The sequence below is a fragment of the Leptosomus discolor genome, chromosome 2, assembly GCF_034619465.1.
Source record: "Leptosomus discolor isolate bLepDis1 chromosome 2, bLepDis1.hap2, whole genome shotgun sequence".
Classification (NCBI taxonomy): Eukaryota; Metazoa; Chordata; class Aves; order Leptosomiformes; family Leptosomidae; genus Leptosomus; species Leptosomus discolor.
The window spans coordinates 119543045-119768879 of record NC_141392.1 but is presented as its reverse complement, the minus strand read 5'-3'; the positions used below and the strand labels follow the sequence as shown (position 1 = coordinate 119768879).

The following is a 225835-nucleotide window of genomic DNA, read 5'->3' as shown; positions in this document are numbered from 1 at the left end:
GGGTTTAGCTGGTGCCTTGTGTACAGGATGTTCTTGGGTTAATCACTGTGGCAGAATTACAGGGATTTGGAGTCATCTTCATACCTCATCTTTGTACTCCACTAAGAGTCAGATAAGGACTTCAAGAGACAAGGAATCCAAGGATCAGAGTTCCTCAGTTGCAAATTGGATCCTTCCTTTTCCCTGTGTTTCATCTGTCCTGCCTGTTTGGATGTTGTTCCCTGAGATTTTTTGCTATGTGGGCATAGAGCACCCGGCTGAGACCCTGAAGTTCACTGAGACCTTCAGGACTTGCACTGTCTTCTTATATCTGTAATGTGAAATTATTCTCCACTTGACCTGACTCATTAGTCCTCTCCTAACAGTCTTCCTGGGAAGATTTCTCTACCAATTGGATGATGGTACATACTGGCTTTTTTTTTTTTTTTTGCCACTGCCATCTTTCCTTTAGTATATTCTATAGCTCTCTGGAAGCGATTGTTAGCTAAGAGGCTGAATTTTACACCTGAAGATATCTATCTCTGACCTAGATGGTCTTTGCTTTGAACAACAGAGACATCCCATCTGGTTCAATGTCAGCAGCAGTATGTTTTTTCTGTTATCTCACCTATGATAACCAAGGGAGAATTGTCTCTATCCTGCTGCTACGTAGGTGCAAGTCACTTCAGGTTACAGACGCCTTTTAATCTTGATCTACACTATGATTTTCCCCTTTGTTTCCTGTTTCACTACCAACCCTCACAGGTAACTTACATTGTTGTTCATTTCCACCAGAATTCTTCCTCAGATTTACTTGTCTGGAAGTTCTCTGCTTGTCCTGTGGGAGAAACATGCCATGATGCAATTTGTTACAACCTGGGAATCATCTCAACATTCATCCTTAAAATGATACTTAAAATGGTACCACAGGCACCTATCCTAAACCTCACGAGCACTGTGGACTCCACTTTGAGGGCATGCAAGTGCAGAAGCATGAAGGACAACAAAAGAGTCCTTCAGCGCTCCCCTAGATCCTCCTGTCCCTCATGGGCACACATCCTCTACACACAATCACACCCCGTCCTTATTGCAACTACTGTTGTAACATTGGACACTTACATTGGGAAAGCGATTTCCATTGCCAGAGACCTTCTTTCCCACAAAACCGACTGTTTCCAAGCATAGTCATGAAGCTTTTGCATAACATCCACATATACTGTAATAAGATGAACCAAGCAAGGGTCTGGGCACAGGCACTGCAACTCATCTGGTTACAATTACCTGTTGGGCTAGTCCTTGGCACACTTTCCACCCAGGCCATCTGGCATCCAGACAATTCCTCAGCATGCCTTGGATAGTCAGCAGGGACTTTGGCCATTCCCAACAGGCAGGACAGAATCCTGCTTTGGAGTTTGATAGCATGAACATCACCAGATGATGTGTGCTAAAAGACTCAACAGTGTTTCAGAAGTTCTTAACAGCCACGGTGAAGACACAGTGGCATAGGCTAAGACCTGAATAAATAACCCTGGACCCAGGGCAGACTGGTACTGTCTGCCAGTGCTACAGCATCTTCTCCATGTTGCTACCTAGGCAAGCCTGATTAGAGCTGCCCAGGAAAGACAGTGCATCCTGCAGTCCCAACTCCAGTCTCCAGCATAGCTACATCCCAGGCTGCTACCTGCTGTGCTCCCACCTACTTACAGCAGTTCGCAGGACAGACCATTCCTATAGGGGCATTCAGCACAGACTGCACTTAAGTTTGAGCTGACCAAGTCAATGAAAAAAAATCTTACTGGTTTCCCTTGTTCAGGACCAGGACTGTCTTCTCCTGTGAGAGTGAGCCAACACAAAGTCTCTCTAAGTCCCTCCCATCCTCACGTCTTTGATCATGGATGGACTTGAACAATTCTAGATTGCAGGAAAGCAATTTCACCAAAGCTTAACACTTTCTAATGTTCTCTTTATAAAACGACAGGTCTAATGGAAGGCAGAGCTGAAGAACGTGTGAGGGACATATAGTGAGCTAATCCCTTTCAAGCATAAGTCGGACAGATCAGCTTTCGCCTCGGGCTTATCATTGCCAAGGGGCACAGGGTATTTCCCTCGGTTTTGTACAGACAGCAAATTACACAAAAAACCTCTGGCTCACAGATCACAAACTGGTAAGAAATCAAAGGGAATCAGAGGAAATGCCTTTCTGCTGAATGGGTAAAATTAATCCCAAGTGTAATTTCACTGGCATCAGTGCAAATTCAAAATGGACTAGGTCTGCCATTTGCAAGAAGAAACAGGTTTATGTTCTCCTTTCACATGTGCTTAAAAATATTTTTTCTTTCCTTTTTTTAATCTTTTCTATTTGAAAGGACTGTTTCAAGAGTAACTATATGCTTCCACATGCATTTAAGCACTCAGGACAACAATATCGCCAGCTATTTGTTTCACAATGGTCTCAAGAGCCTATCCAGTGACAAAGAGGGCATATCCAGGTGCGCTGGGCATTGCAGACAGTGCTGGACTATGTCATCTAAAACAGCCTAAGGAACTTACAATGGCACTGAAGTTCAGGCTATTCAAACCTTTGCACCCTGTAGCCACAACACTAGCATTAGGGAACTCCAGTTAACTTGCTTCCAGTGCAAGAGACACTTCCCCTGCAGAAAGCTCACACTGAAATTTTACTGTATTCATTGTCTCTGGGCACCTGGCTCGAAGACACATCGCTGATACCTTATGCAGTAACGTTACTTACTGGACCAGCTACAAAGAACACAGAAGAAGGAAGGAGACTATACAGTGGGTTACAAGAGATTTGCAAATGTCTGAGTTCACCAGGCTAGGCGCTGTCTGGCCTGACAGCAGTGTTACGTGCAGAGCTGTGCGTGTATGCTAATCACAGGACCACAGAATGGATTGGGTTGGAAGGGATCTTAAAGATCGTCTAGTTCCACCCCCCCTGCTATGGCAGGGACACCTTCCATTAGACCAGGTTGCTCCAAGCCCCATCCAACCTGGCCTTGAACACTGCCAGGGAGGGGGCAGCCACAACCTCTTTGGGCAACCTGTGCCAGGGTCTCATCATCCTCACAATAAAGAATTTCTTCCTAATATCTAATCTGAATCTCCCCACTTTCAGTTTGAAATCGTTACCCCTCATCCTACCACTGCACTCCCCGATCAAGAGTCCCTCCCCACCTTTCCTGTAGCCCCCTTTCAGCACTGGAAGGCCGCTCTAAGGTCTCCATGGAGCCTTCTCTTCTCCAGGCTGAACAACCCCAATTCTCTCAGCCTGTCCTCACAGGGGAGGTGCTCCAGCCCCCTGAGCACCTTCATGGCCTCCTCTGGACCCACTTGAGCAGGTCCATGTCTGTCTTATGCTAATTATTAGCTTAGTGGTTGCAAGCAACGGAGAACTCCATAAGACTAGGATAAAAGGTGGCATTTCTATACACAAGTAACTTGCCTCAGAAACGCCTCAGCTGAGGTAAAAAGGCACTAGACCCCACCCAGCTTCCAACCCCTTTTCAATTTTTGCCGGACCAGCACTTTCTCATAGATTGACAACCCAGCATCACTCTCCCAGACTTCCCCTGCGCCCCTAGTGCTTATTCTCTGCCCTGTTCTGCAGTTATCCCCTGGGTGCTATTTCACACAAACCCTTCCCTAGTCAATATGAGATGCTGTCACCCATGGAGCATCTTTTCTATTTATCACTACACTGCTGATAATTTCTTGCTTCACTTGCCAACCCCATCTTGGACATAACTAGACAAACCACCTCCTCCTTTCCTGCAGTGACAGGTAAAATAATTTATTTTCAGCTCACTGAATCTACCTCGACACAGCACGCCAGCTATCCTCCACATAACCCTCCCTCTGCAAAATGTGCCTTCTGGCATTATGGAAAAGCAGCTGTTTTCATTAAAAGGAGCTCCAGTCCTAAGGGCTGATTTGAGGCAGTTTGGTTTTCACCAAAAGAAGATTGCCGCAAATGGTGTTACGAATACCTAGGAGAGTTGAGGGCTTCTCCAGCCGGTTTAGGAAGCCAAATCCATAGCTGCTGCTGCTTCTGTGGAGGAGCAGGCAGAGACACAAAACTTGTAAAGCCCAGTTCTCAGGTGAAAGCCCTGCAGTGAATCCAGGGGAAGCTAAGTGAGACATAAAATGAAGCAGCAGTATCTCTCTCCCACCTATCTTCATGCAATAATACTGTACGCAGCTGAACCAGTGTAGTGGAAAATAATGATTTCTGAAGGGTTTTTGTGAAACAAAGGATATTGGATCACATTCTCTCCTCAGTTTAGTCGCTGTTCACACAACAGTAAGGAAGAGCAGAAGTTGGCTTGCTTTGTTTAAAATAATGAGAAGCTGTGACTGTGAGCAATTTGATCATAAATTTTTGTCTTACTGTTTCTCCTGCATGAGCAGGTTGTGATAGTAGGTATAACTTACTATGACAAACCACTAGCATTAATGCATTAATCAAGAAAAACAAATTGTCCCCCTTTGAAATCTGCTGCCCACCTAGAGAGAGTAATGGGGTTATAAATGGAGAACGAACAAATATTGACTCTATGAAATGTAAAGGTACCTGGGAGTTCACCCTTCAGTCTTTAGATTAGATTTGCCTTTCAAGATGAATGGGATTTCTTTCATAATCTATTTTGATTATTTTTTCTAAGCATCTTAGGAAACAGGATGGGGACATTCAACTCGGTGCTCTCTTCAGGTTTTCAAGATGTTCCAGACTGTTTCTGAAGGACTCTACCTCCGACTTCTGGAATGAGGTAGACGCTTCCAACCCAAGAGCTGTCTTTCAGTTTGACAAAAGTACTGAAGGAGCTGCCTGGACTGGTCAATGGGTTATTTGTTTGATGGTGTTTCTGGTACAGCTTGCTGTAAGATGATTCCAGAGACCCACCCTCTGCCACTTACACTATGGAAACTCAGGAAGACAGACACCCGCTGGCATCCGGACCCATATAGGACTCAAGAGGACCCAAGAATTTACTGTCTAAGGGAAAGGCCTCTGGCATCATTTAGTGAACTTACATACTCTCCACGCCCCTCCAAACTCGTAATGTCTCACTCATTTAACCTCTGAAGCAACGCTATACCTGTCTTCTACACAGACTATTGGAGTATACTTCAGAACAATTTCAACATTGGCCTCCACATTAGATTCATTGCCTCATAAAAATGTCTTATTGAAGAAGAAAATAAGGAGAATCAAGTGTTTCATGAATGCTGAGATAAGCCAGTGTTGCTGTCCCTTCTGTAACCTGTAAGGGTGCCAGGCATCCCATCGGGAACCCAATACTGAGTGGAGACACAACCAACAGCCAAAACCCCAAGAGAAGCTGCTCAAATTTTCAATGATCTGAAAGCCCCACAGATTCCAAGAGGAATTTAAAGACACTCCTGACTCTGAACATAGGGCCAGTATCTACCGATGCACCGGCAAAACTGCCAACAGAGCAGTTCATATTTCATGTATCACCCGCACCCTGACAGAAATCATTGGCACCTGGTTTTCCTCTTCTCCCATAAAGGTTATACAATAAAAACTTAACCTTCAGGGCTGGAATGCAACAAAGGGAAAAGGAAATGGAAGAAAATAGGTGTGCATGAACACACTGATGATGTGCCATGGAAGCCATGCCCTTTGCCAGAGGCCCTCCAGGAGCCTCAGGCTCAGGGAAGCAGACGTGATCACTTCTCCAGCAACTGCACACAAAGGGGAGAACATGCTGTTGGTCTGGCAGGGTTAACCACGCGTGGCTCCAACAGGATGTACGCTCCAAAACGACAAGAGGCCTGGAGGTGTTTTGACAGAACCAGCTGAAGATTTTCCAGTCCATCACTTCTCCAAGCTCAGTGCTAGGACGCTGTGTCTGAAGAACAGTCCTCCCTCTCCTCTTCGCTTGCTCTACAGTAAGGTAACAAATGTCATTGTGGATGCTTGATGGCCACCCTAATGAACAGCTGTTCAAGCCAGAAGGGTCTGGCACCTTAGGTTATTTTAAGCAACATTTTGGGATATCTCTGATTAAGTTTCAGCAAGGTCAATTCACCTTAAGCTAACCAATAACTCACACCTCATTAAAGGGAAGCTTCCAGAAAGGCTAGAGCTGCCATCAGATTTTTCAAATATTCTAATAAAATCCACTATACTCAGACCTTTCTAGAGTAGTTTATAGAGCTGTTTTGATACCTGGGATAAACACGGCACACAGGAATCCAGGCATTGCCTTGTGCCCATGCTGACCTGGCATTGCAAGAGAGCCTGAAGGATTCAGATACTCCTGGACTGTGGGATATACATGGCCGCTGAGTCCGATGGGAGGTATGTCTGCTCCACCAGCCACTGGTAAGGCTACAGCAACTATGAATGACTTGACAGTTGTTCTGTAATGGGCACGATCTAGCTAGGATAAAAGCAGACTCTGGGCCACTTTTCTCAGGAAGACATCACCATGCAAGCCATAGAGCAGCAGAGCTGCTGCACAGAGTCTGTCCTCGTACGTTCAGTTAACTTCCTTGGGCCCCCATTTCTCCGCTGGAAAAGCAGCTCAGGACACCCTCAGAAATGCCAGGTAACAGCCCAGCATCTCCTACCAATAAGGGCATATAGAATATTGAAGGGATTCACCCTTTAACCTTTCTTCCTCCCACTCTGACATTTGGGTGATGTCTCTCTGCGCAGGGATCACGTCCAGGCTCTTTGTGTACAAACCAACGAAACACAGATGAGAGAACAGGAGACGCATTTGTGCTGCGCTGCTGCATAAATGTCAGGGGAAGAAGCTTCATTCCTGAGGTAACTAATGCCAAAGTAAGGTTTTAAAAATGAATTATCAAAAGCAATGTTTTCACTTTCAAATCCAACCGAAACCAAACTGTGCCAAGTCCTGAGGTCTGTATTGAGCCAGCGCTGAAGGAGATTGTGAAGGGGATGTCCACAGGTGTTTTCTGCACACCCAGAGAGGATGAGGCGGGGAAGGTCCTCCAGGAGCCAGCCCCATTTCATTTGGAATCTGGGGACATCTGACTGCCTCTTCTTTAGAACAGAATAGCATAGAATAGAATAGAATAGAGTATTATTTCAGTTGGAAGGGACCTGCAATGGTCATCTAGTCCAACTTCCTGACCCATTCAGGACTGACCAAAAGTTAAAGCATGTTACTAAGGTCATTGTCCAAATGCCTCTTAAACATTGACAGGCGTGGGGCATCGACCACCTCTCTAGGAAGCCTGTTCCAGTGTAAGAAAAGAAATTCAGTAAAGAAATGCTTCCTAATGTGCAGTCTAAACCTCCCCTGGTGCAGCTTTGAAGGTTTTGGTCTTCTCAACCCCAAATGCACAACAGACTGCATCTCCAGAGCAGCTCAGCCCCTTGTAGACATCTCTTTCTGTTTAGAGACGTAACCACAATAAGAGCAGGTGTTACCTCTAAAAAGACAACCAAGTTCCCTTGGGCAACGTGAAAATTCACTGCCTTCTTCACACCCTCTGACACTCCACAGACAGCTGTGTTGGGGCTGCTGCAACATGGCCTTGGGTGTTTAGAAGAAACCTCTGTGATTACAGGTTGCAACACAGCCTGTTTCGGAAGGTGATACCGAGAGCCCTCATCCTGGTGCTGCAGAGACTGATGCACATATTGACGCTGGGGCCAAAGCACTGCATCCCTGGCCTCACAGGGACATGAGTGGGTTAAATCCAGAGAGCACGTGTTAGATGCAGGGAGGCAGGTCAGCCCGAGCCAGGAAGCAGCCTGCCCATGTTCACAAAACTCAGAGTAAGAGCTGTGCCTCAATCCTTGTAACAAGTTTTGAGGTTTCTTAATTCATGTTCAGTGTCATGTAAACCCAGATGTGTCCTAGATCTCAAGCAGCTGTCTCTGAAATTGTTCTGAGCCAACACTGGTACACCTGGACAGGCATCTCCACATCAGAAACGTACAACCCTTCCCTATCCGGCCAAAAGCAGGATGCGGTCTGAAAAGGTCAGCTCTTTGTGCTTTCAATAATGTTGAGCTAAAGCACAGAAAACAAAAATGAAAATGGCTCAGAGTCACAAAGACTGGGTGGAGCAAAACACAAGGCAAGTCTCCTTCATCCCAGGGTAATCCCTAAACATTGGCCTTTTTTCCCCTCATGAATAGAACCATCATTCATTAAAATCTTTAGCAAGGTCCAAGAGGGATCAACTATATGGGTGACCTGGGAGAAAATACATTGTCTTTATACTAAATGAGACGTGGTTTTGAAATAGGCTGGAGGTGGGAGCATGTCCAGCTGGCTAATTGACTGAACCCGACCTCTCAATGCGATGTTGTGGCCAAAAGTCCTACCTCAGTACCGGCTATGAACGCGGTTGAAGACTGTGAGCTATCGTTATCTTTATATTTGGGATGACTGTGAGCACTACTGAACTGCTGTGCTCAGTTTTGAAACAAACAGTTCAAGAAGGACAGTGAAATACTGGAAGAGTCTTCAAAGACAGCAACACGAAGGGTGACATTTAATGGAAGGCCTTGGTCCTATTCTGCTTCCATAGGTGAGAGGGGATCAGGCTAAGCACTATTTTCTACCTGTCTGGGTTTTCTTCCCAAGGAAACTCAGATGCTCAGTCAGGGAACTGCAGTGCATTTTGGTAGGAACAAAAAAGAGCTGCAGGGCACAGCATCCCTAGATTGAGTCATAGCTGCCTAGGTGTTGTGGAAACACAATTATAGTGTGCTCCATGGGACATCCCTGCTCCTCCAGGGTACATTTGGCTAAAACTTCTTATCAAAAAGAACTTAAAGAGTGACTTGACCATGACTACCTGAAATGAAAACACACACTTAGTAATAGGGGGCTGTAATTCAAGCTAGACAAACAGTCACAAATAAATTTTGTATAGTAGCAGTAAGGAACCGCAGGGAGCTTTCCCAGGACCTGACAGGACGGACTGGAAATACGCTCCTCTCAAACAGAATTAATTCAGAGAAGTCCCAAAGTCTGTTGAATCTTTGCCAGATCACCTGAGCACAGGGATGCCTTTAATTTATGAATCTCACCATAAAGAAGTGTTTTACAGAAGTGATTTGACTCATGTGATTGTAAAATGATCCATATTTTCACAGATTTGGTTATATAGGTAAGAAAAGTAGGAAGGCAGCCATTCCTCTCCCATATCTGAACCTGCTCAGCAAAGAAACTGGAGGTGAGTGAGTCCCTTGGACCTGTACTCGAAACTCAAGAAAGCTGTCCCTGAAAAGACAGCAAAGAACAGCACACACACCCCTGACTAAGATGCTTACCCAGTACAAGCTATGGGAATTACCCCGATATGCTCTGTTCCTCACTCCTCCGAGATATATTATTCCACCTTTTTAATAGTACTTAGTGACAAGAACTAAAAAAGAAAAAAATCTTGGGAAGGGATCTTTGCTTCAAGGGGTGCCCTCGATGTTGGAGATTTTTCTGTATTTTAAGGGTCAGAGCGCCCTCTTCTGTCCCACCCCTGTCCTCATTATTAACTCACTTTGTGTTAGATCAGTGGATTATGGAGAAATACTGCGACTTGTCTTCTGCACACCCTATCATCTCCTAAATAGTTAAGAAACCAACCAGCTGATCACAAAGTAGAACATAACTTTCGTTAACGTGGGGGCTCAGGCAGGCTACAAAGTCAACTGCCACCAAGGGCCTGGGGGAACGTCACACACAACATAACTGATCTAAGTAGTTGATGAGGCCAGGCATATTTTGAAGCGAATCTCTATCAAGTTTAAACTGTGGGGTGTTATTCAATAGGTCCACACTTTGCGTTTAAACTTTGCCTCTCTCCTGCCTGTGTAGCTGCTAATTGAATTCAGACTGCTACTGACACCAGGGGAAATCTGACTAAAACATTAAAAGCAGCCCAATAATACCAACGTATATAATAATTTCTAAACTAACCACGGTGAAACCACTGGGACTGCAGGTTATCTGAATTAGAGCTAACAGTGGCCCAGAAAAATTTATTAGCTGAGCCTTTCTATCATGAAAACACACAGGGGTGCATTTCTGGAAACCATATAACCGCTTTAATGCAGCAAAGCCAGCATGAATGAGCTCTGGTGGATCACCCTGACGCTCCAAGGAGCTACCACGAGTGTGCCTGCACTGTATTCCACCGCCGCTGACGAGCCCAGTGACACACTGGAAGCTCCAGCTTTGCAACCCAGTGCCACAGCACTGCCCCTCTCCCCTTCCATGTCTGTTCTAGGGTCGCGGGTGCTCTCTGGTCCTCCTTTCGGGTCCTTCTCCCTCACCCGAAATCTCTTTAAGGGCTGGGGGGTGAATGAAGCCACTTTGTTTCCTCCCACCCTTGAAGGGACGCTTGGCTCCAGCACCAACCGCCCACCCCCACCGCCACCCACCACCCTGCGAGGAGGCAGCCGCAGCGCCCTTGTGCCCTTTGGGGTCACACCTCGGGGCAGCGGCCCACCCCTGGGACCAGCCGTGGCCCCCCGGACCCTCCAGCAGGGCAGGCCTGGGCTCCTTCCTCAGGGACGAACCGGGCTGCCCCCCAGCCAAGTTTTGGTGCGGGACAGCCCCAGAGGAGGCCAGGCAGGCCCAGCCCCGGGCCCTGCGCAGGGCAGCGCCGCCCGCCACAGCCCCCCTTCGCGCTTGAGGCTACTTTGTCCCTCCGCGCTCGCCGTAGCGGCGCTGCGCGCATGCGCCGGCAGGCCGGAAGCGGGCGCAGTCGCCATGGCAGCCGCCTGCAGGAGGCTGTTGCCGCGGAGTGCCGCCGCGGGGGCGCTGGGCCTCGCCGCCGCCCGGCCCTGCAGTGAGGGCCGCCCGCATCCCCCTTACCCCCTCACCCCCCTCCAGCTCCTGCCCGCGGCGGGGAGCGGCTGCCCGCGGCCTGCGCCTGTCCCTCGGGGCTTCCCGGCGTGTCTGCCCGGAGAGCGGGGCCGGGTGGGGGTGTCCTCGGTGCGGGGTGCCCCGGGCCTCTGCGGGGGTGGGATCTCGAACCGCGCAGCTGTTGGGGGCGGTTCAAGTTGAAAACGCGGGGGTTCAAAACATATTTTCTTTTTACAGGGTGCTTTTCTTTCTCCAGCCATCGAGTTAGCAGCGATGGAAAGACAGAAAAATTTCAGCCGCCTCCGAAGCCCGTCATTATTGACAAGCAGAAGCAGAGAGAGGAGAGGAGGTAGGGTGTCCCGGTACTTATCGCAGTAGCCCTGTGTTCACGTCTGCTGTCAGGCTGGTAATTGTGTGAGCGCCTTCTTAAAGCTCCAAGGCATTATTGCACAAAAGGTATTTGCAAAGTTCTACCAAAGATCATTTATCTTGAAATATGCTTAAAAATATCCCTAAGACACTGTTCTAGAGTTCCTGAAAGCAGTGAAAAAAATGTGTATAGCAGTAAAGATTTTTGCAAATTTATGGTTGATGTATGAGGTTTTCATCTGTTAAAGGCAGGCATCTCTTCAGTATGCCACAAGGTGACAGGGACACGGGTCCTTGGGTCCTCTGTCTGCCTTTGACTTAGACCTTGAGGTCACCTGTAGGTGCATTCGTTGCTGATTGTGACATGGAGCTGAAAAATGCATTTGTTTTACACTTATAAAAGTTTGGGTTTTCTTGCAGGTTCTTGAGCCCTGAATTTATACCTCCCAGAGGGAGAACAGATCCTCTTAAATATTATATGGAGAGAAAGGATATGATACAGAGACGGAAAGTCTTCAACATCCCAGAGTTCTATGTTGGTCAGTAACAGAACTTTCATCGTTTCATCAATATTTTTTGTAGGGTGGGTTGGTGAAAGGTGTGGTTTTATGTTGTAGAATAAAATAGAACATCGCAGCTCAGGTATGTTAGGCCAACTAGTACGTGTTTCTGTACATGCTGCTTCATATTTTAGTTTCATATTTACATCCAGTTTCCGTTGAAAGTATAATACTGATGTGTTTCTTAAATCCTGGCACTTCAGCATATGCTTTACTGGTAAAGCTCAAGAAGGGAAGATACCCTAGATATTGTTTGTGTTCAGTTTGCATAATGAAGAGTAAAAGGTAAAGGTGAGGAGTCACTTTAACGTATATCAGTTCAGGGCACGTTACGGGTTTATTCCGTTTCTGGCAGTTTTTATGGAAAATAAAACACTTAGAAAACTCTCAATGCACGCACTTTGACTCTTCCTCCGTTTTGGTACGTACTTACTCAGACAGTCTTTTATGTCCCTTGGCAGGCAGCGTGCTTGCCGTGACGACTGCAGACCCGTACGCCCCCGAGAAGGCCAGCCGGTTCGTGGGCATCTGCATTCAGAGGGGAGGAAAAGGACTTGGGGCCACCTTTGTCCTTCGGAATGTTATAGAGGACCAAGGTGGGTTATTATCGGTGGTCAGTTATGCTGGAAATGTTAAGCAGACACGGTTGAAGTTGTATGGAAAGGGTTACCTGGTGTAGAAATTTAGTCTGCGGAGAGAAGGACGATAGATTAAAGTGAAGTCACGAGTCTGCCTGCTAGGGGATACTGCAAGTTTAGAAGCTTTAAAGTTTAAAACCAGAGCATGCGTTAAATTCAGGGCATTCAGCGTCTCTCAAGCTGTTATCTGTTATCAAAGACTTGACTTGCAAAAGAACTCTGCGGTTGCCTGGGCAGGGACAGTGCACGTGTGCAGTCACACACGCAGCACTGCGTGTCAGGTCTCTGTGTAAGTAAAAAGTAGTTCTTGAATAACACAAGGCTGCGTAACACTGAAGAAATACTGATTTGCTGTTAGTATTTCTAATGAATTTGGCTCTTTAAACCAGACTTTCTCTCCCTAAGGCGTTGAAATCTGTTACGAACTGTACAGTCCTCGAATCCAGGCGATCGAGGTTCTGAAGCTGGAGAAGAGGCTGGATGACAACCTGATGTACCTGCGAGACGCGCTCCCGGAATACAGCACTTTTGATGTGAACATGAAACCCGTGTCTCGTTCAGACCACGAGGAAATTCACGTAAACGAGGTAGGAGCCGCCTATTTCAGAGGGAAGGGGGAGGATCATTTGGGTAACTTTCGTATCTGGCCGATACCGTGGCAGGCCGTTAACCAGCCCTCCCTTGCGTTAGTGTTGCGAAAGCGGGGAAGTCAATCCGGTCTTGCACGGCCGGCACCGAATATGCAACAGACGCAAATCGGGAGACAGAATAGTAATAGTTTATTTACAGCAACATTTACAGGTTCTTTTGGATTGCCGGGGATAAATTAAAAGCTACAGATATAACACAAGGTTTATCACTAATATAACAACACCGCCACACACTATATGCACACATACACGCCAACAACAATAACAACTTGCCCGCTGTAGGCCCAGCTGCTTGGCAAATAGACAAGACTGTGTAACAGGGATACAGTAGAACAAGAGACAGTAAAGTTGCAACAAACAAGAATCAAGGATACACTCAGGGAAGCACAGAAATGCACCTGAGGAGAAAATGTGAAATACACCCGGGGAGGAAAAGTATATCTCTCAGCGTTAGCTGAGGTCAATAATATTATCCACACGGCATCCCAAGTGGTGGGGATGGAGGAGGAGTGAATTCGTCAAACTGTCCGGTCGTCGGTATGGGTCCGAGTTGATCCTGTCCTAATTTTGGGGCCAAAATTGGGGGGATATTTATACTGGAAATTTTACATTACATCAGCAGGGTATATGTGCGGATGGGGATGACTATAGACAATCTTATCACTTATGTTAATGCCACAAAGTCTGTCAGTTTACACCTGCATTGGGGGAGGTAATGGCTCCTTTTGTTCAGGGCAAAGAGAATGGGGGACTGGGACCACGAGGCCTCTGCCCCGTCTCACGCTCCTCTGGGCAATCCGCATAACACCAGGTAGCGATCTAGTGATGGTTGCCCCCTGCCCAGTGCTTGCCACTTCACCCAATGCTGAATTTCATGACTCAGACTTTGGGATTAACTTTGCACCCTCTCTACAATTAGTTACTGGGGACACAAAAGCATACAAAATAAGGCAAGTCTTGATGCCACTTCTATAGCGAAAGAAAGTTGAGAATTCAAATACCTGCCATCCTCAGTAGGTGACCTGAAGACAGGCAAGGAGTAGTGACCTGCCCTTGCCTCTGCACAGCGCCGCGGAGAGGAAGGCTTTTCTGACAGAAGCGATATTGTTGACGTGGTTACTGATGGGGGAGCGGTAGGTGTCAGGAGGAAGGTAGGGCTGGAAGAGTCAGCCAAGAGCCGCGTCTCGGGGAAGATCCAGAAACCAGTAGCTCCTGTCAAAGAGCATTGTCTGGTAACTCAGAACTTACAGCGGCCGTTCCTCCCTTTCCCCATCACGCTGCTTTTCCTTAAGGAGCAGGAGTAGAACGACAGAAGAGGAGTTAACTTCACTTTGTTTGTCAATCTAAGGACTGTAGTCAATCAAGACAGGGTTAATTAAAAAGTTTTACAAGACCTTATGGCAACAGTCACGTGGACACGCCAAATTCTTTTCCTCCTCGCAGTGTAAAGCAGTAGTTCCTTAACACACTGACGGCTGAGCCTGTCTTCTCTTTCTTCCCTTCTGTTAGAGCAACAGCTGTCTCACCTTTTGCTAAGCTCACAATCAAAATTCTGATTACTTAATACCTTGTGATTTTTATTGTTTTTTGATCTTTCACCCTAGCTGCAGGTACGAATGAAACCTAAACCATGGTCTAAAAGGTGGGAAAGGCCAAAGTACAATATAAAAGGAATAAAGTTTGAGCTACCTGAACAAAAAATGAAAGAAGCACAGAAGTGGAGCCAGCCCTGGCTAGAGTTTGATATGCTGCGAGAATACGATACTTCAAAGATAGAGGAGAAGATTTGGAAAGAAGTGAGTGAAGAGCTTAAAAAATAAAAATGGTTTGTGCTGTCTAGGAATTAGAGAGAAAATTAATATTTACTTTCAATTTACTGTATGGATTGTCAGCTGGCAAGTTTTGTATATACATAGGGAAAATAAAGTTAACCTTTCCAGGAAATTTCAGAGTGTACAAACTTTTGTGGTTGAACACTTTCTGTTCCTGAAAACAGCCGCTCCTTTTTCTGAGGAGCATGATGCCCTGTTCACCCCTTCTCCAGAAACAAGAAGTTAGTTAACAAGAGGGGTTTGCTTCACCCCTTCAAGTTGTGTTGTCATTTCCAAATGCTGCTGTTACTTCTCTCTTTACAGACTGGGTAGTGGCCAGTTGTAGAACTGCCTGACTCGTAATTTCAGACGTGGGCTGTAGCAGGGAAGCAGACATGTCTGGGCCAACCGTACACTCTCAAAGTGCTGGTTAGTTTTTCCATTTAAAAAAGTTTCTGACAGAGCAGTAACACCAACGTGCCAGCAGAGCAGCAAATACAAATGCTCCGAGATCAGTTTTGAAGAACTGAGGCAGTTTGCTTAAGCCAAACCACGTGAACTAGCGCAAGGTTCCTGATGAAGTGCTCCCAGTGCCAGAGGAGGTGCTCCATGCTGGGACAGCTGGTTTCATCAAACTCCTGTTTCCATAGCAGAAGCACACAGGAGTTGTGAGCTCAGGTGGCAGCTGCCTTCCCCTCTCATTACATCCCCACAAGTCATTACAAGTCATCTTTCTTCCAGAAAGGAACATCTCCAGTGCTGAACTGGGGTAGAACATCTACTGCATTTTTGTACTAGCTCAAGGGTGGTTGCTTCAGGGGAGACCTTTAGCTGGGGTGACACCAAGGAGAACAAGAGAAAAGCAATGAGATCATCAGCTTGGGGTGAGTGCCACTCAGCTGGTGTGTTTTTGTTGGTGTTCTGAGAGGAAAAGCAACAGAAATTCATTATTAGAAGCAACGTAACTCACAACTCCTAAAGCTAACGAAGGCTAATGCTGTCTGAGAGGATTTTTTCATACTGCTAATAACACTCTCACATGTTGAAGAAAACACTGTAGGAGTCATTAACACAGCAAAATATTTTTACTTTATTTCCAAAATAATTATTTTAAAAGTCATCTTGTCTGTAACACTGATCAAAACTTCACAGTTAAAATATTTTACAAAAATATATTTTTAACTTAGAAAAATATAAAAGAAATCATAGGGTCTGCAAGAGTTAAATTCTAGTCCCAGATTTTGGAGAAATACAGTCATAAGTAAACACACAGAGTCTGTGATGCACTAGTTTCTACAATAAAGCATCCAAGTTAATTTGTAACAATTGCAAATATACAAAGTTATACAAAACATTAGAAATCTAATAAGGGTATGATGAAGTAACGTTCAGTAGATCTTGCTGGGAAGCAAAAGGAAGATGTTCCCAGAGCTTCAGTTACCAGAAAGCAACTGAAGTCGTTCTTGTGCTTCTCATCATCAAGGTGTCTGTTACTGGCGGCCTGACAGAGCAGGATGAGCGACAGCTCTGCGCACACCCGCTCAGCCTGTACCTACCAGACTCCAGTGCGCATCAGCCACTCTCTTCACTACCCGTTTGCTCTTCCCTAGATGTTTGTGCAGCTCTTGCCTCGCCGAACCCACATTTGCCATCAATAGACATTCATCATTCAAACTCCTGACCCACCAGCTGACTTCCCTTGGCTCTGTACCAGGGCCAAAATCCTGCAACATGACGAATTCTTTTTCACTAGGGATGGCCTAACAATAACCCTGTTATTGTTACAATCCTAACCTAAAACCCTAAAAATCACCACGGACCACAGGGTAGAAGCGCTCAATGTCTGCTGAGGCAGAGTGATACTTAGAAATTCATACTGAAAATAGCTTGTCAAGCTGTCTACTGCCTAGCAGCGATAAACTTTACAGGCACTTTGTCTTTCCAGAAATCCTCCCAAAAAGGATAAAAGCAATAAAGCATCGTCATACATTTTAGAGTGCCTGAACCATCGCTTTACTTTGACAACTGTAACAGCTGAAAAGCCTCCTTAACCTAGGAGTAATGGCAGAAAATGACATTTGGAAAAAAACCTCAGCTGTTTAACAGTAAGACAGCGATTACCACTACGTTTCTGAGTAGGTGGGATCCACTAATTAAACATCATGTTTTCTAGAGCAAAGAGCAGGCTTGGTTCAGTAATGCAAGCGTTCCTTCAAAAATTGCTATTTCCCAATCATTGATTTAAGGTGTTCAAGTTTATACTCTTCAATGAAGTCTTCAACAATATGCAGAGCTTTGACTTTCACCAGCAGCAGCAGAACTTCTTTTGTTTCATCACTATTAAAAAAAAAAAAAGATTTGTATAGCAGCACTTTCACATACCTGACTTCAATACACTTTATTCATTTCAAAGAGTCAGGTATCTCTCCTTGGCCCCTTGCCATCAGGTGGCCTTGGCTGCGCTGGTCACTATCAGCACCCAGCCTCAAGCTATCCCACTACAGTCGAGCGGCAGCAGCTCTTCTTTACACTATGGACTCCCATCTTCTGGTTTATGTATATACGTGCCAAGAACATCCTTGAAAGCATCAAATATGAGACTTAAATTCCTTAAGTATTTAACACAAAGCATTCAAGGAAGCCCTTGAATCCCAAGGAAAGCTCATCTATTACCTGCGGTTATCCTTGTGCAGCGTACGGGCGCATTGCAGCAAGTGCTGGCAGAAGTTCAGTAACTCAGGGAGAGTTGACCCACTTTTAAGATCTTGGAACCACCTTTCTGGGAGGCAGGCGACCACCTGTTCACACCAAAAAAAATATTTGGAAGAAGTTTAAAAAGAAAAGTCTTTCAATATAACCAAGTCACATCACTTATGACAGGGACTTTTTGGCAGATTCAATCATTATTAGTAGTGTGTTTTTTTCTTTGAAACCAGTATTGATTATCCCTACAAGTAGTTATTCTTAAAACTTATGGACAAATATTTGCGCTAAAAAGCTTTTATGCACCAAGGCCATAAAATTAAAATTTAAACCAGATTTTAAATGTTGTTTAATTTTTTTTTTTTTTTTAAATATTCCATCTTCAGTTTTGATCCCCCTTTATGGAAAAAACAAAAAAGCTTTTAGCATACACCCTTTTCCAACGTACACATTATCCTTTACCTTACTACACTTCTCTATGTTATCCGGCCCCGGCGGTGTGTTTAAGAGGTTCAGAAGAAGGTAACGATTCAGCAGCTTGCTCAGTCCCAAATCACGGACTGCATCTTCTTGTACAATCCCATCCCAAAGAAGAACATTGGAGAGGAGCTGCAATAATGAAGAAACAAAGAATATGTATACCTGGCGGCTGGAAGCGTGCTCAAACACCGCATTACAAGTTTTATGTAAGATAAAAAGATAATATTATGTCCATCCAACTGAAGTAACCAAACCCCAGGATTCACACTCTCCAAACTTACTGTCAGTTAACTGCTAATAAGCTGCATATGGTAGATAACCTTATCAAGTGGAGTAATTAGCTTTACGTGTGCATATGAACTGCACCCTAATATGTGTATATATGACCTCCCAAGGCTGGGGAGAACATTCTACCCTTCTAGTAGCTTAACAATTTGCTGAGGCCCAAGTACAGACGATGACTGTGCTTTCCACAAAGAGCTAGCAGTCACATCTGAAAGGGTTATAAAAGGGAAGAGTATTAAGACACTCCCCCTACAAGAAATAGGGACCAAACCCAAGCAACATCCAATTCTAAACAAACCGTCAGAGAATCCAAGACAGAAGTAAAGAAAGTTACTACATCTGCCCGGGATAAAACTACAGCAGTCCCTCATAACATGACGAGATTGGTAGCCAAGTGCAGAGCAGCACAGAGACTTTTTTTGTGTGTGTAGTTGACAGCAGTATTATTAGACACTGAGAGCTTTCTTTTAAGGATTTATAGTGATAGGGGCAAGACAATTGTTGTCAGTTTTCAGGCTAATGTAAGAACATGACTATTTTTCTCCTTAACTCAGAACAGGTTTATTCTCTGGTAACTGTTAACCTCGAGGTACTTTACCCTCACAGACACAGCCTGCTGTCTTGGCAGGTCTAAAAGCACTCACAAAGCCTTTGCACATTTCTCTGGATATCTGATGGGACACCTCCATCTAACTGCATGACTAAAACATAGACCAAAAGAGGGGGGAAAAAAAAAATAGTGCTTCCACCAGCCAGGAAAGCACACAGCGCAGCAAACAAGCAGCACGTTTTGAGCTGCACGGCTGCATCTACCCACCAGGCAAGTTCGGCAATACGAGGGTACAAACACTGAGCTTCCACCACCTGTACTGGTGCGTTAGACGAGTTCCTGGCTCACTTCTCACCCAAGCCAATCAGTATTCCTCCCTACAGTTTCTGGGCATGGTTTAGAGGCTGTTCCTAATAAGCACCGTGAAGATGGCAACTCGGGCTGAAAGACAGGGCTTAACAACATGGATGGCAGTGGGTCTCACTGCCAGAGAGCAGTCCCAAGCACAGAAGAGTTACACCAAGTACTAAGTAGGTCCCAAGAGTTTAACACTGATGAGTTGCAGTATTACTTACCCTGGGGTGACTGAATTCACACCTCCACTCCAGAGAGAGAGATGAGACAACTATTTAAACAGCTATACAGAGCAAGAACACTTTAAACTACTCTGCATTATCACCCCGTTAAAGACAACCACTGTGACAGTGAGGACAGAAATCAAAAGCTAAAAGGAAAAACCTGCAGTCTGCAGAGGAAAGCACCAAGTCTGACTTCCAGGAAAACATAACACACAGTTCTAGAAGGTGGGATCAGAAACCCAAGTCTGTTCAAAAAAATAACATTAATTGTACCTACAACTTAGTGCCATCACCATTCTGCCCAGGATCCCCAAAAGAACCTGCCTGTCCCCGTAGCATTGAGTGACAGTGACCAATATGATGCAAGGCCAACAGGCCTGGCCGACCCACTCAAGGGAGAAAAACGAACCGTCAGGAACAGATGCTCAGATCAAAGTCTCTGGCTGAAGACGTAGCAGTTGGGTAAACAGAAATAGCGTGTTTCTTTACAGTTCATTCTTAAATCACAACGTGCAGGTTGTTATGAGAATACATCCCTCACTGAGAAAAACGGTTATCCATCCTAACAAAAATGTATTAGTCTCCCAGGAATTGGACTTGCCTGAAGATGTATTTCCTGACTGACAGCAAAGTATTTTTTCACTAAAATGAATTTCAAAGGAAAAAAAACAGGCGTATTTTCTCTACCTTAACAGCTGACCAAAACCGTCTTTCTTGAAATCTGGAACATAGTGATGATTTGTCTTCCACAGCGCTGGTCACAGAAAAAAGAAAAAAAAAAGGTAAAATAAGGATTTATTTTTTGTTTGCTTTTAAAAGAAGATAAACAGACAATTGATCTCTTCGATACTGATGCATGTTAATTCTGGCATTTTCTTGGCAGCGACAGCCACAATCAGAATAAAGGTCTAGGGAAACAGCTGTCAGCTTGAACCTGTCAGCTTGAACCCATGATGATACATGTAGTGTGAAAAAAGGTCCAATAAAATTAGCAACTGGGAACACCTGGGGGTCCACATAACCCAGATTCAGATCAAAACAGCATTGCCTAGAACCAAACATCCTACACCAGCTTTAGCAAAGCTTCTCTCCTATCTTAACCCCACATCTCCCAGACTCCTACTCATTCCCATCTTTGACAGGAGGAATCGGGGGACACACACACGCGACACCAGACCACCTAAACTAACAGAGGCCATCAGATGTAAGTTGCTATGCTAAAACCAGACTGTGGACCTTGTACACTGGAAAGCTTTTGGTTACAGGGGCAAAGAAACACTAAGTTCCCATTATTAGTAAGAGTTCATAAACAGGAATAAGGCTTCATAACCCTTCCTACAGTAAAAGGCATGTTTATTCCATTAGCTGTCAATGGATATGTAAAATATTTCATGCACATCTGTGGGGAAGAAGGGTACAGAAATTTTAAAAAAGGTTTAAAAAAGCCCCAGAGTCAGCTTACCTTTTAGGATACAGAGGAATAAAGACATCTTCCTCTATAGATTTCTTCATTCTTAGGACAACCACATTCATCAAATCCTATTTAAAAAATAATCATTAATGTGTCCTCACAGGAAAGCCTTCATCTTCCATTTATAACAACTTCAATGGTTATTTTGTTCATCTATAAGTACAATATGCCAGTTAGAGCTAAGTACAGTTGCCACTTGTATGTAACACACACTGAGACCATTAATATATTAAAAACAGCAGACAAATCACAGCTGTAATTATCTATAGGGTTAACCTAAAGGATTTTTTTTTTTTGTAAATGAAGTTATTTCCCTAACTGAGGCCTTTTTTTTGTATGTTAACTTGCAAGGCAGCAGGAAAACTGTAGTTAATCTAAGTTGCGCACATAGGATCTCCAAAACACTTGTGAAAAATCTACGTTAAAAAAAAAATCACCATAGCTAGGATGGTATAGGTTTTTAGGCAACACGCTTTTAGGTGCCATAAATTGCCATCTATCTTTTTTTTAAAAGCCTATTTATTTATTTGAAGTTCTGGTTTACTTTCTGTAGAAACAGTGTCTTGACTAAGGTCAGTTATACAACCTGACTTCAAGGCATGGTTTCAAATCAGCAACCTTTGGAAGGCATAAACATTTTTCCTACTGAGGGCTTAAACATCCATCCCCATTTCACCAGTTTTATACTAGATAAGCCTCCAGATTTACATCAGAATAAAACCAGAATCAGGCTGAAGGGCATGCTAGGGTGACTGTGTATAAAAGTAATTATTAGAAGATTGCTAAAATTATGAAGTAGCCTTTCTCCTGGCCAACTAATTAACCGTTGGGGTTCAAGTTTTAAAATTCTACATCTACTTTATAAATAAAAGCTGAAGGAGTTGACCACTGGAGCATTACTAGCATTTAAAGATCTAATCTGGAAAGATAATTAAACGCAAATCTAAATTCTAACCACTGTTACTGCAGTGAAACAAGATTAGATCCACAGACAGATTCTTGACAGGTACAGGCAGAATATTTATAGGAACAGGAGCCAATTTCTGCACCAAGAGTGTCCCATCTCCCATCATCCTCACTAAAGAGAGCATCAGAGAGGCGGAAGTTTGTTAAATCTTCTCAATATAAAGTGACAAAACAAACAAGTCAGAGCTGAACAGCTTCAGGACAACATTCTAAACGCCCACAGGAGCACGCACAGAAGCGCACACTGCGGATGAGGCTCTCCCTTCCTCAGTACCACAGGAGCTTTTACCTCTTTTGCTCGACTGCATTCGTTTTTGGAAAGGCCTTGTTTTTCAAAGATGTTACTGCAAAGCCGTACAAGGTTCTTTGTCTGTGAAGCGGATAAAGGATCCCACACACTCTTTACAAATGCTGGGGAAAAAAAGGAATTTCATTCACGATATGCCAGGGGTTATCTGCTCTCGTTTCAAGGCATTACAACGTAACAGCAGTAAACACATAAAAAGCAAAGCCTCTCACAATAACGTTAAGACAAGGCTACCTACCTTAGCCTCTCTGTGGAACGACATAATCACTACATCTTGGAGCACCATTATAACACTAACATTATTTGATACCTGTCACTTATTTAAGGTTTGATTGCCTAACTGCAGTGAACATTTTCAAGACAATCTTACCATACCTGTAATTTTTGGAAGAACAGTTTTTTCAATAACTCTACACAAAACTTCTCGATCAGAATCATCATCCCTTTTTGATTCAGATACATTTTTGGCATCACTGAATTCTTCTATAGCTCTGAACCAGGGCATCTCTTCCAACTCTGTAAAATTCTGAAAGATCACTCCTGTTAGTTGTTCAGCTCGTCAGGATTAAACAAAAAGCTCCATCCAATGATACTGCAGATTCCCACTTAGTTTCAGATCCCCCCTGAACAAGCCAAAACAGCGAAACAGGAAAATTAGATTTAAAGGTAGCATTTAAAGGATTGGATTGTTAAAGTGTCTTCAAAGAACTTGGGAGAAGAATTCTTTTTACAGGGGTGTTGCAAAAGGGGCTGGAGGTAAGGGGAAAGGAGAAAGTCAAGAAGATTCCAACCACACACTTCAATTTCTGAGACCAAAACACAGTATCTTTCTAATAATTTCTAATGCACTGTGCTATGTATAGAAAACACATCTCATTTTTCATATTAATACGTAACACACCACCACACATACAATTCTGGAAGAAAACAAAGTCAGCTGATGCACCTACCTCAAGAGGGTTCCAATTTATTAACTCAACTCTGATAAATGGATTTAATAGCTTAGGCAGGCAGAAACCGATATAAGCATCACAGTAAGACTCAGGAAACTTCTCTTTCCATTCCTGGAATTTCAACAGGATTTTTCTGATGTCACAAAAATCTGCATGTACATCTTCAAAGACTTTCCTACTATCCTCTAAAACGTTATCTATGAATAATATTAATTGGGAATAAAAAGAAACAATCACAGAACTTATTGAGGCATAAGCTGAAGAGTTTATGCATCTATAGGACATAAGAAGTAGCTGTATGATAACTGCATTTGTCATTTATCTTTGACACACCTGACACCAAAACCAATTTTAGAAATGGCTCCCTGGAAAACCCAGTTTCACAAAAAAAAACCCACCATCATAAGACCAAAAAAAGGCAAGTTTTTTCATGAGCTGTTCCACAGATGTATACATACACTACATTTCAAACTTCATATCATGGAGATAAAATTTCAGACACAAAAACCCTTCTACTGTTATCTGGAGAAAAGGTATTGTCCCTTTCCCTGCTCCTCTTCATCCATTCACTCAAGATAATTAAAACACCAACCTTCAACTTACTCTGTCTTCAGAAAACACGTCGTAGCACTGCATTGAATACTGTCAGATCAGCTTTGGCACAATCTAAAACAGCTTACTTCTAGTTGAAACAGCGATGTGTAATGCCACCACCACGTAACTCATACCAAAAGAAATCTACAACCATTCACCTATTCTTCCCAAGTCATTTGTCAGAACTGTCTGAACGCATTTCTTTTCTACAGTGTGTAACTATGTAACTCAAATGAAGTGTTTCTTTACCTTTCCTAAAAAAAAGTCTTTAAAAAATATCAGGAAGAGGCTTTGTTCTAGGACATCACATTAAGACTGTCACCAACCTTTGCTCTTCTGGAACTCATTCACCTCTGTTGGAGTCAGCTCCTCGTCACTCGACATGCCTTCATGGTGATCAGCTTCTCCTGAACACTCCCTCACTTGCCGTCTGCAAGCCCTGTATTTTACATGGAACTCAGGTAAGTTGCCCTCTCCCATGTACGCAGAAGGAAGCTTAACGAAAAATGATTCAACTTAAAGCAAGTTGTGAGAGCAACAGCCTAAGGAAATGCAATGAGGGAACAACAGTAAGTATGTAACCACAGAGACACAAGCTGTGGAAGGAGGGGATTTGGGAACTGACATAAGACAGGTCAGAGCAACATCTCTGATCTCCCCTATGAACCACATAATAACCTTCACTTCACCACATTCCCACTGATGAGGCTAACACTTCATTCCACCGGGAGCACTGAACACCAGGCACGGTACTGGACACTACCTGGCAGTTTCAGTGTCTAGCAAACTACCAAGCTCTCAGTTCTGGATTACTTGTACAACCACCCACAGAAAAATCGCGAGAGCACTCAAGTGCCAGTTGGGCTCAAAAAACTATTGCCACCACACCAAGAATCATAACAGGCTGTAAAACCAATAGCTTGCATCTCTGCCACAGCAAAGTGATATACGATATGAAAGTGATATTGCATAAATACTTTTACGCAGTTATTTACATTGATCAGCATTAAAGGGTAACTGCTTCAAGTGTAAGTTCTTATTACACCAGTTTTCATCCATTAAAATTCCAAGGTTCTTGCTTCCATGTATAGTTATGAGTTATAGAATCATAGAACGGTTTGGGTTGGAAGAGACCTTAAAGTCCTCATCTAGTTCCAGCCCCGCTGCCATGGGCAGGGACACCTTCCACTACACTGGGTTGCTCAAAGCCACATCCAACCTGGCCTTGAACACTGCCAGGAAGGAGCTGAGGCACCACAGCAACAGCAAAACTTTCAAAGCTCCCAGTAACAAAAAAATAAAATTGGTACCAATCTCTGAACAACGTAATATCCAAAATGTAGTATCTGACCTACATTGGTAGCAGAGTAGGGGCCACATGTTGCTTTGCCTCACTGCCCACCACCCCCCCAGCAGCAATGATACCACCTATTTTTGCTATTTATACAATACCAAAACATGTTTCTGTATAAGGTCATAGTATTCTTCAGTAAAACAGGAGGGAAAAAGCTCCCCTTGTATAGTTTTGCCTCAATGAAGACTTGTTAATGTAAAATAACAACATCTATCAGCATTCAGATTCAATCAACATGAAGAGAAGGACATTAACAAATCGAGGGCTTCCAAGTACCTCAAGTTTTGGAAAGAAAATACATATTTTTTGTGTAATCTCATCTAATAATCCTATAGGTTTACATTCATCACTGCATAAGTGACAGGAAGTCAGTACACAGTATGTTCATCAGTTAAGTGCACCTCTACCTTCGATGTTCACACATTTCCAGAAGCTGTGTCTTCTCATCACCTTCCAATCCACCATTTGTTGGTTTGTCATTCCCACCTATCAAAAGACAGAAACAGACAAAACTAAAGTGGTATGATTTCAAAGTTCCTATTTTTTCAAACAGGAAACACAGATTCTCTTTCTACTGTTCTTCGTTTCAAAAAATAGCCAAAGAAAAATCAAACCTCCTAATCAAACCTCTTAGCAGTCTCCAGAGTAACGCACAGTAAGTATTACTTGTTAACTGCTTATAGCCAGACCTGGCTGCTCCCTTACAGCAGGCAATGAAAAGGTGAGTTTGACGACATTCCAGTCAACACATACTCTTTCCTAATCCTGGGAAAGGAACTTAGTGCCTTCCATAATGGGTCCTTAGCAGTGTGAAAGGCAAGCATAGGGACCTACCTTCATCCTCTACATCAAAAATGAAACCATGAAATAAGTTAGAGTAACTTCTGAGGTTCGGTTCCAACATAATGGAAGTTAAATCCCTGATTTACACTATTCAAAACCATTGCATTTAGAATTCAAGACTAGTCAGCTCCCCACTGCCTCCCGTTATGTGAGTGGTCACTGACTGTGCGACCCCAGTTACCCCTACTCTGATTCTCGAGTCCCACATAGAAGAAACTAGAAGCATTTTCTAGTTGGGCCGTTCACTTGCAGCACTATTAGCTGGCTGATATGTGCACAACATGCCAAGAAAAGTGCACTGCTACTGAAGCACTATCATGTAAGAAAACACAGCCTTTCCGCTATATTAAATACAACCAGGAACATAAAAAACTATTAAAAGTGCTGTTAAACACGCAAGTACAGTCTCAGTTGTAATGAGCTAGAAGTAAAATCATTTTAATGGCAACAATTATTATGGCACCACCCTTCTTAACACCTGCTGTCAGTCTGTTACACCGTTTTAAGGAATCACACAGGCTGTGAGCTTTCTCTAATCAGCAGTTTATCCTGTGTAGTGAGAAGACTGAACCCATATGATTAGTGGTTAACAGAAACCGGTGCATCTGGCCTCCATCTGTTCCCAGCAGCTCCAAGTGTATTGCTCTTAGCTTTGCCTAAACAGTTTTAAAGGTTTGGCTTTGGAGGTTGGGCTTGTTTTAAACGGCAGCAGCTAAAGATTCACACAGCATACAAACACCACGTTGGTGTGGAAAGGAAATATGAGATGAGGAAGTTGTAATGTTTTTCCTACAGTGACCAAAAAAAACTTAAAACAAAACTCAAGAAACACAACAACCCTTACACAAAGAGGCTTCTTGGTTGATGAGAAGCTGAACATGACAGGGCAATGTGCATTTCCAGCCCACAAAGCCAATGGCATCCTGGGCTGCATCAAAAGAAGTGTGGGCAGCAGGTCGAGGGAGGGGATTCTGCCCCTCTGCTCTTCTGAAACCCCACCTGCAGTGCTGCTGCGTTCAGCTGTGGGGCACCCAGCATAAGGAGGACACAGACCTGCTCAAGTGGGTCCAGAGGAGGGTCACAAAGATGCTCAGGGGGCTGGAGCACCTCCCCTATGAGGCACAGGCTGAGAGAGTTGGGGTTGTTCCGCCTGGAGAAGAGAAGGCTCTGGGCAGACCTTATAGCGGCCTTCCAGTACTGAAAGGGGGCTACAGGAAAGGTGGGGAGGGACTCTTGATCGGGGAGTGCAGTGATAGGATGAGGGGTAATGGTTGCAAACTGAAAGTGGGGAGATTTAGATTAGATATTAGGAAGAAATTCTTTACTGTGAGGATGATGAGACACTGGCACAGGTTGCCCAGAGAGGTTGTGGCTGCCCCCTCCCTGGCAGTGCTCCAGGCCAGGTTGGATGGTGCTTGGAGCAACCTGGTCTGGTGGGAGGTGTCCCTGCCCATGGCAGGGGGTTGGAACTAGATGGTCTTCAAGGTCCCTTCCAACCCAAGTAAACACACTGCTTTTTCATATATTCATAGAATCCTACAGCAGCAAGCTTTCTCCAACTTAAGACCTACTAGAAAAAACTGGCTGGTTTTATTTTTAAATATTGATGGGAAATTGCTGACTGAAATAACTCAAAACTGACAAAGCATTTGGTGGTGTCACATTCACTATTAAACCAGAGAAAAGTAACATAATACACCTTACTGAGCTTAGGATTCCAACTGAGCTATAGTAGGACATGGCTACTGACAAAAGCAGAAAGGAGATCAAAGGTGAGAGAATAAAATACTTCACCCAAAAAAAGTAATTGCATATCTCTGCTTAAAGAGTGAATGTTTTGATAAGAAAATAACTTTTAACTTTGTACTGACTTGTAAGATGGCGAATATAAGCAGACTCGTTTTTCAGCTCTTCTTGCCTTCGTTTTGCTATGGTCACGGCTCGTTGCTGAAGTAGTACATGTACAGACAATTCCAGCTCATTAATGCATTTCAGCTGAAATACAGTAAACAGCAATCAGGTTTTCAGTCAAACAAAATGCAAAAAGAATGAACAAACCCCAGTTTTCAGTACTTTACTACAACAAAAGTACTACAGATTGAAAAGTAGGTTGGGAGTCATTGGAGTCTTTCAGACTGTTTGGTTAGACTGAAAAACACAAACTAAATGCCAGCTGCATATCACGGGCCTACCCAAGACTTCACTCAAAAGGGTTCAACAGGACACTACTGGTGGACTTAGCTAGCTTTCAGTTTGCTTTTGAGCCACTAGCCATTAAAGAAAATGTATTCATTAACCCTCCTTAAAGTTGCATAAAGAGGGGTAATGGGTACAAGTTACACCTGGGGAGATTCCAATTGGAAACAAGAGGAAGATTTTTCACAATGAGAACAATCAGCCATTGGAATAATGTCCCCAAGAAATAGTGGATTTTAAGATTCAGCTGGACAGGGTGCTGGGCCATCTTGTCTAGACGGTGCTTTTGCCAAGAAAGGCTGGACCAGATGATCCTTGAGGTCCCTTCCAACCTGGTATTCTGTGATTCCTCGAACTGCAATGCAATCGAGTGACATAAATTTGATTTCATAGCACTATCTATAGAGGATAACAGCAGTTTACTTTCACTGAGGCCAAATCTTAGGCAGCTCCTTCCCTTTTTTAAATACACCACATTTGCAGTTCACAAAACAGATGCAGCCAGTAACATAGACAAGCTCTCACTCAGCTCTGCTAACTCACTCTCAACTCAAACCTAACATGAAATCCTTACTACCTCTGTTATTAACCCTGAGTAAAGACTTTCAGTGAGATCCCAAAAGTGAATTTAAGTGCCACCTCTCATTCAACCTCAGTGCACTCTAGTTCCTAGACCTGCAGAAAACTCCCTCTAGTAACATTTTGTTTTCATCCAACAGAACCCAGCGAGACCATAGCTTAAGTCAGTACACCTATACCAGCCTGATTATCACTTTAGGTCAGAGTGAGGTTTGATTAGTTTTCCCTCTATTTTGTTTCTTGTTACATTAAAATTTCTGATAGAATTGATTTTTAACTGAGTAATTTCCACCATCATTTCCAAACAAAAACACCCTCATCAGTCATTGACAGAATGCACCTTTAGAATCTTAAAAAAAAAGGAAGGTATACATACTTTTTCATTCAAACAGTTTACCAAGTTTTCTACATATGTTTTCATGGCTCTGTAGAATTTGTAATTCAGAGCTGCATCCGAAGACTTCTCTAACTCCTGGACAGCCATTTTTGACCTTTCAATGTCCTCCATATATTTTTCATACTCCCTCTGGTGGGCACGGTGTACATCCTGTAACGATGTTATCCTAAAAAGACAGAAACCCAGACAACTAAGCCTATTGCCAAATTAGCAGTTGATACATTCCAAAACAGTTTTTCCCCATTATAATCACATATAAAATCTTTGCCTGTGCTAATAACAGCTAAAGTGTATTTGAGCTAATAAGTGTTAAAACATTTATCCATGCCAGTATTTGCATAAATACACAGTATGCTTTGGAGACTCAGATGTCACTTGCACGGTGCTACTTTTGAAAGCACCACTGACATTTTACCTAGATCTGTCAATAAATCGTGCTTCGCAAAACCAACAAAAGCCAAATTTTGTGCTATCACATTAAATGGATTCCACTCAACATAACCTGGATAAACATAGAGCTCATGCCAGTACAACCATACTAGTTTAATTTAAGTTGCACAGACAGGAGCACCTATAAGCATTCACCACGTGCTCACTAAACACAAACCAATTGAGGACTCTTGCTGCCAGTAGGGGGTGAAGCCCAGGAACCTACATCTACAGCTGTCACTAACTATTAAGTAGGTAGCACAGGAACATTTACATACATTACAACTCTGCTTGCTCTTCCCGCCCCCCCCTTTCCCTGCTTACATATCCCAAGTAATTGCTCAGCCTGTAACAGAACGAAGAAATAGACTTAATTTACTTCCCTGAAGTAGCAAACATTTCTCAATGAAATTAAATGAATGAAGCTATTGTTCTCTACAAAGTTTACACCAAACAGGTTCCTCCTCCCCCTTTTGCTATTTTCCAGATAGGTTTCCCACTCTTGATAGCTTTATTCTCATTTTTCTTCTTCGATCCTGTACATAAATTCCTACTTCATTTAACTCATTCCTCTCAGGCAATTATGGCAAAGCAAGCACACAATTCCACAAAAATATTTAATCCAATTTGGTGGCAATTCTTCAAACAAGCCGGTCAATGATGGTCTGTACAAAGCAAAGCGTGTACAGAGAGCTCTGTGCAAGTCCATCTTATGTTTCAGCTGTATAACATTACTTGTCTAAACTTATCTGAACAGCTGCTTCCCAGTGCTCTAAGAGATGACAGGGGATGCCTTACCTTAGGATGCCTGACCCCAGCTGTCCTCACACACCCTCTTGGAGGTTCCCACTTCCACCCCAGGACACTTCAGCTGCCCATACAACAGCTGCTGAATTGCTAAAGAAAAGCCACAGCCTGGCACTCTATGAAAAAAACAAAAATCAAGGCAGGTTCTAGTTTGCCTAAATGGGCTGCAGAGAATTTACTGCTGCTTTAGGAAACACCGAGCTGTTTTTGCACCATATGTGGGCTAGGATTGCCAGCTCCATCTGCCCTGGTTAAAGTTTTGCTTGCTGGGCAAACATAACATCAAACCAATGTTCCTGTCAAACTACTAGCAAGCATAAAAAGCTGCTGCCATTTAAACGAACTTACTCTCTAAAGCCCTAGCTAATAAAACACTCTTGAAAAGTCCAAATGCTCCCCTACAACAAAGCATTACCAGGTAAAGTTAAAAATTTGTTGCACCCTACTGGACATCATAACAGGCATATTACACATGAAATAACAACCCAAAAATCCTCCAGTACTCTGGGAAAAGAATAAGACTTCAAAGCAGGCATCTCTCATTTTGTGACAAAAACTCAGACAATTCAAAAGTTCAGTTCAGAAGAGCAGGATTTACCTTTCAGTCAGTCGCTTCTTCACAATTTCCAAGTTCACAGGTGGTAGAGAAACAGAGGGATCAAACTTTGGTTTAGCTGGCTGAGATTTCTGCAGGGAAGCATCATCATAATCCTACAAGAATTAAGTGTTAGTTTTTAATACACCAGTTACACAAGCTTTCCCTCTGCAGCTCTACAGATCAGCAAGACATATCATGCAAATGCACAAGGCATATGATATAAAGGCAAACATTTCCATCACCAAATTAAGTACAGAAAATGTTGTACAGAAAAGTACAACACAAAAGCAAGGAAAACTGGAAGTTAAAACACCGCATAGGTATGTTGTATAAAAAACATGTAATGCATACACATATAAACACCACAAAGTAACCTGTAATTTAGGGTACACTTCAGTTGCTGTCTTGGTCTGAAAATATCAATAGCTTTCAATAACCTATAATGTTTCTGTACTGACAGCTGAGACTTCGCTAGTATCAAGATTCTAAATATAAAATCTAGAAATAAACTACAGCCAAGGGGTGATGATAACCATCTGATTTTACTTGTATCTTGCTTTTTAAAAACTGTTTGAATATATTTATGATAAATTATTTGCCATCTGTTAGTCATTTAAAATTCTATTTTCTCATAGTAAACTTTCTGATTCCTCCCCCTCCAGTAAATATGAATGCTACCTTCTGACAAAGCCAGTGGCCAAAAGACAGATTTCTCACTCTGACAACTCAGCTTAACCATGATTACAACTAAAAAAGAATTCCACTGAATTTTAGCTTATAAATTAAGACACTTTGCTTTCTAAAACAGTAGAAGTTTGTATATTAAAATCTAAACAAAACACAACCAGTTGAAGCAATTGTTGCAGTTTCCTGAAAAGCAGAAATGAACAGTTTTCCAGACAGGAGTAGGAGGAACTAAGAACACCCATCGTACTGGATCTGAAATTCAGCAGCAGAAAGACATAACTTTCTCCTAGTCCTCTAACTACTTCCATTTAACAGGCAAAGTTTTCTACAATTTTCTATTCTGACAAAAAAAAAAATGGTTATTCAGACTCCTAGTCTGACACAGAGCAGGTGATTCAAGCCAGAAACAAGACTTCCAGCTCATCAAGAGATACACACTTTATTTTAGCCAATTATTTACCAGAACAGAAAGAGAATTCTGCTGAACTGTGAGAAGAGCTCTCAGATTGCCACCCAACAGAATAATAAAATAATTTTTGCTTTGCAACTTTGTAATATTTATATTATTTGCATACTTTTGCTTTCAAGATCCTTTTCATGGCAGCAAAAAAAAAAAAAAATCAGGGTTCAGAATTTTATTCTCTGCTTTTCAGAGTCCTCCATCACATACAGGTTCCTGCCTTAGAAGTAGACAACAGTACCCTGCTTCTGAACAGTTAGATAGGTATTATAGATCTACATTATCATCTTCCCCTGAAGAATTAGGGTATAACTTCCTAAAAACTTCTCTAATGAGAGACAGGGCAGGAAGGAGATATGACCGTACTCCAGACAAGTTCTCTTGCTTATGAGCAAAAAACAACTTCCAGTGGTTAGGAAAGCATGTGTCACCTGAGAGAGTTTAAGGGCTTTCTTTATTTGCTGTTCTTCCCACTTAATTTGTGCTTCATCTTCACTCGATTCATCACTCACAGACACTGGAAGTTAAAACAATCATTATTAGGTGTAATTAGATCTTTTACTTTTCCCTCCCATGTTCTCCTCCCTCTAAAGCAACAATGGTTCTCCCAACCAATACTGGGAAGTGATGCACATAAGAAACAGCAGGTGAAAAACCTGCAGATGGAGGACTTCCAAACTGAAAGACAAGGAAGGCTTGGAAATGGCTAGTGGGATTTGCAGAATTCACACCAATATTAATTTCCCCAACATACTGTTTCTCAGACAACTCCTACTGCAGTAGGAGGAGCACACACATCTCATTTTTATATCTCAAAGCAAAGCTGTGTATAATACATGTAAATAAAAGTATAGACTGTAACACAGTAAGTGACATTATACACAGCAAATCCCTGACTGTTCCAAAATGCACACTCTACTATAGATACAAAAATCTCATTAGCATTAATTAGAATTGCAGAACTAGCTCCCAGTCACACATTCCTTCTAACCCGTATTCAAATAATAAAGTAAACCTGTGCTTCATAAACTATAAGCAGATAAAAGAGAATAAAAGCAATGGAAAAGCCAGATATGCTTTGCGTGCAATAGGGTTTTTTACTTCTGAAGGGCCGAGTTGTTGGTTTGGTGGTTGGTCGGTTTTTTGTTTTTTTTTTTTTTTTTTTTTTTTTTCTCTCCTTTTTCAAGAACAGTCATAAGGTCAACACAGGCAGAGCATCAGCCAACCGGACCAGAAGCAGGAGGCAGGATTTACAGCAACTTTATTCACATTAAATGCTGTGCATCCTACAAGGCAATTTTTTGCAGTCAACAGGGCCACAAATTGGTTTTTAAGATGTTTCTCAAAGCATTCTGCACCACCACATTAGTGAGACCTAAACCAGGTTAACATCCCCTCAAGTACCACCTGCACAGCCTCCTGCCAGGACCCCGGAGGAGCAAAGCCTTGCACCGCACTCACTCTTTACTGGACAAGTCCCACATTCTCCCAGACATCAGTAAAACAAAGCCACAACCACTGGGAGACATGGCACAAACTCACCCATGTGTTCAGCCATCCTCTGCCTAAGAGTTCTCATTTTAGGTGCAAAAGTGAGATTCTTCATATCAGACTCATCTTCACTCTCTAAGTCATTGCTTTCCCTTCTCCAGGAGACCTGATGACTGTTTGAAACATCCAGCGGAAGATAATCAGCCCGCGTCCTGGCTAAGTGACGCTTCCTCCGAGCGGCCTCAACACAAGCAGCACTGGGGATATTACCTGCATTGAAGAGAAAGAAAATCTAAGCAAAAGACTAAAACCAACACTCTGTATTGCTCCTAATGTCACCCAGTATCAATAATCACCACAGTTCAGGATCACTGTACAACTGTAAATACAGGACACAAGGTATTTTCCTATCAAGCTCAACAAGTTGCATATAAGGAGGTAGAAAAAGCACCCTTAAAAAGTGGCTCTCAGTCTAAAAACAAAGCTCAGACTTTTTTCATTTAAATAAATTGCTGTTAGCCTGTTCTTCTTTTTTCCATCTCCCCGAAAGATGACGGTTACTACACTTAGTGATTTTACAAAGGAATCCAAAGCTTACAAATCAGCACAAATGAGGTTGTATTTCAATCTCATGAAGGAAATCGTGCATCGTTGAACAGGAATTTTTTGCTGCTTTTCTTCCGAAAGCAATTGCCATAATTTCTGATCCATTTCCAAAATTAACACAGAAATACAACCAACATCTGCAACCAAAAATACTGGGAAACTGTCATTATTCTTTCAGAAGAAGGGTAGCCCTGACTCTGCACAAACAAGCCTACTACACCTTACGTGACTGAAGCTCAGTGGGATTCCTTTCGCCTATCTTGTCATGTACTTCAAACAAAGAATGTTCTAAAGTAAATTCCTTTAAAAAAAAAATCCAGGAGACTAACCTGGTGATAAATCCTTCCTCTTCTGTAGAGAACTGGATTCTTTTTCAGAGTCTGAGCTGTTGTAGTCCTCACTCAGTGAAGAATAATTTTCATCCTCCTTCTCCTCCTCTTCTTCATGAGTGCCTTTGGCGTTGCCAGTTCTAGGCTCCAACTGACAGATTTCTGTTTTAGGGGAAAAAAGCAAGATTCATGGTTTCAATGTCAGCAGCTGATGTGCCATAACTGGTTACCAGTAACTATTTACACCCTGCTGCAGCAAAGACCAGTCGCTTATCTGTCTCCACCTGTCGCCATCAAAACATGTCACGTTTTCCCAACACTGTAAGACAGGAATTTACAAGCCAGTTGCTGTCTCTGAATCAAAGCATCTGTGATAGTCCTGAATGAGTACGTCCTTCTGAGACACAGAGCACACCTACATGCACAAAACCAATGATATGAGCTCCCAGACGACAATTGATTAATATCCTCACAGTTCACAGCACGTTTGGATTCATTTCCCTTGACTTTATAAACTGTATTTAGAAAGTGCTTTTTTTTTTTTAAGCATTAATAATGAGCGAGTCCTTATTTAAACTATAAAGGTTTATGTATGTTTGTCTTGTCTCTGGCTATCTTCAAATTCTTTAAAAACGTTGATTTCATCTGGCACTACATCTTCAGTAAATCGTCAGATTACTGAACAACAGAATGCACCACCTGTTATAAGAGTATGAGGTATATATTTACAAGAAGTTACTAAGAAAGTTTACCATCTCATCTCAATCACAACCTCAAAGGCAATTACTTCTCAATCTAATTTATTTTTATCTAACAGTAGCAATTAGGGTGTATCTGTGAATTGACAGAGGTGTCAAAAGGGGAATAGAGGGGAAGAAAACTTTTAGACACACTCGTTTGTAAAACACACAAACCCTGAATAACCCAACAGGAAACTTACTATACTTCAATGAAACTATGACTACTATCAGAATAATCAAGGCTACTGACTGTATTCAGTCAAAATATTCAACTGCTGTAATAGCATACAGTTTAACAACACAAAGTTTGAGGTTTACATCTAGTTTTATCAAACAAAATCCTAAGTTCACCTTTTTTCTCAATGCAAATACTCAGATCAAACTGCAATTTGATACCAATAAGCAGTGGATAGTGGCCAGACAGTTTGAAAGATATGACTCTGAGGTATTAACTTATCAGAAGTTTACTAACTCTAATGTTCTACAGGGGTTCTGCATCCCCAAGTCTTCTCAAGAACAGCCTCCAAGTTCTGACACTGTTTTACCAAAGTCATATGGAAAATAATTTCAGCACAAACAGATTAAAATTATAAACCTGTAAAGTAACATTATAGGTATAACCTGGATTCAATTAACAAGTAACAAAACATCTAACAGCCATATTGGTACATCACTCTTCACTTAACAATTTTGTAATACATTTTCATGTAGGTATTCCATACAATATTTAAGTGAAAGAAGTACTTACTTTTGCTTTCTTCAACTTCTGTCTGCGCAGGCAGTTGGCTCACCTTCTTTTGAATTCTAAAGGTCACTTCATTGAACGACGGTTTTTTAATTCTAAAAAATTCTTCGTCACCTATCCAAATAAAACAAAGTTATTCTGAGTAATATTAACAAAGACAGCAGCGTTATCTGCATATATATATATATATATGTATTATATATAAAGTGCATGTAATCTCTATGTGTGTACAACATTTTTTTTTAAGTTCTGGCTGCATTAAGTCTAACTAGTTCCACAGCTTTATCACCCAGGATCCATCACCTCTTAATTTAAAACTGTGCAGCTCAGCCTCCTCCATCCAGCAACACCGCACTGCCGAAACGTACTGTTTCTTCGCAGTCTGTGTCCACCACAAAGGGACTCCTGTAGGCTGCCCTGACCTGTCCTGTGTCATCAGCCACAAAAGTAACAGCCCAAAAGAGTCAATTAAACATTTAAGTTTCAGTTATTTAAGCTTAACTGTGATAGTCATGGGATCACATACTATCATCTTGTTTCCTCTGGTTTTCTCCAGCTCCAAGAAGCTTTCAAAAGCTTCCCAGCCAAAAGCACACTGCCATTTGTTCTCTTCAAAGTATTTTCACGTGCATTTCTCTTATATAAACCCTCACAACAGCCCTATCCACGACAAAGCACTCCTGGTTTTGGTCACAAAGAGGCATGAAGGTGACTTGCGGCTCCCCGGGTCACCAGCCCGGGGCTCAGGCAGGCAGGACCCACCCGGCCCCTCCCGTACGCGGGGTGCGGAGGCGCAGCCTGTTCATCCAAGCTCCCAGCTTAGCTGTTCCTCCCCCAGCCTCCAGCGCCTGCTCTCCAGGCCGGCGGGCCGTCAGGGTGCCGCCTGCCGCCGCGGGGCGGGTGACAGGGGGGACGCCGCCGGGCCCTTACCTTCCCGCTCCTCCTCACTGCCGAAGCTCAGCAGCACCTTTCCCCCCCGCGCAGGCCCAGCTCCGGCGAGGCGCGGCGCTCGGCCCATAGCCGCCCTTCCACGCTCCTCCCGGCCCCCGGGGCTGCCCGCCGGCTCTTCTGGGGACAGCGGCCCCTCCGCGGCCGCGGCCCTGGCCCCCTCGGGAGACGCGGCGGCGCTGCCGGGATCCCCCTCGCCCTCCTCACGCTCCGCTTCTCGCTCGGAGTCGGAGCTGGGGCCGGGGGCTGGCGGCGGGAGGGCGGCGGCGACGACCGGCTCCGGCTCCGGCTCCTCCTCGCTGCTGCTGCTGCCGCCGCTGGAGGCCGCGCGCCGCCGGCCGCGGAAATTGCGCGGGGGACGCCGGAACATTCCGCCCGGCGAACGGCCGCGGAAGGCCTGCGCGTACCGCCTCCCCAGCGCGCGTGCGCGAAGACCCCCAAAGCTCCGCCTCCGCCCTGCTCAAACCCCGCCCCAATAGCGCGGTCCCGCCTCTCCTCGCCTCCTCCCGCCTGGAAGTGGGCGGGAAAAGCTCAACAGTTGACCAATGAGGAGCGAGGGGGCGTGTCCCCGCCTTTAAGCGTTTGAGGGGACGGGGGGTGGGCGGGAGCAGGTGCTGTGAGGGAGCGAGGGGCGGTGGGCTTGGGCTTGGGCTTGGGCTTGGGCTTGGGCTTGGGCTTGGGCTTGGGCTTGGGCTTGGGCTTGGGCTTGGGCTTGGGCTTGGGCTTGGGCTTGGGCTTGGGCTTGGCCTTGGCCTTGGCCTTGGCCTTGGCCTTGGCCTTGGCCTTGGCCTTGGCCTTGGCCTTGGCCTTGGCCTTGGCCTTGGCCTTGGCCTTGGCCTTGGCCTTGGCCTTGGCCGGCATTTTTCTGGTCATTAATTGACCGTTGATGCGTACCAGTGAAATTTGAAGGGCTGTGGGCCTGCTTGTAGCAGGGGCTGCCGTGGCGGGTGCTTCCCCTGCTCTGCAGCTTCGTGACAGGTCATCAAACACTTACCCTGTTTTGTTGTGATATGTATAATTTGTAATAGTTTAGCAGCAATTTAAAATAAATTATAAATAATGTCAATTAATAATAACTATATAATTAATAGTGACTATTCATAAATATACTTTTATAATTATACACATGCAAATTAATACATCTATAATTACTAACGCATAGTTATAAATTAAATAGCTATTTCAGATTTATTAATAATATAAATGAATAATAAATAAATCTATTTTGTAGTAATACATTATTATAAATATGAAGCTTATTCCTGAACTTGTTTTCAAAAACAAATCGCTTTTTTTATTCCTTTCTCTCAGGTTAGCCTGGTGCAGGAGTCGGACAGGTGCCAGCACTGGTGCAAGGGGAGGGAACATATGGCTGGGAACAGAAGGACAGTGGGATTGTGGCAAGCGATGACTTACATCGCTTTGCGGGGCGAGGTGTTGTGCTGTAGCTTGTACCAGTCTTTCATGTCTGCGGGGCCAACTTGAGCTGTGTGTGGTGGGCTACGTGGAAAGAAAGCACACCCAGCTTCAAGTGAAACCGTGACAGCTACAGAGCAAGTCCTTCAAGTAAGGCCTTTGTGTCTCAAGAGAAATATCCAAAAATAGCGGATGTTTGAAATGTTCTTGCTTAAATTGCTCCACCTTTCTGTCCTTCATCTGTAAGATGAAGATACTAAAATTAACTTGCCTCAGGAATCTTGTGAAGAAAAAGCTGCTTTTGCGAAGTACCCATTACAGTAAGAACAGCATAAAAACCCAGGAGAAAATCAACTACAATTTATTTCTATTGAGCACTGCTTCTCAATGGTATATATTAAATAAAGCCCAAGGCTATACAATGAATAATGAGGATTGTAAAAACTTTAAAGTAACAATTCAATAAGCACCATTCCTCTTGCAAGCATTATTTACCTTCTGCACTGAAAAAGGTTGGGGGTCTGGTGAAAAAACAAAGTAGTTCTCCAAGCACTGGAATTAAACCTTTCTTGCCTTAAACTGACTTACTGCGAGCTCTGACGAAAAGCTGCCTTATCACTGTGCAGTTGATCTGTGCTTTCCCTGCGTAGTTTCTCTGTCTGAGGGATGAAGTCTAGGGTAGTCTGGGGATGCACAGGTATATCGAGTTTCTCTATTGTAATTGGGACAATGCAGAGTTTGCTGATGTAGATTGACCTGGAGTAATGCCAGTGAAGTTACTTGTTTCTTGTTTACCACTCCAGGACTGATGATGAAGACTTCATGATGCTAAACAAAGATCTTGTGAGTTTTACCAGAATAACTATTGTTTTTCTGACGTCCTTATAACAGTGGCAAAGCTCCTTTCCTTTGCTGTGACCATATTAAAGAGTCTCTTCTCATTCATCTGATTTTAAATCCTCTCAATCTATTGAGGGCTACTTAGGCAGGACTGAGCTGGCTTCTTCTAAGACAAAATGATCCAGGACTTCAGCGTGGACAAAACATGGGACACAACTATTGTACGCTCGGTATTTCTAGCGGGTTGGAGCTGGCACGCTTGCAGTTGTCACTCCAGTTAATACGCTCGCTAAGTGCCAAGACATTAATCTAGGCAGTAGCATCCAACCAAGATGATCCCAGTGCAGAAAAGGAAAAGCAAATTCAGCTGCAGCAATGAAGAATAGTGTCTCTCTGGAAGGACTGCCAGTGCCAAGTGGATTTATTTTATGAGGCAGTAAAAGCCCTTTTCCTGACACTGCTGACATAGGACAAAAAGATAATTTTGCCTTACGCTATTTAGAGTTGAAGGTTAAAAGTAACAGACAGGTAAGGATTATTGGTCAGAAATATTAGAATCGTTGGTTATCAGACAACTGATGTCTTAGTGACTCTGCAGTCTAACCATTATAACATCCTTTGGGCAAATTAATTTTAAGAAAGGCTCTGAGGTTTGTCTTGCTTTCATGCTGCTTCTGTAACAATTTGCATGAAGATTCAAGTGAAGCCTTAATGGCTGGCAGTATGGCCTCTTTTCACACTCCATTGATTTCCTCTCTAGCTTCAACTCTGTTACAAACTTCAGTCAACCTAAGTTACACAGTGACTTGTTCTGAAATACTTACCACCCTTCAAAAACAACTTTCAAGTGCAGAGAACCCTAAATCTAAAAGGTCAACTCAGTTTTGGCAAAAGACTGCAAAACTAGATCCAATCCCCCCGAATGCAACAACTCTGAGCCACTGGTGGGAGGTACAGCACAACGTTCTTCCAGCAGCTGGGGGAAGTTCGTCCTTGCTTGTGCCGCCTCTCGTGGAGAAGTCCAGCAGAAGGTAAGGCAGAGGGAGGCAGCAGCGCCTCAAACGGTCAGCGGTACATCTGGCCAGCGAGAGTCACAGTCAGGGGAAGCGTCTGTGTTTCAGCAACAGACAGAGCTTTTGTGTAGACTTCCATAAACTGCCTTAAAACCAGTGGTCTGTTTACCCTGTCAATTAATCCCTGATGTTATTAATTATGTTATTAATCATACGCTTTCTTTGCTCTCTTATACTGTTTGCCTGTCTTTATCGTAGTAATTATTTCCTCTATAACACGCCTGCATCTTTCCAGAAATGTGTGAATCTGAAAGACTTTCTTTTTCACAGCAACTCATAAAATGTTCTGAGAAGATTTATTTCAAAGTTGATTCTTATATCATTCACCTCGTAAAAGCAACATGTAATTCCAGAGACCCTCACAGGGTCTGGTAATTCAGGTAAGAGGTATACCATGAGGTACACTACTTAAGAGCGGTACTGGTCCCTGAATTCCAGTCTCCCCAGCTGCTGGCACCTGAACATACAATCCCCAGAGGCTACCGTTTCCCACACTTGTTCCTCCTCAAATCACCTGAATCCTCCCCTTTCCCCAGCTTTGGTTCCTCCCAAAACATTTCATAGTAAGCCCCGGGCAATGCTAAAATGCCCTTCCCCTGCATCCCATGAAGCGCAGCATGCCCTCACGGCAGTAACCCCCATCGTCCTGGAGAGCTGCTCCCGAGACTCACCTTGATGAGTTTCATGCCTGGACACTGGGGCTGATGGCTTTGCTGGGACAGCCCCGGCAAAGGCCTGGACACGCTGTTCGCTCCTCAGGAGTGTCTGTAACTTGGGTTGTCACCTGCCATGGTGCCCCTGTGCTCCTCTGGGCTTGTGGAGATGGATCTTTGATGGGCTGATGGCTCCTGTAATGAGTAGCCGGGTTGGGTATTATTTGGTCTTCCCCACTGTTCTCCCTCTGTGGGCATGCACATGGGCTTTTACCACATAACCTAACAATAGGTACCCAATGGCATGTTTCTAACACCTAAAATTGAAAGCTTGGGGGGAAAAAAAATTATTTCTAGCAAATGCAGTAAGGGATACTAGCCTATTGAGATTAGTTTGGCTTCTTGGCTTGCATTAAAACATGAGTGTGGAGAAACAAATGCATCTGAAATGAACATGCAACTGTAGCTTACCAAGGTATTATTTACTAATTATAGCATAAGGATTGTAAATTGCAACAAATAACCTTGCTTAACCCCACTACTATGTTATTATCAGCACTTGAAACTTGCGAAATCCATGTGTACTTGAATGTTTCTGACTGCCTGCACTGCAGCTAGGTTTTGCAAGTAACACTTGTGTCTGCTCAGCAGTTGGCAAAATTTTATTTGCCATAATTCAGTCTGCATGAGTCAGCGCTGCCTTCCTTCACAACATATTCTGGCCTGCCTGGAAATCTGCTTTCTCTATGGTTACACAGACATTCTATAAATCTCAAAATAATTTCAGTGAGGTTTGCCAAAAGAGCCTTTGCCACTCTTTGAAAAAATATAGTCCAGCTCTCCATGCCCTACAAAATAACATCTGTGACTGGCAGGGAACAAAGTTGGGACATTAATATTTTATTTTATACAACTCTTAGGTAACCAAAAAACCTGCAAATGAATACAGTAGTGCGTACAATGTGTTGTTTTAAAAACTGTGTGGGTTTCTGGTTCAGAAACCAAATCAGCGTCTCTAGAACTACTATTTTTGATGCAGCGTGTGCTTCGTGCCTTCTATACCTTTTTGGTAAATTGTTACTCAGAATCGACATCAGAAATGCACCACCCCTGTTGTGTTAGGTGTGGAGAGTAAATGTTGACTTGTCCTTTTGTTTATCCCTTTGTGTTTTGGGCCTCCAGGTTTCAATAAAGACAGAGGCTAAAGACAATATCTAGCATTTGCACAAAAGGAAGAAAACAGTTGAATACTGATGTAAAACCAAAACCTGGCAGCAGCATAAAGTGAGGGCTCATTGCTTCTGTGTTAGCTGAAGGGAAAAAGAGGTGGTGCATAAAGAAATCTAGCATGAATAATAAAGGTTGAATCTAATAAAGGGGTTGGAGCTGTCACTCATCAGGTGGGTGTGGCTGTTTCTAAGTAGTTTTTTATAGTTGGGACAACAAGCTGGACTCTCCAGACAAGGAAATGCCTCTCATTAGCAAGCAAAATTAAAAAGGACACCCCACAAGGAACCTGTGCAGATCACTACGTGGCAATTACTGCTGTCTGACCACTCAGAAATAGTTGTTGCTTTACTTTACATTCCTTGATCCCTGATCAGTAACGGTACGCAAAGCCTGGCTTATTCTTGGCAGTAACTGATTTCTGGTGTTCATTTATGTTCTGGCTTAACTTTGTATGTTTTAAACATACACTTGCAGAAACACGCCTATCAACCAGCTTTGCACTGCCTGGTCAGAGGGCTTGGACGGGGAGAGTACAGCATTCACTTCTGGTCTGTTTTCCTGCAGCACAGCAGAGAAAACAAGCAGTATTACGGAGTAAACTGAGAGAAGGGATAAAGTCCTATTACCCACTGCTGCTCAGTTCAGGCTAAGCAACTTTATTCATGATCTCATGATCAGTGAAGATCTTCCCTCATTACTCTAAGGAGAGAAAAATTGCCTGTAGCAGGGAATCGAGGACAGAGTACAGATGCTGATTAAAAAGTAAAGCCTTAATGTGAAAATGGAGTTGCTTGTAATATTTCTAGTTTCTCCGTCTTCATTATATCCTGTTAGCTTTTGCTGTTGCATGTCGGTTTTGGCTCAGATATGACAAGGACATGCAGGACAGCAAATAATGACACAGTAATATAGAGGATGAGACATTGCTTATAGTAACTCCTGCTTCTTTTCTGCTTCTCGCACATGTTTCATCTTAATTGGTCTCTGCTGGGTAGCTGCTGTGCTGCAACCTTGCCCCTATGCCTGGAACAAGTCTCTGTGCTATCACGCCATTGGTTTCTTCTCCTTTCAGCTGTCTTTTCTATTACTCATCCGTCATTATTAAGTAATTTCCCTTACCTTAATGGCTTTCCAAGATAACCAATTTTTTTTTTAAATTTTAAGTCGCTGTGTCACTGTCTGCTCCTTGCTCTAAGGGTACTAACCACCACCAGAAGGGACTTTTATTTCACCTGGTGCTTGGCATCAGCCCCCAAAACTGCATGTTGGAGCTTGCAAAAAGCACTCTCCCCAAACCCCGAGATGCCCAAATGCAGCATCTGCAACAGTGCCTTCAGAAACTCTACCTCCATAAAAGTACAGTGTTTTTCTTTTGAGCCTACTTTAAGCAGCAGCCAAACTCTGAATGGAAACAAATTTCATTCTAGCAAGCCAGAAGTCAAAACTCTTCATTGTAAAGAAATGGTAATGCTGTTACTAGTCAGAGCAAAACAAAACAAAAAATTGAGACAAAGTAGATGTAATATAGTTTGTGTCTCAGACATAACTAAAAAATCATCACTGTAAGAGTCTTCTCAGTTTGGGTAAGAGTTAGCTCAGCTTCACTTTAAGGATGCATTTTTCATAGCTCACACTAAACTTCGGATGTTTACGTGCTCCAGTTCCAAGGAAGAATGACTGAGGGGCTGCTCATTCAAATGTGTCTTCGCAGCAGCCTGTGAGTCCTGCTCCTCCTCCTGCTAATTAATTAATCTTACAGATATTTATGGTTCTAATACCGCTGATAAGCTCTGGTTGTTTGTGGTAACACAGATGAAACAGCATTCACTTTTTCTACAGTAAGAATACATAAAGCTTTGATACGCAAATTTTTTACACAAGGTTTTATCTCTAGGGAGTCACCTGAATTTTGCATTCCTTCTGCCTTTGCCCTTCCCAGGCAACAAAACTCACAGTATTACAGGTTTTCTTGGCTTCAGTTTTGTATCAAAGGAGGCATTAGGCAACATCTGTAGTTATCACAAAATGAGGTATGTTGTTGCTTTTCTATAGGGATCTCACATAACATTAATAACACAGATGGGTCCTTCCCCATCTGTCATATTTACAGAATCAAGCATCCCAACGTCCTTCACACACTTCCTGCTTTGTGCGCTTTGTCACCTCAGAGGCAATGGTTAGGCACTATGTTTGGTCGTCATTTTTTTAAAATAAGTGTATTGAAGAAGGCATATAGATCTTCTTTCATATGCACAGATTGGCAAATCTGGATGCTAAAAAAAAACCCAAACCACTATGGCTTTTACTTAGCCTATGAATTATCTAGTGTGGTGAGACAGGAATGTTTAACAATAAGAACACAAAATATCAAAATATGTAATTAACAGTTGTAAAGATTGTCAGGCTACGAAACTGTACGTAGTGATCTAAGGTGGTACTCAGAGCTAAGATGTTACAGCGTCCAGGTGTCTCACTCGTTTCTGCTGGGTTTTGCAATAGAGGCAATGGAGGCAGCAAAGCAGGTAATGAGAGTTGCTAAAGGCCATATTCTAGCCTAGCCATAGGCTTAAGTAGTTGCAGAACTGTACATAACATTAAAATTAAGTAAATCTACATTAAAACTCACGCCCAGTATGATTCATCTTCCCTTTGATCACGTGCACAAAATGCATGCCCTACCCCTGGCACAGTTTCCCAGCTCCACCACCCCCCCTGGCTTTCTGCATGGCCTGACAGATGTCACACAGTATGTGGACCAAGTCCGTTCGCTCAGCGGGACCTGTTGTTAACATTAATTATAGGAGAAAAGAGCCGTGAGGTTCCTTGAGAAGGCACCTAGTTCAATGTTCAAGGCAGGTTCAACTGTATTTACCGCACTCCTCACAGGTATCTGTCTAACCTGTTCCTAGAGACTTTTGTTGATAGATATTTCCGCTGCCTTTCCCAATACTTAACCACTGTAACCAGCAACCTGATCTTTTTCTTCCTGTGAGAAGAAACATGTTTATCTGGCTTATTGTTATCTTGATCCTCTCTACAATAGCCTTTATGAACCTGTAGATGGTTACGTCCGATCCAAGCACTTACCTTAAATCCGAAGCAGGCGGTATGTGCTGCCTACACAACAAAGTCACATTTAGAACTATGCTCTAGCACTGTAATGTGTAATAAACGGATTAAAGGGCTGCATTTTTAGAGAACTAGAAAGGAATTAAAATTAAAAATTGTCAGATGAGAGACTTTTTAACTGGGCTCGAAATTAGTCTGTTATTGACCCAGGGCTGCTCTGTTATCTCAGTCAATTATTTGGAATTAAATGAAGCACCACTCATGAAATCCGCAGGTCAGTTCAAAACAGTCAAAGGCCTAAGGCCACCTGGGCTGGTGGCCACTGAGTGATTTAAGTCACAAGGTCAGCAAGTGCTCCTTGAACAACACGTGCTTTAGTCCACCTACATGGCAAACACCTATGCATCAAAGCCAAGGCTGCTGGCTGCTCATAGGAACAAAAATACAAAGCATACTTTGGGGCTGGGAGTAAGGAAGGAAACTACTGTGTCTTCAAAAATATTAAATCAGATGAAGGCTGAGGAGATCACGAGGGATAAGCACGTGAATGCGAGCTGCCAATGCAATTTGGCTGCTGTAGCAGCAAACACGAACATTAGGTGTCTAAGCAAAAATACTGAAGAGTGGTATGTGCTAGTATGTAACTACGACCATTAACATGATTATTCTGGAATCACGAGAAATGACAAAAGGTGTAACAAACTGGAAAGGCTCATTAAGAACCCAGAAGAATGAATCAGTGGAAAAATGTGCTCTGTACAAAGGTGGTACGTAATTATCTACACAGCAAAAACATAGCAGAAAGGTGCTGTGATTTGTACATAGCAAGGTCCACTTGCTGAAGAAGGAAAATGTTTAATGTTTAGAAATGATGGCATTTTTTATATATTTCCTTTCTACAGTATTCTTCAATTTTTGAAAAGATGAATCCTTGAAACCCTACATATTTCAGTATGATAAGCAGTGCCTGGTGTGAGCCAAATTTAGTTTCTCGTGCTAGCATCCTCCTCCCCATGCCCTAGTGGGACACCCTGCCTGTTGAGGAGCACCACCAGGCACTCCCAAGGGTGCTGTCAGGCCTCACATAGGAGTGCCCACCGTGGAAAAAATAGTTTGGTTTGGGAGTCCTGCTTGTGCAGAATGATCAAAACAGAGACGCTACCATTTCAGCTTCCACAAGAAGCTAAGAATTGAGGTAGGACTGAAATTGTTTTAGAGTTTATTACCCCTTTTTTCTAAATACACAGCCAGAAAACTAAAGAAAAAAGTAATTTATGGAGCAGATGGAGAGGTAGCAGTTGGAATCAACAGTAAAAAAAATTTCAGTAAGGATGTGGTAAATTTTCTGTCAGTTAAGGACTTTATTATTTTGCAGAAATCACCCTGCAGAGCAAGCGATGCCAACCCCTGCTTGCAGCACAGCTTGCTGTGTGGGATCCCTGCTTCTGTGCCGCAAAGGTCCAGCTCGGTGATGATAACTGCTCTGTCTTTCCCACCTCCTGGACTCCAGCAGCACAGTTTGATTAGCCTGGGCCAGACCTGGGAGGCAGCACAGCAGGGCAAGCAACCCTTCATTGCCAGGCAGAAAAAAAGACCTGGGGGTGCTGGTCGACAGCTGGCTGAACATGAGCCAGCAGTGTGCCCAGGTGGCCAAGAAGGCCAACAGCATCCTGGCCTGTGTCAGCAATGGTGTGGCCAGCAGGAGCAGGGAGGTGATTGTGCCCCTGTACTCGGCACTGGTGAGGCTGCACCTCAAATGCTGGGTGCAGTTTTGGGTCCCTCACTGCAAGAAAGACATTGAGGTGCTGGAGCGTGTCCAGAGAAGGGCGACGGAGCTGGTGAAGGGCCTGGAGAACAGGTCTGTGAGGAGTGGCTGAGGGAACTGGGGCTGTTTAGTCTGGAGGAGGCCGAGGGGAGACCTTATCGCTCTCTACAACTGCCTGAGAGGAGGCTGTAGTGAGGTGGGGGTCGGTCTCTTCTCCCAAGTAACAAGTGATAAGACAACAGGAAATGGCCTCAAGTTGCACCAGGGGAGGTTTAGATTGGACATGAGGAAAATTTTGTTCACAAAAGTGGTTGTCAAGCATTGGCACAGGTTGCCCAGGGAAGTGGTGGAGTCACGATCCCTGGAGGTATTTAAAACATGTGTAGATGTGGCACTTCGGGACACGGTTTAGTGGGCATGGTGGTGTTGGGGTGACGGTTGGACTTGATGATCTCAGAGGTCTCTTCCAACCTAACGATTCTACGATCCAGGCTCCATCCTTGCCCCCAAGTACTGACGCCCCCCTCGCCCGGGGCTGCCTGCCCGCCTCTCGGCATGCGGTCGAGCTCCGCCGAGGGAACGCCGCCAACCGCACGCCCTCACCCGCCACTGCCAGGCGCGGAACCGGCACCCAGCGGCGCCCTCGGCCCGTGCCCGCCGGACCCGGCTCCCTCCCCCTCTTCCTTCCCGGGCGGCCCCCGCCTCCGCCGCCATGTTGTGGGGCTGACGCCGCCGCCGCCGCGGGAGGCGGAGGAGGCAGCAGCGGCAGCAGCAGCAGCAGCAGCAGCAGCAGCAGCCCGTGCGGAGCAGGCGCTCACGGGCAGCGCAACAGGTACAAGCGGCCGGGCGGCCTGCGGCTCCTCCGCGCCCGGGGGAGCGGGGCCACGTCCCGACCCGACCCGCGGGGCGGCCTCGTCCCCCGGGCGCGGAGGGCGGCCGGGGGAAGGGAGGTGCGGGCCGGTGGGGCGAGCTCCAGCAGCGCGGAGCTGTCAGCCCGGCCGCCCCGCGGGGCCTCGCTGCGGGCCTGGGGTGGCGGGGCATGGCTGGCCCCGGCACTGCCGTGTGGGGAAGCGCCTGCTCCTGCCGCCCTGTAGGCGCAGCACTGCCCGGGCAGCGGGCTGGCGTGGGGAGAAACAGTCGAGGTTTCTATTACGCCAAGCAGTTTTACTTAATTTTTTCCTCCTCTTTGAGAGTGGTGGGGTTTGTTGTGGGTTTTTTTCCCTCTTAAAAGCTTTCAGCGTACTTTTGGCCCTGCCGGAGAGCAGCTGACTTGCCCGTCTCCCCGGCGAGGCCGTGAGTTCCCCCCGTCGGCGGCGGGGCCGGGCGCTGTCAGGCAGCCGGGCCGGGCAGCGGCTCCCCCGGGCCGGGCAGCGGCTCCCCCGGGCCGGGCAGCGGCTCCCCCGGGCCGGGCAGCGGCTCCCCCGGGCCGGGCAGCGGCTCCCCCGGGCCGGGCAGCGGCTCCCCCGGGCCGGGCAGCGGCTCCCCCGGGCCGGGCAGCGGCTCCCCCGCGCTGCCCGCCGCGGTCCCGGCCCCCGGGAGCCGCTCCGGTGTTTCTATGGGAACTGCCCTTCCCGGGAGCCGGCTCCATCGCCGGGCCGTGAAGTTTGGCCGGGGAGCGGAGCTCCCTGTCTGGGGCGGGGGGGGGGGGGGGGGGGGGGGCGGCGAGCGGGGCAGGGCTGCGGGTAGCGGCGGTAGCTCCTGGTGCTGCTGCTCTTGCTGCTCCTCGCCATTGCTTTATTACTGCTCTGCAAGGGGAAGAAATACCGGTGTCCGTGCCCAGACAGCTCGCTGTCTACCCAAGGGAGCGCCCTGGCGAGGTGAGGTAACTCGGACGTGTTAAGAGACCCCGTTTTCTTGTGACGATGGGGACTTTGTTTCTTGTAGTTACCGTGAAAACCTAGAGTTTGGAGAAATTGAACTGGTTTCTGCAGTTGAAGTTTGGAAATTGTTTCATCTGTGAGTGGCCAGACTTTCCTTGGTCTCGGCTTCACACTGCGGCATGTTGTAATTCAGAAAGTAGTGAGGCTGTGATACATGATTCGGTTCCCTAAACATTAAGATACTATTTTGAGTACATTAAGTGGTTTTCATAGCAGTTGTCACTTAGACATCTGTCACATAGCAGAACTTGAAAGTAGATTGTGCTTTAGATAGTACCTGTGATCTTTAACCTACGCTCGTAGCGGTTCTCTTAAACAGCAGTTGGAAATTCCTCATCTAAAACACTGGAATGAGAAGTTTCAAGCTGCTTGCCCTTGGCATTCAGGCTGCCCTGTTGTATGCATCTCTCTTTTGGGAACCTAATGTTTTTTAAACTTGTTTTTGTTCGTGCTTGCATGTGGTGGCAGCAGCTCCCACGCTGGTATGTACACAGGAAAACATATAAAGCATGTGAAGCAGCACAGCTTTGCCATGGTGTGGATAATGTCAGTGGTACATAAAATGGAGCTTGCTTTCAAAAATTTTAAATTGTTCACTTGAAATGTGGTTGAAATTCAAAGACAGTAGCTGTAACAAATAACTATATCCACTGATGTGATGGTGATGTTTAGAAATAGTGAGCATTAGGAACGAACTAGATAAATAGCTAGCTGGGCTTCATTCTTCTACTAAAGTTTAAGTGTGTTAATTTTTGTTTCCTTTGTTGCCACTCTACTTTTCCTGTTTGGTATTTCTGTATTTTTTTTTTTTATTCTGATTAAGCTGGGAGGGGCATTCACACCACTGTACCTCTGGATATTCAGTGGAAGCTTAGTTCAGACTCTGGGCTCTGTATGATGTTAAGAGAACTGCACACATCCCTGCAAAATGGATTTAGGTTGCTCTACGCTCTCTGTTATACAGAAATTTTTGTCAGATTAGCCTCCTAACTCAGTTGCCTAAATTAGATCAAGTGAATATGCTTCTCTTTTTAATTACTATCCTGAGGGAATTGCATTTATTTTTTTTCCTCCTCTGTCTGTACAAGATCTAGGGTAGGGGATGTGTCCCTGGCTGAGTTGTTAGCTGCCACTGTAATATAAACAAAAGGTATGTTCCTGTAGCGCTAACAATAATAAAAATGCCATACCTTCGGCTTGTTTGTGCTGATCACCATGTGGGGTTATCTACTGTAGGTGGTGTTCTGCTGTCAGAGCTTTATGTGCTGTTTATTTTTTTTCACCGTTCTTGTGGACAGAGTGAGATAGGTCAAGGCAGAAGTGACCTGTGGATGATTTTGAACTGGGTTGTTGAGGAGGCTTTATTTATTGAGATTCAGGCATTACAGTGATTTGGACCACAGCAGTTCATACTGTAGGGTTGGGTTTTTTTTAAATATTTCTGTTGTAGTCTTTAGTATTGAAAGGTGAATTAACTTCATGCCATAGCAAAGTAGTATGAAAAATGAAGCTAAGTTCTGTAGGTGATAGTAATTCTTCATTGAGCTAATCAATCTGGAGCTGGTGGGGAAAATAGGATACCATTTGAAAAGTGAAAGGTGATGTATGTGCTTTGCTTGGGGTATTATCAAAGAGCTTCACCCCCCTTGAAAACAGGTGTCTGTCAGGAAGAGGCCTTGTGATTACCTCCTGAATGTCTTTTGTTTAGCCTGCATGTGGGGCTAAACTACAACAGTTATCCCATTGCCCCATGACCCCTCCCTGGTTGAGAAGAGGAATCGGGAAAGGGAGAGGAGACAGAAGCTTGAAGAAAAGACAGATTTAATGAAACAACAAAACAAAATATACAAAGTTATACTCAGCCTAGAACATCTGGCTGTCACAGTCCTCAGGAGCCAGGAGGAACACAAGCAGGGACCACAGTGGGGAAGCCCCCACTTTCCCCCACAAACCTTCCCCCTTTACAATGACCGTGACATTATGGTATGAGCTACACCTGTAGCTAACTCAGGTCAGCTGCCCTGGCTGACTGGAAATTGCTGAAAGCCTGCCCAGCATGGCTGGCCTATTTATGTATCCCAACTAAACCAGGACACTGAAGAGCAGTGTGGTCCAGATCACTAGTTCCTGTGACAAATTGAGACAGGGGTCTCTGGTCTGAGAGAGAATTTGTTCATTAACAGCTTACAAGTAAAGTCTCTGCTCTTACCTCAAAAGATGTAATTTGATCAGCATGTAAAATCAGTGAAAACAGTATTTCATGAGTGGGTTTTTTTTTTTTAAGTCCAGAGCTGTTCTCTTTGCCTTTTTAAAACTCGTTGGACAGATTGACTTTTAAAGTTTGTTTCTGGCCTGTTTTTACTTGAAAGGAAATATCTCCAATATCTCAGTTTTTAAAATAGCTTTTAACTGCTCACATTTGCTTTTATTTACCTAAAATGTAGCCATAGGGTAATATAATTTTGAAGGGACTTTGGGAGATCATCTGGTCCAACCTTCACTAAAAGCATGGCCAACTTAGACCAGATTGCTCAGAGCCGTGTCTGGTTGTGTTTGGACTACCTTCAAGGGTGGAGATCCCACAAACTCACTGGGCAGCCCTCTCCAGTTTGATATCCACACTTGCTCAGAGTGCGTCCCATCCCATTGCTCAGATTGTCAGTGAAGACATTGAACAGTACTGGCCATGGTATCAACCCCTGGGGAGCATCATTAGTTCCAACCAGATGGATTTTGGACTACTGATCACAGCCCTTTGAGTCCAGTGGTCAAGCTAGTTTACAGTCAACCTATTCAAACTATATTTTGCCAGTTTGGCTCTAAAGATACTGTGGGAGACCTTGTTGAAAGCCTTTGTAAAGTCAAAGTAAGCTGCTCTGCCCTCATCCACAGAGCTAGTCATCTCCACATGGAAAGCTGTGAGATGTGTCAGGCGTGGTTTGTCCTTGATAGATACATGCTGGCAGTTTCCCATCATCTTTTTGTTCCTCAAGCATCTGTAGGTGGCTCCCAGGAGGATTTGCTCCATAATCTTTCCAGGGACTGAAGTCAGACTTGGCAGTCTTTTGTACTGTTGAACTGTCCCTCTTGCCCTTCCAGAAGATGGGTGTGATGTTTGCCTTTTTCCAGTTATCAGGATCCTTGACCAGTCACCAAGACCTTCCAAAATCCTAGAGCTTGGTCTTGCAATGACATCAGCCAGTGTTCCTGGCAGCACTGGTGCTGTGACTTGTTCCACACATATGTATGCAACTGCTGTACTTCCTTGTTTTCAAGTTACTTTATTTTGTCATCTGAAAGCTGCTTTCAATTCAGTGTAATGCCACATCTCTTGGCAAGGTATGTTAGATGATGGATCCTGCCGTGTTTTTAAGTTTTTGGGGGAAGCTTGACGTAAACGTAGTCCTCTTGAAAATTGCGGGAGCACTAGGTTGTTGACTGTGAATTTGTGGTGTTGCTTTTAAGTTGGAGGGCTCATTTCATGTGGCTGCATGATGTGGGACATTCAGTGACCTTCCTTTTACCTTTTTCATCGTAGGTGGTGATTGGTGATTGTAAAGATAACAAAGATAATGTAGAGCTAATTAGAGAATTCTCTTTTTTTTTATGACTGACTGACCTATTTCAAGCACTGTCACTTGTCAGTAAAACACTTAACGCAGTGTACTTTGAGGTTCAGAGGTTGGTCCTAGGTATGGGGTGAAATAGGATAGCTACCGTGTTCTTTTTAGCTTTAGAAACGTGTTACAACCCTTTAACTTCACCTTTTAAAATTGCATTTTCCTTGTGTACCCTGGTTGGTGATAGATGATGCAACAGGCTATTTTGGGGTGAAGCACTTTTGTTAGAGTGCCTGGTTGGATTTTTGGAAGTGCTAAGTAGGCATTCTAAGTGGTCCTGAAATTTTCAAATGCTTAGTTGGAAATGCCTGAATTACCTCTGGAAATCTGTTTTTGAATCCTGATCAGTATAGAACTGGGAGGCCTATCTCTACATCGAAGTTCAAATTCCTTCCAGTGATGGACCAATGTGAGCTGAAATTTTAAGCCAGCTCTGAGCAGTGCCACTGGTGAAGCCTTGTTTTCTGCGGCGTTGGCTGTCTGAATCTAATTAGATGTAAGCTTTTGATGAAGTTTTTCTCATGGCCAGTATGTTTAGAGCATCTTTCGGCCATATGGATTCTCTGGTGTCTAATATTGGTACTCAAACATGCAGCAGTCTTTCTTCTTAGTGGGGATGCTGAATTTGGTCATGTCTTCTCTGTCTGTTTGCCTATTTTCATCAGTCTTGTAAGCAGTTAAGACCTTTGCACAGTCCACCTTTCTGTTAAGTTTGGTTCATGTTGGATGATGGGATTCCTTAAAGTATGTATTGACTACTCATGTCTCATACCCTTAGAAAGCCAAGCTAAGTATTTAAACATGCTGGTGACTTGGTTACTAGCATGTTGCTCCTTTCATTGATGAACTTGTCCAACAGGATATATATATATATATATATTTTATTCTCAGATTTATTTAGGAATAAGTCTTTCTCTAGAAAACAAGATAGGTGATTTTGTTCCATGACACATCTTTGATTCTTCTTACATCCACACATACTTTGTTTTATTGCCTATTGCAAGGCTATACAGATGCTGTAGGAACTTGTTTTTCTGGTACTGTTTTGCCATTAGCACCAAATGTTCAAAAGGTAAGGATTAGGTCACATAAAAATCATAAACTAAAAGTAGAACTGATGAAATTTCATTTCTCTTCAGATTCAGAATGTTTAAGACTTTGTCAGTCTCCTACAGCCTGGCCAGGTTGGTTACTTGGATCCCAGAGTTAAAAGTACTGGATTGAACATTAATATATAGATGAGCACAGTGTTGTGTAACTCTTATTTTCATAACACCACATGAAATTCAAATGATGTAACATGATGACAGTAGCAGCACAATGCATTGGAATTACCTAATGGAGGACAATTACCTGAGAACTATTTTTAATCATTTCTGCAGTCACACATAGTAGAAAAGACATGGTTGATCCAGATAAGTCACGGCTTCTTTGGAACAGCGATTCTGACAGGAGCCAGTTTGACTTGAGACATTTTAATATGGGATGTTGTTGCTTCAGAAGCAGCAGATAATAATTCTGAGCTGGCTCTTCTAATGCAAATTTTCAAGGCTGATGCAAGTGGAGCTTGTGAAATTCTGTGGCATCAGTCGTGAGTGGTATCTGCAGTTAGTGATTCAACAGCATACACACGAAGTGAGGGAAGAACAGGAAATGGGAGTTACTCCTTTTTGTTTCTAAAAATATTACAATTGGAATGCAAAAAAAATGACCTATTATGGCTATACTAATAAATGTATCAAAAATCAGAGCTGATTTTAGTAGTACTTGTAGTCTTATCTTTCAAAGATCAAAATCTAAAGCTCTCTTCGTTTTTCCGCTGTGCTCTTAGTGTAGTCATCATATGAGTTTCTTAAGGTAGGACAAGTGTCTTCTAACTGAGATACACTTTTGCTCATAGGGACTTGACATGACGTTGGGGTGTGTGTATAACCCAGGTAATAATTGGTTCCCTGAGTTCATGAAATTCATTTGTAGTGGTCAAAATATTATTACTGTATGCTGTAGAGCTCAGTGTTAAAGGTTAAGAGCCCAAATTTCAACTGGATGCTTTGAAGGACTGTTCTTGGTAATATAGTGTGAATGGGACTTGTGGCTGAGAGCAGGGCCAGAAGCAGGAGCTGGGGCAGGTAAGAGGTGCTGTGGCCACGCTACCTGGGTCCAGCTTGGAACCAGTGTGCCTCCCAGGGCTCCTGTGCTGGGCAGGATCTCTTGGAACTCCATCACACCCGTGGTCTTCTGTCTCACTTTGGGGAATGCATTTTTATCCATCTGAAATAGTGCTACTTAGTTAATTTTTCTTGTTTTGACTGCCTTATGCTATCTTTGCTTTTTCTCCCATGAGGTCTCCCTGGTTTTTGTTTCATCAAAGATAAACTGTATTTCTTTGCTTTAAGGGCCTCTTGTGGCCTGTCTCCTCTCTGCTTGTCATCTCACTCAATTTTGAGAAGTTAAGCCTGCAATGGTTTTGTGCACCTGCCCAGCTTGAAAGCAGATACCTAAAATGTAAATCCAAGTCTTGCTGGATGTTTTACCTTCATTAGTTTTACAAATAGTGGAAGATTATTCTCTGCTGAGCATAGAAGACTGCCTGTGTGTTCTGTATCTTTTGTTTTATGCTTAGCTCTAGCAGTCCATCAGATGTTCTATGTGTTTTGCCCTGTTATCTGGGACTGAAAGCCAAGCAACAAGTTAAGTAGCACCTCTTGTATCATAAGGAGAAGTTAAGAATTCTTCTGTTAGGTTTTTTTTTTTTGCTCTGTTAGGAGGCAGATTTTGCTTGTGCTTCTGTTTGAAGGACAGGAGGGGCCTCAAAAATTTCTCCTAAGATGACAAGATTTCAGATGGATAAGCTTTTAAGTAATATGCTCTGAATGTTTCCAATCATGATTGAAGTAAGAAAATAGTGAAAAGTCGTCAAAGGTTTATGCTTTGCCTAAGTCCGCATTGACCTAAGTTAGGAGTTGCAATGTGTAAATGAACTGCAGGTTTCAAGGTGCGTGAACCTCACTGGACAGCATCCTAGGGCTCTTGTACAATGCTTGCAAATAATTAGATATGAGAATTGATGTCTCCCAAAACAGGATCTAGAAAAAACAGCATATGGAGTGGCGAGTCATGTAAATTAGAAAGTAGGAAGCAAAAAAGACAGGAATGTATTTTAAGTTACCACCCATTCAGGAACAAGTGTATCTCACTTGGCTCTCTGGAAAGGTTATGATATGCAGCCAGGAGTTCCTTCTTGAAGGTAGAAGCTCAGAGCCTTTTAAAAAAAAAAATATATATATAAATAACCTACCCTCCTCTTTTTTTCTTTTTTTCTTCTCTTTTTTAAGCAAAACAAGCAGCGGTGGTGATGGCGGTGTCTGGGATCAGGTTAGTGAATATGTTCTTCCAGGGTGTGACAGAGCTGGGTTTAATTCCCATCTTTTCCTGAGGAAGTTCGTGTACGCGTCTCTCCTGGGAGAAGGGCCAGGGATTTAAATAGTGAGCTTCCTGAAGTGGGATCCTCATTCCCTCCTTGAGAATTTCTTCTTCTTTGCAAAGAATCATCAAAGCTGGAGGGGCATGGACAGAGAGGGACCCGTGGCTCTCTGGCTTGATGGTAGAGAAATTCGTGTAGGAGGTTGAGGTCCTGAATTGACGTGCGTGGGCTTCCTTAAAGGACTGTGCAATAAAATGCAGGAAAGCCTTTTCCTTGGAGGAAGAAAAGATCGTTTTCAATCTCCAGAGACAGAGGAGAGAGTTGAACTGGGTCTTGATAATTTTGAATGGTTGCTTTCACAGCTGAACAGCTGTGTAAGAAGCAGAGTAAACCCATCGATACTGACCACACAATTATGTTTCTTAAACAGAAACAGAGAGTCTTTTGCGTGACATCCATTTTGCATGGTCAGTGCATTCAGAAAGCCTGCTAGTCAGGCAAGGTGGGCAGGAGAATATTTTTCAGGAAAAAATGGGGTTTGTGTTCTGTCTTAATCCATTTTTGGAAGCAAGTTGCTCTATAGCAGTGAGCAAGGAAGAGACTTCGAACCATAGGGTTAAGTAGTAAAGACTTTAATGCCTTTTTTTTTTCCTTGAAATGTCAAAATATTAACTAAGGCCTGCAGTGCTTTTATCCACAGTAACAGGGAGCAGGAAGAGCTACAGACCTGCTAGCTACCCGGGATTGACTTCGTTTTGTTACTGATGTCATTCATTTGTTATCAGAGTGGGTGGACTTTGCGAAGCTGGCCACGGTACGTTTTGAAAAGGCCATGTCTCTGTGTATAACTCCGCTGTATAAAGGAGACACATTCTTGGCCTGCCAAAATGTTGTGCTTTTTTTCTTCTATTTTTTTTAATCAGTAAACTCTTCTAGCAATGTGTCTTGAGCAAAGAGAAATTCTAGATTGTGCTGGTTTATAATGCCTTACTAATGCTTATTATTCTCTCATTTTCGAGAGGTTCATAAAAAAAAAAAACCCGGCACAGAACTATTACATGGGCTGTTACACTGTCACTGTTTGCTTTGCAAATACTAGTAAGTAGTCTTTGCGTTGTCCAAATCTGCAGGTGTTGCAGAGTAAATCGGTCAACTAGTACTGCCGTCTCTGTCCTTGCTAATTGGTTCTTACAGCAAAAATTTGCAATGTATTTTCTTTCTGTCCTTGAGAAAAGCAAAAGGGTAGTAGTGTGTCCACACATGCTGCTTCTACGGCGTTTGCTTTCTTCCAGTTAGAACTGGTGGGACAGAGCCTGATGCACCAGACCTTCATTCCTGCTAAAACTATGTGGCTGTGGTTTTTCTGAGAAATACTTTGAAAAAAAAATTATTCAAGTATAAATATCAACAAAGACTGTGGTAAGGCTGTTCTTCATAACATGGCAGTACTATGATGGAAAAGAAGCTTTTTATTTTCCCTTTCTCCTGCAGTCTGCCCAGCTGTAATGCTTTCTAATGCTTTCAGAATGGTCGTAAGGTCCCCCCTGCATCTTGCAATCTCCTCATTTCTTTTCTCAACTTGTATAACGAACACAGAGAGAGAGCAAAAGTTGCAGTTTGGCAAGTCAGTTTGTGAAAACAATTAGTGCTTTAAACATTGCGACTAGTCAGATGGTTTGTTTACAAGAACTTGCCCTTCTGCTATTTAAACGTAACATCCAAGTTTTCCTGTTTTCACCCTAAATGGCAACAGGACTTAATGTTGTCTACAGTGTTCACAGGGATGTTTGATCCTGTTTTGTTACAACGTGGATTTCAGGCTGTGGCTGCCACAGTTTCTTGTGACTGATGATTGACTTCACCAAGCAGCTCTCCTAGAACTTTTTGCAGAAACAAATAATTTTCTGTGAGATATTCTAGTTGTGATGGCCATTTTTTCATCTATATAATCTGTTCGGGATACTGGTTATAGTCTCTTCTTGATATTTTTTTTTTTTTCCTTCAGTAAATGTTTTTATATGGCATTGGGTTTCTCTGTAGTATTGTGTAATAAGGTTCTTTAGAAATTTACAGCTTTTACCTTAATTAATGATTAAAAGTTATCAGTCATTCTAAAAAAAGTAAGTTTGGCTTAAAGTGAGAATGTTTTGCTGAGATTTCCCTTGGTAAATAAATGGTGCACGCCTGTGTCCTAAAGGTGCAAACTGCTTTTACAGATGGTGACTAGAGCAACGTTATTTGGAATTTGTGAAAATAAGCTGCTTTTAACTTTGATAGATGCATAATATCCAAGACTTTGGGGCATGCTGTGGGAAATATAGTAGATGGGATACTTGAGAGCAAGCTCCATTCTTTGGGAAGGATTGTTTCTGCAGACCTTTGAAAAACTTGTAGAGACTTTGAGTTTACTGGGCTGTTTCCTCTGTCCCTAAAAACTTGAATGAGGGGAAATTATGTTGCAGCAAAACTTTTATTTTTCCTTTTTTTTTTTTTTTTTTTTTTAACCTTTCGGTACAACTTTGGAATCTATCACCAGAGAAGCATGTGTGCTTGATGTAACCCAGTGTCCGAATGAAATGTGGACATGAAATGTGCAAAGGGATAGAATGGGCTCTCAGTGCTGGTGTGATCTGAAATCTTGTAAAAATCTGTTTATGATTCCTGGTTTCTTCTGTTAAGGTCATAGTTTTCAGTGTTATTTGTGGGGGTTAATGTAAGAGGTTTTTGGTGTACTTCAGGTCTAGTATTTTAAAATACGACAAGATCTGCCTGTAGCAATAAAAGTGAGATGACAGACTTAAGTCATGTTTTAATCGCATCACATTGGTGTAATGTGCTCTGAGTACAGGTCTGTTGGGCAGTTCCCTCTTGGTTTTGGACCTAAGGTTGCTGCATTTACTTGGCAGTGCCTGGTGCAAACTTACCAGGCTGTCTCAGCCCGGGCTTAGGAAACTTGGGGAATTTTCAGGTATTGAAATATTGAAACAGTACTGCTCTGGAATGGAGTATCAAACTGAGTAGTATTAGAAACATCTGATCTTGAACTCCTTTTGAGAGGACAGATAGTGGTATGGATGATAACGGGTGTGCGGTATTCATTGTGTGACTACGGTTTCTAATTCTGCTTGGTGTGAGCTATGAAACTGTCACAGAATGGTTTGGGTTGGAAGGGACCTTAAAGATCATCTAGTTCCAAACCCCTTGTCCTGTGGGCAGGGACACTTTCCACCAGACCAGGTTGCTCAAAGCCCCATCCAGCCTGGCCATGAACACTTTCAGGGAGGGGGCTTCTCTGGCAGCCTGTTGCGGTGTCTCACCACCCTCACAGTAAAGAATTTTCTCCTTGTGTCTAATCTAAATCTGCTCTCTTTTAGTTTAAAACCGTTACCCCTTGTTCTTTCACTACAGGCCTTGGGGGGGGAAAAAGTCCTTCTCCATCTTTCTAGTAAGCCCCCTTCAAGTATTCTCTTCTCCAGGCTGAACAACCCCACCTCTCTCAGCTTGTCCTCATAGGGGCAGTGCTCCAGCCCCTTGATCATCTTCATGTCCCTCCTATGGACATGCTCAAGCAGGTCTGCGTCCTTCTTATGTTCGGGGCCCCAGAGCTGAACACAGCACTGCAGGTGGGGCCTCATGAGGGCAGAGTAGAGGGGCAGAATCACCTCCCTTGACCTGCTGGCTACACATATTTTGATGCATCCCAGGATGCGATTGACTTTCTGGGCTGTGAGCGCACAGTGTTGGCTCATGTTCATCCTATCATCCACCAGCACCCCCAAGTCCTTCTCCCCAGGACTGCTCTCCATCCACTCACTGCCCAGCCTGTATCTGTGCTTGGGCTTGTCCTGACCCAGGTGCAGGACCTTGCACTTGGCCTTGTTGAGTTTCATGAGGTTTGCACGGGCCCATCTCTCCAGCCTGTCGAGGTCCCTCTGGATGACTTCGCTTCCCTCCAGCGTGTTGACTGCACCACACAGCTTGGTGTCATCTGCAAAGTTGCTGAGGGTGCGCTCGACGCCACTGTCCATGTCTCTGACAAAGAAGTTAAACAGCACCGGTCCCAATACCAGTCCCTGAGGAATGCCACTCGTCATTGGTCTCCACTCGAACATCAAGCTATTGACCATGACTCTTTGAGGGTAACCATCCAGCCAATTCCTGATCACCAAGTGGTCCATCTGTCAAATTCAGGTCTCCTCCAGTTTAGAGACAAGAATGTCACGCGGGACAGTATCAGATGCTTTGCACAAGTCCAGATAGATGATGTCAGTTTCTCTTCCCTTATCCACCAATGCTGTAACCCTGTCGTAGAAGGTCACCAAATTTGTCAGGCATGATTTGCCTTTGGTGAAGTCATGTTTGCTGTCACTGGTCACCTCCTTATTTTCCATGTGCCCTGGCGTAGTTTCCGGGAGGATCTGCTTCATGATCTTACCAGGCACAGAGGTGAGCCTGACTGTCCTGTAGTTCCCTAAGTCTTGCTTTTTTCACTTTTTGAAAATAGGCATTTCTCCTTTTCCAGTCGGTGGGAACTTCGCCAGACTGCCGCAACTTCTCAAATATCATGGATGGTGGCTTAGCAACTTCATCCACCAGTTCCCTTAGGACCCATGGATGCATCTCATCAGGTGCTTTGGAGTTGTGCCCTTCCATGTTCCTTAGATGGTCTTGACCTGATCTTCTCCTGCAGTGGGTGGTTCTTCATTCTCCCAGTCCCTTTGCCTTCTGTGACACAGCACCCTGAGAGGGTGGTTGTGCACTGGAACAAGCTCCCCAGAAAAGTGGTTGTGGCCCCAAGCCAATTGGTGTTCATGAAGTGTTTGGACATGATCTTAGATATATGGTTTAACTTTTAGGTTGTCCTGTGTGTTGATCATGATCCTCATAGATCCCTTCCAACTTGGGATGTTTTATGGTTCTGTGATTCTGTTGTAATTACTCATTTAAAAAAAAGTAAGAGCAATCTGAAAGTAAGAGCATAAAATATGTTGCAAGGAAGGATCAAATGTGTAGCCTTTATCCAATAAGACTATAAATCTAGAACAAGTCACATGCAGGTGGAAATCTCTGTCAACACAGAGCTCTACTGAGCTTTCTCTGTAGATTTTGGGGGTGTTCTCCAGCATCCTGCTTCTGTGTCATGGTTTCAGGTTCTCTTTCAGCCCTGCCTGACAGAACAGCTTTTGCAGAGAAGCGTGATGTAGAAATGTTTAACAACATTGGAAGCATTTTTCAGGAAGGCTATATATAGATTTCAAGTGTCTCTGGGTAGGTTGCTGGTAAAGCCTAGGAAGGGATGCTGGAAGCAAACTAAAAATAGTCCAATTTGTTTTAGAATTAGTGTCTTGGAATATATCCATGCTTCCTTTTTTCATCTTTCTGCAGCTGATACCTAATGTCACCCTGAGAGATCATTTGGACTCACCAATCATTCAATTTACTTTTTTTTTGTATGTATATGTGTGTGTGTGTATACATAAATGTACATACATATATACATGCATGTATGTATAAAAACCCCTTGAATGTCAAGTATCTTAATGACACTGGTCTGTAATGTGTCAGATTAAAAAAAATAGTTAGTTGTTCATTCCTCACTGGACGGTTATATAAGCAACACAGAGCAAGATAACTTCAGATAAAATACTGTTCTTCATTGATTTGCGGGGGGACCAGGTGTGCATGTTGCTGTGGTGCTCACAGATGACCTGGTGAGACTGAATGATTTGTGGCGTTTTACAATAGTAGGATTTTAGATGTTATTTATAGGACATATAAATAATAATACAAATAGTATATAAATAAATATAATAATAATGTAAGGTACAGAGGGAAAGGCTTGTTAACAACTGATACCAGACATTTTTATTTTTAATACAGAAATGTGCAGTAGTTACAAAAAAATGCTCTCCTGTCCACACATGAAACCAGAGTGCTTTCCAGTTGTGTGATTTTTTTTTTTTTTTTTTTTTTTTTTTTTTTTTTTTTTTTTTTTTTTTTTTTTGTGATGAGATGAGAAAAATTTTCTTTGGGGGGCAGAAGTGTGGGGAATGTGGTATTTCTGTACTTAATATTAAAATTTGTGGTTGTATTGACAGGTGCAGGGTTTTTTCGGTGGGGGAGAAGGTTTAATATCTAAAGGGGGAGTGACAGAGGGATTTGAGATGAGATTTTTTTGTTGTTGTTGTATAAGTAAAATTAAAATTTCATTTTTGTAGCTTTGTCCTGAACAATAGTTTCTCCATGTAAAGCACAGGATAATGATGTCTAAATTTCAATATTTAACTAAAACTATCTCATCCAAAGCAAAAGCTTACTGCATTGTCTTAATTCTGTGTTTGTAAAGCGGTGCTTGTGCTTATCCCTCAGCTAAGTATTAGTGACTATTTTGCAATTCTAAAGAATAACATTAATACAGGTACTCTTGAAAGGATACATACTAGAAAAACAAAATAAGTCTTCGTACTCTGGTATTTCTTATGAAAGTAAATTCTATTGAGACCCCTTTAAATGCTGCTTTTAAGTCTATGCAGTAGCTCAAAGAAGCAATAAGTTTGTTGTGTTGGTTATGGAAAACTGACTATAAATTTTTGTTAGGACAAGTAATTTTTTGGAATATATCATGCAAGAGCGTTTTCTTTGTAAATAGTGTGTGGAGTAGTGGAATGGATAAATTTGAGTAATAAATGTTCCTTCACTTTTCTCAGCAGAAGCATTCAGTTACGGAACTGTGCATTGAACTTTTTTTATGATATGCATAAATATTTACCAGGGAGAGCTGGAAAAGATCTGTGAAGGACCCCAAGTCTGTCCTCCTGCCAGGAGAGGGCTGTTCTCCACGCCATATGTTCTGACATGTTGTCAACTGTTTGTGTACATTATGCAGCAGTTGCTAAACAGTTGGTACTGTTTTCCTTTAAGAATGTGCCACGGGGTTCAGGACTGCACTGCATACCCTATAAAAAAAAATAGGAAAAAAAAAAAAAAAATTCCCCCACCCCCTCCCAAATGTAAATTCAGCTTGTTCAGCAGCAGCCTGAAGCCCGGCATTGTTTGCTATCGGAAGTGTGAGCTAAAGGGGACAGACATTCCCCCTGCTCAGCGGGAGCGCAGAGCTGCGTTTTGCCCTTGTTGCATTATTAATGGCACAATGTTTTTATGTTGCAGATGGCTAAGAGCTAGCAAGGCACATTCAAGACCATGATGGCTCAGTTTCCCACAGCCATGAATGGTGAGTAGCTTGGGTCGGTTTGTTTAGGTAGGGGTGGGAGCATTTGTCTTTATTTTTTTTTTTTTTTTTTTTTTAAATGCTGATTTTAGTACCTGCAGCAGCGTTACGGTCAGTTTGCTGCAGATTTGCTTCCTGTAGCCTAACTTGTACTGTAAGACTGGGAGAAATTCAGTAGAAGCATTACTGCAGTGTAATTTGGAGTACAGATATGCCAGGAGCGTCTGGTAATCTCAGATCATTTAAAGGGTTGAGGAATGTGTGACTTGTGGTGGGAATATTGTCTGACTTCAAGTGGGGAATATGCTAAGTAATAGTTGATGAAACTTGCATGCCTTTTCTGTTACGTAATTCAGCACAAAATGTGTTTCATTGCAATATATCATGCTATTTATTTTAAACCAAAATATTTGAATATGTTAAGCAATTTGCTAGATTGATGAAAATTGTGAATGTTTCTCAAAAAAAAAAAAAGTAAGAATTTTCTTTGTGATTCTGTGCCACAGCTACTGTAGAAACTTTTGGATTTGTTTCTTGGTGATTTCCTTTCAAAGACAGATGAGAGTTGAAACCTTAAAATTGTTTGTGCGTGTATGTGTTGGAGCTCTTTATTTCTAGAGCAAGCTTATTTGTGAAGACAGGATTTGCAAATATCTTCTGAGAAATTTGATGTTTACATGCTGTTGTTTACAGAGCTGGCCAAAATGAAAAGACAAGCATAGGAACAATGCTTTGCACTTCAGGTATTCCAGACAGGCAGTATTTCTTTCCATACAGACAGGCAAATAGATACAAGAAAAAAGTATGTCTTAGCTCCTTAGTCTGTGAAGGTTACTGCAGGACTGGGAGGTCTCTATTTAACTAATTTAGAAAATCATCACTGTGAGATAAATTGGGTGAGTAAGGGGAAGTGGGTTTTTTGCAGGAGGAGAACATTTAGATATCAGATGAAACCTGTTTTACACGTCTGTTTCATGTGTGCATAAAACAGTTTGTGAAAAAAATGATGTGTGTGATCAACACCTTTTTTTTCTTTTTAGACAGTCAGCTGCAGTTTGTTCCAGACTTTGTTTCACAGACTTAACAATGAAAGAGAAGTGAAAGGAGTCAATATATTGTATATAATAGGGGGAAAACGTAAATACCAGGGTTTTTTTTCACTTTCTTGGATGTAATGAAAAAGCATTCTTTTTAATTGCCACATGCCTTTTGCTCCTCAATTTAAAATAAAAAACCCAGAAGCTCTCTTCAGGGAGGATACACATTTATGTTCTTGGCTGTCTTCGTGGTTGATTTATGCATAAACTATTTGGTGTCTTTTTGGTTTGGCTTCTTATTGCTTGGTTCTGTTGGAGGATTGCAAGTGGTTTGACAGCACTGAGCACGTACGGGACTTGATCTCAGAAGCCTTAGTTTGGGCGAGCGATCCTTTCCTTGATCTGAAATCCCTTGGGCAGTACTGTCCGCCACTCTTAAAAGGAACGCGGCCACAAGATGCAGCCTTTCCCCTCAAAGAGTTTTGCTGTGTTGAAAACCATAGTAAGAGGACGCGAGCGAGAGAGATGCCAGGCAATAATTAAACTATCGCTCCTCACAGAATATTTGAATGACCATGTGTAGTTTTGCAGTCATATTTCCTACTCGGAATTTACTAAATTTCAAACAAGTCGGGGTGGGGGAAAAGAGTAGTTTTAATGTGATTTCTGGATAAATACTGAGCAACCCTTGCTGTTGAAATTGTTCTTGTCTAATCTGTGTTCTTCTTCCCTGCTACTTACTACCACTGCTGTTTACATTCACAGTGAATCACCTGCATTTACCACTCATTGCTCAGTGGAAACCTCTAATTGTGTTGTTAGACCCCGGTAATGACTTCAAGCATGAGATGAAGAATGAGGTTATGTGTGAGGCAACTAAACCATTCGGCATTACTGCAGCCTAATTGCCACTGGCTGCCTGCCACACCTTCGTATTAGCAGAGTGTTGACCCTTTTCTTTCATATCCTACTAGGGGAAAATGATGGTTTTCTTCTGGGGAAAAAAACTCTTTATTCTTATCAAGGTACAATATACTTATCTTTTAGTTCATTAGTAGTGTGAGGCATGAAGTAGTTTCTGTTTCAGGATCGTTTTTGGCATTCAGTATTACAGAAAAGTGAGTGGATAATGTGGAGAGGACGTGTGTACAAGTGCATAATTATATGACGCAGGATGACAGCAAGTTTGAGAACTGCAGGGTTCAAATGACAAAGCACGATACTCAGATGGTCTCAAACAAGTACAAGTAGAAGATACTCCAACACTTTATTTACCAACCTAAGCAGAGAAAGGCAAAAGTCTGTGCAGGACCTCAAGAAAGAAAAACTGTGTCGTGTGCTTGAGTTCCAGTTGAGAGACTCAACTTCGTTGAGGGCACCTTGAGCTGTTACTCAGAATATACCTCCAGCAGAGCAGGCTCCCAAGACAGTCCAGCCTCAGCATGTGGTTGGTGGCCAAACTGCATGCTATACTGAGAACTGGCATGTTCTTTCTTAGTTATGTGGCCACACGTAAACTTCAGCTTGTTGAGGCATTGTGTGCTCTAGGGGCACGTGCTCATGCTGGATCGCTTACCTTTCTTCTCTAAAGTCATGAAAGGACGCAGTGAGCAGAAAGGAGTTCCCTTTGACTCTCCCATTTCTCGCCAAAGTGACCTTTGTGGATGCCTTACTGACAGGCTGGAAATTCAAAGGGGAAAAGCAGGACTTAAAGACAGCATGTTGATTTTTCTGGAACTGAGGGCAGATCTGCCAGTTTTTACAAAGTTATCTCCCATGCAAAATGTAAAGGTTGCAGTGACATTTTACATGAACAGGCAAGGCTGAGTAACATCTTTCTTATGTGGAAAGGCTGCCAATTACAAAGTATATGTACAACACCAGATGGATAACAGACATTTATCTCTGTGGAGTCCAGTTCTATCAAAGAGCCACTCCAGGCATATCCATCTCCCCAGTCCACAAACGAGATCAAGGGTTCCCTACTGAGGATTTAGTTTTATCTTGTAACTGTCTGAATAGTGACCATTATCTCTGAAAATAATAAAACAAACCCAGTTTCTGGTAGCTTAATCTCCTTACATACAGTTCTCCATTTGGACAAAGCTTTCTTAAGAATTAACCCTAAGTCTTGCAAAAGCTTTTGGAAATGGCATTTAGTTACACTAAATAACAAATACCTTCAACAATTGTATTTCTAAAGAAGGGGTTAATATACTAACCACAAACAACAGTTAAAAGGATAAAGGCTTTCGTAGGTTAGAATGTACTTCCACTTAATTTGTTTCTGTGGTTGCTGTTTATCCCTTCACTGCCATGGGATACCGCCTTTACAGTTGGAGAGCAGTTGCAAGATGTTGCTGTTCTCCTAGCTCCCCTTCTTCTGCAGGCTAGGTTTCTTCAAGGGTTTAATACCCATGCCGATGCTGGATCTTGATTAGGGAGATTTAATCTTGACGGTCCAGCCGGAACAAGGAAAGCAGTATTTGCCGATCAGTATCTTTCACATTGTTTCCTTAGGTACTATTGGAATTTTTGGGCTGTACTTTTTCTTGTTTATGTTTTTATTTGTCCTTCCTCTTCCCTCCTACCACCTGTTTCCTTTTGATATCATTTTTTTGTGGTCCAGCAGGAAAATTCCTCTGATAAACAGAGGTGCAAAAAGTAATACTCTCGACCTTTGTAAGTCAAACTGAATTTTTTACTGCTGTGCATAGGATTGCGTTTTGTGTCCCTGTGCTTGGGTGTGTTGGAGACTAGGGTAGACATGAATGGGTTGAGTGATGTCCTGGTTCCACTGATGTCAAGGGTAAAACACTCACTTGATGCTAAGGTCTGCTGCATCTTCCCTGTTTAAAAAAGTCTGTTTCGAGATCCGTGGTCTGAATGTTGTTGAATTAGGAGGAACCCTGGTCATCACAGTTCAATTAAAAACTACTTTAATGCAACCTGAGTCTTAACCTTGTGTGCACTGTAGGTACGGAAACCGCAGACTTGGTTATCAACAAGTGTACATAAAGAGGTGTATTAGACCTTGCAAAGAAAATATCAGCACTTCTTCTCCTCTCTAAAAGAAGGAAAAGGAAAGAAATTCTAAGACAAGGACAAATATTTTCTGTGTCCTTACTTATAAATTAATCCTTCTCCTCCCTTTTCAATGAGGACGGTGGTGTCAGTTGATATGGAGCAAAATTCACCTGCTCAATTCAGAGGGTCATGTATCTTCCACTATCACACCCTGCAAAAAATTATATCTTTCAATTGTGTGTGCTGTATTATGTGATTTCTGTAATCCTAGCAAGTCAGAAGTAGCACTATAGGATTGTGGAATACGAAGTGTCTTATTCATATTTAATTATGAGGATAATATGATTCACATGGAAGATGTAAGAGGAAATCTTGGAAGGAAGAAATAATTAGGCATGGAAGTAAATATTGAATAAATGGAACTAGGTTTTAACAAAGGAAGGTTGCACCTTGTGCCTTCTTCAGTAACTGAATTTTGTAGATAAAGTGTAGCAGATCCTATGTTTGGACTTCATTAGCGAAAAAAATGGGTAAAAGGGAGAGAAAATGCAGATTTTAAACTAGGATTTTGTAATAGTGATATTCTTCATGGATTTTTATCTTGAGACCAGGCTTAGTTGTCATTATTTATGGCAACATCATCAGTAAAAAGGAAATGTATGCTCGTTAAATTGGTTGATGATGCAAATTTAGGAGTCATTTTCCAACCAGAATTGTACGGTATGAACTGCATGTTATTGGTCAAATTTCATCATATTTCTGTTGTGCTGCCTTCAAGTAGCTTTTTAGAAGAGCCATTATGGGCTAGAAGAATTCTTGCTGTATGGTGGGAACTCAGCAGTTGGCTGTGACTAAGGAGGAAGACAACCGGATGTATTACATGATCACATAATAATTACGTGATTTGAGGGAAACGAAATGCATCCTAAAACGTGGGGGGTGAAATAAGGAGTACCGTGTGCTGTTGTGTAAGGCACTGGTGAGACATCTTGTGGGATATAGGGTGGAATTTGGGTTATCTGCTTGGGAGGGGAAAAAACCCCCAGGAAGTGTGATAGAAGCAGAGTTAGGCTTTAGTGTTATCCAGGAGAAACGAATTAAGTGTTGAGACAGACTAAAGGGATTGGCTGTGTTAACCTACCAAAATAAAAGCTTACTGGTTGTTTTTTTTTTTATTTCATTGTATTTACTATAAAGTAAATATATTTGCACTGTGCTCTTTCTTAAACATTAAGGAGGGAAAATAACTTTAAGGACAGTGTTAGCACAAGGTTAAATAGAGATGAATCGGCTGTTGGTGCGCTTGGTCAGGAAATGGGAACGGTTCTGTCAGCAGTGATGTTCTGGACCACCGTCAAGGAAACTCTGATCACCTTAAGGCAGAGTTTGCATTTTAGGAAGGAATTAACATATTAGAGTTTCTTGGAGTAGCAGCAGTCTGGACGTAGTAACCTTGGAAGTCCCTTCCAATCCATGCTCCTAAAATGTAAAAAATAAACGAAATAAATAATAAGATACTAACCTAGTGTAGATTAGTGTTAGATCTTCATCCATTAACTTACTTTATACTTAGAGCTGCTTTGTCTTGCTAAGGTTTTATTTTGTTAGAATGACATGTTTGTTAGCTTTTATAGGGTAAGATTACACTGAGTGGGGAACCCAGGATGGTTTTTGTCTGGAATAATAATACGATAATGTAAGCTGCTCTATTAATTTTGGATGTCAGTGAGGCATAAAAAGCAAATAAAACAAAAAACCGCAAGAAGACCTTCAAGTACTTCCCCAAAATGGAGCCAGAGGACTGAAGGCTTAGCTGAAGGCACTTGGAAACATAAATCTATCACATGGCCAAGCTTCAAAGAGCTTTGACTGTTAAAATTTTCGTTTCCTTGGAGATTTAGCGCCAAAAGTTTGGGAAGTGTACTACTGTGATAAACCACTTCATGTGGTTATTGAAATGTAGGGTTGATGGGCGTTGTGTGAAGTGTTGCCATCTTATCTACTAAATTCCACATCATCTGTGATCATCATGGCCACTTTGAACACGCTGTAGATGATATTAATTAGTATTGGCAGAATGAGTTCAGGTTTAGCCCTCTAATTATAATGGCAAGAATAAACACATTTTTTTAGACATTGTCGTCTGTCAAATGTGTTTATATAACGCGGTGTAACTTGGATTAGGACTCTTGTATGTTCAGGCTTTTCAATATAGTGCATCGGTTCTTTAGGACACCTGTTGTTTTTCCTACAATCGAACAGTAACTTCAAATTATAATTGAGATAGCTAGAAGGGGTGAAACCCTGGAAAGCTGAAAGAATGTCAGTGTTCATGGGACTAGCATTCTTACTGGGTACCTTCAGAGAAGACATTTTAATAAAAACATTTTTGGTTTAGTTGCATGTGAAGTTCTGTGTGTGAGTCTCAAGAACAGGTAAGATTAAATGAGTATCAAGAGCTGTCTTAGTGCTGTTTATTGAAGTTATTTGTTTAAAAGTTATATATGTTTCCTTTTTTTTTTAATAATACTTGGTATATTTTAAAGCATGTACCAACATTTTCCCCTGTATTTCTTCTCATAACCATAATTTTGTGTTTAACTGATCTCTGCAGTACAGTTGTTGTTTGTCTAGGAAATATTTATTTCCTGAAACTCATGGTTTCACTGTTACCGAAGAGCTCTTCACTTGTTACCGTGTGTGTTCCTACTTGTATAACAGTATGGAAAAGGATATGCTGATATTTTCTTGAGAGCTACATGTAAAATTTGCTGTGCAACAAATGGTAGTGCTTTCGTAACGCTGTATTTCAAAAGGAATCTTCAAGCTCGGGGGAAAAAAAATACAGATGTGAGTTAATGTATAACCTGTTTCTGGTATATATGATGTGGTTTGGAAGGCCAGCACAATTACTCCTCTTATTTCTCACGTTCTCTGCATTCAGACTGGATCAAGATACACACAGACAGTACTTTTTAACCTAACCTGAGCATAACTCAACATCCACTAGGCTCACCTTTCTGGAAATTATCCACTCTGCTATTGCCAGGATCTGTTTCACTCGAAGCTCTAGAAAAACCTAGTATTAGACATGGAGTAAGGATACCTGTGAAAAAGATGGCCAAAGAGAGAATGTGGCTTCTGTGTTAAGGGAGACTAAATGGATTAGAGCTGTTTAGTTTAGTTTAGAGAAGCAGAGACAGCTGAGTTGAGGATGCGATAGAAATCCGTAAAGCCATAATTGTATAGAAAAGGCTAACAAGGGAAAGGATATTCACTGTTTTTTCACAACTGAAAAGGAAAGCAATACCTAGTGAAATTGCTGAGCTTAAGGCGAGCAGAAGAAAATGGGTGGGTTGGTTGCTTGGTTGTTTCAGATAATGAGCAACTGACTTTTGGGACTTACTGTCTCAAGAAGCTTTGGAACTGAAAGTTACAAGTACATGGAATCAGAAATTTGGGAGGAAAAAAGGACCTGGGGGTGTTGCTCAACAGCCAGTTGAACACGAGCCAGCAGTGTGCCCAGGTGGCCAAGAAGGCCAACAGCATCCTGGCCTGTATCAGCAATGGTGTGGCCAGCAGGAGCAGGGAGCTGATCGTGCCCCTGTACTCAGCACTGGTGAGGCCGCACCTCGAATGCTGGGTGCAGTTTTGGGCCCCTCACTGCAAGAAAGACATTGAGGTGCTGGAGCGTGTCCAGAGAAGGGCAACGAAGCTGGTGAAGGGCCTGGAGAACAGGTCTGGTGAGGAGCGGCTGAGGGAACTGGGGGTGTTTAGTGTGGAGAAGAGGAGGCTGAGGGGAGACCTCATCGCTTTCTACAAGTACCTGAGAGGAGGTTGTAGCAAGGTGGGTGTTGGTGTCTTCTCCCAAGTAACAAGTGACAGGACAAGAGGAAATGGCCTCAAGTTGCACCAGGGAAGGTTTAGATTGGACATTAGGAAAATTTTGTTCACGAAAATGGTTGTCAAGCGTTGGAACAGGCTGCCCAGGGAAGTGGTGGAGTCACCATCCCTGGAGGTCTTCAAAAAACGTGTAGATGTGGCACTTGGGGACATGGTTTAGTGGGCATGGTGGTGTTGGGTTGACAGTTGGACCTGATGATCTTGGACGTCCTTTCCAACCTTATGGTTCTAAAGATCTATGCCATGGCTATTAAATAATTTTTGGGGGATTTTTTTTTGACTCAAGAAGTCTGCCAAATTGCTGATTTCTGACAGCTGAGAAACTGTAATACCCAGGAAAGCACTCTGTTCCTAATTCCATTTCCTAAGTGGCCCTATGAGCCACTGTGGAGGCAGGATTAGGGACTATGGTATAAACCAATACCAAAGGTCTTATGAACGTAAATTAGACCATTTTTTAATTTACCATTTTTAAAATCAAACTCCCTAGTGGGCTGGGAAAGTAGTCTTGTATATATACTGGATATAGTTGGCAGGTTCTGCTAGTTGGTAACGTAACTTTGTAAGGGGTACTGTTTAAACAAACTCTCTCATTCTTGCTTTTGTTACTTTTGTGTTTTCTTCCAGCTTTCCCTACATGTTTTATTTCTGTCAGGACTAGAAATTATGAAGAGGAGGGTAATAAGAATGATCAAAGATACAGAACAGCTTCCATATAAGGAGTAGTTATATTGCCTAGGACATTTCAGCTTGGAGAAGAAATGGTGGAGATGGTGGATACAGTAGATATCACCTTCTCAAGGTCATTTGTTATTTGTGGGTAAGGGAATGGTAATTAATCTCTGATAGCACAAGAATTAACCAATATTGAATTAAAATACCATCGGCAGATACCAAACAGAGCACTTTGCACAGTGTCAAATGAACAGTGAAAGCTGCAGGAAGCTGTACACGCCAAAAGGTTACTTGGATTCCTTAAGTGATTAGAGAGAGGTAGATATTCCTTCCATTAGTGAGGTACTACCTCTGGTTCAGGAGCTGCGCTGGGGGCTGAGAAGGCACCCTGGGGAAGTACCGCTACCTGCTTGCCTCAGCCTGTCACTCTGTGCCGGGAGCTTAGCTAAGTGTATATTCGGTCTCAGCTGGCAGTGTCATTACTGTGTTTTGTTTCCTAAATTATCTCCTAATTTAATTTTATTCCACAGATCATTCAGGAAATGCATCTTCATTTTCCTTCTCTACCACCCTTCCTGTGTAAATTTTTTTTTTTTTTTAAATTTGGTGGCTCTTCTCTTTTCCTCTTCCCTTTCTTTCAAGTCTGTATCCCAATCCTCCATTGTAAATATAGCCCATCAGCCTTCCTCCTCGTCCCAGACTTCCTCTTTGAGTCTGAGAACCCAGAAATGTCATTTTTACTGTAACAGCTAGATAATGACAAGAACTAAAAAAATTACTGTAAATGATCTAATGTCCCTTGAACAGAGTTCTGCTCTGATTTCATGTCAGTGTTTGTTTTTGTAGAATCATTTCCTTTACTCCACCTAATTTCAAGGTTCATTTTGTGTCTTCTTGCCTGATGTTTTTACCACCTGCATTTCTCTGTGTGTGGAAAGATTTACTAGCTGCTGCGGTGGAAACTCACCTGAATCTTACTAGTTTTGCTGCATTACACAGAGATTTGCTAGACAATAATTAAACAAGTTATCTTTTTGTAAACTTTTTATTAAGTTCTAGGTTTGGGTTGGTTTTTTTTTTTGTGAATGCTGGTGAGCAGCAGCAGCGGCAGTGTAAAAAATCCGTTTTCAGAATTATAAAAGTTTAGTCTAAGCCCTGGTGGCTTTTTTCCTCATTTATTTTCCTCATTGAAAACTTTGATGCTATAGAGGTTGACAGGAGTTTACTTTAAGCTTCTGACTTGTCCTAAACGGAAGGGTAAGCATGTTTTCCATCTTCTGTGTCATGCTAGGAAGGAAGGCTATGGAGTACGTCAGCTGGAAGTATGCTTACCTTAACGACAAATGGAGGCAGGTCTTGCAGCTGGTAGGGCAGAATTTGGCACAGTGTGCTTGTTTTATGCTTTGATAATATTGCTTACTTTGAACTTTTCATACTTTCCATTGGAAAGATTCTTTTTGGTGTGACATTTTTTTCTTCTCTTTTTTCCATCTCTAAAATCCATCCAAAAGTATTAATTGCAGGAGCAGGGAGGTGATCGTGCACCTGTACTCAGCACTGCTGAGGCCGCACCTCGAATGCTGGGTGCAGTTTTGGGCCCCTCACTGCAAGAAAGACATTGAGGTGCTGGAGCGTGTCCAGAGAAGGGCAACGAAGCTGGTGAAGGGTCTGGAGAACAGGTCTTATGGGGAGCAGCTGAGGGATCTGGAGTTGTTTAGTGTGGAGGAGGCTGAGGGGAGACCTTATCGCTCTCTACAACTACCTGAGAGGAGGTTGTAGCGAGGTGGGGGTTGGTCTTTTCTCCCAAGTAAGAAGCAATAGGGCAAGATGAAATGGCCTCAAGTTGCACCAGGGGAGGTTTAGATTGGACATTAGGAAAAATTTGTTCGCAAAAATGGTTATCAAGCGTTGGAACAGGTTGCCCAGGGAAGTGGTGGAGTCACCATCCCTGGATTCTTCAAAAAACATGTAGATGTGGCACTTGGGGACATGGTTTAGTGGTGGCCTTGGCAGTGCCAGGTTAATGGTTGGACTGGATCATCTTAAAGGTCTTTTCCAACGTAAATGGCTCTATGGTTCTGGATAAAGACATGGCTATGTCATTGGGTAGAAGAATGGGCTTGTTTCATGTGCTGCATCAGTGTTAGTAACTGAACAACTACGTGTGATTTCAGTGGCATTGTTTTTCCAGAATTAGGCAGAAAATACTTTTATATTTATTGCTAGTATTGAATCTAGATATAGGGAAGGCTTAGGTTAAGCCAAGTCTGTGTGCCAACTTCTTACTGTAAGAAAAGGAACAGTTAAATTAGCTTTCAAGAATAAAGTGTGAGTTTACCAACATTGTAGATTATGATAATTGCACTTTTTATTGAGATATAGAAAACTTGTTTCAGTTAAACTTCAGAAAATACTATTGAATGAGTTGGCACAAATTCTAGAGAAAACTAGTGTAAAACTTAGCATGCTAATGTGCAGTTGAGAGTACTGTCATGTTTATATACGTTTCCTAATGTATTTTTTGCATTAGTGGAGTTCTTAACAAAACTTGCAAAAAAAAAGATTTAGTTTTAAGTTTTAGTTTAGTTTATCTTAAAAGATAAGATTTTTGTTTACACATCTTCAAGTAAAATTGCTGTGACTTGCTATGTCTGTTTTGCTGCCTTTTTTTTTTTTTTTTTTTTTTTAATATTTTACTCGCTTGGTGTGTTTGTTTTATGTTGTAGTGGAGCCTGTCAATAATTTAATTAAACAAGAGCTTCTGAGAATGGACAGCCATAATGAGCTAAATGATTCTGTGATTTTCATGAAGTACAGAAATACTATGCTGTTGTTATAAACTGATCATTTAAGTGCCTTGGAATCTTCAAGTTGTGCTGTACAGTTCAGAAAAGAAGTGGATCTTTACTGTTAGCATGGACTAGACTCTTATGTATACCTAAATTGTTTTAGGGATTATACTCATTCTAAAAGCAAGGATTATGTTTCTACATTGAGATCATCGCATGGCACAGGAATCTGAATGTTCTTCCTTTACAGATAGATTTTGTGTATCAAAGTGGGGGAGTGCCAGTGACCGTATCATCAGGCATCAATGTGGAGCTCTGCTCCTGTTTTGTAGGAGCAGGTGATTAGTTTACACAAGCTCAATATTTGATTTTAGTGAACTGCTGAATCTAATGAGTCCCGATACCCTAAAATATCTAGAAATCCTTTACATAATGTAGAGAATATGAATTATACCCTAAAATACAGTGTATCTGCTGCTGCTTTGTCCACATTTCTGTAAGCTTACTCTTCAATTCAGCAAGCGTTTTTTGGCCAAGTCTGTCTAGCTCTGCACTTGCCTGATGCTATTTAACAGCTTGTCTGCAGGTAACAGTTATTTTTGGAGAGCACATCAGAGAGGCTTGAAAATCTTGAAAAATTCTCTTGGCTTCAATCGGTACAATTCTTGTCATTTTAGTGAAAAACAAAATTGAGGGAGGAACATGTTTCCCTTTGTTTAATGTGCTTTAGCTACAGGTGTTTCCTTTTAACTCTGTATATGTTAAAGCTGCTGCTGAAGCTGTTGTTAAGCATAGACATACCCTTTTCCTCTGGCAGTTGCTGCAGTTTGCTTAATGTGCTGAGAACCTCCGTGAAGCATTTCTGGTAGGACAAGTAGTAGCGGGATTAATGTGTGTGATGTGAAAGGAGGTTGCATGCGGCTCCTCCCATGGCCTGAGAACATGGGAGCTGGGAATAGGAGGTGTGCTTCTCATGGAAGGGCAGGTGGTACTTTGGGATGGACCCAAAGCCACCACAGTAGTAGTTCGTAACACATTTGCACACCTAAATAAGAATAAATGCTTATTATTGGTCAGCATTTTCTCCTACGTTTGATATAAAGAATCAAAAACAAAGGAGGGAAGCAAATATTGAAAACAGCAATAGCACTGATAATGAATCTGGAAATTCAGACTAATGGCAAGATATTCAATATATTTTCAGACTCCTGGAGTGTTTACTCACCACTGAGGAAAAATTAGAAGTGTGATTCAACATCTCAGGAGCATTAAATCTGATCTGTAATAAATAATTCTGTTGTAAACTTATCTACAAACACAGACAGAGAAAGACTGGAATTACTAGATTTTTCCCAATATGTCTTACACTGAACAACTCTCTTGAGGCTCTTAATGGAAGACAGTAATGCAATTGCTAGTTGCATTAAGGAAAACCCCTTGTTGTGCAGCTCGAGACGTGCTGCTGCATGTCTGCGTTGAAATTTCCCCGTCTTTAAACATGGGGGTAAATGTTTATTTATGGTCATTATGAAGCTTAATGCTACTTTTTTGGATAGTTAAAAAGGTGGTGGTATAATCACTCATCCTCGTGACTTATATGTACAAGGAATGCTCTTTTGATTTAGGTTTATTATCTCTGTGGAGTTAATTAACTTTGTAGGTCGTAGGAGCATAGTTTTTATTAGAGAAGAGCAAGCAACTCCTATCAGTGAAAAACACACACAGATCTTTGGAGAATGTGGGAAATGCCTTACGATTTTCCACAAGTGAAAAGTTGCCTTTATCCTTTTCACTAATAGTACTCCTCTCAGTACAACTACTGTTTGCCTGCGGGTAGTACTGACCGGTGGTGGAGGTCTTACGGAGCATTTTCAAGTCTATTTACTTTTCTTCTAAGATTACACTTTCTTTTCTCCCTTCTTGTTTCAATGGCAGCTTACTGTGTTAAGGAAAGAACAGTGTTTCCGTTTCTGATGTTGGCAGCCCATCAAAGCAAGTCCTTTATTTTCTTCAGAAGATTATCTGTCCAGTGCAGTGTTGTAAAGACATTTCTGGAGCTGTCCTACCAAATGCTGTGATCCTGACATAAAAACACCCTCATACTCTCTCATAGAAAGATGTCTTTTATTTAAAATAAGCTTAAAGGAGCAGAAAATGTTGTTTAATCCCCAGCATAGTCGTTTGTTTCCAACACCATGAAATTGTGGGTGCTGCCACATTGAATTACATATTAATACCTGCTGCATGACGGGTGAGGTCAGTATGATTTTGTCATCTTTAGAGAAGTCTTGAAGGTACGTTAAAATGATGCTTAGCACCAGGTTGTTTGCCTGGGTCTTTGTCGTCCTGTATGGACTTTCTACGTGGATAGAATCCACATGTGACTTTGAACTCTTGGATGTGTTGTAGAGCTGTGGAGTGGGCAAGTAAAGGAGCTTTCTCTGTTGGTTTTCTGGTCTGGTATAAGGAATCTGCTGAGGCACTTTTGGACCCTGAGTCCAGGTTTCCCGTGTTGGATCTCAAAAAACACTTGCCAGTCCTGATGTTTATCCAGAGTCTTCTCTGAAAGTACCAGCCTTCTCTAGGAAAGAAAAATAGTTTGACATCTGTCTTCCAGAAGTGTTACTAATACAGAACTATGTTTTATCATAAAAACAAGCAGTAAGTGAAGGCAATAGTTACTCTATCCTAGGGATAATCTTTGTGGGGAAAATCTCCCAAGTTCACTATTTCTTGAGTTTTGATTCCTGAAAATACAGTGTTAACTTCATCCACGTGGATATTGCTTCGTGTGTGAACCTGGGAAATTGCAAAGTAACCTGTTCTGAAGAGTAATGATTTTGAGATATCTTCCTGTCATAGAGATTGTATTCTCTCCCCCCCCCCCCCCCCCCCCCCCCCGCCAAGTTGTGCCCCCTGCAGTTGGGGAAAAAATATTTATCTCCTGGAAATTTAAGCTAAGTCAGAGAAGTAGTAATGCACTATTCCTTGGCTGCAGCAAAGCCTGTCACAAGAGCATGTAGTGGTGGCTGTATTTTGATTTCCGATGCTGCGCTGATTTGTAAAAGTATTGTAGTTCACTGCTACTTGGTTCCAGCTCAGAATTTCTGGAGAGCCAAAGGTTCACGACTGCTCTGTCAAGGAGATGCGTGCCTCTTGCCCCATCCTTTGATCAGAGACATGTCTGTGAAGAGGAGATGCCTGCCCTGCGGTTTGCTTTTGTAATTTGTGCATGACTTGCCATGAGTAAGGACTGGGGCTGTGAGGAAGGAAGAACAGTGATGTTTCTCGCCAAAATTAATGGTTCCCTTTAGCTGGGCCTGGCTTATAGGCAAGACGTTTCTCAGCCCCGGGGCTGAAGGCGTGTTAGTGCAAAAAACGTTGAGCTAAGCCAGATGAGTGTAGATGATACAGCTTGGATGGCAGATGTTTCTGTTTGACTCTTCCTGCAGCTTTGGCTTTCCAAGAAAAGGAGTCACAGTTCAACGGGTCCAAAACTCGGTTGTTTGGAAACCAGGCAGTGTAATTTTTCTCACCAGTTGTGCTGAGTGGCCAGTTTTACCACTGGTGGTGGCTTTGGAAGCAACCACAGTATTTGTGAGGATTGTGGCATGCTTTGGTGGTGATCGCACAGGAGAACTGAGTTTCAAACTAACTTTGTGGTGAGTCTTTATTGTGATGGTCTCGGTTGTACTGTAGGTAAACACGGCAATTACTTTGAAGAATGGTTTTGTGACGCTCTTTGTGGAATTGCCAAGACCTTGTGATCCCCGTTGATCAAAGTGTTAATTTCAAATAGACCGGTGTGGTATTTTTGCTTGGTATTTTGAGGAATGTGAATTTAAATGACACTTTCTGTACATGGATTTTTCTTTTCTTTTTTGTATCACCAAATGATAACATCAAAAGAATCATGAGCACCTGCTTAAGCTAAAAATAGGCACTTGCAATGCTTTAACTTTCCCTCTTGTGCTATGCTATTTATTTTGTTTCTGTTGCATATTGGGGTAGGAGTTGGAAAAAACGGCGAGTCCTTTAAATAAGAAGTGTTGGGTGGGGCTTGAATGCCCACACTGTGGATCCCTACGATAAGTATTGAGTGGATTTTTTTAATTTTTGTTTTTCTTTTAAACAAATGCTTTCGTTGTCCAGTGGTTATTAATCTGTATCCATAAAACGATGACCTGTTCTAGTTCAGGCTGAGAATGGCAGACACTTTCTCTTAAATGACGTTAGGTTTTCTGGGACTTCGTTCGGTTATAGACAAGCACCAAAAATGTCACTGTCAGACTGGGAGAGCTGTGCTGACACGAAGGTATGGTGTTCTCTGGATCCTAATTCCTGCTAAAAAACCCCACCACATTACTTTCTCAACATAGCGTGTAGGGATTCACAGCTTTGGAAGGACTTTGTTTGGATGCTGCCTTGCTTCCCCTGCCCTCACCCCCATCTCCTTTCTGGCTGGAATTTAGTATGTGTTTTCGATCAACCATATAAATTTAAAGATACTCTGATATCTCCTTTTAAACATCTTAAATTTCAAGGTGTTATTGAATGTTGATAGATGTTAAGAGAGATGTGGCTAAAATTGTCTGGACTGAATGTGTTTTCTTTGAATTTATATTTGGAAAATATGTATATTTTTATATATTTACATTTAAATAGAACAGTCAAATCACGTGGGAGGATGTCTGCTTTGGATTTTAAGACTTACTACATTACTTTCTTCCACACCTATAAAAAAAAAAAACAACCAGCAGAGAGCGCATCTTTATGGAATTATTCAGCAGAAAAAAAAGATTTTCAGTCTCTTCCACAGGGATAGGGAAAATCTGAAATTCTTCTTACTGTTGAAAATAAATTATTAGCAGGTTGGTCTTTTCAGGATATATTCAGTCTCCTGACACATTCACGTGATCTACTTTTGATAATGTATGTGTTGGTAGTTACCCCTTTGCTGTGACAGTAGCTGCCTGCACTGACGCGCTAGGACTGCGCTAGAAGCACTTGTTGCTGTAATAACGTGGGCAGTAGTCGAAGATACTTTTTTAAAATGGAATTTGTACTTGGAAGAAACCTGTCACGGAGATGGTTGCTGAAGAAATGCTTTTGCATGTTTGATCTGTGAATGAATAAACTATGCTAACAGCATAATTTTAGCAGTAGAGGGTGCATCTGGGGGTCTTCCGTTATAGCTGCACCCATGGGGGTGGGTGTATTTTTTTTTATTATTTTTTTTTCCTAGGCTGGGGTCAGCAGTGTGAAGTACATGGTGGTGAGAGTCAGCGAAGCTGGAGATGGGGTGCGATGAGCAGTCATGCACCCCACACACTCTGCCTTTTAGAGAGCTCTGCGATGAGCCGGAGGTTATCGGGGCGAGGGCAGCGCTCCTGCGCTCGGCACCGCCGCTGCGTTTCAGAGAAGAGCGGTCGCAGCCCTGTGAGCAAATGTGCGCGGAATACATACCGTGGAAAAAATAGTGGCTTTTTGGGGGAGTGTTAAGGAAGGCAAAAATGAGAATGAGGAGTGTATGCTGATCTTGAAACACTTTTTAAATGAGATGTTGATCTCATCCACAGGTGTGAATCTGGTGATTCTGCGAACTGGTGATTCTGCAAACTTTTCCCATACTGGAGACAATGCCACATAGAGCTTTGCATTTCATAGTGGGAGAGGAAACATAATTTACCAGATTGTATTCAAAGAGATTTTTTTGCTAAAATGTATCAGGAGAGTTTCAAGATAGCCATCTTCTTGCTTACTTTGTGACATACGGGTAGGAAATTGTGCGTTTCAGTACATGTTTGAACAGAAGGTCCCTTGCAATGTAAATTGGATTCTTTAGAGAGGCTGTGGTGGTGGCAGTAACTCCAGTTAAGGAATTTTTACTGTATTTTTAGTGCTTTGCAGCCACTGACCACATGAATATATTGTGGTGGTCTTAATCCTTCAGTCACTGATTGTAAAAAGCTGAGGAGTGTTGTAGTGACCCGCTTCAAAAGATGATCAAAACACGGTATTTCATATAAGGAAAATGTGATGTCACTAATATTTTATTTTCCATAAATGAAAAAACTGCTTAATTGCTGCTGACAGCTTTAGGAGCACTTCTTCATCTTGTCCAGATAACTTCTATAAGCATTAACTGAACTATGCAATTCCCATTTGTACCTTAAAATTACCATTTTAGAAAGATTTAAGTGCCAGTCTTAATTTTTGCCATTGGGCGTAAGTTGTCCTCATTTGTATATTACAGCAATACTCGCACTGCCCATCAACTTCTAGGCATTTGGTTTAGATTTATTTAGATGTATTATCAGTATCTAATCTAGCTTTGTTTAGACTCTAATCAGAAAAGAGAAGGGGGGGTTGTTCTTGAAGTGCAGTTTTGCATGCAGGCTGCAAGAGGACCTTTTCATTGAGGCCACACTACAAAAATTTGGTATGCTCTCAAGAGAGGGAAGCAAAACTCCAAATTGAGGTGCACAGAGATTGTATCCTAATGCCCTCCTACCTTTTCTGTCATTCATATACCCAGCGAGTTTCTGTTTTGTTTTGGTTTGGTTTTTGTAACTATTTGTGTTTCCCTTCTAAGCAGCAGGGGTAAAGTATTAAATTTGTACGCCTGCGAGGAGAATGACAGTCTTAACAGAACCTTCTGAAGTGGAGACATTAAGTCTTTTTGGGAAATGTGTTGGTATATATGGATAAACACAGATGAGAAATGGTTAACTTTGTTAATGTGTCAGTGTTGGCATGTATGTCAGCTCGCAGCCCCTTGTTGTTATTCTCTGAAAAACAGTGAAAAAAGCTGTTGAAATTTTGTAGATTCAAAGCTTTGAAATGAGGTTTATGTAGGAAGAGAGTAAGCATTTTATAGTAACTTTCTTTCAAAATGCTGTGGTTTTTAAAGCAACTTATTAATGTCTTATTAGAAGAATTGTTTATTCCCTTGACTGTCTTTTAGTGAGCAGTACTTGGAGAATAGATTAAGTTCTTTTGAAGTGGTAATGCTCAATAGAATGTATTTTTAAAGTTGCTTTTTTTTTTCCTCGTAATAACCATGTAATGCTGTTTTGGGGGTTTCCATTCAGAATTTTGGCTAATTCTTGCATTCATTGATTTGAAAAATTAGATATTTGTCAAGAACTTCCCAACAAAAATTTCCTCCTACTTAAAAACCAAACCCAAACCCAGTCAGTTCTGGCAAACTGCTTTTCCTGCAAAGGATGCACACCCTGACCTTTATGCAGCAGGTTGGAGCATTTCTGAAAGTCGCCCTGGTTCTGCCTGGTATATCAGCACAGCTCTGTAAACATGATTAGTCCCTGCAATTTCTCTTTGTTACTTTGAGGCTGTAATATTTTATACTTTTTTTTTTTTTTTTTTAGCATTGAAAAATTGTAAGTTGAAATTGTATGCTGTTTTTTTTTTTTAAAAAAAAAAAAGAACAACCAAACAACAAACAACCCAGAGTGTTACTCCTTTGTGATAAAACCGGAGTATTTTTGTTAGCGGTCCCAATTTTATTTTTAGAGTATTGTCAAGATGAAGCATGAGTCTTTTGGCAGCTGTAGGGTGTTGGCCCTCTGTCTGAGAACCTTTAAGTGATATTGAATGCCATCTATTTATCGGTGAACCAGAGGAGTATTTGGTTCACACAGGGTATGGTGAGCAACGTGCATCCTGCCCGGGCTGCAAACAATCGGCAGCAGCAGGAAACTGCTTTGCACCACCTTTGAAGGACGACACAGCTTGTTTGAAAGCTGAGCGTAAAGCGATCTAGCTGAGGAATTGTCTCAGCTGGCGCTTACACATCTGGGAAGCAGGTTTGTGTTTCATAACGTCCTTGCCAAACTGGTAGGGGCTGGGTGTGTCTAGATCTAACTTTGTCTCTTGAGACAGCAAGCTTTTATTTTGCAAGTGACATGCTTTTTTAAAAGTCTTCAATTAATTTGGTGGTTTGGTTTTGGTTTTGGTTTTTTAGGAGGTCCAAACATATGGGCCATCACCTCTGAAGAGCGAGCCAAGCATGACAAGCAGTTTGATAGCCTTAAACCCACAGGAGGCTACATTACAGGTAGGTCTGAGCTTCTGCATTACACATTAACTTCTGTGTACACATAAGTATCTTTGTAAAAGTTTGAAAACTATATCCTATTTCTAGCAGTTTGTTGTGTGACTAATAACCGTACTCGTTGGGCAAACAGCCACAGGTTATTACTAAACTTGTACAGGCTTTGGGCTAAAGTCTGGCACGGGAACGCTCTTTTATTAACCCTGTCACTTCTGCACTAGTGGTTATGTGCTGTCATTCTGTGTAGTTTCAAAAAACCAAAGAGTATCAGGTGAAATCTGTGCTTAAATGGGAGGCTGCCAAGGAGCACTTACAGTAGCTATTGTGGTGAGTGACGCCAGAGACACCAGAAGTGGCTCTCCTCTGTCTGAACAGTGTTACAGAATACTGTGCTGTTAGATATCTTTGTTTTGGGGGAGGAGGCAGGGAGAGATGCTGACAGCTTGTCCTTGTTAATGACTGCTTGAAATTTATTAACCCTTGGGCCTTCAGCAAGTTTTGGATATGCTAATGGCATTTTGCGGTGGCCTGCTGTGGGTTCCAGTTGCTTTCAGCTGCTTCTCCTCTGAAACCATTGGGTCATGTTGCTGTGCATCTCAGAATTTGCAGTTTTTGAATACAAGAGTCTGCTTATGACGTCAAGAAAAGGCTTGATTTCACTGGCAAAGATGACTTAATTTAAGAATGTCCTGCTCTTTGTGTGCGGGTGGGCACTAAAGACCAGCCCTGATCACTATCCATCTGCTAAAGCCCTGTCTGGTGACTCCGCTGCCACTGCTTTTCCTCATTTCGGTCCGAAAAAGACTGAGGAGAGAATGGGAAGTTGTCTGTTTGGAACATGCACATCCTCTGGCTAAGTGATATGTAACTCCTGCTTTGGGTGAACAGCTTGGGAGCTTGGTGTTTACTTTGCCATCAGCTGAAAAGTATGCAGTCCCAGGGACTACCTTTAGGCCACCTCTGGGCTCTTACCTGCACGTACATCTCCAGGCTTCATTATTTATTTGGCAAGTGCTTGAAATGAAAGGCTGTGTATGAGTATAAGGGAAGAAAGAGCTGAAAGAATAACTTGAAGACTTAGCTTTAGCCTCTGTAATTCACTCCTAGGTAAGTGTAAATGCCACTGTCCGTGTTTTGTTTTGAGTTTGTGTAATAGCATGATCAGTACCAGTTGGTGTGGAACTTGTATGGAATTGCACAACAGTTCCCGTTCCCTTCCTGAAATAATGAAATAATGGATGTTCTCTGATGGAACAGAATATTATTTAGGACATGATATTTTTCCAGTTTTTCTAGAGAGGCAATACTGGCTGAAGTTAGATTGGATGAAGAAGCAGGAAAGAAATAGCATGCACATCCTTCCCGGTAAAAGTAATTGGGTCAGGACTAAATTTTCGCTCGGTGTTACTTCTTTAAATCTTGCGTCTATTAAACTGTTGGCAGCTGTTGATTTCTGACCTGTTAAAGCTTTTTATAGCTATTTGAAATTGCTTCTCAGAGCAAAGATTCAGGATTACAGAATATAGGGGTGTCTGACAATTGCTGTCACCAGGGAAGGTGGTATGAAACTGGAAAGCTTGGCATCCAACATGCTGGCTCCTTTTGAAACTCTGGTCCTGCAAGAGAGTGCTGAGGTCTTCTGAAAATCTGTCTCTAGTATAAAAGTTTATCTTTCTTGTTTGTTGTAGGTGATCAAGCACGTACCTTTTTTTTGCAATCAGGTCTACCAGCTTCAATCCTTGCTGAAATATGGTAAGGTATTTTTGACTTTTTTTTTTCTAAGATAGGAGATGTGTAGCATTCAAATACTGTCTTTTGGATGTTGTGTTGCCTCAAACAGGCTTTCAGCAGTCAAAGTAGGAGTGTTGTCTAAATCATTGTTTTAATTTTATTAAATTTAGAGGAAGGATTGAGCCCATACGTGTACTAAAGCTTCATTACAATCAATATCTTTTAAAATCTTTCTTATGATGTTAATTCCGATTGGATCATACTGAACACAGCCTTTTTAAACTGTACTAAGTGCTTGAAACAAAAAATAATGATAAATTGCAAAGCTTTCATAGAGGGAAGTGCCCATTGGACTGCCACAAAGAACATTTGAGTCTTGTCTTTGTATTTTAAATGATGATATGGAAAAAGAGGTAAAAAATGGGTTAATGAATTGCTGGAGATACCAGATTGAATGATGTTTGAAATACTGGTAGCTACTAAAAAATGTAAGATTAAGTGTGGGAAGACTTATAGGCTACTAAACTGTGAGTGGAAAATACACTGAAATTAGGGGACAGGAAAAAAATCTAAAGCCACAGAAAACGTCAGTAGAAGGTCAGTTATAACATGCTGTAAGATACCAGTGCTGTAATACAGGAACTGGAAAAAGTGCTGTACTTTGCAGTGTATATGTGGTGATTGCAACACTGGAAACACACGTTTTCTTTGTAACTCCTCAGTCTTCACTGGAATGCTGTGTGTTCATTTTGGGGCACTTGGTTGTTATCAAGATGTACACATGCTGAAAGAAACGGAGTGGAGTCTCCGTAACATTGAGAACAACTCACTTGTGAAAGTGTATTAAGGAAACTAACGAAATACAAAGTTAGTTTTTTCGTCAGACACTTAAAGTGCCTAGAAAATTGTGGTGAGGAAATCTTTGCGTAGGGCCTTTGGGTTTTATACTGAATAGTGACAGAATGAAAGGGAAAATGTAGCTTAATAATAAGTCTGATTATTTTTTTCCCCCTCCTAATTTTCTTTACATTTCTGTTCCTGGTCCTCACATGTTTAAGTATTAATAAGATAAGAAATAAGAAAATAAGATATTTTCTAACTGACCAGAAATATGCACTCTTGCATATATTTCCTGTTGTATTCAAGTTTGTTTGGAGAAGTGTCAAAGGGAAACAGCGTGGCTATCAGGCTTACAAATCTTCACTGTTTGTGAATTAATGGAGTTTTCATAGTGGTGTACAGTGCCTTCAGCAGGTTTCTGCATCCTCCTGTTTCAGATTCTTGCATTAATTCCTTACATTGCCAGACATTAATTTAAAATAATTAAGTCTGGCTAGTAGCATAGAAAAAAGCATAGCAGAGGCAACAGGTGTATCCACTGAGCAGGAGACTACTGCTTTTCTGAATGTCTTCATACTGTCTCTCAGGTGTGAAGTATTTAATATACAGCAACTTTAAAACGGAGCTCTGCAGAAGACTACCAAGTGGGTAGTCAAACTTCTCAAACTTCTGAGGGTTTGAATGTTGTCAAAAGTAGAAAATCTGCAAATGATTGTAACGTTTCTTGTTTTCTGGTACAGAAACAGTAAATAAATTGATAAAAAGCTTCTCATTAAGTGAAAAAGTGGAATTTACATTTCTTCTTTGTGGGCTTTTCTAATTTTCTTTTCTTTTCTTTTTAAGGACACTGTCGGACCTGAACAAGGATGGAAAAATGGATCAACAGGAGTTCTCTATAGCCATGAAACTCATCAAACTGAAATTGCAAGGACAGCACTTGCCTGCAGTTCTCCCTCCTGTCATGAAACAAACTCCAGTATTTTCACCGCTAATGTCAGCTCGCTTTGGTACTTATGAATATATAATTCCTTAGTGTTCAGAGGTAAAAAACCACAGTTAATTGCAGCCAAGTACAGGCATTAATTTGACCACAACAACGTGAGTGAATCGGTGAAGAAAACCCAAGGATATTCTGATTTAGGAAATTGACAAAGTCGCTTTCTTGACATTTTTGATAATTTCATCCTTTGAAGACGTTTAATATTAAAGAAAAACCTTCTATTGAATTTTGGCATGAGGTGCAGGAAGGCTGTTCACATCTGCCACCTGACTTGCAGGCTATCATCATGTTCTGGTGGTCTTTTTTTGTCTCCCTCCTACTCATTCACCTATTTATACTCGGAGTTGTTAAAGATAAACTTAGTAAAGGTCAAAGTTTTGGTAGAATGCTTATTTTAAGCATTTTTTCAAAATTAATCAGCTTGTCTATTTTGGTTATACAATCAGTTGAATAAAATTATTTTAACTTTTTGCTTTCTGATAGTGTTTTGGGATTTGGTGCATGCCTGCTGTTTTGTTGTTTTGTGGAACAGAATACACATAATGACTTCAGCTCGAGTACAAAAGTAGTGCATACTTCTATGCTGAAATTAAATGTATGCATATATTAGTTACATACATGATTTAAAATGTCTGCTCATCACTAAATCCTGTGTGTTTGCATACAACTGCAGGCATTTATAGGTAGCTATGGTTGGCATACGATTACTTCCTATTAACCTTCCATCATCTCATCTGCATATTGTTGTCTTCCACAAGATTCAGCGGGTGATTCAAGTGCCCTTAATTACTTCAGGCAACTGCCTTAAAGAAACCGTTTGCTAGGTGTGGGTCCCTAAGTATGGACTCTTCACCCGTACAGATTCTTCCAAGGCTGATACTTGGAAGAGACTTAGTGCAGAAACAGTATCGGCTTTTCCCTGTAGAGGGTTGTCACAACTCTTGAGTTGCATTGTAATTCTCTTTCAGGGGCCAGACGTGGAAAGACTTGTTGAAGAACAAGTTATAGCTGCAATTATAGAAAACTAGATCTTATTATTTTGTGAAATACTAGCTAAATCTACCTCAAGAATTAATTGCTTGTAAGGATTTTTATTGGTTTTTAAATTCATGTTCTCTCGTATATTTTTCCTTTGTAAGCTGCCTTGTCTAAACTTTAGAGAAAAAATAAATATTATACACGAACATCTATTTTAACTCCTTGTATCTCCAGACACAGGTTGCTTTGTCTAGTTTCTCCCTAGCGTAATGGACCCGATATCTTGCTGGAGCCTCTGCAATATTAAATCATGAATTGTTGAATTTTGCTCTAGGAATGGGTAGTATGCCAAATCTGTCCATGCCAACATCTATGTCTGCGATCACACCATTAGCTCCCATGTCTCTGACCTCCATGACTTCCATTCCTCCTTTGGTTATCTCTGCTCCCCTGGTGCCTTCTGTCAGTACCTCCTCGTTGCCAAACGGAACATCCAGCCTTCTGCAGCCTTTGTCTGTACCTTACTCTTCAAGTAAGTATTCTACAGTCCAGTACTCACTTTCAGAATTGTGAATCTTATTTTCTCCATGGCTAATTTCAGACAGGAGTGCTAATACTTACATGTGAGTTTAAAAAAATAAAAACAAACTGTATTTTTTTCCAAAGTTCAAAAAAAATAAAAACAAATCTGTTCTAACTAGTTAGAATCTTAACATTAATCTTAACAACAGGGCGCTGATTAGCTTTTCTTACTTCTATCAAAGCCTTGAGTGTTTATTACAAAGCGGTACCTTATACCCAGTTGCTTTACAGTTTTTGTTTTGTTTTGGTTTTTTTATTTGTTTCAGCGCTGCCTCATACTGGTTCTTTAGGTCCCATGACAGGAGGGTTTGGTGGTCCTAGTATACAGAAGGCGCAGTCACTTATCGATTTAGGATCTAGCAGGTATGAAAGTTAAGTTTAAATTGGTTATATCTTAAACTTGAGTGGTATGCCTTCCAAAACTTAGGAAGTATTTCTATTTTCAATGTATATTCATTAAAAATTAGTCTATCTAATATGACCTACCAAGTCTGAAAATAGATTGTTTTGATATGCACAGCAAATAATATTTTCATTAAATCTGTCCAAACTGTCCCAAGTAGGTGAGTTCAAATGAGAGAAAGCGGTGCCAAAAAGAAGGGAATGTACCTTATTAGTAAATAGAAGTAAAACTTAGCAAGTGGGTGTAAAAGCAATGTTTATGGATTGATGTGCTCATTCATTATACAGGGCACCATGTAATTAGCAGGCATGTAAGAACAGTATTTGTTATAAATATTTATGTGTAAATTTCTTTTATGAATAATAGAAGATTATGAATCTTTGTAATCAACTGCTCTGTTTCATTGATTTTAGAGCTTTGCCATAGGCAAAGTGAGGGACTAGGCTTATCTATCCAATTGGGCATCCAGGGAATAGTCTCCCAAAAGACAGTCCAGAGGGCATCTCAGCCCCAGCTGGGTTCCGGAGGGTGACTCAGGAGTGCTTGCAACGCTCTGCTGCTGATACAGGGCGTCTAGGATGAAGGCAGGTCTAACTTTGGGCTCCTGTACAGACAGACGCCTGATGCTAGCAGATGTTCAGTAGTTCAGTAAGATGATTGGAGGCATGGTGTGGGCCTATAATCGTCTTTTTTTTTCCTTTTTTTTTTTTTTTTTAATTGGAAAGCTTTCTTTTACTGATGTTGTAGCATTGCAAAATAGTTGCTCTTCAGTGTTGACAGCATTTTCACCATCATGTTATCTAGTTCCATGCAAAGGATGTCTATCCAGCATCGTGCCCGAAAGGCTTTGTTTATATCAGCATTCTTTACTTTATTGCCTTGGATAACACTGCAAATAGTTTTTCACTTGACAAAGTAAGGGATTACCTTGAACAAGGCAGGCTGGTTGCATCTTATCTTGTCTGATCTTCAAAGATGGGATGCTGTGAAATGCTGGGAGTTGCAGGCAGAAGTTTTATAGATACAACTAAACACTCCATCAAGTGCAATTCTGCAGAAGCTGAAAGAGTTGGAAAAACTCCGTTCAGCCTGTCATTGTCACGAATAAAAAGAAGAGGTAGAGGTGGAATATGGTGGCTTTAGAAGCTGGTTTTGGTTGTGAGTTTATCAGATAAATTTTTGTGTTCATGGTTATTCATTTGCATGCCTCTTAAAGTTACTTAGACATCTGCCCAATGCTGCACAGCCCTTGTAAACATTCTTGTGAAAGCTGAGATGTTTTCTCACGGCTTCCTGTAGTATTGTTTTGCAGTGGTGGACTGATGAATTATGTGGCATAAATGCCTGTGATAGCAAAGGAAAAGGATCTTGAATTCAAGAGTTTCCTTTTAGATATGTGTCCCTACTTTCACAGTAAAATTCCATATTAGTGATGAAAATATTTATAGCAAATTAGCAGAGGTAAAACTTTGTGGAAGTTGTTTCGTGTTACCAGAAGAGGTTGTATATCTTCTGTTCCAATGCCTGTTTATTAAGCCAAGTAACTTAGAATTCCTTCTTTCTTTCTTTTTTTTTTTTTTTAAATTGTGTTACAGTTCGAATTCTTCTTCTAGTGCTTCGCTAGCTGGGAATTCACCAAAGATTGCATCCTCAGACTGGGCAGTTCCTCAGGCCTCCAGATTAAAATATAGACAGAAATTTAACAGTCTTGATAAAAGTATGAGTGGGTATTTATCAGGTGAGTATGGCGTTTGATATGGAGGGGGAAAACCAGCAGCGTTTTCTGCCTCTGGAACATTGTGGGCTGAGGGATGGAATCCCAGCTTGGGATTTGACTTCCACATGAAATAAAAGCTGAATTGTTGACATTCAGACCTATGCAGGAGAGAGTGGGTTTCAGCTACTGTTTACAGTCAGCCAAGGAATGGAAATAGCCATCAGTTTCGTGGTTTGGGCACTATGTTAGACCTGGAGGGGCCTGAGGAGGCAGGGGAGCTCCAGCGCTGGAGTACTGGGGAAGCTACAGCAGCAGTCGAGGGGAAGAGGAGTGGCAGTGGCGGGATCTAACTAGAAGAGCCTGAGAACCATAAGGCTGGGGAAGTTGGCTCCATAAAGTCAGCAGTCATTTTTAAAGCATCACTCTGTGGACTGAGACTCATTTCTTACGATTTTGTAAAGTGGGGGACATCTCACGATCATTTTTGTGCCATGTGCTCCTATGTGTATGTATTAGTAGTTGCTTAGATATTTGGGCTTTTATCTTCTCAAAGCAAGCAGTTCAGAAAAAACCCTGCAGTGCTGCAGCCATTGATTTGGAATTTTTCAAAAGTGATTTAAGGGAGTCATTCCTTGTTGACATTCAGTGACGTTTGTGCTGTGCCACGGCATTATGGTGATTTCAAAAGACTTCACACACGTTAATACAAGAGTGGAGATTTATGCCAGTTCTTGTAAAACTGGGTTACTCACTGTAATGCAGCGAGTAGAGCACTGGCCAGGCCGTTAGTAGATGTGAAGTCAGTATGTGTGCCTGTAGCTGATTAGATTTCCCATTTTGAATAAGCACTTAACCAAGCCTCTGCCTCAGTTTCCTAGCCTACAAAAAAGGTGGACAATTCTCTTTTTCATGAACGGGACTCAGTGCTTTTTATCTTGCTCAGTTGATTCTGGGCTGAAGGTTTCATCGACCTGCCTAGCAAGGTGTATGGTTCTGTGCTATCAAGGGAAAGCTGACAGCTTTCCAGCATGCTAGCTCAAGCTTTAGGTAGACAGTCAGCTTGGCTTTTGTAACAGCTGTGGGGATTACCATAAATACCCATTTTTCATTTCAGCTTTTCTGTTAGGTGCTCTGAGTGAAAACAAAAGTACACAAGAACCCTTACATCTTGATTGTGTTCAGGTTGTAATGCCTGTTGTTAAGCCTGGAAGTAAAGGCACCTGTCAGCCACTGATGAAAATGGATTAGATTAATATTAAAAATAAACGTGCCCTAGTTCATGACTCATTTTTTGCTACATGTGAATCTTTGTTCAAAGTGTTTATTTTTATTAAAATCTTTCCCTAAGGATTTCAAGCAAGGAATGCCCTTCTGCAATCAAACCTTTCACAGACTCAGTTGGCAACTATTTGGTAAGTTTAGTTACTGATTATGAATTCAATGTGTTTATGGTGTTAAGAGAGAAAATGTACTTTATTTAATAAGAAATGATGAAGGGACACCATAGATCTAAAATCATAAACCAAAACTAAGCTCTTCTTAAACTAGTTTGTTCATTAGTTACGTTTTCAAGACACCTTGACATAATTCTTTTCACTCTGTGTGTTTGTTAAACTCCATATAAAAGTACAGATACTAATTTCAAGTTCTGGTTCAGTGATGCACTAGTTTCACTGAGATGAGGCTTTGTTCATTTTAAAAGTAGGATTCTGAAATTAAGCTGGTTAGTTTTAAAATATGGAGAAAGATTAAAAATTAAGTAACCCTTCAGCTTTTTAGAGTTTTACTGCAGTTCCCATAAAGATATCTGCACATTACACAGTTGTTAAGACTTGCCTTTACTGTGGTCATGGAAATGGTTACAGTTGTCTGAAGGCTTGAATAATCTGCTCTGCTAGATACGGTAATTTGGATGACTCCTTCAGACATAACTTGGATGTTATACATGAAATTTACTGGCTTGACAGAATTCACGGTAACTTGGTGCTTTACATCTCTCTCTGAGTTCTCTTTCTTCTTCCCCTTTATCCCAGGGCAGTCATTTGTTTGTCTCTAGCAGCCGCAAGCTGAAATATTCCTTCTATTTGTTCAGCTTGTGTGGTTGCATGCTGTGAAAGTAAAAATGGAATGTCAGGTTTTATTGCTCCACTCTGGAGTATGGGGAAATAAAGCAGGTATATAGCGACTGTTTTTCTCCCGGGTGCCTAGCCTGAAGGTACCAGTAGCCAATGCGAGAGGAGGTCTGTATATCCATGTAGAGGATTAACAGCCTAAGTTTCAGTTTTGCCCCGAGTAAGGAATTACCAATGTTTCTACTGAAGTACCATATTCATGGTAATTACTGTAATCATGGTACTGTTCCATGTGAATAGTGCTGCTCTGTGAACATAATAATCATCTTGTTTCATCATCTCCTGCTTTTGTTTTTTGCTGTGGTGTGTGTGGGGGTGATGGCTTTTTGTTTGTTTTGTTGTTTCCTTTTTGGTTTTAGTAGGGTTTTTTTTAACTGCTCCCCCTTTTTTTTTTTTTTTTTTTTTTTTAGTGAGCAGTTATTTTATTAAGCATTTCTCTTAAGTGCAGTTTAAGGACACATTCCTGCAATTGTATCTACATGGATAGAGATACCTTTGAGAAAGGTTCCTGCTTTTTTGCCTGCATCTCTAGAAACATTTCCCTGGTTCCTCCCCCCAACCCCCTCTCACACTCCAGTTGTGTGGGAAGCATTTTGTAGGCTAATGGTATGATTGTGTGGTTTTCCTTCTCCTTAGGGCGGTAGATGATCCTTTTCCTACCCATTGCAAGGCACTCTGGGGTAGCTCAGTTCTTCCCTGTCCAGAAGGCACAAGGGGAAAAAAATTCTGTGCAAAGGTTCCCATTGTAGAATTTGATGTAATTTGTATAATATTTTCTTTTGCTTTTAAAAAAAATTGAAAAAGAGGTTTCTAGCATTTTGAGCTGGTTAAGAACAGTCCTGGGTTCTCTTCCCAGCTCTTCTCTTGGTGATGCAATAAATCAAGAGATGTCTCTTAGCCTTTCCTATCCTTTTTGCTATATTTTACAAAAACATCTGAACAGAAGTACATTATTAAACAATATAATATCTCCCTTCATCAGCTGTTAATGTTATTAATTGTAATTGTTTTTACCAGAACATTTCATAGGAATTCCCTATTTTAAAAATTATTTTTACAGTAAACTCTTGCAGCTATCATTGGTGAGTGATTGTGATGTTTGGTTCTAATTATTATTGCTGTTAAAACTGTGCAGGTCTCTAGCTGATATTGATGGAGATGGACAGCTGAAAGCTGATGAGTTTGTGTTAGCCATGCACCTAACTGATATGGCCAAAGCCGGACAACCTCTGCCACTCACTCTGCCTCTTGAACTGGTACCACCTTCTTTCAGGTATATCACTGGGGCAGTGAAACATAATATACTTTCAGTGGAAGTGTTTTATACAAAGAAAATAACTGTTATTTCTCTAACAATGGTGGGATTTTTTTCCCTCCAGGAGTGGAAAATATACTGAAAATATAAATGGAACTCTGCCATCTTACCAGCCTGTGCAAGAGGAGGAGCCACAGAAAAAACAGCCAGGTAAAATAGAGGTCCCATTCTTAATGTATAGGGCTGTCTTCAGAGGGCACTGAAAGCTTTAGAAAGTGGAAGACACAATCAAATCCCTGGGGAGCTTCATTTCAGGAGCTAGATCCCTTTTATCTTGGATGATAGGAAGGTTGTTAAGTGGATGCAGTCAGCCTATTACATCTGATAGCATTGAGAAGGCAGAGATAGGGGCTATTTTTAGCTGTAGGAAAGGAAAAGTATGCTGATTAATAATGTATTTTGGAAAAGAAACCCTTCATGGCCAAATAATGCTGTGCTACTGCAGATTTTTTTTCAGTTGAAAGTTCCTGGCATTACTTTGTTCTGGACGTTTTGAAAGCAAGGGGTTCCGATGTGGTTGAATTCTCTGAAAACTCGATGCAGTTTGCACATAACGTAGATTCTGCTGTTGACTCCCTGATGCTATCAGCAAAGGTCTCTTACATGCACACCGCAAGATACTTACCTCTCTTTTTGGCAGGGTGGTTTCTGGGACCCTAAACCAGTCCTTGTATCTCTTTTTATTCTGTACTGCAGTAATGGAGCTTGATCCTGTTTTGTTTTCTGTTATTTTTAACTCCAGGAGCTCTTACAGAGGACACACTTAAGAACCAAGCCCTTTCTCTGTGTGTTAATGTTTCTTGCACGTTTTTAACAGAAGATTGTCTTCTCCTAGCTTATAAAAAGCTGGTTTTTAATGTTTCCTCTAAAATTCAAGTGGTTTTCATGGTTGATTTTAAACTACTTTTTTTTTTTTTTTTTTTGTCTCTAATTGGAATAGACCAAGGAAAATTTAAAGGTATTTTTGAAAAGAAAAATAATACTTTAACAAATGCAAGATGCTTATATCATCCATGACCCAACAACCTGAGCTTGCCAAAAAGAAAGTATATATCTTTAGTAGCATAACTGAGGTAGTTGTTTGAGAGCAGTGTTTTGCACAGGACAGAAATAACTACCTTTCCTTATTTTAGTGACATTTGAGGACAAAAGGAAAGCCAACTATGAGAGAGGAAATATGGAGCTGGAAAAACGCCGTCAGGTCCTGTTGGAGCAGCAACAGAGAGAGGCTGAACGCAAGGCTCAGAAGGAAAGAGAAGAACAAGAGCGAAGAGAGAGGGAACGTCAGGAACAGGAACGGAAAAAACAACTCGAAATGGAAAGGCAGCTGGAGAGACAACGGGAGTTGGAAAGACAAAGGGAAGAAGAAAGGAGGAAAGAAATAGAAAGGCGGGAGGTTGTTTTCTTGAAATAATTTTTTTAATGCTTTAAGGATTATGTACATGCACACAGTATCCACTTGGCAGAGCATTCAGGATTTGAATACTGGCTTTGGTTCTGTCTCCTCACGTGGCCGTTGGCAGGTTGTCTTGGAGAGAGAACATTGTTTCTGCCTGAAAACATTGTGTCTGTTAGAAATGAATCAAGTGTTGGTATAGGCTGGAGATTTTCAGATACTTTATAGGATAGATGAGATTTTGTTGGACAGATTTCTTGCAATTATGCAAAAATCTTTATACCAAACAAGATTGTACTGAATTCATAATTGATAATATTTTGACAGTTGAACTTGAGACAAATTTGCTTCTACTTGGTGTCTCGGCGCATGCATAAGACTTGCATATTCTATGTAGACTGTGAAATACTCAAAGGAGGTTATGAGCAGTATCTGTCAGTGTGCTCATTTATGGGCAGTATTGCAAGCTAAACAGACTTTCTCTCTGAATTGTGTAGCTTTTCTTCATCCAGACTTAGGAGCATGGCATGAAGAATCTTATAGGATCACTTCCTCCGTTCTGTGATGCTGAAGTATATAAGAGCACTTTACAAAAGACAGTATGTTGTGTTGCTCTCATGCTGTTTAGAAATAGAGCACATTATATTCAGTTATGGTCTCTGAGTTCTGCCTGTCCATTGTAATTTAAGGTAATGTAACTTTCTGTAGGCAGCAAAGCAAGAACTTGAGCGCCAGCGACGGTTGGAATGGGAGAGAATCCGTCGCCAAGAACTTCTTAATCAGCGTGCCAGGGAACAAGAAGAAATTGTCAGGTTGACCTCTAAAAAGAAGAGCCTTAATCTTGAATTAGAAGCCCTGGTAAGACAGAAATTCCACTACACATCTTGAAATACAGTATTTTAAACCATGCAAATCTTAGAATGTACATTAATGGCCCACTAGGAGTTTGACTCTGTTTTGGATGAGGAATCTAAAGCAGATATTTTGTTGTTTGTTTTTTTTTTTTTTTTAAAGAATTAATCATGAACTAATCTGGTCTACAGTTTTAGTGGAGAAGAGAATTTTGCTGTATGTGGTGTAATTTGTCTTTGATTTCTTTCTAGACGGACAAACATCAGCAAATCTCAGGCAGATTGCAAGATATTCGAAACAAAAAGCAAGTTCAGAAAACTGAACTGGAGGCTTTAGATAGGAAATATGACCAAGGAATCATGGAAGTCAAGCAATTACAACAGCAGCTTCAGGTATGTAACTTTGTTAGGCTTGTAGTTTTCCTTTACTTCCCATTCTGTGTTTCCGTAATGCTGTTGATCATACATCCCCATAGGGAGGAATAGTGAATCAGTTTGATTATAGCTGAGAGAGGAAATAGGCAAGGCCATCAACATTGCAGAGGTTTTCAGTTTCATTTGTGGTGTTAAAGAAATTATTATATGTACTACAACAAGCTGATAGTTAAATGAGGACAGTTGTCAAAACCTCAGCTGTTCTTTTGTGAACTGGTAATAGTGACTTCTCTTGAATTATGAATTCTTTTATGGCTCCAGACTCAAATTTTTATAAGGAATCTTTTCCTGTATGCAGAGCAAGTTGGTCTTTGGGTTGAATGACATTACTGCTCTTTTTTTCTTTTTTTCTCTCTTTGAATAGCAAGACATGAATTATTTCAAATCATTTGACTACCGTAAATCACCCTCTATTATATTTTTATGTAATGCTCCTGCACATCAGGGAAACTTCTTTTCATGTTCCTGTGTGTCATGGAAAGTTACTGTTTTATGTTAGGCTTGAGGCAGTCAACTTAAATGGTCTCATGATAATATTTGCACTTTTAACGTCTGTTAATCTTTTTTTTCCAGCTGTGTTAATGTTTTTGAATCAAAAAGCGTTCCATTTTAATAGTATTTATATTGAAAGTATAAAGTGATTTTTTTTTCCTCTACCCCGTAATGATAACTTGCATCCGTGTTTCATTTACCAGAGTTGAAGTTATGTTTGAAAAGTCACCCATTTTTACTTATTTATAAACAATATTAAAAATTTGTTATGTTCTATTCAATATCTACAGGAATATCAGAATAAACTAACCTACTTAGTTCCTGAAAAGCAGTTGTTAAGTGAAAAAATTAAAAACTCTTCACTTGAAAACACTCAGAGTAAGTGCCTGCAAATGAATTATTTTCTGTTTGCATTGCTGCTTTTTCATCACTTGTGAAAAGAAAAAAAAAAAAGGCTGAAGGATACAGAAGCGTTAATCACGCCGTTACTTCTCAGTTAGTGTCGTGTTAGCATTATTTCATCTGCATTTCATTTATTTCCTTCCTATTCTAAATAAGGGGCAAACAAACATATTTTTGCCAGAAAGCACAGATTTTCCTTGAAACTTTATTTATACAGAGTATATGGCCCGTAGATGACTACACCTTGTCTTTTTTTGGTAGTGTAAACTCAAGGGAGTTCATTTATGTAAAATTTACACTGGTCTTTACATCAAATCACCCTAGAGGTTCCTATCTACAGAAGTTTGCTATGAATTGGTCTGATATTTAAAAAAAACAAACAAAACCAACTTGCAAATTCTTCTGTATGTATCACATGTAATGCCTGTGTGTCTCAGTTGGGGCTATTTCTTCTTCGTGCTGTATACGAATAGAAAGGTAATTTTTGTGAGGAAAGAGGGTGGGAATCTGTGTGTATTAGGAAAATAAGAAAATAACCAGTGAAAACAGAAATCCTTGTAAACCTGTCTTTCCTTGTGCAGGTACAGGAATCAGTTCAGTGCACAAGAAGTCTCTAGAGAAGGAAGAATTATGCCAAAGACTTAAGGAACAGCTAGATGCCCTTGAGAAAGAGACTGCTTCTAAACTTGCTGAAATGGATGTATTTAACAGTCAGCTTAAGGTACAGGCGTTATCTAAATTCTTAGTCTTACGCTGGTAAGCGATATCTATTTCTCCATCCAGCCATAAAGATTGGTGGCATTTCTACCAGGCTTCCCAAAAGTTTTCCCCAACTTCCATTGTCAGATAAGAATTACAAAAAGTCTTGGAATAAATAATGCAATAAAAATGCACTTAAAACTATAACTAATGTACTAAAATATGAGTCTCTTGCTAATCGTTGCTTTGCATGAATCAACTGTTGCTCATTCTCAACTTTTGCCTTCTAGAATTAATTTTGATTGAGAATTGAAGTTTTTCAGGCCCTTGCAACTTTTGTTCCTGCAGTACTGAGGTTATATAGGTCACTATTTTTGAACTGTGGACTGAACATTTAACTTTTATTGAAAGAAGTACATAGTTTTGTAATACATTGTACAAGATCTGGTAGCAGGCTTAGGTATTGTCCTAAAAGTATTGTCCTAAAAGTAAGCGTAGGCACTTATTTGTGTAGAAGTTAAGAAGTATTGACCACTGGCCCTGAAGGTGTTTTTGTTCCAGAGGCAACGCTTCACTTGCCTAAAAATGCATGCAACTCCCAGGCAGGGTAGCATGCATCCATGTAACGTTATTTACCAGCTTACTTCTAGTGGCACTGATGGGAACTTTATTCTTAAGTAATGGATTTATGCCCAGCCAGCACGAGGGCTCTGCACTCCTCAATAAAAAGAACACACACACACAAAAAAATGTAAACATTTAAGGAGTTTCTTTTCTTTTTAAAAAATGGCTACATATAACGTGCATTTTTAGTTACTTGTTTATTGCATGGCTTGCTGTGTTCAGTGGCTGCATCCACAATTCAGTCTTCCCTAAAATATGTTTTTCAAAATACAGTGCAAAGATTAATTGGCTTTTTATCTACCTTATCTTACAGTGTGAGAATATGGATGATTCTGTTCTTCAGTGCCTTTTGTCTCTGCTAAGCTGTCTCAACAACCTCTTCCTCTTACTTAAGGTTATTTTCTAATCTTTGGCTCTTTTGGTTTTTAATCATTTTGCAATTTTTCTCTGCTTATCCTTTCTGTTTGGATGTACAACTTCTATTAAATAATTTTTCCTAAGAGAAAATCAATAGGCTCTTTCTCTTTCTGCTAGCTTTTACATCCTCTTTAAAGACTTAAAATTTTCTTACCTGCTTAGAAATCCAAACTGCAAGGTGCTGATAATCTTTTCTTTCTTACTGTGCTGTGTTCACTAACTTGTTTTACCCAGATATTTTTCTTTTTAGTTAAGGTAACATCAACCAAAAAAATACTGTCTTAGAGGGAAACAGTGTTTTCTGCCACTTTTCCATCTGTTGCTCTCTACCTGTGTCCATGTATCTTAATCTCTGAGTCAGGTATATGAATTCTCGTCCCAGTTTAAAAGTCTAGAAATAGCATCAATATCCAGAATATGACAGATGACATGACAAACGCAATGCTGTTAAACCTCCAGATTAACCCGGCACTAAAAATACTTGTTGTTTTTCCTCAATGCTGCTTTTGTCTGCTGGGGTCAGAAATATGACTTTGAGAATGATTTATGGGGAAAAAAACAAACCCCAGAATTACTTTACTTAACTGACTTTTCCATTTTGCATAAGGGTTATTCTGTCCTTAAATCAAAGATACAAGAGTTTTTATAATGCACGTTTGTTTCCACAGTGATCCTTAATTTCTGTGTAAAATGAGAAGAAGTTTTCTCAGCTGAGTGGGTTTGTAGTCAGTTGCTTGGTTTAGTTTGTTGCTGCAGAGACTTTCACTGACACAGAAATCTTGTTATCTTGCCCTTTTCATATAAATTGTGCAGTATCTCTTGGGCAACATGATTAGTGGTAGAGGTGCATATTGTAGTGGGAACAGATCATGCTTTATTTGCATTTATGAGATCAGATCTGAAAAGTCAGGGTATACCTGTCACATTGTTCAGTGTGTATCAATAGGATTCCCAAGAAAAGTATTTAAATATGGGACCGATCATTCAGCAAGCATCGCAAAGGCGAGCACCCTTACTGAAGGGATGCGTTCTAAGGTTTATGGTATTGTGTTGGCTTTGAGCTGAAGTCTGCCTCCTTGTAGGTAGTTAAAATATGCTTCATTGCCTTCTGTGTCCTTAGATAATGTTGTGTTTGAACACTCAGTTTTATATCTTCCCTCCTCCGCTGTCCTATTTGCCATTTCGAGCAGGTGTTTGGCTGGAAGGGCTCTTTGAAAGCCTAAGTTACGACAAAGGCTTTGCAAACCTGCCTTCTACTTTTATACTTCTGTTTATTTGGCTTTCCTTACAGTGACCTCCAAGGATTATTAATAGCTTAATATTGCTTTGTCCATTTGTATTAAAACTTGGTTCACAAAGCATTAAAATGCTTGGATGCTTTTCTCAAAAGATTGGCTTTGTTCCTTTTGATGTACTTCATTGTGTTTCCTCCTTAGGACCTGAGAGAAAGTTACAGCACACAGCAATTAGCCTTGGAGCAGCTCCACAGGATCAAACAGGACAAAATAAGAGAACTAGAAAAAAGAAAAGCTGAACTTGCACAGAAAAAACGACTGGAAGATGAGGCTGCAAGGTAGCATGTCTGAATGTATCAGCATTGCAGTTTTTAAAGTACAAGAATGCTGTGGTGACTTTAAGACTGTAATAAGCAGGAGGTCTAATCGGTAAAAATATATCCTAGTGAGTTGCCTTAAAGCAAGCATTTTATATGGAGTACCACTGATATAGGATGGTTTGAATTTCCCCCTTCCAATCTGTTTTTTTTTTTCTTTTTAAAAGAGAACATTGTAATTCAGATAAATGAAGTAGTCACTTTTGCTAGTAAGATTTTTAGCTCCTTTAATAGATAATCCTCACGCACTTACAATTCCTTATATTTTCTGCCTTGTTTTGCTGGCCTTTCAAAGATGTGACCTATTTCCTTAAAAGCACTTCTGACTGAATCGGTGCTAGTTTTTTGTCTTCTGTATCCAGACAGTTGTGAGATTGATACTGAAGGCGATAGGAAGTGCATTGACTGCTTAAATCCTATGTTAACGAAAGCTGGGTGAGTGAGCAGGCTTTGAGTTTTAAATTTGGTTCCTTTTTTGGGAGGACAATGAGAAAATTCAGGTATGTGTTTGAGAGGATCATCCCTTCACATACACGGTCCTGGTTTTGCTCAGCCCAGCTTTGTGTCAAGCATTCAAACTCTTACTGTTCTCACCTCTTGGTTTCTTATGGTCTTGTTCCCAACTAGTTTTGTGTTCTTTTATTTCACTGATTAAGAAACCATAGTTTCTAGGGTTTGATTCTGGCTGTCTTAAGATGCTACTCCTGTTTTTTCCTCTCTGCAGATCTTCTGCTATCAGCTGCCTATTTTGTGCTTAGCAGCCCTGGATTGGAACGGTGACAGAGAGAGGATGTATGGACGCTCTCAGTGGGCAGTCCTTAGCTCTGGAGTTGCTTTGCTGTACTAGTTTTGACGACTTCTCTCATTCAGAGAATTGCTGTGTTTTTTCCTTTTAATTTGAGAGAGTGTTTCTTTTTAAATGATTGATGTTTGCTTTGACTGTTTTTAACGAAGCAGAGCTAGTGACCTTGTAGTATGTGTGATTCGTGATTTTAACTCATGACAGCATTTTTCTACAGCAGCGTGATGGGGTTTCATAACATTGTGACAGTCCCTTTAAGAGAACCATATGCCACGTGTGTAATGACATCCCGTTAACTTTTCTGTTGAACATAGCTATCTGTTATATACTGAATATTACTGCACAGCTCCTACTAGATACTGTCGTGTGCTTGAAAACACAATAAAATGACCATCAGATGAGTGGACCTCCCACAGTTATTTGATGAAGCAGCCTCCTCTACGCATGGTTCTTCCTCAACAACCTCTTCAGAAGGTGGCCCAAAGGGTTAGGTCCACTCTTTTCAGAAGAAAGGTCTCAACAGCTAAAATACAATGATTTTTAAGCATGTTGAATTGGTTAATAACGTCTTTGGAGAGATGAGGCACAGGATAAAACCTGAATAATTTCAGAGAATACCGTCAGGTTTCCGGATTCTGTCTGCTGAAGAGTGTGGCAGTGGCAGGGATAAGGGTGTGAGTAGATGACAACTGCTGAAGGGAGAAATTTAAAGCAGCAAAGATCAGTATGCAAAGGCTACTTTTACTTATGTACCAGAGTGAAATTTTGTTATTAATCTGGTTGGAAATCTTAGTTTGCAGTCATGACATTTGGATAGTACCCTGGTGGACAGCTTAAAACCACCTTTGTTCAATTAACAGATCACTTTTTGCTCATCAGGATGTAGGTGAGCAGAACTGCTTGTGCACAAGTAACCATGTGGCAGTGTTTCTATACCACGAATTTTAATCTATACTGGCACTTATGTTAAGACAAAGTGTGGTCTCCTGTGGAAGATCTTACTGCCCAGAAAGAAAAGTAGCTGATATCATAGACTCAACTTTACCTAAAAGTGCAGTCAGTTGCTCTGTGAACACAATCTCATTCGTTTTTTGTCTGAATGTTCTCCCACTCCTTTCTCATTCTTTTCTTTCAGAAAAGCAAAACGAGAGAAGGAGAACCGATGGCAGGAAAATATCCGAAGGGAAGAGGAAGAGAAAAAGAAGCGATTGGAGGAAGAACGAATGCAGGAGAAAGTTCAGGAAAAGTTGAAAGCTGAAGAAGCAGTCGCTCTGATGAGAGAAAGGGAAAATAAACAGCTTCATGCAGAGGAGGAGAAAAATAGGCAAGCCACGGTCTTGAGGGAAACAGAACAACAAAGGCAGAGGCAACTGGAAGAAGATAAAAGAAAGCAAGAACAAATAGCAAAAGAAGCTGAGGAGAGGCGTAAGCAGAAGGAAGAAATAAAGAAGATAAAAGAAGCGACCAACTCTCAAGAGGTGGAGAAACGCACTTCTAAATTAAACATAAGTGAGAAGTTTGCAGATCTGTCGAAACCAACAGAGGGTAAAAGTCTTAAGCCACCCTGGAAAAATGAAGGTAATCTCAGTCTGTTAGGTTTTTACTTTAATGGTTCTTGTTTTCCTGAGCATTATTTCATTCTTTAAATTTATTACTGTTAATGTGACACTGTGGCAGGCTTATTGTCTAAAATATTATTATTAAAAAAAAAAAAAAAACCAGCAATGTTTCATGTCTTTAGTTAGTTATAAGTCATCCTGTCGGGTTACTTTTATCAGTTTTCAGCATCTGTGACTGAATTAATCTCCCACTGATAATGGCCAACGAATCACAGATGCTGGAAACAGTAATATTTTAGGTTTTTCTTAAGGCCCACACTTTCTGTCATTAAAGCAGACTGTAATATGGAGGAGTTTTGCTCAATGAGGAGTGGACGGGTGGGTAACAGTCATTGAGGTGATTTATTAACATTGAAATCTAGTTTATTTCTGCATTACCCAATGCCTCTTATTAAAAAACAAAGAACCGAAGTCAACCTAACTCTGATTGTAGGACTTTGATAAATACTGATTTAACAATCTTTTTGCTAAAGGCAGTTTTGATTAGTTCCATCCTTCAGTAATTCTTGTCAGTTTTTATTAGCCACTTTTATCACTGAGTTTAACAAGAACCAAATCGGAACAGTGCTGAAAGATGTTTGCACACCTCAGCTGTGCCTTGTAAAACATTCCCTGTTAACAGCACCAGCCACAGACTTGGAGAAGAGAGATGCAAAGAAAATAGAAATCATGTATTTTGCTATTTTACACTTCTAAGTAAAATCTTCACACGTGCTGCTGAATACTTATTGTTGTTGCAACAGTGGCATCTTTTCAACTTGGAAAATTTTAATTGTGTTAAATGAGACTGTTAAAGTCTTAGCCAGAGCAGTTTGACAAGGAAAGATGAGAACATAAAGATGTGATTTATTTTTTTTTTCCACTTCAGAAGACAATGCGTTTTATTGCCTGTGTCATGTTTACTGTGATCAGCATGTTAAACTCTTGCGCTGGACGCATCCCGTTGGCCTGCTGTACCTGATCTCTGATACTAGCATCGTGTCTGGGGCAAGAACTGTTCTAGTCTTATATTCATACCTGTTGCTTAGAATGATGGGGCTCCGACCAAGTGCATGTCTTTCAGCTCTATCAAAGTGGTAACTAGTTTTCTTGTCCTTTCAGGCAGTGCAGTTGGTGTCTCAGAGTCTAGGAATTCAGTTGCCTTGGTAAACTACAGAGCTTTATATCCATTTGAAGCAAGGAATCACGATGAGATGAGCTTTAATACTGGGGATGTAATTCAGGTAAGATTTGCCATTGACCTTTAACTTCCAAAAACCCAACCCAGCTTCCCCAGCCCTGAGATACATCAAGGTCTCAAGTGTCAAAAGCATTATTTTGATATATTTTTTAGACTTACTCAAAATTTAAATTTGATTAGGGTTTTTGATGGTGTTGGTTTTTAGTGGTGTGTGTGGTTTGTTTTTTTTTTTAAATGGGTGAAATTAGGATTAGTTCAGCTAAAATCTTCCTTTGGATCTTATGCATCCTAGAGGTGTTGAGAATCTGTTTAGAGTTACAGTAGTGAACTATAAACATAAACTTTCTGAAATTAGTTGATCAGGAATGATGTAGTTGCTGCAGTTCATTGTACATGTACAGGTTGGCCTTTAAGCATTTACTTGAAGTACGAGTGTAGAAAATAGAGACATGAATGGCTACATAAAATGAAAAAATTATTAATGCTGTTTCATTTCAAATTAAACAAACTCTAGTTATCTAACAAGTAGAAGGGAAAGGTTCTTCTGAATCTTAGGACCGTTTTCTAATGTACTGTTACCATAGACTTCTGCCTCTTGTTGGCTGGTCCTTTATAAATACTCCCTCAGGCAGATATCTGTAGTAGTTTATTCTGTGTCCATTCTTTGTAGCACTTTTCTGGATCCAGCTGAATATGCTATCTATAATATTACAGCAGGACCATAAGATTGGAAGTGGCTTCTGTCTTCTCAGTTGAAATCTGTGTTATTTCATGTAATTATATCACTTGTCGGCATACACGTGCTTTTGAAAGCACGTGCGTTCAGGTGGACTTGTGAAAATTGATTTATAGCTGTGGTAATACACTTAGTGTGTATGAATCTGATACATAAGTGTGTATGACTCCTCCTCATTCAGACTATAAATGATGTAGGTAGGTGATAAGGGAGAATTTAGAAAGCAATGTGGTACAAAATTTTAAAATACTCAAATATTAGCTTTCAGTTTAACAGTGTTAAGTAATTTATTTGCATTTTCATACCGATGAAGCGTGGAAGAGGGAACAAGAGAAGTAGGTTTTGTTTTGGCTTCCTTCTCAGATATAATTAACTGTGTCATTTAACTACGGTAAGTTATTTTAGAAATAAGCTGATGTCCGCCTCCGCTGCTGCCTCCTCTTATACCCCGAACCTCAACTAAGCTAACTGGCTGATAGTATTTGATGAGCTGCTAATTTTTAACTAATTTTGACAAATTTGCTAATTTGCAGCTTAATGAGGCTTCAATATTGCTATGAATGTTTAAGGATGCTCTGTAGCGAATTGTATAGTAAATAACAGAATTTTCGGACATGTTTTGGATGCAGTCGGATGACACAGTTAATTGTATCTGTAAGCAGAACTGCAGCAGTTGTTTTTGTGCAGTGCTAGGCTCACCAGCCACTGCCTCTTGGCTGCACATTCAGCAAAATATAACACAATGCACTGTAATTTTTGGCAAGCCACAGTGGTACGTGATCCCCAGTGTGCATATCTGGGGCCTGTTTGAAGGAATAAAATGCCTTTGAGGCCTGTCTCTACCTCTGCCTGAAAACAGTGAAGTTGCATCATCACCCTGTTTCTTGAACAGGGTAAAATCAGCTGAATTTTGAAAGGGAAGAGAAAGAAAATGCTGATTTTTGGTATGAGTGCTGCTCACGCTGTTCAGTTCGGAGTGCCAGCAGGTGCTGACGCGCTAGATGGCCTATTTGTTTCACGCTCCTAATTGTGTTTCTTTGTATTTATCCTCCTGTCCGTAGGTTGATGAAAAAACTGTGGGAGAGCCTGGTTGGCTTTATGGGAGTTTTCAAGGACATTTTGGTTGGTTTCCGTGCAATTACGTAGAAAAAATACCAGAAGGAGAAAGATCTTTATCCCCTAAGAAGGCCTTACTTCCTCCTACAGTATCTTTATCTACTACCTCAGCTGCCTCAGAGTGAGTTTTTGTTATGTTTGTGTTTAAAATTGCTTTTTCTAAATTTAGCTAACAGGTAATGTGCTGTATAGCTTCATTCGGTGTTTGTTTTTAAAATATAAATGCAAAAAACTTAGTGAAGAACCTACCTGAAAGTCTTAGCTTGGAACTTTTAAGTATTTGATAGTCTGCTTCACATTGTATAGAATACCCATTTTATATATGTTAAAAAAAAAAAGAAGTTATTCTGCTTGAAGTACTTCTTAAATAAAAATTGTAATGTGTTTAAATATGCCTGTGTTCTGTTTGCAGACCACTTTCACCAAGTAAATCTGCAGAAGATTCTGATTACCAAAACATACCTTTTTCTAGCCTGAATGTTAACGCAGCATGGCAACAGAAATCAGCTTTTACTCGCACTGTGTCCCCTGGATCTGTTTCACCCATTCATGGACAGGTATACTGTGTGAGAGTGGAGAACTTGCTGTATTTTAGATTCATGTTAATGAAACCAATTTAAAGAAAAACTAAAACAAAACACAACTTAGAATTCTAACACTGGGTGCGCTGAACAGGCTAGAGGATAAAGAAGCTAGTCTGAATGCTCTGCTAGTATGCATTGACGTGATTCCATATGTTTCCAGGGACCACTGAGCAAGAAGACTCATGCAGTTTGTTTCATAATTCTAAAATAATTTTAACCTGTAGTTAGGCACACAAGATATTTCTAACAAATAAGGGACAGAGTTGAGAGATTGTTCTTCAGTCAACAGCTTGTATACATCACCGTAAGAAAAAAATTAAATCAGCCATCACTTGGGAATGAAGTTGCTTAAACTTCAATAAAAGATACATCAGTCTTTGTTTGTTTGTTTTCAACCCTTTCAACAGTTTGGGGTAGTGTGGTTGACCAACATCTCCACTTCTGTCTTAACAGGGGCAGCCTGTTGAGAACTTAAAAGCACAAGCACTTTGCTCTTGGACTGCAAAAAAAGATAACCACTTGAATTTTTCAAAAAATGATATCATTACTGTCCTGGAGCAGCAGGAAAACTGGTGGTTCGGAGAGGTACATGGAGGAAGGGGTTGGTTTCCAAAATCGTACGTTAAGCTCTTGCCTGGGAGCGAAATCAAGAAAGAGGAGTAAGTATGACTTTTGTTTTTGTTTTATTTAACAGTTTACAAAAAGAGGTGGTTTAGAGTGCAAAATTCTTGTAGCACTTTAAAGTGCAGAATATAAATATAACTTACAATTTACACCGTGCCATTTTAGGCTTTTATTATTTCATTCTGGCAAGCAGAGTAGTGTTGGGATCACTGCTGTGTAAACAGACAGTCTTCCAAGGCTGAGTGCTGTGAAAAATCAGTGGTGTTTGATTATTCATCAAGTGCCAGACTTTGGTTTTGTTCGTTACAGAGTCAGCTGTCTTACAGCGTAATTGCATTCTGCCTCTGAAGGTGCCAATTTCTGTGTGACCTACAAATAATTGTAAGCTCGTGAGGCACATCTTGCAGCAATAGTGTATTTTTTCTGTACTTGGAAAGATCATTATGTCTGTTCTAATGCTGCAAGGTAGCTACTCAGGTAATAATTCAAAGTCTGGTTACTGCTGGGATGGCTGCAACACTGTGTGAATTGTTCTTTTCATGCGTTGTGATAAAAGTTCTTCGAAATTCTTCAGAATAAGAGAATTCAGACAAAATCTTTAATTTGTACTACTTCTGGATAGCATAATTTGCGAATATATCTTCTCGTCTTCTCGTCTTTCATTGCATTACTTTTTTTCTTTTTTTTTTTTTGGTAATGGTGTGCTCTTGGATGCCATTCATATTTTAAGTATCAGTAATATCTGTCACTGCATGGCAGTCAGGGAAGTCTTTGCAATTAATTCAGAGGCAATACCAACTTCAGGATAACCAAAGTGAGTTTAGTCTCATCCTAATAGAGAGATTTGTTCTTGATCAGCCTTTTAGTTACTCAAACTTTTTTTTTTTTTCTTTCTGCAGGCCAGAAGCTGTTTACGCAGCTGTAAACAAAAAGCCTAGCACACAGTCTTACGCAGCAGGAGAGGGTAAGGCAGCATGAAATATGCTACTTAATGGTAGAGTCTCTTTCTGCTTCATGGCACATGAGTAAGCTTAAATATGTGAAGAGTTTCTGAGCACGCCTTTTAATTTGTGAGCAAAAGATACAGTGCGAATGTTGAGCTACTGTTACAAGATTTCTAAAACAGGAACTTAAGTGAAGCTTATGACTAATTCGGGTTAAGCGTAGGCCTGGGTTTTGGTTTTGTTTTTAAGACTTTTGCTCAAGCCTTAGTTTATTTCTGAAAATGTAAGTATCTCATACCCGTAAGCCAAGTTCTCTTCCTCCTGTTCCCTACTGTGTTATACTATACTGTAGAGACATGAGGAGGGATTTTTAGTCCCTTTGAGTGTGGATCATTCTCTTTTAATCAGTAGGGAGTAAAGACGACAAATATTTGGAGAAAAGTTTGTGGGAAGCGCTTTCTAAGCCTTTTAATCTAGTGTATCGCCATGCTTCCCCAATTACATTTTAATTCCACTTGTGTTTTTCATTTTTGCTGTGTCAGTCAGATAAGGATGGTTTTAATCACGTTTAGTTGTGGAATGTACGTGCTTTCTGTGAAACACAGAGGTAAGGTGGAACACTTAATGCAAGAGATGGCTTTTCAAGCTGTGCTCTACAGGCCCCTGCTCATCTGCAGGATGATCATAGGGTAGTAACTCTCACTGTGCGAAATTCACCTCTCTGTACAAAGTTGTGTACCTGTAATTCAGAGTTGTAAGCATGAGGTGAGATGGGGTTACAACCAAGCAAGTAGGTAGGTTGATTCACAGACTTGTGAAGGCATGATCCGTGTTATGAACACACTGATGAACATTGATGTCAAAGATACCTTTACTTGCATCTGACGTCCTTTTATCCTCCTGTCTGAAACTGTTGTCTCCTTTATATGTGCTGTTTGCACAGAGTATGTTGCGCTCTATTCGTATTCAAGCTCTGAGCCTGGTGACTTGACTTTCACGGAAGGTGAGGAAATCCTCGTGACCCAGAAGGAAGGGGAATGGTGGACTGGGAGCATTGATAGCAGAACTGGAATCTTCCCATCCAATTACGTCAGACCAAAGGATCAAGAAGTGAGTTAGTATTCTGAGAAGTAACGCATGATGCGTTTTCTCAATTTTATTGTATTACTGGTATTGAAGCCTAGCTCTTAGATAGTGATTCTAAGCAGAGGTTAGTGTGCTTGACAGAAGAGAAAAGCCTAGGTAGCTTGGGTGCTAGATCAGTGCTATGGCCACAGTGTCACACTGTCTCTGTACAGGATGGTATTTTGTTCAATACAGGCTCAAAGTTAAAATCTCCACGTGCTTTTCTGTCCACATGCTTAAAGTTGGTGTAAACTCTGCTGGTTTTATTGCACATTAAAAGATGATTTTTGTGTCTTTGTAGGCTTCTAGTAATGCTGGCAAAACTGGAACAATAAATAAGAAACCTGGTAAGTGTGTGCTAACTTTTTAACATTTAGGACTGTTTTTAAGTGACTGTGAGCGTTTAGGTTCATAGCAGTGTTTTAACGGTGGTTAATGTGCTTAGCTGCAAGATATGTGCCAGGATATTTCTGTGGATCTAGCTCTTACTGTAATGAAAAAATAATTATATTATATATATTTATAATTAATTGCAATTAATATATTATCTTTTCAGAAATTGCTCAGGTTACTACTGCCTATGCTGCATCAGGAACTGAACAGCTTAGTCTTGCTCCGGGACAGCTAATACTTATTCTGAAGAAAAATGCTAGTGGATGGTGGCAAGGAGAGTTACAGGTAGTTATTGAAGGAGAAATAATTGTGACCTCATGAATAGCAAGGAGGGGATCTAGGGTTTAATTTGAGAAAACAACTAAATATAGTGTTCTAAAAGGTGGCTAGAAAGTTATTGTCGTCTTGTATAAACCATGTTGGGGGGGGGGGGGAGTTAAACCTTGGGTTGCTGGGGATTTTGGGGGTTTTTTTTGGTCACAGAAAATAGTAAAACTGTCAATGAATGGGTGCACGAGAGGGATATTGACAGTTAATAGATTGGTTAGGATTTAATTGGTGAAACATTAAATTGTAAAATTATTCTAATGAAAGAATGGGAATTCTTGGAGTTGGAAGCTCATTTGTTGTGAAGGTTGCTGTTCCCACTTTTCTCCTTTCCCCTCCTAGTGATGAATTTCTAGTCCCGAGGGTTGAGGGTACTGTTACATGATAGTCGTCTTAAATCATAGTTGATGTTTTGACTTTTGATGGACTTATGATCTTGTCCATCATAGTTCTTCATCTTTGCAACCCGTGCAGAGATTTAAATCATGAACTTATAATGTCTCTTTGCTATGCTTTTCTTCAGCTGAATCTGCAGCATTAGCCTGAATTTAAACATGTTACTTCCAGTACTGAATGCTGTTTCCAATATTGGAATTAAACAGCACAATATAAAGTTCTCTCCTCTTCGTATCACTTAATTGGTCTTTCCCAAGGTATTCTGCAGCCGCACACTCTCTTGTTTTGAGTGAATACTCTTGTTAACGCCTGTCTTCCCTCTCCAACAGTTAGAACGGGGATAGTCTAACTATTCAGCATCTGTTTTTAAAACCAGCCTGCTTTAGAGATACAGGAGGACAGATCACAGTGAGCAAGTTGAGAAATTGCTGCAATGAGTTTCTGTGAATTAACAGCAGTGGAAAATTTTTTCAGAGTATGTGGGGAAAAAAAAAATACAAAAAACAATGAATAGTTTGTGTTTTAAGAAAAGTAGGCCCAGTGCTGGTTCAGGAAGAAGCTTCACAGAATCAAAAAAAAAAAAAAAAAAGGTGGAGGAAAGGAAACAAAGATACATAACTGTCAATTCTTGCTCGTTTGAATTTCTTTTTTTGTTGTAACAGAGCTCACTGCAGTTACTGCTTTCTAAAATCCATGCTCACTTTTACATCGTGACTCTCTTGTGCACTCTGAAGTATGTTTGTTTCTTCAGTGTGTGCAGAGGTCATCTTTACCTGTGGGACTAAAGAATGAGGAAATTCTTTTCAAATTCTCTCATGCTGTACTAGGTAGGAAGTGGTATCAACTACTTAAGCTGCTTTTGAAAATTCTGACCTATAGTAATTGCTACCTCTGTTCTAGGTATCTCATTAGAGACTCCTTATATGATGCATAAGTGGAATGTTTGTAGAGCAGATTTTCAGCCCTGCAGTTAAATTCTGCACTGAAATAATTAGCTGCACTTGAAAATTTTGGATTAATACATTTGCCAGAACATATTAGGGTGCAGCTTTATTTGAAATGGGTTGGTTTATCCTTTAGCCAGATTTTTTCCTTTTGAGATCTGTTTAATACTTAGTTGGTGTTTGGAGGCCTGACTTTTTGTCTTTTGTTAGCAAAACTGTGTGACGTATTTATTGCATTTTTTCCAGTCTATAGACTATTTGGTTTCTTAATTGTGTAATAACCATTTTAAACATTTACAGGCAAGAGGGAAAAAGAGACAGAAAGGATGGTTCCCTGCCAGCCATGTGAAACTACTGGGTCCAAGCAGTGAAAGAACCGCATCTGCTGCTCCCTCAGGTGAAGGACAAAAAAAAAAAAAAAGACTTTATATTTCATTTAGAGTATTTTATGTAACTGCTTCAATTGTTCAGATACTAGTCTGAATTACATGACTAGCGTAATATGTTTAATGGCCATATCTGATTGTGGCGTCACTGTGGAAGGTAAAGTCCTAGTTAGAATCTGGGTCTTTTGACAGACTTGTCCATTCAGCTCTTAGCTCTGTCCAAGAAAGGCAAAATCTCACAACTTCTTAATCAAAACCAGTTCTTTGTAGGGTCCCTCCCTAGTGTATGCTGTCTTCTGCATACCTTACAACAGAAAGTCTCAAAAGACATCTGCATACAGAAATCTGTGCGGATCAGCAGTCCATCTTCTATGGCAAGAGATTTTTAATTTTGCTGACTGCACTGAAGAGCCACACTCTTCTCATTTGGAAACTCCATGTTTCCAAAACCTAGCAGAAATCTTAGTGAAAACTAGCCATCAGTGACAAACACCTTTGGAATTGCATGCGCTGCCCCTTATAAGGAGGGAGACTAAGCAGCAAATTTCCACTAGACTTTTTCCATTTGAATGACCGGGAACGAATGAGATTATTTCACAGAAAAGGAGCTTTTTTGGTTCTGCACACTTGAATTGTGTTGTTCTCCACAGCTACAGTTTGTTTATACAACAGCTTCCTGGGTATTACTGGGCAAAACTTCCCTTTGACTAAACTAGCAGCTCACGATTGGCTAATGCACATTCCCTCTGCCTTTGCCATGGTTTTCTCACAAGTATCAGCTATAAGATATTCAAGCTCACTTTCTTTTCCGAGTCAGTAAAAGCATATTTGATTATATTTTAAAATGTTTAGAAGGCCAATAGATGCTATACTAACTGAATGAATTTGCTATATAAGTGCATATTTATATAAAGTGGAAATAAAAATTACTGCTGGGCCCAATTAAAAAAAAAAGTGACAGCAAAGGGAGGACAGTTCCACATCAAGATAAGATCATGTGGCATTTTTCTTATGTAACAGTGCATGTGAAATTGTTGTTTCTTTCTTATGGTTGTGTAAGAGACACAAAAACAGTCTCAATACTTGTGTAACAGTGTTCTGCTATATTTTTTTTCTTCATAGTGTGTCAAGTGATAGCGATGTATGATTATATGGCAAACAATGAAGATGAGCTCAGTTTCTCCAAAGGGCAGCTTATTAATGTACTGAGCAAAGATGATGCTGACTGGTGGCAGGGGGAAATCAGTGGTGTGACAGGTCTCTTCCCCTCAAACTACGTGAAGATGACCACGGATTCTGATCCGAGTCAGCAGTGTAAGCAACTTTTGGTTTTTATTAATTTTATTAACTTCATTTCAAAGATGCATTGCTATTCTTCTGCTTTGTGTTTGGTATTTGGGGTTCCAGGCATCAGCTACATTTATTGGTACTTTAAACACCTTTTCTTTAAGTACTTTACTGTAGTACTAAGTACTTCAAATACTTTTCTGTTTCACCTACAAACAATCAGCACGTTACCAGCCAGCCAGTGTGTAACAGTAAGAGTGCTAGGGTGGGCTAAAATTCTACATTTGGTAGGTGCTCCCCTTCCACTGAAGGTGCTGATGCTTGATAACTACCACTGACTAGGGGTCAGTGCGGGCACACTGTGCTTGATTATAGAACCTGAGCAAGTTTTATAAAACATGAAAAAGTGTCTGCTATAGTCATCTTTACCTTGTATTTAAACTACTTATCAGTTAAGTAAAAATAACGATAGAAAAGATAGGAAAAAGACTGTAGCATTAGCAAGCGATCTGTCCAATGGCAAATACGCGTATGCTGGCTCCCAGCAATCCAGCTGTCATGGGGTTCTGAGAAACAAGATATGTATCAAAACATGTGCTAAACTGAAAATTACAAGCAGCAGGTTGAGAACTGGATGCTAGAATATACACCTCTCTGACAGTGAAAATTTTCTCTGCCTTTTTTGCATGTAAATGCAGCAAAGATTTCTGGTCTGCGTGACACACACACACACACACACACACACCCCCCCCCACACACCCCCCGCCCCGCCTTTTTTTGGCCCCTCTCCCAGAGAAATTTGCCACCGTTTTTACTCCCTCAGCTGTTCATCCTGGGGCAGCATGATTAAACCAACTTTTATATCAACCCGTGCCACCAGTGGGTTTGAGAACATGTCTTGATGTCAGAGTTGCACCTTTGATGTAACAAACCTTGTCCTTTCGCTCGCTTTTTTTTCCTTGGGCATCATTTGTAGTTTTCTCAGTATAAAGACATGCATCCAGAAGTCTGGTTGAGGTTCACTCTTGATAGCCTGTACCTAGTGTGTAGGGACCAGTTTGTGCTTAAGATTTCGTCAAGATAGCTGTGTTTTCACAGAAGAATTCACAAACTTGGCAATGAAGGTACAGCTTGGATTGGAAAGTTAAAATATTTTCCCTGGGTAGCTTTTTATGGTACCTGGGCAAAACAGAGTTTTCACCATTCTTGAGGCTCTCTTTTTAGTTAAATTACATCTGTGCTCACATTTTTGATGACACATTGATTTCTTTTTTTAAATGCTTCTGGCCAGTGTGGCTGTGATGTCAAAAACTTCTGCATTTGAATTGAATTTGCCATCCTCTTGAATTAGGCATGTCTAAGTCATTAAAAAGTTGTTTTTGTTTGTTTACAAAATCTTGGTTTTGAAGAAATAGCCCATCTGGATTTAATCTATACTATAAAATTTAAAATTCTGGCTGAATATTAAAACTTTCTGAATTGTCAAAAATGTTAGAGATACTAGTTTATCACACCAGGTGTGTTGCCATTTAGAGTTATGTGGCTCAGTGTGGTAAGTGCAAGGGGATTACATGTGCCCCTAATTTTCAACAAAAGTAGTGCTAAGACCAAGTTGTAATTGGAAACTTTGGATACAATTAAGTTTTTTCTCATTGTTTGCTGATACATCGTTGCTTTTTCTCAGACTTCAGTGTTGTGGAGTAAAAATATTTCCATCCACATCAAACTGTGGCTGTGTGAATGGAATTTTCCTTTGACAGTATATTGACAAAGGTCAGCCGGTGGTGGTCAGATGAGCAGATGTGCACCAGGTCATCTGTACTTGGTGGTTAAACTTTTATCTAAGTAGTCTGTTTGCTGTGAAGCAGATCTACTGGTGCTTCATTAACAAAATCCACCTACTGGTGAATGAAGAGTATGTTGAATTTTATTTTTTTTTTTCAGAAGATCCTCTGAGTATTTCAAATAAGCTAACTTGTGTATCAGTATTGCGCTGGGATTTGCCACTCTTTTGTGACATTAAAACATACACGTTTGGCAGCTTCAGGAGAAATCCTGCTTAAAATCCAAAACCAGCATGGCTTGCTAGCTCAAGCACAGCATTGCACAAATACAGGTACACAGATTTCAGCTGGGCTGCGTTCATATGGTGTGGAGTTTGGGCTAGTAGGCTTGTGTTAGCAGTAAGCTAGTGCTGTACCATTCCTCTGTAACCAGAGGAGTATTTAAATATGTACTGATTGAATTTTCAAACTTCCTTGGATTTCCTTAAAATATTTTCTGCTCTAACTTAAATACAGTGCAGAAACTATCAGTAGTATTCTTGAGAAATCACTAAGGAATTGTCCCACAGAAATGTTGATGTGTCCCTCTAGGGACCAGCTTAGCGGTATGACAGAATATAATTTAAATTTTCTATTTTGAAAGTTGTTAATCTGAGTATTGTAATGTTTCTGTTGAAGAATAGCAGTTTCTCCCACTGCCTTTTCTAGACAGTCAAATGTAATGGTATTTGAAAGGGAGCAGGCAGATCTGGTTTACTCACATAGGTTTGCGGCTTAGGGAAATTCTGCTTTTCCATCAAGTTTAAACTCTATTGTATAGACCACCTTTGTATCCCAAGTCTTTCCTGGGACTTGCTAGTCATAGCGGTAATGGTAAACTTCCCTAGCAAAGAAGGAACTTAGGCCAGCGAGATGTTTCTTCTCTTATACTGCTGAGGTGGCTCTCTGAACAGAATAAACTGTGCTGACAAGATCATTTTTCCTGTTGGTGTAGCGGCACATCCTGGTGTAGGGTGTCTGCAAGGAAAAAAAATGAAATCCATGAGGGGTGTCATAGGTCTGTCAACAGGTCTCTTAAATACAGCTGAGACCTGGTGACTGCACAGCACAGAATACTTGAGCTGTGCTGTCGGTGACCTTGGTGATGGTTAGACTTTCAGGTTCAATGATATTTTAAGAGCCCTTATTCTAATGTTTGCACAAAAGTCATCACTAAGAATAAATAAGATACACAGGAGGTTTCAAAATACAAATAGCTCTAGCTATAAAGTAAAGGAATATGCATAGTCTCATAATCTTCTTTTTTTTTTTGCTGAGTGCTTGCTCAACTGTTCAGGGTCAGATTTTTTGTGTATTGCCAGTACCTGTCTAGGACACGTCTATCAGGTTTTCCTCCCGTTCTTCCCAAGGGGGTTGTATGGCAGGGTAGGCATGGTGCACCTACCACTTCACAGTTCTTCCCAATGGCCTGGTCTGGAGATAATTCTGTTATTTCATCCTGTCTTCATCTGCCTTAAACATTTGCTCTTAGAAACTTGTTCTCTCCTTATTTGTTGGCTTTTTCAGCAAGGTAGCTTTTTTCAGCTCATCTTCGTATCCATGGGACCAGCTTGAGCCTTCTCCTTATATTTGCTTTGGTTGAGATTTTTCTCCCCTCGGGTACCTCAGATGGAGGCAAGACAGATGCTTCGGCTACATCTGCCTACTTGGTTGCTGGATGTCTTTTAGTGTTAGAGATAAGTTCATCTCTTATGATGAGACATAAGAGTATGTCTCACCTTGCTGTGAGAGCTGGATAACTCAGGCAGGTGGACATTCTTATGCTCAGTGTGCAGAGCCTTTTAGTTCATCTTACCCAAGAACCTCATCTCCCTTTGTGAAACTGGTCTTTCGTAGGGCTGAATGCTGTGCCAGTTCTTTGTACTCTTAATGGGCATATAGTTATTGTTTGTGTTCACTCTTTTTCTTTTCATAGCCCAGTATTGCTGCAGTTCCTCAGGCATCTAAGTTAGTCCTTCGTGTGAGCTCCGGGAAGTTCTCATAGCCTGATAAGCACCTCCTCCCCCCATTTAAACCTGCCTGCTCTGTGTTCTGCCAGTGCAGTGGTGAGAGGTGGTCAGACTGGGAACAGATCCTCTTTCTGCAGACTGTTCTTGACGTGCGTGTGATAGTGGTGTGAATTTCCTTAGGTACAAACTTGATGGTCCTAGTCATACCACTAGATCTACCTATTTTTTCCCTCCCCAAACCTTATGTGTAGACGTGACACATTAGAGACATGAGGCAAGTCCTGTCCTTTCAAGAACAAGGATCTGTATTTCCAGAAGTTTATCTCCATGCACAAAAGATCATTAGTCCACTAACTGTGTCCACTGCTGTTTAATCAGTGAAGCTGACCAATTTTCAAGGGTGTTCATAGTGAAAAACAATTTTTGAACTGACACACTTGTGGCGGGTGCATTTCTGTGTCTATATATGGACAAGACATTTTGAAGTTCTCTAGTTATTGCCAAGTAACTTCTCTTTAAGATTATGGAGTAAGAGTTTGTGGTTTCAGTGGCTTTGAGGTGTGGAATGTTGCAGATCCACATTCATTTTTTAACACATGAAGATTAATAATTTGTTCTAAGATTGTACTCAGCAGCTCCAGAATTTTACCCCTTTTACCAAGGATCAAATATGAAATCAATCCTTTAGGTCATACTGACATGGTCATTTTGTGTTTTCTGAAACTACTTGGTGAACGTCAGTCAGGCTTGATGAAGTGCCCAGGTTGAAACCCTGGGGTCTGGAGTAGTCTGCGGGTTGCCCACAAGGCGTGTGCAGCTGCAGCCCACGTCATACGTCTGCCTGTAACCTGACTTGGCAGTGCCTCTTCTAGACCGCGTAGGCCTTGGTTTCTGATGGGTGTGTGGAGCGATGTGGTACGTCCCACTTGGTGGGCACGTGTGACTGGAGACAAGGTTTTCATTTCTTTCAGGCTTTGAACAGTGCTAAACAGGTTCATTTTTATGTGCCAGTATGAGTAAATTCCAGTGAGGCTTTTCTTTACCGGTTTAGTTTTTATCTGACTTTCTAATGTCTCATTACAAGTCTGTCAGGAGAAATTCTGGAGGAACCCTGGCTTTGTTGAAATCTCAGGGAATTTTGCCATTGCCTTTAAAAAAAATCCCTAGGGTTGACTTTGTATTGTTGAGTCTACATAACAGAAGTCTTCCTTGGGAAGAAACTTTCTTCTTCAGGTGAATCAGCTACAAGTGTTTTTCAGAGTCAGTGGTGGCTAATCACAAGTACTTAAAACTGTGTGTGTTTATAAATGTGAAATTGCAAGAGCTCAGGATGTCTGTTTTCAGGAAGTTGAATGTTCATCATTCCTTTCTGACCTTTTGGTGTTGTTCTGTCTTTGTCCATAGAACGCATATGTTTCACTCTTCAAATTTATGTTCATTTTATCCTTCATTTTTTTTTTTTTGTTTTTTTTAGGACCCAATGTTGTCTTCCAGTGTGAAAGCACCTCAGAGACCCACTATCCAAGTTTGACTGTAGCGTGGAGGCAGGGTGGCCAGCCCTGCTCACATATCTCTGACACAATCCTTTTGCTTCGTTTGAATGTTAGATCCAGTCAAGAAATTAGGTTTTTGTGGTTTTTCTTATAATCTACAGTTACAGTTAATTTGTAAAGCAGAAAGGATAGTGGGTCTTTGTGTGGCTTTCACTGCTGTTCATTCTTGTTTCCTGTAGTATTTTTCTTTGGTATTGATAATCATAGATCATTAGCATGCATATCAAGTTATCGTTTGCATGGTGGGATTGCAGACACACAAAGACCCACTATTTGCACAGTTTATCTGAGCTGTTTTGAACGGGCAGTTGTGTTCTTTTAATGTTGTAATGTGCATACTTTGCAGAATTAAAATGTTCACTGATCACTGTTCTAATGGACTTGATTTAATCTCTTGCATATTGAGCTTGTAAAATTGGCAGCCTACAAGGCTCATCCAGAAAACAAACCCTACCTGTCTGTGCTGCTGCTAGTCACTGTGATTACAAACATGCTACAAGATCTAAGATTTAGATCTGGTGCAGTCCATCCAGCCTTTTAATGCCCTTTTTAACTGGGGAAGGAACTCTTTAAGTATAGAGTACAGGATATTTTATTTTTCTTCCTTCACAGTAGTACGATAGCAGGAATTCAGGTTGTTTTGGCTCAATATGTCCTAAACAACCTCCTTCCTTTAAATACTTTATTCTGATAATTTGTATTTGCTTTCAGTTTTAGCAAGCAGCAAACATGGACTAGTTACTGCAGTAGATACTTACACAGCCTCTGTGCTGCTAGACCCTTTCTTTGCTGCCCTTTTTCTTCATTAAATTGTTAGTGGTACTGAATAGTGTTTTTATCTGGTCTGCAGTGACTTAAAGTAAGTACTATCTGAAAGCTGCTGCTCTTCTTTCTGTTAAATAAAATAGCAGCCTACTCCATAGGTAACCTTCATTAAAGAGATGTTGCCAGAAAAGAAACACTAACAGACACCTGGAGCTGAAGGCAGAGCATTTGGGTTTAGAAATGGAACTATACATCTCAGCTCGAAAGTGGTCATTAAAGGTACAGTTATGGCATGTCAGCAGTATGGTGCAGTGAAGGTGCCCACATCTTACTAGTTCGGGGGGAGGGAGGGACAAGGGATTCAGGACTATAACGTTGATGCCACTTTAATAAAAGGATTCATTTAATAGCAGACTATGTGTCTGATTAAATAGTTCTGTTCTCCTGTAACAACAGGAGAGATCTTGTAGACACAGTATTTAATTTAGTTGATTTCCTGAACTTGGTTACAAAACAGCAAAGGTCACTTATGCAATCAGAAATGTTTACAAAACACTGCTTGTTTACTATATACGTACATATATATATATATATATATATATGAATGTTGTGAAGGTACTATCAGGAAAAGGTTAGTCCAGTTGCAGAGATTTAAAAGCCTTTCTCCAAAATTTCTGTGTTACGCATTTAATATACTTGATCAAATAATGTATATGTGCCCTTTAGTTCAGAGATGTATCTTTTGTGCAATACGGACTACAGCAATGTGCCTACATAAAACTACAAATGGATTTTTATTCTGGATGTATTTTGTCTAAACCAATATCTTGTTATAGAATGAAATCGTGCTGTTGTAGGCAAATAACGTGCTAGATCATTCCTCAAGTCTATTGATGTCCTTATGAAACCACATTTTAAGTATTTCTACTAAAATATGCTAATCACTCTGAATTGCCTTCTCTGACTTCAAAAACCTGTTTAATACAGGCTGAAGTGTGTTGTGCTACACCAGTGGCATCAAGCAGTCACTTACTGTAGTCTAATAATGAGGTGATCTTACAAATTATCCCATTTCTAAAAGGCACTGTTACCTTGTGGGATTTGAGCCAAACTGACTTCCCAATGTTCAGTGACAGTTTTCCTTGAATGCCAAGTTGCTATTAATTGTTGTTGAAAACTTAAAAACGGCTTCGTGTCCTATCTGGGATGTTCTAGCAAATAGTTACATGGCATGTTCCAAAACCAACTGGCTTTCTACCCGTTTTTTAACTGGTACAATTGGAGATTAGGGCAGTATTTGGTAAAGTTTCACGAAAGTAGCCCTGTTGTTGGGTGTTTAGATATGAGCATTGATAATTATTGAAACAGCTGCCCCTCAGTTTGAACTGAGGAGTATTGAAATGAAGCAGTTTGGGCTTTCACGGTTACCTTTTCACTTTTCAGTATTACCTGAGTACGCTCTAAATTCGCTAACTGTAATAACGAAGATGATAATAATAATAGTACAACTGAATAATGCTGATTGAAAGAGACGTAGTCCCTGCCTTCAGTATTGATCTCTGCTGCAGAAGTCTGCCTAACACAGCTCAAGCACAGTCGTCTGAGAGCGCTGCTCTCCTTCATTCACATACTGGTACAGGAGGAGTTGAATGCACACATCAGGTCGTCGGTAGGAAAGACTATGCCGAGAATGTAGTTAAGGCATTTAAAATAATGTTCTGTATCCACTGAGAGGTGTAGTTAATAGAAGCTGGATTTAAGTCAGACTTTTTCTTTCAAAAATGTTACTGTTTTTCTGCTTGCGTGCAGTCCACTCTCTTGTTGATAAAAGTCCGTAGGGTTGAGTTCAGCTGTCATCCCAGCCAGCCAAGTAAAACCAGAGTTGAAATGTTCATCCGTTATTTGGGTGAAAAAGGTTGGCTTTGGAACTAAGGACAAAGTGGAAAATAGAGGTTTTGGTTGAACTGAAGGGCCCCAGTCAAGAGCTGAGAGTCTAAATGTTGCTCAGAGCCACGCAAGGTTAACAGTTAAAACTGAAGCCGACCAGGAAAGCAAAATAAGGTGTTGCCTGCCATGTAATGCTTGCTTGATGCTGTTCCCTGTGGGCCAGCGGAGACTGTGGGCCATGGTGGAATTTGGAGTGAGGATGTAAACGATTCTGTCAATGCACAAGAACAGGGACTGAAACTCTTCCTGATTTTGTAACGGTGTAGCTCGCATAGCGGACTAACAACCTGCAAAGCTGAGTTTACAGAGCTGAGGTCCTGATCCAGCCGTGGGATCCATGCAGGAAGGTCTTGTGCCACCACCGAGACCTGGTTGCAGGGCTGGGGTGTGCGAGTGGCCAGCGATCGCGAAGGGCTGTGAAGGCACACAAAGTGCTATCGGAATGTCGGTGCTGTTAATGTTACAGTTAGGAGCGCAGGAGGCATAAAGCTCCATCAAAAACGTTACATGCTAATAATTGAAATGTTTCCTCCAGTCACTGAATATTTATGTCATTTCGATGCTTTGTCAGATTGTATCCCTGTGGGGTTTTCTTGAGTCGGGTTGAAAACACCTGTAAATAAGTCTGCTCGTAGGAATGCCGACAGACCTTGGCCTGTAGAAGTGATGGGAGCTGCTGCAGGGTCATGCTACTTTAATGTAATGAACTAATAAAACTGCTACGTGATGGTGTGTGCTGCCTTAAAATCTCTTTCGTTGTTCTTTTCAAGCTAGAGTGTTAATGTTTGGGGGATGATTGTTAAGACATGCAAATGCAGGCTGTGCTTAGCATGAGGCAATTGTTCATCTTTGTTTTTAAACAAAGTTGTAAGATAACTATGCAAATATATTTTATTAAAGGGACACATGAAAGGATCTAGTTTGTCTGTTGTGGTTCTTTTTGTCCATCTGGGGAGGATATTTTCTCATCTGAATAGCTTGATGTGAGCATTATGTTACCTGGCTCTGTGGTGACTTGATTTTGCTTTTCACCTCTTGAAAACTGAATCATAAATTTCTTCTGTTGTAGCAGAGAGAGTATACTGCATTTACTGATTAGGGGAGATTGGATAAAAGTTTTTATTATTTTTCCCAGGGCTGATGGAAACTACCTTTTCTACAGCAACGAATTTCACAGGTTTCAGTAGGCACAAAGGCTACTGACAGCTACAGGCAGTGACAGGAGTACGTTGAAGGTGAGGTTGCCTTAGGTGTGCCAGCAGGGATTGTAAAATGGCTATGGGTGATGTCCCGTGGTACCACCAGCCTGTTCTCTGGCGGTACTGGAGGGGCTGTTTTCATGCCAGCCTATGGTACTTAAGGTGAGATGTAGTCTTTCTATGGCAGCCTGGGAAAACAGAGACAGGCTAATACAGGCAGAAAACCCAACCCCTTATTTGCTTTTTCCAGCCGTATCAACTGGCTTGACCTAAAGAAACAAAAACAAATTTAAAAACAAAGCCAATAAAAAACCCACAAACCAACCAACCCAAAAAAAACCCACAACCAAACACACACACACCCTGACCCCCCAACCCTAAACAAACCAAGCTTTTTCCTTGCAAATGCAGTGTATTTAGGCCACCTCTACCCCTAAATAGTCTTCACTGGTGACCCAAAGCAGTGATGCCTCTGGTATAGATAGATCCTCCAGGGCAAGTGCTTGAGCTCCTGTTTGAGGTTTAAGATACCTTTCTAGAGCCGTCATTTTTAATGTGCATTTATTGTTCGTTGAGTGGGGAAGGGGACAAAGCACTTGGTGCCCAAGCAGATCTGAGCATCTTTGAAAGCCTTTTATCCATCTAGTTTTTACCTTGGTTCTCTGGAATTGGCTTTTAAGTGAAGAATTTTAATTCACTTACCCTTTTTTAACAAAAAATGGATTATTTTTTTTTTAAGTGGTGCTAGATCTTTTACATCTTACTTTCATTGGCGGATTTCTTTTCTTCAGCAAATGTCATTTGTCCCTTTGAACATACTCAAATCCAAAATACGTCAGTAGTTGGAAAAGGTTTTCTCCTCTGGCCCCCCATGTTCTTCAGGAATTTGAGTCTCCTGCAGAGTAGAACACCTTTTAACTCTGAAACTCAGTAGTTTTTCATGCAGGGTTAGTTATGTTAGTAGGAAGAAAGTGTTTCTTGTTCAGGTCTATTTGGAGAGGGAAGTATAATTTTAACCATAACTTTAGAGACTGGGATTTCCTGTTTATAAACTCTCCAGCTTGTTTTACCCTGCCCCTGTGAGACAGCTGCTTCCTCGTCTTGGAGAGCAGGATTTATCACAAAATCACAGAATCGCAGACTGTGAGGGGTTGGAGGGGACCTCTGGCGATCATCTAGTCCAACCGCCCTGCCAGAGCAGGACCACCTAGAGTAGATCACATGGGAATGTGTCCAGGCGGGTTTTGAATGTCTCCAGGGAAGGAGATTCCACAGCCTCCCTGGGCAGCCTGTTCCAGTGCTCTGCCACCCTCAGAACGAAGAAGTTCCTCCTCATGTTCAAGTGGAACTTCCTGTGCTCCAGTTTGTGCCCATTGCCCCTTGTCCTGTCACCGGGCACCACTGAAAAGAGCCTGGCCCCATCCTCTTGACACCCGCCCTTTAGCTATTTACAAGTGTTGATAAGGTCCCCTCTCAGTCTTCTCTTCTCCAGGCTAAAGAGCCCCAGGTCTCTCAGCCTTTCCTCATAGGAGAGATGCTCCACTCCCCTCATCATCTTTGTAGCCCTCTGCTGGCCTCTCCCCAGTAGTTCCCTGTCCCTCTTGAACTGGGGGGCCCGGAACTGGACACAGTACTCCAAGTGTGGCCTCACCAGGGCAGAGCAGAGGGGGAGGAGAACCTCAGTACCACAGGTCTAGTAGGCATCTCTTGCTATGCCCTAAGCTTCAAAAGCACTAGACAGCCACTGCTTGCTCCCTTAGATGTTCTCAGGAGGGAGTACCCTGCTGGTGGTGGCAGAGGTGGGCTGGCTCGCCCTCCTCAGTAATGTAAACCTCTTATCTAGTCAGCAGAGGGAGGTGAGCCCCCAGCCTAGGCAGCTGAGGTTCCCCTCTGCAGGTGCTCCCAAAATTCTTGCTGGTTCTCATTAGCTGTGTGGGGAGCTTGGGATGAAGCTTCACAAGACAGAAGCCAAACCAGCAGCTTTCTGCTGCCGAAAAAGGCAGTTTTACTGCTTCCACACACATTCCTGGCTGCTAAAGTAGCAGAAAACTACTGTTTTCTTTTTTTCCCCTCAGGATTCATTTGCTGCCAGGATGTGAGCTGGGAGTCAGATAAGTGCCAGAATTGATGCAAGGAAAGGAGGGAACAGAACTGTGGGAGGAGAATGGGTAGGGATGCAGGTCCACCCTTTCCGTACCAGTGAGCCCATGGGTTGCTATGGCCATTTTGGAAGGAAAAACATTGGCAAACGCACTGGGTAGGTTGTTTTATCCTCTGCCTCACACGCCTTTCTTCCCTTCAGATCCAAATGCCTGAATTCACCTTCTAAAATCGGATGTGTGAGTTGCAAACTATGTTTTTATGCCAGTATCATCAGACCTATCAAAATCTGGGCCATTTTCACTAGTGCTTATTTAAATATAAAACAGCACCCGTCCACTCATCCCGAAAACTGACAGTCCAAATCCAAGGTCAGTGCAGGAGCCAGTTAATTTAACTGCATTTTTGTATCTGATAATGAGCTTATAACCCGAATCTATTTTAGGTGCCTAAAAAAAGGCGTGTGTCCCTTCCAGCGTTTGCTTCAGCTCTAACTAGACAGCATGAGACAGACACAAATCCGAGTGTGTGGGTTGTTCTAAGCGCTGTGATACCAGCAAACAGCAATGGGACCTTCAGTCCTTCCCTGCTCTTATTGCAGGAGAGAACCACGTGGTCAAAGCTGAGACTTCCAAATCTGGACAAATAACGTCTGGTTACTGTGCAAGCCCTTGATTATCCTAAAATTTCATGTCTTGGGAACCAGGTGGGCTTAAACTCAGTCCTGTACAGACTAAAGAATGATGCTAGAACCCTGAAGTAGCACACGTTGGCCACAGTCCATCTTGGTGGACTGAGATACCAAACTTAATAGGAATCACTTTGATCTGTAACTTCACTCCTGTTTCTCATCTAATTTTGGCCTGATTGTAACTTTGGGAATAACTAAGGCCAGAAGCAGCGTTCTGCATGATCAAAAGAGCTGCAATCCCAGATCTCTTCATAAAAAGTGGCATTTTTTTTAAATCTTGTCAGAAAGCTTAAGATTTGGTCCTCCTTAGGGGCACAAAACACAACTGAAAAGTCCTGATTTTAAATCTAGCTCTTGTCTTTACTGTTTTACTTCTTTGTGTTGTTCAAAGGGTTTCCCTGTTGAAATACTTTGAATGGTATCATAAAACTTTGACAAGTATTTCTCTTTTGCTGGAGGTTGCTGCTCCCTCAAAGCAGCTCGATGCCTGTCCAGCAGGAAGCGCACAAGCCTGGGAGGGTCCCATTAGGCCACTGTCACATCAAGTTTAGCCAGATGTTTAGTGTTTCTTGGGTTTTTCCCCCTCAAATTTATTACTAACTCATTTTCATTTAATTATTTAGAGCAGTCTTCCTATCAACAGATGTGTACCTTGGCAGTGGATAGAATAAAGTCACGTTCCAGTGTCCTAGATGCGTGAGGGTGACAAGGGAGCCGCAGCCCTCCGTGCTGTAGGTCACGCTGCCTTTCACGACACCTGCAAACTTTCAAAATGAATCGTTCCCCTAGAAATGCCGGATCTAGATGAGTCCCTGCGGTGTCCTTTCTGCTGTCCTGCAAAATCCACAGTTCGTGCTGTATTAAAACCTGATGCCATCCATCAAGCGATAGATGTATGTTCTCAAATGCTCTGTAATTGGTTGTTTTTTTTTATTTCCCCCCACCCTGCTACTTTTCAGTACTCTGCTAGCATGCGATGGCTAACAGAGGGATCAGAGTTTGACTTTCTGTGCTCTACTTTACCCGTCTAAACACATTCACCACTTTATTTTTACCAGTTTTTGATTCCGTTACTGAATCTCAGACACTGCTGTCTTGCTTACTAACGAGCGTGCAGAGAGAAGAAGCAGTGTGAAGCTGTAGGGTCTGCATGTTGTTACAGAAAACTTGGGGTTTGTGTCATTGAATGTCTGTGTGTTCCTGTGCATGATTTCAATTATTTGTGTTTGATGCAGAAGAATAATTCAACATATTTCAAGTTTATTTTGTTTCTGAATGAGGAAAAAAAGTTGTGTAACTGAAGTTACGCAACCATAATGTTATAACTTTATGAATTTGTACTGGTGGTTTGTATCATAAATTAATAATCGAGGCAGAGTACTTTAGAAATGGGGCGGAGATTAAAGGTGCGATGTCCTAAGTCAGAACCAGACACGTTTTAGATGACTTCACCTCCCAAAAGCCATTGCACAAGGTAAGAGAAAACCACAGTTTTGAAACAGTATGGCAGAAAAGGAGATGAGAAAAATCACGAGACAAATGGAGGGGCAGGAAGTCAAGAATTCTTACTCTGCATCACAGTACAAGAACAAGGGATGGTCGAAGAAACGAAAAGGTGACGGACTAAAAAATGACATAAAGGGGGGAGGGGGTCGGTCACTACATCACTCGGTTTTGAAACCCGTTGCTGCAGTGGACAGGGTTTTACCGCTGTGTGTATAGCCTGAACCGCAGGCTGGTGTGTGCTGATGCAGTTTTGTTAATTCATCAGACCTGATGGCCCGAGTGGGACCTAAACTACTGGCTCACTTCTTGTAGGGTGCGCTGACCTCCAGAGCCTTGACACGATGCAGCCGATGGAAAGGAAGCGGCAGGGCTACATTCATGAGCTCATTCAGACGGAAGAAAGGTACATGGACGATCTTCAGCTCGTCTTAGAGGTGAGAGGTCTTGGGTGTGAAAATGCATTTGGAAGAACACCACCTCGGTCCTGAATAGTAACAGTGAAAGGATTCTTGCAAAACTCTTGTGAAATGCTGGAGGAAGAAAGGTGTGTGAGCACCTCCCTTTCTAGTGAGTGTTACACGGCCGCCCACCAGGGAAAACCATCACGTTGTCCAAGCTGTTCTCTTACAAGGACCCTCCTGTTTTCCAAATCTCAAGTGTCTGGGCTCAGTGTCAAGGTGATGGGCTGGCCAGGGCGTCTAGCAAAGCTGCTCAGGCTTATGACAGAAGCTCTGTAAGCACCGTACAAGATTATCGTCTGCCTTGGCTCCAGTTTTATTTCTGGAAGCAAGAGCACCTCGCTAGGCAGGGCAGGAACTGGCCGGCATTAGCTGGTCTTGGGCATCTGACTTGACCTCTCTGAATAAAACAGCCGCATGATGAAGTGCTAAAGATGTTGAACAGGCTGAGTTACAGGGGTGCTCTGCGACCCAGAGGTGTCGTGCCAAGGGTCCCTGGAAGAGGCTGATGTTCTGCACGCAGGTTGACTCTTGAGTGCTCTGGGTATGGGGATAGGTGTGATGCGTAAGTGTAATTTGTGTAGCAGTTCACTCCGAAATCATGGGATCGCTCTTCTGCTGAAGCCTGCAGGTCCCAGTGCTGGTCCCCACTTTGCAAATGGTGATGCCGGTGTCAGAATGAGGTCACACGGTAGGGAAAACAGCGACAGCTGTCACAAGTGCTAGCAAGGAATTGCTTTTAACTTCTGAGAAGGTGGATGCTGAGCGTTCAAAAAAGGCAAAATCGCTGCTAGGCTGAGCGAGAGGCTGAGCTGCTTTTGTCTCTGAAGAATTGCTCACCTGCCTGGTTTTTTCGACTGCAGGTATTCCAAAAACCGATGGCCGATTCGGGCTGTCTCACAGAAGGAGAAATGGGGCTGATCTTTGTTAACTGGAAGGAACTCATCATGTCAAATACAAAATTACTGAAGTGAGTACCTACCTGCATTTTTATGTTTTCCTCTTCGTCTTTATTGTCTTATTCCTTTCCCCAGGAAATTTTCTGGTTTTACAGTAAATGTTTCTGTCCTTGCTGCTTATTTTCTGTGCATGCGTGTATTCAGAACAGCTAAATCCATTCAGACTACCTGACAAAAAAGGAGTTGTTACGAGAGGGGAGAGGAATAAACAGCAAGAACAGATGCACATTTGCTTTAATACCTTAGAAACAAAGCCTACGCAAAAGCATGTGCACAGGAGGCGTTCTTCCCAGTTTTCTGCAAAGCAACCTTCTGTTGTCTAAAAATAAACTTTGGAGAGACAAAGTGGCTAGTAATTCATTGAAATGGGATGTCGGTTGAATGTAGAGATTGATGCTGACTGTCCCAGACACCTCAAAGGAGAGGCTCAGTCCCACAGACACCGTCAGGCAGATCGTTCAGCTCAGTGTGGTGTGCCAGTGACTTCCTGGGGGTTCAGGCTGGACCCCGTGCCTCCTGGAAGCGCCCGTGCTGTGTAAGGGGATTCACCTTGCAGGCTTGCGTCCTTTCAGAGATGGGTGTTGTAAGGGTCTTGATTTAGGGCTCGCGGACTTGGTAGCAAAGTTGGATGGTGATCTCTTTCCTCTTCAGAGCCTTGCGAGTGCGTAAGAAAACGGGAGGAGAAAAAATGCCAGTGCAGATGATTGGGGACATCCTAGCAGCAGAGCTGTCTCACATGCAGGCCTACATTCGGTTCTGCAGCTGCCAGCTGAATGGAGCTTCGTTGCTGCAGCAGAAAACCGATGAAGATGCTGATTTCAAAGACTATTTAAAGGTATCTCATTCAGTAGCTTTTGTGCCTACTCCTTTCCTCAATGACAGGAGCATGTCTGATCAGCATCAACCAGATCAAAATAACTCAGAAGAGTAAAATCTTGCAAAAATAGCTAAGAACCTTCCAAGGTGTACTTTTATGATGACCACGGTTAACACTGTGTGTGCTTTTTATTTATATACCCTTCTCTGTAGCTACTTTATTACTCCATTTCCCATTCCATTGCTCGTTACTTCAGTGTAACACTAACCCCAGAAAGCTACGGTGCTGGTGTCTGCACCCTCCCAGAAATTCATGCTGAAGGGGTAAGAGTCTGTGGAGTTGAAATATAAAAGCTGTTGTTCTGAACACGCTTGTAATTCAGCGGGGTGTGCAGTGTGTCTGAACAGCGGGGTTGCAGCTGGGGCCAGAGGTGTGCCGCGAGCGTCACGGGCAGGCACACGGCAGAAATAAGTACGGAACTGCTGCCGTACTGCAGCTGATGGGGGGGCTTTGGGGCCATGAAAGGAGAAATGCCAGAACTGTTGACATCAGGCATTTGGTTCTTTCATTGCTTTGTGGGTTTTTCTCAACCTGAGTGGAGCCTGTGATGTCAAAATAAAAGCTGGAATGGTTTTGGATGTAAGGATTCTGCACGAGCACTGATCCTATGGCTTATGCTGGCAAAGCGTCTGGGTAGAATGGCAGCGCCAGCTTTCCTGTTTGTTCTAGGTACAACTATTGTTTGCTTACTGAAAAATCTAAGATTTCTTGGAATGCCTGGAAAAATGAATCTGATCAGACAGTTTTCAGTGCGGTGAGGCAACTGTTTCTTGATGAGTAATGCAATGTCTCTCTTAAATCTCTGGGTTGCACCACAGAAACTTGCCTTGGACCCTCGCTGCAAAGGAATGCCCCTCTCCAGTTTCCTCCTGAAACCTATGCAACGAATAACCCGCTACCCTCTGCTCATAAAGAGTGTGAGTACCCGAGGCGAGGATGTGTAGGAGAATGCTTTTGAGTTTGATCTCAATAGCAAAAGCAAAAAAAACCCTTGTCCCTTTATGGGGATTTCTGTGAGAAAGCAGGGAAGTAGTACCAGTGCTTACCTCTGTTCTTATCTTGTTTTCTTCCCTTTTTGATCTGTACCAGATTCTAGAGAACACTCCAGAAAATCACCCCGATCACAGTAACCTCAAGCTTGCCTTGGAGCGTGCAGAGGAGCTGTGCTCCCAAGTGAACGAAGGGGTGCGTGAGAAAGAGAACTCGGACAGGCTGGAATGGATACAGTCCCACGTCCAGTGCGAAGGTCTCGCTGAGGTAGCCGCGTTGATGCGCTCTATGGCGGAGACTTCTCTGAGGCATTTCAGAAAGACTGGGGGAGGGAATGGGAGTCCTTGCTCACATCTGTTACTGGAACGTGATCCTCTGCTGACTGACCTCTTGGCAGAGAAGCTTTTATTAAATTCTGCTCACGACCATCATGTGGGGAGCCCTCATTTTTGTATGATTTTGGCAGTGGAGAAACCTTGATTTATCAGCTTAAAACTGATACCATTTGAACGGTTAAACAAACAGAAATAACTCTTTTGTCTCTGAAGTTCTCCTCGTGCTGCCCCTGGGCTAAGTCAGGTGTTACTGTGTGGAACTCCGCTTAGTGTGTGTTTCCCAGGGTTTTCCGTGGCACAGAAGCCCTCAGTGCCAGATCCTCAAAGATATGTGGGGTTCAGGCTCCTGTACCTTTCAGGACAGCCTTCAAAATGAGGTGTTGTGACAGTTCCCCGCTGGCTGCATAAGGAACCAGGGCTTGACAGGCCCAGAAGGTCTGTCCTAGTGCCATCACCTAATCAGGCACCCGTAAGAGGTGACCTGACTGCAGACTCTGCAGGCTCTTTAAAACACACCTTCGGGACAACAGACGAGTGGCCATGAGGTAAATGCCTTCACCCAGTCAGACCCCTGTGTGTCTTGTTGGTGAAGCTTAAATCTGCTTTAAGTTGGGAGCAGTGCTGATACCGTGGCAGATCATAAAACAGTTTCCCCTCTCTTCATTTGTGACTAAACTCATTAAACGAAACAGTGGAGCATTTTGAGCAGCTAGAGCAGTCTCCGCTGTGAAGAGGAGCAGGAGCTGATGTCTGCATTAACTGGCTGCTGCTAATGGGTTCTGTCTCTCCTAGCAACCTGTGTTCAACTCCCTCACAAACTGCTTGGGACCACGGAAACTCCTGCACAGTGGCAAGCTGTACAAGGCCAAGAGCAGCAAGGAGCTGTACGGCTTCCTTTTCAATGACTTCCTCCTGCTCACCTACATGGTTAAACAGTTTGTGTCTTCTGGCTCCGATAAACTCTTCAGCCCCAAATCCAATTCCCAGTTCAAAATGTACAAAATGGTGAGTGAATCAGGGTGCCCCGTGGTCGTGACGGTACAGTGGGACCTGGCTGTTCTCCCTGCTGGGATTAGCTGCCTGGCCCTGTCTGATCATTTGCTGTCATACGGGCACGTGCTGGCAGCCAACATGCACGAATGCTGTTGGCGTAGTCCCTGGAAAAGGACGAGCTTCTGTGCCTTGGTTTAATAAACACTTCGGTCCACGTTGGGGTGAAAGGGCAGAAATAGCATCATGCCTGAGCAGCTGAGTGGGATGCTCAGAAGGAGGAGCCTTGACTTAATTTAGCACAGGTTCCTCCATCCAGAAGAAAATACCTGTCTTTCTTTAGAAAACAGTAAAAGGTGCAAAGCACTGGTCTCTGTGCCCACACAGTGTGTGTTCTCAAGTTTCTGGAGTCGGGGAGATAAATTTAAGATTCTGGGCTGCTTTCCCCAGGATTTCCAAGCTCCGCACTGCAGCTCTGCTTACGCATTCCTGCCCCTTTCACAGAGCTCTTCATCTAGGAAGACCGAATGGGGTGTATCGCCAGAGTAGTTTTTCTCTCTCCGTCCTTTCTCACATCCTTTACATGGTGATCTGATTGTTTGTCCTGTGTCCTACGACATTTGTTTTCCCTACAGTAAAACAATTTATTTAAACGTCCTTGTAGAGTTTCCACTTACTGTCAGGGTGGTGCTGCCACAGTGATGTTTGCTTTTCTTTCAGCCTGTTTTCCTTAATGAAGTCCTAGTGAAATTGCCCACAGACCCTTCAAGCGATGAGCCAGTTTTCCACATATCACACATTGACAGAGTTTACACGCTTAAAACTGACAACATTAATGAACGGTGAGTGGTGAAAATGCAGATCTGAGGTTCAACTTGTTGATCGTGGCTGTAGGCTGTGTAAGCAGACGTGGGGCACTCTGAGTTCAAGAACAGGGTTCGGTCTCTTGGTCAGGAAATAAACTCGTCTGACTCTCATTTGAATTACAAGTTTTCTCTGATTTTGTTCTGCTCGTGCGGCAGCTCTTGCAGTGGAATCCAGTCACATCTGCTGCTCCTCGATGCTACCGTTGTGTAGAAGAATAGTTTAGGGCTGCAAATTCCAGCATCCCATAGGATTCCTCCCCAGTCCTGGTCAGTCTTTAATGTCACCCAGCAGTCTTTAATAAAACAACAGCTCCACCTCCATTTATTTAGCCTGATGTGGAAATGTGCTATAAGATTAAATCCAAAACCTCCATCGCTTTAGTCCTTGAACTAACTTGATTTGTGATGCCTCTGTAACCGGGGGGGGGGCGGCGGGGAATGGCAAAAGAGATTGGGGCAGATTTGCTGCTACTGAAGAATTTCCTGCCTGTGCTATGACCCTGACCATAGGGATCGCTCTTTGCAGTACTGCCTGGGTCCAGAAAATCAAAGCAGCATCAGAGCAGTACATCGAAACTGAGAAGAAGAAACGTGAAAAGGCTTATCAAGGTACCTGCCGAGTTCTGTGTTTCCCTCTCATCCATGTGAATGCATGGGCAGGGCCTTTTCTGGGGGATGCCACAGTGTCTGTGTAGGATCTCCCTCTTCAGATCTATTGCCAGTTTGTACAGTTGCAAGTGGTGCATTTATCTCTGACTTCTCTGTTCCCAGCTCGCTCACAGAAAACCTCCGGAATAGGACGCTTGATGGTGCATGTGATTGAAGCAACAGAACTAAAGGCCTGTAAGCCCAATGGTAAGCAAAGGCAATAGTGTCAAATCACTTACTCGTGCAGCGTTTGGAAAGGCTCGCTGAGAGGAGTTTGGCGAGTTGGGAAACGCTGTGGTTTCAGCTACAGCTTCTGAACGGATTAGCCATTGTTTAGCTTCAGAGGACCGAGGCCATAGGGACTGCCCGACCCACATCTAGGCAGCGGCATCGATGGGTGTCCAAGCAGCCTCCCGACGGGGAGGGAGGTTTCTGCGCTGCCGAGGTGTTTCACGGCTTGTTCTGTGTTTAGGGAAGAGCAACCCGTACTGTGAAATCAGCATGGGCTCTCAGAGCTACACCACGAGGACCCTGCAGGACACCTTGAACCCCAAGTGGAACTTCAACTGCCAGTTCTTCATTAAGGATCTGTATCAGGATGTCCTGTGTATCACCGTGTTTGACAGGGATCAGTTCTCACCTGATGGTAAGCGTGAACATTTGTTTTAGGAAAAGAATGCTTTTTTGAGACTTAGGGTACACAGTTCTCACCAGCAGTCCCAGGAGCCTGTCGGTGTGATTGCTTCCTGAGAAAAAAAACATTGCCTCCTTGCTCAAGAGGTCCAGTAGCCTTCCAGAGCCAGCAGCTCTGGGCAGTCAGGTCTGATCCCACTCTGGCTTTTGTATCCGACACAGAACTATTTCTTTTGTCAGACTGGGGAGACAGGAAGGCGAAAGTTTTTCTCTCTCACTATAGGTACCTGAAAATAAGGTGCTAGGTTATATTTGGACAGCAACAGCTTGATAAGCTTCCTTTTTTTGCTTGGAAACTGAACACAGTTTTGGCAGTCAGTTGCTTGTAGTACTCTTTAAAAGGTTACCTGCTTTTTCAGGGCTCCAACACACAGTTGATCATTGCAGATTTGCAAGGTTTGGCCTTGACCCGAGTTGCCTTACGTGTAACTATAGCTCAGTCTTTTCTCCTGTGAGGTAACATGACTTTGCCAGGCTGCTTCTCTCGGCCTGACAGCTGAGTCTGTTGGTTTTTCAGTTCGTGGTAAACAACGTAATGCACACACACACGGAACGATGTTACATACAGAATGGCCACAAAGAGGGTATATAAGTTCCGAACAGGACTGTAAACCTACTGGTGGCAGTAATTGTTCAAGGTCATTGTCCTTGATATAGAAAAGAATGCTATATAAGCCTAATTAAAAGTTGGCTGAGCCAAAATAGATTAATTTTTTTTTATTGTCTTCATAGTACCACAGCTGACTTGTAGGGCTCCATCACTTAACTCTGACCTTCCAGCTCTAAGACAGGAGAAAATTTGAAATTGTGTTTCTGAAAGGGAACTGTATTTTTAAGGCCCTTAGATCGAACTGTGACATAAAGGCATCTTTTCCATCCTAAGTCCATAGCATTTTTGTCTCCTAAAATGACCCTTTTCTGTCACTGCTGGCTGATGTACACGGGGCTGAGGGCTCGTCACACGGGAAGCTTGGGAGCAGTGCTCTGGAGCTGAATACGTACGGTGCAGTGTTGCTGCTTACCCTGACACTTCCAGATTTTCTAAGCTTAATGTCTTTGCTTAATGAAATTTCTTATTCACTTGCCCAACAGATTTTTTGGGTCGCACCGAAGTCCCGGTAGCAAAAATCAGAACAGAACAAGAGAGCAAAGGCCCCGTGACTAAACACTTACTGCTGCATGAAGTTCCAACAGGCGAAGTCTGGGTCCGGTTTGACCTGCAGCTCTTTGATCAGAAAACACTCCTCTAAGGACAATTTTTTTTAATTTATGAAGGACAACTGATGCTGACAGCCTGAACTTTTTTTATGTAAAAGATTCCTTGTCCCGCGCTAGTTATTAAGCATGAGTTGCTGCTGCTTCCGTATCTCCTCTCAGTTACTGGTTGCGTTTAGTTCCTTGCAGCATTCAGAGTTGTTGTTGATCTATGCAAACACAAATGTGACTGTACATGCAGTTCTGCAGCTCAGTGCCTTTTTATTATGTTGGAATACCTTGGGTTTGGATGCCAATGTTTCCATTTTTTCAGGGCCATAAAAAGTATTGAGTAGAAATACGGCATCAAAATGTACGTGTATTTTACCACTTGGTCTAACATACAGACTGAGGAATGGTTTAAGCTCAGCACTAGAATCATTCCATTTAAATCTGAAAAGTGATATCCACTGGAATCTTCCCGTCTCAGGATGATAGTTTTAAAGATTAAATGCTGAAGAAGCCTTAGCACTGGAGAAGTCTCCGATATATTGTGTATTCTTTAAGAATCAAGTGTAGTTCTTTACTTTACTTGACTTAGTTCTGCACTGAAATCAGTAACTGCTACTTGATTTTTCTTTCTGCTTCAGTTTGATTCATCACTCTCTGCTGAGACAATGTGGTTGTGAAGAATACCTAGAAAAAATATTTTAAATACTGTGACCCACCCTAGTGTGGAAAAAACTCTTCAGCTTTTGTTTTTTTCTTACATGTAAGTTATTTGTGTACATTTCCTTGGTCTTTCAGACCTCCATGTGAATCTTGAAGCTTTGACATTGCCAACATGTACATAGAGAGTAAAATATAAGTTTATTAATGTAATTTGTCTACAGATGTTTATTGATACATAGTGATTTTTAAGAAGTATATTTTATTGTACAGGGGAATGTGAAATAATGAGAAAAACATATGGGATTAAATTCAAGAAAAGTTTATTACAAGTTTAAAAGGTTTGCTTGGGGGAACTGTCATTCCAACATGAATCTCTAAAATGAGACCGGCTGAAAGCAAAAACTTTCTTTTGGAACCAAAATCAGGGATGGTTAAAAAAAAGTTTGTTTATAAAGGGTTTGAGATACTGTAACCATTGTACTGCCTCCTGAAACTGCTTGGGTGAAAAAGCGCAGCGTGCGATGCCGAGCAGCGGGTGCAGCAGCACCTCCTGACATCCCACGGGTTCGCACCCGATCGCCATCTGTGTCCCCTCCTGTTACAGGGCTGAGACAACCTCTGTTACTTCTAACAGTTTTCTGTGGTTCGGTATTTCTAATCCTAAATAAAACTCAATCTTGCCAACTCTTGAGAGATTGTGTCTGTACAGGGGGAGCCTGGAGCTGCTTGAACCAGCGCAGGGAGAACTGTGGTCTCGGGCTTTGACAGCAGAGCTGCTGCGCAGTCACACTGCGGGGAGACGGGGACGGCGCTGGAGCAAGAAGCTGGCCTGCAGGGCACTGACGGCGTTTGGTGCTCAGCACTGACTCTGAAAAGCGCTGGACACCTTGCACAAGAACACTTACCCTTGCCACTAACTGGTTCCTGCCTTCTCGGAACAATCACTACGGCTGTGAAACTGATTTACTGCTTGTACGCTGCCTCCAGGAGAAAGTCCTTTGAAACCGCGGTAGTACCCAAGCATTATTTTGCAAACAATAATTCACTACTGGAGTTCTGATAAAGATTTGAACAAACAAAACCAAATCATTATTTCCTTATCAATCAGTGCTTTCTAAGCTGCTCTTCTGTACGTATCTGCTAACCACGCGCGTAGCCAGGAGCGCCTCCTTCTCCTCCTCCTTCATTTGTTCTTCAGTCTCAAGGTGACCTCCTTCAGCTTCATGCAAAATTGCAACAGCTGTAGCGAAAGTTTTGCAAGCTTTGCCATTCCCTCTGCTCACATTCACACTTTTCATATGAAATACAGCTGGCCCAGAGCTGGAGCTGTTGCCAGAGCTGGGGATAACCCGCAGATCCTGCACTGCCCAGAAGAGGGGCCTAGCAGACTCCTTTAACTTGTCTCCCCTGTTCACCTCCTCTAATACAAAGGCTCCATCACCCTATAAACCAGAGAACATCAGTATCATCCTTGTAGGGCTGAGCCTCAGTTAAACCTCCTAAAATAGCAGGGTTTGGCCTGTAGGACAGGGACTGGAGCTGGAAATAACAGGAGCAGCAACTCAAACCTTTCTTTGGCTGCTGGGTAACAGTACTTCAGAACCACGTGTTTAAGACAAGGAGTTTACTGCAGTTTGCAAGAAGACCCTGCCTGTTATCACTTGCTTTGGCAGAAGGTGTAACCTGTTCTGCGAGTGGTACCTTCTGGCGGCTGTGCTTGCTGCTGCAGGCGGCTGGGGGACAGGTGACATCATCGGCTCTTGCCGTCTTTGTGGTGGCTGATGACTTTCTGCCTTTGAACAGAAATAAAAGCTGTTGCCAGCCTGTGCAACACGAAGGCTGCTCTAGCCCAGCACACCTTCCTGCACTGGCTCTTTCCCACACCGAGTCGCTCCAGGAGGTGTTTGTCCTTGTGACCAGTTTCCCCTATAGAACATGCCCTTGTCCGTAACCGCTGGAGTGAAGCCTTGGGCCAGGAAGAGGCACAAAACTCCAGGGCAGGGGCTAGGGGGGAAGGAGAGAGGGCCTGGTTCAGGAGAACATCAGGCTCCCAGTTCAGCTTTGATGTTTTTGTCACTAGGGAGCAGGAGTTCCCTTAAGTGTTGGGTACTGCAATGGCAGAACCAGAGAGCTTTCAAAAAAGGGGTGAATCGGAGCATGGGGACTATAAAAAAACCCAATCAAAATTAAAAAAAAAAAAACCTCTTCCGTGACCCTAAATGCTTCTTTATCAGGGTAGGCCAGTTGGGGCTCTAGTGTTCTCAGCTTGGGCAGCTGCATCCCTGCTCAGTTCACCATTAGTGATCTCTACTGTGTTTTGAGTCCAACCAGCCTGTACACCAAAAACCAAACCCCTGTAATGACGCTTGGCTATAGGATGCAGCTTTCTGGAGTGGCATGTAGCTCCCTCGGCACAGGCCGCCCCTTTCCAGGACCAGCCGTGTGGCTTGAGCCAGGACACGCCCTACCTCAGTGCTCAAAGGGCACTGGGTGAGCAACCATGAGGCAAGGTGGAGAGCCAGGACCATTTAGTGTGGAGAAGGGAATGTTCAGGGGGAAATCTCATCAGTGTGCCCAAATACCTGAAGGGTATACAAAGGGGAGGGAGCCACTCTTTTCAGTGGTGCCCAGTGACAGGACCAGGGGCAGTGGCCACACGCTGAAACACAGGAGGTGGCACCTGAACATCAGGAAACAACTTTTCTCCCATGAAGGTGACAGAGCACTGGCACAGGCTGCCCAGAGAGGTTATGGAGTCTCCATTCTTGGAGATATTCAAAAGCCATCTGGACATGGTCCTGGGCAGCTGGCTCTGCTTGAGCAGGGGGGTTGGACAAGGTGACTACCAGAGGTCCCTTCCAACCAGACTGCGATATGAGTTTGACCTCACTCTGCTCCCAAAAATCTAGAATGTAATAAATAGCCAAAAAAAACCCAAAACCCAAAGCAAGTATAAACATTAAATCCTTCCAGTAAAGCACCCAGGAGACAGCCATGGCTTGACCTGTAGGGCTGGCTGCCAGGCTGCACACAGAAAAGGCAGGAAACTCCCCACCCAAAAGCCACTTTATTTCAAGGCTCAGCTTGACCATCAATGCTCTATGTCAATACATCCTGCTGTCCACTCCATACCTGAAGGCTTTCCCTTCACCCTTCCTTCTCCTTTCTTCAGGAGAAATACACAATAAAGCACAATTCACCATGAAATTTACGTTTTAGCAAATACTCTGCTATGCAGCCAAGGAGGAGAGGCCTCATCCACTGTAGCTGTTGTGCTGCCTCTCAGTGAGCCACACATTAGCTCTTACCTCTTTCTCTGGTGGACTTCAGTAGCGATGTAGGCGTGTGGTATCTTCAGCCACTCAACCGCATCCATACGTTGCCGGCTCAAAGGAAGCGGTGGCAGTTCGGCTTTACTGAGCTTGTTCAGCTCTCTGGTAGAGCACGGTCTTCCTGGCACGGAAGTAAGTGCTTCGTGTGAGCATCTACTGTCACAAGCCAGGATGGCCCCATAATATGAAGCACTTCCAAGAGATACCAATTGTTTAAAATACCTGTCTCACACTGCTTGATAATGCCTGTCTCAAACTTCCTCTGAATGTCTTTTAACAGAGGATCCTTTAAAGTTGGTATCGAAACCTGTGACAGAGACAGTTAATTTCATGGTTACGCACCAACAGACACTTTGTCAGAGCGTGTCCTAAGACCAAAGTCAGAGGTGAATGGCAAGGTGCCGTTGGTTAGCAGGGAAGGAGCATCAACCTCATTTTTTATGAATAAAAACATGAGGCACAGACCTGAGTGGCCTGACAAATGCTGAGCATCTCTGCTCCCAAGGCAGGCCATGACACGTTTAACAACTCTGACACAAAAAGTTAGGCCATAGACACGAGATGTGATCTCCTGGAGGCCGTTGATCTTGAAGAACCCAGTGTGGGATACTGCAGTGAAGCGTCAGCTCAGTCCCCACAGCTGCCGAGGGCTCACAGCACCCAGGAGGATTTCGAGAATTGCACTTCATGGATTTGTGTCCGAGTCCTACCTAACTCTTCTATTAGGTACCCAAGTCTTGGGTGCATTTCAGTGAGCTTCCGTAAAGATCATCTGAACTGTCGGATTATTTCCTTCTACAGAGCACACACCCAGCTTGCCTGGGGACTCACCAACCTGTGCTAGACAGGACACTTCCCACACTCCCGCAATGAATTTGAGATGAGGAAAAGAAATCTCCCCCCCGCCATTCCTATTGTGCCTCCAAATCTGGGCTTAGTATGGATCCAAACCATGTTCCCAGTGAAAACCATTTTCAAACACTCCTGGGCTCGAATGCAGCAGGAGCTGGGACCCGTATTTGTTCAGTTAATAGAACTAGAATGTGCTGCTCTACGCCAGCCCCACAGCAGCTCATCAGTAACGCGCTCGGCCTCCTCTCTAACCAGCCGCTCTCTTTGCTGGTCAAAGGCTGCCTTTGACCTCACGCCATAAATAACCATCACACCTTCCAGCAGTCCGTACACGTCTTCAGGAAGAACGGGTCGTACTCTGACGGGTCATAAGCTTCCAAAGCCACATAGCCCTGCGGGAGAAGCAGACAGCGGGTCAGGTCTCGGAAGCTCTTGGCGATGAAACAGTCAGAGAGCAGCCAGCCAAGGTATTATTGCACAGCCAGGCAGGGTATGAACGCAGCACCAGAGGTGGTGGAGAAAAGGACTCCCCAATTTTCACACACTGCACTTCAGAAGGAAGGTGACTGACATGTAATGGGGAAATTCCTCCATCCATTTTCACTTATCATAGGCATAAATACATAACAAATGACTTCTTGAAGCATCCAGAAATAATTACAGGCTAAAATGCTAATCACGACTAGGGCAGTCAAGAAAATGGAATTTTTGTTCAAGGGAAAATGTTTTGACCGAGAAGGAAACAGATATTAGAAAGAAACAGATATTAGAAAGAAAAGAGGAAAAAGAAAAAGCAGCGACCGAGCCCCCCCCAGCCATAGCCCTAGGTGGGTCGCTAGTCTGCGAGATGCAAGCTCCGAGTCTAGGACACGAGCACGCTTTTCTATCGATACATAGGAGTAAAGACCTGAACCACAGCTGATGGTTCAGACCACAGCTCATCTCATCAAGAACTCTGCCTGCAACAACCTTCTTGTTCTGCAGTTCAAGTTCCCTGTGACCAGACTTAGCTGGGCAACAGCAAGACCAAACACCACCAGATCAAACAGGCTGTCAAGAAGCTGAACAGAGACGGAGGTCAACACACTGATCAAGCCTGATGCTGACAACGGTGAATTACAACCATGTGTCTCCAAATTACAATGCACTGTTTACAGCCAATAAGCCGGGACTCACCTAAATTGCATCAAATAAGAGCTCTACAGGAGTCAAAATAAAACATAATTAAAACCCCAAAGAACAGAGCCACAAGTGATGCCCAAAGAATAGTAAGAACAGGGCATGCATGTAAAAAACTTCTCCCTACTACCCTCAGTCATTCTTTCAAAACCTTGCAAATGAAGTTTTTCAGCTGTCTTGTGCAGACGATTCTCCAGGGGTCCCAAGAAGAAAAGGGAGCATTCAGGCCATGGCCCTCTAGGTCTCAGCCCTACACGGGTCTTTTTGGCAATCTGCACCTGCGATTTCAAGTTGAGAGTCGGGAAAAAACGTACTTTAACCTGAACAGTTCAGGAGTGCTGCAAGGCTAGTCCAAACCCCAAAAAATGGGATCTTGCAGTAGGTTTAAGGGGTCACTGTGTTGAAGGTGCTCACGTGAGCGAGCCAGGCCCGAAGGGCCTGTGCTGCTCCCAGACACTCAGCAGGCCCCTGGGCAGCTCCACAGGGCTTGAGCTACGGCTGAGCATGGACATTGCTGCCTCTGCCGGGGCCTCTGCTGCCCAGGACCCGGCAATTCCCCAGAAAGCAAGCAGCAGCCGCGCTCACCGTCCCTGGAAAGCTTTAAGCCTTAAGATGCCTCAATTTGCAGAGTTTGAGTGCCACCCCTTGGTTTATTTTTACATACCACCCCCCTACAAGACATGCAGAGACCTCAGTCAGTTGTGCTAGGTGCTGTGCAGCACACCCGTGTTTGATCCCTTCCTGCAACGTATTACCCCTTGGCAGAAAGCGGAGCAACAGCCTGCTCTTAAAAACGAGTCGGAAGGGCCTCGTGCTCTGCGGAAAACAATGCCTACAACATCCTGGACTGCCAGCAGCTCAGCTGGGGCTAACACGGCAACAACTCGGGCCAGGGAAACTTCCACCTCCTTGCAGACGGCAACGTGGCCCTTCTGCTGGCAATAAAAGAAAAGCAGCGCTGCTGCCCTCTTCACGCTGTGACCAACCATCTCATCGCACATCTGCAGTCCGTGGGGGGAGGAGGAGGTGAGGATGGAGGTGAAAAGGAGGCAGATTTAAGGCAAAACACCCACATACAAGCAGCTCAGTGGAACAACGGAGAGTCAAGGGAGGTAAAGGAGGAAGGCTCAGACAATGTAAAAGAGGAGGCAGAAAAGTGAGCTGACAGACAGACTGAGATGGAGGAACCTGGAAGCTCAGTGAGGAGAGCGCATTAAAGTGGAGGAGAAGAATGGAGGAAGTGGGCAGAAGGCAGCTTTGGAAAGCAAACGACAGTGGAGAACTTGGAGGAATCGTGAGAAGCAACAAGGAGAGGGAGACACAGCACTGGGCAGTCTGACAGAATAAAGAGGGGCAAAACAGTGGGAAACTTGGAGATGGAATAAAGGGGTTGACTGGAGAGAGACAGAGAGAGAGTGAGAGGAGACTGGAGGAAGAATAGATGTGGAAAGGGGGAATGGACCAGTGACAGAGTCACAGGAAGGTGAGGAGATTTGGGGAACAGGACAAGAAAGCCTAATAGCAGAGAAGAGAGCAAGAGAAAATGGACAAAAAGGAGGAGGGAAAAATGCACAGCCAGAAGGCAGTATATTAACCAATCCACAGAAGTGTCTTAAGTCCTGCAAAATTTATCATACACTGCCACAATTAATGCAAACTTATGCAAATTAACTGTCCTGTTACTCTGAAGGGCTTCAGCCTGCTATTCAGACACGCTGACGGTAGAGCCGACACCACAGAGGAAGGAGAAAAGGCTGATCACTGGCGCTGCGTGTGTTCAGGGAGAAGGACACATCCCAGTACACCGGTTGCTTTTGGAGGACACCCAGCCAAGTCCTGACCTGACACAGAAGCTTGCAAGATGGACAGATGCAGCCCCAGATATGCACAGTACACCCAATACATCCTAAATCCCTGGACTTCAGCTGTAGGACTGGTCCAGCTCTGTCATTACGTGCAGTTTAAATGCATGAGTCTCACATCAGACCTTTGAAAAGGAGATCATTTGCTCTCATTAAAACAACATGGCTCCCATGACATTTTCATTTCTGGGTGGAAAGCTTGTTTACAGCCTCGTAACTCCACTGTGCAGTGGTTTCCACTGACAACAAAAGCCTGCTCGAGATAAAATGCTATTCCATTCGTGGCAGATTACATCACTGCTCTTACTGCTCTATATATCCACCCCTGAGATGCAGAAAGTTGAGTCATGGGATCTGATACTCAACAGTGGTGTGAGATTCAGAGCAAAATCAACAAAACCAACCGGTGTTTCCCACTATGACTGCAATTTTTATGAGTACTGAAGCACACAGAACTACAGAATCCTAGAATCATTTTGGTTGGAAAAGAGCTTTCAGATCATCAGGTCCCACCATGCTGGGTCTATTTACCTGCATGCAGACTTAAGGAAACTGTGTCTCCCTGTTCCAACTTTTTTCCTTTTATAAAACTCGATCAGTAGCATCCAAGGCCACAAAACTGTTTCAGTCCTGCTCTGCCAACATACTGCAGTACTGCCCTAGCTGAACCCCTGAGACACGAGAGCACGGTTCACTCCCTGGTCACAGACTCAGTCTTTGGTTTCAGCTGACAGAGCTCAAGGTTTTCTCCCTGAATGGTCCGGCTCACAGAGGGAAACCCACCACAACATGGTGTCTCACCATATGCAGACCCCAGCACATGCTCACTGCACCAATCAATGCTATTGTTTGTCTCTGATGATGAACTTAAACAACATATGTCACTATTATAGAACTCCTTGGGAAGACTAAGTTACAAATAAGGCACCTCTGAACTCCAGGCTACTCAACTGAACAGCAAATAACAGCACAACCCTCCCCAAGTCAGAAACTGACTTCTTGTTGATACCTTCTTTTTGCAGTAGTTTAAATAGAGAGTGAGTTGTTCGTCCTTCCTTTTCCGTATTTCTTCACTTGACTGGCTGTCCATTTTGTCCTCAATTTTCTGCAGCAGTGGCTCTGAAACATCCTCAAGCCATTTCTTGTACAGGATCTCCTTCCTTCTCAGATTTAAGAAATCATTGTGCCTCAAATATCTATCCACCTCCTAAGTAAGAAATGGAAAATAAACCCCATAAGACCTATTGGCCACTCACGTTAAAGAGTTCACAGGTGAAGCTACGCACCTTGGCTGACCTGATCGGACTGGTCACTGCTGCAAGGGCCCCGTTTTCCAGCCCTTCTTTCTGCTCCCCCCTCTCTGCACTTCCCACCCCTTGTTTCCAAGCTCTCCCTTGCACCAGCTCTGGCATTCAGACTCTGGTTGTTTTTTGGGTGGGTTTTTTTGTTTGTTTGTTTGGTTTTGTTTGGTTTTTTTTTTTTAAGATGTAGTACAAGACTGACAGGAAAGCGTTGGCTTTCTCACCCCAGGTTAGTGAGCTGAAACCACTTCAGAGCGGGGGTCTGATAAGCACCAGACTGTGCAAGACAGGCAGCAGGAGAAGGACCTTCTCCCTGCAGCAGTGGCAAACTGCTAGAGCAGATCAGCCCTCCCGCCCTTTATTCACAGGCCCACGGTCACCATCTAATCGCACCCACAGAACAAGATGAGGTGCAAACAGGCAGGTAAGTCACCAAAGACAGATGATTCCTAAGCTCATCTTTAGGGCTACCTCTTCAGTCCTACCCCGAGGAGACTGAGGAGGACAGAAACTTGTACTTCTAAACTTAGTTTTTCAAGAATACAGAGAATTGACCTTTTCTCATTAATCACTGATAGAGGGAAAAAAAAAAAAGACACCAACACGCAGAAAACAGAAGAGATACCATTTCTTACCCTCACAAAATAGTTTTCTCTTTCCAAGATGCACTGAACAGAAGCAATGAGGTCTCGACTTTCATCAGGTGCCACCTAACAAAACATCAAAAAAACACATGAAGCAAGAGCAGGGCTTACAGTAGGAGTTAGAATTACTTTTGAACTCAAAATAATCACTTGTGTTATGATTAAAGGCACATTGTACCATAACCCAGCTAGCAGAACAGCACAGGCAGGCAAATCCTTGCGAGAACTGCTCCGAATAGTTAGGTTACATGTAGCAACAGAGGCACGTTGGAAGAACTGGAACATCGGTGTTCAGCGGGACCAGCCCGTACAGCTTGGCTGCTCCTCACCACGGCCACACCACCACTTGCTCCTTGCCACCGTTGCTCACACATGGTCGATGAAGGCAGCAAGAGGCATCTCTCCACGCCTTCATTTTCAAGACAGATACAGCCACACCATACAAATAGCAATCAAACAAATTAAAACTTGATGAGGTTATTAATTCACAAAAGTATGAAAGGAAAAATAGAGGAAAACAGTGAAGTGTAAGAGGGAAGATAATGAGAAAAGCCCCTCCAAAGCAGGAAACTGCCTCCTGCTGCCTCTGCTCGTGAATTTATCGACATTTTACACCTCAGTTACTGTTGCAACACCAGCCAAGTTCTCCTCTAGCATTATCCTCATCTTACTCTTTCTGAAGATCAGAATAAAGAGAAACTTCCCTGCATTGTGCATATCAGGACTCTAGAACATGATTTCAGAACAAGAGCCCTTGCAATGCACTGCTGTTGCCAATTTGATTTTTAAACAGGTAATTCCTTGTAACGTGGCGTATTACCTCAACTCCTGCACTCCAGCCAAGGAGCAGAAGCAACACAGACCAAATTCGTCTGTCATTTGGGGATAGAGTGCCTCTAGGCAAGATCAGAGCACACACACAGTGGGGGCATCTCCCCTGTGATCAGGCAGCACCAGCCTTGTGGGTTAACCAGAGGGATCTTGTCTTCCTGAGTCAATCAGCAGCTTTTATAAGTAACAGGTTCACAAAGAATCTCAATTCCATGGCAAAATTTATCTTGAAGAATCCGCTATAAAAAAAAAAATCACCAGTTTTTCAGCATTATGCCAAAAATTGAGGAGGTAAACTGCCGTGCAGGAAACAAAACCAACCTGTTTTACACAGCCCATCTCAGTGAAGCTAAAACAAATTCAGAGTCTGTTCTGCTTTCTGGGACTAACCCTCAGCTCAGGCACTGGTAGGACCTTGCTTCACTTGCACCAGCTCAGCCCAAGAGAACAGGCATGGGACCGAGCTCCTAGGGCTGAGCAGAGGACCCCGGTACCTGCTTCGCTGCGGGGGGTGCGCTCACAGCCTGAGGCTCAGCCAGCGCGTCGTGCGACTGCCGTCGCCTCCGAGTTGGCACTTCCCGGGAGTTGCACAGACGCCAACGCCAGCTTAGGGATCATTAAAAGTTTAAATCAGTTTCAGTACATCCATACTAAATATTTCTACCCACACAAGTTAATCCTCAAGTGAGCTGGTTTTACTTCAAACTCAGCCAGAGGCAGGGCTGAAACATTCACATTTCATCTGCTTGACCTGCTGCCTACCTCCCGTGGTTTCCACAGATGAATTCAGCGTCACCCCTGCCGTGACTTTCTTGTGCCATTTAAAAACTGAGCTACAGCCATCACGTGCTTGCACAAGCCTACCATGCCAGCGGCAGCGCAAGACTCAAGGAACGCATCTGATGCACAGAATGGAAAGTTAGCCTGCTACTCCCTGTGCTTAACATTAATTTTTAATCCAAATAAACAGAGTAGTTTCCAGTCATGTCTGCCTTGACCCTGTTGACACTCCAACAGGCTTCTTATCCTGAGATGAGCAGGATGTCATACATCACAGCAAGCAGGGAGGAGACAAGCAGTATTAAAAAAAGACAACAACAAAAAACCCCACCAAAAAACAAATGAGAAAAACCATGCTAGACACCTGGATTTCCCCAAAGACCCTTTCATCCTACTACTTGAAACAACCAGCATGTTGCATTATACCCGACAGATCTACTTCACATAATCACAGAACCTTTCTAAAACTAGCACCTTAACAGCACCAGGGAGACATGGTCACCTGTCCAGCTGAGAAGAACCACCACCACCAGCAGAGCACACACTGGTGAACAGGTGAAAAGTCTCCCTTCAGGACGATACCAGTCTGAAGAAACCTTACAGAACCGAAGGAGCTGGGTCTTCCTGGAGAAGAGAAGGCTCTGGGGGAACCTCGTCGCAGTACGCCTGTACTGAAAGCACAGCTACAAAGAAGATGGAGGCTCTCTCTTCACAAGGAGCCACGTGGAGAAGACAAGGGGCAACAGGTACAAATTGCTCTGGGAAAGGTTTCATCCTAATGTAAGAAAGAACTTTTTTTTACAGTGAGATGAATCATTCACTGGAACGACCTCCTCAGGGCTGTGATGGAGTCCCCATCACTGGACGTTTTCAAGATGCCATTGGACAGGGTGCTAGATAATCTCCACAGAAGGTTGGGCCAGGTGATCTTCTGCGGTCCCTTCCAGCCTGGGCTGGTCTACAGTCCATTATTCTAACTAGTCACAAACTTGTTTAAGGTTTTATGGGAAACTTTTCCACACACCAAATCGCATGGAACTCAAAGCTACCTCAAAACGACGCAAGGGCTCAGTAAAACCCGGTGAATTGGTATTTCTGGAGTTCTTTGTTCCCCTTCCCAATGACAAACACATCTCAGATTTTACAGTACTTTGCCAATAAGCATTTTTCGTTCCTCTCTTTATACCTTCCATTCCATTTCATTCCCCCACTCATACCTTTGTGCAACAGAAGTCTTTCTGTGTTAGCAAATCTTTGGTAGTATTTTTCTTCCCAAAACATCTACTGCAGTCAAAAGTATTTGCTGCACCACGCTCTGCTGGTGCTGAGGGGAACCTCTGGATAAATGCAGGGGGGAAGGAAAAGGAAAAGGTCTGCATAAAAAGCCAACCTGCTTTATAAACATCAGTTTCTTGTATAGGTTCCACAATCAAGCCACAAACTGGGATAGAATGGTAGGAAGTTCACCTAACATCTTCACACCGTGCTGCCTTGCAAACCTCATCGTTTCTGCGCAGGAAGCACAACAAAGCATCCTTGTAGCAGTTCTCAGGAATACTTCAGCGTAGGAGACAGAGAACATTTCACACAGATGAAACAGAAACAGTGGAACCTGGGATATCCCCATTTAGAGACGTGATTTTGGACACGCTTCTTCGACGAAAGATAGATACAGATGTACGTTCAGTTCCACCCACTCGCAGTTTAAGCACCTCTTGGGACATCAGGCTGGCGGTGACTGAGCCAGCAGCGTACTGGTGCATACGTCAGACAGGCCGCGACACCATTTCTGGATGCACTAGTCCTGGTGACCAGCATTAACTTCTGGCTTCGTCTGGAAGATTCACACAGTGCTTGGACACTAGACAGCCTCAACCTACCAGACTGCAAGGCCAGAGCACACACTTCTTCCTGTAACGCACGTTTCTGAGCACGCCTAGGAGGGAGGGACAAGAGCCCAGAGACGTTCCTGTGAAGTGGGACTCACTAACGAATTCGGGCACATTTCAGGGACGGAGGTCCTGGAGAGCAGACAGACCGACCACATCACTGTCTACAGCTTCAGTGGGTATTAGGTGGACGGCTCCAAGAGAGGAATTCGATTACACCCAAATATCCTGTGACCCCAGGTACAGATACTGGTTTTATGTGTCTTGAACTTTGGTTCTTCACAGTAGAATTTCCAGCTCGATGTTGAGAGTCACCCGCCTGTCAAGGCCCTTGCTGACTGTGTTCTCTCACAGGTCTTGGACAAGTAAGTTTTAGGAGCCAGGTAGTGTCTCAGCTATTCATGGTATACATAGCTGGACTGGTCTGGGAGAAGCATTAAAGCCATAGAAAATTATTGCATAAACACCACCACCCTAGTTTTCTTACACTTCCAGCCAAACAACGTAACAAATCTCTAAAGGAATTCTAACTGACGATACCAGTCGTGTTTATGTATCACAGTAAGTTAAACTGAGGGAAATGAAGTATCAGGTTCAGGAACAGAGACACAAGGAAAATGTGAAGAACATCCAGATACCTGAGGTGCTACAAACTTGGTATTAGACAAATCAACACACATTCCTATGAGCAAGATATCCTACTTACCTGCAAAGGTGCCACAGGCTCCTGCTTCAGGACATCTTTTGCGGATTTCCTTCCACTCAAAGCAGTTTTTTTGTTCCGAGATGGGGATGCTGTAAATCCCTCGATGAGCTTCAGATGAGGAAAATATATATTTTAATAGTTTCTAAGCTTAAAAAACAAACATCACTTCCCCACTAACCTCCTTTCCATCTGCTTTCAGCAACTAGTATTAAGGCTCCATATTCATCCATCTTACACAGAAAGACTGAGCCTTTCTGGGAGCACAAAACAAAGGAGAAGTTTGCTCTTGTTGCAGAAGATTGGGACCCCAGGAGAGACAGAACGGAGCAAACAGAAAACCTGCCTGCTGTAGCAATCTGCCTTAAAGAAATCACAAGTGGTAAAGTCTCTAGCTGCAGATTTTTTCCCCCCAATCTTAATAACTAAAGCTGCCACTGAACCTTAACCCTTTCTTTTTCCATTTTGTTTGGACTTTTGCTATGAGATTCCAACTCTCCAGGGCTGGCAAAAGCGACTTATAGAAGACACCAGCTGTTTTGCAGGTCTTAAAGGTTTAATCATCTGTTGGGACAGAAACACAGTAAAGGATTTCCAAAGTCTGAACAGATAAAACAAGATTTGAGGTTAATCTAACAGTTGTGTCTGCAAATGCTAAACCCCACGAGCAGGTCGGCTGTTCTCTATTAGGACATTATGATCTCTGTTATGATCAAACCTGAGAACAGCCTGGCCTAAAATGTCTTGCTAGATACACATGCATCCTACTGTGCTGTCAGCAGTATAGCTTTGTATTTTTTTTAATGACAGCTTTCTCTTGCTTCATGAGTCGTGTTTAGTAAAACAGGACGTTCTCCCCCGTCTACATTTAGCGTGTACCGGGGGCAAACTACAACAGTCCCTTGCCAGCCAGGGAGGGGAATCAGGAAAACGGAGAGCAGACCCGCGGGTAGAAGTGAAACACATTTAATGAAAACACCACCAATACCACAGAGATACAGAGTTATCTCAGCCAAATGAATGCCCAGTCATCACAATCAACCAGAGAGCAGTCCTCGGGAGAAGCCAAAGGAGGAGGAGGGACCCCAGCAGGAAACCCATAGGAGCTCCCCTTCCTCAGCAAACCTTCCCCCTTTACCATGACATTACAGTACAGGCTACACTCGTAGCTAACTCGGGTCAGCTGCCCTGGCTGACTGGAAACTGCCAACAGGCTGCCTGGCATGGCTGGGCTGGGATTCCATCCCTGCCGAACCAGGACATCCCCCAAACACCCATCCGCTAAAATTCCCACAGCCTCTGCCCAAACACGAGTCTTTACAGCAGGCTTGAGAAGACAGATTTTAATCGTGTCTGGGACAAACCCCAAGTATCCTCACACATGCCTTGCACCTCTCAAAAGCCCCTTTCTGACAAAAGCCTTTACGCGGGCCGTGCCCGTAGGCTCGCGTGTCACCGTCTCCTCACCACAGCTGGACGCCACTCCTGGCGAGCACAGCTGGCTGCCTCTGCCGGGGGCACGGTCCCCTCTGACCCCCCTCAGGTGCCGGGACAGACCATGAGGAGAGAACCAGCCTCTAGAGCAAAGAGGGCACCTCCACGAACAGCGCCTCGCACCGAGCTAACGGAGACCGTGCGCACGTCCAGAGGGCCCACAGGGACGGGCCCGGCCCCTCCGCCCCGGAGGCAGCGATGGGGGCAACACGGGTGAGGGGAAAGGCTGGGCCCCCTCAGGGCTGCAGCCCACCCCACCCCACCCCACCCCGCACCCAGCCCAGCCCGGGCCGGGGGAGCAGAACCCCGCGCTCCCCCCTCCCGCCACACCCCCGCGCCGGGGTCTCCTCACCGGCTCCAGCGAGGCTCCGAGAGGCCCGAGAGAAGGCGGGAAGAATCTACGGCGGGAGCCGCCGCCACGCTGCATGGCAAAACGCCGCCGCGGGGAAGATGGCGGCCCCCCCCCCCCCCCCCCTCGTACTCACACTTCACACCGCCCCTCCGTGTCCTTCCGCTGAAGAAAATAGTCCTCCCCATCACCCCCCGCCTCTCGGGAAGAGAAGGGGCCGCCCGTGGGGACCACGACCCGGCTCCCCGGCTGCAGCGCCAGCACCCACTGGCGGCCGTCCCGGGCAGAGGTGGGGCGGGGCCAGGCAGGGCGTGGCGGAAGCACGGCGGATCCCTCCGCGTCCGGCTGTCTAGCGTCCCTCGCTGCCATGGCAACCCGAACCTGGGCGTCCGAACCCGGGCTCCGTCGTCGCGGGTAGAGCTTCCCACCAATCAGAAAGGGAGCGCCTGGGCGAGTGAGCCAATCAGGAAGGAGGACAGCCGGCCTCCAGGGCGGGTGAGGGGCGGGGCAGCGCTGAGCCGAGCAGGGCCGAGAGCCTTCCGGCTTCCTTGAGGTAGAGGCCGGGAGACTACAACTCCCAACATCCCCGCGCATGTCTCCCGGAGCGAGGCATGCCGGGAGTAGTAGTTCGGCGGCGCGCGGGCCTTGCTGGGAGGCAGGAAGGCGGCGCGCAGGCGCAGGCGTGCTCCCTGGGGTACGGGTTGCCGTGGCAACAGCTCGGCGGGGCGCGGGGCCGGTGAGCCGGGGGCCGCTCGTACGGGCGGGAAACGGAGCTGCCCCGGCCCGCGGCCGGGACGTGCGCCCGGGAGCCGCCCTGTTGATGAAAGATCGCAATCACGACAAACATAATTATCTACACAGTTGCAGAGAACCCGGCACTTCTTTATTGCAGCGCTGGGAAGCACGGGGGATGGCTGCTCCTAACGTGCTTCAAAGTTACATTAAAAACTCAGCATTTTATATTCTTTTTCTGCAAAGTCGTGGTCCTTAACATATTTTAACATAAGCATGCATGTTATGCCCGCTATTAGTTTTGACATTTACAATGATTGGTCGACCCTATTAACTAACTTCATTAATATTCCTATACTAACACAATCATTGGTTATCTTACTGATCAAGATCTCTGATACACAAATTAGGATGGGGAGGATGTGAGGGTCTTCACCTTGACATTCCTTAGTTTCTATGGTTTCGTCACATAAGATGACACGCCAAGAATGTGCACTTTCACTCCCGGTACCTGTCTCCCTGCCTCCCTGTTCCGTGTTCTGGACAGTTTTAGCTTTGGCCTCCGTAAGGCCTGCAGCCGTTGTTCCTTAGCATAAGTGAGGGCTTGTGTATTTCTTACTATAATGTAAACTGATCGAATTAATACAAAACTTTAGTTATTCATTAAAGCAATTAAGCTGTTCATTAAAAGCAATTAGTTATCAATGAAAAGTAATGATCTATTCAAAATCCAAACCTGATTATAACAGCCCGGCTCGGAGGGCAGCCCGGGTGCGCGGCCCCGGGCCCGGCCCCGGGCCCGGCCGCCTCCCGCCAGCCTGCAGGGGAGCCCCGTCAGCGGCGGCCGCGGCGCCCAGCGCTCCGTGCCGAGCCCTACGGCCTCCTGCCGGGCTCCCCGCGGGGCCTGGCGGCTGGCCGCGACCCCCTAACCGGGGTGGCTCGTTGCTTTTTTGTTTAAAGTTCAAATACATCCTCATTGCTCAGGAACTGGTAATAAACGCTCCAGCCTGATGGCTTAGCTTGATAAGCCCGACAGCTTTATTTAATTGCAATATTAATGTCATTTCCAATACCCTCGTGTAAAATAAACCCTTCTAGGTTAGGTAGCAATAAAGCCACAAGGTTTATCCAGAGTTAGTTGACTAAGTTCTATTACAAGATTTCATACATTATCGTGTAATACTGACTTTGTGAAACACAAATTGAAACTTAAACCTGCTGTACGATATGGCTGTACTCTAATGATAAGAAAATACTACTTTTTTTACTGATTAATTATGATTTGAGCACAATGGCACAAACAGAACTGTCAGTCTGCAATTTTCGCCAGCACCTCGTACCTGCCCAGGATTGAAGCGAACAAGATGCCAACTGGCAGTTCTCCGAAGATTTCACCAGCATTTAACTTTTCTTGTTGCTGCTTATGCAGACAACCAGAGATAATGGTCACATGAGAGAAACATAAAGTTTCAAGCAGCGCCCTAGTCGTGTCACACTGACCCAGAGATCTAACGGTAACCGTGTTAGTGCTGACCATTGAAAAAGAAAATAATTTTTGGTTTGGGTCAGGCCTGGCTGAGAAACCACCCCCACCCCCCCTATTTCTGCTCTGGTTGTAGCAAGTTTTTTGTCATTTCTCAGTGTATTCACTGTGGACTCTTTCCTCAGTGAGAGGAAAATGAAATGCCAGGAAAAAAGGAACCCAGAAACATTTGCACTATAAAAATGTAGCTGGACTTTTATGGACTTTCTGAGAAAGGGAACCATTTTCTGCTGGTTTACTCTGCTGCTCTCTTGTTTTTACAATTTTTTTTAAATTTTTTTAATTTTGCTTATCTGAGGCCTAGCATTACTTTTGCTGGAACTCCTGAATTCCATTTGGAGGAAGATCTGATTTCTAGTATAAAAGGGAAGGGGAACGAACACTTACATATCTATTTCTTTTTACAAAACAGAAGGAAAATGAACCCACTGCAGGCTTTGCTGAATGACAGTTTTATCAGAACTAAGCATGTGGAAAACGCAGCTGTCATTGACATAAAGGGAAGAAAAGTCTGTGCATCAGCCTTTGGCTTTAATGTAAGCGATCAAAGCGTGTCCTGAGAAGTGGCAGCAGAGGTAGAACCTCCGGGAATCCAGAGCACAAAGCAGGGATAATGGCAGGGAGCGCTGCGCTCTACTAGATACGCTCGTTCCTTTCAACCTCGGAGCCCCAGTTACCTGGGTACAGCCCCGCTGCTGTGTTGAGAGGCTGACTTGTGAAGATGACGACTGATTTCACATCTTTGGAAGAAAGATGCCCTTTAACTGGATTTTTGAAGTCCTCTTTACCCGCTTTGCACTCAGTGATTGCACAGTAAAGCAGATGTGTGTGGGTCCGTTCTCTGGCACTGCGACCTGCGGCTGTGGAACGACCCGTGCCCATACTGTAACCCCACACCAGTGTGGCTGTACCAGGTTCCCTGTGGGGAGCAGCCCTGGGTCATTCTAATTTTGCAAACTGTGCCTGGGAATTGTTTGGGAAAGTGCTTGCTGGCACAGGCCAAAACTGTACCCGGGTTGCTCTGACAGGAGCCAGAACTGCTCCCTGGCACCTTAAATTTGCTGGGATAGATGCAGCTTAGCTGTGATACCAGCTCTCAAACACTTCCAGGCAGTTTTTCCAGGGTTGCTCCCCTTGGGATGCTCAGCAGAATGTGTCCAGAAGATGAAGCTCTCATTAAGATAGCCCCATCCCTGGGGGCAGATTCTCAGCAGTCACCAGTCCACTAGCTAATAGTGACATCACCTTTAATATGTCTTTAATATAAACCACAGCTTTGAGAGATGCCAGCCTGCTGGCTCTTCAGCAAGGCAGATTGCATGCTGAGGTCCAGAGCAAAGGCCTCAGCCAGTATAAATTGTCACCAGCTCCACTGACTTGAAAGAATTTCAGGCCAGAAGGGATCATTGGATCATCTCATCCAACCAGCTGAATATAAATCTGCCAAACCAGTGACCCCGTCACACATACACTGAGCCCAAGAGCTCATTGACGTGAATAGATTTGTGACCCCGTGTAGAATGCTCCACTGAGGTGTGATGATCCGGGCTGGACCTGCTAAAAGTTACAATTCCCCACTGAAGACTAAAATTATTTGAAACTGGCACCCTTGGGTAAGCTCAGCGCAAGCCCGGGGAAGGCTGTGCCCACCCTATGCTGTCTTTAACAGAAAGGTCCTGTCACCACGGGGCGCATTGCCTACCTAGAGGAGTGTTGCTGAGTAATGGAACTACACAGATAGTAATCACAGAGTAAGCAGATTGTTTCAAATGAGACTTTGAAAATACAGTGGACTGTACAGAAACCAGGTCTAGTTTCAAAGCCAGGCAGACTTGGGTTTAGTCACATCATAATTTTACGTGAACTGTAAATGACAGCGGAGGGCTGGAAAGCAGTTCAGCATTGCAAAAACGTACATTTTTGGTCCATAACACTGTGTTGTGTTAACCTAGGTGCCACCACAGAATGCTTTAAACCATATCTACGCTTTCTACAAGAACTTACTGCAAGTCAGAAGGCGAGGACTCTGCTTCAAGGAGAATTACTATAAATGTGTCCGCACAGATGAGCATTCCCTCTGCCTTCGAAATGTACGTTGGCAAGAGCTGTGGCCGTCCTGAGAAATCTGGAGGCTTCCTTCTCTCGCTGCCTGGTTACATGAATACTGTAACACAAGTAGAAAGCCTCCACATGCTTTTCTTTTCTTTTTCTTTCTTTCCTTCCTGCCTGCTGCCTGCCTGCCTGCCTGCCTGCCTGCCTGCCTTCTTTCCTTTTCTCTCCATATCACCTTCGCAGCAAGTGTGGAATGAAATCGGTGCAGAATGCCAAAAAGTGTCAGCTGTATAATGCAAATTTTACGGGTAACACCATTTATTGCCCTAACAGCAGCTGCACTGCCTATCGCATTCTCCTTTCAATCAGTTCCTCTCCCTAAGCTGAGAAAAAAACATCACTTCATTTTTTGGCTGGGTTGATTCCTTGCCTATTAATTAATTGATCAGGTAATAGGAGGGCCTGGCAAGCCTAGGGCCAGACTAAGGTAACTGGGTGCGGGGAGAGAAGAGACATGGCTGAGCAGAACCGTGTTTGACAGCTTCCTTCCTCTGTGGGCCTCCAGCCTCAGAAAGTCACCTCTAAAATTCAGAGACAGAAACTGAGGACACAGCTGCATGCAGCCATGCTCGGGACGGCAGAATTTTGTTACTGCTGCCGAGTCACAGAATCTGAAATAAATACATCCAACTGGTTGTCACTGGGGTCTTCTTAATTCTTCCCCTCCCCAGTAAATCCATCCTGAAATGCGCTAAGCAACTTACAGAACAGGATGAGCAGCTCTTAAATTTGGATACTGTTTCAGAAAACTGCAGTACTTTGCAATGTCTTTTTCGATTCCATGTTATAAAGGAGTGAGGCAGAGTTTGGGAGGCAGATTTCATAAAACACTGGGCATGCTTTCATGTAAATACTAGTTATTTTATTTGCATTTATCAATGCTTTTGCATATGACATTGAGCACTAGGATAACACTTCTTCAGAAAGCTGTGCAATAATACATTAATCAATAGAAGCGAGAATAGGCAATATTATAAAGCATTTAACTGGCATGCTTTAATAGTCCGCAGTCTTCAAAATATGCACTGTCACTGTTTGTCTGTGCCCTGGCTTAGACTTTGAAACAGCATTTGCCTTTTTTCCCCCCAGAAAACAGGTATATCGGCAAAGAAAATGCCTGTAATTGGCCCAAACTGTAAGGCAATATGTATTTTTTAGAACCTTGTAACTTTACACCAATTTTCCATCTTATCTAGCCAGATGGAGGCCTGATAGTTGTGAAAACAAAGACTTTCACCGTGGATGCTACTTACAGAGCCGACATGTATCTCAGTGTGCATGGAAGCTGTGGAGAAACTAGGTAAGAGAGGTGCCTGTATCTGTGTGCCTGCTCCACCCTTGCAAACAGCTTCAAAAATTAATTTGATGGACTACAAAATCCTGAAAATCTGGGAAACTGAATACATGGGTTATTGCTCCACAGCTGCTGACATCTCATCCCGCCGTGCTAGGCACACGTGCTCCAGCGCCTCTGTGGGTATGAGCAGGTTGCAAAAATCTCTTTTTCCTTGGCTGTTCTGGCACACATTTTCTGTCAGTTACCCTTCAACAAAATGGGACCTGAGACCCACATTTCCTTGACCTCATACGCCTAACGCCGAGGTTTTTCACACATTTTTGCAGGGCATCAGCTCTGATACTCTGCTTCACAGTCCACTTCTTGAATGACACATGAGCTCTCTGAGGGTTTCAGACTTCTTCTAGAAAGCCTAGTCTCTAGCAGAAAGCTGGAGTCTCTTTTCTGACACGTGAATCTGGAGATGGCACGAAGCTAGTTTCCTTGTCTCCTGGTAACAAAGCACGTCTTCTCTAACAAAAGTGCCCATTTCCTTCCCTCTCCTGCCTGTTTCCTTTGTGTGAGCCCTGTTAAGTTCCTTTCTCTTGGGCTCAGTGGTTTGAAGACTTAGTGCTAACATCTCTTTGTTCCCCAATTGGGAATGTTGCAAAACCCAGCCCTTTGCAGACCAGCTGCAGGATCCCGATTGCATCTCAAATGTAGCTTTGCCTTTGTGTCAGGTGCTGGCAAGGATTAACCACTCATTGTCCTTGGTCTGGGAGATAAATAACAGGGTCACACGTCTTTTTGATGTAATGTATGGCTGACTCCATAGCAAGGATCTAATCATTCTGTGGCATCATCCAAATAGATAAAATGCAGAAGCGCTGATTCCCAGAATAGCCTTGGTTTTCACCATAGGGGTAATTCTAAGGAATTTCAAGGGTATTTCTAAGGAGTATTTCGTAGAGCAGTAAGATTCAACTAAATTTATGGAAATGCCCATCTCCTTTGACTGAAAAGGAGTGAAACTCTAGGCCCACTGTGCTCCCAGGTTTTGTTCCTCATTGAGCTCCATAAAAGTAAGTGGAATGAATTTGTGGTTTAGGGCACAAGCTGTTTCATCTGGAATGAGCTATAAGACTCTCAAGTAACAAATTTTTCATCTGACCTTTTTCAAAAGACTTTTACAATTCAAAAAGCTACGATCAAGAACAGAAGTTTCTGAGGCTATAATACAGGTTTTAAAACAAACTTGCCTGCTGGACCCTCACAAGCCTGGTTCTTGGCTGGTGGGGCTGTGCTTGGTGCCAGGCTGGCAGAAACTGGCCTCCGCTGCAGCCTCTCCGCTTCTTCACACTTCACAGCCCCCCGCTGCGTGTGACCAAAACGCACCTGACTGCAGAGAGGCCAAGGGAAGAGGGGAGTGGATTGCCTGCATTTTTCGGATCTTTCCTGTGGTCATTTCGGCCTCAGCTATCAGAGCAACCTCCGGCTGCTTTATGTTATGTTCTGCTTTCTAGTGTTCTTGGCCACTTGTCAGTGTCTCAAACCAGGTTGAGCACAAAGCCATTGTACCAGCACCGCACTGCCTAGAGAGCCTCGATTTTCTTGTGCTCCTGACATGGTTCTGCCTCATCCCTGTCATATTTAGCAGCTGCGATGGCTCTGTTAGAGATTAGGTATTGTAGGTATTTGTTTGGCCGGCACATTAACTTCAAATGATGTGAATTTGGGGGGACATTTATGTGCTGGGCTATGAGCTGAGGAACAGACACGATTTCCCATCCTGGTAACATTAACAGGAGTTTTTAATTACTGGGTCATAACCAATATGAAATACTACCAAACCAGGATGGTCCTTCCAGGTATGGAGTGTTTCAAGGGACTGTTTCCATCTAGGGCAGCATTAATGAGACTTACTAAATCTAAGAATAGGGCCTTATATTTTAAGCTAACTTCAGGCTAGCTCTATCCTTTTTCTGCAGTGCTACAAACGAAGCTCAAGCAAATCCAAAAGGTGCCATTGTGTTATTTAGCCCCAAGTCTGTCCAGCTGGCTCAGTAATAAATTCAGGAGCCATATCACAGTTGACACTTCTTTGCTGCCCCAGGAGGAAGGCAGAAAGTGCAACATTGGGAGATTGCAAAAAATGCCAACACTTGCAAAATCCTGTAACAATTTGCACACAAGTTATTTGGTCTTGCAAATAGTCACATTGTCCATAATTGGCCACTGTTCCTGAGTGAAGTCTAAGGTCTAAGCGTTTCCAGGGCCAGATTTGCAGCAGGTTTGACAATGTGTATTTTCTGGGGTTTATTCTTACTGTTCTGGATGTTTTCTTTGCAAAAAGAAAACAAAGTTGCTTTTCTTCACATGTTACAAGAGATTTCTGAAAATGATTTAAAGTGCTCAGTGTTTATGCTTTAACCCAGACAATACGTCGTGAATATAGGTATTAGTATGTGGTGGGTTGACCCTGGCTGGATGGTTCTATCACTCCCCCTCCTTCAGCTGGACAGGGGAGAGAAAACATAACAACAGGCTTGTGGGTTGGGATAAGGACAGGGAGATCACTCAGCATTTACCCTCACAGGCAAAACAGACTCGACTTGGGGAAAAAATGTAATTTATTACCAATCAACTCAGAGAGGAGTAAAGAGAACTAAAACCAAATCTTAACACCTTCCTCGCACCCCTCCCTTCTTTCCTGGGCTTAACTTTATTCCCAATTTCTCTCCCTCCTCGCCCCAAGACATGCAGGGGACAGGGAATGGGGGTTGGGGTCAGCTCATCACCCTGTTGTTCCTGCCGCTCCTTCCTCCTCAGGGAGAGGACTCCTCACACGTTTCCCCTGCTCTAATGTGGGGTCCCTCTCACAGCAGACAGTCCTCCATGACTTCTCCAGCATGAGTCCTGCCACGGGCTACAGTTCTTCATGAACTGCTCCAGCGTGGGTCTGCTCCATGGGGTGCAGTCCTTCAGGAACCGACTGCTCCAACATGAGCCTCCCTCGCGGGGTCTCTGGCAGCAAACCTGCTCCAGCGTGGGCTTCTCTCTCTCCACGGGCCACAGGTCCTGCCAGGAGCCTGCTCCGGTGCAGGCTTCCCACGGGGTCACAGCTTCCTTCAGGCATCCACCTACTCCGGCGTGGGGGCCCTCCACGGGGTGTAGGCAGTCATCTGCTCCACCGCCCATGCGCTGCAGGGGGACAGCCTGCCTCACCGTGGTCTTCACCACAGGCCGCAGGGGAATCGCTGCTCCGGTGCCTGGAGCATCTCCTCCCCCTCCTTCTTCACTGACCTGGCTGTCTGCAGGATGTTTCTCTCACATATTCTCACTCCTCTCACTCGCTGCAATTCCTGCTGCACAATAACTTTTCTCTCTCTTAAACACGTTATCCCAGAGGCGCTACCACCACCACTGATGGACTCGGCCTTGGCCAGTGGCGGGTCCGTCTTGGAGCCATCTGTCATTGACTGTATCGGACACAGGGGAAACTTCTAGCAACTTCTCACAGAAGCCACCCCTATAACCCCCCCGCTACCCAAACCTTGTCATGCAAACCCAGTACATAGTATTTTTGATTTCAGCTAGAAATCCAGCTGACTTCTTTTGAGCACAGTATAGTCTGAGGTGTATTTGAACTTGAAAACAAGCATCTCTCTTACAGCTCTTCTGTATACGATTTTAATAATTGTTAATTATTTTTTAAATTTATTTATTTCCTTGTGTTATTATAGCGGACTATTTTACAGAGAAAGATAGCTGAATCAGCAGAAAACTTGAACTTTGTCAACCTCACAAGGAAATAAAGTATAGAAGTTTGAAGCATTATCCAGTTTAAGCAAGAAACTACTGCTTTACAACATTCCAACGGCTGAGTTTCCCTCTGTTTTGTCAAGAACTCTTGAGGGCTCGCTGCTCACAAAAGGACTACACTGTGCATCTATCATCTAAGTTTCTTAACTGAATCGAAAGTACTGTCTTTGAGATTTGGCTTAAGATGCTCTGCTTAATCTTTCTAATGTTGTCTCTTAGCCTGTTTCCAGATAAGAAAATGAGTAGTCTCCCCAAGCAAAGAAACTTCTCTCACAGCATTAAAGCTATGCGTAGCACCACAGACCCAAGGGATGAAGGAAATGGTTACATGAACAGATTTTCAGGTTGTCCTGTACACCTTTCGATATTACAAATAAAACACACGTTAACATGTCAATTTGCATTGTAACTGACCGCCATAGGAAGTTATTTTAAATTGTGGCAGATTGCAAAGTTCTGTGAGGACTGGGGAGGGGGACATCACCACCAAGCTTGAATCAGACTGTACTGTAAGACATCAAAGAATCCACATTTGAGTGAATCCATTTCTGTAAAGGGGACAGCTGAGGCTCTGCCGACATCACCAGGTGGAAAGCAATCTCAAGAAGACCAGACTCCATGATCTTTTCATCTGCAGAAATAAATAAATTATTAACCCTTTGAGTCACATGAGAACAAAAGATTTTTTAGCTCTATTTGATTCTAAATTAGTTCAGTTTCATAGAAGAGTTTAAAAGCCTGAATCCAAAAAATCTCAAACACCATAGGAAAAATATCCACAGAAGATATTGCACAGGCATTTTTAAATACTTTGAAGGACCAATTTTATTCCCTGACAACTCTCAAATACTCAAGAGCTGGCAACTAGGACATGGAGAAAGGCATGACCTGATCCTTCTCCCTCTGGGGAAAACAGCGAAGCTCAATGAAAAGGTGCGACCAGGCAGCCAAAACACCAGGTAGAAATGCAGCAGGCTGCCGGACCTGAACCAGTACACTTCAAACACCGCTGTCTTACGGGAGCGGGAGCACCGTGAAGCCTCCTCGGGTGGATCTACAGCCTAAGGGCTGTCGCAGCTCATGTGCCCTTCATGCAACTTCAGTAAATGTGGTCCGCCCTGCTCAGAGTTCAGAAACCCCAAGCAGCAGCTGAGCGCTCTGCCCCAAACCACACCACTGCGCACCCATCCAGCGGATCCGCACAGCAGAAGCATTCGACCAAACCTTCCTGGGCGCCGGGGGGGAGCAGCAGATCTCTGCCTCAGTGCCAAAGGGGAAAGGAGATTTCTGCCTCAATCTGTGGGCTCAGCTAGGTCTGTGGGGGGAAATGATGGGGAGCTGTGCTAATATTTCTGACTCTGCTCATGTCTGTGCCCCCAAAGTAAAACGCAACCTCACCCTGTTCCACCCCTTGACTTCCTGGGGAATGGCCGATGGCAAGGGCAGAGGTGGGAGAGGAGGAACTGGGACCAGACTCTGTTCCCGAGGACGGGCTGGGTTCGTTCCCAGTGCGGAGAACACCCTCCCTTCTTTACAGGAAAAAGGTGAGTCACAAATCGTGCTCGGGAAACACGTAACTTCTTTAAATTGCTGGTTTGGGCCACTGCTGGCAGATCTGTCAGCATGAAGTTGTTGCACTTGGTTGGAAACTTGTTTTTCAATTCCTGCAGTTTTCCATGCCTTTGAAAGCAATGTAGCTGTTTGATCCTCACTGTATCTATTTTTTTATATATATATTTTTGTGGGTCTGCTTCTAGCAACAAAGACAAGCATTTATAAAAATTCAGGTTAGTGAACTGTGTTGGAAGAGGGACAAAAGCTTCTTTTGCATCTTATATTTAATAGGCTAAATTTGGACACAGTTAAGAGAGCAGAAGCATCTTTTACAGGATGGTACCTGGTGGGCTTCCCATTAAAATTTTGTGCTAATACAAACAAATTTTGTGGGACTGGATTAAATGGTTCAGCTGAAAACAACTAACAGCCAGCCAGCCTCTGAATGAAATGACTTTAAGTTACATTGTACTCGAGTAATTCACCGTAAAATAGCCATAGAGCACCACCCTGTGGGGATTTACGTTCCCGGGGCTTCAGTGTGTTCATCGTTCCACATTTGCAGTCTTACCACAAAAAATAAAGTTTGTTCTTAGCTTTTCCTGTGCAGAAATCATAACATAAAGGGAAGACTGCTCCAGATTTGATTTTGCCAGGTAGGAGGAGGCTTGACAATTCAAGCCCATCTCAACAACTGCTGGTGCCGAAACTGAGGAACCCAGGAACTGTGTCTGAGTTACTTGAAAGACTCCTGCAGCAGTGGGACCGTGTACCAGAGTGCATCAGGCACACGGGAAGCACTGCTGAGGCACAGGAAATAAATAGGAATTTAAAAAACCCTTTGTTATCTTTCATTTGTGCTAATTCACTGTCGTGCCTTTGTGTATCTTCAAGTTGCCATCGACGGGCTGAATCGTAAGGCAGCACTTGCATGATTTTAGGTGTGTCAAAGAACGGCTCTTTCTGCTGAGAGTTTTAAAATCCCATTTGTGTCTGTTGTTCTAAGGGCCTGTGTCCTTTAGTCAGTTGAGCACTGGAGCCCTAATCGTGCAGGAAGTCGAGAGCAAAGGGTGTGATTTTCATTTGGGTGTTACATTGAACAGTTAAGGTGAGTGGGTCGTCAGTGCTGCTGGATCCACGCACGGTTCTGTGCAGGGTTAAAGCCTATGACTTGATGCAAGGTGATCTTCACGGACCTTCAAGTGGCTTTTGCAACGGTATGTTGTGTCCCAATGTTAATGTATTTCATTGCGTTATAACTCCTCAGCTTTCTCTGGCAGCCCTCCCCTCTCCTGCCTTCAAACTGTGTCCCAGTTTGCATTGTCCATCTGCAGAGTGGAGTCTGTGGAGCTGTGGTTGCCGATTACTGAGGTCTTCCAGCTGCACATAAGTGTGCCTGCATTCATGCTGGGTTTTCTGTTGGTTTTTTTTTTTTTCAGAGAAAATGTTGGCAGCCTACTTTGATTGCCCAGGAGGCCCAGAAAACCTCTATGTGAAAAAAGTGATGAAACCACATCCAGGAGAAGGAGAGGTTCTTGTGAAGGTCTCTGCCAGCGCTCTGAATAGGGCTGATTTACTCCAGGTATGTGTATGTTATGCAGATCTACGCATCTGAAAACGACACCGATTTTTCAAGCCCCTATCTGAAGTCTTCATGGATCTGAAGAGGTAAAACAGACTGGGCCTGGTGAGCATTTGGATGGAAGAGTCCATAGGGGTGAAAGAAGAGATGTCTGTTGATTCAGGAGATAAATGTTTTTATCTGGGTCACTACAATGCTGGGCTGGCATGGGAAGGCAGCTGCCGTTCAAGAAAAGATGTAAACCCAAAGCTCTGGTCTTTCTAGATGCTTAGACCATTCTCTGGGCATTTGAGACAAACATGAAACGTTCCACTGGCTCAGTTCCAGCGGGTGGAAATCACATTCAAATTGTTAAGTCTGAGCTGCTTTAATTCAAGCTGAAAGCCACGCTCTGCAACGGGAGACCGTAGTACCTCTCCAGCATGGATTGGCCTGGACAAAGGGGACTTGCAACAAATTGAATTTGCACACAGAGTTTTAAGAACAAAACGTACTTGGGAAACAAGAAGTGTTGCCAGAGGATAGAAGAGCCTCAAATTACTGGAACATTTGCACGGTGCAAAATCAGGATTAAATAAATAGGAGTTCAGGTTGGAGGCGTGTGAGTAAAATACCGCAGGTCATTACACTCACTGATGTGTGGCTTTTCCTTCCTTTCCCTCTCTTTTCTTTTGTTTTAGAGGAGAGGGAAGTACCCTCCCCCCAAAGGAGCAAGTGACATTTTAGGCTTAGAAGCAGCTGGGAGCGTGGCTGGGCTCGGACCTGGCTGCAAGGGCCGGTGGAAGATCGGCGATGCGGTGATGGCTCTGCTCTCCGGAGGCGGCCAGGCAGAATACGTGGCAGTCCCCGAAGGCTATCTGATGCCCATTCCCAGTGATATGACATTTATTCAGGCTGCAGCCATTCCCGAAGCCTGGTTAACAGCCTTTCAGCTGCTGCATTTTGTAGGTGAGAGGTGTATTTGCAAATCTGTCTCACCAAAACAGCTTCTCTTCCTTTCTGTTATGAAATCCTCTGTTTGTCACCTCCCTCTGAGTGCTGTTTGCCTTTGGAGAACCTTTTCTCTGTCACTCCGTTCACGTGGGTCTGAATGCGGTATGCCAGACCCAGGTCCTGAAATCTTAACCACATCTCCCCAGTCACAACTTACTCTGCTGATTGCACATTTACAAGGACGGATATGGAAAGATGGTCAGTTTTCCGTTCCATCTCTATTTCTCAACTTGAATGGCAATTTCACAGAATCACAGACAGGCGGGGGTTGGAAGGGACCTCTGGAGATCATCTAGTTGAACCCCCCTGCTAAAGCAGGGTCACCCAGAGCAGGTTGCACAGGATTGCATCCAGGCGGGTTTTGAGTATCTCCAGAGAAGGAGACTCCATTTCCATTAAGCCTAAGCCCTGAAATAACTTGCGGTCTCTGAACAACTAAAAACGCATCCTACTTCTAAAGATTTGACTTTGCTGCAAGCATGCCCGTATCATGAACTTTCTTACTAATTGCCTGTGGATCTACAGTGGACAACATCTTCTTGTACCCTGTTTCACAGAGACATTAATTTAGGTGAAGTCCCTTCTGAGCTGATTTAAAACAGACATAAGCTCACACTCTTCATTTTGAAAATGCGCCATCAAGGCACTAACAGTAGCACTTGCCAGGGTTTTCCTCCGCTGACAAATATCCTTCTTCTACCCTCTTCAGCAGTAGCACCTAAAAGCTAAAACTAAAGAACAGGAGTGGCAAACAAGTAACCTTCCTCACTACCCGAAATGCAGACTCGCTTCGAGCACTGCTGCTTCCTGGCAGCCTGTAGTCAATGAGGACCATGCTTCCAGGACTACTCGGTGCCTCACTTCCAGCAGCAATCAGTGGAGCCCAAACGAATGCATTTGCATTAGGGCAAAGGGTAGATGGTAAAATGAAAAGCAGAACTTAACGTTACCCAGCGCTTCTGGTCTTTCTCCATTGCTGAGTGCCTGATTTCCCAGAATTAACATTCTCCGGGTGTGTTTTCTGTTGGTGCCCGGTCCTGGAATAAAAAAGGCTGACAGGCGCTGACCTAAGCGGCTTGGTCATGGATGCCCAGAACTGGACAGGGCTGTGCTAAAGTCATTCCACTGAAGTCAGTAAAATGGAGTCCTGTGGGCGCACTGTGAGCTGTGTTAGTTCTGAGTTTGCTTCTCTTATGAAGGATAGGAAGATGTAAACAGAGCCCCCTTAAGGGCATCTCTTCCAGCTTCCTCTTCAGTATTTTCCACCCCGATCGTGCTTTAATCCAAAGCTGATGCCACAAGGGTAACCATTTCCCTTACGTCCTCCTTCAGGTAAAGTACAGCAGGGCGAGACAGTGCTGATCCACGCTGGAGCTAGCGGGGTTGGTATAGCAGCCATTCAGCTGGTGAGGCTGGCAAAAGCTATTCCCATCGTGACAGCAGGAACTCAAGAGAAACTAAAAGCAACAGCAAATGCTGGAGCAGCTGTGGGGTTCAACTACAAGAACGAAGATTTTAGTGAAAAGGTCTTGGCGTTCACCCAAGGTAAGAACCTCTGCGTGAAAGACGCCGTGACACTCGAGGAGGAGCGTGTACCTCCTCGTGTGCGCGCACACACGCCCAATTTCAGCTTCGTCGGTGAAGCAGCCAACAGTGATGACCTTGTTGGCACAACCCAACGCCCTCTTTTCCTTCATTTGTTTGCGCTGTTTTCTGCAAGGATTCTCTTTGGCTTTGTGTTCATTTCGGGCATAAATATTGTTGCCTGTGTATTGTTGCCTCCACAGGGAACCGCGGGACCAAATCCTCACACTTGTCTTTGAAGTGTTTGAATACAAGCACAAAACTTAGTTCTTCTACTGTTAGAGAAAGGTAGCTTTTCTAAGCCGTTGGGATGGTTTATGACAGAGTCTGCATCTGGGTATCTATAATGATTCTTTTCTTGTGCCCGATTCCTTACAAATCACTGTGCCGATCCCTAATTTCAGTAGAAAGATTTAAATTAGAATTTCAGGATTGATTCTCTAGCTATAAACGACAAGGTTTTAGTTTTGCCTGAAATTGTCCTGCCTTTAGTGCAGCTCCACTACATTGCTGAAATCTTGTTCTGTTTCTACTTGAGGTTCTGGAGTAGATGTTATTTTAGACTGTGTTGGTGGCTCATACTGGGAGAAGAATCTCAACTGTCTGAGTACTGATGGCCGGTGGATTATTTACGGACTGCTGAGTGGAGGTGAAGTACATGGAGATCTGCTTGCAAGGCTGCTTTCCAAGAGGGCGAGCATCCATACAAGTCTGTTACGATCCCGAGACAAGGAGGCAAGTAATGGCTGTCGATAGTGTGTACAGTTTGGTCTTAAAATCGATGATAGTTCTGAGAGGTTTCTTTTGATACCAGTGTTAAAGCAGAATCTACACATTATTACCAAAAAAGCCCCACCTTGTACTGTTACTACATGCTTTGGAAAACGTTGCAAAATTAAGTGATAATTTCTCTTTTCTATTTTTATCAAATGCCTCTCTTTTACTGCTGAATCAGAAGTGATACCTAGGACCTCTTAATGTACTTCGCAAGTATCATAATCTAACGATTTGGCCCAAGAAAAAACAAACCTCAAGCGATCAGGCAATTTGATCCCGTTGGGGCAAGGGGGGCGGGGGGAAACCTCAGTTAGATCAGTTTTCGAAGTAGAGACCAATACCATTTGGATGCCCAGAAATTACCAAGGAAACATCACTTTAAATCGGTAAAAGGCAGCAGCACAAAGCGCTGGGATACTTCTGTCCGTGCTCTAACACATAACATCCTGAAGAATTTTACCAGCTTGAGTTTAAATGGTTCTGCGCTGAGCTTATAATTGGAGAATTTAGTTCAAATGAAATCTAATTAATCTCACAAGTTTTCATCTTGTTTGTAACTTACACCTGCCAGATGTTTACATGTCCGCCTCACTGTGCAAACGTCAGAGTCTTCCTGAGAACGGTGCATATTTCGAACGCTGCGCTTAGAGATACCTCTGTGAATGAAATGGTTGGAAATAACCTTCCAAATGCTTTCGTCTTTCCTTCAGTATAAGGAACGGCTGGTGAAAGCCTTCACAGAAGATGCGCTGCCGTATTTTGCTGGAGGAACCTCCCCTCACCTCCAGCCGCTCGTTGACAGCGTTTACCCTCTGCACGAGATCGCGGACGCACACAGGGTCATGGAAGAAAACAAGAATATCGGCAAAATTGTCATCGAAATGCCAGCGTCACCTTGAGGACAGGCTTACTGCCGCGGTTGTCACGGGGGCAGAATCCGTACGGGGGCAGGCCCAGCAGGGAACCTGCCCGGTCTGCTTCCACACCCGGACTGGTGTGCTGTGGGAGGATGCCGGGGCGGGGCGGGGCGGGGTACAGCCCCACGGGCCGCGGTTAATAAACACCCTCCGGAGCAGCTGCGGCACCGCCTCCGCCCTGAACAACGCGCCGGGGGGCGCCCCCCGCCCGCCTCGGCCCCGCGCTCCTCTGCGGCGGCGCCGGGGGCGGGGCCACGGCCGCGGGCTGAGGCGAGTGGGCGGGGATAGGGGCGGGGCCACAACCGGGGGCAGAGGTGGGCGGGAGGGGCCGGGAGCGGGGCCACAACCGGGGACAGAGGCGAGTGGGCGGGGCTGTGGGCGGGGCCACAACCGGGGACAGAGGCGGGCGGGAGGGGGCCGGGAGCGGGGCCACAACCGGGGACAGAGGCGAGTGGGCGGGGCTGGGGGCGGGGCCACGGCCGAGGACACCACCCGCGGACCGGGCTGAGGCGGGCGGGGCAGCACGCAGGTCACGTGACACTACTCCCCCCCCCCCGCGGCCTGTTCGCGGAGGGGCACGGAGAGCGGCGGGTGGCGCTTCCGGCGCGGTGTATCAGCGCTTCCGGCGCGGTGCAGGCCGGGATAGCATCCGGGTCTCCCGCTGAGGCGAGCGGCCCGAGGCGGAAGACGCCCGTTCCCCCGGCGGTGTTTCTCTCCCAGGCGGCAGCCCCCTCCTTCCCACCGGCGCCATGGCGATGCAAGCGGCCAAGCGAGCCAACGTGAGTGCTCTCCTCTGCCCCCGGCCCGCCTTAGCCCTCCGGGGCGGTGCAGAGGGTCCCTCGGCCCGGGGCTGAGGGCAGGCCTTCCCGCCCGGCCTGGGCTCCTTGCTCGGCCCCGGCCAAGGGAGCCCGTCCTCCTCCAGGCAGGGGTTTTGTCTGACTGCGACACGGCAGGTTTGTAGCTGTGGAGGGTTAAAAAGGACCAGTGAAGCAGGTGGGCTCTCTCGGTGATGTTAGCCCCCGGGTTTAGCGTTTAAGGTTTGAGGTGAGCGCTCTAGTCTAACACACCGTATGTTGTTTCTGCATCAGATTCGGCTGCCTCCAGAAGTCAATCGGATCCTGTACATTAGGAATCTGCCGTACAAAATCACAGCAGAGGAAATGTATGATATTTTTGGGAAATATGGGCCTATTCGACAAATCAGAGTGTAAGTATCTTAGTTTTTATTTGAAAAGTTGAGGATTTTATGTGCTTTTAGTATTTGCTTACTGCGGTAGGCAGCAGCTGGGTTTCACAGCTGAAAAAGTTAAAGGCACTTTACAGAATCACAGAATGGCAGGGGTTGGAAGGGACCTCTGGAGATCATCTAGTCCAACCCCCCTGATAAAGCAGGTTCCCTTAGAGCAGGTCACACAGGAACATGTCCAGGTGGGTTTTGAATATCTCCAGGGAAGGAGACTCCACAGCCTCCCTGGGCAGCCTGTTCCAGCGCTCTGCCACCAGTACCCGTGTGTGTGTGTGTGTGCCAAAAGTGGATGTGATGATATTTATCTTGGTGTGAATTTGTTAGAAAATAATATTGCTGATAGGTAGGGGAAAAAGGCTAAATTTGGTGTGAACTTAGGTAAGTTGGTAAAAATATGAGAGACTGAAGTAAAGGTTAAATACAGCTTTGCCTTAACTAAGGGTAAAAGTAAGAAAGGCAGAAGTTGAATACAACCAGATTATGTATTTAGTGAGTATGAGATACCTGACTAGGGAGGAAGGTGGAGATGTTACTAGTGCTGCCGGACCTGTTGACTAGAAGCACGTACCAGAAACAACTCCCTGTGCAGGCACAGCTTGTTGCTGAGCCGTGGAGTCTGTGGATAATGGTGGTCTGACTGTAATTTTGTGTTAAAATGCATGAAAAGACCTGTCTGCAGCAAGTCTGAGGTTCTTCTCTTTACTTCCAATGTTGAAGACCCGATGCCGGTGTTCCTTGTTATCCTGAGAACTGTCTGAATGCTGTGGGTCAAACCACAGTTTCATCTGTTTGGTATTGTGTTCCGCCGAGTTTCTAGCAGAAAGAGTTGGCTGAAGCTGGAATTCAGGAAGAGCTTTGGAGAACTGTAGTAAGGCTGGCTGGAGTATTAACACAAAAGGATTTTTTTTTTCCCGTTCTGAAAAATATTTAGGAAGGGGAGGGGAAGGAAGCAAAACTTGGTGTCTAATGTTTAGAACACTGTAAGTCACATTTCAGTAGATGTACAAATGGAAAGGAAATGTAGCGTCTGCTTGATACCGGGGCGGGGAGGTGGCGGCGGCGTTTGTAGTGCTTTTATCTGGATGTTGGCAAGATAATGTGCAGCATTGCTGAGTTCTCGACTAGGTTGCTGCTGGGATTACAGCAGAGTGTGTCCTTGTCCCTTACATCACTCTCGATGCTCCGAGACTGGCATGGGCAGATGATCCACAACGTATTTAATTGTTTCAACTGTGCAAGATGTAAATACGGAAACAGTTACTGGACTGAACTCTACTGCCCCCCACAGAAGTGCTCATTCCAGAGCTGTAGTGATTAAAAATCACAGAATCACAGAATGGTTTGGGTTAAAATGGACCTCAAAGACCATCTAGTTCCAACCCCCTGCCATGGGCAGGGACACCTCCCACCAGACCAGGTTGCTCCAAGCCCCATCCAGCCTGGCCTTGAACACTGCCAGGGAGGGGGCAGCCACAGCTGCTCTGGGCAACCTGTGCCAGGGTCTCACCACCCCCAGGGTGAAGAACTTCTTCCTTGTATCCAGTCTAAAGCTGCCCTCTCCCAGGGCAGTTCAGTGGCTGGAGTAGAGTGAGTTTTGCGTGTAGAGCTGCCTTCAGGAGACAAACAGGGACGGGGCCGCGCTGCTGCTGCTGCGGTGGGACACGTGGCTGGCGAGATCCTCCTCACACAGGGGAGCGCAACAGAAGTGACATTCGTCACGAATAAGCGCAAAGGAGATCTAGTACTTCAGGTTTCAGGAAACGTGTCGGTCGAACCGCGGGACGTAAAGCATCCGGATGTACCGGGGAGCTTTCCAGCAGGGCGCAGTGCTGGTGTGGGCATCCAGCCGGGACTGGCGGCAGCCTCTGGCCAGTCGTTCGGAATGGCGGCTTCACGTGGTTTTCCACAGAAATGTCAGCATCGTCCTGAGACAAGGCGTACTGTGGAACTCCCTTCCTTTTGTGCTTTTGTGCAGTTTTTATGCTGTTCTCCCCGTCATTTTTGTGTGCTTCCCGGTGTGGGTATGCGGGATGTTGTCTGTCCTCGGGAGTTCTCTCCCTAGAAGCCATCACCTCAGGGAGAGGAGCTCTGATCGTGATGTTGCTGTAACTGTCTTTTAGCTGAGATCTTTTGCGTCTGTGAGCTCTGGGGTCTCTCCGGGCGAGTTACCGTTATGTGCCCAGATGTGTCCCCTGTCCCTCAGGCAGAGCAAATTGAATCGATGCCCCGAAGGTGGTGGCTGTGCCTCTGAGGTGGCCTTGCACCAACGGGGCTGTTTCAACTCCCTTACGTTGACCTTGTGATGTGCCAAGAGCGGTATACCATCCCGGGGAGACGTCTGATCCAGACAGCCATTAAGTGACAGTCTGGTCTTGTGATATTCAATAAAACAAGCTAATTGCTGTAATGAAAACTTAAAAGTATTTCCAGAAATATGACAACCCCTGACAGCAAGAGCTTCTGACAGGCGTTGCGGAGAGGCAAGCTGCCTTCAGAGCGTAATGCAGCACGTGCCTCTGCCACGTCTTCCTGTCATCTCCAACTCTGAACTGGTGTGAAGGCTGGTGTGGAAAGCAGGGATGTATTCTAATGTCCAAAAAAACCTAAAACCAAACCCCAGTGCTAGTTTGGTTAATCTAATCTCGGTCATTGCTAGAGACTCACAGAACTGTTTGCTGTTTATTTTGTTTAACATTAAAATGGATCTTGCTCTGCAGTGGAAACACTCCTGAAACGAGAGGAACGGCCTACGTGGTCTATGAAGACATCTTTGATGCCAAAAACGCTTGTGATCACTTGTCGGGCTTCAACGTGTGCAACAGATACCTCGTCGTTCTGTACTACAACGCGAACAGGGTACGCACGCCTCGGGGTTTCTGAGCTGCCCGTGTAGCACAAAGGGAAAGTCAGTTTGAAAAGACAGTTGCTTGGATATTACTAAGCAGTAAATGCAAACTAGCAGAGGGAACGGATTGGATAGTCAGGATTTCATCTTTACTTGGTGATTTGTGTGCAAAAAAAGTACCTTTGGACCAAGGATGTGAAAAACTTGCTTCTGGTGAGTGTACTGGGGAGGAGAGGAAGCAGGCCCCTAAAACTGCCCAGTTGCAACAGGAGGGGAGATCCTGTTTCCAGGTAAAACGCCCCTAGTACTTGATGTTCTGCCTGGTACTGACAGTGCCCGGGGGGCTGCAGCATTCCCCCAGGTCGAGGATTAAGCGACATGTTTGTGTGGGACGTTGGTGCAGTTCGCAGTGATGTTACTTGTGGTTTCAGGGAAATAACGTGTCAGAAGATGAGATTTAATTTTTTTTTTTTTCTTCTCTTTTATTTCCCTAATTGCAGGCATTCCAAAAGATGGACACAAAGAAGAAAGAGGAACAGCTTAAGCTTCTCAAGGAAAAATACGGAATTAATACAGACCCACCAAAATAAAGTGATCTTTTTGGAAAACTTCTCAAGCTCTGCCATTGCGTTCAACTATTTTCAAGCCCTGCTGTCGAGTTCTTGAACTGAACATAGGAATTCTCAATGAAGTATAACTTTTTCTTTGTTTGTTTGTTTGTTTTTTTTTTTTTAAATTTAATAAGCTGTAATTTGAATCTTTAGACCTTCACGTGAGAATTGTGAAACATCAGAAGACCTCCTTTAAGATTAAATCCCCCTAAATGGACGTGGCTTCTCCGTGTGGTCAGGGTGACCTGGTAAATGCTGCATAACCACAGTCCTGTTCCTAGCAGGGTCTTCCGGGACGGGACCGAGCAGGCCGAGCGTTTCTCACCTCCTGAAGTTCTGCCCGGTCTCCAGGGCAGGCCTCAGGCGCGGCAGCCGGTTGCTCCGAGCGCCGAAGGGCCTGTCTGAGCTGCCGACACGGAGGTACATTTCACTTGCTGCTTTCTGAAAAGGGAGTGTTGCAGCTCCTCTCCCTGCCACAGGGGTTTTCGTGCTTTTTTTAAAAAAGATAAGAGTTTGGTTTGATGCTTCCTCACACCGGCGTGTTGCACACAAAGTACCGCGCCTTCCTCCCGACGGGGATGTTGGAAGGTGCCGAACGCCATTACGTGATCGTTGGGCTCCTTCTCACGAGAAGCAAAGCCAGCCCAGATCTACGTTTATAACGAGGTTTCTTTTGCAAACCGTAGAAAATGAGCGGCCTTGTGAAGAAATCCAGCCGCTCAGGGGACTTCAGCCAAAACACCTCGTTCCCGGCGATTGAGGCCAATCTGGTGAGCGGCAGTAATGTAATGTTGCTCCACCAGCGCGTTGCTGCCGGGCTGACTTCATGGTACCCGAGATCTCTATTCCGTGTGCCGGGTTTGCACAGAACACCCGGCCAAAATGAGACAGTAGCTGGTGGTGGCCATTTTAGGCACCTGCACTGTGATGGTGTTCGACTCGGAGTGTTTGAAGTGTGGTACGTGCCATGTACCTACATTGTGAGATGTAGCATCTGCTGGAGGAAAACCAGTTTTAAATATTTTTGGCTCTAATCCAGCACTCCTGTCCTATGAATAGCGTGAATGCAGAGCATGCAGAACCAGTGTATTTTGGAGGTGGCAAAGAACAACCTCTGCCTCTGTCCTGAACCAGCTGGCAGTTGGGTGAATGCTGGCAGCATCCTCCCTCGGGAGGATCTGTTTGCTCGAACGTGGTGTTTAGCTCCCTGACCAGACAACATCCAGCCAGTGCAGAACGTGGGCAGATGCAAACATACTTTGCCTGAGGAACTGTAATTTTGAAGTTAAATTTTTTTTCACTGCATTATACTGTCATAAAGGAACGTTTCCATTTTCTTACCCTTAGATTTTCATCAAATCTGAACCTTGCTGTTCTTCTGGCCGTTTAGTAAAAAAATAAATACGTCTACGTAGTTTTGCTTTTCTTTCATCAGGGCTTGCTTTATGCTGTGCTGCTTCTGCCCAGAGCCTTTCCCCTTAGAAAGGGAGTCCTTTGTCACGTGAACGTTTGCGGCACAGGTCAGAATTAGGGCGTCCGGGACTGTTGCTGTGAGCTCAGCGCGGTGACCAGGGGTGCCGATGCCCAGCTCCCACGGAGGAGGTCCCTCGGGTGGGCAGGCGCTGGTGCCTGTCGTTCCTCAGCCGGGAGGAGCACGAAGGGTGGCGGTGAGGCTCCGGGCTGGCTGTTTCGGCCTGGAGCAGCAGGGAGGAGGCAGCTGATGGGGCTTGGGTGTGATTTTTTTGGCTTTGAGTGGGTGCTCGAACTCCCATCCTGTCCTGACCAGGGAGCATCCCCCCGGGACAGGTCTCCCTTCTGCTGCAGACAGGCATTTGGCACGGGAGCGAGAGCTGCGCTCAGCGTGTGCAGGAGCAAGCCCTGTCCTTGCTCCTCCATGCCCGTGTCCTCCCCTCAACGTTGAAGCTGCTTTTTGCAGCCAGCAGCCTCACGGGCTGCGGGGAGCCGTCCCTGGGGTCGGGAGCGGGCGCGGGGGGGACTCGGAGCCCGCTGGGGCCAAGTCTGAGCTACAGAGAGGTGCAGCCCCGCTGCGGTGGCAGGGCCCTTGCCCAGCCCCGTGCTGCTTCTCCTGCCAGGCGCAGCACCCACATGAGGTGGGAGCAGCCGAGATCCGCTGTCCTGCCCCAGGTGAGCAGTCACTCCGGTGCCAGCTGAGTTTTCAGCTCATTAATACAAACCTGAGTTTCTCGGGCAAAACCAGGCTCACTTTAAAAATGTTTCAGTGAATGAAATCCTGGTGGGGGGGCTTCTGTGAGAACAGCCATTGCTTTTTAAAGGCTACCAGCTGCCCCCCCATACACATGTGTGCCATGGATACACGAACACTGGGGTAACTGGGGCCATGCTGGGCGTTTAGAAGGCCTCCTGCTCTAGCAGGGCCTGGAAAGTGCTTGTTGCCACGCTGGGTTTATGCTTTTCATAAACAACGCTGATAATGAAGTACTCGAGCGCTGCTAATGGTGCCGCGTGCTGCCAGCTCTGCTTAAACTCCTGTGCAAACACGGGGCTGCTTCTGTCAATAGCAGAGAGCACGGTGCTTGCGCTGCGGTGCCTGTTTTGATGAGGATTTGGTGCTGTTTGAAAAACATACATAAACCCCAATTCTTTAGGGTAATAAGATTAATAAAAATTCCTTCAATGGATCCTCAAGATCAGCAGCTTTTGATTTCTCTGAGAGCTCAGCTGCCGCCTTTCATTAAATATTCCATTTCATACTTTCTCTTCTAGTGCCTGTTCAGGGCTTTCAGTGTCCCTGCCCATGTAAAATGAAATAATAATTTGTACCTGCAAGACAGAGGGAATGGAAATGGAATGCCCGGAGGATTGTTTTGATGAGGTCTGCTCAAGATTTTGTTTGAAATGTAATATCAAAGGGCAGGGAAATGAGTTCAGTGATATAAATGGCAGAGGGGCAGCAAATAAGGCAGATGTTACCAGCCTCGTACTCTGCATCTGCGCTGGTCTTTGTGTGTGCTCGCTTCCCATTTCGTTTTCCAGGAAGTAGGGCATGAAACGAAGCCTGGAAGGTCATTTTTTTCCATCGACGCTGTTTAGAAATTAGTAACAAGAGCGTATCTGATTACACAGGCAATGACAGTAAATTTTTTCCAATCCATTATGTAGTGGTAATAATTACACGTACTGTGTTGATCGATGATACAATTAAATAAATTAACGCATTTGCAGTCAAATAAAGAGCTGAAGATTACATTTCCTTGAAGACTTAATTTCCCTAAGTACCACAAAGCACAATTAGGTTTCCTTTCAGATTTTTTTTTTTTTTTTTTTTAAATGCAACTGGCATGAAAAATGTAATACTCTGCTTCCAAGAAAGGTCTCTGCAGAGAAAGGGCGACAAGGGAGGGAGCGTCACCAACCAGCTGTAATAAAGGTTTCACAGACTCCGGGCTGCGCTGAGGGCGAAAGGGAAGGCGCCGCAGCTCTGCAGGGAGCGACGAGAAGGCTGACCAGGACCAGCTCTGCAAGCCCAGCAGGAGCCCGGTTTGCCCTGCTGAGGACCGAGCGGCAGCAAAGGGCAGAGCCGTGCCCTGCCGGCGGCTCTGGGCGCAGCAGAAGCTTTGCCAGGGGACGGAGGGGACGGGCGGCCGCTCCAGGAATGCTGAGCCAATCCTGCGTGTTGCTCTTTGCTTTCCAGGATTCAAGAAAGGTCCCAAACTGGTCCCTTATATTGGGGTTTTTTCTTTTTTTTTTTTTTTTTTTTTGTTTTTAATGAGCAACTTAACCTGGGCCATCGGTAGGAGCAGCTTTAGGGCACCGTCCTGGGTTTGAGAGGCGCGACAGGGCGACGTTACGTTTAACTGGGAAACCCATAGGAGCTCACATCTGGAACTGCTGCCACACAGCCTGCGATCTGCCACCCTGAGCTGACATCACGGGCAGCCACAGGGGCCGGGGCAGCGGCAAAGGAGACTGGGACCTTTAAAAAGAGTTTGGGAGAGCCAGTGGGCATCGCACCAGCAGGTCTAAATCCCGATTTATTAACAGGAAATCAGCCTGTCCTACATAACAGAACTATTAGTGAAAGGTGGATGCGTAACCTCGCTGCTGCAGTGACCCCAGATTTCCACCAAAAAAAGGGTCCTGAAAGGCCTTTTGTTCCTTTACAGAGGGGAGCAAGAAGAATGTTTACTCCACCAGCCCTCGGTGAACAGCAGTTGGCAAGAGATGGGGTTTATGGGCTTATTAATTAACAAACTCAAATGCAGCTTCGTGGGTGAAATGACCGTCTAGAGAAAGAAGAGCGTGAGCTGTAGGCGCGGGCCGGGCCGCCAGTCTCGCTCTCCTGTGCTCCTTTTCGCTCTCATCTCCAGGAGGCGTCGCCCGGCGATACCTACGTAGCTCTGCGGTCGGTCTGCCCGCGCTCGGGGTGCTCCTCTTACACAGACCCACGCGAGGAAACAGCTCACCACCTGCCTGAAATCCTGCCATCAGAAAATCCATTAGCTGAAAACGATGCCAATAGTTTACAGTCAAGTTAAATAAAAATAACCTCGTGACCCAATGATGTTCTTTTTTTTTTTTTTACAGCAGAGGGGAGAAATGAAGCTTAGGCAAAGCAAAAGAGGGCAGCTTCACTGATCAGGTCCTGCCCTTATAACCAGGTAAGTGACAGTTTTCTGTCTCCAGGGGAGGACGCAGCATCGTGAATCCATATAACCATCAAATGAAATAAACACTGCTCAGTCTCGAGTGCCAGCAGCCCAGGTCCCAAAGGAAGTCTGCAGGCTACGGGGACAGCATCACCAGATGCAGCCTTAAAACCCCCCGGTGTGTTCGGTGGCCACGTCACCCCGCAGTTCAGTTTGTTTTGTAAGGTGGATGCGCACAATTCTGCGCTTCTCTAGCCCTTTCTCAGCTCCAGTAGACAACGTTGCACTAGTTTTACTGTTGTAAAGGCATAGAACTGGACCAGCACTGCAGGCCGTTGAGAAGCCTCACTTTCCTTCTCTTCAGCACCCAATTTTGGGCAGAGTTGAAGGGCCACTAGCCGGGCAGGGGAGATGGAGGGTTGGGAAACCTCTCTGTCCCAGCAGCCCTTACTTGCACGTTCCCGATACCTCTGGTCCCACAGGGATCTTCCACCGCGCCATCTATAACAGAAGCAGTGCGTGGAATGATATGTATTTCACATAAGAAGAGAAAGTATTTCACATAAGAAGAGAAACAATTAACAAAATAGGGGCTGATGATTGTTTGAAGAACTTCTTACACACCAAAAAGAAGTCCAGTGGCCAGAGCAAAACCACAGGAAATAGAAACTGTGAAGTATCAAGGTTTTATTGTTTTATATATATACTTTTAACTCTTAAATGAGACAGCATATTTTAAAACAGCAGCAAGCAGAACGTACAAGTTGAGAAAAGTGGCAGCGCAGGTAACTCTGTTTGGCTAATGCCCGTTCATGTACAAGGCGTACATTAGTTTTTGTTTATTTTGAGCACCTTTTGTGGTTTTTTTTTTCTTTTCTTCTTGGTTTAAGTGTACAGTAAGGCAGTGGTTTTTCAATAAGGAATATATATATATTTATATTTATATATATTTTCAATCATCACTGTGAATTCTTCTTACATGCAAATTAAATAAAATGTACAACTCGAAAATGTTACAACGGTAGACATTTTTCCCAAAGCAAAGCTTCTAATAAAAGGCAAATACAGACACCACAAAGTTAAAAAAGAGAAGGAAGGCGTAAGAAACCGAGCGGCAGGCGCTATTGACAGGACAGCTTGAGCGGGGAAGATTGGGATTCCAGTGAAGATTCCTCCCGCTGCTGGCGAGGCGAGAAAGAACGGATGGTTATTAACAGATGTCTCCAGCCAGCTCCCTTGAGGAGGGTCACTCTAACCTGAGGAGCTCCACGTCAAAGAGGAGAGTAGCGTTGGGGGGGATGACCCCAGGGTGGCCTGTGGCTCCATAGGCCATCTCAGGTGTGCAGGTCAACTTCGCTCTTTGTCCTAAGCTCATCTGGGGTTTGGATGTTGGAGAAAGGAAAAGAGAAGACAAAACCGACAGTATGAGGAGGCAAACAAAGAACAAATCACTGCGTGGCAGATCTACAGAATCAAGGAGAGCTAGGACCATCAGCTTCAAGCTGACGTGGCCACAAACAGCTCGGACGCGGGTCTCCTGACTCCTCTGGCTTCTCACAGCCGTTATTTAAGTTGCCAGAGCCAGTCTGGGAGTCCCACAAAGGCTTTTTAATGCGTAATTTGCTCCATCCTGCCTACACGGGAGCCAGCTGTAGGTGTGAACTCCTTCTGCAGCACGCGGGGTACATGTAACACCATCAGCGGGTGTTAGGAAAAGGCTCTCAGTAATGGACAGGACCTGAGCTTTGCATTCATGAGAGATCAGTGCCGAAATGCAGTTGGGATCAGCTTCTGAAAAGCGTTCAGCAGCACTTTCCCTTCTTCAGCCACCACCAGGGGCAACTTCAAAACCCGAGCTCAAATATTAACGTGGCAGGCACCCAACCTTCTGCTGCTGGGCAGGTGCAAAGCAAACACGGGTGCAATCCTCCGTTAAAGAGGTACTTACTTCCCTGAACTCAGCCCAAGCCTGAGGGCGGACGTCTTGCCTCAGGTGCTGCTTATTCCAGAAGAGAGCCCGTGACCCTGGGATGGCCCAAAATGCCGCTTTCTCTCACTCCAGGCTAGCTCTGGAGGTCACAGAGCTCATCGAGATCTGGGGTATCAAGAGTCAAATCCCTGCTCTTCCAACGGAATATTTTGGGGTGGACCACTCCCAAACTGCTCTTAATGCACCATATGCTGGTGGTTGACTATTCATTGGCCAAGAACCAATCCCTGATTTGAAGCAGTGATTTTAACTCCGACCTCTCTCCCAAGACTGCAGATTACGTGGTATTTCGAATGGATTTTTTTTTCAAGTCCTATAAAATATGCAAAAGCTAGAGCTTTGACCACTTTAGGTAGAAGAACAATGTGAACATGAGCTTTCCCACCTTCAGGAAGTATTCGTACCATGGGGCTGAGGGTACAAGGGCAGGGGTTTGCGTGGGGCAGGCTGTCTGCGGCTCTGAGGGTCCCTGCAAGCCGGACAGCGGGTTTTAGGCATGGGGCAACCTCGAACTGTCAGAAGTTGGGCAGAGAAATGCAGCCGCTACTGATATCTGACAGTCATTAAACCACGGTTTGAAAAAAAAAAATCTGCCCGCTAGACATAGTGAACTGCCCTTTTCCCAGTGCCTTGTGTCACTCGCACTCCCCAAACCCCTCAAAACCCCGGGCTGGAAGGAGACAGCCACAAGCCCGCCTTCAGACAGCGCTCCACTAGGAGGAGCAGGAGGGCAGCGTTGCCACACTGATGACCGGAATGGCTCTCAGCCACTTTTACTAATTAGGGGACACGAGTCAGGGAGCCAGAACGGGCAAGGAAGGATGAACTCATTCCCCCAGCGCTTGTTGCCACTGGTTTACCTGCACTGGCTACTGGTTTCTACAGCACGCTGGGGTCCTGAGCTCCTCTTGGGCCTCATTGCAAAGCAAATCATAAAGAGTCCAACTCAAATTCTTGAGAGGAAGGTGGGCATTTTTCAGACAGTGTAGGATTCCTCAAATGGACTCCTCTGGCTGGAGAGAAGGGAATGCCTGCGTTGCTTTCTCCATAGGGCTGGAAAATGTTCTCTTCCATCCCTCTCTGGAAAAGCATGGTCGCGTGATTCCTCAGTGGATTGTTTCTCGCTTTGCATTCTTCCCTTCTCTCTACAGAAGCATAGGAAGTCGTTCCTGTTATAGTTGTTCCTATAATAATATTTGAGCAGTTTCCTCCTACGCTGAGCTCTCGGACCCCGAAACAGGGAGTCACGAGGAATCCGCACCCTGATCTCATTCGCTCTCGCACCTGAGCAGCCTGACCGCGCTCCTCACGGCGTGGGCCCTCCCCACGCTGCAGGCAAAAAGCAGGAGCCGGCAGTGAATCGCGTTGTGTGGCTCTTTCAGGGTTTTACCGTGTTGGCGCTCAAACCGTACTGAACGGCGGGCGGTCTCCTTTTTCCCAGCGTAGGGCTGGTCAGCGAATGTTAAGTTTTGTAGCTGGGAGCCTGAAGTCATAAAAATTTAACAGCGCCGTTTGGCACCTTATTCAGTAAGGGTCAAAATCTGTAGCTCGGTCACGGATGTCATCACAAGCAGCAGCTTGGACTTTTATGGAGTAGCTGAATAGAGGTTGCTCCATAAAACGCTGCCACCTGGAACATTTTAGAAGCCGCTGTTGTCTATTTGGGGAGCTGCCCATGGGAAAGGGATGGGGCTTGTGTGGCACATTGGTACCAGTGGGGGGCACAGGACTTCACCCCTCCCTTCCCAAACGCGTACCATGTGCAGGGGATGTCCCTGGAGGGCCAGAGAAGAACTAGACTGTGCTCGACTGGACCACACTTTCAGAAAACCACTCCCTATCCCACACTCTGATTTCCACTTGGCCTTGTCACCATCGCACCGGCCAGTGCCGTGCTCACACACCCTTCGGCCGGTTTGAAGGTCAGCCAGAATAATTTCTTTGTACCTGTGTCACGCCTTCTTCAAACCCTTTAATGACTTCTTGCCTGCCAATCTTGAACCTGAAAGGCTTGTTTCTGTCTCTGGAGGAATCAAACTTCTTTCCGTTCTGTAGCATTCCTGCCAAAACAAGACATACAGTTTCAATCTGAGCTACATCTAAATTTAAGCGCTGGTGGGGAGGGAAGGAGTGAAAAATTAATGTCTTGGTCACATCAGCTGCTCATTTGCATTTTCACTTTGAAGCCTCATCCAAAACGAATAAGGCAGGAGAGTCAAACACAGTGGTAGCACGTTGTTACTTTTGCCTTCTAGTAATTTAGGCCCTAAAATGGAAATACATTCTTCTTATTATTCTTGATGCAGTAGGTTATAACTCATATCGTACCAACTGTTACACAGACACAGAGAAGATCTGTTGCTCGCACAGTGGAGCTTCCCAGCTAGGCAGACAAAAGCAGGCAAGGAACAAGTGGGCAGCAGCAGAAGAGAGAATCCCAACGCCGGTGCCTGATCCAGGCCTGCTCCTAAACAAAAAAGCTCCCTAAAACAAGCCTACAGACAAAGAAATCCAATCTAACATAAATTGGACTAGGTTTACTTCTTGTTAAATACTTTCTTTTAAGTATTTTAACAGCAGCACTAGCTAAAGGGAACGGTCCTGGCGGAGCACATCCAGGGCTGCTGCTACGTGTGGCCCAAAGCTCACTGCAGTCAACAGGAGCTTCCCACCCACTTCAGGCAGTGGGAATGTAGATTCAGCTTTGGGAACTCTTGAGCCAAATTTGCTGCCAATTAAACGTCTGCCAGTATACAGCAGCTCCTTTGACTTGCTCCTGCAAATTTACACCAGAATACCTAGAAGGAATACTTGGTACCTTGGCCTGTTTACCTTCCCCACTTGATTTTCTCAGGAGTACTGGAAGAACATGCGTTACACTAATGTGGCCATTCCACAGCACGGGTGTGAAACCTGTACACACCATTGCAACTGTGTCTGCCTCCTCCTCACACAGGAGAACAGAAAAGATTTTGCATTCAAAAAAAATGAAAACAGCAAGGGCATTTATATGAATACTCCACTACCCTCATTCTTTCTGTTTTCATTCAGCCAATGGCATCCTGGGGTGGATTAGAAGGGCTGTGGTCAGCAGGGCGAGAGAGGTTCTCCTCCCCCTCTGCTCTGCCCTGGTGAGACTCCATCTGGAATATTGTGTCCAGTTCTGGGCCCCTCAGTTCCAGAAGGACAGGGAACTGCTGGAAAGAGCCCAGCACAGAGCCACAAAGATGATTAGGGGGGTGGAACATCTCCCTTCTGATGAAAGGCTGAGGGAGCTGGGTCTCTTTAGCTTGGAGGAGACTGAGGGGTGACCTCATTAATGTTTATAAATACATAAAGGGCGAGTGTCAGGAGGATGGAGCCGGGCTCTTCTCGGTGATGGCCAATGACAGGACAAGGGGCAGAGGGTGCAAGCTGGAGCACAGGAGGTTCCACATTAACATAAGGCAAAACTTTTTCCCTGTGAGGGTGACAGAGCACTGGAACAGGCTGCCCAGAGAGGTTGTGGAGTCTCCTTCTCTGGAGACGTTCAAAACCCGCCTGGACGCATTCCTGTGTGACCTATTCTGGGTGGTTCTGCTTTGGCAGGGGGGTTGGGCTAGATGATCTTTTGAGGTCCCTTCCAACTCCTCATATTCTGTGATTCTGTGACAGTCACAGAACACCCTACTCATTCCTTTTGATGGGCACAACATTGTTCCAACCCATATCTTATGAACACATGCCCAGATTCTTAGAGCAAATGGATAAACCTTCACAGAGCGCTACAGGATTAGGTATTCTCATCCTCTTTTCAAACAGCAAATAATTAATAAGCAAATATCTGAGAAAGTTTCTGGTTGAAAACAACATCATCAAGCACAGCTTTGGCAGAAAATGCTGAGAAATACTGCCTTTATGATCCAATATGAAAAATACAGTGTTATTACTTTCTTTTCATTAAAGCAGTTATATTACTAGACCAGCTTGATTTCACATTTTTCACTGAAAACCACCAGTTATTGTCCAAACAACAAAACCATATTTTGCTTGTTTAAAAAGTCTGTGCGATGAATCAAAGGGTATATATGAAGAGATGTGCCAGAATAAAAAACAAAGACTAAAAGGGCAGGATTCATCTTACCAACCTTTATGCTTCTAAGATGTAGCCAGCTAGCTTTGAGCTAATTACTCTGCTTCCCTCTATAATCAAGTCAGAGAAAAAAAAATGCACTTTCAGGGAGTGATTCATGTAACGAAATCTAGGGATCCACATTAGGCCATAATGAATGGCGTCCCAGCAGTGCCTATTTCTTTGCAATGAATATAAGGGAAGTCCAAACAACTAGCTCAGACATGGATGTCTCCAAAGTCATCAGCAGTTAAACCAGCGGTGATGGCATTTTGGACTTGCAGTAATGAGTATGCAGTATTTGATCACTCCAGAGGGGTTCTGTGTGTAGCTATTGTACAACAATATTGAAACCAAATGCTGTATTAAGGCAAATTAGCTGTTGATCAAGTCCAGCATTTGTCAAAGTTGGTACTTCAGGGATGTGTGTGCATGGGCATAAGGCCTTAGGAGGAAAATGACGGAATAACTTGCCCATAAGGTATGTTTCATCACCTTCACCAACAGCACCTGTCATATTCCTTAATTTTTTTGCAATATAATTGTGAAGTATTTCATGTGCGCTCCGATGCAAGTGCATACACATAGTGTGCAATACATCGGCTCAGTGATACCCCTACAGCCCCTCCACGCAGGCTGGGAAGTCGCATCAGCTGCCTGCACAAGGCTTTCCAGTCAGACAAACACGGGTTCATTCGTAACTTAGAAAACCAGCCTGCATACGGAGGAGGGCAGGCAGGGAGAAGCAGCTCAGGGGGAACTCTCAGGCAGATCATATAATCCTTTTTGAAGTATCTGATCTTAAATTTAAATGGCAGTCCTTCCTCACAGCAATTTTATTTTTAAACACATCATAAAACCTTCTGACTCTATGAAATGGAAGGAGACTATTAAAAATCCCAATATTTAATACTTTTCATATTAAAACTTAGTACTGTCATTACAGTCTGCATGTTCAAAGCAGTATGCAAACATTAATTATTCTTCACAGCAGCCCAAGGAGGTAAAAGAAGATATAATAATAGCCTCAGTCTGCAAGTTTAGATTCAGATGCAAAGTTCCACAACACTTTAGTATGCTTTCACTTCATTTTGTAACTAAATCCTACTAAAATACTTAGCTTAAAGGTCTGATGGTTTACTAAATACCACACATCAAACCGGCGGCAGAACCAGAATTAACTCTTCGGATGTCCTGTCAACACCTACTGGATAACGTTTCCCATTTAAAGTAAAGTTTCTATCTGCCCATAAGCTCGCTATTCTAATATGTATCGTGTAACAACTGACTCCCATTTCACCATCAAAAGCCTACAGAAGGTGTGTAAGGCCTCGTAGAAGAGAACAGGCTTCTCCTCCTGTGTTTACAGCAACATTCTATTTTCAGCAACAGCTGAAAATTCATCAGGTGATGAATTCAGACACATAACCTCCTCTGTCATCACCCCACCTTACCGCTTTTGGAGGACAAACTGAGATTCAAAGAGTCAGATGTGTCCATGTTCACCAAAGCTCTGGCAGGAAGGTCAGTTTTTATGACTGCCCTTTAAAGGCACATCTAGTTTAGAAATGAGTCAGAGTCCCCATGTGCCCCGGAGAAGTTCCGATCCGGATTTAGATCTGAACTTTAAATCTTCTTTATCTATTTCTGAAAGTTAAAAGAGTTGACTATTCAGGCTCCTGGGAGCTAAACCAGCATGATGTTTTATTTTCTGTCTTTCTAATGCATCAATTGATTTTCTTTTTTGTAAAAAAATTGATTCGGTTAATATTCTTCAACAGGGACGGATGCCTGTCTTTGGCCCACTAGCACCTCCCGCTAACAACAAGGAGAAAAAAACCCCAATCTGGAACTGAACAATGACATTGCTTTACAAAGTCAGACCAATCAATAAGAGTTTTGACTGAGCAAGGACATCTATACACTTACTTGTTATAATAACCTTACATTTGATTCTGAAAGGTAACAATCATTGTATTAAAATCATTAAATGTACAAACTCAGTTACCAGAACACTGTGTGGATTTGAAAACATTCTGATCCACAAGGTGCCCTAATTAATAACTAGGTTTTAAAAATTAGGTGGCTGTAGAAAAGGAGATGTTTCAGACCATGGGTCCTGCTGAATCACTGAAGTTCAGCTCACTGAAGCTGAGGATCAAAGAACAGGCAAATCATTTTGTTAAGGAACGTGACTAGGGACCCATCTAAACCGCCAAAGACACAATGCCATTAGGGCTAAAACAGCAGTGAAAACAAAACTTCAGTCTGGGTTTAACACAAGATGTTATTTCTTATAAAACCTAGGTGTGTCTGCACTACTCTTTTAACGTGACTTAACTGAGATCAGGCAACCTCAGCTAAGATCACGCCATTTAAGTCTGTTTCCTAAGGGGAGAGGGCTCATGACGCCACCTGTGCTCGCATAATAACTTTTGAATCTTTGAGCCAATTCCAACCAAGTCTGACAGCGGAGCAGGGTTCCTACCGACAAAAAGATCCTGTGCATGTAATGAAAAGAATTCTGCATAGGAGGAAGATCCTGTAAGTGCTTCTACCTTGAGAAAGGCTCAATCGTTGTTATCAGAGAACCTATATTACCGAGGAGATGTCAGGAACAGAAAGACGTGAATGCTGCAGCTGGACAACAGTCTAAGTTTCTTTTTACCAGTGGGTTCCTTCAACTGAGAATGATTCAGCCGGGAATTCCACCAACCACGTAATACAAATCCACAGAGCCAGCCCAGCTATTTAGACACCTCACTTACACCTATGGTCCAAACAAAACCATGCCCCAAACCACACCCAAACCATTATCTATACAAAAGACGGATGGAGAGAGAGAGAACGCCAAAGGCCCTCCATAGATAGCCTGTCAAGCTTTTGTGCCTGAATGTGGAAAATTTATGTGTAAAATTCCACAGCTAACGTTAGCCACCTCAAAGGTAGAAACCGTGTCGCAGCCTATCATCTAGGCTACTTCTACAGTTAATGAAAAAAGAGAGATATCTCCAAGAATGGTTCATCCCACCTAGATTCAGATGTTCTGCAATATCCTCCTGGAATTATTTATTGTTCTCGGTCACTAATTTACAGAAGTCTAAAAAGTTAACAACGTGATTTTAAACACTAGACTGCTGGCCTTTCACAGGGCCCTAGTGTGGAGGTATTAACTCATCCATCCATTCCTAAATTAAGTAGACCAAATTGCATCCCAGGCTTCACTGGCTCCAGTGTTTACTGAATTATTTGTCTTTGCAGCGTTGACACATTCTGGGAATTGGAACACGGAGATCCTAATCCAGGACAAATCCCTTGATTTCACTGGTTGCTCTCCTTTTCTCCTGTACAATGGGATTCACTTACCTCACAAGAATTACGGGCATAAATTGAAGTGACTTTCAAAAAACAGCAACATTCATCTGCAAAGTATTCCATGATTGTAGGATTTGAACATAAAGGCAACCCAAGCACTCGAAGACAGCTGCTTTCCATGCTTTCCAAACTTACGTTGGCAGCAGAAAGAGGGGCAGATATTCAGAAGGTGTTTCTAGGACACTATCCTGTTTCATTTTATGTAGAGCAGAGATTCTTCAGGGCAGGGACTGTATTTTGATGTCCTTTAATGCAATCACCTTTCCAATTATGCCTTGTAATAAATCTATGCTGTTATGAACTTGTCATCCCGTTCGGTTCCTAGGACTCTCGAGGGCAGCATTTGCTGCAGTTGGTGTCCCTGTGGGTTAAGAATGTTTGATCTCAAGTGTTTCTTTTTTTCCTTAAAATATATTGTTTCTATGTCAAAATATGTCAATACTCTGTCAGGCAAATGTCACAAAGGCTGGAAATTCCGATTTTCCTCCCATTTACAACCTGTAACTATTACTAATATACACTTTTAGTCTGGAAGATATATTATTGGGAAGTTTCTAGAAACTGTACAAAAGCCTTTGTGTCTACATTGACACCTTCACAGTGTATCGAGGAAGATGCAGTTCAGCAGCGCAGAGGAGTTCAGCATAATCGCATAGGAGCGGTGGGAGAAACACATCCATCAAGTCACCAGTCACATCCCCGGTTGGTTTACACCAGCAGAACTCCACTGATCTCAGTGGTGTTATTTGCATTTCACATTAAAATAGATCAGTTCTCTTCAGGACTCAGTTTTGACGCACTGCGGTAAAGCAGGACAACCCCTCTGCGTTCAGTGGTGTTCCCCCCCAGCTCTTGGCCGAGTCTCATGTTAACACACCTGAAAACCTTGTGGTTTCCCATCAGGAACAAGAACAGTTCCCGTATGTCTTAGTCCTAAACGGAGGGATCTGGGCAACACTTTCCTAGGCAAATGCAGCCATGCCTTGTGTTTCTGCTTCCCAGGGAAACACCCAGAGGACCTCACATGCCCCAGCTCTCCAGCTCATTCCATCAGAATCCAGACCTGTGTAAGCCGGATATCCCACACCTCTTACATCATCACTTACCTTTTCGCTATTATCTCAAAACGCAGTTCACTGTTTTGTGCCTTTCCATTGTAACAACAGCTCCCAGCAATCTGTAGTGATACCTGGCCATGAGCCTCCTTCCAACCAGCCACGCAGCAAGTAGCATCTACCTCTGATTTCCTTGGGTTTACTTCCAAAACAAATTCTTTTCTGGACAAATCTGTCACCTCATCAATTTTACTGATTAAAATTGTTTTCATCAGAAATGATGATTGCTGTAATGGAAATAAAGAGTGTTGATTGTGAGCTGGAGGATGCTTTCATTTCCTACGCTACGTTTGAATAGTGGGCCATCTTACTGGGTCCTGTATGGGGGCTTTGGCAACTGAACTGAGAATGCAGGCATGGCTTTGCAAGGGAGAGGTTTGACAACAGAGGTTTAACCCCACTGGAAACACAACCTCAGTTTCCCCCTGCTAACGTTTCCTCTGCTTAATACAAACAAAGCCTTACGAGGAAAGAAGGATTTGCTGACTTAGACTGTATTTTTCTGTCAGTTTACAGCCACTTAAGAAAGAATGATTAATCTTTTTAAGGGAATTTTCAGTCTAGAGGGGTAATAGTTGAAGAGACTGGGGGGTGCACCTCTGCAGCACACCAGCTCTTTACCACAATTTTCTTGTTGTTGTTTAAAAAGGCAGGAGCAACGATTAGAATGTGCCATTTGTTGCCATGACAAACAATCACTGACTCAAAGTATAGAAATGGGAAATGGATAGCAGTGGTGGTCACTTAGCTCCTGTTACCGCAGAGCACTTCAGTAATGGTTGATCTTTTCAGCACAGGCAGCCTTGCTGCTTCATTTTCTTCATGTATTATATACTCATATAACTTTAATGTGGAGTAAGAGCAACACAATCAATTATTTATTATGCAGCTGACAGCATGCAATGAAGACACAACAGACAACTATTCAATAATGCATTACCATGCACTATATATCACTGTTGTGTACAACTACAAGACAATATGAAAGAGCCTTGCACTTAGCTTGACTTCACAGCCAAGAAAATTACATGCAATTGTCTAGTTCACTCTACTGAAAGGCATTATTCTGTCCTAACGGCTTTATAGATTTACATATTTTTAAAAGAGAAGAAAAAGTAGATTTACCCTCAAGGCAGATGCGAGGCTCAAGAAGCATATTCTACAAGAATTCTAAGGAGACCAGAACAATTCCTCTGGTATCCTGTTGCCTTAAAACAGTCATTTTATTTTAGGGTTTGATTTTGTTACCACTACAAAGTTCAGCTGTAAAATATACATGCTCTGCAGCATAAGGCACATTTCAGTTGAATAAGCATGGCAGAATCAGGTCAATCTGGGTATGCTAATGAGTAGGACAACAGACATCTACAGCAACATTTTAGAGAGAATATATTACTACAGAAATACTCTGCATCTCTTGCACCTCTAACCCTTAATACCATGTCCTGTCACACAGGTCCTGGAGGGAGAGGGAACGTTCCTGACTAGGCTCGGTCTCTCTGTCCCTGCCCCCTGGCACCAGCCAAGAAGCACGAAGAGCAGTTCAAGAGCACGGCTGTAACACAAAGAAGACATTTTGCAAGATTTCCCACCCGAACACATGCAGCAGAGCTTGGCCAAAGAATTCTGGCCATCTAGTGAGCCAACATAATAGGACAACACAATTAATCTATTTTTTTTCTTCTGGTTCAGTCTCATCCGATGCCACAATGCACACATGTATTTCCTTCCCCCTATTTTTGTTTGATGATCGCCTGTGCAGTGGTAGTATGGATTTGACATTTTAGCCTGTAGCACATACATGAGCGTGCAGATGACCTTCCATGGGGAAGTTACGCACTTCAATAGGGGATGAAACCTCACTAAAATAGGTGAGCATGGCAAGCACCTATCTCTCAGAGTACAGCACAAGGACCCAAGGTAGGTCACCCAAGCTTATGAATAAAGATCTGGCTGCAGGGAGCATGGAAAAACACCACAGAGAGCAGAAAAGGATCTCCAGACATTTCTCAGGAAAGCTCTGAGCATGGCTCTGAGATCCACCTGTGAGAGAGGGGTTTTGGGAGAAAAGGACCAGCTCCCTACTAGTTAATTCCTCCTGTGCTCAGGGAAAGGGGATGTTGAATGATCTGCCAGAAGAAACACCTTCCCAACCCAATATAACAATACTGCACCAGCAGCTAGGTGTGCTTTAATGACAAGCTGTTCCCAGGTTTGGCATCCTTTGTTCCTCACCTATAGACTTCCCATATGTGTCTCCATGTCCCTCTGAATAAAATCTGCGCTAAAGTCTTAATTTATCAGTGCAACACTTCAGATTCCCTTGGCTAGAGCTAGCAACAGCCTAGTGAACAACCTACCCATGTCTAGTAGGGCACTGGATTAAGAGGCTGTGCATACCCAAAGACAATAAATTGGAACATGGAAAAAGTATATTCTTAACATGTTACCACTTAACACCGAGATGTTAAATGGCATGTAGGCTTTTGGGGTATTTGGAACTGGAAAACAACATTTCTCCCCACGTCCCTTGTGAATGAACGCTCTTTCTCTCCTGCAGGCCCCTGTTCACCCAGTTCTTTGTCACATCTGGCTTTCTTAATGCACAGCATGGCCGTACCTCATTCACCGAGGGGTGTTTTACTGAAAGCTTTTACTTGACAAATACAGTGATCGTGTAATGTCGTGCAAAGGACTTAGCAACTGCTCTGCTCTCAAATAAGGAGAAAAACATTCTTGGAAAAAGAGAGAGACACACAAGATGCAACCAGTGAAGAAAACATGATTTATAAAAATGGGTGTTGACTGAGCTATGCAAGAAGGCACAGTCAAGATGCCAAGATTACATATACGCTAAATAAGTCAGAGGCAGACACTGCCGTTCCATCATGATCTCATATGTACATAAAACAGACATAATGCAGAATTCAAAATGCTTTTTGGGGTATCCAACTTTTTGATCCAGACTGGTCAGACATTCCTGGAATGCGTCTTATTTTGGAGATGTGGTACAACGTTCCTGGCTGGCGTTATGTAATATCCCCTCCTTTCACAAGCGTTCAGAGAATTCCTGGGGAATCGTCTCTTCCCGTCTGCGATTCCACGTGGGAAAATGAGACATGACTTCACTGGCACCAATTTGGGGCCGCCATGGGGCCTCACTTCAGCATAACACACACAGTTTCCAGGGTAATCATGTGAAACACACTGCTGTTTCACTCAAGGAACAAATCCCTTGTTCAAGTGCGGAGAAGGACAGGTATGCTGCACTCTCTTGACATGGATGGACCAGTGACTTCTAGGTAGCTAAAGACAGTTGAGATTAATTCCAGTCAAAATTACTCGACTGTAGTCAAGATTAGTGAAAAAATGCCATTTAAAACCAAGCTGGTTTTGATTTGCATGTGAAATGCCTTCCTGTAGATTATGTTGCCTAAGGTTCTTTCGATGTGGTGACCACAGATCTACCTAGATTTACCTAGTCACTCACTGCACAGTAATACATACCGTAAACACGCTGTAGAAAGAACATAAAAGCCACTTCTAGTCTTTGAATGAACTCTGAGAAGGGTTTATTAACAAGTTAGGTGTTCAGTCACCCTCACTATGTTGTCAGAAGTTCAGCCTACCAATAAGATCAGATAAAACCAGCATTTTGCTAAGCAGCCTTTATCATTTGCTGAAATACTGCAGTAGATGAATGTCTTACTCTAATACCATTGTTTTTCTAGGCTATCCTTTTAAAAGATAGATGAGATATACACTCATGAAAGGAACAAATCTTTCTATAGATGTAGTTTGTTCTTCCCACCTACTAGCAATGCACCTGCTTTCACAAAAAAGGGTATTTTTGCAGTATTGTTTTCAGTGTAAACAAGTGGTTTACGTGCTCCAAGGCAGACCCTAGCAGTGTCATAAATACCACTCTGCCTGTAAATGCTAAGAGTATGTTCTGAAGTAATATTAGCTACGAAATTCTTCTTTTGCCACGTTTGTTTCCTATTTTTGTTCATTGTTCCTGGTGTTGCAAATTGTCACTGGTACAAACTGGCACAGTTCCCCTGGTACTACTGAAAGAACAAAAATATATGTAGCAGTTTAAGACCTGGATCACAGTAAGTTAAAACTAAGTTGAATGATGCACTCGGGACTATTCTCCAGAGCAGAATCCTGCAAGAATATGGAATAGTGTAGATTTGTGATCAGAGCAAGAAGCTGAGTATCAGAAAGAACAGGTTCTGTCACCAGACAGCTGTGTAAGTATAACCCACCTTCATTTTACTCCCTGTGAAACAACCCGTGAAACTGTAGTTTCAGCAAGGTCAGAAAGAGAGTCACGAGCATATCCAGCAATAATATTACTAATTAATATACTTTGCCTTAGGTATCTTGAAAGGCTTCAGCCAGTAAGCCTTTAAAGTACCTTCAGAGCCGCAGTGGAAAGGAGCTATTAACAGCGCAGTTTGTTATTATAAATAGGTCTTTTCCATCTCTAAGTTTTGATCTCGGTGATCTTATAAACGAACTATGGAAAAAGTGGCAGCTGTTATCTTGACAGATGGGTCTCAGGCATCGCTCTGCTGGACATCAGACAGTCGTCTCTCTGGAGAACAATAGGAATTTCCAAGTGCCTGTATCTATTTTCATCTGCTTAACAAGCCACTCGTGTCTTGGACTAGCGAAGAGAAGAAGCAAGGAGAATGCAAAATAAATGTTTCTCAGAGAAAGGGTGAGAATCAGATGAGTATCACCTCTTAGTGACTTCCCCCTTGATTTTTACTGAAGTGATAGACGGGAAAAGAACCTGAAGTTTCTTGCAGAGGCACTTCCAGAAGGTGAGATACAGGAGGCCTATGCACTGAGTGAAGTGCAGCCTATAGTCAGCTAGCAGGACATGGTAAGTACAAGGATGGACCTGAATTTTCATCTCTTCCTAGAATTTAGCATCATTGTCCATTTTGGATGTAGAGCTTTGAATCCAATGACACCATCCCTGGAGGTGTTCAAAAAACATGTTGATGTGGCACTTCGGAACGTGGTTCAGTGGGCATGGTGGTGTTGGGTCCACGGTTGGACTTGATGATCTCAAAGGTCTATTTCAACCTAATGATTCTGTGAATCTGTGACACAAGCCTGAGAAAGGTTCTTCCTCTTTAAAGGGTGGTTGGTAGAGAGGGCGCTGCTGCCCACCTTATCTATCATAAACACTTGCCAAGAGCACCATGAGTTCCACTCCACCTCAAGCCCGAATTTAAACCCACATCCTTCACCTTTTCTCATCATCGGACAACCAAACACTCAATGGGGTCACACTCTATGCTCTCCCCTTGGATCTGTATGGTACCTGGAAATGGAGAATGATGAAGCTGGAAAAAAACCAAGCAAGCAGTAATTAGGGAGGTCGGTGGGATGGGCAGAGACCTGGATCCCAATCCTTGCTCCCAAGACTTGTTAGACCAGCTGCGCCTGATGTTGTACAGGGTTTGTCCCTGCATTGTTCTCACTGACTTCAGTTGGAGTTGGAGGATAGAGTGCACAGCCCATAACGTTTTTCCTAAAGCAAAAGTATTTTCACACTCAGGACCGCTGCAAACAAAAGACACTGTAAATTAAGCCTGTTTAGATACTACAAATAGAAACAGTAGTCAGTCCATAGACACAAACAACAAAGATAAACATTGCCAAAAATACCTCAATAGCACACCGGGGTGGAAAACAACACAAGCTGAGACTGGACCAAACAGTGAAGCATTACATAAACAAATGTATTATTACACCAGCAACGAAAAGCCAGATTTCAGACTCTACAGTGAAATGTGTAATATCATCTGTAAAAGCACAGACAGAGACAGTGAATACATTGCATTACTCACAGGAATTGCTGTAGACCAGACAGCTCTATATCACAACTCACGCTATCTTTTATCATCCCAGTAAGTGTAACTGAAAAAGTAGCATCCTATATGCGTAACTTACTACATGAAAATATAGAAAAATCTGTTCCTAACAATCAAATGGCAAAGACATACAAATCACAGTAACAAAGGATGTTTTTCTGCAGAAAAATTACAGATGCCCTGTTCAATTTTATGCAAAACTCCAAAGAAAATACAATTCAGAGCTGAATGGAATAAAAAATTTTGCTTTAGAAAATGAAAAAATAAAAAAAGCCTCATGTTCACCTGAAATGTTTCACTCTTGTGAGAATATATTGCTTTGTTTTCAGATTACTAATATGAATTATGTAAATTCAGCTTTGATGAGGTCTAGGGAGTTCTTGAACACCACCAAGCACTGTTCAGCTATACCCAAACTAAAAGCTACCAGAGCTATTAAGGAGAAAACATAAAAAGGAAAAGAGAAAAGTTAAAATTCATAAGGAGCATGCTGAAGGGGAGGCATATCAGATTAAATTCAAGTATCCAGACAGCCAAACCAGACAAAAGAAAGGCAGAATTGACCTAAAATTTGGATCAAAGAAGCTGAGATTTATGTGAGAGGGAGACAGTTACCTGGTCTAAAATAATCGCTCACCCAGCACTCAGAAGCATTCTGCATCACTTTTAAATATAATTGAACAGATCTTCCCTGACCAGGTAACATGGCTTGCTCCGTAATCCATATGTAATGTTATGGAATACTCAAAAGCTCAACTCATTTAGGCTGCTGCTTCCATTTCCCCATTTTGCACAGCAAAGAAAAAAGGTTTGTGGGAGTTAATTTAGCTCAGTTTTGTGTACCATTTTAATGCTTAAACACGTATCTGCAGATAAACACGTGGCTGCCTGCATAGGGGGTTTCAGTGATCCCGCTCACAAGGGCAGCAGTCACCCAGGCTACTGAGTCTTCAGAAATCATTCATCAGAATTCTAAGTATTCTGGCTGTTCATGTTATCAAACAGTTGCCTGGAAAAAAAAGGAAATAAAATGGAAAATTACATAAAACCAATGAACTCAAGTAATCTAAGTGTCAAAAAAGATTAGAAAAACCCTGCAGACTCAAAACTGACATGGGTACAAATCTCTCTCCTGGGAAAACAAGTTTATTTGTGGCTTTTTCAAGAAAAAGGATGCAGAGAATTTAAATTTCTCGGTATATCTAATCTGTGTTCCCTAACACAACTGAGTATCTGAGAGCTTCTGGGTGCTCACGTGACCAAAGATCGCTAAGGACACAGCCAGGCACGCTTAAGCCGTAACTCTATTTTAACAGGAACAAACCACACGGAAGCATGTTCTGCATCTCATTTCGCATCTCACGTGTTCTGCGCAGTCTGTGGGCTCAGGCAGTATCCTAGAGACACAGAGCACCATATAGTGCATTCCTATTTTGTCTATTATAAGCATCCAACTAGCACAATAAATACCACTGTGTAGTAAAAACACGATTTTCACCAAATCCACCTCCCATTCTTGGCATAATTTTATGACTTTCAACTATTAATCTGCCCTGAAGACAGGACACTTTGACTCATGAGAACCCCCCTGTCATCAGTACTCGGTCTTTACCTGCACGTAAACTGGATGAAGACTTCTCCTGTATGTCCTAATGCTCCAAACAAACCTGTGCTTTATAGCTTATGATGTGCTCCCAAATGATGCCTTTCAATTTTTTTGAGTCTTTCTTTGATACTGGAGTCTCTGCCAAGATCATTCCTCAGCTGTGTTTTCTTGTCTGTAAGCTGAAAGGCTTAGCTGAGTTTTGGTTTTGTCTTGTTTCACATCAGTGGTTGCTCTCTTGTAGACATCACGGCGTGATGAGGGTGCTCAGGCAGTACCTGTGGCTTTTCCAGACCACCGGCTTTGCAACAATACGACACAAGCTACCTCTCTGCTGCCTGGCGCAGGTACTCCACTCCTCCATCACACCCCGTATGTTGGGGAAGCTCCATTTCTGCCAAGAGAAATGTTTTCAGTTCTGGAAGTTCTCAGTGGAGAACTTCATGTCAGGAAGGCTGTGGCATGTCATCACGACCTCTGTGTCTGACCTCCTCCTGCCCTACCATACAGGTTTCACAGACGGAGCGCAAGACCACTGTTCTCTGCAGACTTGCAGCATCAGCCTCTTCCCCGCCTTCAGTCAAGTGTGGTCAGTCACTGATGGATGGATACCCCATCTCTCATACAGGGCACTCCTGCTTGCACCCCATCCTGGGTCTCAGCCTGCATACCTGGCGAAGGAGAGATAGCTAAAGCTATCGTGTTATGTGCTGGATCAAAAGCCTAAGCCACCCATAACAATTCTGGTAATTCATTTCTTGATCTATGCATATTTCTCTAATTTTCGTGTGCTTTTCCTTTTTAAGTCAAAACATCATCTGCCTCGCTTGTGCACTGTGTGCCCTAGTGTTTACCTTCCAGCAAGAAGGTGATATACTGCCTCATCTCCTTATGGAACTTCACTTCCCTACTTGCTGCTCACGGCCTTCTTAGAGAGGCAGTCACACGTTTCAAAGCCCAGCAGGGTTGGTATTTAGCAGGCAATTGTCCAGGCAAAAAAATTACATACAAATTTTTGCACAGCTTGCAAATGAGCCAGTGAGCCCTTCTGTGATCAGCCCTTAGTACTAAGGTGGCTTCTGTAACGTAAACAGTCTTTTCTGCAAAGATGTGAATACCTGACTCTGGAGATTATGTCACCGGGCTCCTAGACAGCAAATCTCAAATTAACATTTTGCTAAACAGTTCCAGAAATACGTCTTTCATGAGTGCTTTCCCAAGGGTTTAAAAGAAAGTAGTGTGATTTAAAAAAAAAAAAGTGTGATTGTGTAGTGCGATTTATAAACCAGATGCACTTGGAATGCAACATTGCATTAAGCCGAGAAGTAATTTTTCCAGCAAGTATAATCGCCTGCTTCTGTTTAGGTGTAATATTTTTTCTACTTCAGTTACACCAAATTATGTGGATAACACAGGCACAGTGCACCTTGCAAGGAGCCGGAACTCAAACTGTGTTTAGTTGCATCTCTTTGAATGGAACTGCTTTATAGGACCACGAAACCTAAATATTGGTGCATTGCAGATTGTCATTTTTAGCTGCTGCAATCCCACGTCTTGTTTTGGTGCCTACTGCCAGATGACATCATCTTGTAGCAACTTCTTCAGTGGAGCAGCCAAAGCTGCTTCTCCCAGGATATTGTTGACTAGAAATCCAACAATACCGTATTTTCTTTTTTTTTTTTTTTCAGTCTTCCTGCTGCAAGTAAGACTGGAAGGATGGCAAGGAAGAGGAAATTATAGAATCATGTCGGCAAGGAAGATCACAGATGGCCCTGGGAAAGGCAGTGATGCAGATACTGTCATAGTACAGCCTAAAGGTGGATCACATCTACACCAAATAAACACACAAACAATATCAGTTCTTCAGAACTGACGCATGCATGGATACATACAATTCTATTTTCTCACATTAGCTTGAGCTCTGTGTCAGGTTCTCTATCTAGCAATCTAATAATGGCTAGAGGTGAAGGCCTAGCAGTGAAAAAAACAACAGAAAGGCGTCATTTGCCATGCTGCAAGGATGATTGCTGCTACAAATGCTTCACAGGCTCAGAGCATGACATCAGGCTGTCATGTAACATGGCCCGCAGGTCCAGGCTGCATGTGTTTGTCTTGGCCTCCACTTCAAGTTTGAATTTGAGAGACGCACTGTGCATGTTAAAATCAAATACAAAACTTCCCCTGGGTGAGCTCCAAAACCTGTGTTTACTCTTGGTATTGCTTAATGAAGAGGGAAGGCCAATTTAAACTACAGATTTTTGTCATTTTTTTTCATCTATCTAATGCTTTGCACAGCCATAAAAATGATACGGATTTTGAGACATAACATGAAGTTGACAGTGAGCATTTCTAGCTACAGCACAATGTATGTTTTTACTCTAAGGCAGACAGACTTTGGCCCAGTGACTGGGAGAACATGTTATCTGATCCATAATTTGTTTAACAGTCCATAGAACCTTTTTAGGCTGGTGCCCAGATATGATCTTTATTTCTGTCTTTGTGGTGACAGTGCTACCAGACTAAGTGCATTGGGCCATGTCTCAGTTTGGTTGCTTCTATCTCAATCATTTAAGCCCTCAGAAGAGAACACAAATCAGCGTCACCTGTATTTTTAAGGTTACAAGAACTTCTAAACCTTTTTCCGATCTCATTCAGAGCAACTTCAACATCCTGCTTGCTCTGCTAAAGTGTTAAAGAATGCAAAGCAGGAGCACTACCTTTTTATCTGCTTCAGAAGCCTTCATGGAGATTAGGAAGTGTTGCTCTGATCTCTCCCAGTTCTGTGCCACCTTCCTATCTGCACACAAAAGGTCAGATTTTAAGCTGGGGTGAATCAGTTTACCTTGAAAAGGTCAATAGAGCAATGCTAGCTTGTCCCAGCTGAGGAGAAATTCTCACTGAGCCATTCCAGAGATATGAGACTTGTGATACAGGGTTTTTCCCACCACACACTTTCCTATAACCATTTTCTACTCTCCTATGCAGTTTCCCCAGCTCCCTAGATATTCTGTTCAATTTCTTGCCGTATATTTTTTCCTCACTTGCTGTATTTCAAGACCATTTTCCTTCCTGCAAGCCAGAAAATTAGTACGTTCTAATCCTTGCACCAGTCACTTTTTCTAACATGGATTTATTCTGTTGGACCCAGGACTAATAAAACTGGGTGGGATCACAAAAGATACAGCGAGAATATTTACTAATAAACAGCATACCCAGATCCAAACTTTCTTAATTTGTCCTTGCATCAAGAGCCTTCTGAGGGGGTAGGAAGGAGAAATGATACAGAGTCATAGAATCATTAAGGTTGCAAAAGACCCCTAAGATCATCAAGTCTAACCGTCAACCCAACACCACCATGCCGACTAAATCACGTCCCGAAATGCCACATCTACACATTTTTTGAACACCTCCAGGGATGGTGACTCCACCACCTCCCTGGGCAGCCTGTGCCAATGTTTGACCACTCTTTTGGTGAAGAAACTCTTCTTAATGTCCAATCTAAACCTCCCCTGGCTCAACTTGAGGCCATTTCCTCTCGTCCTATCACTTGTTACTTGGGAGAAGAGACCGACCCCCACCTCACTACAACCTCCTTTCAGGCAGCTGTAGAGAGTGATAAGGTCTCCCCTCAGCCTCCTCTTCTCCAGGCTAAACACCCTCAGTTCCCTCAGCCGCTCCTCACAGACCTGTTCTCACGGTGCCTCTCAGTGTCCTTGCACACAGACTTTGAAAGGACCAGAATTCAAGAGAGAGTCTTTGCGGTTTAATTTGTGTGAAGAAAAAGAAAAGACCTGTGTATGAGACACAAAAGTAGTTAGGTTTAAACACTTTTCACTGAAAAAGCAGAATATCTGACGCTAGATGGTCCTATCAGTAAGGGACTGCAAGAATAAAGGGGGGCCTTGTACAAAATTTTCCACCACAGACATAAAGACTAGTGTGTTGGCTGAGCACAGAATAAAATGAGTAGGTTTCATTACCTTAAGATAATGATTGGTTTGGTTCTGAGTTTGCTTTTTTTTTTTTTTTTTTTTTTGTTCAAAGTCAAAGCAAACTGAGCCAGGTTTAGCTTGGCTGGTTTTGCTGCATTGGTGTGACTTTGCTAAAAATAGGCAAATCAAACCAGAGCTCCCTACTCAAGTTTGACCCTATATTAATAGACATATGCATAACCCTGAGACACTCTTATATCAAACAGCCTGAGTCAGGGCAGTCTCCCTGACTCATCCAAATTGCTTTTCTCATTTTGAGGCACTTGGAAATAACAGTGGCATAGATGTCGCAGGAGGGGCAGTAAGTGATACTTATATTAACACCTCCATTTTTTGAAATTCAGTGTGCCTGCTACAGACCGCTAGAGGAAGAAAATAAATAAATAAATAAATCAAACTCTGGCTTGTATACAGAGACAGCCATCCTTCCCTATGAGTGGGGAAAGTGCCAAGGAACAAATTGGATAGTGTGTACAAAAGGAAGAACAAACCCTTCGTCCTGCTGTTTACTTGCACCACCGGCACATGCTACTAAATGTGTATGCCTTGGGGGAGTGCCAGCCTACCCCAGGAAATTCCGTCCCATCTTGAAGAGAGTCATCATTTACTACTGAAAAAAAAGAATTAGCAGGGGCAGTAAGAGGCTAAAATGACTGGGTTTAACTTTCGCTGGCCCAAAGCCAAATACACAAGCAAAGGCTTAAGAGAACTTTCTTCTGATGCCTCTGTGCCAACAATAGATGTGGACAGGACAAATATTTACAGAGTTAAAGTGGAGGGAGACTAAAGGGGGGCAGCCAGACTCTGCCTGAAGTGCTTATTATAACGATTAGCCCGTGGCGACTTCACGGCCCTCAGTGACTGCTCCCCACCGCCGCAGACAGGATGGGATGACTCGGTGGCGATGCCGCCAGCACAAGATGTCTTTTCACACGCACCGTACCACGCCGTCCTCCCTTTCCCTGGGGTGTATTAATAGCAGCGTAGCCATACTGTACATAGTACAGTATAACCACCTCTCTCTGAAGTGAGCACAGGCAAGGCTGCCAGTACGCTAAAACACGTTCAAAACAAACAAAATGATCTTGGAGACCTGGAGGAGGTGTTGAATCTTGTGCTCCATGCCCTGAATGGTCTCCTTCTCTCTGAGGCCACCTCCCTCTATAAGCATCTCTCCTCAACACCCAGACGTGTCCTAAGATTACAGAAAAATGAGTTATTAAACAGATGATTTGGCAGAGAGGAGTTTCTTACTTTATTTACCTTTGAAAATAGAAAGTAAATAACAGCAATATATATGTGTGTACCTGACTGTGTCCCATCCTCCTCCATTCTTTGTTGTTCACCCTCCTCAGCTGTCTGGGAATGAGAGTTTCTCTTAATCTGTTTTTTGCACAGTTAAGCACAATGGAGCTCTTGAACGATGCTATGATACAAACATAATCAAATTCTCTTTTCTCTGTTCCCGGAAACAATGATGATGCTATAAAAACATTAATGGTAGGAACATCTATAGTAGGGGAAGCGAATTGTTTGAGAGTAGAACTTTGTCCAAAAGCACCTGCACTGAAAGCAACCAAAGGATCATTAAAATGGTTATTTAGTTGTGATAACAGGCTAGCTTGTTCCTTATTTTTCCAGAAACGAAATTGTCACTCCACCCTTAAAACTGCTGTGGATTAATTTGACCCGGAGATCTCCCCAGCTCTGCCTTCATGAATATTTATGTCTGAAGCCCAAGATCTGCCACTGGATGATCACTACAGGATAGATCTTCAGCAAAAAAGACCTGGAAATGAATAGCCACATCCTGTTGCACCTGATTACAGGGGTTTAACTGCATTATTTTCAACCATGTAAAAAGCAATTATTCCTCTTCTTCCTACACACCCATGTTTACCAGAGTAACTGGAAACAGAGTCAGAGATGCATGGAAAAATACAGAAATTTTCTGAAAAAGCAGTTAACTAATGAAGCATTAAACACGTCTCTTCAGTGGGAGGTTCAATAATGAAGTATCTTCTGTTTCTCAGTCACCTTGAGCTTTAATACAGGAGTCCTGACATCCAATGTATGCCAGTGTGTGCAAATGAATAATTTTCTGTTTACCTGTTCTCCTAAGAAAACAAAATCAATAATGTAACCCCACAAACCTCGCAAACTGCAGCAACAAGCAGCCTTCAAGAGGCAGAGAAACATTCTTCCTATGCAGCCCTGAGGAGGCCCATAAAACAAACACGACTCTCTGTCCTCACAGATAAAACACCGTTTACCTTGTGTGACTCTCACATTACATTGCAGAGTACCAGGAGGGTGTTCCTTGCGACTACTCTACCGTGCCCACTAAATTCCTCTCCCTCTGGCCCCTACATGCAGGAAATTAAGACGGGCATGTCCTGACCATCCGCAGAAGCTAAATCATGCCTTGGACATTCCTGTCATCAAGCTTTCAGTCTGCCCAAAGTAAGAGCAAATAAAAGAAGTGATAAACTGCCCAGTGAGGCCAGTGGCAAGCTCTGTGGTTGGTTCCAGAGCCACGCTTAGATTTGCAAGTCGTGCAAACCCTCTGATATGCAGCCTGGATGCTGCTCCATGAGCGTCTTATGTGGTGCCATCAAGAAGCAGCTCCCATGTGTGTGTGGCATTGCTACTGCCAAGACAAACGTAATCGTTCTCAGTCTAAGCTTTTCAATCTTTTCTTTCTTTTTTGAGCTCCGGTTCTGTTCCCCAGTCAGAAACCTCTAAGTAGGAGCTGACCTGTCTGATCCCAGCTGGGGTCTGAGCCAACATGGATTATCACCAGTGGAGAGCTACAAAATCATGGTTGGGGCATGTCGAGGTCATGGATGTTTCCTCAGCTGAAATCGCTCTCTCTCTCTCTCTCTCCCCCCTTTGTAGCCGTGTATCTTTGACCTAACTTTCCAGCTTAGAGAACTGCCTATGCTCTGAGACTACGGGTATTTCCACATTGCATGCGGGGGTCATCCAAAGGCTGCCCTCTGGATCAGCCTTGCTCTATATTCAGACAGCGAAACTACAAGTGCAAGGCCAGGCACAGCCCAAGGGACTTTATGTCTAAGCCTGTCTGGCAGTTTAATATTCTGCCAGGCACCTTAGCACACCCGAATGGGCAGTCTGCAGCGTGCCTGCGGGGCGAGACTGTGATCAGAAGTGGTGGCTCACACAACCGTCCTGCTCCCAGCCCTTGTCAGCTGTAATACAGACACGGCCTGGGGTGGTGTTCCACAAGGAGAACGTGCTTGTCTCCAACACAGCAGATCCTCTTGAGCTAGAGGCTGAACGTGCCGCATCTCCTAAGCCTGTGAATCACACACATACACATAATAAAAGGCAGTCATAATCTTTATTAAATAAACTAGTAAGTACTTAAAATTGCAAGCCAATGGACCAATCTTCATTTAATGTGGCCAGAAATGTTTTATACTCCCTTGTCTCTATGACTCATAACATCAAAAGCCCAGTAAAAGCCGAGAAACACTCAGTGCCTGCTATAGAGCAGCCCACAATCTTCTTTTAACTGCAAATGTATACAAAATGCAGTATGTATTAATCAGATTAAAAATGTCACGCCTACCAGGATAGAAGAATGTAGTATCTGCTCTCACACACACCTCCTATCATACAAAAACGTTGCTTGAAGATACAAATTTCTCTCAATACCTCTGCAATGCTCACATCATATGTATCAACACATTCATGCCAGAAAACACAATGTTAGCTACAAATGGCACAGGTTTTGCAGGTAAACGTAGCATGAAGGGCAGGTATAGGAAGACAATTCGGTGTCTAAAGATGCAGTAGTCATACTGTGGGCATTTCTAATGCATCTGGGCATCTAACTCCTTTGATTTCAACTAAGTTATGTTAAAAACTTTTCAACTCTAAATATTTTCTTAAGTTTTTCCCAGATATGAAGTTTAACTATCACAAAGTTACAGTAATTACCATCACTCCAAACCTAAACATCTCATTTAAAAAGTTCAATTTCCTAAGCTGCAATGCTGTGTGAAAACATGTATGACATTTACCACCTAAAAAACGCCCAACTCTTGAAAGTGAGGAAATGGACAAGCAAGAACATTGCGAAGTTTATCATATCCACATAGTACAAAACATGTATTTTATTATCTGGTATGAAGAACATGCACAGCATCACAGAAGGCAGCCATAATTCTGATCTGATGATATTTAAAGTATTGATTTTCTCAACTTTGGTGGATAGATATTTTAAGAAATACTGAGTAGTGGAAAACATCAGTTAATATGTGTATTAATAAATCATTTATCGTTATTCATGCTTACATTTTGATAAGAGTATACATAAATACTAATTCTGAGTCAGTTTTGACCCTGGCAATTCCCATGGAACAGGCTGAGGTCCTACTTGGCTGAACTTGCTCACAAGGCACATCCGTCATTTTAATCTTAAATTTATTTCTGCCCTTGTCAACCTGCTATCTCATTATCTCACTATTCACTGACAAGAGAAATGATGAATCATGAACATTGGGGTACAAGGAACCAAATACACTCAATAAAATTAACCTCATTATGTCAGTTGTGCACAGCATGATGAAACCCTCCGGTGGGACCTCTAGGGGTTACTGTAACACAAGTAAAGAACAGTTGCATTGTATGAAAATAATGATGAATATATACTTCAAGAATAAAATTTGTACCATGACTGGTGTACGGCAAAAATCAGAGCTACAGGTGGATTTGCATTCGAGAGTTATTGCTGTGTGACATTCACAGAGAAGAGAATTTTAATGTCTTTCATGAAGGTTTTGCTGTGTATTTGGTTTGATCAACAGGCAATTCCCTCTAGAAAATACACAAAGTAGGTATCATTTTCTGCTTAGCACAAAACGATTACAAAATCAAGTGTAAAGTCTTACACTCAAACCATCTACGGGATAACGCTGTACTTTACCAAAACACAGGCTGAGGCTATCCCTGCACCTGCTATTTCGTGCAGTACCTATGGTGCAGGCCTACGCTGGGGAAGACATCGAGGTGCTCGGTATCGTCATGCACAGACCGTGCCACTTGCCACTGGCACTGCCCGCGGATGGGCAGGCAACCCCACAGCCCCCAGCCACGCTGCGGCTCCATCTACCTCTGCCTGCACCCTTCATTGTCGTCATACCACTGGTCCTCCGGTGGCCCCACCATTTGTCCCCAAATCTCCTCCAGTGTTGCAGGACTTCAAAATCAAGGTGAATTTCTGTGCTAGGTACCCATCATATTTTTAGATGGGATCATTTTATTTTACAATCACTCTCTAAAGAATTTTTCCCTGTGCTTTCCAGTGTGGCTATCTTTATTTTTACCACATACAGATGTCCTCAAGGTAGGCCTAAAGCACAAACTGTGAATGCTATTTGCCAGCGTAGGGTTTTCGTGTAATGTGACACAGTTCTGATGCACGTGCAACGCGCAGAACCACGTGCCCTGTGAGCGGGGGCACGCAGCACAACAAGAGTCACGCAGTCCTGCTGCAAAACAGGGCAGAGCCGAAGGGGGGACAGGGCTTCAAACGGCCAGCTTCAGCTCCTGAAAAGAGCTGCTGCAGGAACTTGCTTTGCCCATACTGAATTGGTAACGCAGGCTTTTCAAGAATAGCCAGTCAAATAAAGTTTTTAGAGAAAAGCAAACTAGTGGGATGTCAGTTAAATGAGACGTGATGACCGCAAGGGGATTTATGCAAACAGCTTTTGTTACCCTGAACAGCAGGCTGGCTTGTCAAGTCTTTCTGAGCTGCAAATACTTCTGCGCAATGCAGATCAGGACAGAAAGCCTCCCTTCTCGTAGAGACTGCTGTCTTCTGCTACGGATTTCTAATACTCACCTATTTTTATAGAAAGAGCTATTACAGCTATCTGGTCAGATTCACAGCACAGATCAAAGGTTTCTGCCCAGTAATCCCCACATCAAAGACATACCTTGAAGTCAAATACCATCTGTTTCACAATCATAGAATCACAGAACGGTTTGGGTTGGAAGGGACCTTCAAGATCATCCAGTTCCATCCCCCTGCCATGGGCAAGGACACCTCCCACTAGACCAGGCTGCTCAAAGCCCCATCCAACCTTGGACACTGCCAGGGAGGGGGCAGCCACAGATTCTCTGGGCAACCTGTGCCAGTGTCTCACCACCCTCACAGTAAAGAATTTCTTCCTAATATCTCATCTAAATCTACCCTCTTGCAGTTTGAAACTGTTACTCCTCATCCTATCACTACCCTCCCTGATCAAGAGTCCCTCCCCACCTTTCCTGTAGCCCCCTTTAAGCACTGGAAGGCCACTATAAGGTCTCCCCGGAGCCTTCTCCTCTCCAGGCTGAACAACCCCAACTCTCTCAGCCTGTCCTCATAGGGGAGGTGCTCCAGCCCCTTGATCATCTTCGTGGCATTCCTTCTTTTAATGCAACTGTTGTTTTTCATATGCAATAAGCACTATCTAATAAAAATCATATCAATGAAAGCTGTGTAAAAACGTAATTAAGGCCTCTGGCTAAGTATGGAAAATGACTTTGTGTGAAATGTGATATTACGTGCCATAATTGACTAGTCATTTTGTTAATCACCTTTTAATATGCTTCAATTACTTTCTGGAGAAGTGACCAATTCTAAGCAAGCCCAATGCAAACTGGTAATCAGAATGCAAGTGTATATAAATGGTTCCAGAGCTCTGCACCATTTTTCACAGTATGGAGCATCTCCTACAAAATGCTGACTGTCCTTGTATGTCAGTGAATTCCACCCATGGCTGAGCATTTATTTGACCATCATAAAATCAAAGCATGGAAAAAGGAGATAACATTTTCATCGACTCCATTTTGTAGTTTTCATCCATATCTATATAGGAAAACTTATCAAAGATATGAACACACAAAAAATGAAAAGCAAAACAAGAAAAATAATTGACCTGATTAAACCTCGGGAAGCAAATGAATTCAAGTTCAAACGTCGGTGTTCGGGGAATCAGACTAATTGCCATCCCAGCCCTACAAATCTAGGAAAGATCTGAAGCCTCCAGGACTAATCTACATGAAGAAAAGGCCATTCAATGAGAATGCAACCAAAGAGTCCAAAATACATGACAAAACTATTAATTAATGCACTTAAATGCCAGAAGAGATCCTTGCAATCTCTTCATCTGACTCCTTACTTTAATGCAGGCTGTAGGATTTGCACTAAATAATTCCTGTTTGAATTAGAGCTGATTTAAAGATTTCTCAGGGCAATGAACTGACTGCAATTATTGATTGGTGTTCATTTATAAATCAGTACTTCCAGTTCAGATGTATTCCTTATTTTAAGGTGAAGCTGCAAAATTTCACTTTCCAGGTATGATATCTTAATGTATCTTGGTGAACTAATAGAACAATTCAGTTGTCCTATCACTTTTTTTGTTCCCCACATGAGTACAAAACCATCCCTTAACCTCTTCTGAATAAATTAAGCATTTTATGTTCAGGAAGGTTTCCCAGCACTTTTCCACCCTCATGTCCCTTTCCAGCATTGTAGACTACAAAACTGACCACACTATCTTTGAAACAGCCATAGCAGTATGAGGCCTCTGGACCTCCTCCTTTTTCCTCAGTGTCCTGTTTAAATATTCATGGACTGCAGTCAGCTTTTTGGCTAAAGAACAGCTCTGGAGCTTGTGTTCAGTTGATAATCAACCACCACTCTCCAAGACTTTTTCAAAGTCACTGCTTCGCATGACAAAGTCCTCTTATCTGTAAGCACAGGCTTCATTCTCTGTTCTTCCACCTATGACATTGTAAAGGGTTTTATAGAAACTGAAACGTATTATTGACTTGTGACCAATTTTACATAGTGACCCCTATTATACTGTATCAATGACCTACAGGACGAGACCCTTTATTTAGGATATATTTGTAATTTTTTATGACCCTGATTTTATCTCCACTGATAAAAATGTCACTTACAGCAGGGCTAACACCAGTTCGTTTTAAGGCCTACTGGAAAGTCTTCTACTCAAAAAGCCCATTTTATATCCACTGGCATGTTTATTTTGTGTCTTTTTTAGTTTCTTATCATGAATTCCTTGCAGATCATGACAGAAAACCTTATGATCCTCTGGAAACATTGTCCAGTCATCCATATACCTACTCCTGGAGAGCCAGCTTGACAACATTTGCTATCCATAACCCCAAAATGGGCCTGTGTTAGTGTTTAAGAGGCATTTGGACAACGCCCTTAATAATGTTTGGTCAGCCATGAAGTGGTCAGGCAGTTGGATTAGATGATCGTTGTAGGTCCCTTGCAACTGAAATAGTCTATTCTATTTCTATCCTACCCTACCCTACCCTATCCTATCCTAAATCAGAATTTTGCCGCTATTACTGACCAAAAACACTGAAGAGAAAGACTGTCTGAAGAAGGTATAAAAAACGTAATAAATTTCAGAACTCCAATACTGAGTAAAACAAGAATCAGAATTTATTTTAAAATGTTTTGAATATTAAAAAACTGCCACTCACTTTGACCTGAAGTTTTTAACATTATGATCTAAGATCCTTATACTTCAAGAGCACACACACACACACGGTATTAGAGATGTCTTACTCAAGTAAATCCGAGAGCAGGAAAACAAATTGTTAAAATCCACACTAATCCACCTTAAATATATAAATGCTGATCCCATACTTTCTGTTGTATAGGATACACACCATAGTTTGAAAATATTTGGCATGCTCATTTCATTTTTATCTAAGTTGTCTCCTCAGCTCTTTGGCAAGCAGCAGGTAGAAGATCATGCATGAGTTGTGGCTTCGCACTATAAAAAGACCCTAAGTATCTTCCTCATATGCAGGGGAAGTCATTGAGTCCATCCTCACTCTGCTCAGCCAAAAGAAGCATTTCTAAATTAGCTTCATGAGAATGGGAAAGTGAGGTTCAGCAAAACAGAGTTTCTTGACTTTTAAATCCAAGAGCCATGAATCTTTTTTTGGGGGAAAAACGTAGTTGGATAATCTTGTGCAGCATTGCCACTATTCCAGGGTAAGGTGAGGGTCTTTAAATACTTCACCCTGGTAGGGCTTGTCACATTCAAGTTGTTAGCGTTCCTTGATCAGGAACAAATGCAGTTCTGATGAATCCTGCTCAGTGACAGGTTTATGCAAGCCATGTTCAGAAGTTACCTTGGCTAGTGACATTGATTTATTTTCTGATAAGATGGTAATTATAAAGGCTTGAAATTCGCAATCGCTCAGTAGAAGGGCAACAATACTTTAAACAAAGTCATGTACACTGTATTAATAAACATATTAATAACAATAATGCTTTCCCTGTGTATGAACACTTTGTCTGGCTATTCAAGGTAAAATACTCTGATTGTGAACCGCAGTCTCAGCCCCAAAATCATTGTCCACCCACTCACTAAACAACTGTGCACCAAAAATGTGCTTTAGTCCAGCGACTCAAGTAGGAAATTTTTTGGTTTATTTTTTGGGGGGGAAAAAAAATTCAAATTTATTCTGAGATCACATATATAAACAAGTAACAGCAGCATTAAATATATGAAGCACACTAAAACGATAAATTTGTCCCAGTACATTATTGCAACAGAGAGACGGCGAGTGTGCTATGGGAAGGTCCCCAAACTGTACACTACTGGGAAGCTTGACAGACCAGAAATGTGAGAAGGAAACAGAAATAAATATTCTGCTTCGTTCCCACAGGGAAGTGTTCTCTCTTCTCTACAACCACCCTAGCAGCTGGCTCCCCACACCACTGCAAAACTCTAGGCCTGCGGCACTGCTGGATTACAAGCGCTGCTGTTGCTCTTTCCACCACCCTGCATTTCCATCCTGTTGTCCTGCTGTCCTTCACAAGCACTTCTTCCCTCCTTCCCCAACTTGTTTTTCATTCATGTCAGATTTTCAGCCCAATTCACAGTGCAGCCACTGCAACATTTCTAGGCACAGGACAGAGTGGTGCAAAGGCAGGAGGAAAGATCTGGGGGTGATCCTGCACCCCCTGTTTCAGCCCTAGCTAGTCAGGCCGTAGCACCTTCGGTGCCCATGATGAGCAAGTTATGCTGCAGAACAAGAAACATTTTCAAATGCGGGCTGCACTCACGTGTTCTTTTGGATGTCTTAAAACTCTTCACTGCTTCATCCTCTGAGGACGCAATCAGAAAACGAGTCACATTGTTCAATGTAATGCTAGAACGTGCTTAGAAGCTGCATGATGAGTAACACTGAAAACTGTAATAAAACTTGCACGTGACTAAACAGACCACATAGTTTTCCTAAGAGTCTATTACAATTTGTTGAAGTATTGAAGAAAAACTAGAAGGGTGGTCCTATGCATAGTAACAGAAGGGCGCAGTGGAAGGGCACGCTGGGGATATGCGTTCACTCATTCATTCATGGTGCTGCCGGACAATGTCCGATTTCTCTCGGATGGCAGGCTCCTTGACGTCAAATCCAGAGAACACTTCACATTCGTCTGGCTTTTATCAGCTGCCACCCTCTTGCCCTGTATTGTACATCAGTTTCTCAAGGGAAAAAGAAGAGCTATTGCCCTAGTACCCCTTGCTTTTTCAACACAGCTACTTGTCCACAGAACATACAGAGGTGTCCGAAATCTAAAGTAAACGTGGCAAGCACTGAAGACTGGGAGCTACTCTTATCTCGCTGCCCTCCAAAAACACAGTGGCTAACCACGTCCCTCGCTGCCTAATACAGCTGTCATCATTTAAATGCTTTGTAGTCTACAGATGGGCCAGTCCTACGGTGACAGAGTGAATAATAGAAAGATTACAGGTTGTATAGCTCCATTACAGTATGGAGGGATTTTGCACTCAAGTCAATGTCTCTTCCCATGCTCATGCAGGGAAAAATCCCAGCCCAAGATTTTATTGCTCTTTTTCTGCAAGGCAAACCATTACTCAGCTCTCTATCACCTCTGGCGCCTGTGTTTATAGCGACAAGTTCTCTCAGGTCCAGTCTAGCTTTTTTGATACTGTTTTCCCAAATGCTTTAGAAACTTGCATCTGAAGAGGAGCTTTGAATGTGCTGTGATAGTAAGTCTTAGGACAGCACTTCAGAAATGGCTCTGCAGTTTTAGTGAACCAATGTATTGCAAGCTTTAATTACTTCATTGAAATAAAGTGAATCATTACAATCGAATCCCCTATTATTCTTTACAGCAGGGAAGGATTGGGCCCTTAATCTTTGCCCTTAATGGCCCCTTAATGTTTGCAATGCTCATATAACCAATCACGATTGGTTAGAGGAAGACAGAAAACCTAATAAAAACTAAAGTACTTCGTGATTTTCCACCATTCATCTTAATTTTAAAAGTTTTTTCTCAAAAGTTAAACACTTCTGAGGACTGGAAAAAAAAGAAACAGCTCCTGCACAGAGTTGACACAGCCTATAATATACAGGCAGGTAATGTAATAAATAAATAGATAGGAATAAATAGATAAGGACTTTAAAAGCACATGAATTTCTACCCCCAACTTTATCAGAGGCTTGCTGTGTTCCCTGGATAAATCATTTCCCTTCTAAATTTCCCTGTCTTTTAAAGGGCAGTAAACAATGCTCTTCCCTTTCCAAAGGGATTTATGAATGAAGGGTGTAGCACTTTGTTCAGATTCAACTTCTTAAATTGTCCACAGGGGATTAACGATGGCAGTGCTTCATGACTGTATCAACCCTGAATTTGCATTGACTCATAAGCATTTAAAACTCCTACACTCCCAGCCAGGAATCAGAATAAATGTTGAAAAGGAGATGAGCTTTACAAATGGTTTCACATAGAACAAGTCTTAATGGCACAGGTAAGGATAATGTTTTAATGAGGTACTTCCATCCTGTTCCAATGCCTTTTCAACACCTCTTCTTATAGTTACAGGCTCTGGAAGTCCCCAGCGTTCAGATATAAAAGGTCTTGACTTTTGAGTTCCAGCCAGGAGAAGGTAGGACATGACAAAAAGAGCTCAACCCATGTTAGATGATAGCCCTCAGCTGTGCTGTGCAGAGGCACTGCCGACTGACCTAAGGAAGAGCTGTGAACCTGCCCCTGCTATTTATTTGACTGAAGACAAGGTGCAAATGACAGCAGAAGAAAGCTCAAAGGAGAGCATAAAACAAAAGCTATTGATGAGGCTGTCTGCGCACTCCAGAAACTCCCCTGACAGGGTGGGACAGACACGGACGTAGCTTTTCCAGAGTTGTTGCCATCTGGCCACTGTGGGACACAGAGGGTGTGGGGAGATAGTCAAACAGGCAGCATGACAGATGAGCATCTCCTGCTTTCGTCACTGGAGGGAGCCACTTCTAGAGAATGATCTCATGCCCAAGTCAAGGTCAGGTGTTTCAGCATCACACTGTAGAAAAGATCATTCCTCTTCACGAATGACAGAAGTCATTGAAGAAGACTTCTCCTCTATGGTTAAAGTTAGTCTTTGTGCTTACTGTTCCAACTTCTTCCAGAAGAAAGGAGAACAGTTTCAGAATGAGAGATGATTACATGTATTTCTGCTTTTACTCTGTAATTTAAGTGTGTGTGGACAGCGGTCAGGTACAGAGGTACTGCAAACTATGGCTGGATGCTCCTAGTGTGGCTGCACATGTGCAGTAGGGTGACCATCATGCAGTATAACTTTTGAGCAAGAACGACAAGAAAGGGCTACAGCGGGTCAGACAGAGTAACTTCCTAATAAGAAAAAATAATTTTGCCTTACAATGAAAATGGGCAGGAACCATGGAAGACTAATTCAGATTACAACTGGAGATAAGCCTGAGCTGTAAAATTCAGATTCACAACTTTAAATACTGCCGCAACTTTTTGTTAATATACAGTATTTTAGCTCAGACTAACTTGATGGCCTTCTATGATGGAATGACTGCACTGGTGGATAAAGGAAGAGCAACTGATGTCATCTATCTTGACTTCTGTAAGGCCTTTGACACAGGCCCACACAACATCCCTGTTGCTAAATTGGAGAGGTATGGATTTGATGGATGGACTATTTGATGGATAAGGACTTGGCTGAATCCAGACGGCCACATCCAAAGAGATGCAGTCAATGGCTTGACACCCAAATGGAGATCAGTAACAAGTGGTGCCCCTCAGCAGTCCATATTGGAACTGGTACTGTTCAGTATCTTTATTAATGACACAGACAGCGGGATTGAGCACACTCTCCACAAGTTTGCAGATGATGCCAAGTTGAGTGGTGCAGCTGATTCACATGAAAGCAGGGATGACATCTCAAGGCACCTTGACAGGCTTGAGGAATAGGTCCATGAAAACCTCTTGAAGTTCAATCAGGCCAAGTGCAAGGTCCTGCACATGAGCCGGAGCAATGTCCTGCATCAGTACAGTCTGGGGGGTGAAGGGATCGAGGGCAGCCCTGCTGAGAAGGACTTGAGGGTACTGATGGATGAAAAGCTGGACATGAGCTGGCAACGTGCTCTCACAGCCCAGAAGGCCAACTGTACTCTGGACTGCATGAAAAGAAGCGTGGCCAGCAGCATGAGGGAGGTGATTCTCCCCCTCTGCTCTCATGAGCTCCTCCCGTGGATGGAGTACTGCATCCAGTTCTGAGACACCTAGTACAGGAAAGACATGGACCTGTTGGAGCAGGTCCAGAGAGGGCTGAACACCACTCCTATGAAGCAGAGAGAGCTGGGTTTGTTCAGCCTGGAGAAGACTCCAGGGAGACTTTATTGTGGAGTTTCAATACTTAAAGGGGGCTTATAAGATAGATGAAGAGAGACTTTTTACCAAGGACTGTAGTGACAAACAAAGGGCAACAGTTTTAAACTGAAAGAGGGTAGGTTTAGATTAGAGGAAGAAATTCTTTACAATGAGGGTGGTGAGACACTGGAACAGGTCGCCCAGAGAAGTTGCGGATGCCCCATCTTTGGAAGTGTTCAAGGTCAGCTTGGATGGGGCTTTGAGTAACCTGATCTAGCAGAAGGTGTCCCTGTCCATGGCAGGGGGGTTGGACTAGATGATCTTTAAAGGTAGCTTCCAACCCAAATGATTCTGTGATTTTGTGATATCAAGTTGACAGCTAGCCTATAAATTTCAGTCTCAGATCCTCAACCTTCAAGATAAAATTTGTGGGAAAGGCTTTTCCACCAAAATTACAGCTTTCACAACAAAAATTTACTTCAATTCTTCAAGCTGAAAATTGTACATTCCAGTGTGGAAATGGCAACACTTCATGCCGATGCCTCAGGAACTTGTCCACTACGTGACTCATCTTCTATTTTCTTTTATGTGCCCTAGATATGGTAGATTTCACCTCCCAAAGTACAAAGCCCTCCTCTCTTCCTAGAAATCCCTGCTTATAGCATAAACAGAAATATATCCACAGAGGAGAATGAAAATACAAGTTCTCATAACTACAATCCCTATACAGTATTATAGTGAATTTCCAAACAACCACTTGTTTGTTTTGGGGTTTGGGTTTTTTCCTAACGCATGGTAAAGAATTTCAACAGAAAGCTGCTACAGCAGCAACTTCAATGTTCAATGTATGTTGCAACAGCAGCAGCTTCAATGAGTTGGAAGTAGCAAAACAGTATCACCACTTTGATAATTTAAAACTAGACAGAGCCAATGCATCAGGGAGTGTATTGTTTGTAGCAATCACAGATGGGAAAATGAACTAATTAAGTGTTAGGTCTTTTCTGTCCAGGAGGAAATCACCCTTACCAAACCAAAAGTCTTCCATTTCTCACTGAGAACAGAATAAAAGAAGACAATCTTGCTAAATCAAAGTAGTCACACCATTAAATGTGCAAAGGGAAGTGATTTAGAGCAGCAAGACACAACTAACAACCTGTAAGTATGCAGGATTAAATGGAAAAGATCTGGAAGGGGAAACCAGACTTTGGATACCATAAGCAGAGACAGAGGGAGAGCTACAAATCAAATGGGCCTCCCAACCACTGTGTAACACTGAGTTTTAGAAGACCCAGGATGTTGGATGGGAGAGAAAGGACTATGCTGCCTGACTGCATGGATCTGCTGCTGCCTCAGCTACAAAGATCCACTGGCTCTGCCTGATGACACCATGGCTACAACATTTAATATCCCTCGCACTGAGTGATGTGCAAAGGAGCACAAACTCCTGCAGCCAGCAATCTTGTGAAAAAAAAAAAATTAAGTAAAATTTACAATGCCCTTGAGTAACTAAAGCTAAAAACCCCCCTAGCAGCCCCCTGGCAGTGGCCCAGCCAGACTCAGCAGAACTCATGCCAATGCTGAATCGCAGCTTCCCACAGCAGCATGCGTTTCCTCTGAGGCCGCCTGTTCAGTCGCTTACCAGCGCCAAAAGACGGGCACGGTGCGAGCTCCTTGGCAATGGTCCTCCCCGGGGATCTCCCACGCGCAGCACTGCAGCGCTAGGACCAACCCACTGAGGTCTGAAGATCACAAGCCTGCAGAGATCTCTGGCCACTCAGCGACTGCTCGGGTAAGACACCTGCAATGTAGCTGCCATGTACCCACTGCAGAGGGACGACACCGCGTGTTGCCTAATTTAAGAAAATATTACCCCTTCCACAAACCCTGTCTAGTTGAGTTGCCTGACTTAGGAACTGTATTAAGCTCCTTATCTAATCAATAAAGAGAGAGGCGCATCCAAAGGCTAACTATTTAGGTAGCCTAAGGTAACTAAGCTCCCAATTTAGACTTCTTAATTAGGTAAATACGGTGATGTCAGTTCTGTTTTGTCAATACAGGGAGACAAGCCTATCACTGGTGTCAGCTGATAAGAGTTTCTCATTTAGCTGACGTAGTAACCATTTGTACATTTTACACAAAAAAATACTATTTGCTGTACAGTTGTTTCAACAATTCTTGGATTTTTGGGGGCATAAATTATTAGAAAATTCTTGTGAGGGCCTGGAATTCTAATGATCAAGAATTGATGCAAACCTTTCAGGTCCTAGTCCTTAAACATACATATGAGCTCTAAGAAGGCAGAGTGGCACACTGGCATCATTGAAAATAAGCGCAAAGAGGACCCAGCAAAAATACTTTGTTTGAAAACAGCAATCTAATATTCTAAAAGATGGCACTGTTTTGGATCAATTCTGAGCTTTTAAAAACTTGACGATCAGAGTCTATTAGTTCTCCGGTACTTTACATAATCTGCTTTGTGAACTTTTTTTTTTTTTAATATCTTGAAATCCACTTCTTCAAGGCTTTTGTGAGGTGGGAGTAGGAGGTTTAATCACTTGCTAGCAGTTTCATTTCTATGCACAATAGGAAGGGAGCATGATGCTACAATCCCTCTGTGAAAGGAAATCCTGTAGAGGTTAGTAGGTGCTCCAAAAATGAAGCTACCAGTCATCAAATCATTCAGCATGTTTCATGCTGACAGAGAAGGCTGTCAGGGGAGAAAGTGCCCGTGTATGTTACCTTCAAAAAATCTCTTTACAATCTTCTTTACTCTGCACAAAAGAAACTCATCATGTCTTCCTAAATGAACATGAGACAGTGTTTACAGGCAATCCTGAAGTCTCCCCTTTCTTTGCACAAAGCATATTAGCAGCTGTGCAAATAGCACCGCAATGCCATGGGGACCACCTTCAAGGGGAGAGACTTCCAGTTCTCGATCAAACCATTGCTTCTCAGCTGAGGCTGCCAGAAAGAACACTGTTCAATAACTTCAAGCCCATTTTCTGTTTCACTTATGCATGTTAAATAGCATCTAATACCTCAAGGAATTTCAGTGAAACCGATGGGCGCAGCACACAGCAACGCAGCGTTCAGTGCAAACGAGGAGTGACTGGGAAACCCAAGGTTATAGTTTATTACGCTGATCCTTCTCCATCAGGCAATGATTTGTTCAATTTAAACTCGCTAATTCAGCCGCTGAAGCTGCTACATTTTTTCTTACAAATCTCTGAACTTTTTTATTCATCAAATCATTTTTTCATATCTATAGCCTCTTCTTACAGAAAGTCTCATGGTACTTGAAAACATTAATTTCATGACAATTTTGAAAGGCACAGACCTCTTTTCTGTCAAATTTAAAAAAAAGAAAGAGCAAGTAGTACACCTGAAATCAGTCATTAAGATGGCAGCAATATGTGTAGGAGAAATCTTGTCTCCTCGAACATTTGCATCTGGATTCTGATCACTATCAGGCCAAAGTTGCTGCTAAAATATTTCCAGAGGTAAGCAATCTACATTAAATAAGCACAGATAAGAATTTTACTCCTTTTATCGAGAGAGTTTTAAGACTTGCAAATCATTTTGGAGGGGCAGCAAGAGACCACGTTCTTCACTGAGGACTGAAACAACTTTTTGTAGTTATGATTCACCAAAGAAAATGGATGCTTGTAAGTGTCTGGCTGCCACCAAGATCTCCACAGAAGTAAAAGGCTTTCATCCTTTCAAACTAGGGCAATTTGAAGAGATTACTTGAAGTAAAAAAATGCAGGACATTGGCAGGCCCCAAAAGATGGACAGACATCACACTTGGGAATGTGCTCAATAAAACAATTAAGTTCTTTCTAGCTAAGCAAGACTTCGCTGGCTATAGTTCAAGGCTCAATTATAATGTCTGTTACAACGCAATTCTTATTAACGATAACTGTAATTGCAATGTTCACTATCCTCTTCCAAACCCAGCCAGCCAGCTTCCTGGAGACAAAGAATTTAGATTAAGTTTCTTACGTCCGTCAGTTTTCCTCTCAGATACACATGCACAGCTCCCGCTGAAGTTGTATACTTCCTGAACATGGGACCAGTGAAATAACACACTTCTGTACCCATCTGGCACAAAATGCTTTCATATAAAGCTAATGTACATCCAGTCATGCAGATACTGAGGCTCATAGACAAATACATGACTCCACGAAGTTGTTCTGAATTTACATTAGTCTTTTTGAGAGTATGTCAGTATAGACAAATCTCTGGCTATTACTATGTATGCTTAAGATTGGGTTGATTTTGATCCAAGAAAAATAGGCAGATCTGTTCTCTTCTTGGCAAGAGTTATCCAAGGGAATTGCATTATATTTGTATTGCGTTAAATGGAAAATGCTTTTTTTAATCATGACAAATCAAGCATATTCTATAAATTACTGTTAATCTGCATCTATGCAGTATGCTTTTGTTATTAAAAAAAAGGTAAAAAAAAAAAAAGGCTTTCAACTTCAGACAGAACCATAACTCTCAACACTACACCACTGCCAAAGCTAAAGAAACAACATAAAGTAATTTTGGTAATACACAGGATAAGAAGAGGATACGAGTTTGTACTCAGATCACTGGGAAAAGAACAATTAATCATTTGTTTTGCTCTAAATAAAGGCCTGCTTCCTAAGATGCAATGAATTTGTACAGCTCAGCTGAAATAAATGGAGTAGTAAATTATAAATCAAATTCTCAGTATTGAAATATTGAAGTGGAGAGGAAGGTGCTGATCCCTTTTCCCTAGTATCTAGTGACAGAACATGTGGGAATGGTTCAAAGTTGTGCCAGGGGAGGTTTAAACTGGACCTTAGGAAGCATTTCTTTACCAAGAGGGTGGTCAAACACTGGAACAGGCTTCCTAGAGAGTGGTCAATGCCCCACGCCTGTCAGTGTTTAAGAGGCATTTGGACGATGACCTTAGTAACATCCTCTTTTGGTCAGCCCTGAATGGGTCAGGCAGCTGGACTAGATGATCATTGCAGGTCCCTTCCAACTGAAATCTCTTCTCTCCTCTCTCCTCTCCTCTCTCCTCTCCTCTCTCCTCTCCTCTCCTCTCTCCTCTCCTCTCTCCTCTCCTCTCTCCTCTCCTCTCTCCTCTCCTCTCTCCTCTCCTCTCTCCTCTCCTCTCTCCTCTCCTCTCTCCTCTCCTCTCTCCTCTCCTCTCTCCTCTCCTCTCCTCTCTCCTCTCCTCTCTCCTCTCTCCTCTCTCCTCTCTCCTCTCTCCTCTCTCCTCTCTCCTCTCTCCTCTCTCCTCTCTCCTCTCTCTTCTCTCCTCTCTCTTCTCTCCTCTCTCTTCTCTCCTCTTTCTTCTCGCCTCTCTCTTCTCGCCTCTCTCTTCTCGCCTCTTCATGTTTGGTGCAACTTTGCGGACATTGCCCCAGACTACAAAGTCTATAGAAAATCTTCTCTGAAAGAAGTCCAGTCTAACAAGTAATTGATGATTTAATGTGCCTTTAGTCTCATTCAAACAAGTCTGTTCCAGTACACTACAAATACTGAACATCACCAGTTCCTCTAAAAGAGTAATTGTATTATTATCACAGATTTACAGGTGGCCAAGAAGAAAGATGGAAGAAGTTAAGAATTCAGATGTGCCATGATCTATGCAGGACGACACAAGAGAATGTCAGCTCCAAATAATTTGGAAAAAAAGCTGCCCTCTCACTATTAAGAGCAAATTTGGGACCAGTACACACAAAGCTTGCTTGAAGGCACACCACCATCCAGCAAGAGGGCCAGGAATGGGACTCAGCTTCCTGGAGTTCAGGTTTTACCCCACAGTCTCCAGGCAGAGCATTCACAACCTCAGCAAAGGTTTTGTTCAGGGGCATTTCTAACTGAAAGTCACGTTTTGTATCCCCTTCATAAATCTCTGAACATTCTGCACTGCTAATTCCTGTTGCCAGAGTCAACTAATTTAAATCACAGGAAACAAAACTGCAGAGAAAGCCTCAATTTTGTTGATACACTCCAGGACTAATGACACTGTAATTTGTTTACTTGTATTACTATCAGTACTACAATGTAACCTGAAGACCCAATCAAGATTAGGACGCCATTACGTTAGGCATGAAGAAGGAGGCACTTCATACCCCAAATTGCTTGCAATCTATCTATACGAGGCAGACAAAGTACAACTATCATTTTGCAGATGGAAAACAGAAGGAGTAAGCAGATTGCCAAAGGCTTTCATAAGCTCGCTCAATGAAATCTCTGACAAAAACATGACATAAACCATTGCTGCTAGAATTGTATTTCGGTGCCAATGCACCACCTTATCTATTAATCCCATTGCTTTAATATTGTGACAGGTAACTTTTGAGACACAACATAGATGCTGGATGATAAGAAGCAATTATTGCATTTGTTATATTTCTTAACGAACACATACAGGAACCTGACCACATTCTTCCATCATATACTAAGATTGGGACTCGGTTTCATGTTCTATCACAGTCCTCCTGTCCAATCTTCTGCAACGATCTGGAGCATCTATTTGTGTACTTAACTCAGGCTGTGCAAAGCTGAAAAATCAGTAGGTTATTTACAGTACCAAAGTCAGGCACTAAGGCGTCTCAGAAAGGGTAATTAGGTACATCTGAAGGGTAATCCAAAAACGCTGCTCTAATTGTAAAGCAGCCAAGAGCTAATCCTTAGGGAAAAAAAAAAAAAAAAAAAAAGATTTGCTTAAACTAAGATGTTCCTTCTAAACTGTTCCCTAGTGAGGTTCCACCTTAACTCCCACTGCCCCTGGAGTTTAGGACTGTCCATTAAGGCATCACGACGCATTTGGGAATCAGACCACAAAGTCTGCTTCTGAGATTAGGCACCTAGCTGAACAAGGAGAGAAAGAGGCAAAGCTGCCACTTTTAACAGCCTAATAGCTGGAGCAATGACAGCAGAAGTGTAAAACTCGATCACAGGTCTCGTTCATCTTGAGGAGACTCCAGTTGTCACTTCCCGCTTCTCCAGAACATGTAGGGTTGTCAGACTGGAAACTACCCTGCTGAATCCCTACCTTGGTGATGCATGAATCGTAAGATCCTGGAAGAGGAGCAGACAGGACTCTAATGTTCTGCCAAATACCTAGGGTACCAGCCTTTGGTTCTCTCTGGACTTTTTCTGCATGGACTGCCAGGGCAACTCACGCAGACAGCTTGTTCCTAAAAACCTTTCTCCCAAAGATGCTTCAGAAGCAAGCTACAGGCGTTTTACTCTTGTAGTGCCAGCGGTCCCCTCCTGTCCATGCTGTCTGCCATCACTCCCCATCACGCGGTAAATGCAATCTATGAGACTCCTGGAGAGGGAAGGCAAGATAGGGAAGCAAGACAAAACACAACCCACAGCCTACTCCTCATTTGAGTCTCCTTAAAAATTTGTAATTTGCTCTAGCAGAAGCAAACCCCTCCCAGTCTTCTCCTCCTCCTTGCTGGAAACTCTCACAACACGAATAATTACTGGACAGGCAATGTTTTTTCTATGCATGTGCAAAACCCCTAACCTTTCAAGGAACTGAAACATGGAACAACGACATTTGTGCTAAGGAGCTGTATTACCACACAGTGTGTGTGTCGGTATGACAGTGGAAGGGCTGCTGCAAGAAGGTACACGGCCTACCAAGCTGTCACACCTAGGCACCACCATATGGGAAAATCTTTGGGTTAAAAAACAAACAAAAAAAAAGTACAAAATTAATCCCTGAAGACAGGGACTGGAATACAACTCCTTCAACACTCCTGCATGACTGCCTGAAACAATTACTCACCCTCTTGCCTGTTCCTTTTCTTGCCGATGGCTCTTGCATTCTTCACTGCTGAATGCTCCAAGCTAAACTGGAGGGAGCAGGAAATTTCAGCTTGCTCCTCCCCAGGAATGTAATGGCTGTAGTGACGGATGTGGCAAATAGGCCTATGACCCTCTTCTGTTGGGAAAGGCAACTGAGCATAAGTTTGCCATGTCCGAAACAACTGTTTGGTTATTGTACATAAAGTGGGCTCCCACAGGCCGTGTTTTTGACTGAAAGTGGCTGTCTCTGCTGTACGTGATGCTGGATTCAGAGCTGTGTTCAGAGCACTCCAGTGAGGTTAGGCTTTTCTGGGGATTCAGATGATCTCTAGATCTTGGTGGAGCACAGCCAGTGCATGGTTCCCCCACTTCCCAGACCACAACGCCTCCCTACAGGTATCTGTGCCTAGTTCCAGAATGACACATAGGCTGAACATGGAGACAACTTGTGAGCTTTACATGCTCCCAATATCAAGTAGTTCTCAAAAGCAGGATTGTTGGATCACTTCCTTGCACCTAGGTGTCTTAATTTTTCCTGTCTCCCATTTTAGGTGACAAGACAGATGTTCTGGCTATCTCTGTAACTTAGCTACCCATGTCCTAAAGCAGGACTCTTAGGAGTGTGGTGGGAATAAGCATTAAGTACAGCGAGGCCTAATAAGATCATATAAATAAGACCGAGATCATTTCAAGATGAATCCCAGACACATCTAGAATCACATCAGTATAAAAAAAGTCAACTTGTATTCAGATAAAATAGTTTTAAATTAAAACTTGACATCCATATGTCACCTTTCCCACATGCTTTACAGACCACTGGAAGAAAACACTTTATCTCCTAACCATGGGCTCCCTTTAAAAATATTACCATGAAAGATTGCTTAGACATTGCAACAGCACTGGAACTGAGGTGATGAGCTTTTCCTGGTATCTGTTCCGAACCGGGAGTTAAAGAAGTTGCATAGCACCAATAGCTAGTTATATGGAGGAAGCACAGTTTATGCTGGAGATTGATTTAATGAGTTTTCATAACGTCTTTTATGTCAAAGCCAGCTTATGATAGCCTCATCTAAGATGGTATCTAACATCAGTAAGAGTATGCAGCATCTTATTATCTTTCCACATTTACCATTCACACTCTCTCTCAAGTTACCCAGCAAAATTGTGCTTTGTGGGAGCTATTGGCCTCAATTTTTTTTTGCCTATTTCAGTTGTGACATTTAAATTTATCTCAAACTAAGTGGAGGTGGGAGGTGACAATTTTATTTCATAAAAACTTTTGAAGTTTGGACCAGAACAAAAACGTATCTTTCAACATCTTAACAAAATAGCTTCAAAACATCTATTTTCAGATCCAAATTACAAAAGAATGTCTGTAATAACTGAGACTGACATGGGAGACACATGTGTTTTAATTTCTTCTAATTCAAACTAGAAAACCTCATCAGGATACTCTGAATATACAGATGTATAGGAGCTTAAACCCAGACATCCTATATCCCAATCCACGGCACTAACTCCCACATAATCTTCTGAAGAGTGGTATTATTGAAACTATATAAAAAGCTTCTTGAAAATACAAATAGGTTTACTTCATTAGTTATATTTACTGGAAATGTTCCCACCCTGCTCCAGCTGTAAGCTACAGAAGCAAGTACAAAACTGAAAGAAAGCAACAGTTACCAGCGAGAATTTTCCTTTAACACTGAATGCTGGGGGAAAACATTACCTCGCAGATCTAGGCCCAGATCAGTAGCTCTCAATCCCCACATCACCTGTGTTTTGCCTTCTTAAGGAAAAGATGATATAAAATGGCAGCTTTTGATGTGAACTTCCCAGCTGGGGACTCAGACTGCAGAGGTCTTTGCATTCCTTTGACAACTGACATAACCATATACAAAACTTAACGTTACAAACTTATTTGAAGGACGTTTTTCCTCTGCGCAAAGGTGCAGCACAAACAGGCCCATTAACCAACTCACCACGTAAGATTCACACAAGTCCATAAACCACGTGTTAAATAGACCTTGTACTGATCTCTTCAATCGCGAATGAATTTTACTGCCAATGTACAGACACATGCTTTTAATATATATACAATCATTAATTATCTGTATCGAGATCAGAGGCTGGAAAAATATGAACCCACTGTTTCACACTTGATTTCATTAGCTGGTATAATGGCTTAAAGAATCAGGTCCACAGCTTCCTCTGTTAACTTCTCACCATTAAACACCACATTTGGCAAATCTACTAGCATGCACATATAGATACTGCAGCCTGAACTCGTCAGCTAGAAGTGAAATATTCAGGAAAACCATCAGAATATAATCAAACGGACTAAAAGTAAGAGAACAAAGCAAAAAATTACAACAAACGCACTTGAAATGGTGAACCACTCTTGAACACAAGGCAGATGGTATCAAGAGAATATTCAGAACATGCCTTACCTGTGTAGTGCACCACACACGTCTGACCCTTCTTTGGAAATGTCCGTCCTGTTAAAATTATAAAAGGTTATTCTTTTATTTTCTCTGATCGACCTGTGTGGCTAGGCAGGGTTTATCTTTTAAGGGGAAAATGCCAGACTGAGATTTATATCGACTATGCTTTATCAAATCACTAATATGCAAGACAGGAATGGATATGGTTTAGGGTAGAAGGCCCCAGCTTGGCTCCCATTTAGTGGTTAGATGAAAGAATATTTTCATTATGTAATTTTCCCTATAGTGTGGGCATTATATACGCATTTATATTCTGTAAGTGCAAAACGACTGCTAATACTTCATGGATTAGAACTTTAAAATTCTCAGAATGTTTTCATTATAATTTTGCAAATAAAGTCTTAGTTTGACACTGTGGAAAAAATTCCATTTGTATTCACACTTCTAATGCCTTTCACTCAAGACAGCTCTAACAAGGGCATCTTTAATTAGTCGGGAAGGGTTTTGAAAAAATTTTCACATACAAAGGCAGTTTCATTTTGTAGCACTGGGCAACAGTAAAGTGGTGATACATTGAGCTCTTGCAAGAACCTCCTAAAATTTTCATACCAAAAGGAAAAGAAGGCTTAAATTATTTTCTTGCCACTGGAAAACAAAATTATCACTTCCGTTTTACCTGTTCTAGGTACTGCCAAAGGCACTAAAAGCTAAGGGAAGCTCTTCCAGGCTCAATTAAGTGCCAATGGCACATTGAAACAGCTAACCTTGACTTCTCAGGTAATGCTGGCCAGGGGAGGGCTCAGGCTCAGAAGAACTTAAAAGTATGAATGAGACCAATTATTAAGCAACATCCTTGCCAGAAAGCAGGAAACTGGGGATTCAGATAGAAATCGAGGCTCGTATCTTAGTCGGCTTTCTGGCCTCTTTAGTCTGAATTAAAATGATAACATGCATTACAGGGTGCATCGCAGGGCATAAAACATCAAGTAGCACAGAAGCTACATACTTAGGGTTTCTATGCCAAAACCATCACGAGCAGTAAATGGCAGGGGCAGACTAATATGATGAACCGAGATTTACAGCATGAAACTGAGAAGATGGTGCTCCCAAGCGTCATCTGAACAGCCTCGTATTTGGCTGCAATACCTCCAGCTGCGGGCTGCACAGAGCGCAGTACAATAGGTATCCAGTCAGGGCACCACTGTAACCCTAAGGTAGGATTCATTTTGTTTAACTTTTATCATCTAAATCATGGGAAACTACCATATGCCAGTCTCCTGGGCTTCCCCTATTGCCAGTGGCGAATTAGCAGTGACTTGAGAGAAACCCAGCCTATCCAGAGAAAGGTAAGGTGAATTATTCTCTGGAAATGGCTAAAGAAAAAACCTAGAAGACTGCTTTAGACTAGCCACCTAACCTGAGAAAAGTTATGCAAGAAGATGAATCCTACCCTTGGTAAAACAGGTATTATTCAAACGATGCACTAATACACAGAGATGTGAGAAAACGAGCATCAGACCTTACTGACACATACTCTACTGTGTGAATATAATACCAACAAAGTCAATGAAGCTACATAAATTCACATCAAAGCTGAATTAAAAGCAGAGATTCTCAGGACCACTGACTAGCTGTGGTTTTAAGACAGTGTTTAAAGTCAGCTGATTTTGATTAAGACTTGCAACCAAGAGAACTAATCCATATAACCTTATTTGGAATAGCATATTGCTTACAAAGACAGCCCTGATCTATTTAATAGCTAGAAAGTACTATTATGAGGTTAAGTTCCACCCTTCTTTCTACTCTCAACCCAGCAACGGCACTTATACCCACTTCAGTCATTCTGCGTTTACATCTGTGCAACCAAGAGAAGAATTTAATCCCCAGAGCTAAACAGCACAGAAGGAGAAGCCAATTTAAGAGCATACACAAAGAAAGAAAAGATACTGGGCCAAGAAAGTTAAGCTGAGCTCGACTTGAACAAATTATTTACGGTTGTGTACCAGCCAAGGATGAATCTGGCCTATTGTACACATACATACGGCTGGATGTTCGAAATGACGTCCTCTTAAGAAAACCAAACCCAAACCCTCATGAAATGGTATGATAACGCCACAGAAGAGCAGAACACCACGAACTGGCTCCGGAAAGCAGAGCCTGAGCCCGGCAGCGGCTATCGCCACCCGGGCTGCACCTCAGCCCGCAGCAGCATCCCCCGTCTAACCGGGAGAGGGCAGGCGGCCCGGCCGGAGCGCCGCTGCCGCGCCGGGAGAGGGATGCTGACCCCAACGGCCGGTGGTCCCCGGCGAGGCTGGGCGAGGACCAGGGGAAAGTTTGCGGCGGGGCGCGCTCCCCGCCGAGCGCCGCGGCCCCGGGACGCGCCCGGCCCCGCCGCTGCCCCCCGCGCCCGGCCGCCAGCACCGCGCCCGGGTTTGTGCAGCTGTCAGCGGATGCCAGAGAAAAATCCCCAGCCCCCTCGCCGCCCCTGCTGCTGCTGCTGCCGCCGGGAGCCGCGGCGCCGCCGCCCGAGGAGCCGCCGGCTTCCCCCGCCGCCGCTGCCGCCGGGACCCCGGGCGGCCGCCTCGCCCCGCTCCCCCTCTCCCCGCATCAGGGGTACGTGCCCGCGGGGCCGGGGGGCGCGGGGGCGGCCGTGCCTTGCCTCCCGCACCCCGCCGCCTCCCCGCACCGCGGCCCCGCGCTCCCGCCTCTGCGCGCCGGCGGGGACGGCGGCTCCCCCCGCTCTGGGAGCCCCGTGCGACACCCGCCGGGTCGGGTCGCCGCTCGGACCCCGGCGCCCCCGCCCCCCACGCCGCAGGGCTGCTCCCCCCGCCACGATCTCGTACCGTCTCCTGGAGAGATGGTCTCGATCTCTACCCCCATGGCGGCGGCGCGGCTCGGTTCAGCACCCCTCGACTCGGCTCGGCTCGGCGCGGCCCCGCTCCCCGGCGCGGCCGGACCCCCAGTGCAGGCATGCCCCTCCGCGGCCGGCTGGCAGGGGCCTCCCCAGCTGCCCGTCAGCCGCCCGCAGCCAATGGGAGGCCGGGGAGGGGAGCGGGGTGGGGGGGCGCCCGCCCCCGCCCAGAGCGCCGGGGGGCCGCCGCGGCTGAGGGGCGCCCGGCGGTGGGCCCGCCCGCCGGCATCTGCCCTGCGCCGGGCCGTGCGGGGGGTGCTGCTGCCCTCCCCCGGGCAGGGCTCGCCTTAGCGGGGGGGGGGGGGGGGGGGCTCCCGCCGGCTCTAGCGCGGCGGTGCCTGGCGGAGCGGGGAGCCCAGCGGACCGCTTCCCCGGGGGTCTTACCGCCGTTTCCCGCCCCCGTCCGACCGTGGAGTGCGAGCGGCGGGAGGGCTTGGGGCGGGTGGGGGGGGTCGGGGGTG

The 225835-nt window shown here is 43.4% G+C and overlaps 8 protein-coding genes across 9 annotated transcripts; 5 read left to right on the top strand and 3 right to left on the bottom strand.

Annotated features, from left to right (window-relative positions):
- The first annotated feature begins 10727 nt into the window (after positions 1-10727).
- On the top strand, positions 10728-14984 carry MRPL19 (mitochondrial ribosomal protein L19). Its single transcript, XM_086461628.1, has 7 exons — positions 10728-10803; positions 10851-10862; positions 11061-11172; positions 11613-11731; positions 12214-12348; positions 12796-12977; positions 14645-14984. The coding sequence occupies exons 1-7, from the start codon at positions 10728-10730 to the stop codon at positions 14858-14860; spliced, it is 852 nt and encodes a 283-aa protein (XP_086317754.1). The 3' UTR covers positions 14861-14984.
- A 933-nt stretch (positions 14985-15917) lies between these two features.
- Positions 15918-37317, bottom strand: GCFC2 (GC-rich sequence DNA-binding factor 2). Of its 2 annotated transcripts, XM_086461627.1 has the most exons (19): positions 37032-37317; positions 36924-36989; positions 36003-36104; positions 34515-34676; positions 33631-33849; positions 32520-32605; positions 30942-31054; positions 29087-29273; positions 27807-27930; positions 25500-25578; positions 24065-24177; positions 23138-23341; positions 22567-22728; positions 22174-22295; positions 20910-20986; positions 20135-20201; positions 18017-18163; positions 17525-17649; positions 15918-17188 (listed from the first exon to the last, which is right to left on the bottom strand). In XM_086461627.1, the coding sequence occupies exons 1-19, from the start codon at positions 37315-37317 to the stop codon at positions 17074-17076; spliced, it is 2556 nt and encodes an 851-aa protein (XP_086317753.1). In that variant the 3' UTR covers positions 15918-17073. The 2 variants fall into 2 exon arrangements, with proteins under 2 accessions (XP_086317753.1, XP_086317751.1); XM_086461625.1 differs by having other exon boundaries at positions 22567-22717; positions 23142-23341; positions 36003-36113; positions 36930-37317.
- Positions 37318-81805: 44488 nt separating this feature from the next.
- ITSN2 (intersectin 2) lies at positions 81806-135662 on the top strand. The gene is made up of 39 exons (XM_086460483.1): positions 81806-81869; positions 82564-82656; positions 84342-84405; positions 86068-86231; positions 87537-87734; positions 88051-88147; positions 89783-89925; positions 91253-91316; positions 93172-93309; positions 93416-93501; positions 94485-94747; positions 95456-95605; positions 95851-95991; positions 96816-96903; positions 97509-97648; positions 98564-98644; positions 100104-100240; positions 102217-102659; positions 103802-103923; positions 105678-105853; positions 106145-106289; positions 106770-106975; positions 107840-107904; positions 108828-108994; positions 109311-109356; positions 109566-109687; positions 111370-111466; positions 112578-112769; positions 126609-126730; positions 127618-127724; positions 128365-128548; positions 129409-129507; positions 129680-129847; positions 130708-130920; positions 131626-131747; positions 132298-132380; positions 132543-132626; positions 132892-133065; positions 134205-135662. Exons 1-39 carry the CDS (start codon positions 81806-81808, stop codon positions 134360-134362), a joined length of 5406 nt encoding a protein of 1801 aa, XP_086316609.1. The 3' UTR covers positions 134363-135662.
- Positions 135663-139470: 3808 nt separating this feature from the next.
- On the bottom strand, positions 139471-150272 carry FAM228B (family with sequence similarity 228 member B). Its single transcript, XM_086460482.1, has 5 exons — positions 150198-150272; positions 148355-148462; positions 144140-144214; positions 143213-143410; positions 139471-139554 (listed from the first exon to the last, which is right to left on the bottom strand). Exons 1-5 carry the CDS (start codon positions 150270-150272, stop codon positions 139471-139473), a joined length of 540 nt encoding a protein of 179 aa, XP_086316608.1.
- Positions 150273-152888: 2616 nt separating this feature from the next.
- PFN4 (profilin family member 4) lies at positions 152889-159364 on the top strand. The gene is given in 5 exon segments (XM_086460481.1): positions 152889-153005; positions 154422-154559; positions 155778-155848; positions 155850-155881; positions 159264-159364. Coding segments are annotated over 5 exon segments (459 nt in total).
- A 3313-nt stretch (positions 159365-162677) lies between these two features.
- On the top strand, positions 162678-167068 carry TP53I3 (tumor protein p53 inducible protein 3). The gene is made up of 5 exons (XM_009952737.2): positions 162678-162815; positions 163496-163763; positions 165141-165353; positions 165931-166127; positions 166880-167068. The coding sequence occupies exons 1-5, from the start codon at positions 162678-162680 to the stop codon at positions 167066-167068; spliced, it is 1005 nt and encodes a 334-aa protein (XP_009951039.1).
- Positions 167069-167758: 690 nt separating this feature from the next.
- On the top strand, positions 167759-172005 carry SF3B6 (splicing factor 3b subunit 6). Its single transcript, XM_086461624.1, has 4 exons — positions 167759-167865; positions 168175-168293; positions 171050-171188; positions 171678-172005. The coding sequence occupies exons 1-4, from the start codon at positions 167836-167838 to the stop codon at positions 171765-171767; spliced, it is 378 nt and encodes a 125-aa protein (XP_086317750.1). The 5' UTR covers positions 167759-167835; the 3' UTR covers positions 171768-172005.
- A 5657-nt stretch (positions 172006-177662) lies between these two features.
- On the bottom strand, positions 177663-225343 carry FKBP1B (FKBP prolyl isomerase 1B). Its single transcript, XM_086461623.1, has 4 exons — positions 225307-225343; positions 222470-222517; positions 180354-180466; positions 177663-177791 (listed from the first exon to the last, which is right to left on the bottom strand). Exons 1-4 carry the CDS (start codon positions 225341-225343, stop codon positions 177663-177665), a joined length of 327 nt encoding a protein of 108 aa, XP_086317749.1.
- Positions 225344-225835: the final 492 nt, after the last annotated feature.

Coding starts and splice junctions, on each gene's coding strand:
- MRPL19 (XM_086461628.1), top strand. CDS start 10,728: ATGGCAGCCGCCTGCAGGAGGCTGTTGCCGCGGAGTGCCGCCGCGGGG. Junction 11,732..12,213: donor CATCCCAGAGTTCTATGTTG/GTCAGTAACAGA, acceptor GTCCCTTGGCAG/GCAGCGTGCTTGCCGTGACG. Junction 12,349..12,795: donor GAATGTTATAGAGGACCAAG/GTGGGTTATTAT, acceptor TCTCTCCCTAAG/GCGTTGAAATCTGTTACGAA.
- GCFC2 (XM_086461625.1), bottom strand. CDS start 37,317: ATGTTCCGGCGTCCCCCGCGCAATTTCCGCGGCCGGCGGCGCGCGGCC. Junction 36,114..36,929: donor CAGTGAGGAGGAGCGGGAAG/GTAAGGGCCCGG, acceptor TTATTTGGATAG/GTGACGAAGAATTTTTTAGA. Junction 17,650..18,016: donor ACATAGAGAAGTGTAGTAAG/GTAAAGGATAAT, acceptor TGGTGTGAACAG/GTGGTCGCCTGCCTCCCAGA.
- ITSN2 (XM_086460483.1), top strand. CDS start 81,806: ATGCACACCCTGACCTTTATGCAGCAGGTTGGAGCATTTCTGAAAGTC. Junction 81,870..82,563: donor AGTCGCCCTGGTTCTGCCTG/GTATATCAGCAC, acceptor TTGGTTTTTTAG/GAGGTCCAAACATATGGGCC. Junction 96,904..97,508: donor TTCACTTGAAAACACTCAGA/GTAAGTGCCTGC, acceptor TTCCTTGTGCAG/GTACAGGAATCAGTTCAGTG.
- FAM228B (XM_086460482.1), bottom strand. CDS start 150,272: ATGCAGCGTGGCGGCGGCTCCCGCCGTAGATTCTTCCCGCCTTCTCTC. Junction 148,463..150,197: donor TCGGAGCCTCGCTGGAGCCG/GTGAGGAGACCC, acceptor CCTCATCTGAAG/CTCATCGAGGGATTTACAGC. Junction 143,411..144,139: donor GAGAAAACTATTTTGTGAGG/GTAAGAAATGGT, acceptor TTTCTTACTTAG/GAGGTGGATAGATATTTGAG.
- TP53I3 (XM_009952737.2), top strand. CDS start 162,678: ATGTTGGCAGCCTACTTTGATTGCCCAGGAGGCCCAGAAAACCTCTAT. Junction 162,816..163,495: donor ATAGGGCTGATTTACTCCAG/GTATGTGTATGT, acceptor CTTTTGTTTTAG/AGGAGAGGGAAGTACCCTCC. Junction 163,764..165,140: donor TCAGCTGCTGCATTTTGTAG/GTGAGAGGTGTA, acceptor GTCCTCCTTCAG/GTAAAGTACAGCAGGGCGAG.
- SF3B6 (XM_086461624.1), top strand. CDS start 167,836: ATGGCGATGCAAGCGGCCAAGCGAGCCAAC. Junction 168,294..171,049: donor CCTATTCGACAAATCAGAGT/GTAAGTATCTTA, acceptor CTTGCTCTGCAG/TGGAAACACTCCTGAAACGA. Junction 171,189..171,677: donor TGTACTACAACGCGAACAGG/GTACGCACGCCT, acceptor CCCTAATTGCAG/GCATTCCAAAAGATGGACAC.
- FKBP1B (XM_086461623.1), bottom strand. CDS start 225,343: ATGGGGGTAGAGATCGAGACCATCTCTCCAGGAGACG. Junction 222,518..225,306: donor GACCATCTCTCCAGGAGACG/GTACGAGATCGT, acceptor TAATTTTAACAG/GACGGACATTTCCAAAGAAG. Junction 180,467..222,469: donor GTGTGTGGTGCACTACACAG/GTAAGGCATGTT, acceptor TTGTTTTGGCAG/GAATGCTACAGAACGGAAAG.